Genomic DNA, 288,358 nt, shown 5'->3' with positions numbered 1-288,358 from the left:
CTTTAATGCTAGCTCTGTATACATCTCTTGCCTCTAGTGAATAGTTCTTCCTCCAGGCTCGTTCAAGTCTCTTACAGGCTGCCTTGGTTTCTCTAAGAGTTGTGCTGAACCAAGGTGCAGTTTTAGTTAGTCGCTCTGGGCCCTTATTGGCCCAAGGGGCAGTGATGTCCAGGGCCTTAGTGATGTGTCCGTCCAGGGCTATGCAAGCTCTGTCCACGTCCACTCCTAAGTCTGCTGGGGAACCGTTTAGTCGGAAGTGATGCTCGAAAGAGTCCATGGAAAACCGGGCCCATTTCCTTTGTAGTTTATTGGCGCAATGGTGAGTTTTTATGTGATGAGTCATGACTAGGAAGTGGAAAGGGACTAGGACCTTTCCTTTACCTTTCATCATGCAAATTTTCCATAGCAAGGTCACATGGGTCCCAACCTCCCTACTATACTTGTAAATCTAAAATGATCTTCTAGAAAGACGTTAGTATATTATAACAATTGTGGGCAAACATAATTAGTATTCACTCTTTCCTTTGTGTTCTATGTAGTGAATGTTGTGACGGTCTCCTGACAAAGGTATCTCAGCCGAAACGCATGTAGTGTGCCAGCATACCACCAGCCTTCTTGCTCATCTCAGCTATTCACACTCTGGACCCTTTCTCCAATTATGTTATGGTCTGATTGATGATTGTAATGTGTATTTAAATTCACAAGGAAAAATTAAAAGGAAAAGAATGTCAATAAGTGCATAATCTAATGTGCACAATTCTACATATATACAGCAATATAGGACATTGTATAACATTATATTGATTGTTTTTATGTTGCAAACTGTTTAGTATGGTCTGACTTGTGGTAATTTAAAATAAAAAATAAAAAAAATATTTATTGAAAAACAACAAAACAGTCATGTATGTTATCTTGATGCATTGCAACCAAAACTGCATGTTGTAATTCTGGTTTGCCTGCACATATGTAACTATTGTCACTTGCCTAGGTTCTTCTCATTTGTTACAATATGGTTGTTTTCATCATCTTTCTTCTGGAATCCTCCAAAAATGTCAGATCATCACGGTTTTTACTCTTTCTACTACTACTCTGTCTATCCTCTAGTTCCATGTCTGCTCCCTTTTTCACTTGTGCACGTTTGTGTAACTTGAATATTACAAACAAGAATAATCCACAAAGAGTTATTATCACTCAGGGTTTCAAAATGCTTTCAACAATTCTGTTATCTAGGTGTCCAAACAATCTGTCTATAGCTGAAAACTCATTCCCTATTGCTTTCCAAGCACCTGTTGCTGTTAACCCTTTCAAATCCTTCTGAAGGTCAGTAATGTTGCTATTGTATTTCTTCAGGTCTTTACTCTCATCTGGAATGTAAGTACAACAATGTTGAACTTTTAACATCCCATTATAAGCTCATGGGGTAACCCAAATGTCTAATGGACCTGGGTATAATCTGATACATAAAACAATTGGTCTTATTTGCTAGGATATAACATTACTGAATATTGTAATACCATCAAATATAATCCATATTTAAGAGAGAGAGAGAGAGAAAGAAAACACAATTGAACACTTGTTTATAAAACTCAATTCAATTCTTTATATTTATATATTCTACTGAACAGGTTCATTAGTATACAATCAATGTTAAAAGGTTGCTTTAATTGGTGCATAGAAGAGTACTCTTGAAAGTGCTCAAGTGATGTGACAGGGGTTGAAAGGATAAATGAAAAGATTATAGATAGAAAAAGATAACATTGTAACAGAACCGTTTTACTACAGAATTTTTTGGAATGCCTGTCCAGAGAAGAGTCTCACATGTTAGGCACAATATCCATATAGGAGAAAGAAGCCGATCTAATCAAGGCGCATCTGTCTTTAGGATGATGGAAAAAAATTGATGCAGGCTCCTATGATTATGTTGTCGGCGTTTTGACCCAAATATAAGGTGTGACAATTAAGAACCTAGCAAGCGGGTCTTCTTCAGGACATAAAATAAGCAACCTAAAAGTAAGGGGAGGTGTGTGTACAGTTATGGTTGATTTATTTGTGTAAGTCATTTTTGATTTTTTTGTTTGTTCTCCAATTGACAAATCAGATATGTCAGACAGGGAGACTTTATCGTACAGTGAAGATTACGTTAATAATACCATACAAGGACAGGCCCGCTCCAATTCTTTGGGCAGGTCAGCTTCTAATTTTGACCTTTTAAGGAAAAGAGTAACAGACTAGAAAGGCTAGAAAATAAACTGGTACGGACTAGGCTACATGAACATGTGCTCACTAAATACCTACCTTCTGAAATCAGTCCTGTAGGTCTCCAAGTAAGAAACGAACCAGCATTATTTGTAGATAACCCCAAATTCAAAGAAAATTGTATTTTTGTGGCAAACATTTGCTCCCGACACTGGATGGTGTTGTGTGTTGAGACAGCTCTGGAGGAAGTTGAGAAATTGCTGAAGGAAATTGCTGATTTAAAAAAAGAAATATTGGGTGACAAGGGTTTGGTTAATGCGAAGGAATCTTTGGAACATCTGGAAAAGATGATCTGTATTTTTGATACTACAACACAGACATGCAATCTAGGGGGATTGGCTAAGTATATCAGATCCTATGACAAGAAAGGGACCTATCCAAATATACAAGAGGAATATTACAAACAGGACACTCAGGCGATATACATCAGTAGAGGCCGAGGGGGATACAGGAGATACTTCACTTTTTCAGAATCTTTGGCAGCCAGTGGTACACACAGCGATTCCGACAGACTCCATACAAGTAGTGTTCCACGTGACCAATGGTATTGTTATCAAGATCAAACCCAGGGACCTTTAGTATGGGATGGCCAATGGCTCCCCACACTGAGGGAGGGGCCTATCCTGGAACCGGGGCAGGTGCAAAGACCCAGGAGGTGGTTGAGGCAGGAATAGGAGCAGCACGCTTCCCACAGGAAATGCACAGGGAAATACACACACAGCATTAGTATTACAGATGGTGAATCCACCTCCTATGACCTTGCACACTCCTACCCCATTGTTAATCTATCCAACCATACTCTGACATCTAATGAAGAAAAGATATTCTGTAAGGGCCTCTCACTTGTACCCACTACCTTACCCAATGCCTTTAATGTCAAAATGGATTTACATACATTTTTCCTCAAGTTACGTCTGTGACATTACTTTAGTAAAGTGCCATCCAGACGCATTTATTTGAATACAAGATCAAGTTCAAGAGATACTTTATTTCGGCCTGATAGGGCCATAAAAGCAAGGATAAACATATAAAAATACAGTGCAATCAATACCTCTTTCAGCATTAAAATTCAGCATACACATTAAAATACTTGATCGTTAAAAGATTGTGAGATGTAATAAATATCATTAAAAAATACAAGTATCTCAATCATTCAGTGCAGAATCATGTATAAAAAGGCGAAATCATGGGTCATAATGCGGAAGTAGGGAGAGTTGGTTGGGCTTTCTCTTTCTTTAAAACTGCTCGGTGTACACACCACATTGAAAACAGATAGCGGGACCCTGAATATGCAATAGGCATACTACTATCATATTTTAGGATCCTGAAAGCTTGTGAACAATGGGAAGTTCCTAGATTCCTACATGGCTGATGTAACCAACAAGCTCTTACTTCCTTATATGCTGGACAAAAAAACAGTACGTGCAGGTCAGTCTCCATACAGTTATTACAAGATGGGCAATCCTTTGTGAAGCTGGCCCCCAGCTGTAGGTAACGGCACGTAAGGGAAGTGCACCATACCTCAACTGCAAATATAGTTTTTTGGCTAAGGACGACTGTATATTGTCCATGATAGGTTCTGAACTGTATTGCAGTTTGACTTCTAGGAAAGATGTTGTAAGTGTGCCTGCCCCGGGACCCCTCAGTAATAGGTTAAGTTTATGGTCTTTGAAATTCTGGATCAAAACCTTCCTAGGTGTTGACGGACATCTAGCTTCAGCATTATCCCATAAGTCTCCCATTCCAATGGCTATCAGAGAATTCTTGATGTGAGTAAGCCAAGATATTTAGCTTGTTCCATTAAGGTTTGCCACTTCCCTCAGTTCCTCTCTGTGCATAGATAGTTCGGGGTGCTCCATAAACGGTGCCAGTATAGCAGGGGTCTAAGGGCAACCTCTAGTGCAACTGGGACATTACTTTAGTAAAGTGCCATCCAGACCCATTTATTTGAATACAGGCTTGAGACCACCTTCAAGTTTCACTCCACCAGCACACCTCATGTCTCACAAGGTATTGGCCTTTGAACTAGTGGTGTTGAGGGATGTGATGAATACTTTGTCTAAAAAGAAATATGTCAAATACAATATCACAAAGACTGAACGTGAAGCCCTGCAATCGTTGAAACTCAATAGGGGCAAAGTGATCTAACCGGCCGACAAAGATGGGGCGGTGGTGATCCAAAACACCCTAGATAAGGAGAATGAAATTCTTACACAGTTGAGAGATGAGACCAGCTACAAGATACTAAAGGGCGACCCGAACAAAAGAAATATCAGAATTGATAAAAAGAGTAACTGATGTGGGGTTGGATGAGGGCTTTATTAACAACATTGAACATGAGTTCTTGAAAAAGAAGCAACTATGCATGCCCACAATCTACACCCTACCCAAAATCCATAAGAGCATGGAGAGGCCACCTGGTAGACTGATAGTCTCAGGATGTGGTTCCATCCTGGAACCCTTTTGAGATTATATAGACTTATTCTTGAAACCCAACATTGAATCCACTACTGCATATTTGAAAGACACAATGGATACCATTAAATTGGTGGAAATGTGGCATTTGATTGTAGTAAACGGTTACTTGTCACCATGGATATTACCTATCTCTACCCTAATATCCCCCAGAGACTGGCTTTAGATGTGACAACAGAGGTACTTGAAAAAGACCCCAACCCACACAAGTTCCGACTGAGTTCATTTTGGATCTTTTAGAGATCGCCATAACAAAAAACATATTTTTCTTCCAACGAAACTATTATCTACAAACAAAGGGGGAGCTGGGTTTGCCCCAGACCTGGCCATCCTATACATGGACAAATATGAACAGCTCCATGTATTCAGTGAGAACAATGCATATGGTGAGAACATCTCTCTATGGAAACAATATATAGAAGATGTTCTCATGATTTAGATGGGTAATGAACAAGACTTACATCTTTTTCACAATTGGCTTAATGTAGAGATCTCAAGATATTAAGTTCGCTCTAGAACACAGTAACACGTCCATGAATTTCTTAGACATCAGTATAAAAGCCAAGTAGATTGTCTTTACACAACACTATACAGAAAGAGCAGTGAAAGGAACTCACTCCTACACTATTCCTGTCAGCATCTGCTCAATCTGAGGCACTGGTCATTGGTATCTGACTAGATGGATACTGCTGCTCCACCGATGCATGCCTTCAAGAAAGGTAAAATTGTGAGGGAGCTCTCAACCTGGGGTACAACATGATATTAATCTCCTGACATTGTAGGGATTGCCCCAGATTACAGGCCATTGTAGATGTGGCAGCTGCAAGGTGATAGAACTAAAACGTTTGAGTACAATAACCACACCTATACCCTGAAGGAAGACACCAATTGCAACAACATGAATATTATATGCCTAATAATTTGCCCAGTAACTTTATATATATAGGACAAACACACAAAAAGTGAAAACACATATTCTACAACATTGCAGCCGCGTTAGATGCAAAGTCCAGGGGCCAACTTGGTGGATCATTTGAATACTTTTGACCATGCTGCAGAGTGCCTCAAGTGGCTGGTGATTGAGAAAGTGACCCCCAACCCAGGGGGGGGGGGGCAATTATGCAACTACCTTGAATTTATGTGAATGTAAATGGATACACAATCTTGATACTTTTGTCCAGAAACTGAACGAGTATTAAGAAATATACAGGTATCTATCCTCAACAATGTTTGATTATGTTGTTTCACGTTGCCATGTCTAAATCTTGATACAATTCTTCAGGTGTATAACTCATTAATATGACTTGCAGTCACTCATGCTTTTTCGTATACATTTTACACATACTCCATACACTGCAGTGAGTCACTATTAATTAGTAATGCACCTTTAATATTTGTCCAATTAACATTTTGTAAAATCTGATGTACATAAATGTATGCATTTTCTCCAGCTCTCATACTGTGGTGAATCACTATTTACTCTTAACACATTCTAAATAGTTGTTAACACACCTTCAACATTTGTCAACTGAACACTATGTTACATCTGATGTACATAAACGCGTTTATCATGTTATGTATGCGCAGACTTTTTAATATTGCTGTCTCAACATCATGTAAAGCCAGTTGATTAGGTTATGCATGCCTTGGCCTTCTGTTCCAATTAATTTCTGTTTTTTCATTCAGGACATAAAAACCTTTTTTCTTGTTGTCCCCATCAGGCCTTCTTAGGTGTAATCTTTCTTTATGCTTAATCAGTTTTTTTCCCAGTCACGCTCGGGGTACGCATTCCTTAGTGTGCACGCCGATGCAACTCTATTTTGTTTTAGCAATCGTTCAGCACACTCGCTGCTGACTGCCATCGTGCTGCGGTGCCAGGAAATTAAGTTTAACCTTTCAGACGAGGTGAGCACACACTAATTTTTGGGCCCATATATCCTTTCCTATGTTTAATGATTCGAGCATTTCTATGAAAGGCCTTTTCTTCTGCTTTTTTTAGTGACCCCACATTTCAATTAAATTAGGGGCACATTCCACATGAGTAGATATCTCGAAGCCATTTTTGAATGATTCTCACCTGGGTTTTATCTGTTTTCACCAGTAGGAGGGTGAGTGGTGATTTAATTATTTTCCTAATTGGAACAATAGGCACATTTATTTATTTGTTTGATAGTGATTTCCGATTTTTCAATTCACAGCGGTCTCCTGCAACGGTACTCACAGCCCACACATGAGACTAGATAAGGAGCCCACCAGCACACCTATTTATTAAGAGTGTGTAATTTCCCCACACCACTGAAGACCAGTGGCTCATCTTGTTTTCTTAGAGAGTGAGAGAGAGACAGGTTTGATTTTGACTGATGATCTGTACATACACCTTCCCTTACTTCTAGGTTGGTTATTGTACGTCCTGGTGAAGACCCACTTGCTGAGGTCTTTAATTTTGCCACACCTTATTTTTGGATCGAAACGTCGATGACATAACCATAAGAGCCTGGATCCATTTTTTTGTGTCATACTAAAGACAGATGTGCCTTTATTAAAACGGTCTCTTTCTCTTATATGGATATTGTATGTAACATGTGAGACTCTTCTCTGGACAGGCATTTCAAAAGTTACTGCAGTAACACGGTTCTCTGACATTGTTATATTTTTTTGTCTATAGTCTTTTGATTTATCCTTTCTACCCCTTTCGCATCACTTGAGCACTTCTACAAGCACTCTTCTATGCGCCTATTAGAACAACCTTTTAGCATTGATTGTATTCTAATGAATCTTTTCAGTAGAATATATAAATAAAATAATTGAATTGATTTTCATCATGTTTAATTGTGTTTTCTTTCTCTCTCTCTTACATATGGATTATGTTTGATGCTATATGCAATATTGAGTATTGTTATATCCTAGTCAATAGGACTAATTGTTTTATGTATAAAACTTTCAACATCTGAAACACTCTGCCCTCCTTTCTGAGAAGGAAATCTAAAGCAAGTCTATTCTGCAAAACCATGGATCAGATTGCAACCATTTCTGTATCTATAACTAAAACTCATCCAGCTTTTCTAGCACATAGTTTATCAACTACAGTAGAGAGCTTTCTAACGTAACGTTGTGTGAGTTGAGTATTATTCCTACAGTTGGTATATGAGCACTAAAGATGTCTCCTACAATTTTATTAGCACAAGCACTATCACCACTTTATGTTCTCACATGTTGTTCCCTTGTCGAATCATAAATTTGGCCCACATGAAAATCTTTGGAAAATCTTTCCCCATGTAACATGTTCAATACCATCTCTTGGGTAGCCTATAAAATGCGTTCTTCCCAAAAATGTAATAGATTCTAGGAAAAACAGAATCTGCTCATCTAAATATAATCCCCAGTTTCCTCGAACTTCAAATGTATGATCACATTCACTATTCCCTATGAAACTTTTATCAGTTGAGGATTTCCTAATGAAAATGCATATTTTCCCTTTATGTTGCCAATCTAAAGCTAATGCTACCATGCTTACCATTAATCTGTTTACACTTTAGTCCATTTGTAGCACTTTTGAATGATTCATTGCTTTAGCTAAAAGGCCACTCCTTCTGTCTTGTACTGAATTTATAAATGTATTTTCTACCTTTGTTAAGACTCAAGTCAGATTATGTCTATGTGCATACGCAGTGTCCAGTGTCAAGGCAGGTCTAAAGAAATGTTGCTCTATTTCGGTGTTTTCGCATCAGGCTGTCTATTCAAGTGGTTCAGCACAGGAAATTCTAATCAGACCAATTCATGGTTTGAGTATTACTATTGGAAAATTCTCTTTCCATAAAATAAGCTCAGCAATAAGCTACAGGTAACTCAATAAGTCAAGGGGAGATGGTGGTACATTATCCCCTCAGCTACTGACACAGGCAATTCCATACACATGTAACAATCCCTAGCATCCATGGTGTCAACATATCCATAATGCAAAAACAATAATTGATGGAAAGAATGCAGAACAATGTCATACATTCACCCCAGTACAGAGATCCGGGCCTAAATCCATCGTTGTTTTGCTCCCCATGCCATTCCAGTTTGAACCAAGCCATGTGCAAATCAGTCTTGACCCTGCACCCAATGGGAACAGTCCAGCCTGAACTACCAAACCAGGTACTGTCTGGACTGGAAACAAGCATCCTAGGACCGGTTTCCGGGTTTCCCCCCGAATCAGCCAGGATAGCTTGACTCCAGTGGCATGGAGAGCACAGGACCCACGTCTGGTCATACCCGTCCCACTAGGGTTGACAAATGCAAAAACAACAATTGATGGACAGAATGCAGAATTCACCCTAGTACAGGGATCTGGGCCTAAAACCATTTTATTTGCTCACCATGTCATTCCAGTTTGAACCCAGCCATATGCAAATCAGTCTTGACCCTGCGCCCAATGGTAACAGTCCAGCCTGAACTGCCAGGCCAGGTTCTCCCTGGACTGGAAACAAGCATCCTAGGACAGCTTTCAGGGTTTCACCCCTCATCAGCCAGGATAGCTTGACTCCAGTGGCATGGAGAGTATGGGACCCACTTCTGGTCATACCCGTCTCACTCGGGGTGACAAATGCGAAAAGAACAATTGATGGACAGAATGCAGAACAATGTCATACATTCAACCCAGTACAGAGATCGGGCCTAAATCCATTGTTTTTTTGCTCCCATGCCATTCCATTTTGAACCCAGCCATATGCAAATCAGTCTTGACCCTGCACCCAATGGAAACAGTCCAGCCTGAACTGCCAGGCCAGGTTCTCCCTGGACTGGAGACAAGCATCCTAGGACCGGTTTTGGGGTTTCGCCCCTCATCAGCCAGGATAGCTCGACTCCAGTGGCATGGAGAGCACAGGACCCATGTCTGAACAAACCCGTTCCACTCGGGGTGACAAATGCAAAACAACAATTAATGGACAGAATGCAGAGCAATGTCATACATTCACCCCAATACAGAGATCTGGGCCTAAATCCATCGTTGTATGCTCCCCATGCTATTCCAGTTTGAACCCAGCAATATGCAAATCAGTCTTGATGATGCACCCAACTGGAACAGTCCAGCCTGAACTGCCAGGCCAGGTTCTCCCTGGACTGGAAACAAGCATATGAGGACCGGTTTTGGGGTTTCACCCCTCATCAGCCAGGATAGTTAGACTCCAGTGGCATGGAGAGCACTGGACCGATGTATGGGCATACCCGTCCCACTCGGGTGATAAATGCAAAAACAACAATTGATGGATAGAATGCAGAACAATATCAAACATTCACCCCAGTATAGAGATCTGGGCCTAAATCCATCATTTGTTTGCCCCCCATGCAATTTCAGCCAGCATAGCTTGGCTCCAGTGGCATGGAGAGCATGGGACCCATGCCTGGACATGCCATTAACATATTCATAAAGCAGCTTTGAATAAACATTCAATGAAATATCTTCTCTAGAAGCATCTGCATCTAGTTCTTTCTCATCAATTGCAGGTAAACTATTGTCAGCAGAAAGTAGTGTTTTAGGGATATGTGTAGAAATGAGTTTGTCTACCTGTAAATGATGACATAAATTCAGAATTATAAGTAAGGCAACTAACACAATTGTCACAACAACAAATATTCCTGCACATATGCGTTTGAATCTAATAGTGTTAACATTAGGCACCATGAGTTTTATGGTTACAGACCGTTTAACATGACCACAGTCCTTGCAGTTATTTAGTTATGTATCAAAAATGAAAAATGCTCTTTTCCAGTGATTGACAGCTAGGTAAGTCCATTCAGGTAAAGAGTACCTCTGACAGGGTACCCACGTTCTCTTTGATCTCTTTACTGTTAACCCTTCTTCATCACTGTCACTCAGGCCAAATCTTTCAGTATCTTCTGGGATAGTGTGGGGCACATGTACTTTAGACAGACACTGTCTCCCTCTCTCCTGTCTTCTTGGCCAGTGGTCCCCAGGTACAACTTGTGTTACTACTCCAGTAGGCACTTCACCAGGGTCTCAATCTGATGCAGTCAACACTACAGGGTGAGACCCTCCTGTACCAACTTCAACTGCTGGTTATCTCAGTCCCCCCTCAGGCCAAACAAGTGCTGTCCCAGCTGCTTGCTGATCCCCAACAGCTTGACTAACCTGCTCCCTCTGTCTCATAAACAGGTGCTGTGATATCATGATGGGGATACTGGACTCTGTGAGTATGGGTAGCATGTAACAGTTATGGAGACCTCCACACTTCACAGCTGTTGTGGTAACCAGAATCTCCTGGTAGGGGCCATGCCACCTAGGCTCCAAGCACGACTTGTGCACATGCTTCTTCACCATATGCCAGTTGCCAGGACTGAGGTGATGGCATTGCTCTTTTTGAGCTGGGGCTGTAGCCTCTCCATCCTAATGATACACAGAATGTGCCACATCCCTTTGCAGCAGTTGAAAATTATATAATCTGTAATGTTCACAAGCACAAGCACATTCACAGCTGGCAGTCTCATGGCCTTCCCCATGATGATTTCATGGGGGTGACAATCCTGTTCTCCAATATGGAGTATTTGGTAGGCTCATCAACACAAGAGGCAAAGCGTCAGCCTATTTCAGAGATGTCAAAGTACATACTTTAGCCAATTTGGATTTCAACATGCCATTGACTTACTCCACAATTCCAGAAGCTTCTGGTTGGTAACTGCTGTGAAGTCTCTGTTCAACTTGTAATGCTGCACTTAATATCTTCAGGACCTCATTGTTAAAATGAGTTCCTTGGTCTGACTCCAAAGTAGTCGGGATACTAAAACACGGTATTAACTCCCTCAACAACAATTTGGCCACTGTACTACTATCATTTCCCCAAGTTGGGTAAGCTTCAGACCAGGATGAAAAGGTGCACACAATCACTAGGACATATCTCAATCCATTGCAAATGGGCATCTCAATGAAGCCTAGTTGCATCCTGTTGATCCTGCTCTCCTTATGTGGCTTAGTCTAACTGCTGTTCTTCTGCCTAGGTTTTGCTGTTGGCACACGACACATCTGTGACACAAACTTTCAGCAATCGATCTGAATTGGGGGACCCATCATGTCTGCTTAAATAGGTGCACCATGGTGTCTCTCCCTACGTGTACAAGGCCATGATAATGTCTCGCCATTGGAGGTGACAAGCTATCTGGCGACACAGGTCTTCCACCTCCTGAAAACCAAATGTCATCCTCAGCTCATTTAACACAACCTACTCTGATCTAACCTTGCTCTGCTTTGGGCACTTCTTCTTTTAAACTCATAACTTCCTCCCAGGTATCAACTGCAGACAACACCAAATTGCAATTTGTGGCATCTGAAACTTCATTGACGTGCTCCCCATTAAGGGTGCATGAACTCAATACGCAGTACCTGACAGTTTCATTGGCATATTTGTTACCCACTGTCACATAATCAGTGCTTTGTCTATGAGAGGCACATTTTATCACATTTTATCACAGAAACTTAGGCAGGCAGTTGCAGAGACTGTAACAAATTTCTTACTTACACTTTCATGATTGTGGATAGACAACCCAGAAGAGGTCATGAATCCGCGTTGGGACCATAAATGCCCAAAGTCATAAACAACACCAAAGACGTACTGACTAATGGTAAAAATTGTCACCTTCAGCTGGTCTGAAATACAACATGCCCTAGTGAGAGCAATTATTTCCTGCACTAGTGCTGAACAAACTCCTTGAAGCCAGGAAGGTCTGACCACACCTGAGACAGTACAGACGGCGAAGGCAGCTCTCACATTTTTATCATGGTCTTGTACGCAAGAGCCATCAACAAACAGCACATAATCTGATTCGGGTAATGGCACATCTTGTATGTCAGGTCTCAGCTTGGTGCACAGCTCAGTAATATTAAGGCAGTCATGCTCCACTTAACCTTCAACAAATTTGCTCCCAAGAAGGTGTCATAGAGTGGCAAGATTTAGTGCAGTACATCATTTCAGGGACACATTTTCGGCACCAAGGATGACTTGTTCATACTTACTAAGCTGACTATTGCCAAGGCACTGCGTCGGAGTATGGGTTAGCATCACCTCAACTGAGTAGGGTACAAATACAGTCAAGGGTGACCCATAACAGTGCTCTCATATTGCTCGATGCCAACGCTAGTGGAGGCAACAGCTTTAAGACATCCAGGCAAAGCAGCAGCTATGGGGTCAATTGTGGCAGAAAAATAAGCCACAGGTCTGCAAGCATTGCCGTGTATCTGGGTTAGCACGGAAAGTGTGCAGCCCTCTCTCTCACTGCAAAACAAAGCAAAACATTTATTATAATCAGGCATTCTTAGTGCCGGGGCGCAGCAGAGACATTCCCTCAGCTCTGAGAAGGCACAGACGCAGCTGTCATCCCATGGAACCGGATCTGACATGTCTTTGTGTGTCAGTTTCTGTAAAGGTTGGGCTATCAGGGAAAAGTTGGGAATCCACTGGCGAAGGATGCCCACCATTTCCAAAAACATCCTAACTTCTTTCTGGGTGGTTGATGGACTCATTCACTGAATTGCCGAGATTCTCTCTTGTGACACCTTATTGTCTCCTTTCTCAAGGCAATGTTCTAGATACTGGACATCTTTCTTACAGACATGCAATTTGGTCAGAGTCACTTTATGTTCATTCTCAGCTAAGTGGTTCAGCAATGCATTTGTGTCACGTTTGCAAGCCTTCTTTGTATTTGACGCCACCAGCAGGTCGTCAATGTATTGGAATAGGACTGAGTGATAGGGCATTACTAACAGAGGCAATTAATTCCTTAATCAGTAATTTCATCCGGGGGAGCAAATATTTGTGAGATCTCTGACACTAAAACTTAACCTGTAACTTCTTTGTAGGGCTTTGTATTTCTGTATATCAATTCCATGTCTCTGTGCCAATTCAGACAACCTGTCATGAGCCTGTCCCGCATGGCTGGTAATATCTTTGCACAGGACAACAATTCAACGTCCTCGTCTGCAATCAATTGTGATAAATCAAGAGTACCAATTATCTTTTAATTCTACTTTTAATTTTGCCACTCGTTCCAGGATTTCCACTACTTGTTGGGTTGTCTCTATCTCTGAACCAGTCATCAAGTTCTCAGGCAGTAAGATCTGGTGGTTCTGTTGAGGTGTTAAGAATTGTCTTTCCACTATAGGTTCCAGTTACTCAAAACCAGGTGATGAATTCAGGAGAAAAGGTATGAAAATACTGAAGGGGTATCTGTTCCTATGGTAGTGCGTCTCAGGATGGATTTGTAGCAAAGGGAGGGGTGTCTTCCTTATTAGGAAGTGGTGCCCTCACACACCCGTGAGGGTGTCATGCTTCATCATCTGGCTTAGCTACTTGTAGGGTCGGCGCTGCAATACCCCATGGCCACTGCAAGAGGGTTTTTCCACAGAGATTGTTTAGTAAAAAGCTGTGATGATGAGTGTGTGTGTGTGGGAGATAGGTTAAGTGGTAAATTAAAACTACCTAAGGGGTACCAAAAAGATACTTTCAATCCAGGGTCCCCTTGGTAAGGATAAAGATATGTGTAGATCGTTTTTATTCTAGTTATCAAGAGAGTCAATCTATCAACGTGTATAGGTCGACATGTTTCACACCTCAGGGGTCCAGGAGGGATCCATGGCATTTCTTCAGGACCAGAAAGTGAGAATTAGTATCGCTACCCTTAGTCAGGGTTAGGTGGGTGGGTTATGTTATCAAATATTTACCGTAAAAAGTATGGGAGTAAGTCAAACAAATGAGGTCTCTAAATCCAACTGCAAAGAAAAATGTATGATCTTCTTATATTTTGATATTGTACAGTCCCTGGAGGGAACTACAGGGGGGACATGATAGCATTGATATATGATATATAAATCAAAGCATGCTAGGAGTGCAATACAAAGCTCATGTGGTGCAATGTGTCACACATCCCAAGTATTCCGGTGAGTGATTTTTTAAAAATGATAATAAAAACACAGCATTAGACAGACACACACACACACACAATAACATAAGGAGGTAAACCAAGATAAGGGTGGGGTAGGGGTATAGTCTTACCGTACAATCAGGAATTTTGTGCATCTTGGGTCATCCACAGAGGACCATGACAGTGCTGTGGGGAAAATTCTGAAGAGGTAAGTATGAGGATAAAATTAAAAGGTGAGGTGGTACTCACATGGATAGTAGCCGTGTGCAACGTGATGACCTACTCTGCCTTCTGCCTTCTGCTCGCCCGGAGGATATTGTGGTCCCCTGTTGGCATGAGAGGGAGTCTAAGGAGTCCTTAGTGATCTGTGTGAATGACCTCATGTGCCAGGATAATGTTCACCACATAATATGGATTATGTAGCCATGTGGGAAGGTATTCTAAATAAAATACGATATAAAAACATCATATTTAATTACCAGAAGAGTCCAAGTAAGTCATGAGGCACTAGGTATTGGGGTGCCATAAAAAACACAATCATCTCTAGGAGACATTCTCTAGTCTATGTAGGCCTTCATTGAGTGTGGAGACTACTTCAAGGATGTGTGAAGCTCAACTGATGGGTCTGTTCTGGTAATCTAGTTATGCTTTACTTGGAAGGGCTGGTTGTTATTCGGAGCATTCAGTCCAGGGCATATTGTCATTCAGACCATGGATGTGTGTTTTAAGACAAAAAAAACCAACGTTGTTCTCTGTTAAACAGTAATTCAGTGCTCCGTCTGTCATTGGCCTCAAGGATTGTCCACTTAATGGTTTCAGCTGTGTGATTCACTTCTAGAAAATAGGCCGACATTTTTGTGGTAATTTATTTTTAGAGCGGATGTTACTGCGATGTTCCGTGATCATGGTTTTTATCATCCTGGTCGTCATACCGACATAGAGTAGTTTGTAGGGGCAGGTAATAAGATAAATGCATGCTGTACAAGCCCAACATGGGTTGTGACCAGTGACTGGTGGAAGTCCCCACAATGTCTGCTGGGACTCCCTAGGAGGGGGTATAACGCATGTTTGAACTAGGAGATCTCTTAGATTACTTGTGAGTTTGTATGAAAGTAAGGGATCGCAATGTCTAAGGACCCCGTCTTGAGAATTGGGCAGTGTTTTTTAATAATTTTATGGACTAACTTGGAGGAAGGAGTGAAGGTTGTAATACAGGTGAGGGTTTTGATAGGTTCCTACACTTTTATCTCCAGCTTTCCTTATAGCAGAATTATCTCCCATTGAATAGGGATTCATATTTATTTGTACAGTAGGCACATCAAAGGTTTCAGTCATAGGTACAGTACTCCTCCAGTCTGGTAATCGTTGTATGGAGGTGGATGATTTAACATTTTTGATTGGGCTCGGGCAATTTCTAGACAGGACACCCTAACTCCCTCACATCAGTGGATAAACCATCTGACATGCTACCAGATTTGAAATACCATTTTCTGGGCTCACTTGCTTACCATTGGTCCTCTGATGGACCTTTTAGATCTGAGTGAGAGGTGATGGGAGTTAGCATCTACATTCAGCCAAATTTCACTTAACAGTGCAACCCATTTGGCTACACAATGTGGACCAGGATTCTGTAGCCATGGTCAAAAAGGTTTATTAAAAATTAATAAGCAAGTTCAAATATACTACTCTTAAAACCATTCTGTAAATGTACAGAATACCAAATGAAAGACCCAGCCATCTGAAGAAATTGAGCCAGACTTGTATTAAACAAACAAGCAGTTATATAATTGTTCTATGATTGTGATACAGGCTAGTAGTGTCAAAATCTTGTGCTCTGAAAATAATCTAAGACTCTTTCACCTATACATTAGTAATCTAGAATGTCAAAGTCCAGCAGATGGTTAAGAACCAAATGAACTCACAATAAGCGAACTTCCATGAAGGAACTCAGGACAGGACAAAAGGAAAGTTAGCCTAAGCCACACATACGCAAGAATCAAAGGCCCAGGTCTAAACCTTATTAAATCCATTCAGGTGGTGGGCAAACAAGGAATCAGGGAAGGTGTCTGCAAGGAATCCACATGGTAGATATGCATAGAGTCTGCAGAAGGTGGTACGCAAGGCTGTCTTGCAAAAGTCAGGAAGGAATCACAAAGGGGCTCAGGAAGGATCCACAAGCAAGAAGAGATCCAAAGTTAGTCAAGGGGGAACAGTATATTATAACGTACAAAGACAACAATGTAACACCCTCTTGATCCCACCAACAGGGGGTCCATTGTCTTCGTCAAGTTCCCAATTTGCAAACTGTTACCTAAATAGACTATCCCACACTAAACATGGGAACAACGTATCTTTCTCAGGCACACATAGGTTGAAACATTTGCTCGATGGGCTTTCCCGTTGACAATCTTTTTCTCCATGTACCTTCATCAAGGTCATCTTCTCAGGCTCCTTTCCCTATCTCTAGTACAGTAATGTATCAGTTCTAAACTAACAATGCATGTGAATACCTGCAAGAAAAACCACGTAAGCAGAAAATGAAAAACACTATTTTATGAAATACAGCACGGTGAAATAGGGGCCAAAACTATTATGGTAATTTAAACATAAAATCTGTGGTGCACATTTACTATGTGTGTGCACATTTAAACATAAATGAATGTAAGTTTCTACTTCATTGTAATGAATTACTACTATAGGTGACATACAGGAAATCCTAAAAATAAATCAAGTGTCAGTATGACTAAGAACAACATTTAAATGCATATACGTGTAACATTAAAGCACATTGTGCAATAACTTTGTTGTTTCAAATAATATCACATTTTACATCCATAATGCTGGTTTTAATCACAGTTTCAGCGTTAATCACATGTTATAGCACATGTTTATGAAAATGGGATTTCTTCTTCGGAGAAAGTACATTATTTATTAAACAAGGATGGTTTTGTATTCCTTAAAACCTAATTGAAACATCTTAATTAGAAGGGTTAAACACTCTTCTGAGTAGATTCTTTAATTGTACAATAAAGGCATTTTTAAATTGTAATTAATGAAGTATATAGAGTGGGCAACTTTGTGCTGCACTACCTCCATACATGTCAATGCTGAAAAACAACTAAACAGTACTCAGATCTTTAGTAAAATTTGAAGATACCTTTGCAAACGTGTTTGCTATTTTACTCCCACTCATCTTTGCTCAAAGATCAATTATACTATGTCCAAGATAAACTATATCAAACACCCAAAAGGTGATAGTAGAATGATTATAATAAGTCTAGCAAAAGGCAATTGCTCGGGGTAGCATTAAAAAACTCATCATCTTTTTGACCCACCTCAGATTAGACCCAGTCATACACAAATCAGTCTTGACCCTGCTCCAATAGGAACACTCCAGCCTGAACTAGGGGTTCCAAAATTATTTTCCCCATTAATTTTGCAGCGATACTGCAAAAAACTGCTGAACAGAATTATGCCAAATTTCACAAACAGCTAGATCTTGGCAGAAGCTAGATCTTGACCCTGAAAGCGTGCTTTTTGTGATTTGATGTATACCCGCTCAATAATTTTTGAGAAATTAAGGCTCTAAAACTTTGTATATATGTTGCTGTGGGAGATCTGCAGAGCTGATAGATCTTAAGATAAGAATGCAATGAAATGAATGCAAAACAAAATAAGTGACCTACGCCCCTATGCCTAGTTGGGGGTACTCCAACAGAGACATGATTGTGGGTGGCCCAGGTGGACACCCACCCCAAAAATTGATAAATGACCTGCTCCCATAAGGGGAGCTGGCAGGGGCCGTGGGGGCCATGGGCAACCTCCGTAGCTCACTTTGGTGCTGTATGCATGAGTGCCAAGCAGACGGTTTTGGCGCTGAAAAAGAGAAGATTTTTTTTTTCATTTGATGCAAAGTAAGTTGAAATTAAGTTTAAAATGAGTTTGGTATTTTCTTTTGAGTTTGGTATGTGGCACTGTTTTTGATGAGTTTACAGGGTAACAGCATGCACATTTTTGTGTACGTATATTTTGGGGTAGTTACATATATGATGCTGAGTTATAGTAGTAATTAATGGCTACGTTTGATCGTAATTCATGGCACATTTAGGTAAAGGGAGGTATGTTTTTGCACACTTAGGTAATGCATTGTTTAATGCAAAGCTTTATGTTGGATCTCGTCCCTTAAATGCTAATAGGCCTTTTTTAAATTTCAGTTACCCCTGAAGAAGGGCTTCCAGCCCGAAATGCATTGGCTCTATATTTGCACAAGTAACCAGGATGTATTGTTGATTCCATTATGCTGTATGATAAAGCCTGGATGGGCATGTATGCAGCATTTGACGCTTGGAATTAAGCTGTCTCAGTTTCAAATTGTAAAAGTTTGAAGAACATGGAATAAAAACGAATTACATAAAGAAAAAATAAACTACAGTGTTCATTAAAGGCATTCACGCTGTGCAGTTTGTGACTGGAGCAAAACACTGCCCCAGACTATTTTGCAACCCTTGTAGCTGCTATCATGAAGAATGCTGGGGGATGCCCCAGGTGATCACCAGGAAACCACTTAAAAAAACATGTTGCCAGCTCCAGTGTGATCCATGGAGCAGCTTGCAGGAAGCCGGAGGGGCTGTGGGGGCCCTGGGAATCCCCCCTTTGGCCCTAAACAAAAAGTATTGTCTGTGTGGGCACCAGGACACCCACACAAATCACAAAAAAACCAGTACAAAATGAATAATAAATGACCATCAAGAGTCTCCTATTTATTATTCACTGTTCCAGCATGGAGTGCCCCATAATGCCCTGCAAGGGCCATTTTGATTACAATTGTGTTAGCCAGGTGATGCCACTAGAAGGAGCAGGGGCACCCCAACACATTTTGCTTAATTGTGTAGGGGCTGCAGGAGTTGCAGTAACCCCCAGAACCATAAAAAAGTAAATCTTCTGAATCCATTACCCCAGAAAAGCTTACCATGTTTATTAAGCAATTCTAGCTGGGGCTCTGTTCTCTTCATCTGGAGTGCAAGGTCCTCTTGAGGTTGTTTTTATGACTGCATTTTGTGGACTGCAAAATCTTAAAAGAAAGACTCAAAGACATATTGGCGCCTGTGTCATGGCGGTACTTCTGTACTGCTGTTATCCATTGCAGGGACCCCCACCACGACTGCAGAGCCTCTGCCATGAGCGTGGAGGCCCTTTGTGAAACTGTGCAACTGATTTTTTTTTATTACAACGATTTTAAATATTGTTTAAGACAATCACTTTAATTATGTATTTTGTTGTATGAATTAATTAAATATACATTTGATTATAGTTAATAGTAATTCTCAGACAAAGATTATAGATCTGCTTGATATATGTTGATATGCTGACCCTTGATAAAGCTTATAGGCCCACCTTTTATATTTTGAAGTTATAACTCTTTCACCAAGTCAATAGGTCTGCCTTACATATAATACTACCCTCTATATTGTAACAAGACATAACCAGCCACACATTTAACTATAACCCATGCCCTCACTATGCACTGCTAATTGCCTCCAATATTCATCACACATTACAAGTTATATGACAACTAGGATAACATCATTACAACATCTGAATTGACAACACTGTGCATGGCGGGGGTGCGGGTTAAAATCACTTAAGGGCATGAGTTATGATAGATAAATAAATAAATCTTTATTCAGTAGAAGTCCCAACCAAAAAAGATAAAAGCATACTATAAAAAGAAAATCATTACAGTTATAATTCATTAAAAGCATTGTGCAAAGTTGCAAAGTCCAATTGGCAATCAGTCGAGTCTTGAGCTTCTTGATCTAAAAGCAGCCCTCAAGAAATTCATGGCTACAAAAAGAGTAAGGTCATTGGGCAAAAGCTGCAAATACATAAGTGCTACACTAACTTGTCTGAATTTCATAGCTTTTAAAAGGGGCCTGGGGAAAAGTCTCCTGGGGTAGCTAAAATATTTGGATAAGAGGACAAAGTGTAGGGTGTCCTGTGGAGACCCAGCGTCGCAGCCACATGGCCCTCTCACGTTTTCAGGGAAGAAACCAGATGGGGACGCCAGGAGATGGTGAAGCTTATTGAATCTAAAATTAGTTACTAAAAATCTATCAGAAGTGCTTGTGAGAGTAGAGAGGTATTTCTCCATACCCTACACTGATTTTAGCAAGACAAGCCCTCTCACAGCTGGTTTCATAAGCTCAATATTTTTGCGGTGAGCTGCAGCATGTTTAAAAAACAACTCTTTTACGATACTCAGGTCCTGAGGCCTCACTGTATCATGTTTAAGAAAATTATCTGCTCTGCCTAAAGCCATAAAGTACTCCTTTAGATACCGTAACCAGGGGATGTTAGGGCATGATCTAGTGACAAACAGTCTAAAATTATCTGATTTAACTTGGCATCCTCCCTAGACCATATCTTCACCCAACACAACAAGGGCTTCGATGCCACCAAATCTTCCAAGTTCTCCATGTAAGGTAAACAAGGGGGTGCCTTGTTGGATCTACCGAATTTGTCTCAGAAACTTGTTTTGAGTGAGCTGTACCTTATTAGCTGCTATATACCCCAAACTTCGCTACCATATAAGAACTTGGAGATACACTTAGACTTGTATAGCTTTAAAATCACACCTGGAGACCAAGATCCCAATTTGTGGGCATAGTTGGCACTAGCTCCCATAGATTTATTAATGTTGCACAACTTTCCCTTCATCAGTTGTTTCCAGTTAAGTTTTGCATCAAATATGATTCCCAGATAGGGGAAAGCCGGGACCTTCGCTATGGTGTGGGCTCCCGCCCTAAACGTTTTAAACCTAGTCACCCGAGGGCCAACTTCCAAAGTGTACGATTTTGTGAAGTTGACCATCAGGTCCAACCTGCCCATAAATTAACAAATTCCATCGATCAATATTTGGAGGCCCAAAGGTATACATGCCATCAGCACTGCATCGTCGGTGTATAATAAAACTTGCAATGATTTCCTGCCCAACGTGGGGGAAAGCGGACTGTAATGAGGACAGGGTGGCTTCTAAGCCATTAATATAGATGGTAAATAAAAAAGGGCTAGAATGCAATCTTGACGCACCCCCTAGTGCAGTAAAAATGATCTATAAGGCCTGCTCCCTGTGAGTAAATAACTGCTGCTGTGGGTATGAAGGTTCATTAGTAATGTTACAATAGCGGGCTCGACACCCAGGGAACTAAGTCGGTCCCACAGTGTCTTGCAGTTCACCAGGTCAAAGGTGGAAGTTTATGTTTATGTTTATGGATTTGTAAAGCACATGGCTTCCCATGGGCTTCCCAGCGCTCGGAGAAACATGACATTCAGAGAGCCAGTAAACTTCCGGGAGCGGGGGGGGGAGGGGTTAAGGAAAAAGCCATGTTTTAAGTTTTTTTCTGAATACCAGTTCGTTGGTTATCATGCGTACATCCCTGGGCAGGGAGTTCCATATTTTGGGGACCAGATGCGTAAAGGATCTACCTCCCCATCTGGCTTTTTTTATTCTGGTCTGTTGCATGAGTAAATCTGATGAGGATCTTAAGTTACTGATTGGGTTATAGTGAGAAACAAGCCTTTTGATTAAGGCAGGACCTTTATCATTCATGGCTCTGTGGGCAATACATAATGCCTTAAATTCGATCCTGGCCTGGACTGGGAGACAATACAACATCCTCGGGGCTGCACTGGCAGACTGTTCTCTAGGGATTTGGAGCAATATCCTTGCTGCGGCATTCCAAGCCACTTGCAGCCTGTTTATGACGTATTTGGGTGAACCAAGGTACAGAGAGTTGCCGTAGTCCAGCCGCGACATAACTAAAGCATGGACCACAGTTCTGCGGGAGTGTTCAGGTATGATAGGGAGGATTTTCCGGAGCATATGCAATGCTCCAAAGCATTTACCTGAGAGTCTCCGAGCTTGTGTTTCCATATTTAAGCTTTCGTCTTGCCAGATTCCCAAGTTTTTAATAGAGTTCTTAGGGGTTGGGGGTTCTCCTAGTTTGGTCGGCCAGCTAAATATATTTTTTGGGACTGCGTCATTTCCCAGGAACATAAGCTCCGTTTTATCCCCATTCAGTTTTAGGTAACCCTTACACATCCAATCTGCTACTTGTGTCATGCATGGTCCCAAGTTGTTGTGTATGGAATTTGGGCCTTCTGTCACTGATAGTACCAGCTGTGTGTCATCAGCATACAATACTATAGATAGTCAAAATTTTTGTACTATCTCTGCCAGTGGTTGCATGTACAGATTAAAAAGTGTCTGGCTTAGTGCAGATCCCTGTGGGACTCCGCACGCTATTTGGAGAGTGTCAGATAGATACTCCCCTTCAAGCAGCTGGAAAGACCTGTCTTCCAGAAATGAAGTCAGCCATTTTAGCGCAATGCCTGTGATACCTGCACCTTTTAGTCTACGGACATTGTGCAGTGATCCACCGTGTCAAATGCAGAACTGAGATCTAGGAGCAGGATAGCTGCTGTGTGTCCCTGGTCTAAAATTCCTTGAAACTTAAACTCAGATGTAAGGTCCATGAATCCTAAAAATAGGGCACACAGTTGAGCTACCGTGTATTTGGGCACTAAAAAGTAGAGGCTAATACATTGCTTGGCGGTTGGTTTTCCCAAACAGAAACCAAACTACACCTCAGAGATAATTCGATTAGTGTCAGCCCAGGCAGAGAGTCCATTCAATAAAACCATACCCAGAACCTTGACTGTGGAGTCTATAAGGGATATGGGGCAATACCAATAGGGTTGTCCTTATCCTCCTTCTTAAAAATTGTAATAAGGGTGGCAGTTGACTAAATAGGTGTCATCCCTTTCCTTGCTGCTGCATTTAACACCCTGAGCAAAACCTTGGCCCGCACGTCTTGTTGTCCTGGAAAAGATCCAGAGGGATCCCATCGGTTCCTGGTGCCTTATTCCAATGCATCAATGCCAAGGCGCACTTCCTCCAAGGAGAAAGTACCTGGTGTATCACCCGGGCAGGGTTCTATCTCATTGGGGGACCCATCTCTATGTCCAAAGTTGTACACTCCTTCAAAGTGGTCAACCCACTGTTCCTTGGTAATATGATGGCATAACACAGGCCTTGATGGCTCTACCAGAAAAGTATACTATCCTACTGCTCACATGCTTGGGCTAGCTTGTCCCATGCCTGTCTCTGTAGCAAATGCCTCAGTTCTTTCAGTGCACCCTTGTAATTGCTTCAGCAGTTTGCCACCCACACTTTATCTCAATGGGACTGCTTCAAAGCTTTCCTCAGAAGGCGAAGGGCCAGAGAGCACTCGGTGTCAAACCATTTAGGGTGTTCAGGGGCAGGGCCGGCTACGGCACCATTAACAAACCAGCAACCAACTGGGCGATGGAAATAAATGAACTTAGAATCTCTTCAACAGAGGCCAAGGGGTCGAAGCCGGTTAGTATCTCCTGCTGACGGGTTTTGAAAACAGTTCGATTAAAAACCTTGACTTCTATCTATGACCAGTGTAGTCGCTTCCCCTGGTTGGTTGAAGAAAATGCTCCCCGGGGTATGCGAGGATGCTCCAACTTGCACCCCCACACCTTTAAGCACAGCACCAGGGCCAAGAGGTTATGGTCATTGAATGGGCTGTGTAGAATATTAAAAGAAAATGAAGGCCATCCCAAAAAAGCCGAAACAAAGATAAAATAAATAATCATTGCACTTCCCCTTCCTTTATAGGGTAGTCATCTTATCTAGGGTGAATACATGATTGTGAGTGTGTTCAGTTCAGCACCTTCTGGGGAGTGCTCCATATGTCTGCCCTCGTTGATCATGCAGGTTTAATTGCTATTCAATGAATGTAATGAGTTTGGGCACAGGTGGCAATTGAAGTCCCCTGCCAAGATAAGATTCTCTTGGGTAAGGCCTTCCCCATTAATGAGTCTACAGGGCTACTTAAAACTGAAAGGTTGGAGGGCCCTCGCTTTTCCTTTTTTGCATTATAAAACCAATTAATATCAAGCAAAGAGATCTCCCAACTACCAATTTAAGGTGCTGGAACACTTTGGAGTCCCACTTCATTGTCTTCACGGATCCACAATGCTCGACGGCTACAAAAATTATTTTAAGCCCCCACTCGCTCTTCCCGCTCTAGAGCCCAAGGCCAGGCAGAAAAAGGTTTTAAACTCCTCGAGAAAGAAATTGTTCTTGACTTCCCAAGTCTCCTGTAGAGAAATGATATTGATGGATTCAATAAACAAAATTCACTGTGCATCTGAAAACTTTACGGAAAGTCCTGCCACCTTCCATGAAATGAGGCTTAAATCATTTCCAGTACCCTGGCTGTGGCCTAAGAGGGAGGCTATAGGGCCTACAGGAGGGTCTGTGGCCCCATGAGAAAGTGACCTGCTAAAATGGAGCTCTAAATTTAAAAGGAGTGAGTCACTGTGTCTGCCGCATCCCTTAGGGGCGGCCCTAGGAGGAGGCCCTGAGGTGTGCTTCTGTTGTCACTCTCTGGGAGTCAGTCCAGGTCATTAAGATCCACCGGAGGGGCATAATGATATGAAGGTGCCTGAAGCCCACCAAGGGCGCATTCTACCCCACCATGGGCTAAAGGCTGAGCCCTACTTAGAATGCTCTTAGGGGGTCTATAAAAGAACTCCAACAGTAGTAGATTGATACAAGTTTCAAGAAAATAAGCCTGGGAAAAGCACCTCAAGATGTTTCGCACCATTGCTGGGTATCTGATGGTAATGATCACGCAGTCTCACAGAAAATATTTCCAGACGGGCCCTATCCTTGAAACCCTCTGAGCCATCAAAATGTTCCTGTGGTCTGCATCATTATATCTAGTGTGTTTCCATAAGCAATGTAAGACCTTATTGCTCAATTGGCCCGTGGTTTCCTTGTTGGTAAAGGCAAACCCTGGAACCCCTGTCAAGACTATAGTGTAAGGGCAACCAGCTGGGAGGTAAGAGGGGACTATTAGTGGCAGGGCTTAGAATTTACGAAGCTACTGCAGGAGTGCATGCCAGGAGATGTTGACTAGCAAATGGGAAATCCTTACCACAAGAGTGAGGATCGAGAGGCCGAGTATGGGTATTCTGACTCATGGCTACCGGTAGCGTTGGATCACAAATGCGAGGCTGTCCAAAGCTTGGGTGATCAGTAGGAGGTGAGTCAATAATCGTGGTTTGAATCTGCTGGGGGTAGGGATGGGGAAACTTTATAGATGGAGTACAGATTTCTCTCAGATCTATCAAGCATTTCTTTTGAGTCAGCCACCAGTTTTGCAATTTTGCCCCAGAATGGAGCCATTAAACCAGTGAATATGTCTATGATTTCATGCATTAAGAGGGCCCAAAAGTCCTCCATATCCTCTAGAGTGTTTCTTGCATGTTCACTGTTATATCCCACTTAATTGTAAAAATACACTAGGCTGGCTGGAGGGCTGGCTGGAGTAGAGACAGATGTAACCTGAACTGGAAGATGAATAAAGAAGACTGATAATACATACTGGCTCCAGGTGTCTTTCTACAGAGATCACAACATTTATTTTGGCGACGAGCGGACTTGGACCCTAGAGACTCTTGGTACAGCACAGAAACAAAGGAACTACAAAGAAACATAAAGAGAGACCAAGAGATCTAACAAGCATCTACAGACACCAGGATTGGTGTCGGCACATCACGGCGCGATTGGATCTACCGGTTTCGACCTGTGGACATCGGAGACTCGTTGCTGGAGAAGGCGCTGTGTTAAGTATCAGTGAGGACACTGTGTGCACCTCGGCAAAGTTGGATATGCAGGTATTGTGCTCTAGTGCAATTTGGGTTATGCTGTGAGTTTTCCCATGGACTTGTTATCTGGAGGTGAGCCGTACGAAGATCAACAAAACTGTTGTCATTCTTACTGACTGGTTTTGCTTTTATTAACTTTATTGTTTATCTTGTTTTACGATGTATTACAAGTGAAATGGTTTCTACTTGTAACATATTTATATGTGGATTGCTGCTTACATTCTCGTTTGCTCTGTGTTTGTGTACTTGTCTGTGTGCCTAGTGTAATTCATCTCGGGTGAGAGATCGCTCACCGGTGTGGTCGCATGAATGCATCCTAGTTTTGTTTAAGGGGCATGGTTAGATGTTTTGCCTAGAGTGTGGTATACAAAACTAATCTTGTTCATAATTGGTAGTGTTTGAGTTTGTAAGTGTTTCCTCAGCTGCACATCTTCTGTCGTGATGCCACAGATTTTTTGTAAGTGTTTCCTCAGCTGCACATCTTCTGTCGTGATGCTACAGATTTTTGTTTTATGGGTGGGGCGTCCTTAAGTCCTGTGGGTGGTCATCACATTGTTTCCCTACACGAGGGTAGGTTGAGGGTATTATCCCTTTGTTCAGTTTTGTTTGGTTACTCCTACATGGGGGTATGTAACCTCTATAAGGGGTTTGGAGTACCTAGGTTAACCCTCACAGGGTAGGGTTATGGCTTAGTCCATAGATAGTTGCGCGCTGTACTATTGTACATCTTTTCATGGTTAACCCTCACACAGGGTTGGGTTATAGTTGCGCGCAGTACAAATGACATCCCTTCTTGGGAGTTGTTATGGGTGACGATCCATATACATTGGGGCATTGGTTGTGTGGGGTCTTTTACCCTTTGCGTTGTAGTGCATTACGTCACAGTGTTTAATGCAAAATGCTTCAAATGTATTTCTGGTAATGTTATTGTTGCTTCAAAATGTTTTTATTCTTTTAGGAAGGGATGGGAGATATTGCTGATCAAATGTATTTATCTTAGCTGTCCTTTCTTTATTTAATGGTTCATTCTCCTGCGTTGTTTAATTTATGTTTGCATCCGTGGGACTTGTACCATTATTCATTTTTCTTGTGGATAGTTCTTTCTTGATGTTTTATCACTTGCAAGTTTCGTTTTCGTTGAAGAAAAAGGGATAATGTTATATACCCCCTAGCCCCTTCCGTATGTCTTGTGGATCATCAAACCTTTTTGGCCTTACGCTTCAGTTTAGGGGCAGGAGGGTTCATCAAGTCTGAGCTAGAGGGTGAGGCTAAGGTGGCTGTGCTGTTAGTGAGGCCAGAAAGGGGAGCCTTGAGAATCGGTTTGGGGGTGAGGCCATTTGAGACTAACAATTATACCTCTGTCTCTGACTCCTGAACTTTTGAGACGGCTGAGTGAGGGGCCTTCAAGGGAAGTGACAGGGAAGAGCCTCCAGGGCCTACAGAGATCCTCATTTCTGCCTGGTTAATTTGTTTTGAAATGGCCCCCACTGCTTTTGCTATGAAGTATTCAATGGCTGAATGGTTTAGACCCATGGGTGTCGTTGCGGCATAGCTTTCCTTTTCCCCATAGTCACTATATCGCAGAAAACCACAGGGGGACAGAACCACAGGACCACAGTATGATGAGACAGCAACTTACTGCGGAATCTTCTAATGGTCCCTGCTGCCAAATATGCCGCTGTCGTTGTCACTACACCACGATATTTGGAAGGCGGGGGCTTGATTGAGGAGGCTGTAGAACCAAGAGAGTAGGCCCAGCCCAGCCTCCTCCAGCTGCAGACTGGCGCAGACGGGCCCGCTATTGGCCCAGTCTTCCTACGCGCGTCCCATGCAGCGGGGCTGCCTCCCGGGAATTTGAAGAGTGCCTCCAGGTGCAGGGAATGTGTGTCGGCAGCTTCCAGCCACAAGGAGTCCTGGGGCTTGTGGTCTGCACCCTTCGCAGTGCTTCTTACTGATGCTAAGAGTTATAGTTACTCGAGATAACTATAACTCGTGAATTTCAATAGTTTTGTTTATTTAAGAAAGTATGTTTTAACTCACATTTTCATCTAACTTTAATGTCTCTTTAAGCTTTTTTGTCAGTGAAAATGGTGTGGTTGCCAACTAAAACATTTGCTTTGACACCTCCTTCAAGTGCTCAGGACGTTGATAATAAAAAGTGTATTTCATGTGTATATTTGACAACATTTGTGTGTTTGACAACCTTTTCCCCACCCTCTTGAAGACAGTCACCAATCTCAGTGCCGCACCCCTGGGAGTCGATGGCCCCTCAAGGGTTCCCCGGATCATGCAAATTCTGTCTCCAGCCTCTCCACCACCAGACGTGAACCCTACATCTGTTCCAAAAGGCCCCCTGCTAGCTACCTCACTCTGATTAACAATTCCACTGCTAACGAGCTGCTACAGCACAACCTTTACGAGAGTCCACAAGCTAATTCCCCCTCACAGTGAAATGGTCCACCAGCCACGAACCCTATATCTGTTCCGAAGAGTCCCCCGCTAGCTACCTCCACTCAGATTATCAATTTCACTGCTATCGAGCTGCGACAGCACAGTCTTCATGAGAGTACACATGCTCCAATCCCCTCACGGTTAGATGGCTCTAAATATCCTAGCCACAATGTTCACAACGCTGCTAGGATTCTCCTATTGGTCCCCTCCCCCAGCCCAACCTGCTATCCAGTCATGGTCCGACAGGCTGACAAGGGTCCCCTGCTGTCCGTCCCCTCCTCCCCTATCCTTCACATTCCCCCAAGCACACAGTTCCATTTACATGAATCCCCTGCCCCGGGGCCCACTCAGTCTCCACCTGCCTCACTTTCCCCTTCCCTCACTAGCTATCCTCTGCCGCAGGGCTCCCAGGACCTAGCCTCATATCCCCACTCACACAGTTCATTGGAAGCCCGACTTAACAAGATTGCACTCTCCCTACTTCAAATTAAGGCAGATGTTCGTAGGCTATCACTCATCTCTGGGGATCTGTTAGTTAACTCCTGACTAAGTGGCTCCTTTTTGACAAAGCTCGTGCTCTGACTGTGGTTGCTCCTGGTGCCCTTCCCCCACTACCCTAGGTGAACTGCATCCCACTCCACTCACTTACCCACTAGCTGGCCCTCCCCTCCGCACCCTAATGACCACTCTCGACCCTCCAGGTGTAGAGCCTCCCTGTCTGCTAGCAATATTCATCCTCTACTACTTTCATACGAGCTGGCACTTCCCACCCCCCCTTCAAACATGCATGCAATTAAATCAATCCCTATGGATCCCTTCAGGATACCCAGGCCAAACTTAAGAACTTTAAATGAGAACAACCTCACGATAGCACCCCCACTCTACCGCCACCAAAGGACACCCCCGTCAATCTCAAATGCGCGCTTCTAAACTGCGGATCGGCTGTTAAACACGCTGCGGATATTGCCGATCTCATTCTGGTCCAGGATCTTGACCTTGTAATGCTGATGGAAACCTGGCTAAATGACTCAGCCCCTCCCACCCTTGACCTTCTAATGCCTCCCAACTTTGATATCATTAGGTTGGACAGAACCAGTGGTCACGGGGGTGGCATTACATGCGTACATCGTAGTAATCTACTAGTGAAAGTCACTCCTGCCCTCTTGTGAATATCTTTGTATTGAAGTGACTGGGGGCAACAATCACTCTTGCAAACTGCACGCATTCTACCACCCCCCTCGCGACAACCTTCCCTTCACAGAACAGATCATGGATATTATTTCGGCGAACGCAGATTTCCAGGGCACTCAGTTCTTCCTGGGTGATTTCAGCCTCCACTGGAATGATGTAAACGATGTGCTGGTCAATAGCCTCAAATCCTTTATACTTGACCGTAACTTTATCCAAATATGTGACAGCCCTACACATATCAAAGAAGCCACGTTAGATCTTGTCATTGGTAAACCCAAATCCTTCAGCTTGGAGGCGATCCTCCCTTGTGACTGGACTGACCACTATTGCATCACCTTCCCCATCCTTGAATCGGTAAGAGCAAAAAGATCCCAACCTAAAAACCCAAAACAGTTAAAAAGATGTTTGCGGAACATCAACTCGCAAGACCTGATGGAGATCTGTGATATCATCTTGCCCTCTCCTTTGAACATGTCTGATGTCCATGACCTGACGGCCCACTATAACCATGCAATGCTTAATGTACTTGACTCAGTGGCACCACTTCAGCTTAAAAGAGTGTCGGCTAAGCTCCCCAAACCATGGTTCAATGATAGTCTTAATGCAGAAAAAAGGAATTTAAGACTTGCAGAAAGGAAGTCCCTCCCTTGAACATCTTTGTCACGTGAGATCCTTGCGAAGCACATACGACAAACGCATCAGATTCTTGAAGGGTACCTTCTTCAGAACTCAACTAGACCAAGCAAAAAAAGTCAGAAAAAACTGTTCTAAATCATCAAGTCCCAATCTAATAATCATCCTCACCTATCGGCCCCGGGTTTAGGAACATTGCCGAACTGTGAAGAATTTGCTGTTTTCTTCACGGAGAAGACTATTAAGATCGAATCTGAACTATGTGCGGCCCATGATCTAATTTTGAGTGGGCCGCTGATCACCGTTTGCCCCTCAGAGTCGAATATCACTGAACTCTCACAGCCCTGCCGCCTCAAAAACAATGCATCCTGGAATCTGTTCCAAACCGTGGATGAATACACTAAACACAAAATGCTGGGGACCTTGAAACCCTCCAATCATTACAATGACCCCCTGCCATCGAATTGTTCCCGGAAGTGAGATCCGCCTTACTAACTCTTTGGATGACAATCGTCAATGCTTCTCTTATGTAAGGGGCTATTCCGGATTGCCTTAAAGCAGGTCAAGTTACCCCGATCCTAAAGAAACCAAATGCGGATCCCACGGACCTTCTTAACTTTCGCCCAATCAAAAACATCCCCATCTTGGCAAAACTCTTGGAGAAATGTGTGCTTGCTCAACTTTGCCATCACATTGACCATTTCCAACTACTGAATCAATGCCAATCTGGTTTCCGTCCAGGTCATAGTACAGAGTCGACATTAACGCATATCATGGATGATGCACTTAGAATGCTGGATCACAATGAATCGTGTTTACTGATCCTGCTGGACCTTTCGTCAGCATTTAATACTGTCAAACATGATCACCTAATTGATCTCCTAGAGCACAGGATGGGGCTGTCTGGGCCAGTTTTAAGCTGGTTCTCGTCCTTCCTTCATATGAGATCCCAAAGCTTCAAGGTGAACCAATCCTTGTCCTACCCTGCACCAGTCACCTTGGGGGTGCCTCAAGGGTCATCATTGTCCCCCACGCTCTTTAACCTGTTTATGGAGCCTCTGACCGAAATCTTAAAATCATCCAGCATTCGCTATCATATGTATGCGGATGATACCCAACTATACCTGAAGACTGCCTCCCCGAAGACATCCAGTCCCTCAATTCAGTTCTGCTGGAAACACAAAGATGGCTGACATGCAATCATTTGAAGCTAAATGCTCTTAAAACGGAATTCCTACTGATCTCACCCCACAACCAATCCCTCGTCATGGAGCAATGGTTGAATCAGCTAACGGCCACAGGTTTGGGAAGACTATTTTGAAAAGCTTTTCACTAGAGAGGCCCCCTCTGTGATAGAAGAAGAAACCTTGGTACCCTTAGGGCTAGTGACCCTGTCACCAATAAAGGGAACTGCTGAAGGGTTTTCCTTAAAAGAAATCATGGCAGCAATTAGCCTACCTCAGGCAGGAAAAGCTCCTGGCTTAGATAGACTTCCAGGAGATCTTTACAAAGCGGAGCCCTATATTTGGGGCCCTCTGTTCCAAAAGGTTTTTAACGCCATCCAGTGAGGGGGGGGGGGGCTATTCCCCTGACATGGAAAGGGGCAGAAATAATACAGATTTTTAAAAAAGGAGATAAAGGGGATCCCACAAATTATAGACCCATAAGTCTGATAGACATCTCCCAGAAACTCTTTTGTAAAGTTATTTTGCTTTGTATCCAAAATTGGATGGAAGAAAATTACATTATCTCCCACCTGCAGGCTGGCTTTAGGACATCTACAAGTACCCTAGATCAAGCATTTAGATTCTTGCTATTAATTTAGAAGGAAGTTGAGATCTTGAAGGGTCATTTATATGCTGCTTTTGTTCACCTTAAAACAGCCTTTGACTCCATCGATCGCAACAAACTGGGGGCTACATTGAGGGAACTAGAACCACCACATGATCTTCTACAGTTACTGGTTCGCCTGCATGATGATAACTACGCGGGAATTAGGTGGAAGTCAGATGTCAGCCTTTCAAATAGTATTGCAATCTCCAAAGGTGTACACCAGGGGTGTGTGCTTGCCCCAACCCTATTCACCCTGTACATTAATGGGTTGATCCAAGAGCTATATGACTGTGGAGGCGATCCCCCTAGATTAGCGGGTAGCTCTTTGCCATCATTGTTGTTTGCAGACGATAAACTCCTTATTTCTAAGACTTCGAAGGGTATTCAAAACACTTTAAATAAGTTTGCAGAACGTGCAAAGATCGGGGCCTTGAAATTAATTGCTCCAAAACCAAATATATGGTTTTCAACCCCTATAAACGCTCTAAGGGGAAGCTGACACTAGGCACCCAATAATTAGAACAGGTCAAGGCCTTTGACTAACTGGGAGTCAGAATTAGTGATATCCTAGCGTAGACTCCCCAAATCCAAAAGAGTGAGTCGTCACTACAACTAGTGGATTGCGCAATAGCAAGGAGGCTAAGATGTTCATTATATCACCCAATATCCCCTGTACTGGAGATACATTGGGCTAAAGGATTAGGTGCAGCTCTGTATGGCGCTGAATTGTGGGGCTTGGAGAACACCAAAAAGTTGGAGGTAGTGGAAAATAAATTCCTTAGGGAAATACTTAATGTCCCAATCAATACCCCAATTTTACCACTATGTCTTGATCTAGGAGTTAAATCTATTTCACACTTTTGCTGTTCTTAGGGCATTGATGTTCTGGGTCAAAATCTGGGTCAATAACAGGGAGATTCATGTAAAAGAGGCAGTGGTGGGTCTATTAACCCTACAAAAACAGAAAGGAGAATTGCACTGGTTCAAGAGGGTTAAAGAATGGTTGTATTGCCTGGGTCTTGATATGATGTGGGAGGCTCCTGGTTCCATTACAAAAGGAATGGCCCCCTTGCTAAAGAAGAGATACTGGGATTTTATCAATTCCTTTTGTACTGAGACCATAGCACGAGGCACTTTAACTATGCAATTTTTAAATGTTAAGACCTGTTTTTATTTTGACAAGTACATGGATGAAATTGAACCACCACAGGCACGAGCACTTTATATCCAGTTCAGGCTTGGGATCTTACCGTTAAACGCTTGGAAAAGTAAATGGGCCAATGTGACTACCACTCCTATGTGCCCAATATGTCTGTCTGTACAAGAGTCAATTGAGCACTTCTTTTTCTTGTGTACTGCGTGCAGTAACATAAAGAAATCATGGATTATCCCAGCCTGTCGATTGCTCTCTTTTTCGTGCCCGTCGGAAGCATTACTTATATTTCGTTCGGACACAACACAATGGCTCGTTCTTGCAATCACAAGATACCTGTTGTATTCCTGGTGGCAGAGATCAAAAGCCCCACTGTTTAATATTGCCTGGGATGAACTCATTTCAGCAAGTCCTTTTATGTCTGTATAATCATTTTAAGAATTGTAAATACATATTCTCTTTTTACTGAATTTTTCTCTTAGCCATGGATACAAATTAATGTTTGATGAAATGCTTTATTAATCTAAATGGGACGATGTATACTTGTATTATGTTTTATGCTGATTTTATGATCATGCTGTTGGTCGATTAATAAACTACTATATATATATATATATATATATATATATATATATATATATATATTACCTACTGGCGGTCGCCAGTAGGTAGTTATAGTTAGGACCCTGTTTCCATAGGAAAACCGCAACATTCTATTTGGAATAACTTTGGCGCCGGTTGACGAATCCTCGCGAAATTTTCAAAATAGGTGGGGCGCTCCGCTCCGCTCCTACCCTGAAAGTCTCGGGGGGATTCATCAAGCGGGGGCTGAGAAAAAAGGGGGGTCCCAAAACACGTTTTCCCATGCATTTTTCCATAGGACCTTTAGACACAGCTACAGCCCGAACGGCTTAACAGAGTTACTTGAAATTTGGCAGAGAGGTAGTCCTCAGGTCAAGGAAGTGCCTTTTGTAGGTCTGGTGTAAATCTGTTCAGTAGTTCCTGAGAAAATAGCATTTAAATCAATATATATATCTGTGGCAGCTTACGGTGCGCTTACGGTGCGCTTACGGTAAGCTTACCGTACGCGTACGGTGCCGTGCGCGAGCGCGAATCTGATTGGCTGTTAGATCTTAGTAAACATTCGAATCGGTCAAAACCAGGAAGCGGCGGCCGCCATTTTCTCTCTCGCACTCTGAGGGGGGGAGGAAAAACAAAGACAAAAAACATGTAAAGGGGCTGTTTAGACAGCTCCTAACCACCTAGCCTTGATGAAGGTGTCCCCAAAGAACCCCCAAGGCCAAAAAGTCAATTTTATTTTTTTTTGAAAAATCGCCGATTACGCTTACCGTACGCGTACGGTAAAAATTATTTTAAAAAAAATAATTATCCATACTCTCCCCACCCCGTGTGCAAATGGTGCCCGAAGTGCACCATTTGTTCATGGCATATTTAATTAATGAAAATGTAAAAAATTACCTTTCACAACGAAGCGCATAATATGTCCTCCATGTGCGCACGGTGCGCGAAGCGCATCGTGCGTACATGGCCCATCCAGCGTAACGTGGGCACGCGGTGCGCATAGCGCACCGCGTGCCCACCGTGCGTGCACGGCACTAACTGCGTAAAGTGGGCGCGCGGTGCGCGAAGCGCACCGCGTGCTCACTGTGCGCGCACGGTGCGCGCACGGAACGAACTGCGTTAAGTGGGCGCGCACGCCACGAATGGCGTAAAGTAACTTAGCATTTAAAAAACCGTACAAATTCACTGAAAAAACCATAGGTTTCACACATGTTATAGTTAGGAATTAGCATTTAAAAAACCTTGCAAATTCACTGTAAAAACCATAGGTTTCACACATGTTATAGTTAGCTGGACATTTTACTGATAAAAAACCAATGAAATTCCCCCGTTATAGTTAGTGCAGGCAACTATAACTCACGCGACCGCAATCCTCTGCTGATGACATATGTGTCTTTATGAAAAAAAAATATTTGTAATATATGTATAGCTAAAATTTAATGGAAGAAGACATGGGCAAATAAGTGTCTAAATACAGTATTAGCATCAGCAGAGGATTGCGGTCGCGTGAGTTATAGTTGCCTGCACTAACTATAACGGGGGAATTTCATTGGTTTTTTATCAGTAAAATGTCCAGCTAACTATAACATGTGTGAAACCTATGGTTTTTTCAGTGAATATATATATATATACACACACATACATACATATATTTATCTGTGTGTAGCTCTCTCTCTCTCCATATCTATATATCTATATCTATGTATATATCTATACATACATATATAGATATCTTTATATATATATATATATTCACTGAAAAAAACATAGGTTTCATGCATGTTATAGTTAGGAATTGGCATTTAAAAAACCTTGGAAATTCACTGAAAAAACCAAAGGTTTCAGGGGCGTTATAGTTAGGAATTGGCATTTAAAAAACCTTAGAAATTCACTGAAAAAACCATAGGTTTCAGGGGTTAGCTGGACATTTCCCTCGTACAAAACCCTAGAAATTCCCCTGTTATAGTTAGTTCAGCTAACGATAACTCGCGCCCCCGCAATGCACTGCTGATGACGTCACATATTACATCACTCATGACATGGTCAGTGACATCTCCGATGACATCACTGATGACATCTCAAATGACATCACTGATGACATCACTGATGACGTCATCCATTGAGTATGTGTTTCTGAACAGTTTTAATATGTTTAATATATATAGGGAAAGGCCTGTTGAAGAATAAGTGGGTGTACAAGTGTGTGAATGGGTGATTTTCTAGGTGCGTAACTGACTCTATAAGTGAGTCATTAAATGTATCTTACTGCAGACTAGTGACTAAACTGTGTGAATGTCTGTATCTGTCTATCTGTTGGTGTATAAACGGCTGAATGGTTTTGTGAATAGCAATATGAGTGTCTCTATGGGTTATTGATTGGTTGTCTGAGTATCTGTATGGGTGCCTGAGTGCATGTGTGGGTGGGGTGTGTGTGACTCTGTGCATAGATGTGTGAGTGGGTGATTCAATGGGTGCATGGTTTTAAGAGTGCAACTGTGATGGACTGTATGGTTGGGTGAGTGTATGTAAGGGTGTGTTAGTGATTGAATGTATATCTCAGTTGTACATGTGACAGTAACTACATATGTGAAACACAGTGTATATGTGTATAAGAGTAAATAACTATCTATATGTGAGAGTGTGTGATTGCGGGACTGGCTGTATGGATGAGTGTGTGCTTGTACTAGTAATTGAATAAGAGTGTCAACATTTTTTAGTATTTTTATGAGTAAGTGAACTTGAGTGTGTTTAACTGTATAGGTGAGTCAATTGGACTGTGTTTAATTATTTGCACAACTGACTAGGTGTGTCAGTACCTCAATGGATGATTGGCAGTGTGTGAGTGTCTATATCTCTGTATAAATGCATATGATAGTCTTGTACGGAGTGACTGTAAGTATGAGTGACTGTACAGGTGAGTGAGTGGAGGTGCATGTAGACCTTAGAGTCCATGAGTGGGTATGTAGTTATTGGTATTGGAGTATCTATGGTCTTCAAAATGGCCGTCTGAAATTTGGAGTTGGTGTATCAAAAGTTATATTAGGGTGTGAGAAGGTGTACTAATTTATCACATAGATGACGTCATCAGTGATGTCATTTGAGATGTCATCAGTGATGTCATCAGTGATGTCACTGACCATGTCATGAGTGATGTAATATGTGACATCATCAGCAGTGCATTGCGGGGGCACGAGTTATAGTTAGCTGAACTAATTATAACAGGGGAATTTCTAGGGTTTTGTACGAGGGAAATGTCCAGATAACTATAACGCCCCTGAAACCTATGGTTTTTTCAGTGAATATATATATATATATATATATATATATATATATATATATATATATATATATATATATATATATATAACCTAATGGTGGTGACCAGTAGGTAGTTATAATTAGGACTAGGCCTGGGCTAAAATTTTGTTCCGTTCGCGGAAATTGCGATAATTTGACATTTTCGCGTTCTGCGGAAAGCGCGAAAATGTCAAAATTTCCGCATTCCGCAGCTTGGCGATAATTTGTTTCTTGCTCGCGCTGTAAAATAATACATTCTCGCGTGTGCGCAATCGCCTTACCTGAATCCCTGCGTTCGCCGACAAGTTTTCTTGATCCGGTCGCGTTCTCCATGAGATTTTGTATTGTTTTTAGCCATTTGCGCTGTCTCGCGACAGTTCGCGCCCGCAGTGACGTCATGCGTCGCGCGATCACGTCTTTCTTCTCGCGATCATGCACCGCGAGACAACTGAAAACAAGATGGCCGCGCCCGCGAGCAACCACATGGGTAAGTTGGCGAGCCGCAACCATGCAGAAAATCTCGCGAACATGCGGGAAAAAAACTTCCGCATCTTCGCGATATTTCCGCGTGTTTGCGATAATTTTTAACATTTTCGCGATAATTTGCGAAAGTGGATTTCGCAAAATTCCGCACACCTCTAATTAGGACCTAGTCTCCATAGGAAAAACATTTGTTGTTTTGCCAATAACTTTGGCCCCACTAGACGAATCTCCACGAGATTTTCACAAAACTTCAACTTTTTGGTTCAGCTGCTGCGTTGAAAGTTTCAGGGTGATCCATCAAGCAGGGGCCAAGAAAAAAGGGGGTCCCAAAACACATTTTTCTTATTTAAAATCTATGGGGATTTTTCATTTTTTGAACATGTCTACAGCCTGAATTGCTGAACGGAATTACACCAAATGTGGCAGAAAGCTAGATTTTAGTCCAGAAAGCATGTGTTTTTTGATTTGGTGTGAATCCGTTCAGTAGTTTCAGAGAAATTGAAGTTTAAAAAATATAGATATCTGGGGATGTGAGTCCTTCCAGTGGACTCGCGGATCCTACTAAAATTTGATTGGCTGCAAACACTTCAACCAGGCAGTGTTGTCAGCCATTTTGGGACTAGGCTTGAAGCCGGGTCCCAGAAAAAAGTGAACAATAAACAAAGGGGGCCGGTTAGGAATATCCTGACTCCCAGATAAGTTGGTGGGGGGGTCCCAGAGGGACCCAGCAGCATTTTAAAAGCATTATAATCTTTACTACACCCACTCCAAATTTCAGACTACCATTCTCGAAACCACAGACACACCAATACCTGTACATACATACCCACTCACTGATTCATAGGTCTATACACACATCCACTCACTCACCCATACTGCCACTCATATACCCAGTCACTCACAAATACAGCCACTGATATATCCACTCACAAACCCATACAGACACTCACACACTGCCACTCACCCATAGAGTTACTCAGACACCTAGTCAGTCACCCTGCCATTTACTCACCTATATAGTTATATACACACCACCTCACTTATTCATACAGATGCTAACATATATTTACTCTCTTCTACAATCACTGACACAAGCACACACTCATCCATACAGCCACTCTCACAGTCACTCACTCTCACATACAGTCACTTATACACTCCAACACTCACATATACTGCCTTTCACATATATAATTACTCACCCATATATTTATTTATTTATTTTAGAGGTTTTATATAGCGCTGGCTGAACCCAAAGGTATCAGAGTGCTTTACATAGGAAGAAGGTGGTCACGATATAAAACAAAACAAAACAGAACAGTCGATAGCATATAGAACCAACATGTCAACAGATTAGTAACAGCTTGAGTTAACTAGAAATAAAATACACTGGTGAAGAGGACAGGTGCTATAAATATAAATAAAACAGGGAGGTGGGAGATCAGATTTCGTAGGGTGTTATGGAGAGGGGAAAGGGAAGAAGAGCAACAAGTTGTAGGCGGTTAGATTTGAGATAGGGAGGAAGCAAGCGGAAGGAAAGTAGGTAGGAGGGGTGAAGGTGGGTGAGGATGGGAGAAGTAGGAGCGGGGGAGGGGGGCTGAACCAGTAGAGTGTAATGGGAAGGGGAAAGGTTGGAAAGACAGGGAGACCGGAGAAGAATAAGGGGCGAGTTCAGGGCGCTGGTAGGGATCCCCAGTATTTATTAAGGAGGTGTATTTTGAGGTCTTTTTTTAAGCTGGAGTAGGAAGGGTTGCATTGCAGGTCTTTAGGGAGAACATTCCAGATGTTTGGGGCATTGCCAGAAAAGGAGCGGGCCTGAGTAGATTTCTTTTTTAGCATGGGCGGGACTAGAGCGTTCGGTGCTTCTTATCGGTCGTGTGCGGCCAGCTTTGCTGATTTTATTGGCCAGATATGGTGGAGTATTTTGATGGAGGACTTTGTGTGTAATGCAAGCAGTTTTGTAGGCAGATCTGCCTTCAATGGGGAGCAATTTAAGGGTTTTGGGGGCAGGGGAGATGTGGTCAAAACGCTTGCAGTCTGTGATGAGCCTAGCTGCAAGGTTGAGCAAAGATTTGAGCGGAGCAATGTGGACCTTGGGGATTCCGGTGAGGATGGCGTTTCCGTAATCAATACTTGACAAGACAAGGGATTGGACGACGAGTTTAAAGTCATCAGTGGGGATGGAGGGCTTAATTTTCTTAAGCTAACGGAGTGTGAGGAGGGCTCCTTTTGCCGAGTTTTTGATGTGAACATTGAGAGATAGGCTATTATCGATGGAGGTACCTAGAGATTTTACTGAGTTGGATAAGGAGAGGGAGCAGTTGAGGGCTTTGAGGTCGGAGATCCAGGTTTGGATGGGGAGATGGTTATTTTTAGGGTTGAAGAGAATGATTTCAGTTTTTTTCGGGTTAAGTTTGAGGTGATTTATTTGGAACCAGGATTGAATCTTAGTAAGAGGGTTGTTAAGGTGTAGGATGTCAGCATGGGTTTTGATCTTGTGGTAGAGTTGGGTATCATCGGCATAAAGGTGGTAGTTGATACCAGCTTGTTTTGGAATGAGAGAGAGAGTGAGAGGTTCCATGAAGAGATTGAAGAGAGAGGGAGAGAGAATAGAGTCTTGGGGGACTTCTAGGGAGACCGGAGTGGGGTTAGATAAGCAGTTGTGCATTTTGATTTGCTGAGATCGGTGTTGGAGGTATGAGACAAACCATTTATGTGTCGTGCCATTAAGGCCGAATCTTTCTCTGAGAAAATTAAGTAGGGCAGAGTGGTTGACTGTATTGAACGCAGCAGAGAGATCAAGAAGGATCAGTAGGCAGGTCTCACCATTTTCGAGGGAGTGGTGGATGTCATCGACAATGTTAAGCATGACCGTTTCAGTGCTGCAACCTTGCCTGAAACCTGATTGTAGAGGGTCTAGTAGGTTGTAACTTTCAATGTGATTATCTAGTTGGAGCAAGACACATTTTTCGAGGGCTTTGGAGAGAAGGGGGAGGTTAGAGATGGGGCGGAGATTGTTAAGGTTATTGGTGTCGGCCAAGGGGTTTTGGAGAATGGGAGTGATTTGTCCAAGTTGAAGGGAGGTAGGGACGCAACCCGTGCCAAGGGAGGTGTTGATGATAGAAGTCCAGGGTGGGGTGATGTTGTGTTTAAGGTCCTGGACAAGGTTAGAAGGGAGGGGGTCTTTCGTGTGGGAGGATGGTTTAAGTTTGGCAATGATGTTAAAGACTTCATGTTCCGTTACAGTGTGGAAGTTGTGCCAAGGGGCATTGTTTTTTAGTGGTGGGATAGGTAGATTGATTTTAGGAGGTGTGGTTATGTGTAAGTGGGGGGAGGGGTTATGGGGCGGTGATGTAGAGAGAGTGTGCGCAGAAAGGTGGAGGTAAGGGAGAGGAGAAATAGAATGTGGGTTTGAAGTGGGATCAGGGGGCGTGGGGGTTATGGAATGAGTTTTTGAGGAGTTGTCAGGAGAGATTTGGGGATGGTTAGGAGCGGAGTTGAAAGGAAGAATTGATCTATCTTCATGATTTTTTCAGAGAAGAAGCGGGTAATTTTTTCACATCTAGTTGTCGAGGCCATTGGGACTGGAGGTGCGGAGGAGGTTTGGTTATGAACAATGTTGAACAGTTCTCTTGGTCTGTTCTTGGCCCTTTCGAGTTGAGTTCAGAAAAAGGATGCCTTTTCGTTAAAAATGTGTTTTTTTGTAAGTCGATCTGGATAATCTGAGGAGTGTCAGATGTGAGGGAGAGGGATGTTGTCTCCAGGTTCTTTCAGTCAGTCTGAGTGTACGTCTTTCTTTGTTGAGCTCAGAGTTAAACCATGATTTGGAAGGGATATTTCTTAGATTGTTTAGTTTCAGCGGTGCCAATTGGTCTAATGTATGGTTGACTGCTTTGTTAAAGTGTTCAGTAAGCTCATTAGTGTCTTATGAGGGAGGGATGAGGCAATATTGAGCATGCAGTTTAGACTTGAGTACATCAGGGTGGATAAGATTAAGATTTCTGGTCCATTTCTTAGGTTTCATGATTTTAGTGTGCGGGGTGGTGTTGTGGGAGATATGGCGAATAGTATGAGGTGGTGGTCAGACCAGTCTATGGGGACGATATTGGATAGGAAGGCCAGGTCTTTATTTGTAATGATAGCATCCAGGGTGGCTCCTTTGGTGTGGGTAGGGGATTGACATAGTTGTTTGAGGTCATTCATCTCAAGATGATTGGAGAGGAGGGTGATTGAGGGTCATTAGTATCGTTCCAATGGAGTTTAAGGTCACCAAGGAAGAGATTTTTAGAGCTGGATAATGAGGCTTGATCCGGAAGGTTGGATAATTCATCCACGAAGGGGTGAGGATCTCCAGAAGGGTGATAGATATTATGTATGCAAAAGGGGGTTTGAACCTTGTAATTTAAGTTCTGCTTCAAGGTATTCAAAGGTGGAGTATTCGAATTTGTTAACGAGGGAGAGCTAAAATTCTTTTTTGAAGATGATGGCTAAACCTCCACCTATTCTGTCATTTCTATCTTTCCTAAGGATGGAATATCCTGGTGGGGAGAGTAGGTCAAGTATGCTAGTAGAATAGTCATTAAGCCAGGTTTCCGTGAGGAACGCGATGTCAATGGATTCAGTAAGGATAGTTTCGGAAATTTTAATGGCATGTCGGACCGCGGATCGACAATTCAAAAGCATGCATGCGAGTGGATTAGGGTTGTATTTGGGGACTGGGTAAGAGTGTATGGAGGTGAGTTGAGGAGGGGCTCTAGGTGAGACGGGAGAGAGGCGGGTTCTATTCGTCCTCAGTATAACCAGGATGTTCGAGTAGTGTGATGGAGGATTATTGATTGAAGATCTAGTAAGGTAGGAGCTGCATAGGTCAGTAAGGTCGGTCGGGGCGAGATGGCTGGAGGAGCGGAGGGGTCTCTGCATACAGCTATGGAGAGGAGTGGTTCTCCACGGTTTGTAGTTGGTGGCATTTTTTTTGCCTGGGTAAGGGGTGTTAGTTCTACAAAGGTTGGTTCTGGAGCTTTGGACATTAAAATCTATTCTGAGACGAGTGAGATCTCTCGTCAATGTAGAGAGGTCACGTTCTATGTTGCGTAGAGACTGGAGGAGGGACATGGTTGGAGGGGTGGGGGCGGATAAGGGGTGTTCAGTATTGGATGTAACAGGAGGTCTGCCGTTTTTAGGGACAGAGAGGTCAATGGGAGGGGTTGGGGGAGTGTAACAGTCATAGGGCGTAGGGGGATGTGTGAAGGGGGTAGGGGATTCAAGACCTCAAGGGAAGAGGTTTGAGGCGAAGGAATGGTGAGATGATTAGGGAGAGCATCAGGGTTAGGGGGTGATGAGAAGGTGGCTTCGGGGAGGGAGATGAAAGGGTAGGAGGTGGTATAATAGGGGATTCAGGGTGGATAGGGGTGGGTTCAGGTTGGGGGGAAGGTGGGAATGGAAGGGGATAGAAATAGAGGTATTAGGGGAAGGAGTGGACGGGACGGTGGAGTGTTTGTGGGGTTAGGAGAGGGAGTGTGTTGGGCAGATCAGGAGGAGGGAGGGACTTTGGGGGGAGCATATATAAGGAGGTCAGCTATTGAGGGGTGGCGTTAACTGTAGAGGTGACAGGGCAAGGAAGGAGAGAGGTTAAAGATTGGGGATAGTGTTGTCTGAAGGGAATGTCTGGGGACGGGGGTGGGATGTAATGGAGACATATACCACTGAGACATCCATTCACTCACCGACACAGCCATATGCACACTTGCAGATGCACTTATGAACCCATACACCCAGTGAATCGCCCACTCACATATCCATGCAGGCAGTCACACACCCCCACCCACCCACACAGATACTCAGGTACCCATGCAGGTACTCAGACAGCCAATCAATAAACCAAATAGACACTCATGTAGCTACTCATCAACCCATGCAGCCACTTAAACACTAACTGACAGACTGATATAGACATTCACACAGATTAGTCACTCACCCATCCATTTTCTGAGACACATATAATCACTCACTTATACAGTCCGTCACACGCCCACTGAATCATCCATACAGACACTCATACACCCATTCATTCTTCAATACACCATGGTGTATATATATAAAACATTCTTAAACTTTTTAGAAATATTCAAAGTCACTTGATGATGTCATCAGTGATGTCATCAGTGATGTCATTTGAGATGTCATCAGTGATGTCATCAGTGATGTCACTGACCATGTCGTGAGTGATGTAATATGTGACATCATCAGCAGTTCATTGCAGGGCAGCGAGTTATAGTTTGCTCAGCTAACTGTAATGGCTGAATTTCTCTGGTTTTGTACGAGTGAAGTGTCAGCCTAACTATAACGTCCTTGAAACTTGTGTTTTTTTCAGTGAATTTCTAAGGTTTTTAAAATGCTTATTCCTAACTTTAACTTCCCTGTAACCTTTCTTCTGTGAATTTCGTAGTTTTTTAAGTAGTTGTCGCATTTCTCCACCAGTCTGCAAACGCACCTCCTGGCATACTCTTGGTTGGGGGATGAAGTCCCCTTCACTGCTGGGGGTCCTTAGGAGGCAACTAGCCTACCTGTTAGCTCCAGTAAGCCCCACACAGTGGGATTGCTGAGAGGTGGTCACAGGACATGCCCCCTTTCTCCACCACTCTGCAAATGTGCCTCCTGGCACGCTCTTTGTTGGGGGATGAAGTCCCTTTGCCTCTTGAGGGTGCCTGGGGGCCAACCAGCCCTACTGTTACCTCTAGTAAGCCCCACACAGCTGGATTGCTGAGATGTGGTCAGAGGCCATGCCCCTTTCCCCACCACTCTGCAAACGCACCTCCTGATACATACAATAACATACACTGAGGTATACATTGACATACCCAGGTAGAGACATATGTATACACTGATTCATCCAGGCACACACTGTTCTATAAACTATCACACACAGGGACAGCTTTATGCAGACGCTGAGACACCCAGACTCACACTGATTCATACACTGACACATCTACTCACTCACCCATACAGCTACTTACACACCCATACCTATATAGGCTCTCACACAGTTTCCTCATCACCCATACAGTCACTGACATCCACTGATTGACTAATACAGCTAATCAAATACACATCCACTCACTCAGCCATATAGGTACTTGGGGGCAGATGTACGACCATGACAATTTGCGACTCACAAATTGCGCTCGATTGCTCGAGTCGCAAAATGCAATGTACAACAGTGTCTGAGACACTGTTTGCGATTCCCAATGGGGTCGCAAATTGCATGCCTCATGAATATTCATGAGGCACTCGCAATTTGTGGCCCCATTGGGAATGGCTGGCCCTCCCAGGGATGGTGGCCTGCTGGGCTCAGCAGACCTCCATGTCTGGGACTGCTTTTAAATAAAGCAGTTCTTTTTTTTTTTAAAAATGCAGCTCATTTCCCTTAAAGGAAAACTGGATGCATTTAAAAAAAGAAAATTAAAGTTTTTCATCACATTTTTTAAGGGCAGGTAGTGGTCCCTGGGACCACTGCATGCCCCTAAAAAATATTTTAGCCTGCATTTGCAAAGGGGAAGGGGTCCCCTGGGGACCTCTTCCCATTCTCTAGTGCATTACCACCCCTTGAAGAGGGCAGTAAATTGCAAGTGTTTTGCGACCGCAATTGCAGTTGCAAAACATTCATACATGGGGTAGAGAGTTGCTATTAGGAAGGGACGCCCTTGAAACGCCCCTTCCTAATAGCGAGTTGCAATTCCTATTTAGCGAGTTGCAAATAAATTGGGGCTTGCTAAATAGGAATTGTACATGGCCCTATTCGCTTTTGCATGCACAAATGGGTCATTAACCCATTTGTGTATGCAATTTAGGGTTGTACATCTGGCTTACACACTTATACACCAACTGAACTACTCATACAGTCATTCACACAGTCACTTGTTTGCCCATACAGTCACTCACACAGCCACTCACTTACTCATACAGTCACTCACACAGCACCTCAATCTCTTATACAACCACACTCGGTCTCTCAATCACCCATAGAGGTACCCATACCCAGTGTCACACTTATGCAGTCATTCAGTCACTCAGTTCTACAGCCACTCACACACCCAGTCAGACTCTCATGCAGTCATTCACACACCGTCACCCACAAAGACACACACATACCTAGTATCATACTTATACAGCTACTCACATCCCAGATACTAAACCATACACCCATGCACACAGTCAGTCACTCACTCATACAGCCACTGGCACAGCCACTCAATCACTGATACAGCCACTCACACAGCCACTCAATGATTGAAACAGCCACTCATAAAGTCACTTAGTCACCCAGTCACTCATTCAAACAGCCATTTGCACACCCAGTCAGTCACACATACAGCCACTCACACACCCAGTCACTCATTTACACAGACACTCACCCACCAAGTCACTCTGTCACACCCCCTAACATACCCACTCTGTCACCTATACAGCCACTCACATACCCAGTATCACACTCATATAGTAGCTCACAATCCCAGTCACTCACCCATGGAGTCACTCATGCAGCCAGTTACTCACTCATACAGCCACTCACACAGCCACTCAATAACTTGTACAACCATTCACACACCCAGTCACTCATACAGACGCTCGCCCACCCAGTCACTCACTCATACAGCCATTAACACACCCACGTAGTCACCTATAGAGACACTCACACACTTTTTCTTATACAAACACACACACAGTTTATCTTTTTTTAAACCATCAAAGGTTGTTCTAACGAGAAGCTTTTTTTGTTTTATAACATTTTGTATTTTTTTGTTTTTTCCAGAAAGAAAATGGCAACTGTGAAAAAAAATATTAGCTGAAGACACTCTAAAATAGGGTAACAAGTATCATGTTTGCAGTAATAAAAAAAACAAAAAAATAACAGGTGTGGTTCTTTGCTGCTTCCAGAACTGCAGCAACATATTGTTCCCCTACTGTGAGTACTTTTTTGCACTCCAAACAAAATGGTTCTATTTTTCTTAATTCTGGGGACTCCTCCGGCAGATGTTGTTCCACTTCGGTGGTAATTGGCTCTCGTAGCATTATTTGGGTTGCAGTAGAAGTAGATGGTACACCTGCACTGCTTTCCTGCTGCACTCTTACCAAGTAGTTCCTGTGGTATGTCTACAGATGGGTCAACATACTTGTGGTCCCACAAGAGTATTTCTTAGATGTTCCCCTGGAAAGAGTTTTTTCACACAACGAGTACTTCATGTGCTTAACCACTATTTTTTTCTCCACAGAGGGGATAATAAAGAAATCCCAGACGATGGAGTGCTGCTTTGCTGGGGGTTCCCCATCTGGCAAATATCCTCTTCAGGGTGTGGCTCTTGCAGATCACTTCCACAAGTTTCCATTTTAATTGTCAAATGAAAAAAAGGAAAACTCAAAATGCACTTCCAGTATTGGAAAATACAAAAGAGTTGCAAAGAAACTTCTAATCTCTCCACTGGAAGTGTGAAAAAGAAAAAAACTGGGTGGGGACTTCCTTTGTAGATTAATGAATGCCGACATCGTTGTGAATGCCATGTCAGACTCATGAATGATGTAACATGTGAGGTCATAAGCAGTGCATTGCGGAAGCATACATTATAATTAGGTCAATTAACTATAGTTACTGAATTTCTATGGTTTTGTATGAGAGAAATCTGAGTCTAACTATAATGTCCCTGTAACCTTTGTTTTTTCAGTGAAAATGTATACATATCGGTATCTGGTATTGTATTAAAAACAGAGAGCTGTTATATTCCATATAGGTACCATAATATAGGTCTCGGTAGTTTCGTTACCCTTCACCTATATTCTACTCTACATTACACTTGTCACGGTTTACAGGGACTGACCTTTTATCTAGATACGACACTGCATTCAGATTGCGGGATTTCCCTAGTTTGAAATATCATAGATTATGCATGAGGATTCTTGGAAGCACAGCAGGACTACCATCTCCTATATAAAACTATGTATAAAGTTCATACCAGACGTCATCCTTAGGCTGATACAGTAATACAGCAAGGTAGGACCCCTGGGGAGACCTATGGGTATATGTACAGCACAAAAAGAACAATTGATGGACAGAATGCAGAACAATGTCATACATTCAACCCAGTACAGAGATCTGGGCCTAAATCCATCGTTTTTTTGCTCACCATGCCATTCCAGTTTGGACCCAGCCATATGTAAATCAGTCTTGACCCTGCACCCAATGGGAACAGTCCAGCCCAAACTGCCAGGCCAAGTCCTCCCTGGACTGAAAACAAGCATCCTAGGACCAGTTTTGGGCTTTCAACCCTCATCTGCCAGGATAGCTTGACTCCAGTGGCATGGAGAGCACGGTACCCACGTCAGGGCATAATCGTCCCAATCAGGGTGAAGATGCAAAAAGAACAATTATGGACAGAATGCAGAACAATGTCATACATTCACCCCAGTACAGAGATCTGGGCTTAAATCCATTGTTTTTTTGCTCACCTTGTCATTCCAGTTTGGAGCCAGCCATATGCAAATCAGTCTTGACCCTGGACCCAATGGGAACAGTCCAGCCTGAACTGCCAGGCCAGATGCTCCCTGGACTGGAAACAAGCATCATAGGACTGGTTTCAGGCTTTTAGCCCTCATCAGCCAGGATAGCTTGACTCCAGGGGCATGGAGAGCACGGGACCCACGTCTGGGCATACCCATCCCACTTGGGGTGACAAATGCAAAAAGAACAATTGATGGACAGAATACAGAACAATGTCATACATTCACCCCAGTACAGAGATATGGGCCTTAATCAAAACTAGCCTGGCTGATGAGAGCTGTTAGCCCGAAACAAGTACCAGGATGCTTTTTTCCGGTCCAGGGCAGATATGGCTTGGCAGTTCGGACTGGACTGTTTCCATGAGGCACAGGGTGATGACTGATTTGCATATAGCTGTGTTTGAACTGGAGTGGCGAAGTGAGCTAAAGAACGATGATGGATTCATCCCAGATCTGTGACTGGGGCTCAGTGTCTGAAAAGCTTCAGCGCTCCGTCCATCATCTCCTTGTGTTTGCTTTATATATACATCACATCATGCTAAGATAGCTAGAGGAGACTGAGACTTCCCGGCCAACACACTGACCAGAGATACTGAGGTTCCTGCATGCAGACATTCCAGCTCGCAGTAGTCTAACATCCCTCTCGGGGTGCCCAGCTCGAGACCAGGATGGGGTCCCACAGTCTCTCACTTCAGGTAATGGGGTTGACTAAATCCTAGAGGGACTCTTGGCTTAACACGTATACACAGGTAGGTACATTTAGGTACATCTTGTTAGGAAGGCATCGTAGGAGTACGCATCTTTTTATCATGTGTTTCATATACTCGAAAGTATTCATGATTATAGTAAGATGGTAGAACTATACCATCCATTTACCTTTATAGTACTGTTAATCATTTATATCTTATACTGTCTAATTGTTGTCGCAGCTCATCTATTATACACTAGAGTAACAACTGTTTAATAAATACTGATTGATAACTCCCAGCCTGTTTATTCTGTGTAGCTCTCTGAGACAGACTAAGTGAGCACGGGTGACTGAGCGAAAGGTATTAAACTGTTTCCACGGTCCTGAGGAATCAGGGTTGTCATGTTCGATGGTTGCCAAGAACTATCCTCTCCTTGATAAATTGAGATTCTAGTGGCCCTGTGAGCTAGTTGGTATAAAAAGCAAACATACCCGGTGAGGGTGCCCGGAATCAGTCTGACACCAATCCTACAGTATATGTTGTCTAAATGAGCTGATCCTGTATACTTTTTGTAGGAGCTACATGACAGAGCTGTGAAGCATTTGAGAAGATGAGTAGGCTGAATAAACAAATGTGGAAAGTGGAAGCTGTACTTATTTAGACGGTTCTCTCTTTAACTATTGTAGCCCCTTTAAAAATACATTATTCCTCAAGTTGCTAAAAAGTCACATCCTACCTCACATTGTTACAATTCTATATACATACCTGTATTAACATCTCAATGCTCATTTTCGTCAGCGTACTCCTGAGGAAAGACTTTGTATTCAACTGTTCCAATTCCAACAAAATGGCATTCAAGAGGGCCTCCGTTTTTTTTTAATACAAAAGGTTAGTGATCTAGTTGTTCATTAGAACTATGTGATGACACAGCAGTTGTTACCAGTTAATTAAGTAGGTTTCCTTCTGCATGTCAGAATGTTTTACTGAAAAGGAGGAGGAAGATATTTGGGGAAACAACCTTTAAAACGCAGTCATTACAACGCACCACCTTTACAACACAGTCATTACATCACAACATCCTTTACATCGCATGCCAATACAACACAGCCATTACAACGCATGTCACTGCAACGCATGCAATTACAATGCATACCAATACAACGCATAGTTTTTAACCCTACACTATCCAACACTTCTCCTACTGTTGCACTCTTTGGAGTGGGAATAGTAATTTTTATCCCTACACTATCCAACACGTACCCTACTTTTGCACTCACTGGAGTGGGAATAGTAATTTTTATCCCTACACTATCCAACACGTACCCTACTGTTACCCCCCAATATTATGCGATGTAATGGAATGCGTTGTAATGGCATGCGTCATACATTCGATATTTGAGAAATGTAAGAAAACGCTCTCCTCATTTTAGCTTTTAGAGCCCCAAACATAATTTCAATGACAAAAAGAAACCCCTTGTTTTGGTCATTTATTGCAGTATTACTTGTTCCTTATTCTACTACTCAACATTGTAAGTGGCCTATTTTGCCATGTCAAAGGCCTGTTGTTCATTTTTTGTTGTCTGTTGCACTCACAACGCATGGATATGTGTAACCCACATTGTGTACTCATTTCAGACACTCACCATGTGATTCATTCTCGGACTTTCAAAGATTTCTGTTCAAGATTGCAGGCTTCCAATTCACCTGTCAAGGAAGATGAAGAAATTAAAGAGCAAATAAATGAGGATTTCATGCAAACTAGGGTGTTGGAGAATAAGGCCCTTAGTTGTGTTATGGTCTTTCCCAAAACCAGAATAATAATGCGATCGTTCATTAAAATGAAGTGTGGGAAATAAAATTACTTTGGATAAGTCTTACTCGTGTCAGCGCTAGGCATGAATAATTTCTCATTGTAAATTTAGGGGAGCAAGTTCTGTACGTTCACGCATACATTTCTGGTGCACCCATGATGCTGTATTAGCGTTCAATGCTTTCTCTCTATGTTAATTATAAAGGAACCCGCCAAGCAAGTCCATTAAAGCATTCAATTCCGAAATCTAAAAAGTATTGTAAACAGATAAAGCGTTGACACTGCAAAATGTAAATTCGGGTAATTCACAGACACACTTTCAAAAATATTTAACTAGCTTATAGAAAGGTGATCCTTATACTTCTATGAAAATTTACTGTAGCGATTAATAATACAGTTCTTTATAATTGAGAACTACACAGATATATATCTCTATAATTATATAAAGAGATGAGGAGTGGGGTGAATGTATGGCTGCATAGCAAGGCAAGAGCTTTTGGACTGTCGAACACATTTGTGTTAAAATGACTTATATGTGGAAGCAGGATGTTTTTCATTGACCTAAAAAACTCACCATATGATGGAAAGATGTCCTGCTTTTACAATGATTTTCAAAAGCCTGGAAAGTATCATTCCAAGGACACGTGTATCATTTCGATTTTTATAAGTAAACCAGCACAATAACTCACCTCTCAATCTTGCATAGGACACTCTGCAGCAGTCTTGTGAAAGGCAGATGCTTATACTAATAATTGCTGTGTAAATAGAACTACAAATTAAAAAAAAAACTGAAATGGGATTATAATAAATATAATGCTGTTATATTTTATATATTGTATATGTGTGGATATTATTTCTGCACTGCCTGAAGTTGCTCAGGCAGACAGAGTGCATTTTCAATTTCTTGTGTTCCCAACGTTCTGGTAGTTGGTTCAATTCATATGGCAATAATTATTTACTGCACCCTTGTCTATGCCATCACTCATTGACTGATTGAAACATCAAGGCTGGGCAAACAATCCTCTCTTTTATTGGACAGAATATAGCAAGCAGCGTTTTGTCTTTATTTGTTTCAAGTAAAATTACATCTTTACTGAAAATGTTAACATCTTCGCAACGGTAAATATGATGTTGGTGTTACAATACTGAATAACAACTTGTTATTTAATAGGATCTATAGTGATATGGAATGCTCAAAGTTAATATTATCTTGTCTGGCTGTGATAGCAACTGAATAGTTAATCACAATAAATGACTGGGACCACATGCCCCCGCTTTCTGACAACAATGCACCTATTTCTCTACCATAACTTCTAACATTCATCTCACAAATTGCTGTTGTGTTGTTGCACTTGCCTAATCCACTGTAGATCTACATGAGTCATTAAGGAGAGTACCTGAGAGCCTAATTTGAATCAATACAAGAAAGTATGAAGTTGCTAAGAGTGGAGGAGGACAACAGGACTCGGTGGTCTTTATTCCCAAGTGTTACAGAAGGGATGAGGAATTCCTCCTATTGTAATTAGGACCCTCACACACCCGTCAGGGTGGCATGCTTCATCATAGGGCATGCTTCTTGTCAGGTCGGCGCTGCACTACCTGATGGGCTGTGTGAGGGGCTCTTTGTCGGAGATCTTTTATTCCAAAGTTCCGTTGGGTGCCGTGGGGGTAAGGGGCCTAGGTGTGTAGATGGATGTGGTGCAGGTGAGTGCTCTGAGTAAGTATTAAAACAGGATATGGAAGTTCTCCAGAGAATTATTTTAATCAGCAAGACTTCCAGCCTGATTAAAAACAGTGTGGTGCATTACTGAAATAATGTTTCAGAGATGGCACACCATCAAGTGGTCAACATGTTTCTTGCCTGAATTGTCCTCAGATCTAGTGGCAATTCGTCAGACCAAAGTAAAATGCTATCTACACCGTGGTTTGTTGCCTAGTAATGGGACACTGATTAACCAAATCTAAAACCTACAGTGTGGTACCTGAAATTGGATGACGGACATATTAAAACTAACCCTGTGCGTAGTTCGCGAAGTAGCGCTACGCGTAGCTACGCAAAGTGCACTTCGCACTACGCGAGCTACGCGTAGCACTTCGCGAACTGCGTAGTACCCTGTTCGCACAGTGCAAGATGTCGTTTTCAATGATTGCACAGTGCGGACAAGCAACCGGCGCTGTGCAATCATTGAAAAAGGCATCTTGCACAGTGCGAGCTGTAGTTTTCTGCCGCTCAAGTAGATTTTTACTCGAGCGGCAGCTTTCTCAACGCGAACTGGTAGTTTCTCATCGCGAGCGGTCGCGAGCATACGCGACCACTCGCAATGAGAAACCTGACCTCCCCGCGTTGAGAATCTCGCCGGGAGGTTTATTTTCCACGCTCGCGATCACCAACTTGATGTTGCTGATCACGAACGAGGAAAAAGTCTTGCCGGGATGTCATTTTGCTTGCTCGCGGCCGCCAACTTGACGTTGAGGACCGCGAGCAAGCAAAAAATGACTGCTGCACTATGCAACACTACACTACGCGTGTTTGCACTGTGCTATGTGCAATTTGCGTAGTGCGAAGTAGCGCAAACTTCGCAAACTACGCGAGCGTAGCGTAGTGCTTTGCCCAGGCTTAATTAAAACAAAACATTATGCATTAGACATATAAGTCATTGATGTAGTCCAACACAAACCATGGACAACCTTGAGTGTTCCCTAGAACTATGGAATGCTATAAACCCATCATGATAAATCATTCAAAGCAAAGTGACAGCCACTTGAGTTAGAATGAGCTAATTGATAACTGGCTCGAAAAACATGTACGGTGGAACAACCTCCGTGGTAGCAGAAAATGAAACTCACCCCATTGGGGTTAGTAACAATCATCAACAATTCTCGGCAGTAAGGACACTTGGCATCACCTAGTGTCCTGAACGGAGTCGTGCAGGAAAAAAAACAACATAAAGTGAGCAAGTTGCAATGAGAGAACATGGGAAACGAGGAACAGGAATAAAGGAAAAACGGCAACTGCTGCGGAGGCTGAAAGTGTAGCAGGGGAATATGCGATGTTACATCACATGCGCTACAACTCATGCGATTACAACGTGGTTGTTACCACGACCATGTTGTTACAACGCAAACCATTACATCGCAAGTCATTTCTACGACTTGCTGTAGGGGGAGCGCTGGACTTAGGAATAGTATAATTTACTATTCCAACAATAGTGTGTGCAACAGTAGGGAAGGTGTTGGAATAGTAAAATATACTATTCCTTAGTTTAGCACGCCTCCCTACAGCAAGTTGTAGAAATGACTTGCAATGTAATCGCTTGTGTTGTAATGCCCGCGTTGTAATCACATGCGTTGTAGCGCATGCGACGTAAATGCCGCTTCCCATAGCAGGGATACTCACACTTGCTCAGTGGCAAGTACGCCGGCAGACCTACCCACTCACTGCCAGAATCGGGGTGGTAGAGAGAAAGCGTGCAGTTGCTCGTTTTCTACTCTGTAATCTGGCGGAAGTGGGCGGAGTCTACTCACAGTGAAAGCTGAAATGTGTGGATGGACACACCCGGCGGCGGAAACGGCCGCCATCTTGGAGTGTGTTCGAGATACTCGAATCACAGTGTAACCTGAATGTGTAGAAAGACACGCACCCGGTGGTGGGAATAACCGCCATCTTGGGGTGTCTTTGTGGAATATCGCTGTTATTCGATAATCAGAGTGATAGCAGGACACAATGTGGTGATGTTGCTGTACTGCAGAATGCACAATGTGGCATGGGGAAACACACCACCCATCCGACTATGGAGATTCGTGGTGGAAGTAGTATAGGGCACATGTCGATGGCTCTCCACTGAAAAGTGTAGAAAGGCACACCCAGGGGTGGAAATGGCCGCCATCTTGGGGTGTGTTGTGGAATATTGCTGTTAGTCAATAATCAGAGTGATAGCAGTACACAATGTGGTGATATTTCTGTACTGCTGAATGTGCAATGTATTGTGGGGAAACATACCACCTACCCGATTATGGAGATACATGGTGGAAGTAGTATAGGGCACATGTCAGTTATAACAAGTATTCCCATGCATACGACAAGAGTCACACAACGATGCCTAGAAAGGAGAAGTAGGGGGTGACAAATCAAGACTGTTTTTTCATAGTAGATGGACTAAGAGATATTGGTGTTGAATCTACAATGGTCTACCGGTATGAGGGATAGCATGGATCACTATTAGTATGTGTTACAAGTGTGAATCCCTAAGGTAAAACAGATCAAGGGCAAAGGAGGAGGCAGAGCTCATGATCCTAAGTGGTATTTAACAGGATATTATCTTATCTGTTGAGCTCACTCCAAGGGATTTCCTTCTTCAATCCCAGTTTATCTGTTGGGAGACGGTAAATCCACCTTTGTTCATTCTGGAAGAGTGCTCTTTTGCTCATTTTGGGGTGTGCCTCGAGTACTGCCCAACATTGAGTGTCTGGTATGTGTTTTTTCTGGTTGAAATGCGTGCTCATCCTGGTGTTCAATTTATGGCAACGAATGTTGCTACGATGTTCCATGATGCAGGTTTTAACCATCCTGGTGGTCATCCCTATGTAGCGTAAGTTACACGGGCATGTGATAATATAGATACAATTGCTGGTATTGCAATTTGTATGGGTCCTCAATTCCCATTTAAATGAGTTGGAGAATTCTATCTCTTTTGTAACCTCTGTCAGTGAGCAGACTGTGCATGACCCACAAGGATAGTGTCCTTTAATGGGGGGAGTCCCCATAATGGTCTTTGTGGGAGTTTGCCGAGGTCTGGTATGGACTAGTATGTCTTTGAGGTTCTTGGTTCGTTTGAATGCAAACCTTGGGGGTTGCAGATCCAATGTGCCTGTCTGTAGAATGCCCCATTGTTTTCCGATGAATTTCTGAATTCTGTTAATATCTGGGGTATAGGTCGTTACACAAGTAAGAGTGTCTGTTTTTTGTTTTGGTCGTATTTCTAATAGTGCCTCCTGACTGTTATTCCTAGCTCGCTTATTTGAGAGTGAAATACTCCGATTAGGGTATTCTCGACTGCCTAAGTTGTTTGAGAGCTGCTCTGCCTCAATTTTGTAGTCCTCTACAGAGCTGCAATTCCATCGTAATCTAAGGAATTGGCCAAATGGAAGATTGTCTTTCAGTGCTTTGTGATGATGACTACTGTAAAGGAGGAGGCTATTGCAGTCAGTTGTTTTTTTGTAGATGGTGGTACTGAGTTGTCCATCTGTGAGCCTGATCATGAGATCTAGAAATGCGATGTTCGTGTGAGAGATGTTGCTAGTGAAACGAAGATAAGGATTGAGGGTGTTAATTCATCTACAAAACTCTTCACAACTAGCTTTTTCCTCTTTCCAGAGGATCAGAATAACGTCTATATATCTCATCCAGAGTAGTAAGTTGGTTTTGGAGGGGTTTGAGATATCGAAGATCAGTCTTTTCTCAAATGCTGCCATATACATACATGCTACACTAGGAGCAAATATACTACACATGAAAGTGCCCTGGGTTTGGTGGTACAACTGATTTTTGAACTCAAAGAAATGCTCTGTCTGAACAAGGGTGACACATTTGAGAAGAAAAGAGATCGGGTGGGGGAGTCCCAAATGTTCTTATTGAGGGCATCCTCTATCACATGCAGAGTGGCTCTTTGAGGAATGTTCCTGTAGAGGGCCTCTACATCCAATGTAACCAATAAACGAATCTCATTAGTGTGTTGGACTACGTCAATCAGGCTTAAGACATCCAATGGGTCCTGTAAAAATGAGGGTGTCTTTTTTACCAAAGGTTGTAGAAAGTGGTCATAAAATTTGGATAAGGGTTTAAGGAGTGAGTCAATTCCTGAAACAATTGGTCTACCCAGTGGTGGGATGGTGCCCTTGTGAATTTTGGGTAGAATGTAAAAATAAGGCACTTTTGGATCTTTTTTGATGAGGAAATCTGCTTCTTTCTTGCTTATCCAACCCTGGGTCTCGGCTGCAAAGGCCATTGCTGTGATGGTCATGGTGAGCTGTGCTGTGGGATTTGAGGCAATGGGGGTGTAATATTGGCGGTTTTCCAACTGTCAGTTGCATTCCATGTCATAGTCCACAGTGGACATGATCACTGTGGCCCCTCCTTTGTCAGCTTGTTTTATGGAGATGATGGGATCATTCTCTAGAGAGTTTACAGCCGCGAGTTCCAGTGAGGACAGGTTGTGGAAATGGGTAGAGGTCATATGCCTCCTGAAACTTCTTTCAATATGGCTTGTTCAAATGTAAAGATCTCATTGGGTACCATACTGCTGTTAGGGGTAAAGGTTGAAGGATTATGAATGCCAGTGTCATTAGTTACAGGTGTTGGCTTGTCCTGAAAGAACGCTTTTATGTGTTGTTAGGTTTGAAATCCCCATTCCTGCAATGCACATGTTTCATGCAATATTAGGTTAGCAGTGCGTGGCTAAATAGACAACATTTGTGTGCACGTTATGCAACCCACTGAGTTATCCCCATAATGTGTATGCTTCAGTTATCAAGTGTGACTCCATTTTGTATTTCGTAACCCCATTAGGCTGCTTAGATGGTGCTCGAATTAGGCCTCACCGTTCATATTGCTTGCCTCGGCAGAACACTGTATTTCGTTATTATTTTCTCTCTTGTCCAAGGCTGCTTTTCTCGACTTGCTAATGAATAGGCCATTCTGTCCTTGCATGCCTATCTGAATGTGAAGTTTCTGCTCCCACGTTAGGAGATGCTGAGACCAAGTACCGTGGCCTTGAGGCCGTGATAACATGTACCCATCTGGCAGGTGTTAGCACATCCCACTGTGCCTCTTTGTTCATGTTTGCCTAGGCTGGTAGTTTTCCATTTTGGCGTGGTTGGAGGCTTCATGAGAGGAATGATTAACCACTGTAGGCTGTTGGGGGCCAGTCCCTCGGCAGACATCTTAGAGTGCAGGTCATGATGGACTCCTCTGCAGAGTAATGCTAATAAACTAACTGTTTGTATTCTCTATTGTCTGACCGACTCTTCATTCTTGGGAAGGCATAGCAGGTGGTTGTAAGTAACCCGTGTGACCCCTAAGGGCCACGTCCTTCAGTTGGCACCTGAACAGGGACCCCGCAATGTGATTTGCAGGGTCGGGGGTGAGTCTGGTCAGTCGGGCGAATCGGGGTTCCCCACAACGACCAAGCTTAGTTCTCGCAGCTGCCCCGCCCGTCTGATCGGGCGACTCCTCGTCTGGTGATCACCGGCCAGGTCCTGAGAAGGCGAAACCTTGGAGTTGACCGTTTGGTCCGAAGAGTCGGCAGTGGACAATAGTTTGACTCGTCCTGAGTGCACCAGGTGAATGATTTGATTTTTGGGCAAATGGCACCATTCTTGAACAGCACGAGCCTGCGGGCTGTGTCTTGATACAGTCTCTTGACTGTCTTGCTTGAACGGCACAAGCTGACGGGCTGTGTCTTGGTTTGTTGTGGTTTGAATTTGGTGGGTTTGAGGACCCTTTTCGAAAGACACAGAGTGTTTATGAACAGTCTGCCAGACCAAACTGGTAATTTGGTTTCTTTTTTCTTTGCAAAAGATCTGGGGCTAGAGCCTGTCTTCTTGAACTTGGTACAGTCTCCAGACTGCAGTGGGCGGTTTGCAGACCGTTTTGTTTTGGTTATTGGACAATTTATTTTTGTTTATTTTCTTTCTTTATTTTCGTTGATGTTATATTTGTCCGTTGGGGACAGCGTATGTGTCTTATATTAAGATGCCTTGTATGAGTAAGTTCGGATGTTTTGGATGTCGATGTTGTTCTACTGATGCTCGACTGGAAGAAAGTCAGCCTGCGCCTCCGGAGGGTTCTCCTAATTGTGACGTACACGTCAAACACGGTATTGGCCCTATTATGTTTATCAGGTTATAGTATAAATATAAGAGGGACAATGCAGAGTTACAGTGGCCGCTTACTGGCTCGTTTGAAAAACAAAAATTTAATTTCTTGCAGGATAAATTGTTCGCTAAAAAGAGCAGGCAGTCGGTGTTTGATTCTCTAAGAGTGTGGCAGAAAGAAGCAAAGCAGTGCCGTATGAGAGCAGACAAAGAGGCCCGAAGGAGACAGACGCAAACTGTAACGCAGGAAGCAGTTGCCTTGGAGAGGGAAATGGTAGAGAAAGGTATAGAATGTGCAAATAGAAAGTTCAGATTACAGACTGATAAATGTTATGTTACTAGAGAGGAAGGTGATGATTTTGTTGAAGAGCTATTGGATTCTCGTCCTCCTCCTCCTTATGCCCCTGAACGGATATACCCGACAGTCCCGATGTCCCAATCTTCGGCCCCTACTGCCGCTATCTCTAGTGTTTTCTTTTCTGGCACTACTGCTTCCACCCTGGCCCCACTTGCTTCCCCTCTGCCCACACCAGTCACTGGGACCGGAGCCGTGAGCTCCCCTTTCCTGTCTATTAGTCCCGCTTTGACTGCTACGCCCCCTTTCACTCCTCCAACCCTGTCTCCCTAAATGATGGTTCCTGCTCTGCCTCTGCTCTTTCCCCCTTGGATGTGACCCCCCAAATACTGTCAAATGCTGAGACACCTGTGCGTGGGATGCATGAAGCGGATTGGGCAGCAGTGCGAGATCGCATGGAGAAAGTGTTGATGCATTCTTCTGTGGGTGATGAAGAAAAGAGAATGGTGGCGAATCAAGCAGATCAGTGGGCTCGAAACCAGATATATAGTGTGGAAGATGTGTGGAGTGTGATGAAAGATTATGAGCCCTTTGTACAGCAACATTCTCTTAAACACATGTCGGCCACACTAATAGGACTGTGGGAACAGTGTTTTCAGGTTGTTGCACCGCAGATAATATATGACATATGGGACAGGGTATATGCTACAGGTATGTCTCCTAATGAGGTTTTTGCTAATGCATCAACACTGGTGGGTATCGTGGCAGACTGCTCCATAAGGTCTGACGATAGGGACGCAGCACCCTATGAGAGAGGTTCATTCCATTTACCATCCTGAAATTCCAGAACTGCGTGACTCCACGGACACGGTAATTACACCACGGGTTGATGTTCGGTTTCAAGAACAGTCGATCTATATTCCTTGGAAGACGAGTGAGGCCCTATCCCTGAAGAGTCAACTGCCAGACCCCTTGAAAAATCCCACTGCATATTATAAGGAACTGACGGAGGCGGCCTCCTCCACAGTAATGACGTTAGCTGATATTGAATTGTTCTTTGGTCTGCTGGTACCGGTGGCTATATGGAGGCAGGTACATATGCAGGATCATGCATTGGAGTTGGATGGCACATGAGATAAAATAAAGGCATGGGATAAGGAGCGTAAACCCGGCGATAAGCCGAAAGCAGAGCTCCTAGCTTTGCCGGGGTGTATTATCACTTATATGCACTGCTTCATCCTGCCAAAATGAGTGGATTGGGATAAGTTGACTGTGTGTTGCCAGAAGAAGGATGAAAGTGTGTCAGACTTCTTTACTAGTTTCAAAGGGGTGTTTCTAGATTTTAGTGGTCAGGACCTGTCACAGGAGGGTGGTGTTCGGTTGTTTGTTAACAGATTTGTCACTAACTTTCTTCCTGAGATTGCAACCAGGTTGCAGGCTTCGGAAAGTACTTGGACAACATCATCCCCGTCCGTGATTTTGAGTATGGCATAGTACTACGAGCATAGAGAGAATGAGGACAAAGAAAAGATGGAGAAAAAGTCAAAGGACTTGAAGACAAGGGTGGAGCAGGTTGTGAGGGGAAGAGGCAGGGGTTCGGGTTTGGCTCAGCGGTTACCCAGGTCCAATAGTGGTGGCGATTCAAGAGCGGCCCTTGTGCTTAACCAATGTGTGTATTGTAAGAAGGAGGGACATTGGAGGAATGAGTGCCTGGATTTATTGGAGAAAGGTGAGATCCAAGAGGTCGAGGGTTTAGAGGAGGAGGAGGCCGAGGGGGGACACAATCAGAGAATGCATCGTACAATAGGCAGAGCGGGAACTATTTTGATGACCCCCGAAGTCGACAGTACTACCAGGATGTCTATGACATGGATGAGGTGACTGGGTTGCCTCATAGCTAGGACAGCCAGGGACAGGGCGAGGGACCAGTTCCGGTGCCTATAGATCAGCTACCTATTTGCAGGGCACCACAGAAAAATTTCTAGTTGCCAAAATAATGTTCTGTAGGTTTTTCAGGTGTGCCGGTTGTTAGCCCCATTTCCAAACCTCTTGCCTTGACTATTGGTCCCTTCACGGTTGATTCACCATTTTTATTGACATCCAATTGTGGGGAAAATCTGTTGGAATTGGATTTGCTAAAAAGGTTTCATGCAACCATATTTTGTTCTCCTGATGGTGTATCCATGACTATTGGATACCAGCTGGCCCGGCCAAAACAATTCTTTGCAAAAGATGCTCCTCTCCCTACAGAGTTCAAAGACGTGCCAAGCACATTGTTGTCTACCGGGGACACGGATGTGGGGTTGCTTCAGATCCCACCAGCCTCCATTCAGATAAAGGACAATGCTAAATTGCAACGCATTCCCAGTATAAGATTTCACAGGCAGGAGAAAAGGCCCTATTACAAATAATTCAGGATTCGATTAAGTCTGGTGTGGTTGAAAAGACAGTGGCGAATGTGTGTAATAACCCCATTCTTCCTATTCTTTAAAGACACTCTTGGACTTTTCTGATGCCCACCCTGATGTTTACCATTTTGTGATAGACCTCAGAGAGGTAAAAAAAATAGTGATTCCCCAGTACCCTTTGGTCCCAGGCATTACCACGATCCTGACGATGATTCCCCCATCCGCCAAATTCTTTTCCGTGATTTACTTAAAGAATGCATTCTTCAGGAGACCGATACATACAGATAGCCGATATCTGTTCGGTTTTGCAATAGCCGGTCAGAGTTTTAGATTCTGCCGTGCTCCACAAGGCTATACAGAAAGCCCTAGTATTTATAGCCAAGCTTTGAAAGCTCAATTGGACTCCTTGGAGCTTCCTCATGGTAATGTGCTGTTGCAGTACGTTGACGACCTCCTTGTGGGTTCGGACACTGAGGACGGTTGCAGAGCAGCCACAGTTAAATAATTGTTACATTTGGCTCATCATGGACACAAAGTGTTGCTTTCGAAATTTCAATATTGTCGACAGGAGATCACCTACTTAGGTCACCTACTGTCGAAGGACGGTGGCAGACTAATGCCTAAACGCAAAGCTGCTTTTACTAATATGCCTGTTCCTAAGACACAACGCGAGGTATGCGTGTTCATTGGGATACCTTTGTATTGTCGGCATTGGATCCCTAACTACTCCCTACTAACAAAACCCCTTCTTTACCTGACCACCAAAGATGTGCATGAACCCCTGCCTTGGACACGTGCATGACAGCAAGCTTTTGAGCAATTAAAAGTTGCGCTTGACTCTGCTCCTGTGCTTAGTACTCCTGATTACCAGAAGCCTTTTGTTCTCTATGTGCATGAGGCAGATGGTTGCTCGCTTTCTCTCCTAACACAGGGTTTAGATGGTAAGCAGAGACCATGCACCTATTTCTTTGCCATGCTTGATAATGTTGCCAGAGCTCTCCTGAGCTGTCTAAGAGCTGCCACGGCAGTGGCAGTTTCTATCAGGCAATCGGCAGGGCTCGTCCTTGAAACTGATCTCACAGTAATGGTACCTCATGTTGTGGATATGCTTTTGAACAAGACAAAGACACAGCACCTTACCAGCGCACGTCTTACTGGATATGAGCTGACTTTGTTTGCTCCGCACATTACCATCAAACGATGTGCCACTCTGAACCGAGCCACGTTACTACCCCTCCCTTCAGAAGAAAAGAACAATGGTGTCCATGATTGTTTATTTTGGACTGAGGAAGAAACGAAAAGACGGGTAGACCTGACTGATGTTCCCTTATCTGATCCCCAAGGGAAACTGTATGTCGATGGCTCTTGTTTCAAGCTACCAGATGGCACGACCACTGCAGCCTATGCAATCACAACGTAACACATTTTGGTGAGGCATCTAGTATCCCATACCAATTGGCCCAAGCTGCAAAGTTGGTTGCTCTCCTCAGGGCTTGTGAGTTGAGTGAGGGACTGACTGTTAATATCTACCACGACAGCCACTACACCTTTGCGGTGGCCCATAATTTTGGGCGCCTCTGGGCAGAGAAAGGGCTCTTAACTTTGCATGGACTGCGAATACAGAACGGCCCATTGATACACAGATTGCAGTCCGCATCGACACTTCCTGATAAGTTAGCAATAGTAAAATGTTGTGCTCATAAAGCCATCACAGATGATGTTGGGAGAGGGAATGCATTTGCAGACAAGACAGCCAAGGAGACAGCTCGATCAAAGATGAAAAAGATGTTTGTGGCAGGTCCCACTAGGTGGGTCCCAGACAATGGAATTTTCAAGGACACATTGGAAAATGTAAGGGAAATTCAGGCTGAGGCAACTCTAGATGAATTGGCAATGTGGGAGGAGAGAACAGGTTGTTTGGACGAGGATGTGTGTTGGACTGACTTGTTAGGAAAACAGCGATGGTTACTGCCTAATTCCTTCATGCTTTTGTAGTTACTATGGCCCACGGCCCAGCGCATATTAGTGCCAAAGAAATATGCAAGCTACTAGACCCAGTATGGCAGTGGCGAGGTAGCCACTCACCTAGTGAAGCATTGTATTATTTGTTTGAAGCATAATCCTGGAAAAGGTACTCCTACACCCACTGGTAACTTTGCACCGCCTTTCTTCCCTTTCTAGGTTCTCCAAATGGATTCCATCAAAATGGAACGGGTGAATAACTTGAAGTATGTGCTGGTAGTGATTTGTGTATTCAGTATATGGATTGAGGCTTACCCCACTAAAGAGATTACAGCTATGGCGACAGCGAAGGCACTTTTAAAAGAGTTCTTCCCAGGCTATGGATTGCCATGCATGATTTGGAGTGACAACGGAAGTCACTTCAATTAAAAAGTCATTGAATTGGTGTGCAACAGCTTGCATATTAAGCAGAAGTTTCATGCAGCGAGCCACCCCAGTCAGCAGGCCTAGTTGAGAAGTACAATGGTACTCTCAAGCTGAAACTAGCAAAGATTCAAGAAAGCACAGGATTGTGATGGCCAGATGCATTACCCTTAGCCTTGTTATCCACCAGAGTACCAGCGCACTCTAGAACAGGGTTGTCCCCATACAAAGTGGTCTTCGGACGCCCTGCTAATGTCTGGGGCGTCCCAAGACTCAATCGCTTCTCCGAGATAGAGTACTCCCTGCTTATTGACTATTTATACGAGTTGTCTAAAGATCCCCGTTCTCTTCACCAACAGGTACATGCCGTGTTGCAGCCACTACCAGAGGGGCCCAGGTACTGCATACAGCCCAGAGATTATGTTCTAATTAAAAACTTTCAGAGAAAAAGCTGTTTGAAGCTGAGGTGGAAAGGACCTGTCATTGTTCTACTCGTCACTCGCAACGCAGTTAAGGTAGACGGCAGAAAACACTGGTTTCATGACTCTCACGTGAAGCGGGTGCTCCTCCCGCTCCTGTATGGCAGCTGGGTCAACGACGGTATCACTAATCAGGAGTGTAAGCGAGTGCCACACTTTTTTCCCTTCTGTGACGCCCGATTGAGGTGGGCGCAGACGGATGAAGACAGTGATGCAGCCCTGTTTGAGGCGATCCCCCCAGAGATAATGGCTGCCTTGGATCACTCTGCTTCCAATACACCCGACTCTGAGTCACGATGCCCACCTGATTCTGAGTTTCTGCCCCTTTTTGTTGATAAAACAGTGCCTGGAGTCATTAAATATAACTTGAGGCCCCGGAAGAGGACGGTGCACCAGCCAAGCAGTCTAGAAGTTAGGGAAGGACTTGAGCTTAGGGAGCAGGTGCTGTGCCTAAGGTGCCTGTATTAGACTAGGGTGAACAGCACTGGTGCACTGCCCTGGACACTGGACAGGATAGTGGAGGGTACTTGCCAAGGAGGGAGAGTGCCCTATCCTGAAAGAAGAGGATTGTTTTTTTTCAGCAAGGGCTGCGATCGCGCAGCTCCCCCGTGGGAGTGCTTCATAGCACCGTTGTTGATTAACAATAGTAGCCTGCCAGTGAGGCTCTAGAAGGACACTGGGAGACATTTGCCCCTCTGGTGCTGTTGTTACAATAGTGGCTCTAGCCTGTGAATATTTCTTTCCTCTTGTAACACATAAAAGTTGCCCTTGAAATTTTCTAAATTGTATCCCTTTGGTCTTCCTATCCCGGATGAGGAGCAGCCCTTTGCGGCTCCGCGTCCCACAGATGGGCCTGTTTGGTCCTCTTGGTCCACTAAGAGTAAGATAGTATTCGTTGCAATAATTTTGCTTTCCCTGATGGTTGTATTTTGGGTGCTGTTCTTCTTAGAAGAGAAATATCCTGTGCATACTTGGAAAAGCACTACCCAACACCTCCTGAACATATTTTTGGTACCTTGGCGCCTCATAAAGAGGAACACCAGAAGTCCTACAAAGATAATGTTTTTATTCAAACATTGCACCAAACGCATGCTGTTTATAATACAACGAAATGTTGGGTGTGTGGGTTGTTACTTTCTGTCACGCATCAAAGTGAGAACTTGCTGCCTATGTCCTTATCTTATGTTCATAGTTGTAACGTAAGGCTCACTTTACTTAGTTTGACACACCCCTTCTCGCAAGTTGCCTCCCTGGACAAAAGAAGTTCTGGTTCCTGTTTTTTGGCAATGAATGTGTACTCCCATCATAGGTCCCCACTTGGTGTTTTCCCTGGAGATTGACGGTTTGATCGAGTGTTCTTAAATTCTTGCCTCAGGGCCGCAGAATAAGGTAGAAAGGCAAAAGGAACAGAGATGGATAGAGATAGGTTTAGCAGTTCAATGTATCAACATATTACCAATTCTTCCAAGCCCACAATGTCACCGAAGATAGGCTCATACCTCTGGCAGTGGTAGATGAACCGGTTCCTTTTTGTGTTCAAGGGATGGGAGACATAGAGGTGGGTGACAGCAGATGCAACACGTCTTCAATATTGAGAATGCCCAAAAGTCTGCCCTTGATCCCACCACCTAATGTTTATTTTGTTTGTGGTGATTGTGGTTATGTGTGGCTCCCTGAAGGATGGTCTGGGAGGTGTTACCTTTCCTACCTCCTTCCCCCAGTCTATATAGCCCCTCCCAACTACCACAAGACTCACCGCCTACAGCGCAGGAGTGCCCTGGCTCCCTGAATTAAGAGTGTAGTCAATACAGACGATATTGATCAGACAGATACCTATTTTCAGCAATTCACTGATATAATAAAAGGGATTCTGCCATTCTGGGGTCTCATGTTCAATAGCCGTAATATGCGGCGCTTGGCCAGAGTAGTTGAGGGAGTCATTAATAATACTGCAGGTATACTGACCAATATTACAGTTGAGCTTCAGGCTATGAGGCTCATTGCTCTTTAAAATCGGATGGTTTTAGACGTCATTCTGGCTAATAGGGGTGGAGTCTGCCACGTCATCGGCAGTAGTTGTTGTATATACATCCCTGATAGCGCACTTACTGTATATTCTGCAATACAGAAATTACACAGACTTGCTTCAGAAATCCACCAGGATAATGGTTAATGGTCCCTCTCAGGGTGGCTCTGGGGTCTATTGACATCATGGGGTTGGAAGATACTAATGGTTCTAATAGCTATCGCAAGTGTCATCCTTACATGTTGCCTATGTATTAATTGCCTTCCAGCATGTTGCACTTATTGTGTGAGCAAGGTCACCCGCACTGCTCCTAGGCTCTCAGGACGTGATAATAAAGTCCCTACTATGATGATGCAGGGTATCCAGGACCTCATGCTCATAGATGAGGGAATATGTTAATATAAGTTGAAATTTTATATTACCTGTGTTGCTTTCTTTCCTATTGTTACATGATTGCTACATGGGTGCCTATGCATTTGCTTTCCCCTTAGAATTGTAAAGACCCTACCAGATAGACAAATAAAGCATTTAGCCACTTCTGCTAAAAGGAGGCTCTGTTAGGTTTGAAATACCCATTCCTGCAATGTACTTGTTTCGTGCAATATTAGGTTAGCAGTGCGTGGCTAAATAGATGACATTTATGTTCATGTTATGCAACCCACTGAGTTATCCCCATAATGTGTAGGCTTCAGTTAGCATTTCGAAACCCCATTAGGCTGCTTAGACTGTGCTCGAGTTAGGCCTCACCATTCATATTGCTTGCCTCAGCAGAACACTGTATTTCGTTATTATTGTTGGCGGTCTAGCTCTCAGGCACACGGGATTATTTAATGTGCTTCGATCGGACGCGCAGCGCTTGAAGGTCCGCCTTTGCTGTTTTAAAAACGCTGTTTGTCGTTTGCTACTTTGCACATTTCCTTGCTTTTAATTGAACTGGCCTCATACTTGCACTTTAAAATTGCTGATTACTTTGTTTTATCATATTTTATCTTGAAATATAATTGACTCTGCCTACTCACGAGGGGCTGCTCGGTGGGGACACACGCTACCACATTCCCTGCGCTTCCGTGTTGCCGTGAGAGCTGCCATTTTCCTGCTTGTTGGCGGTCTAGCTCTCAGGCACACGGGATTATTTAATGCGCGTCGATCGGACGCGCAGCGCTTGAAGGTCCACCTTTGCTGTTTGTCTTTTGCTACTTTGCACATTTCCTTGCTTTTAATTGAACTGGCCTCATACTTGCACTTTAAAATTGCTGATTACTTTGTTTTATCATATTTTATCTTGAAATATAACTGACTCTGCCTACTCACGAGGGGCTGCTCGGTGGGGACACACGCTACCACATTCCCTGCGCTTCTGTGTTGCTGTGAGAGCCGCCATTTTCCTGCTTGTTGGCGGTCTAGCTCTCAGGCACACAGGATTATTTAATGTGCGCCGATCGGAGGCAAGCCCGTCTGCGCCCGTCAGCGTCCCGAAAGCGCCAAGCACCAGGTATGCTGTCTGAAGTTCTGTGGCCTTGGTGGCCAACATTGGGTATACTCGGGGGGAACTGTTGTCATTAAGACCCGCTAGTTGTTCTGCACCTTCTAGCTGGGATGTCGGCTCTATTCGGCGCTCAGTTTGTCCAGAATGCCATTTTCATCTAGGCGCTGGTTTGAAGGGATCAGAGTTCGGGTCCACCCCTTTACAGGATTTTCAGGGCGCCCTCTTATCAGAGCTGGCCTGATCAATAGTAGGTCACTGGTGAGACACCATCAAGACATTTTTGATCTTGTATTGGACCATCAGCTGGATCTCCTCTTTATTACCGAGATCTGGCTGAATACCTCTTCTAATCCCACTGTTCAAATGGCTATTCCAGCAGGCTATCGAATCTCTCGGGCAGATCGCCCTAGTGGTAGGGGGGTGGCGTTGCCATAGTGTTTAGAGATGTGTGGGAGGTCTCCCAAGGCTCTAGTATTATATTGGGGCAGGGTGAATTTTTGGATTTTACTGTTGTTTTTTCGTCCCACTTTACGTTGGGCGGGACACTGGTGTACAGACCACCTGGCCCTGCGGGTCCTTTTCTTAATGGTCTGGAGGAGGTTATTATTCCTCGAGCCCTGCGATTTTCCCAATATCTTTTTTTGGGTGACCTTAACATTCATCTAGATCAGATGAATTCGGTACATACCCAGTCCTTTCTAGATTCTTTAGAATTGGCCCAGCTTTCTCAATGGGTTAAACACCCAACCCATAGCGGGGGCCATATTTTAGATCCGGTTTGTTCCAACTTCCCCATCCACATGGAGAATCCTCTTCCAGTTTCCTGGTCAGATCATTTTTTCTCTTGCTTCATGTGGCCTCGGGGAGCTGAGACTGTGGAGCGTCAGGCTTGTTTGCGGCCTGCCACTGCTAAAATTAATTCGGCTGCCTTCAAGAATCTTCTTGAGATTTCAAAAACCGCTCTCCCGGCAGATTTGCGCGAGGCTTTGGCCTGCTTTACAGTTTGGATTGAGCAGGCTGTGGGTACTCTTTATCCCCCCTCATGCCACCATCGCGCGAGGGATACCCCCTCTAAACCATGGTTCTCAGCCGATCTTAGACTGCTCAAACAACATTGCAAAAAGCTCAAGCGTGGTTGGCGTGTCGCTTTTTGTGCTTCGGCAAAAAAGGTTCTTAGAGAAGCTCAAAAGGTGTATTACCAGGCCATTAGAAAGGCTGAAAGTCTCTATTATGCTGACTGTATTGAGTCGGCCCATAATAATTCGAGTGAAATCTTTTCTATTGTTCAGAGATTTATGGCCCCTAAGGCTATGATGTCTAAATTCCCGGCTTCTTACGCCTGGTGTGAACAGCTTTCAATTTATTTTACTGATAAAATACGGGCCATTCAGGGGACATTTGTTAGCCAGAACCTGTTTTTGGGTGCGGCCCCTATAGTTGCCCCTACGCTTTCTGCCTTCGCCTAAGTCAACCCGTCGGAGACCCTGAGAATTTTGAAATCTATGAAAACAGGGTCTCCGGCGGATCCGTGTTCAGCTAGATTACTGGCCTCTATTGCCGATGTTGTGAATGATGAGGTTAATTTACTTATTAACCTCTCCCTTAAGGAGGCTGTTGTTCCTTCGGAGTGGAAACAAGCTAAAATTTTTCCACTGTTAAAAAAGGCCTCACTGGATCCGGGAGTTCCAGGGAGCTATTGTCCCATATCTCTGCTTCCTTGCCTTGCAAAAATTTGTGAAAAAGCTGTTAATAAACAGCTTACTTACTTTGTAGAGGGCTCTAGTCTTTTGCATCCAGCCCAGTCGGGCTTTAGAGCCTCTTACAGTACCGAATCTGCTTTGCTAGAGGTTTCGGAAGCTATTCGCGAGTGTTTAGACTCAGGAGGTAGCGCAGCCCTCATAATGTTAGATCTGCCGGCTGCGTTCGATACTGTCCCTCATGTTCTGCTCTTGTCTCGACTAACAGACCATGGTGTCACCGGACGAGCCTTGAAGTGGCTGGAGTCTTTCTTGGAGGGACTGTCGCAACAGGGCTGGTTGCCGCCGTTTTCATCTCTTCCGCAGCTGGTTACCACGGGTGTTCCACAGGGGTCCTCTTTGAGCCCCCTGTTATTTAATATATATGTCACCCCTCTGGTCCCCTTGGCAGAGGCATGTTGCGCTAAGATTGTGGCATATGCCGACGACACCCAGCTTTTGTTTACCTGGGGTAAATCGGATTTTTCCACCGTAAAGGTGCAGGAGTGCCTGACAGCCGTTTTTCAATGGCTCTCGGCGGCTCAACTAAAATGTAATGAAGAGAAGACTGAAATCCTTCTCTATGGTAATTTTCCTCCTCGCTTTAGGGAATCACTTTGGCCTTCTGACTGTCCCCTACCCCTGTGCTTAGGTCTTCCAGCAAAAAATCTAGGGGTTTGGTTCGATGAGCAGCTGTCCTACTCAACCTAGATTAAAAGATTGACGGGGAGCTGCTTTGGGATACTTAAGTCTCTTAAGAAGTTCCTTCCACTGCTCCCAAGACCAGCGAAGGAAACAGTGGTCCGGGCTTTGATCCTCTCCCGGGTTGACTATGCCAATGGGCTGTATCTGGGCCTTCCTGATTACATCTTTAAAAAATTGCAGGTGGTCCAGAATGCGGCAGCCCGGCTGGTTTTGAATATTCCGGCGAGGTCGAGTATGGCCCATCACCTGCGCGCGCTTCACTGGCTTCCGATCAGGAAGCGGGTGGAGTTTAAGGCTTTGGTGATAGCTCATCGTGCCTTATATGCTGGTGGTCCGCCATATCTCAGGAAACGTTTTGCCTTTTATGTGCCTACTAGGCATCTGAGATCGTCTTCTCAGCTGCTTGCTAAAATTCCTCGGGTTCGCCTCCAGAGAATGGGGGGCAGATCCTTTGCTTTTAGGGCGGCTACGGCCTGGCACTTACTTCCTGTCTCTTTACGCGCCATCAAAGAGATTAATCAGTTTAAAAAGCAGCTTAAAACTTTCTTGTTTTAACTCTCCCCTTCTGGATCCTCACAGGCTCACGCCGGGACACTCCTAGGAGTAGCTGTGCGCGCTATAAAAATTCAATAACATAACATAACATTTTCTCTCTTGTCCAAGGCTGGTTTTCTCGACTTGCTAATGAATAGGCCATTCTGCCCTTGCATGCCTATCTGAATGTGTAGTTTCTACTCCCATGTTGGGAGATGTTGAGACCCAGTACCGTGACCTTGAGGCTGTGATAATGTGTACCCATCTGGCAGGTTTTAGCTCATCCCACTGTGCCTCTTTGTTCATGTTCGGCCTAGGCTGGTAGTTTTCCATGGTGGGCATGGATGGAGGCTTCAGAAGAGGAATGATCATCTACTGTAAGCTGTTGGGGGGCCAGTCCCTCAGCAGACATCTTAGGGTGCAGGTTATGATGGACTCCTCTGCAGAGTAATCCTAATAAACTAACTGTTTCTATTTTCCACAGTCTGACCGACTCTTCATTCTTGGGAAGGCATAGCAGGTGGTTGTAAGTAACCCGCGTGGCCCCTAAGGCCCACGTCCTTCAGTGTACTTTTCGAAAAAAGTTCTGAAGTTCACAATTATTATAGAACTTGTCAATTTTTGATGTAGGCACATATCCAAGGCCCTTCTATAGGACCTCAGTGAGTACTCTAGGGGAAAGGTTGTCAATCAATTTCTCTTCTTGGACTGGCTCCAAGTCCCCACTGAGTATTGTGGAAGTTCTTGCCCTTGTACTCTTTTGTGATTCCCTCTTCTTCGACCTCTTCCCCTGCCCCAGCCTCTGTCTAAAAAAGGTGGATTGTTGCCTGGTGGAAATAATTGAGGTGGACCTTGTGGAAACATGGGATACTGCCAAAAGGCAGGTCCCTGGAAAGGAGGTATTTGGAATCCAGAACGAGGGCCTCATCTGGAACCATTGCTCCCCCAGCTCTCTGTGCTGTAATCACTGTTTGAGGACGAACCTCTCCAAGTTGTGTTGTTGCCTTCATCTGATGAATTATTCATTCCAGTGGGAATTAAATCATTCTTAAGATACGGGTAAACCTTTTCTGCGTTGAATTTGTGCATGTCCTTTTGAAATGTTGTTATTTTTTGCTGCATTAGGTAGTCCTTGTTCTCCGCAATCTCATTGTTGATCTCTGCTAGTTTAGTTTTAAAGACAGTGATCTGAATGGTTGTTTTGAGTGCAACTTCTGCTATCTGAATTCTCACTAGCAGGGCATCTGCGATTCTTGTGGCTGTACTATTTATCAGAATCAGCCAGTCCCTAGTGCACTTCCATGCTACTCGGGACCGCTCTTTTTTTAATGTAGCGTCTTCAAGGAACAGATTCAGGAAGTTACTTACTAACAAGCCATTAGGAGCTATGTTGGCTTGTAAGTATTCCATCATGATCGTTCCATGTAATGTGATCTTAATCCATTCGCGTTTCATTGATGTCAGAGATTGCCAGTCTGCTGACTAGTTGCCAGAAGCTGTGCTGTTGTCAGCCCCTAGCAATGAAGGGGTTTTGAGAATTTCTGCCACCAACTCATCCCTGAAACTGAGTCTCTGATTTTCCTCCATGATTCTGGTTTGGAATTACTTCGCCGGAAGGAGAGAGAATCAAAAGGTACTGCGAGAGAGAACAACCCGGAGAAGTTCCCGGGGTGTGAAGGAAGCTTGGGACAAGCGATTTGCCTTCCCAGCTCACAAGAAAAATTACTGTTGTGCTGTTGCACTTGCTTAATCCACTGTAGACCTACATGAGTCATTAAGGACAGTAACTGAGGGCCTAATTTGAATGGCAGTAAAAATAATGCCATTAAACAAACATTATCGTACATAGCGCTACCCACAAACCTCAACGATTTCCAAACAAAATCAAGCAAGGACGAGCAAATTGCCCACCACTTAATTTTCTTGTTCTTAAAAGAGACATCCTCTCGAACGTCACTGTGCCATAGGACTCACGCTACCCCCTACCGACAATACCCAAATCATTTGAAACCAATGTTTGGTTGCTTGTATTCCGGTTTTGAAAGTACCTGGCTTGCAATTCAGGCAGGACTGTCCCTACTGTAACAGAACCAATGCTGATTTGCATATAGTCTAATCTGGCACAGTGTGGTTGGCAAAATAAGTTGGACTAGCATTTAGCCCCTAGTATATATGATTGGCTGAGATTACTTCATGCCGTCCATCCATCATTTTTTATATTCTTTATTATGCCTAATAAGATTGGTCTGCTGCTGCTGTCATCCTCTGCGCTGGTGCTCTAAAAGGCTGCAGTGCCTAACTCAGCCTCGTAGAGGTCAGTGTGCACTGTTTACTATGAGATTTGTACTGAAAGCATAAACTCCCAAAACAACTTACCATGTCTAGACAAATATAGTATGATCCAATGCACTGAACAGCGTGCTGTGCACTTCAGCACCCATGATTTGCATGTGTTTTTTGAGAAATGAAAACATTTTCCCTTGTTAGCTGCTATGCTTCTAGGAGGTATTAGTTTTTGGTGCAAAGCCGGGTATGGCTATCTTAGTAGATGGGACTCAAATCAAAAGCAATGGGTTTGTGCATTTACCCTCATCCTTGCAAAAAAAAAAATGACACAAAGCAGTGCACATGGGATTTGCGCTCAGACCAATTAAATACGTGCATAAGAAATATGATCACTTCACCCCCATCCAAAATTAACTTGATTGACTTCCATTGCTGACTTGCACCATTTTCACAACCAGATGACTTTTTTACACACTCATTTGCAACCTTGCAGAAAAGCTCACCAATTCTGGTCGTTGTCTGCACACACACAGCCAGAACATCATCAGACTGGAAGACTACGAAGTGTAAAAAAGGGAAAAACTAGGCAGCAGGCATTTTCCATCAATGTACTCAAAATCTGGTCAACATCCCTGTATCCATCAGGACTGTTGCACACTTCTGAAGACTCATCTCATCAAAGAACACTACATCACAGTGCATTAACAGTCCATAACCCAGCATTATAACCTTTTACTAGTTGACTTTATGCTTGTCTTGGAAGATACACAGTGCTCCCATTGGCTTTTCGCTACGTTTGCACTATAGAAATCCCACATACATACATGCCTAGAGCAAGATGCACCTTTCAAGCACAGACCACCCTTTACGCTGGATAGTAAATTCCCATGCTAGACTTTATGTTGCTTTCTGTAAATGTGTGCCACTTTGCGCTAGTAGAAAACTTTAGTAAATCTGGGTGCAAGTCTTCTTTTTCTGATTACTTCGTCCCTCACCACTCTAAACGACATACAGCTTTAGCTGGTCTCCTACAACGACACAGTCAGATTTACCAAATGCTCTCACACTGCTCAGGCCCCAACATATAAAGGGAGGGGCCTTTAATGATTAATCCATGAACTGTGATCCATGCAAAGATTTATTATTATTATTATTATTATTATTATTATTATTATTATTATTATTATTATTATTATTATTACCATATAATACCTTTATCACCAGTTCTTGCCCCATGTTGTTCAAGAACAAAAAGAACCACATTTGATATCTAGAAAAATATTGGATTAAGTAAATTCCCTGATATGCTACACCTCAAATAGGTTTTGTAGTCCTACGCTGGTCCAACTTGTTACCTAATCTTATAGAGTATCACAATATCCATCCTTTTTTTCATATCTTATGTAGGTTCTGTTTAGTTGGCTTCATAGATGTTTGCCAAACAGCAGCATAATACTTGACGTTCTGGTAAGGGGCTAGAGCTGGAGAAGACCTAAGTTTCAGATTCTATTACTTTTAAACAATGTGGTATAGTGAAGGATGTTGTGTGACATGCTGGGCTCAAAATCAAGAACCTACTTGTCGTATTATCGTGATTGTGGTAGATATGGGCAGCAGAGGCTAAGTTGTTGTGCCCCAAAGTTTGTTTGAAACGTGCAAAGTACTGACAACATTCTACAGGTCATTCAACACAGTGGCAACCATTAAAATAAAAACACTGCAGGGTTTATCTCTCAGAAACCCAACATTACTCTAGGTTTGTTGAAATTATTTGCCCCAAATGTGGAATAGCAGTAGAACAAAATCCTCATAACAAGGATAAGGAGTTAAAAGGAAACCATGAAACTCCAAATGTTGTCCTTTAAAGCAATAGGGGATATGGAACTCTATTCTCTCCTCTCCAGGGGCAACACTTAATTAGTAAAGTTCAACAGTCGCAATTTAAGTTGAATACCATAGAATCAATGCAAGGTGGGATGTTTCATGAATGGAGTAGTGTTTTTAATGAATTCAATGTCCCACAGAACCACAGCATAACTACCTCTACATTGCTTTTCTCTCAGCAGTATTTTATTAACCTACAGGCACCATCAAGCACATTTGCTATTGTTTTTTGTTTTGCTGGTCTTCTATCAGGCCTACAGTTAGACATAACTTGTTTTTAGAATTGTCAGCCTTAAAGTGGTCTTCCCACAAGCTTATTGCTTTCCTCCTGTTGTGCTGAATTAATTTGTTTTACACTGTGCAGTTTACAACTGCTAACCAGTGCTAAAGTGCTTGTGCTCTCTCCTTCAAACATGTAGAAACTGTCTTTCACCCAATCAGCACATTTAATTTACTTGAAAGTCTATAGTAAATTGGTACTACATGTACCTAGGGCCTGAAAAATTAAACACTGCTAGTGCGCCTGCAACACTCATTGTGCCACCCAATTAAATAGCCTTTTATACCTGTCTCAGACCTGCCTTTGCAGTCTGTGTGTGTAGTTTTAAACTGCCATTTTGACCTAGCAAATTAATCATTTTGCCAGGCATAAGTCTCCCTTTTTAACACATATAAGTTACCCCTAGGGTTGGCTCTAAACAGCACATAGGGTAGGGTGCAGTGTATTTAAAAGGTTAGACATGAACTTCTAACTTTTACATGACCTGATAATGAAAACCCCTTAAATTGCCTCTCCAATAGAATAACATTGGGTTATCTTATTACATCTAATAAGTGATAACTTTCAATTGGAAACATGTAGGAACGAGGAGTTTGGTCTCTAAAGAATTGGATGTAAAACCCACTTTAATAATAAAGTTGGATTTTTAGTCACAATTCTGAAAATGACACTTTTAGGAAGTTGGCATTTTCTTTTCCTAAACATTTGGTGCCTACAGTCTGTATCCTGGGTCGCATTACTAACTGTAGCTGGCAGCTGGTCTTTGTGTAGTACTCCCAGACAGTAAGACAAGGGGGAACAGATTTTGGCAGGATGGACCATCTCTGTCAGGATGAGTGGGAGGAGCTGCCACCTACTATATTTTCACATCGCAAAGGCTATGCTGCAGTATACTCACAAAGAGTGTCAACTAGTCTTTTGTGCCCTCAAACAAGCTGGGGCCAGAGTAGGGAGGCAGAACATTCCAGACACCTCTGTAAGGGTAGGACTTTAGAGGCTTCTCCCACTTCAAAGAGGGCAGCATGTATAAATAGTGAACCCTCAGACCCTACTCTTCGGTACACTTCTGCCCTGTGGAAACTCTGAAGAACGACTGCTGTGCAATGGAACATTGTACTTGAAAAATGTTACAAATAAAGTTCGATGTTACTCTATAAGACAGATAGCCTTTAAATAGTGAAAAATGAAATGCACAGTATTTCACTATCAGGACATGCCACACACATCAGTACATGTCCTACCTTTCACATACATTACACCCTGCCCGTGGGGGTGCCTTGGGCCTACGGAGGGGTGTTTTACATGTAAGAAAAGGGAAGGTTAGGGCCTGGCAAGTGGGGGCACTTGCCAGGTAGACGTGGCAGTTAAAAACTGTGCACAGACACGACAGTGGCAGGCCTGAGACACATTTAAAAGGCCGCTTGTGTGGGTGTCACAATCAGTGCTACAGGTGCACTAGCAGCACCTACTTTACAATTATATAAACAGGATACCTCTGAAACCATAAATTAAACTCTTATTTTTGCCTCATTAGTCCTTTTTATTAACAATGGGCTTTGAGCAATTTCTCATATCTTTTCTTTGTATATATTTTTCAGTTCCATAAACCAATATGTTTTAAAACATACCCTTTGAATAACATTACAGTTATTATTAGACAATTACATTACTCACATATATACAATATAAACAGTGCAGACAACAACAAACACATTTTTGACATAAAACCTTAATAAGCAAATGGACTTTTCTAAACAATGTTTGTCCTACTCATTGTTGATTGTTATTGGAACCTTAATTATTAGGTCTTCAAAATAAAGCTTGACTCAAGGTCCTCTGGCGGTCGGGTACGCTTTTGTGTTTAATTTTATGGACTCAGAGAATAGATATATACATTCACTATCCCAAAATGTTCGCTATTGAATAGATTAAATATGTCCATATTAACCCAAAACCTCTAGAAAATAGAATGCCAACACGTTTCAACCTTCGTTGAGAAGGACCATAACAGAGTATTTATAAGAAGGTCTTCACCAGGGCAATGTAGTTTTCAAGTAGGACATTATGCCTGTGTGAAAAAATAATAAAAAAATATATATTTACAAAAATCAAAACTCTAAATCAATCGATATCTTTTATGTTGCATTCTGCAACTTACGTACCAGAATATTTGTTCTCTCATGTCTTGGAACTGTATGGTGGCAATATTTCACAGCCTGTATTAATAGACAATATAGTTTGAGGTCACTAACTTAATCGAGTATCTTGTCATTTTAAACTTTAATGAGGCCAAATATATTTAACGTACCGTTTCTGATTTTGATGAGGCGGGTATCAGTCTCTATACCGCTTGTCAGTCATGAATCCATTCTTTTTTAATTTGTAAAGAAGGATCCGTCCGATTTATTTTGAATATTACTTTACAGGGACTCTGCACACATAGTTCACTTTACTAGGGACTTACTAGTAAATCAGATAAGCCAATCATGGAAACACCAATCCATAAACACAATTTACATAGTGAGTACTTGAACTTTGGCATTGATCAGCAGTGGCAAAGTGCTCAATGCATCTTAACAGCAAAAACAAAATTCAGCACACAGAAAAAATACAGCAGGCAGAGGCAAAAAGACAGGGGAAACCATGCCAAGAATGCCAGGTCTAACGATGCCATTAAATGGCATTAAATAATTACTAAATAACCACATCAGAACTACTGATTTACTCTGTCAAAAGCCTTTGTAGCTTCATACATAAGCACTGTGAGTGGGACACTGTAAGTTGTGGCCAAATCAATAGAGCCAAAAAGATTGAAAGTTAATTCATGCAGGAATCTTCCTCTCATGAACCCCTTCTGATCACAATGTAATAACCCCTCTACTACTCCACACAGCCTTTCTGTCAACACTTTCCCAGATATTTTATAATTTCAATTCAGAAGCGTAATTTAGTCTTGGGGTATTGGTTGCTTCATTCCAGGATTTCAGATGCACATCGTCATCCTCCATAAACTCCCCAAACAAAGCCGTCATAACAGCTAGAATGGAATCCCCCAGTACCTTATACAGCTCCTTTAGTATACCATCCAGACCTGCCGCTTTCCCTCCTTTGATTGATCATATTGCTGCCCTTACCTCTCCCTGAGTAATCTGTTGATTCAGGTTTGCCTGTTCATTGGGCGCAAGACTAGGCAAATCATTCACCCCCAGCCAATTTTTCACTTTCCCCTCAGTTACTGCCTCCTCTTCAGAGTACAGCCCTACAAAGAACCACTGAAACATAGTATCTATGTCTGAGCTACTTGTCCACTTCTCCCCGGTCTACCCACGGTCAATCTCCTTTATAACATTCCTAACTTGATCCTCCTTGCTCTTCCAAGCTAACAGCTTCCTTGCACACTCTCCATACTCGAAATGAGCAAGCTTGCTGATTCCCATTTCTGCTTGATCCTAGCCTGCAATAGTCCATCTAACTGGTTCTTCAACTCTCTTAAACTTTTTTCTAGTGGGCGTCGTCTTTATTCAGTACCTAAACTCACCACCATCTGTTTCTCTAGCTTAGCCATCTGTATCTCTAAGAGGCTCACTTCATTCTTATACTTCTTATTTCTAAATGTATGAGCATCTTGGCCTTTCCACCGGAGCCACTATCTCAACCACTCAGCATCTATGACAATGCCCCATCCATTATGAGCTCTGCCCAGATCTCGTGTGATCTCTGCACAGCCGGTGGCCATGTTGCGCATGGGCTTGATTTCCCTATTTAAACTGCACCCCTCTTCTGGAATCTGCCTTGCCTCATGACTGCACTGAGGCATCCGTCCACCATAAAAAAATAATAAATTCCTAGGCAATGATTATATATAGAACATTTCTTAGTTTTATGTGTCAAGTTAAGGTAACTGAATGTAACAACAAAGTAATTAAGAAATACAAAAATTTATTCTTTACATCTCAAATTTCACAAAGTGTAAAAACCATATTGTTCGGTACAAACATACAGTAATTTTGATATTACAAAAATCTAATTAAAAAACACTTTAAAAAAGGAAAGAATCCTGTGGCAAAATACTTAATCTTCGACGCGCGTTTTGGCGTAAAGTACGCCTTTGTCCGGAAAAGCCACAAATCTTTGTATCTTTTGGCCAGGAATGCAGAATGCCAGGAAATTGTAATTTTAAGATATTCCGATGTGGCTGAGAACCTTTTGTCTTATTAGAAGGTCCAACTAGGATGCGGTAGCACTGATCACGTCTGGAGATCAAATGGGGTTTCTTAGATATAGAGGGTAACGCTCTGTGTCCTAATATGGATCTGGTTTATGATATATAAATTTCACAGGTATAGACCCAAAGTGACATGCCGCATGGATGGCGGATGTATGCAAAAACGGTTATTTTCCCTTAATTGCATTGTTCCATGGATCGACTGCCTCGATCGGATGAGCAACCAGCGAGGAGGGTGGATATCACCTCCCACAGACCAGTTTTTGCTCCAGCTCCTTGAGTGGATGCTCCTGTAAAGTCCTGGACCATGCCGGCAATGACAAACCACCTGCCACTCGACCACTTGCAAGCAAACAAAGGAAACTGTGAGTAAAGCCGATCCAACAAGGATCACAAGGTCAAAACATACAGCGGCAGCTCTTTATAGTACCCAATGCAAGAAAGTGCTATTATGACAGCTCAATGATAGCAGCAGTGACTTTGTTGAACTAATTACCCCAGCGCAACCCACTCTTGGTGTCCCCTGAATAAAGTACTGGGACTCTTTGGCACTAACTTGTGACACTAACATTTGGCACTAACTTTGGCACTACCTGTTGGCACTAACTATTGACACTACCTTCAGGCACTACCTGGTGCAACTTGGCGATTAATAGGGCTGAGTACCTCTGGTGAGACTCAGGGTACTAGCGTTTCATTCTATAATTTCCTGTGTTCCCTACAAAGGTCATAGGCTACTCCAACCTATGAGATCTACGTTCATCACCTACCAGTAAATTCTGAGAGCATGTGTGGTTGGTGGCAGGCGGGCATAGTTTATGTTCTAAGTGGTTGACATGATATATGCTTGTTCTTCGTAGATTCTTGGTAAAGCCAATGTTATTCCCTTTGAAATCCATATTCTGGGGAGGCCAAGTCATACATGCGAGCACCAAACCTAAGACACCGGATACCACTTCTGCACCATTGCAGAAATGTGGTGTTGTCATTCTCTTTAAGAAATATCTACCCTACAAAATATTGCAAACATGGCAGGATGTTGAGGGACAATATGTTTGTGTGGAACTTCACATCAGAAACACTTTTATAATAGTGGGATTGGTGTATTCCCCTACAGACTCTAAACTCACTTTCATATCCTATCTTAGTAAATTATTAACAGTATTTGGATCCACACATCTGTCAATTGGGGGGACTGGAATATTACTTATGAGCCATCCATTTCTTGATCTGGCAAACGTGACATCATATTAAAGATAGACATAACGTTAAAAATCTTATTAATGATTTTTCATTGCAGGAACCCTGGAGATTGTTAAACCCAAATGTGAGAGATTACACTTTTGCTCCTTGTCCCCATTATATATGTACTAAAATTGACAATTTCCTGGTCTCCTCTTCCATTTTAGAGATTGTGAACCATGCAAATATAATTCCTTGCAGAGTATTGGATCATGATCTTATCAATATTTGCCTAGACTTGGGGCTCTTATATAATTTCAAAACCTCCCTGGAGGCTCAATCTCTCTTCATATAAATACGACCAAGACAAATAACTATTATGTTCATATGTGGGTCTATTTTTAAACGAGAATGAACAATTGGTCTCTACCGCGCATATACTTTGCGGTGCTGGGAACACCGTTTTGAGGGGCTGATAATGAAAGATACTGCTGTTTTTAAAATAGCATGAATACCGCTCTAATCAATCTCGAAAAATAAACGTCAACTCTCACAACCACCTATTCTCAATCACAATCCCCAGTAAGACGAAAGAAATTGCTATCCACAAAATGTACTCTCAAGAATCTTTATACTTTCGTATTCGCCAGCATCATTATGAACGTGGTGAAAAATCTGGGAGACTGTTAGCTTATCAAGTGCATCAACAAAAATCTTCTAAAGTGATTCCTGCTATTAGAAATCTTACAGGTGTCCTACTTACATTCCCTTCAGAGATTCTGTCCCAATTTCAGAAGTTTCTATGAAATGCTCTATACATCTATACATAGTTTAGATCCTTCAGCCAGAGGTATATTTTTCTTTAAAATGTATCTCCCAAACTGACACTGGAACAGAGAGATGAACTAATGGGGGAAATCACAAGTGATGAGATATTGAAGCCAATTGACTCTCTAGCATCGGTTAAAGCACTGGGGGGAGACGGGTTCCCTATTGAATTCTACAAAATAACCAAAATTCACACTGTACCAATACTGGTTTCTGTCATTGAAGTTGGGTTTGTCCCAGACCGTTCCTCTGCTCATCATCTTTGCACTATCCCACACTTATTCTGGCAATTATGAAATGACAAAGAAGTGAGAATTCTTCTCTCTCTAGATGTGGAAAAAGCCTTCAATAGAGTAGAATTGAGTTACTAATTTCATACTATGGAGAGGATGGGTTTTGGCAAAGATTTCCTTACTTTAACCAGTGGAATGAGTCATTTACAAGCTGTGGCTGTTACATGCAGCAGGTTTACGTTCCCTTATTTTAATATCTACTGTGGTACTAGCCAAGGCTGTCCTGTTTACCCCCTTATTGTTTCTCTTGGCTTTGGAGCCCTTAGCTATAGCTATATGGGCTAATAATAATATGAAGGGAATTGATACTTCAGCTGGGGAAATAAAAAGACTTTTAATATGCAGATGACATCCTTTTGACCTTTCACATCCACCCTCTTCAGCAAACTCCTTAATGTCTCAATTAAACACTTTTTCAAGTTTCACTGGCTATAACATTATTAGCTGAGTGTGAAGCTCTACCAGTGACTCCTGTTACTACTGCCACTGCTATAAATTATCTCCCACTTATCTGGTTACACTAGAAATTAAAATAACTAGAGATTTTCCTTTAAGGAGGTCAGAAGGATATGATTGCAAATAATCTCAATCCCATTTTTTAGCAGAATAAAAGAGATTTTCAACATTAGACACTTTTAAATTTATCACTGTGGGGTAGGGTACAGGTTATTTAAATGAGAACGATTACTAAATTCAACTATATCTTTGGAATTATTCCACTCTCCATTCCAAGATCTTTTCTTAAAACACTGACATCTACTATTTCTTGGTTCATATGGGGTGGTGACCGACCTTGTTTGAGTGTCTCGAAGTTACATTACTCATTAGCAAAAGAAGGCCTATGTCTTCCTCACTTAGAGCATTGTTGGCTTGCACAACAATTGGCCCATTCTATTAGCATGCTACCCACTCATAAGAATACCCCACTCTAGGTTCAACTTGAAAGATCACTATTTCAATTAGACACATATTTGGTCATTTATTACACTAAGGGCCATATGTAGATAGCCAAATACCGGTCGGTAACGGCCGAAATTCGGTAAAAAACCCGTTACCGACCGGTATTTAGATAGTTGAGATGTAGGAGGCCAAAAACACATATTCGGTAAATATGAATCGGTAAATACCGATTCAAATTTACCGACTTCAAAAATACCGCTTCAAATTTACCGAATACATATTTTCCGAATCGGTAAATATGAAGTGGTAAATATGAAGTGGTAATACGGAAAAATGATATGTATGTAAATTCGGTAATTAAGAAATCCTTCAAAATCGGTAAATAAGAGTCGGTAATTAACACTGATAGAAAGCAGGTGGTAATTTTCAACAGTGCATTTAAGCAATCCCAAAATGCAACAGCATGGACAACATGGCCGCTCTGTATGTCATTGCAAGGCGGCTACGTCTACAGGCTGCAGGACTGAGGATATGGAGACGGGAGGAACGCATCTACAGACAGCGCATCACACTCTTCCAACTGACTGACGCAGAGATACATGAAAGGTACAGGCTACACCCCCAAACCATCTTGGACCTGATAAGGGACCTGCACCCACTCCTGGACCAGCCAACAAGAAGGGCCCATGCCATACCACCACATGTGCAGGTGCTCTGCAGCCTACACCTACTTGCATCTGGCAGTTACCAGGGGGTGATAGCTGCGGTGGGCGGTGTATCCCAGAGTTGCCTGTCCCGTTTCTTCAGGAAGTTCCTGGATGCCATGATGCAGAGAATGCACCACTACATCAGCTTTCCAAACACACAGGCTGAACTGCAGAAAACTAAAACTGACTTTTATCACATGGCACAGTTCCCCCATGTCATTGGCTGTATAGATGGCACACACATCCCAATCTGCCCACCAGCTGCCACTGAGCACATCTACAGGAACAGAAAGTCCACCCACTCCATCAATGTGCAAGGAATCTGCGATGCAGGGAACATCATCACTGATATCGTTGCCAAATTCCCTGGGAGCACCCATGACTCCTACATCTTCCAGAACAGTGGGATCTACACACGACTGCTTGCGGGAGAATTTGGAGAAGGATACCTGCTAGGTAAGTAACAGTGACGCTACATAGTACTCAGTGCACATCATAGTGTATTGAGGCATGTGACTGATGTCTCCCTTTTACTCACCTAGGGGACAGTGCATATGCCGTGCGGTCATTCATCCTCACTCCCTACCTACACCCATCAACCCAGAGTGAGAGACGATATAATGTGGCACACAAATCTACTCGCAATGTGGTGGAGCGCACGTTTGGACTACTGAAGAGCAGGTTTCGCTGCCTCCATAAGAGTGGAGGTGCACGCCAGTACACACCCATCCTCAGCTGCAAGATTATTGCCACTTGTGCAATGCTGCACAACCTTGCCACAAAGAGAGGCACAGAGGTCGAAATGACATATATTGAGGACAATGATGATGACACTGCACATGCAGAGGCCAACGCAGCAGGAGTACAAACAGCAACAGATGGAAGAGTGAGACGGGCAGAGATCACATCCAACTATTTCTGAATGAGTAAGGAGACACAGCCTGTAGTTGGATGCCATGACGTAGTTTAATCAGGCAGCACTACGCCACAACACAAAGGAAATGGTATTGCAACAACAATGAAAATTAAAATTTTGTGAGTTAAGGGTTACTTCACGCAAATGTGTCATTGTTTCGCATGGGGCATTAATGTTTGCGCCCACGCGCAGCAGTGCGGGATGGAATTGAGGGGGCGTCCTCACTGGCTGGGGTACCAGTGGCACCACATTGACGCCTGTTGCTCCGACGAGTGTCTGGGACAGGGGGGGTTATGCTGCTCCTGCTGGTCGTGTCTTCTGTGTCGCCAGCATCCAAAGCGCCAGCTGCTGCAGACTGGCTGGTGAGCAGCACTTCTAGTGCACCTGTGACCCTAACCATCCCCCTGGACACATCTGTGCTGCACTGTGCAAGGCCCTCCTGCATCGCCACAGAGCGCCTGCAGATCAGCGATGTGGCAGTCGCCAGCCGGTTCACTGCCCTCGAGGTCTGATCCTTCCTCTGATGTCCCCTGCGCCGTGTGGCCCTGTCCTCATCGAACTTTGAGCACAGCTGATGGATTGGGACATGTCCCGCATGCCCGCTGCCATATCAGCAATGCCCCCTGCCATGGTGGTGATGCCCTTTTCAATGTTTCCAAAAGTGTTGTTTAGGCCACGCATCTGTCGCTGTACCGACACCATTGCCCTTGCCTGGACGCGTTGTATTTTCACCATGGTGCCCTCAAGACCTGAGAACAATCCATGGCCCTGCCCAAGGGGAGGTGGACTCTGCGGCCGAGCCCTGCGGCGCCGTCTCCCAACTAAGTTTTCTCCCTCAGACTCGGAAGGCACACTGTGGACGTTTCCGGGCCCCTCGACTCCTCGGATGATGAGTCGGTCACATCCAACCTAGCTGCAGGACGCCTCCTCAACCTGTGCTGTGCAGGAGGTGAAGATGGTGGTGAAACCTGCAGGACTGGGGATGCTGGCAGGAGCGGCGATGCTGGCTGGGGTGGTGTAAGTGCCTGTGGTGCCGTTCCCTGGCCGGAACTGGTGGTGGCCTTCTCTGTGCTGGGTGTGTGGTGTGCCCTCTCTCCCTTCTCATGGCCAGTTCTGTGCGCAGTAGTACCTGTGGACAGAAAAGCAACAGCAGCTAAGTGTACCTGAAGCTTTGTCTTGATGACATGACAATACAATTTCTAGACAGAATCTCAATGTCCTCGTATCATGTTTGGCCTTTCAGGGACTACATCTCCCATGATGCATTGCAGGCATGCACTAATACCTGTACTGGAGTGGGATTCTCATGGCACATTTTGGGAGTTGGGATAGGGGTAGGGGGGGGCACATTGCTGTGCAAGCGTCTTACCTTGTTTGGAGGTGCCTCTGGCGGAGCTGTCAGCGTCCCCAATCCCCACGATGCTTTCTGGCTCAATCGTTGTCTCCACTAGCTCCTCCAGTTCTGTCAGGGCTGGTGCTCTGTTGCGTCCACCTCCTGTCTGGCTGGCCTCTTTTTTTAAATCTGCCACCTTCCTCTTTGTGATGATGCGGATGTCATACCACCGCTTCTTCAGGACATCGATGTCCCGGGGGGTCACTCCTATGGCATTCACCTGTGCCTGGATTCCAAGCCAGATCTTTCTTTTTTCTGACTCAGGCACTTGCTGTGACAGTTTCCCAAATAGTTTCTGGTGCTGCTTCACGACCTCCTCCACCAGAACTTGCAGCTCCTTTGGGCTGAATTTGAGCTTTCGCTTCCTCTCCCCTCCTTCCCTCTCTGTGTCCTGGCTGGCCATTCTTGCAGTCTCCAGGTCTGAATCTGGCAGTTGCTCTCTTCCTCTCCTCAGCACTCCCAGCCTCTCCAGAGTCTGCTAATTGTGTGCACCTGCCTGGGTGTGGCCACTCCCTGGTTGGGTGGGGTTGAGGTTGCACAGGATTGGCTGCTTGAAGTCATGTGTTTTTGATCTGCTGATTCAGTATTTACCGAATCGGTATTTACCGAATCGGAATATACCACGTCGGTATTTACCGATTCGGAAAATACCGCTTCGGTATTTACCGATTCGGTAAATTCCGATTCATGTTTACCGAATTTTACCGAATCGGTAATGTTTACCGATTGTTGACCTACATATAACTTACCGATTCTTAAATACCGATTCGGTAAAATTCGGTATTTAAGAATCGGTAAAAATAATTTACCTACATATGGCCCTAAATGCCTAATATTTATAAGTTCTACTAATCCTATCATTCATTCCTCACAATTGCAATAGCAGAAAGCACGCAAGTTGACAAATACTCATACTTGTCTTCACTCTCAAGCCCCTCTATAGAATAATGCATATATGACATACAATGGGCCTGAACTCAACTGGTCTATTTGGGCCAAGCATAAAATACACCGTAACGCTGATGTGTTCACACATCATCAATCTATGAAATCTTTCTCAAGCTTACAAGAATGTAATCTTCCTTCATCACATGTTACTAAATACACTCAACTTTCATCTACCCTTGCTATAAGTGTGACAAAAACCCATGATATAATGTCTCATTCCCTAGTTGCACAATGTCTCTACACTTGGAAACATTGTAAGGGTACTGTTTTCGGTCTATATGCTCTTCTAATTGACTCCTCATTTTCTATAGAAACAATTTAAAATTATGGTGGTCCACATATTTGAATAAGGAATATGCCGACGAAGTATGGGTCACTATCTTGAGAAACTATAATAAAGGACTTAGAGACTCTCGTCTTAAATGTAATTACTTCAAAATCTTGCATCATTGGCACTGGTCCCCAGCTAAATTACTCTCCAGTAAACTTAGTCCTGATTCTCTTTGTTGGCAATGTAGAACACCGGAATGTGACATTGCTCATATTTTGTGGGATTGTTCCACTATTCATACATCATTTTGCCTGCCCATTATGGATCCACAACCCATTTCCCTTCAGAATATCACAAGCACCCATGCAGCCATACAAACTAACAATGTCGCCTTGCAGCAAGACGTGAAAGTCCTACAAGACAAGGTGTATGCCTCCAAAGATCCCTGTACAAGACACAAAGCCTGTGTTGCAAGCTCTTAGTTTCCAGATGCCACTGAGGGTATCCAAAACCTCGGCAAACAGTATGCATTCCACACAGATACACATTATTACACAGATGCCCATCCCGCTAGCACCCTCCAATTGCTATTATGCAGACATTAATACATTTGGCATCTTTCTCAACCAATGCCACCTTCACTTCATGGCTCTTCTGGGAGCTTTTCCTGATGATGCTATTAAGGTAGCTTTTATTCTCTCTTACTTAGGAAAAGATGCAGATCTGTGGTCAATCCCCATAGTGGAATGTGACAATCTCCTTCTATCCAATTTTAGGCAGTTAAAAGACACCATGAAAAGATTATTTGAGAAACATGCTTTTGTTCAAGCGCAAGACAACAAGCTATTGAATTTTAGAAAGAGCTCTTCAGACTTACTCCAAGACTTCTTGTCTCAGATCTTGGAACCTCCAGATAATTGTGCTGTATTCATAGAGTTAGTTATCAATGTAAATCATCATCTCTCCGAATGAAAAGGGGAGAAGGAAAAAGGAAGAACCAGAGATCATAGAATCATGGTAGTCTGGAACAATGGGAACAGGAATGATCCTTCCAGTAAGACTGACCTTGTCTTTCCATTCTGCTTTCTGCACAAAAACATGCTTTCCCAAACCCACTACACAACAAACATTCCAGTGGCATGATTTTCTTGGACACATCCCAAGCGTTCTTGAGGGCAACGCGCGTCGGCACTGTGCTTGACAGGAACCACATAGTGGTATATGTAGACAAAACTACAAGTGAATAAAGGGTTCTGATGTAAAATCTATGCTTCTAAAGCAACCATCAACTGTTTATGGTGTTTCTTGAGTAATAGTATTATTTGTTATTCTAATTACCCTACGGATCTTCATCACCTTATTTGGCGAGCCCTTCTAGAATTTGCCATTAACAACAGTACAAGATACCACACTGTTTTCTATTCAAGGTTTCCTGTCTCCATATTTATGCAATTCTTTTATTGTGTGAATGTGTTAGTAAGCAGCGTGAATGTGATTTTGGTATGCTTGATTGTTTAGTTTGTGTGAAGATACCACTAGTATGAGGATGTTTTAATTGATTTGCTGTAATTTATCTTGTTGGGGGAGTTATTTATTTGTCCATTTGTTCTTGTCAGGTCTCTATGAGACAGAACATACCTATGTCATTAAGTTGATTGTGTTGTTTTGATTTTTACGTATATAAAAAAGAGTTAAAAATGCATCATATGCTTTGAAAATTGTTATATTTTGAATAAATTATAAAATACTTTTGTATCATCTTTGTTTAAGCACATCTTTGAATGCCTGGTGTATCTCCTACCTTGCTCCCTAAATCTGACTGACCTATAGTTATTGAGAGACACATTGTGCTTGGGTTTATTCATAGGCAGGTGACCATTTTCCCCTTCTGGCAGAGGGTTTCTCTTTCAGCATACCCAAAGAGTACTCTTTTGTGAGGTGTTTGACCGGCAAAAGGCCAACACCTTACCTCCACACATGGATTACGTTTGCAGGATAGACTTTATAACTGGAGCTGAGCTCCCCTGCAGTCGTATCTACTCACCATTGTAATCCTAGCCATTGTGGATTATCTGTTCAGAATGGCCCATTTTGTGCTGTTAAAAAGACTAACCACAGTGCCTGACCTAGATTCCATTGCTTACTAAATATTATAGTTCGTCTACATGGCATACCATCAACCTTCATTTCTAATCATGGACCCTAATTCATTTCTCACTTCTGGCGAGCATTATGTAAGACCTTGAACATGGAACTCTGCATGTCATCCAGTTACCATCCCAAAACAGATGGTTTGACTGAAAGGACTAATCAACTCTAGAACCATATCTATGCTACCTGTTGTAGGAGTATGATGAAGATCGGTCCACCATCCGGTAGGCCATAGATTTTACATATAATAACATAGAGCCCTCTTCCTTAGTAATGTCCCCGTTTTATTGCACACAAGGCTACCACCCCAAAGATGTTACATGGGATCAGCCCATTACTACACAGGTACCTACTGTAGAGGACTTCCATGCACACCTACAAACCATTGTCCAAAATGCCTGTTTCAATTGACCAATGCCAAGGAATGCCAAAAACAGTTTGCCGACCACCAACACATAAAAGAACCACAGTATAAGGTAGGCGATCAGGTTTGGCGTTCAACAAAAATATTGCCTTGAAAGGAAAGGAGAAGGGAACGCCCCAGTTTTCTGTTGTCATGAAATTGACAATTCCTAACGCGCACAAGATTCCTCCAGTATTTCATGTTTTCCTAGTCAAGCCAGATTACCCTGGGACTAGACAGAGAGATCCACCTCCACCCCTTGACACTGAAGGAGAGCAGGCATACGAAGTCCACACAATCTTAAATTCCAAAAGGATCCATGGCAGACTTCATTACCTGGTGGATTGAAAGGGGTAGGACCTGGAAGAGTGATTCTGGCAACCTTAGCCCACCTACAAAATACCCCATGCTTACTACATTCCTTTCACGCATGATATCCGGACAAACCACAACCCACTCCCACAGTGTTGGGGGGTCTTACCGGGGGAGTACTGTCACAATCTATAGGGTCTCCAACACTCATAGACCCTCCAAAAGTCCCAAAGGTGTTAGGTGCTAAAAAACCCACCCACTGACCCGTTCAACCACCACCATTGTGTGGGATGTGTGTACATGATGCTCTGCGTAAGCATATGTGTCAGCACCACTATGTATGATGTGTTTCATATGATGTTCTGAATAGCGTTCACGCTGTTGTGACAAATGATCCTTACATGGCACTTAACGTTCTGTAGGTATCATCGCTGTTTTCTTAGTATTCTGTTATATATGGGCATCATTGTTTTCTTGGCATTTCCAACTGAGCCCACTGACTCAACCAACCGGCATCTATGACAATACCCTATCCATTATGAAATCTGCCAAGATCTCACATGATCCTGGCACAGCCCAGTGGCCTCGTTGGGCGTGTCTTCCCAATTTAAAGCGCGACCATCGTCTGAAAGCCGCTTTGCCTCAAGACTGCAACAAGGCATCAGCACTTTATCCCACAACCTCCCACAGCCCCGTCTTTACTCCAGCTCCTTGAGTGGGCTCTCCTGCTAAGTCCTGGACCAACTACAGGATTTGATGTAATGAAAGTAGAATAGCATTACGCATTAACTTTTTATTTCCCACTTCTGAGCAGCACCGTTAAAAGTTCATGGAATCTTACACCATCACAATCAACAAAGAATCCTCAAGTCCATTAATAGCATACGTCCACCATCTTCTTCCTCTTTAGTTTGCTGCTTCTGAGCAGTTAAGTATTGGTCTATTTTATTATTATTATGAGTGATTGTGGTTTGATTGGCTGTATTGGAAGTTGAAACGTGTGATAACCAATTTATGGGTGATTAAAAGAGTATTGTTTATTTGGGTTAAGAGTGTATTAGAATTTAGTTTTAAAAATTTGTGGACATTGTTATTTAATGGATTTAGGGATGGTAGGAGAAGCATTAGGTGGTTAAAATAGTTTATTAGAGCTTCGCAGTGCGTCTTAGGTTACAAATGGGTTAAAATTGAACATTTAAATGTTTATTGTTATCATCATGAGAGCGAGATTCCATGCTAGGCAAAGGTAATTATGTTTAAATTGAGGAACGTGCTTGTCGTGTCCTTGCGGGCAGCCAAGCATATGTGGAAAGAGAGATAGCGAGCTATGTGACGTGCGCGCGTTGAACAGGCTCTCTGATTTGCTAACGCTGGGCTTATTTTTTGGTGGAATTTGAGCTTGTTTTGAAACAAGCGAGTTGTTTTCCAAAGGGATTAGCTCTGCGAAGCCGTTACCTTGACAATGAGGCATTGTTTATGCTTCGTGTCAGATGGACGGCAGTTGGGATTTAGAGCAGAGCATTTTGAGTGAAATTGAAGGATTTAAGTAGACAGGATTCTCCACTCGGTCACCTGTCGCTCTACCACCGGAAAACAAACAAAGGAAACTGTAAGTAAGGCCAATCCACCAGAGGATCACAGGATCAAAACATGCAGTAAAGCTCTTTATGGTACCCAATGCAAGAAAGTGCTATCATGAAAGTTCAATTATAGCAGCTCTGATTAGTATAACTAATTAGTCAAGCACCACTTGCACTTGGTGTCCCCTGCCGAAAGGACTGGTTGCTTTGCAACCCATGTTTGCCACTAATTTGTGGCAATAATGTTTTGCGCTAACTTTGGGCATTGCCTTTGGGCACTACCTGTTGGCATTAACTAGTGACACTACCTTCAGGTACTAACTGGTGCAACTTGGGGTTAATACGGCTGAGTACCTGTGCTGATACAAAAAAAGGTACCAGCATTTCATGCTACAATTTCCTGTGGTCCCAACAAAGGTCATAGTCTACTCTGACTTATGAAATCTACACTTACCAGTATGTTGTGGGAGCATGTGTGGGTGGTGGAAGGCGGGTATAGTTTATGTTCTAAGTGGTTAACATGATATATGCTTGTTGTGATTCTCAAATCCATGGTAAAGCTGTGTTATTCCCTTTGAAATCCACGCTCAGAGCAGATTCTGAACATATGGACATTAGACTCATGACGAGTATTCCTGACATGACCAGTGCATCAGGATTTCAGTAATTGCCTCGCAGATAAGAGGGGTTGGGGGAATACCACACTCAAGATGATACCCAGCAGAGATAGGGACAGAGTGTCGAGACATAGGTCGCTCATACCCCTTCTCCTTTTCTTGTCTTAAAGATTGACAATTACACGGACTACACGGACAAAACAAGTTTCAGGAGGCATTTTTCTGAAGTTTCCACCTGATCAGTTGCAAAAAGACATGGACTGAATCCTGTTGGTGCCCTCTGCTAGACTGAGCCTTGACCTCAAATTCTGTCCCTGAGGTTCTTTGACCTTTGACTGCACCCAACTAGACTTCTCCTAACATCTCTGAAAAGTTTTGGAGTTCCAGACCTCTGAGGACTAGGGTCAACAACCAATGCCAATCCGCCCAAGGCATGACTTTACTAGATGAAGAACCAGGTTTCTCCCACTTGGAGATTCCCACAAGAGCTAACCTATTTCAGCTGGCCCTTGGTGAGAAGATATCCAGCCTCAAGGAACTTCCAATGCATTCAGCCTGCAACCTTGTCCTCCTGGAGGACTCTCAGCTCTGACAAAGAGACCAAGGCCCAGAATTACAGAAAGCATGCGATGCAGCTCTGCAAGTAAATTCCCAGGCTGTTATATTACTTCAGGACGCTGCCAGTCTGGGTCCCGGCGTCAACGTTTAAACGACTCCAGCAGATGATTACGGGGTTCTTATGGAACTCTGGCCGGCGTCGGGTAGCTTTGCACAAGCTGATGAGGCCGCGGGGTGAGGGCGGTCTGGCGGTACCATATCTAGAGACTTATTACTTGGCTGCTCAATTGCAGTGGTTGACCCAGGCGGTGGCTCGAGAGTTCAGGGGAATCGGCGAGGGTGCGGGAGGGCGGATTCCGGCCCCTATCCTGGCAAAGATAATCCTGCAGCAGCCGCCCCGCGTGGGGGATTTGCCTGCTGAGGTACAGACCTTCCGGCAGTGTTGGACTAGGAGTCAGCAGAGAGCGCGGATCGCCCGTCCTTATGCGCCCGAGATACCTCTATTGATGTGCCAGCAGCATCCGCATGGGAGCAACTGGTCGGCGTTATCGGGATGGAGCGATGCGGGTTTGACGACGGTAGGGGATCTGTATGAGGATAGCGTGCTCCTGCCTTATGACTCTGTTCGTGAGCGTTATGGGCTGCCATGCGGGGACTACCTGCTTCTCTCGGCCCTGGTGTCGGCTATTCAGCGTCGGTGGCGGAGTGGATTGTCGGAGCCGCAAACCTCCATATCTTGCCAGTATGTGGTATTAGCGGCGGGCCCGATCAAAGCGGTCACATGTTTATATCGGCGGATGACGACTGAAAGGCTGACCCCTCTTGACAGGTTAAAGCAGCGCTGAGAGGAAGATATTGAAAGGGTTATACCTGACAGAGTGTGGGCTGAATTGCTTGAGCGCCCTTGGAAATGTTCTAGGAATGCTCGTTTTCAGCAGATTCAATTCTTTATTTTACACCGGGCTTATCTTACCCCAGCCAAGATTCAGAGTTATTTCCATACTCTCACGGCACCCTGCCCTCGCTGTCGGGCAGAGGGAGCTGACCTCTGCCACATGTTATGGGGTTGCCCTCAGGTTAGGGACTACTGGTGGGGGATGTGGAGGTTGCTATGCACTCTCACGGACAGGGAGGTTGAATTCGGTATCAGTCCGAGCTTATTACACTGGTTCCCCCACACCTCCAAGAATAAAATAACCAGCAAATTTATAGACCTAGAGTTGGTATTAGCCAAGCGGGAAATCACTGCTAACTGGAAGTTGCAACGAGGGCCACGATTGCAGAAGTGGAGGGCAGAATTTACTCAGTGGGCAGAATGCGAGGCGGTCCTTCGCACGCAGTTGGCTACCCGGCATCATAGTGATAGGGCGTTGGAGTCGGCCCGAGCTTGGGGTGTATTGGCGGAACTCTTAAAAGTTGCTGACATTGATGGGGACGGGGCCTCTGATGCAGAGGTGGGGCAGGTCCCGCCCTCCCCTGCATCTGATTAGAGAAGAGCTCAGGGATTAGGCAATAGCACACTTGGGTGGTCGGTGGTCCTGTGTTGGGAAGGTCGGAGGTGTAGAGTTAAAGACTTGAGTGTCTTGCCATGTATCCTGTCAAGCAGTCATGCCGGAGGGGGGGGTGGGGGTAGAGGGTGGTGGTTGGGGGGAGGGTCGTAACATGGGGTAGTTGTTTGACTTTTGTTTGGTTGCTCCAATTGCACGGCGGAACCTCCTGAGTGGAGACTCCGCGCTCTACGAGTATATGGTATGCCTACATGCGGACGCTGGGTGGTGGACTTCTAAGGGATACCCTGCAAGGTTGCTGGGGTGGCACCGAATTACCCCATATACTGTGGACTCCTAATTGGGAAGTTAATGCGATGGGAGTTGTATATTGGCATGCCCCGGCAAGCGTTGGATGTTGATTGTACTGCTTTTCGAGTGATTTCAATGCAAATAAAAAAAGATACAGACTATTGCAGTAGTCTAATCTGGATGTTACAAGGGCCACCACCACTGTTTTTCGACATTCGTGAGGGAGCAGGAACAAAATCTTTTTCAGCGTTTTTAAAATATAGCATGTTTTGGAGGCTACCGCCTTAACCTGTAATGCCATGGAAAGTTTGTCGTCTACCACCATCCCAAGATTTTTTACCTTGTTGACCGGAGTGGGAAGGGCTCCCAGTTCCTGCGGCCACCATAATGGGGTCCAGAAGCTAGGGTTATTCCCAAACAGCATAACCTCGGTCTTATTTGAGTTTAGCCTAAGGCAGTTGCTAGCCATCCAGTGGGCCACTTCCGACATGCAGGATTGAAAATTATGGTCCAACCCCATTTCACGCCCAGGAAGTAGAGACACCACGATTTGCGTGTCATCCGCATACGAAGTGACACTGAAACCGTGACCTCTGATGATGGGAGCAAGGGAGGACACATAAATATTGAACAGGGTGGGACTCAATGAAGACCCTTGCGGAACCCCGCAAGGTAGAGAGAAAGGTTGGGAAGAAAAATTACCTAAGGAAACTGTTTGGCTCCGATCCGAAAGAAAGGAGTTTAACAATTCCCACGCTTTTTGCTGAATTCCACCTTTCCTTAACCGATCCATCAACAAGCCGTGATGGACCGTATCGAATGCGGCCGATAGATCCAAAAGGATCAAGGCCGCTCTGCCTCCCTGATCCACTGCTAACCTGATCTGTTCTGTGGCCGTGATCAAAGCGGATTCGGTGCTGTGCCCCTCCCGAAATCCATGTTGGGAGGCATCCAGCAATAGAGTGTTCCTCATAAAGGCAGTAAGTTGTTGGTTCATAGCCTTTTCCACTAGTTTAGCTGGAAGAGGGAGACGGGAGATAGGCCGGAAATTGTTTGGATCTGAATGAAGGATCCATGCTAGGTGTTTTTAAAAGAGGGAGAAGGGAGGCCTCCTTCCAAATTTTTGGAAATATCCGTCCTTCAAACATGCCATTAAAAATAGGAGTCAGGTAGGTGGCTACAGACACGGGGGCCAATTTGATGATTTTCAATGGGCAAGTGTCCAATGGGGACCCGGAATTAGCTTTGGCAAGTAAGTCCAAAGTGTCCTGCAAAGTTAGTGGCCTAAACACCTCCAGGATAGCCGACGGCAAGGCCAAATCTTTGGCATCCAGTTCGGACTCCCGGTCAATCCTAATAGAGTCACTGAGACTGGTAAAGATGTTGTTAACTTTGGATTGAAAAAATGAGGCAATGTTTTCACAGAGCTCTGTGCTAGATGGAACGGAGGCAGGTTTGACTAAGGATAAATTAGTAATGGCGAGAAAAAGCTCTTTCGTTGAGTTTTTGGCCGCTGAGCGGCGTAAAACTTCTGTTTAGCAACACGTATCGTGTGATTATATGTGGCCATGCTTGCCAGATATATCAATTTTTCCTTATCCGTGTAGTCCTTCCTCCAGTTTCGTTCCAATCTCTTGTATATTCATTTTTGCAGTTTTAATTCCCTCGAATACCAGGGGGCTGAGGGCACCATTCTTTTAAATACGGATTGTTTGGGTGGTGCAAGGTCTAAACAGGCCTGTATAAGCCATTTTGTGTAGGACGAGGCAGCCTCCTCCGTATTACTGGAAATAGGTGTGAAAGAAGTAGTAAGTGCCCTAGATAGGGTCTCATCTTCCACCCTGTTCCAAGCTCTGACTTCTTTCCACTCTGTTTGATACCGCCCATTAGCCATGTGGGGTGTAGGGGTAAGATTAAACCGAACTCCCGCATGGTCTGACCAAGCAAGAGGTAACAGAGCTCAAAAAGATAGTTCCGGAATGTTGGAAAAAACCCCATCGAGGGTGTGTCCAGCCAGATTGCAGGGACCCGTTACGTGTTGTAAAAGTTCTGCTGTTTCCATAAGATTTAGGAGGCGTGCCGTGTCCGGGTCGTCTGCCTGCTCAAGATAAAAATGAAAATCCCCTAGAATAGTGTGTGAATTCCCCAGCAGGGCATCCTCTAAAAGGATTCCTACCGTGGGAAAAAAAAGAGGATTTAGCGCCAGGCGGTCTATAAATGAGGATGCCTTTAAAAGAAAAATGGCTTGTTAGCCTCAAGTTAAACGCGAGTGCCTCGCAAGCAGGTAAGGTAAGCGCTTTAAAAGTTCCCTGAATCGAGCTATGATAGAGGATGGCCAGGCCAGGCCGTGCAACATGTAGAGCCAGCAGCGTCTGGTTCCAAGTCCCACGCAGTGTCACAGCCCCTGTACTTATACTACAAAAGTATTTGTTCTAGGGCACTTGAAAACACTTCAGAAGTGCACAACACCCCTATTCAATCCCTAACCCTGTATCCAGACACACTATAGGGAGGGGGGGGGGCGGAGGCAGCAATGTGAAAAGTAGGCCCAGTCCTATTCAGTTGCAGGTGACAACTATTCCCACCACTCTAAATGCAGACCAGGCCTATTCAGCCCAACTATGAGTCACCCAGGAAAGGCAGGACACACCTCAACCTTCCTTGTGACTGTCTACAGTGAATGCACATCACCAGCTACTGTCAGTCTAAACCAGACGTTGAATACACATCCAGGCAGGACACAAAGAGTCATAAGAACACAGAAAATGCCCACTTACTAAAGTGGCATTTCTAAAATAGTAACAACAAAACCACTTTCACCAATAAGCAGGATTTAACACCACTACTCCAAACATATCAAACATTGCCACGCTCCCCTTTCTTATCAGAAATTACCACTGACACACATATTAGGGAATTCCCAATGCAAACCTATGACAGTGCAGCCTCACAGCAATGAGAAACCAAATAGGCTGTTTGTCACTACCAGGACATGTCACAAAACAATTCACATGTCCTACCTTTTAAGTACACAGTACCATGCCCATAGGGCTACCTAGGGCCTACCTTAGGGGTGACCCATTGCCTGTAGTGAGGGGGGGGGGCTCCCAAGGGGCGGGGGGTAAAGGGGGGAGGGGGGAGGGTGGGGGGGGGGAGACATACATGCTGGTTTTGGGCACACTTTTGGTGTAGAAGAAAGAGGTAAAAAAGACTTAAAAAAAGATGCAGGGATCATGGTACACAAACAAACTAAAGGAGGGGAGAAATTGTTCTGGAAAGCTCAAAGTATAAAGATAATTACTAAATCTTGCTGGTTAAATCGGGAAAGCGGAACAGGGAAGGCTATGAAATTTAAATGTCGTGTAGAATAGTATCAATAAACATTTGTGGACTCAATGAGATCAATAAGAGGTTAAAAGCCGCGTCACTGCTAAAATCTTTTAAACCGGACTTAGTGTGCCTTCAGGAAACACACATCGAGGGCACTAAGGTCTACTTACTTGATCAATTAGGTTTTAATGTACTTGCAAAAACTAAGCAGAACACCAAGACAAGAGGGGTGGCGATATTGGGCAGGAAACAGGATACAATAGTTAAGAGAAAGCTGGAGGATAAATGGGGAAGATGGGTTATAGTAGAATTATTGTTTAGGGGGGAAACCTTTACGCTTGTTTCAGTCTACGGCTCTACTGGAGATGACCCAGACGTTCCTCAATTCCTAGATGCAGAACTTGCTCAGTGGCCTGAGCCTGTTATATTATGCGGCGACCTGAATATTCATGATTCAGATAGTAGTTTTTTGGACCCTAACAGGAAGTATGCGGGGAGGAAAAAAAGAACATATAGGGCTCTAGCAGATTTAGCAAAGAATAACTCTCTAGAGGATCCTTGGGTACATTGCCATCCGAATCTCGACGGGAGTACTTTCTTTTCAGCGCCCCATCAGATCTTAGTCAGGCTGGATTATTTTTTAATTACAAGAGGGCTGATAGATGGTGCAAGGATAGTAAGAGAACCAAGGATCATATCAGATCATAGCCCGTTAGTGTTAGACGTAAACATTGGGCAAAGGAGAAATAAGGAGCCGACGCAATGGACATTTGACAGAGCACTCCTTCAGGATCATGAATATAGGGAAAGAATGGCTGAATGGATTAAGGAGTTTTGGGTAATTAATAGAGGTACTGCGTCACCAGGGAGTGTGTGGGACGCTTTTAAAGCTGGAATACGAGGAGAGACCCTTAGCTATGTTATTAGAACGCAAAGAAGAGAAAGGGAGGAACTAGAAAGAAACAATGAATTAATTAGAGAGGCAGAGGAGGAGCTCATGATGGCTATACATGCGCATACACCAGCTGAGCAGACATTGTTAAAATTAGTCGCTCTCAAAGCAGTGGTCATGGAAGAGATGGCAAAAAAGACGGTGGAGAAATATTTAGCCAACAAAGAAAAGGCGTATGAACTTAGCGAAAGAGTGGGTCATATATTAGCGGTGCGAGCTAGACAAAGAGATGGTATGGCTAATATTAAGGAGATCAAAAATGATCAAGGAATTAAAGTTAAGGGTGCAGAACAGATTAGAGAGGTTTTTAGGCAGTTTTATATGGAATTGTATCGGGCAGATGGGCATGGAAGAGAGGAGGACATGAGGGCTTATCTGAGGGATATTGAGCCATCAAATTTGGAGGAGTCAGACAAAATAGAGCTGGAAGAGAAACTCAAGGTGGATGAACTTGTTGAAGCGCTGAGGGAACTCCCATCGGGGAAGGCTGCTGGCCCGGACCAGATTCCAGTTGAATTTTATAAGGTCTTCCAGACCTCTTTGCTAGCAGACATGTTTAATATAATGGTGTCAGCGCAACTGGGTGAAACTGTTCCATGTTCCTGGGGTGGCGCAGACATCATTGTTATCCCAAAAAAAGGTAAACCGCCAGATGTCCCAGGCTCCTATCGACCCATCACCTTAATGAACGCCGATGTCAAGGTGTTTTCAAAAATATTGGCAAAAAGATTATCCAAGATAATTGAATCTTTAGTTACACCCTCTCAGCATGGATTTATTCCAGGGAAAGGAACAACCCACCACACCAGGCAGGTAATCACGGCACTTGATGTAGCAGACATCCTGGAGGATCCAATGGCAGCGGTGTTTCTTGACGCTGAAAAGGCTTTTGATAGGGTCTCATGGGGTTATCTATGGGATGCTCTAAGGTGGCACGGTATAGGACCAGGGTTTATAAAGGCTCTGCAGACGCTATACATAGCGCCGACGGCCAAGATAAGAGTCAATAGAGGTTACTCAGCTGCAGTTAACATCCAGAGAGGAACAAGGCAGGGGTGTCCCTCTTCTCCCCTACTGTTTGCTCTGTATCTTGATCCCTATATTCGTTAATTGGAAACGAATCAACAAATACTTCCATTAGTACTAAACGGTTGTAGACTTAAATCACTAGCCTATGCGGACGATGTTGCCATCCTGACTCCAGACCCTGTAGCCGCCATCAGGGCAATTGAATCAGAAGCTGAGAGGTTTGGTCAGTTCTCTGGATACAGTTTGAACACAACTAAAACACAGATAGTCAAAAATCAGTGGGTAACGTGTAATGATGTAAGAGTGACAAATACGGCAACCTATCTAGGGGTGCAAATGACGGCAGAAGTAAGTAAAATTGTGGAAAAAAATATGGATCCCTTGATAACTCAAATGAAAAAAGACTTAGAAAGAATGAACAATTTACATCTGTCGCTAGTTGGTTGCACAAATACTATCAAAATGATGATTTTACCCAAATTTTTGTATGTATTCAGGGCTGTACCATTGTTGATTGAAGCCAGCTGGTTTAACTGCATAGAGGCTATATGTAATAGGTTTATATGGGCCCAAGGTAAAACCCGGAGAGCTTATAGGTACATGACACTCCCTAGAGAAAAAGGGGGATGGGGGGCACCAGATTTTCGCTTATATTATATGGCCTCTGTGCTGCAATACATTCAAGGTCTTATCGGTGGAAGCCCGGATGATGTTAGAATTCAGAAAATGTCTACAGATGTGTATGCTGTCGCCTTAGGGGTAAATGCTGAGAACTGCTTTCTGAAGTGCATTGATTATAGCTATTTCAAGAGGACTAAGTTTAAAACTGTTAAAGCGGCAGTTACGACGTGGAATGCATTTTTGAAGAGGGTAAAACTTGGGAGGTATAACAGATATGTCTCATTAAGTAACAACAGGTCACTCCCTAAGGAAATTTTTGGAGATCATACTATGGCAGAGTGGGCACTAAAGGGGGTTATGCAAATTGGAGATTTATATACACAAGATGGCTTTATGCAATTTTCAGAGTTGAGAGTAAAATATGGCTTAGATAATAGGGGATTTTTCAAATACCTACAGGTTAGAAGTTTCCTTGATAATAAAGTTGGGGGCCCGGCAGGTTTTAATAAAATGGAAATAATGGAGAAAATAAAACTGTTGGGGGATTGTACCATCAAGTCTTTTTATGCAGCATTGGTGAAAGACAAGCAGGATGATTTAGTTAAATTTAGTAAAAAATGGGAAGATAAACTGGGTATTGATACTAGGCTTTTTTATGATTCATTGAATTTTGGATCTACGATATTATGTGCTGCCCCGCTGCAGTCGCAACATTATAAAACATTGTACTCTTTGTACTTTACTCCTGCAAAGATTGCAAAATGGGGAGGGAATCAAGGAATCAATTGTCCCAGATGTAATGAGCTGGAAGCAGATAGCGTACACATCTTTGCTACATGTCCACAACTAAGAACTCTGATTAGGGAAATTGAGGGGTTTTTGGCGAACTCACTGGATATTGAGATATCTCTTACACCAGTTTGGATTATGCTAGGGGTGAGCGACGACGAGCAGACTCAATATGCTGAATTCCTTTTTGTAGTAATGGCTGTTTATAGACTAACAATAGCTAGGGCATGGCTAGATAAAAGCCCTCCGAAAATGCAATGTTGGCTGGCAAATACCCTATATGCATATAATATAGAGGAAAAAATTTTTGCACGAAAGGGGAGGAGTGGAAGACGTTTGGGGAAAAGAATTTGGGAGCCATTATGTAAATGGAAAGAGAGACAAAGAAGGAATAGCTAGGGGGAGGGGTAGGTTGTTGCCTGTACTTTGATGTCGAGTTTCTTAATTATAGCTGATTTCTATAAAGGTGTACACTGTGATCGGTCAGATTTATTGTATAATTTAGTATTTAAGGCTTGTGATATGGGTAATGCTCATAATTCATTGTTGTAATGAAGAAAAATAAAAAATCCCACAAATAAAAAAAAAAAAAAAAAAGAGAAACCAAATAGGCTGTTTGTCACTACCAGGACATGTCACAAAACAATTCACATGTCCTACCTTTTAAGTACACAGTACCATGCCCATAGGGCTACCTAGGGCCTACCTTAGGGGTGACCCATATGTAGTAAAGGGGGAGTTTCAGACTCGGCAAAAACTTTAAGTGCCACGACACTGTGGCAGTAAACCGTGCCTGCATGCCTTGCAGCAGCAGATGTCTGAGACAGGTTTGAAAGGCTACTTTTGTGGGAGGTGCAGGCAATGCTGTAGCCCCACTAGTAGGTCCTGGGTATTTGGGACACCGCTGTAAAAGGGACCTACTAGTAAATTAAATATGCCAACCAAGTTTACAAAAGAGAGCACATGCACTTTAGCATTGATCAGCAATGGTAAAGTGCCCAGAGTCATAGAACCAACAAAACAGGTGAATGAATGAATGAATGAAGGAAGATTTATATAGCGCAACTAAGCCCAAAGGCATCAAGGTGCCTAACAAACGGATCAAACAGACCAGAACTACTCCTACGGGTAGGCCTTGGCACAGAGCCACGTCTTTAATGCCTTTCGAAACATAGGGAGATTATGCTGAGATTTGATTTCAATAGGGCAAGAATTCCACAATTTTGGGGCTAGTGATGAGAAGGCTCTCCCTCCCCATTTAACTCTTTGAAAACAGGGAACTGAGAGCAGATGCCTTCCCCGGGAACGCAGATTTCTGCTCGGGAGATAGGCAGCCAGCAAGTCCTTCACTCCTTCTGCCCCACTGCCAGCCAGGGCCCCAAAGGTCATACAAAGGATCTTAAAAACAATCCTATCTTGGATAGGTAACCAATACAGACTCTTTCTAGCAGCGGTGGCTGACGAAATCCTAGGAGCATCAAGCACAAATTTGGCTGCCGCATTTTGGGCTATTTGTAGAAGCTGCACAAGGCCCTTATTAATGCCAGCATAAAGAGCATTGCAGTAGTCAAGCCGTGAGGCGACCAATGCAACCACAATCTGCTTGCGGGCATGCGGAGCCAAATAGTGTCTGATCTTCCTAAGAGTCCTGATAATACCTCGGCCTGGGCTAAAATTTTGTTCCGTTCGTGGAAATTGCGATAATTTGACATTTTCGCGTTCCGCGGAGAGCGCGAAAATGTCAAAATTTCCGCTTTCCGCAGCTTGGCGATAATTAGTTTCTTGCTCGCGCTGTACAATAATACATTCTCGCGCGCGCGCGATCGCCTTACCTGAATCCCTGCGTTCGCTGACAAGTTTTCTTGATCCGGTCGCGTTCTCCATGAGATGTTGTATTGTTTTTAGCCATTTGCGCTGTCTCGCGACAGTTCGCGCCCGCAGTGACGTCATGCGTCGCGCGATCACGTCTTTCTTCTAGCGATCATGCACCGCGAGACAACTCAAAACAAGATGGCCGCGCCCGCGAGCAACCAGATGGGTAAGTTGGCGACCCGCAACCATGCAGAAAATCTCGCGAACATGCGGGAAAAAAACTTCCGCATCTTCGCGATATTTCCGCTTGTTTGCGATAATTTTAAACATTTTCGCGATAATTTGCGAAAGTGGATTTAGCAAATTCCGCCCACACCTAATAATACCCCAGCAGGTGGAAACAGTCCTGTTAACCTGCTGAGACATAGAGAGAGCAGGATCAATCATCACACCTAGGTTACGGGCCAGGACCGTAGGTATAGGACAAACTCCCAAAGGGGGAGGCCACCACTCCGAAGACCAGATGTCCCTTTTTCCGCCAAAGATAAGAACCTCGGTTTTTTCCCCGTTCAGTTTTAGTGAATTGTAAATCATCCACTGAGAAACTGCCTCCATGCAGTTCCTAAACCTAAGAGCGGGGGAACTAACCGAGTGGGAAAGGGACACCATGATCTGGGTGTCATCTGCATATGACACCACTTCCATCCCATATGATCTTATTAACCTGGCAAGAGGGGTCACATAGATATTGAAAAGGGTAGGACTTAAGGCCGACCCCTGAGGGACCCCATATTGCACAGGTAGGGGTGTGGATAGAAATTCACCCAGTTTGACCCTCTGTTCCCTCTGATTTAAGAAGGAAGCCAGGAGGTTCAGAGCCAAACCTTACACCCCTATCTCCCTGAGACGAGATATCAAAACCGAGGGAGATAGGGTATCGAAGGCGGCTGTCAAATCCAACAGGACCAGAAGGGTGGTGTGGCCTGAATCAACCTCCGTGCGGATGTTATTGAGCACTACCGTAAGGGCTGATTCCGTGCTATGGTGTCTCCTGAAGCCATGTTGGGACTGATCAAGACAGCCCGAACTGTCTAAAAAAGCCGTGAGATGTTCATTGAGATGCGTTTCCAGCATCTTCGCCGGAGCGGGAAGAAAGGAAATAGGGCGAAAATTTTTAAGAATTTCCGGATCTAGGGTTGGCTTTTTAAGAAGGGGCTTCACAACAGCACTTTTCCACAAAGCAGGAAAAATACCCTCCTGTATTTCCTGGTTCATAATGGTCAAAAACGGGGGCAGAGGAGTTTGCCGACATTCCTTAAGGATTTTAAGGGGGCAGGGATCCAGAGGGGACCCTGACCTAGTCTTACTCAAAAGCACATCAAGCTGTTGTAGAGAGAGCAAAGGGAAATGGGACAAGTTCGCAGACAAAGCCCCGCAGGAATAGCCGACGGGGGAGGACTCAATGCTGCTCTCTGCAAGGCAAGGGCCGAGTAAATATCGGCTATTTTGGAGTGGAAAAATTGTGCTATCTTATCGCTGAGAGCCTGGGAGCTAGAAATGGGATCAGGCATTTGCAAGGTGCACAGAGAATCTGCAATTTTAAAAAGATCTCTGGGGGAGGTGAGAGCAGAAGTCAGCTTGGAAAAATACTCCTGTTTTTCTTTGATCACCTCAACCTTGTATCCCTTGAGAAGGAGTTTGTGTTTTGCCCTCTCTTGATAGCCTCCGCTTGCCCTCCACAATCTTTCCTGCCTCCTACAACCCTGCCTTAGCACTCTCAAGGACTCTGAAAACCACGGGGGCGGAGGGTGTCTTTCTAGCAGAGTAGCGGAGAGAAACAGGAGCCAGCAGATCCACCGCCAGGGCAATAGAGTCAGTAAGCTCATGCGCCGCCAAACTGACATCCTTTACTGTGGCAGCGAGTACATTAGGAATTAAAGGAGAAAGCGTATCATTCGAGATATTCCCATAGTTACGCTTTGGTTCCCTCCTACTAGGACCACTCAGTTTAGTGTATGCGGGAGAGGTCTGAAGCTTCAGGGGGACCGCTAAATGATCAGACCAGACCAATGGTATCGGAACCTCTGTCTTCAGCCTCATGTCGTTGGAAAACACCCCATCCAGAATATGACCTGCCTGGTGGGTAGGGTTGGTAACCAATTGCTGAAGACCAAATGCGGACAAAGATTCCAAAAGGGAGGAAGTCTCCCTGGAATCTACATTATCGAGATGGAAATTTATGTCTCCCAGAACCGTAAACTGGGCACAGCCAAAATAGGGTTCTAGGAGATTAAGCAGAATGTTCCCAAAATCCGCTCTCGAACCTGGCGGTCTGTAAATCAGTATACCAGCAAAAGGAGCAACGGAGGGAGAGGTTATCACGAAGTGTAAAGCCTGAAAGGGATCTGCGGGGGCGGATAGAGTAGAGATACGACAGGTGTGGGAACTCTTGTATAGAATCCCCAGCCCTCCACCCCTACGACCCACCCGGTCCAACCTGACTAGCGCACAGCCCTCAGGGATAGCATCCACCAGGTCGGGCCCAGAGGAGTCAGTAGCCCAGGTTTCAGTGATGAAAACCCACGACGGCTTTCTCACAGCCACAAATTCACTAAAGGCTATATTATTCTTTACCAGTGATCTGGCATTAATAAGAAAGCCAGTCTCACTCGGAGATATGGGAGAGGGGACCAAATCTTTGGGAGGGCTGATATTAACAACAGACTCTGTCGTCGGGAATGAATACTTGGGCGAACAGCAGCAGGCAGGGGTGTCACGAAGGGCCTCCGGAGGGCACGTGAAATGACATGGTACCCAAGGCGGTCTGTAAGCCATCAGCTCACGATATGAATACATAAACCTACCCTTTCTGCCGCCACCCTCTCCTAAGGGGTTCATGTCTCGCCCGATCCCTAGCCCGTCCTTAGCGCGGACGGGCGCAGACGGGCTGGACTCTGGCGTGACTCCGGCGCGATTACGGCGCATCCGCTGCGCGTAAACGCTGCACGTAAACGCTGCGCGTGTGCATGGTGAGGTAAAGTAGAGCGCTAGTGCGTCAGCCGGACGACTAGAGCGCTAAACAAAATGGCGCCCGCAAAGCGTCCCTTCAAGCCCCGGAATATCACTGGATCGCCGGTACACCGCCCTAAGGGGAGACCGCTGAAGCCGCGGTGCGTGAAATAACGTTTTAAGTGCAGGTATGTGGTAGTGAGCTAAAACAGGGAAGAAGCTAACACAAAATAAAACACAATTTTGAAATAACAGGTGATTTTAAAATGCTCAGGAGGTACAAATGAGGCACGATTGATTATGCAAAGATTAAAGCGCACAATGCCAAGCGCTAAGCATAGTAAAAGTAGCCTTGTCTAGAATAAAATACAGGAGGAAGGCATGATTTTGGGGATAACCCTGCAAAAAGGGCAAGTTCCAACATGATCCTTCCCAGGTCTTGTGCAGTGTAAAAAGTAGTTAGAACATGCAGATTCTGTCCACACTCGGCAGCGGCCAGGAACATGTCTATTCACTAGCAAATGGTGTTATTAAGTTAGGAAACCTTTGATTTTCCTCCTGGTAAGCAGAGTAATAAACGTGACCCAGAAGGGTGATAAAAGCCCAAATCTAATTAGGAGCTGAGTCAGTTAAATGTGATAACTCTTCAAGTTCCACGAGGAGTGCAGATGTGACAAAATTAACATTAAATCTGCACTTTAAATCTTGTGTTTCTTAAGATTGGTGTGTCACCTTAGCCTCTAGGCCTAATTATGGGGAAACTGTACTTTGGTGAATACTTTGCCCCAAATGTACAATACATAGAAGCATGAATACTCTTCAGTGAAGCACGACAGACTTGAGTTATGAATGTTCACTCACATAAGCCCTGCATGTATCAGCACAAATCCATGAAGAGTCTCTTCTGTAACAGGTTACCTATGCACAGATATAAGGCTGAGCAGGACAGTAATTCCAATCGATCAGATCATACACGTGTGCACACATATGTCAGCCAGTGTTCATGTGCAGCTAACCCAGAGCCTCATACCCAGGCTGCTCTGCAGCTGACCTTGTTTTAAAAGGCGGGTACATCCATAAATGCAAGAAATGAAAATCTTGATTATGTGATTTTTAGCAATTTGTACCCAGGGGAGACTGGATTGTCCAGAAAATGTCTTCTAGAAACACGTTTACCTGTACCAGTCTTCATGCGATATCTCACATTACTTAGTAGTCAAAGTACGTCTTCCCCTAAAAAAGTAATTTGAGATGCCGGTGAATCATATTTCTTCCTCAAAGTTCAGTATCAAATAATGTTTCTGGAATTTTGCGAGACAATTCTGCAATTTTGACTCGCAGTATTATGCATCAAAGCTAGGAAGCGATTGATTCAGCATACGATTCTACCTAGAACATATACAGTGCATCTCTTGAGAAGTCACCTCACTGATCTCTTGAAATCGCCTAACTGCCCTCAGGTGGTCACTCACGATTATTTTCGTTCTCCCTGCACATGATACGTGACCACCTGAACGTTCTGACATCCTGACCTAAAGTTTTCAAAACGTTATCAGCCTTTTTCACCAAATACTATAATATCAGTATCGTTAGCTTTTTTTCTGTAAAAAAACAGCTTAAGTGTTAGATAGGTATGGCAATGCCTGCTTGTTTCCATGCAAGATTGTGTGTTATTGTTGCTACAGCCACAGATCACACCGCTTCATTAATGATTGCCTGATCTCATATGAAATAGGTTTCATTCTCCTCAGAAGGAAGAGAGAATCAATATATGGAATGACTTTTTGGAATTCATTGGTCCATAGAAGATTTCAGCGTCTAAACAGTTACTTGACTACCCCTGATGTTCTGTCCACTCATCTACCAGAAACAAGTGTACTCTATTATTGTACTGTATTGTAATAGCTTTTATATATTATGCATTGCAGTTGTGGGGAAATTATCAGACCAATATTGTCTTTATTATTTTATCGCCCTTTCTCACTTGATAGGCTACAAAGTATTTATGTATGATGAACATATTTGTCAGTGTAAACAATAGATTTATGCGCGCTGGATGTTTTCAAAAATCTAATAAAAACAACTTTAAAATAGCCTTTCCTCAGCAGGGCAAGGGAAATAAATAAATGAGAAAAAAGCAAGCTGGGAGAATCCTGTGGTATGATGTGGTGTGCAAACTGTGAGACTGCATTGGCAGGCCGCATTCTCATCATGGATATTTCTTCTGTAGAATAGTCATGCAATGCGGGGCATCTTTGACGGACAGCTACAGGGCGCAACTAAAGGCTCAAACATTTTGGAAAATGGCACTGTATATGCTTTTGTCAAACCACCGAGCGACACTACCTGTTAAATAATTATAATTTTAGTTTGTCCTGATGTTTTGCTGTCTATAAATGACATGGACAATTTCAGTTTATAACAAAATGTATAGTGTGAATGATGTGCTCCAGGGCCCAAAAAACCTAAAAAAGTACACACATGTTTGTTATCTTTTGCCAAATGATTGCTGCATCATGCAACATTATTCCATGTCCCAAGGCCTATATTGCATAGGGATTTCCAAAATAGCATTTGTTGTTAAAATTATCTGGTGTTGATTTGGTTTCTGTTTCAGACTTCCGGGTGAGGAGCACGCAGCAGTGCTGAGTTAGTTTATGTTGCCTCGAGTGTTTTATTGAAAAACAATTCTGTATACCAAAGACCTGAAGTCATCTCCAAAACACATGGTCCTTGGGCAAACACCTACTCTGCCTGGCACCTTAATCACCAACTCTCCTAGACAGTAGCTTCTTTTGGAATTACTTAAACTGAGAGTGTTCCTCCTGAATGAATTGATGCAGCCCATTCCACACAGGAGTGTGGTGGAATTCCAAAGTCTGAGCTCATTGCACTAAAATCTTGGAATCATTTAGATATTATACCTCAGCCTAATTGCCTCTTTAGTGGATGTGAGAAAGTGGTTTATTAGTTGCGATGGATTGGATCCACCACAAGTAAAGTCTTGTTAGGTCCAGTTAAAGGTTTCAGTAATTGAAACCTGAGGCTACCCCCTAGTAGCTATAGCACAGAGTAGATAAGATTAACTTAAAGAAAGTGCATAAAGCCTTTAGAAATACCAAAACAGTTAAAACATCAACAAGGCAGAACAATAAAACCCTCACTCCAATGTATAAAATGCAGAGTGTAATTTAATAAACAAAATGTCTTAAATTGAATAATGAGAACCAGAGCTATGAATTTTAGAATATTTATTTGAAACTAGCACTAAAAAGCGCAAAGCACCAATGATATCCTTTGATATTAGTAGACTGGGACCTAAGCATGATTTCAGACAAACCGCGATGAATACACCAACCAGATTCAACTGAGTAGGAGGCTTTGCCTTGGGAATTAGTCTCTGACGTGTAAGTCAAAATTCATCAGCAGGGCAAGGCTTCAGACAGTATCCAAAGAAATGTTCACAAAGTCTTCACAAGTCAGCTGAGGTTCCACTGAAGATATTGGATTTGGTTGGAAAACCTCTTATTTGTAAAATACTAATTTCATGCCCTGGAAAGTCCTCTGACCAGCCAGTTACTATTGGCGCTTCCGCCCAGTCAAAATTGTTACCTTCAAACATAGTCTTTTGTTTCTGGAGCTCAGAATTCCCCAGCAGGGCAAGGTAGCAGCTGTTTCCAACAAAAGTTTCCACAAGGCTGGTTACCTTCTCACGGAGTTTAGACTGAACTGGACTTTCTATTGCGGAAAAGCAAGAGGGTTGGAATTACATCTGGTCCCTCTTTCAATAATAGGGTAACTATTCCTAGGAGTAACTCTACCCACATTTGCAGCAGTTGCTGTTTGCCCCACTGCAAACAATCCAGAGGTGCACCTCACTCTTAAAATCCAGTATGGAAAAACCGTTCTCCCATTGTGCTGGAGCCAGAGTGCTGATACAGAGATTAGGCCAGGGTAATGAACAGTCCCCTCCTCCTTGGTCACTCCAAGCCAATTGTGGTGTCAGTTTTCCTCTCACTGCCTGTCTGACTAGGACCCTAAAACTGGGTTCTTTCCATGTCTCACCTATAATTTGCTTGTGACAGGGCAGGAACCCTTGAAGTAAATTAAATTCCTGGGCCACCCCTTCCTTCCTGCCAGAGGAACAAAATATCCCTCCACATACCCAAGCCTTTGTCTCTTCTTTTCGAGCAGTTTTGACACCTCATCAGTGGCTATTCAAAGGCTTGAGGTTTCCAGGCTCTTCAGGCGGGGAAAAGGTAACATTCTAAAACATACTTTTCCTTAATATTAATTAAAATTCATACCTCATGACTGAGTTGGGTTATTAATAAATTTAAAAAATACTTGTTTGAGCATTTTTCTGGATGGTCACTTACTGGAAAAATCAGAATTTATATTTAATATCTCTTTCCAAAATTTCCCTATGAGCCAGCCAACCTTGCTACAGTGAAAATAATTTTTGGTGCTAGACACTGTAAGTACATGTAAAATGTAAATTTCTGCACATCCTACTTTTACAGACCATGCTTCCTGCCTCGTGTGCTACATGGCCTACATATATGTGAAAATTCAATATTTAAATCGAAGGTTTTCTCCTATGAAAAAGGGTTATTTTGAAAGATTAGGCTGCAGGTTTTAAACTGCAACAGCCAGTGGTAGGCCTGGAAACATGTTTACCTGGTCACATTAGTGGATGGTGCAGTAATACTGTATTCTATAGGTGACATTTACCTTTCTATGCCATGAGTGTATTTTGACCACCATATACTATGGCTCACTTTAAGTGTGCCAATTCGGAATTAGCCACATATCAAGATGTTTTAGGGGTCAGAGTGTTAGAGCCTGGTTACCAGTGTCCCAGTGCAAGGAGTAAAAAACAGCAGTGTCCGTCCACATAAACTGGGGGTAACCACACAAAAAGAGGCACTTTTTCACAGTGGATATCTACCAAAAATAATTTTTCAGGGACTATAGACCTTTGTCTCACACTTACCTATGAGCATGACAGAGAATTGTTAACTTCACATTCTGCTTTCCCTGAAGCCATTAAAGGTGTTTACGAGCTGGAGTAACAAGGGCATTTTCTCTTAGCTTGTAATTGGCCTGCACCAAATTATTGTGTATCCTTTTTAGTCTCTAGAGCTGTGCAGCACAAAAACAACATTTGTTGAAAGACTGAATGATGGTTCAAATTAGTTTAGTCCTGCTGGGGATATCTAGAATGAGGATTTCATTTCTATCCAATTCATAGTGAAATTGCAGCTTTTCAGCACAGCTGTTAAGTAAGGTATGATTGACAAAAGCTGATGAAAATGTATAGCCAAGTTCTTTACTTTTGGTCTAGTTATGGATGGAATGCTGAGCACTTCCACCTCCAATAAAGTCATTCCGTTTTCTATTCATTGAGTGCTATTTTGACCTCTCTCAATACATCTGCAACAGACATGCTTGCATTCAGTCTACTGTGGCTGCATTTGACAATTAGCCATCTAGGTCACTTGTGTAATAGTGGTCATTTAAATAAAATGCCTTAACTAGTGCATACCAATATGTATACATCAAAGAGTCGCTGAATGTCGAAGTCTGGGCACCTAACAACTCAATTACACAACCTGGGATTGAAAACCACTCATTCTAAATGGCTGAGCAAAGGCTTCCAAAAACAGATGGCAACAAGGTCTTCACAGAGCCACTCATATCCAGACAAGGGTCCAGACTTTCTAGAAAGAGATACTTTACTGAATGCAGCCAATATGCCCAACAAATATTAGGAAGATAGGGACAGGTGCCTTGCCCACAGCACAGTCTCTTGTACGTTGACCAAAATGTATTCACTGAAGTTTTCTGTCTCAAAGCCCAATTCAAAAGTGTAATTAAGGGGAGGCCTCACTTGAAACTTTTCAATTGCTCTTGGACCATTCCCACCCAAAATTTTGAAATAGCCATAGACAGAATTAACTTGAAATTAGCAGGATCATTTACGAAGAAGCCCTTTTTTATAAATTGCGGTCTGATTATCACATTATTTAAGTGCTGTAGCACCACACCTTCTGATAAGAGCTGCTTAGCTGTCTTCTCAATCAGGGGATTTTTTCTATGGTTATCTCTTTCCAATCTGCGGCCAAACATGAAAGCAGGGGAAAGCCATTAACTCCAGATTCTGTGGGCCAGAGCGTATGAACACATTTTCACATAGACACAGAAAGGGTAAAACTGTTTGATATATCTGGCCCTGTAAATCTTTCAAATTGTGTCACTGTTACTTGGACAAGGACTTGTGTACTCAGGTACTTGATGCCACATGTCCAAAAGGTTTATAAGTCATTCATTTGTTTACATTTTCTCCACCCTGGAGCCAGCGTAGGGGATTTAGTACACTTGTTATCCATTCTCAATTTTCAGATATGATATACACTTAAGGAAAGAGCAATAATGCTTATTTTCATATCAATCCCAGATTTCTGCCTTTTGCAACTAAGGGCAAAATGTAATTTTGACCTACACGGGTCACCTGTCAAAAACCATTTGGCACACAACCTGCCAAATTTTGTTTCCCGTGATCTCCTTAAAACTCAGAAGGCACCATGCTTCCTATGGAGTAGCCTCTGCTAGCCCAGGAATATCGAAAGACTCCCTATGTTGCACTCAGATAAAGCATGAAAGCACATAACTCAAAATGAATTTCTAATGCTGTGAATACAATTTAAAACAACAATCTACTTTTTTAACAAAATTATATCATTTTGTTTCATTCATATTGATAAGAATCTAAAACATTAACATCATCAAAAATCATCCCTACGCACATAAGGTCGCAAATTGCCCAATCACAGGATCGGGCAATTTGCGACCAGAAAAAAAGGCTTTCCCAATGTACCAAACCATATTTTGTGATTCGGTAAACTATTACCGAATCGCAAATAATGTTCGCGATTCGCTATTACGAAGGGGTGTGTTTAGGGTATTCCTTCCTAATACCGAATCGTATTAGTATGCAGGAATGTTTGGTGACCGAAATGTGGTCGCAAAACATTCACATTTTACCACCCTCTTCAAGTAGGTGGTAACCCATTTGCAAATGGGAAGAGGTCCTCAAGGGGCTCTTTCCTCTCTGTGAATTTATGCAAAAACGTTTTTTAAGAACAGGCAGTGGTCCCACGGACCACTGACTACTCTTATATTAAAAGAAAGCTTTTCATTTTTTTTTCTAAACGCAGCCCGTTTACCTTTAAGGAAAACGGGTTGCATTTTTTAAAAAATATTGCTTTATTTAAAAGCAAACACGCACATGTTTGTCTTCTGACCACAGCACGCCACCATCTCCGTGATTTTAGCGATTTCTTAGGGGTAGCAAATTGCGACCTACCTTTTTAATAATAATGAGGTAGGTCGATTTGCGACTCCCTATGAATCGCTATATGAAACTCTTGGAGTTTCATACATTTATAATAGAGATTACCTAATAGTGATTCGCAGAAAATCACAATTAGGTAATCGCTATTACAAATGTTGATACATGTGGTCCTAATCTTTTTTTCAATCTACAGAGAACTGCAATATTATTTATGACCATTTCTAACTCATGCAACTGTAATATTTTTCCACAATTGTGGATTGATGGTTGTTGTCCAGCTTGTATAATATGAAGGTGGTTATGGTTTCTTATCAATTGTTGACGTGTTTTAGTGGTTTAAACAGCTAGAACCACCTACTTCAGCGCACAGTGCATATAATCAAAATCTATAAGGCAAATGTCTTTCTGTTGCCACATATGGAAGTGCTATATGGGGCAATTGCAATTCTGACAGTATACAGATTACTGAAAATAAATTTTTGAGATCGATACTCTCTGTACCGCAGTCTTTTCCAACATATATTGTCCATACAGAACTGGGAATGGGTTACATTTCAGACCTGATTAGAGTAGCTCCGGTCGTGGCCTGGTTAAAAATATGGTTGAATCAAGAAATTCCCCTCAATCACATCATTTTAAAAGACTGTTTGCAGTTGGATAGAGCCACAAAAATACCGTGGCTAGTTTATATTAAAAATTGTTTTGTTAAATTGGGGAGAGTGGAACTTTTTTCAGCCCCGGAAATGATCACTGCGAAAGATATTGGTCTTATTAAGAGGATGATGGGCGAGTTATTAAGCTCAGAAAGAGAAAGAGTTGAACTGGAGAAACCTTTGGTTCGGGGTAGCATCATTTTGAGTACCCACATAGGTACCGAACCTTATTTAACTATAGTAAATCTTCCTTTTCACCGGTTCCTTTTAACTCGTTTCAGGTTTAACATGATTCACCTAATACTTGGACACTTCCCATCCTGGTGTATCCCAGAAAACGCCAGTCCGTGTAAATGTGATAATTTTTCGATTCAGGATACCACACATTTCTTGATGTTCTGTGACTATTACACTGCCCCAAGAAAGAAATACTTGCTTCCTATTTTAAGGGAGGCTGGGTTTATTCAAGTCAAGCCTGCTATCCTTTTTTTACAGCTTTTACAAACCCCCAGGATTATGTATCATGTAGCTAGTTTCCTGGTGGGGGCTATTAGGATTAAGAAAAGCAAGTCACCCAATAATTAGATAAATATCAACCTATAATGGTTTTATTAACACTGTCAGCTGGATCTTGTTTCTTGGGGGATTCATGCATGTAAATGTAATTTTTAGATGGATGTAAATAGATGGTTTTATCTGACTGACCTCTTTTTTAATATTTTAAATGATTGAGTTGTTTAATGAAATAATGTCTTTTTATGAATTTGCATTGTATTGTTCCTATGTCTTTTTATGATATTTATTTATCGAAATAAAAGTACTTTGACTGACTGACTGACATATGACTTATATAGCTATGCAACTTTTTAATCATGCTGTCTGCACCATAACATACAAACCATATCTCATGTGGATTCAATCACCAAAAAACATGCATTTCAGGTGCTATCATTGTAAGCAGAGAGACAGCATAAAATTATTACTCCTATAGGTCCAGCTTCAATTCCTCATAATACCAGTAATCCAGTCAGGACTCCTCAGTCGTGGTCTTCTGTATGTTTTGGACTGGTTTACTCAAATTTGGATTGAGCCTGAAATGTAAGGACTAGTCTGTTCTCTATAGCCAGGTTTCGGCCTTCAATCTTCAATAAATGGTCACTCATAAGCAAAACTCCTTCTGTAACAATGATCCAAACAGGCACTATTTGGATTACGGAGTCATTTGGTAAAACAACAGGAGGGACAGAAAAGTGGATACAGCAGTGTACCGCCCATCCGCCACTGGGCCATCGGTCACTCTATGTCAAAAAGTCCACTCTATTGAGGATGGTTGTTTCAACATACATGTTCCCTGTTCAGGACCGCCAGAGAAAGACTGGTGGTCCCTTGTAGGAAACTAAATAAATAATCACCCACATGCCAGGAGAGAACTCCCAGTGTGTCAGCGACATTTCTTTTTTGTTTTCAAATAATGTTCCTTTGAAAAATAAAAAATCTTCCTTAGAAAGTGTAGTAAACATTGGACCTGCTCAGCAAAGCTTGAATATCTTTATTAGTTCTCTGCCATGTTCTTGTGGACTAATATCTTTTTGTTAAATCTGAAGGCAAAAAGTGCCCACAACACAATAGACAACCCGGAGCATGAAATGATTAAATTTCTACAGCTACACTAGCTAGAATGAACATATTTTGGACTTCCATTCTCTGTGCCATTCCCTTCTATTTGTAAAAAATTCTCATTTTATTCATATGTTACTTCAATCAATCAATCAATACAGGCTTTATTCGATTTAAAATTAAAAATCATAAAAGCAAACATATTAAGAAGAACAACGAAAGTTCCAGCATAAATAACAAATATACTACATCAATAATATAAATAAATAAATTTAAAAAAAGAAAAAAAAAAAATGAAAAATGTGTTTTTGAAGGACAAAAGACGAATCATGACATACATATCAACCATCTAGGATGTCTTGGACAGGCCATAATACTAAAATTGATTTCAACCATTTACTCATTTTGTGAATTAAGTGGTTAGACATTTCCTAACCCGCAGCACACTCTTTAAAAAGCCTGCCACTGAACCGATGCAGTAACAATTTTCCAACATCTGGAGGTATACCAGGGCAGGACGGCATTGCCTCCATCTTCCTTCTTTTAAAACAGGAATTAGCCATCTGCGCCTTTCATTATTGTAAAACTTACAAAATAGAATTGCATGTATTGTGGTTTGTGATGAAATGTTATCACACGGACAGCAGCAAAGTTCCCTTGACCAGTCATTGATGTAAGGGTGAGTAATAAGGCGATGAAAAGTCCCAAATCTGAATCTTGTAAGCAGGTATCTATCGAAACCCCCTGCGACACATAATAGGTATGGTTGAATTTTGCTGGTAACGGTGATTATTTGGTGGTTGACCACCATAGTTTTGTTCAATTCAAGGCCTAGTCTGATCTCTTCTAGATGTGTCATACAGATCTTTTTAAGATCCTTACGATTGATGGAAGTCATATTTTCCGGTAGGGTAAAAAAACTTCGGGCGTCCAATATCATGTAAGAAATTTTTTACATATCTGAGCCAAGATATTTTGCTCACATTATCCAACCTCATGGCATCCATTATTATTTCTCTATTGAGGCCAGTGCTGTCCGAAGTCCAAATTCTATGCCACAGCAAAATTGGTTGAGTCTTTATTAGATCAGAAATATAGGCTACGCCTAGCTCGCTGTGGCAATTAAAAACTGGGGCACTTGCTGGGACGCCCAGGATAAACCTTAAAAAGCCATTTTCAGTACTTTGAATGGATGTACACTCATGAAAACCCCAGATGGCAGCCCCGTAAGTAGCTATACTTACACATTTTGCATGGTAGATTTTTAATACCATTTCGGGCGGCCTTTTCCCCAGTTTTTTTGAAAAGTTTATGAGGGCCGCAATGGACTTCATAAAAAGTAAATTCCTAGCCTTAACTGCTGCAGTCCATGAACCAGTTCTATTAAAAAGAACACCCAGATAGCTAAACAGATTGGTAGTTTCCACCCGCCTACCACCCGCCTGGTAGCTTCTGGGGTTATTTATCTTCCCACCGCAAACCATAACAAAGCTTTTTTTTGCGTTCAATTTTAGCCCAAGCCTGTCCATAAAACAAGTATAAAAAGAAAGCGCCCTTTGTAGGCCAACCTGTGTACGGGCCATGAGCACTGCATCATCAGCATAGAGGAGAGAGGCAATCGGGCACGTGTTAACTGTCGGGGGGTCCCCAGTATGTGACACCAACTCCTGTTCCAAAGCGTTGGTATATAGTGAGAACAGGAGTGGTGCCAAGACACAGCCTTGCCTTACGCCCCTCTCAACCCTAAATGATGCAGTGCACTCGCCATTAATTCCATAATGAACTTTAGCTCTGGCACCAAAATACAGCTGCCTTAAAAACAATATTAAAACGGGGTCAACTTTGAATTCATCTAAAACTTCCCACAGCTTATCGTGTATTACACAATCAAAAGCCGCTGTGAGATCTACAAAGGCCAGGTAAAATTTCCCTGGCTTAGCCTGTGTATATTTACTGATTAAAATACTGAGGTTCAAGATCTGTTCATTTGTCCCTAAGCCAGCTCTAAAACCATATTGGACGTCGCTTAAAATGCCCTTTTCTTCCGTCCATGCTTGTAACTGGTTTAAAACGACCCTGCCGGCAATCTTCATTAGGGAATCCAACAAGGATATTGGGCGATAACAAGCGGGATTCTCCCGTTCTCCCTTCTTGAAGATGGGGACTATGATTGACTCATACCAAGTATCTATAAAACCATTTGCACAGCTCGCTTGCAACACCCTAGTTAAAATTGGGCCCCAAACCTCCAATTTTGACTTATAGAGGTCTATTGGTATCCCGTCTGGGCCCGCGGCCTTACCACCCTTGCTAGCCTTAACTGCTGCATTAACATCTTTAAGAGCGATATCTAGAGGGATAGGCATAAATTTCTGTTTTGCGCTTTCTATGGGTTGGTCCTGTACTATTAGCTCCGTGTCTCCCTGGTTTGAATAGACTTTTTTTTAAAAATCTATTTTATTTCGTGTTCCATTTCCCTCTCCGACAACATCTGGCAAAATGTCTTCTTTTCCCACAGTTGCTGCATATGTTTGGACTGTACAACAATCACTACTTGAACTCAACGTCCCATCACTCCAGATCTAAAAAATGGTCCTTTTACCTTGAACATGTTTTGCTCCTTGGCATGGAAGTCGCAGTCTTCTTACTGTTAAGTGGTATATTACTACTTCACTGTACATTCTTTTTTATCACTTCCATGCATGTCATTGGTAGGTTCTACCTTTTTGGTCAAAAGAAGAGAGACATGATCTTTCAATCACAGTAAGTATTTAACACTTCCATCACAACCGTTTGATGTGTACATGTGTCTTATTCTATCCTCAGTCTGTTCACCAATCATACCAGTTCAGTAATGCAAACTTCAACATATTCATCTATACATTGAGAGGGATATGTACAATGAAGTGGCGGAGCGTGCCGTTAGCTTCCTGGGCTTAACGACATGCTCCGCCACTTCGGAAACGCAAGGCTGCACCATATTTACAAGAATGTGGTGCAGCCTTGCGTTTCCCCCTGCTATGGCGCTATGGTTAACAACTTAGCACCAGCACAGGCACCCTTGCACCAGAGTGCACGGGTGTCTGTGTGTAGGGCAGGATTGGCTATGTGTAGGAAGGTGTCGCTTCCTGCACATAAACAATTCTAAAATGCCATTTTGTAACTTTCACAGGCACAAGACAGCACACATGGAAAAACCAAAAACAAGGAGAAATAATGCATTTCTCCTCGTTTCGCCAACTTAAGACCAGGATTTTCCTGGTCTTCATTTTGGCGCTGATCCTATGTACGCCAAACTTGTACATAGGGGGCAGCGTCAAATACAATGGGTGTTGCGGTGGAACGCCCACCACAACACCCACTGCACGCCCCTTTCACGCTGAACATAGCGTGAAAGGGTGCCTTATGTACAAGGCAGCGTTAAGCCACGTTAAGTAATTTGCCGCAATCACAGGATGTTGAGCTTACCCAAGACTGGAACCTGGTTCCCCAGCTCTGAATGTTTGCAGTTCTGGTCATAACGCCACATCCTTTCCCCACTTTCATGGTTAGCAGTTGGTTCTGTTTTAGGGAGTGCTAACAGGAGAAATGGGTGCTGCAAGCTGCCTCCTGATAAAAGACTTATGTGTTTTACAAATTAACCACTTTCTACTGGTCTGTATCAAGCAATAACTGCCGATAAGGCTACATGGAATTTATATGGATTTCTGAGACAGTGTTCAATTTCAAAGACGAACATCTTTTAGATTCTATGTGTACACCATATTGGTTGATTTCACTTTTGGTCAATGGGAAGTTCTTGTGTACACTGAAAACAAATAAAATGCTCCAAAGCACACATTCCCCATCTAAAGTTTACTATGAAATATACATTAAAGAAATACAATAGTGAACTAATTACATTCTAAATGAGCATTAGTGAAGCCTATAGGTTTGTGTTGGCTGCCAGCCTTTTGACTTTGCCCATGCTTGTTTTGTCTTGGAATGGTCTGTGTAAATCTGTAGAGTTGTTGAAGCTGCCAGGACCTTGCCAATAAAAAAAAAAAACAATGGCTACAAGCGTAAATATAATTTGGTCTAAAAAATGCACATTGTCAGCGCATTTCGTTGCACTAAAGGGACTTACTTTGCATGTGAAAGTGCTCCTCGTGAAAGGGAAAAATCCATTCACTCACAGTGAAGTTAGCCAATGTCTGAAGTGGGCCTGTGATGAATGCTGTTGTGGGTGGGAGAAAAATATGAATTACATAACAACAGGCCAATTAATTATATCACACATAATTTTAGCAAATCAAAAGATCTTGGCTAACTCCAGACCTAAAATATCGTGTTTAATGGCAAACACCTGTATATTATTTCTCAAAGGCTCTGGCAATGATAGAGGTACAGGCCAATATTTTTTTACATCCTACATCCATAATCTTCAACCTCTCCCACTCATCTTCATCCGCCCAAAATGTCCAGACAGTCATGACGTTCATTCAGGATTGGATGAACTGCAACCACCTCAAACTCAACCCGGACAAGACCGAGTTGGTCTTGACCGGAGGTGGTTGCAGTCCGTGGTCCCCCTCCTTCTGGCCCCCGTCACTTGGTGTCCCTCCACTCCCCGTACCCAAAGTTAAAACTCTTGGGATCTTTCTGAACTCACAACTCTCTGTTCATTCTCAGGTTGGTTCAGTGGTCTCTTCCTGTTTTTTTTCCCTCAGAATAATTAGGAAAGTCTCCCGCTTCTTTTCTCCCTCTGCTTTAAAAATTATCGTGCTGGCCATGGTATTATCGCGCATCGATTATGGCAACATAATCTATAATGGGGCTCCTGCCTATGCGATCCACCGCCTGCAGTTGGTACAGAACCAGGCTGCCCGCCAGATTCATGGCCTACCTAAATACCATCGGGCCACTCAACTGCTCAAAGCACTACATTGGCTTCCGGTGAGAGAGCGCGCATTTTCAGACTTGGCTGCCTCACTTTCCAGGCTAGGTCGGGTACTGCCCCTGAGTTCATATGCTCAGCTATTAAGCCCTACCTTCCGGGCAGAGAACTTCGCTCCACTCATATGGCTCTTTTAGCTATCCCCCGTTTTAAAAAACAGAAGTCTGGTGGAGCGAAGTTCGCTGTTCTTGCTCCAGTCTTCTGGAATTCCCTTCCTGCTGCCCTCCGCACATCGCCTTCTTATCTACAGTTCCGGAAGGATCCCAAAACCTTCCTATTTGTGCGAGATTACACTGCCTAGCCCTTCCAGCTGCTGCCATCCACTGCATCACACATAGCGCCATGAAACCGCCTGGTAAAAGAGCGCTGAATAAAAGTTTTTAAATTCAAATTCAAATTGTGGTGCGGCGCAAAATAACTAATTATTGTATGGCAACAAGCAATGCCCTGGTTTGTAAATGGGACAAGGCATTCTAACCTCTGGTTTAGATATGCTATTTATAGAAGTTGTTTAAAAGGTGTTCCTTTGCCGCTTTCCTCTCAAAGATGCCTACGTACATCATTCACTTCTGGCACCGAACCCAGATTCCAGTCCCCATTGGACACGAATAGGAAACCATATGTGAAAGCATCTGTGACAACCTTCCTTTTATTTATGACAACATTAAAGAGCGTCTTCGCTTTTAGTTACTTAACAATAATAGACATTCCTGCGTACCTTTGAGCTCGGCTACTTGGGCACATCCCTCCGCGGTATCTTATACCTACTGCTGTTTGCTTCATTATATACAGATGCACAGCCGTGGAGACAGTAATAGTCTTTCTTAATTAAATAGAGCTGAATGTTAATTAGTCAGAAGAAATGATAGATTTCAGGCACGTGCTGGCGAACATTCTTGCGCAAGAACAGGTCGCATCCTCATTTCAAACTTTACATTTTTTTCCCCCGGTCTCCGTTTGGAGTCTTGCGGTGGCGTCTAATCGTCACCGAGACATTATAGCTCTACAGATGTTTTCAAGATGTTGCTCTGTCAGTGCAAGATTATCCCCTGTAGCAAAACCTCATTAAAGTGCAATTTACAGAGCTCGGCTGATGTTGCCATCAAGCAAAATTAAAAGCATTAATTTTTCAAAGTTCACAGAAGTCTTTGCATAAATGATGTAGCTGTTTGCGAGAACAATTTGCAAAAGTGCTGTTTGCAGAATTAACCTACATTACTAGAACAAATGCCGTCAGGGTACGTGAAAGGGGCCGGCTAGCGCGAGCGCAGCTGTCTGTGGCTTTCCGTCAGGCGCGAGGCTGGACGAAGTGTTGAAACGTGGCCGCGGACGCACGCTGGGCGAAAAGTTGTGAAGGAAATCAGGAATTTGAGCCACTACTGTAAAAAGTTAAGCTTATAATAGAGCGATCGCCAGTGGGGGGCGCCCCTCGAGTCTTTCAATACTGCCTCAAAACAGCTGCAGACAATATTTTTTTCCAAATATTCTCATTTAGCAAATGTGTTTATGCAGCTCACGTTGCGCGGACCCACCCCTTCAATAAACTGCCAAATGTGTATCCAGGTATTTATTGGCTTAAGAGTTATGCGCCTCGCCAGGTCCCTGTAAGTTCGATAGAAACGCGTCAGAGTGTTTCAAACATCAGAAGGCGCACACGGCACACCTAAAAGATGCTTTCACACATGGAGAGCATGCCGTTTCACGCGGCCTCTCCATACGTGCCATCCCTCCTCTCTATGACTCTTTTGTGACTAGGACCCTGCAAATAGCTGCGTTGTTTGCGGTCGCGCATCTCCAACGCTCTGAGACCCCGCTTGCTATAAGCAGGATTTGCCCCATTGGTGGCCAGATGGTTTATTTTGCGGTGGTAGGTAATGGCGTAGCAAATGCCTTCTCTAGCCACAGCCAGGCATCGCAATAGGGCCTCCATAGCCACAGTTTACTTGCACAATATAGCCATATTCGAGGCGAGACCCACAGGGTCCTCTCACACTTCTGGACACTTGTGCCGCTGCACCTCCTGTGCTATTGATAGCAACCCCCCTCCCCCTCCCAGACTTTACCTAAGCCCTGTAATTTCACTGGTTTTGTTTCATTACTTTTCAAAAAGTGTATGGCACATTCAATGAAGATCGAGGTAAAGATCATATAACCAGCCACCTCTTCAAGACTATACTAACAGCATTACAGCACTGATCGAATCTCACTTAACATAACTAGCACTGGCAAAGCCGATAGATCTAACTTTGATGTTCAAACACATGCATGAAAAAAGGCAGACACACATACTTTTTAAATATATTGTATCCGCAATTGTTTTTTTTAGAATTAAAATCTGCCTGTGAGAAATTGGGTTGTTGGATAAGTGGGGTGTTAACTCTGATGAGTCGAAAACAAAAGTGGACTGGGCCCTGTTAGAAATGTGGGTCTCTAATTGGCAGGTTTGTACCCTATCCAAGTAGGGCCCTTCTTCCTAGTCAGGATAAGGGAGTTACGCTTCTAAAATAACCCCTGCTTACCCCCTGGGTAGCTCGGCACAAGCAGCCAGGCTTATCTCAGAGGCAATGTGTAAAGCGTTTGCACATAACACACAGTAATACAGTGAAAATACTACAAAAAGACACCACACAAGTTTTAGAAAAATAGCCAATATTTATCTGTGTAAAACAAGACCAAAATGATAAAAATCCAACATACAGTACTCAAGATATGAATTTTGCAAGAATCAACTTCAAAAACTGTTCCTTGGAGGTGATAGCTTTGCCAGGGGCTATCACATCCTCGTGAACAAACAAATCCAACGGGTTGGGTGGCTGGCAAGCTATGGTGTCCGGAAGACTCAAAAACAGTATCTTGGAAATGTAGGGCATTGGGGATCTTGCAATGAGCTCCGAAGAGGCGACGTTGTCGGATTCAGCAGCGGTCAGTTCTGGCGGTCCATGGAGGAGTCATCAGGCATTGCAGATCCAACTCCCTGAGGTTTAAGTAAGGAGCGCTGGTGTAGATGGCGTCAGGGCTGCAATGCAAAGTGGGACGATGCGACATGCGGTGCCCACAGGTCAAGGTCCAGGCAGCAGCCCGGTGATGGCATCTGGCGTCATCGGTGAGAAAAGTGCTGCGGCGTGAAACGAGGCGATGCGACATGTGGTGTCCACAGGTCATGGTTCAGGCAGCAGCATTGTCGTTCCTTATGCGTAGTCGTTGGGCCGATGCTTCATGCAGTGCCCACAGATTGCAGTACAAACTGCAGCATTGGTTGACGAGGCTGAAGTCGATGGTACTAACAATGGACAAGAGATGCAGTGTGAGACGGGATGATGCTTTGTGCAGCTCACAAGCAGTATTTTCAGGCCACTGTACAGTCAGTGGCATTGATGTCGGCATGGAGCGTTGTCGTCGGTGAGGCCAGGTGGCAATGCAAAGTGAGGCAATGCGATGTACGGTGCCCACAGGTCATGGTGCAAGCAGCAGCTCAATGACGGCATCGGCTGGCAGCGGTGCTGAGACCAGGGTTGCATTGTGAACTGGGCAATGCTCCAGGCAGTACATTCAGGTCATGAAGCCGGCGTTGTTTTTCTTCTGTTGCAGCAGAAACACACAGTTCCCAGTGATGTTGGCAGATGAACCTGAAGTCTTTGATGTTAGTGAGACTTCTAACAGGAGACAGACTCTACTTCAAGCCTTTGAAGAAACTCAGGAAGTCAGTTACAGAAAGTTCAGTCCAGCCATTTCACTGCCCAAGATAGAAGCAGCAAGCAGCAGGCCAACACAGCAAAGCATACAGCAAAGTGAAACTCCCTCCTGACAGCTTCTTCAGCTCTTCTTCTTGGCAGGTACCTTAGTCCAAAAGAGTTCTAAAGTCCTGGGGTCATGGCCCAATACTTATACCAGTTTTGGCCTTTGAAGTTGGCAAACCTCAAAGAAAAGTCTTCCTTGCTCACAAGATCCAGTTCTTTCCTGCTCTGTCCCAGACACTCTATGGGAGGTGGAGACTTATTTTTGCAGGACAAGCCCAGCCCTATTTAGGTGCCAGTGATAATTTTGAGATATGTTGGTGTGCAAAATAAGGCTGCAGTTACAAATGGTTGGTGCACAATTTGCTACCACTTTTTGCAAATGAATTCTTTGTACATCAGGCCCTGCTTTCACTAAGGCAAGAATGTGGGAGATAAGGAACTGAATGTGACAAACAGCAAGATGATTGAAATTTTCAGATGTAAAATATCCCCTGGTCCTTTCCAATGAAAGCATTTCCTGGAACGATGAGCGATACACCAAACAGCCAATAGCATGTTCTGAGCGATCAATACTTCTCTAGGTGAAGCCAAAGTCCCTAAATGTATATTGTAAATAACTGGGAGGGTGGGCCCTCTTACCTCAGCCTTCCTAGAGTTCAAAGATGTCTACTCTCTTGAAGAATATATGGAAGTCATTGAGCCCTCGCTCGGAAAAACCCTGTATATCAAATATTGTATTGGGATCTTCTCGCTTAGCTCTGTCACTGCCAAATAGCAGCGTCCCTCCACCAACCCCGACATGACTTGCCCATTCTTCCTGAGGTAAAAGAATGCATTGACCATGTTGTATTTTTCTGCCCACATTACCATGCCCACAGGAGGAAATGGATATCACTGCTGTGCCTCAAAATGGGGATCAGAGACTTTAGGACAGCTGCCAGGATTCTTAGATCCAACACAGCACCTCCAATTGTATTTTCTGTTTCCCGTTCCCTATCATGTATGTGGAGATGTAGGTAGAAAAGCATAGTATCCTGAACATTGTGTTGGCATTGTGCAGATGTGCAATGGCCAATACAGTCGACTGCCATTCGGCCAGGTCTGTTGGACTACAATGCAGCTAATGTTTTTACTCATGTAATCCAGCTGATATATAATGAATGTCTTGTTTATTTCTCAATTTAGACCTGCACTTTTTGCAGAGTCTGTGTATTTTGTGTGTTTCAAGAAACTATTTTAATCATGGTCAATGTTTACATGTTACCAGTTATGCTGCTACTTATGGAACACGTTTTTTAAATTATAGTTTCTTGATGATTTTAATGCCTTACTGTATTGACATTTTCATTCATATGGCATAATTAATTGCAAAATAATGATAAAGATAATAATAATAGAACTGGTATCAATACATTTTGGAAGACAGCTCAGCCTTCTGGCCGGACCTAAAATCGCCCCTTGCTTGCGTAAACAAAATGAGACATAAAGGTTTTTACAAATAACATTGGTATACTTGAAGTACGGTGACTGCAACTAGTAAATGTATTGCTCAGCAATAAAATATACCCTTTTTCCACCCAAATTGGATTGAGGCTATTTAGTATGATGCTGTCCTGTGAAGTATGCACCTGGCTACTTTTTAATGGACACAGTTCTACCTAATGTTTCCTAAATTCTTAGCTTGTTATAAGGATATCTACTTGAAGAAAATGCAGTGTGTTTCTCATAACCTGGGTGTAAAATGGAACCTGACTGTGCGTATAATGAACATCTCCATTGGGGAGACTCACAAGGCGTGACTTTGCTTGATTATGAGCTTAGGAACACAACAGGGACTTGTAATCAAATGTGGGGAGGGTTTCACGAAATGGAGGCGGCAAGTCAGACATGAATAGGGATCAGAACTGTTTAATACCAAGGCAATAGATAGAATGCTGCTTCATTCAGGAATGAGTGGATGAGCACAACCTTATTTTGGATGACACCTCTAGTAAGGACAATGAAGATGTGGGTATGCAGAAAAAAATAGGTCCAGTGCATGCTTTACTTGATTGAGATTTGAACGATGCAGCTGTGATTGGCTCACAAGAATAGTAAGCATTAGCAAAGTTAACAGATAAGCCTGGGATTTTTTAATGTATTTGATATTTTTTTACAAGACACTAAGGGGCACATGCATCAACATAAGGAATTGCGATTCCTTAATAGCCATTATTAAGGAATCGCTATTAAGGACACGTAATTCTTTATGCATGTAGGAATCACAAAATAAATTGTGACTCCTACACCTTCCCTAATAGCGAATCACAAATTGCAATTCGCTATTTGGGAATGCCTTCCCATTCATTCCTATGGGCCTAGAGGCCCATAGGAATGAATGGGACAGCATTTGCAAATTGTTCTTACCATTTAGGTAATCGCAAATTGCGAATGCAATTTCAAGGGTGCTAGGGGCCAAAAGGCCACCCTGATGCACCCCCAAAATTGGCATGTGTGCACATGTGGCGCATAGACATGCCACAAGGGCATGTGTGTGCACCACATGGCACTTAGAAAAATGCAAATTTGTGCATTTTTCTGAGGAATTGCAAATTAGCATCAACTTGAAGTTGATGCTAATTTGCAATTCCTTAATGCAAAGTCACGTTTTGAGAATGCTTCTTTCATTGCAGGAATCGCAAATTGCTATTCCCTAACTGCATTCGCAAAAAATATTTTGTGAATGGCTTTGGAGTTGATGCATCCCAAAAGGCTATTTACTGGTCGCGAAGGGGCCGATTCTGCGATTTGATCCACTTGCGACTGGTAAATAGATTGATGCATGTGCCCCAAAGGGGCTTATTTACAAGCCCCTTGCACCTCTGGTGCGTCACTTTTTCCCATATTAAAAGTGATGCACCAGCAGGGCAAGGGGCTTGTAAATCAGTCCTCAAAATTTTAAAAGCAATACAAAATAAACATTTTACTATTTAATGATAGTGTGCATATGTTTACTAAAAAATATAAAAAAAATCTTCAGTCCAAAAAAAGTTGAAATGAAAGCAGAAATGAAAGTTATGAATGACCCACCAGTTTTAGCACTGAAGTTGACCATCATTCACAGGGAATGAACCAATTGCTGAATAGGGGTGACCTTTATCCTAGTCTGTATGGTGTGGGAGGTGGAAGCAAAATAAGAACAGCACTTGAACTGACCGCTGAAAGAAGAGAGAAGAATATATGTCCCTGCATGTATGCATGTATTCACTGAAAAAACACAGTTAAATGTTAGTTATGGTTTAGCAAACGAAAAACCAAAAAAGCCCTGAAATTCACCATTTATGGCGGAAACACACATTGAACGCAATATCTCCTACCTCTTTCCATGTTTTCCTTTTTGTGGTCCACCTTTTTAATCATATGTCATCAGCAAAGTTGTGTACTGAGCATGGCAAGGGGCATCAGAAATGATGCGCGCGGCACATTGCATAACGGAAATGGCAAATTTAATAGATTTTTCAGTTTTGTGTTAGCTGAACCAGAACTACCCATTAGCTGGATGTTTTCACTGATATTAAGGGGTTTTAAAGTAGGCTACATTCACTTGCCTTGTACCATTCCATGGAAGGCTTTCAGCTGTGTGTAGCTGCAGTTACAGGGCTTGGCATTTTGCCAGGCTGTACACCCATGCTCCACAGAAGGACTAGGCGGACAACCTCTGCTATGCACGTAGTTAGACTGTGCTCAGTGGGTATTGCTGCAAGGGCTGGCTGGCAGCCTGGCCATATGCCCAGGCCCTGCTTTCAGAGAAACCCTGCTATGCAAGGCCTTCGGCCATGTTAAGCCGTGGTTAGCCACAGGCCCTGCTAGTGCAAAGGAGGGCCCACAAAAAAACAATTTGAGGAGAGGCAAGCCAAGGGAAACAAACTATAAAAGAAACAGAATGTGCCTGCTCCACTAGTTTCATGCATTATACCTCCTAAATTTAAAATTGGCCACACCAAGTTCAACTCATACAAAAAACTGTGTATCAACATCACATATGAATTCAATCATACATTATTCAATCAAACACTCAAAAACAACAGATCATTAAAAACAATGCAGTTTGTCAGCCATAATCATGCACTTAATAATAGTTTGAGTCGTGGCCTACTTAATTGATTACAATATAGTTATTTTATATGTCCCAATATAATGTTCTCATTTAGTTATGTGTCACTACAGACTAAAGGAAAAGCAAAATGAAGTTTGAATATAAATTATTACATCATAACCATAGTTTCCTATATGCTTTATAGTCTTCTTTCTTGGTCCAAAATTCGTTAACCGCAGTGCCGACGTGTGTTTCGGTGAAACATCAGGATAGAGACCACCTTCTTTAGGGCGCAAAAGGAGAAAACCAAAATAGAAAAACTGGGTAGTAACTTGGAAGGGAGAAATGGGTGGGAAATCCTCAGAAGACAAAAATTCTATAAAAACAGAACATCTCAAATTAAAAAAACAAAAACAAATCATATAAATGAAGGATATGTATGTACCAGTGCCACATACCTACCTCCAAATCCCAAGAGAGAGATGGCAGGAAAACCCAGTGTACGTGACAGGTGCCATGTCAAACAGAGCACATATAAGCAAATTTATTTTTACTTAAAGTGAATCATGCAACAGATCGTAAAAAGGCTACTGCCCCAGAGCATATCAATCATTAAAAAAAAATATTTCAGTTGTCCATCACCATAAAAAGTTTATAAACACAACCTCAGAGTCATAGAAGAATAAATAGAGGCACACAAAAGTGGCTCAGGTGTGGCAATGCTTTCTGATGAGAGAGAGAGCAAAAAGAATACATGAATAAACTGAATCACAAGGGGGAGTAGCCCATTAACAATATTAGGTTCAGTGACAATCCAAGTCACTTACCCGAGAGCCCCCAAATGAATAAAACTGATAGCCTGGATTCTGAATGGGAGAAAATCATCCAGCATGCGCTGGAGAAAGTGAATCCAGTACTAACTTAAAAAGTTGTTTAATCCAGGGGACGCAGTCCTCTAAGTAATGATGAGAGCTATAGAGAAAGAAACCACAGAAGGCTAATATACTTGGGTACTCCTTAAAGGCGAACACTATTCTAAAACGCTAAAAACACTTATGAGGGAACGTGCATTCACATAAAACAAGGACGGTAATAAACATACTAGCCCACACGGTGATAAAAGCTAAGAGAGAATGTGCATAAATACACAAAATAAGGAGGGTAATAAACCTACTGGCCCAACCAGCGATATTGCCTCTCCAGACCAGGAAGTCAAGTGGTGTTGAATACATGTGTATAGGGCCAAACAGGCAGAATACAAACTAGGGAAAATAAGTTCTCTGGCTAGAAGGCTCAACCGCAGTAGGGACACAGAAGAGTCCCATATACTTCCATATAGATCCCAAAGGTACTTACATGTGTCCAAAAGACAGTTACACCCAGAAAGGTCATTTTCAGATGATGTGTCAGCACCCACTGCAGATCAAAAGAAAGGGGCTATCTGAAATGTGTTGTAAAGAAGGACAAGGATGGCTGTGTGCAGGTAATTAATCTCCTTTATTTCAGATGGAGACACTAACATAAACGGACACTCCTAGCTGGTCAGATACCAAACTGACCTCCCAGGGAATGGCCACTTTGAACACAAACAAAGAACCTTCAACTCATTTAGTTCCATCTAACTGGAACGCAACTAGCTCATACAAGAATACAACACAATGCCCATTAAATAGGAAATTCACATGGGAGGGTCGCTGGGAGGGGTTGTGGCCAGCACAAAAGAGAAAAGGAAGGAATACACCAGTGCCATGTTGAGAGTAGGAAAAAGAAAAAATGGGACCACTTACGATGTTCCTGAGAAAGTGAGAAAGAAGATGTCAATAGAAAAAAATTACTGCACTAACAATTTTTTTTAACAAACTCTGATATTTGAGGGAATAAGATAATCAGAAATTATCCAAAAAGGGTAAAAAAAAAAGCCCAAAGTGTTTAAAACTTACTACGTATGTCTAAGTCAAATTTAAGGTGTAATCCTTCCAAATAGACCCACAGGGAAGACAAGTGTCATGAGGCACATGGAATATAGGAGAAAACTGAAAATAAATTCTGAGAATAATGAACATAATAGTGCAAACTTTGACAACCTACTGCTTGTTTTTAGTGGTCTGTTGTTTGTGTGTGTTTGATTGAATGGGGTATGATTGAATTCATATGTGGTGTTGAAACACAATTTTTAGTATGAGCAGAACTTGGGGTGGCCAATTTTCTGTCCATGTTATGTGATGTACCTTATGTTTTCGATTAATATGAACAGTTTATGTTGAAGTATATAAAGATACATGAGTTACATGATACAAGGAAAAAAATTGATCTATGTACATCAAAAAGATATGTTTGTAATAAATAGTTTATATGAATGTTTTCGGCTCGAGAATATTTAATTGTGTTAAATTAGGAGGTATGAAACAAGTGGAGTTGGCAAATTCTGTTTCTTTTATAATATGGCCAAATAACCAGGCCTCTTTCCCACCCTTTACCTTTGCTCCCTGTCTGAACTGCATGAATCCTCACATTCCTTCAAAGGGTTAAGTTAGTTAACTGTGCTCCAAATTCCATGCAGACTCACCAAACAGTACTGATGGCATTAGTGAATTAAACTTTTATTGCACCCACATTCATCTTTGCTCCTCATGATAGATCTGCTCAGAATATGAGATACCAACAACAAACTAAATATGTTAAATGTCTGCCAAATTTCGTGCATATTCTTCAAATGGTGCTACATTTATTAGCAAATGAACATACTTTCGCCAACCCTTTAAATGTGTCCGATCTTGATAGATCTTTATGACACACCTCAGAGGAAGCTAAACATATTCTACAAATTTCTTGCAAATACATCAAACATTATCAAAGTTATTAGCAAATCAAACATATTTTGAGCCCCATATTTAACTATCTAGGATCTGCACGAAACCTGAAATAACTACAGTGGGAGTAACTTGCTAACTGCCTGCCCCATTTCAGTCGGATTCATCAAACAGTACCACAGCTGTTATCAAATTAATTTAGCGTTGCCTCCTTTTAACTTTTCACCACATTTAGGAATTGAAATAGAACATGACATACCAATGCAAAACCATTGATATAACATTCTGTCACTTGCCAACCATGCTTATCTTTCTCTCACAGAGTTTTAATCAAAGTATTAGCACTGTGCCATACATGCTGGTCTCTCTCACTTTTTTGCACAATTTATGCAGCACACCAAGCCTGAAAGGGGATTGTTTTGACTCATACTGGTTGCTCCATTGAGTCTGGACAAATTTATATGTCTCTGATGAGCTCTAGTAAGAGTGAAACTTATGTATCAAGGGTTCCCTGTGTTCATTTCAGATATGTTCATTTCATTCCAAATACATGGACAGGTGTTCTGTGACCACACACTAATGCATTCCGGTCAATTATACGAAAAAATTGGCACCTTATACAGAATTCTGACCTTGGGATTGATGTCCCTCTCTTCGCTATGAAGAAGAATATGAGCATTGAACAAAGAATTGTATGAGCAGACTTATCCCATTCCAGCAGAAAAAAGACCTCAGAACAATGTTCAATATGAAGCCGTTGACTGGCCACTATAAATTTTGTACCTGTACAAATTGTAGTAATACGATAGTGGGTACTGACTTTATACACAACAGCATTAAGTGGACTAGGAAACAATTCTCCAACTGCAAGACAAAAAAACGTCATTTATGCAATTGTTTGTCCTTGCCCAAGAATTTACATTGGCAAAACTACGCAAGAGATTCGTCAACGCGTAGCGCAGCACCGATCAAGGATACAAAATAAAGCTATACCAGCACCTATGGTGAACCACTTCATTGACTCCAATCACCACAAACTTGAGTTTAAATGGCCTGTCCTATCAGTCATCAAACCATCACCAAGAGGGCATGACATTGAGGCTTCACTGTTAAGAAAAGAAGCCTGTATGATAGCTAGTTTCAATAGCATCACCAAAGGAATGAATGAAATGTCAGAAATAGGTAGATGTTAGAAGAGCTCCAGTCCAGATTTTGCATTTCCAGTTTGAAACATGATTCAAATAATCTTTGGAAACATGCATATATATTTTAATACCAATGTACACACAAAGCTTGATAAAGATATATGTTCTATCTTTTCCTTAGATATGATTTACTTGTAGCACAGTTTACCTTCAATAAACTCACTCAACCATAATGCAATGGGACCAGGTCACTCTTGAAACTTCCTGTGACCTGTAAGCGTTCTCGAGTGGGAAACTGAGAACGAGAAACCATTAGATGACTTTCACAGCCGATTACAAGTGAGATTATGCAACCTTTCACTAAAAAGGTGCGTTAAATTCTTTTTGATAAAATAAGACAGACGCTGACATGTCCTTTACTGTTTACACAGAGAGACGCGATGCAGTCCATTTCTGTGCGAACTTTAAAGGAAGCAACCTTCTTTACCGCTTTGTGAAATATGCAGCAGTGCAGCCCCGTTCAAGTTACATGTTCACCTATTGGCAGTTACTAAACCGACTGAGAACTGAAAGGAAGCATCAAAGAAAACATCACTGGAATGGCGAAAGTAAGTGTTGCCTCTTGCCCACAAAGCTACAATGTATCTAATTAGATACACTATTGATGTAGCACTCATTTCTATTTATAGATCGCCCTTCAAAAGTACAACATGGCTTCTATTTAACTGGCAGCAAGCATTCCTATACCTTTTTGGAAAAGCACTGCCCTTCTGGCGCAAGCAAGTGCCTTTTCTTTTTTCCCTCAGTTACAAAATATTAACATTTACCAAACTATGTACATGACTGATGGTGGATCCGTTTTCATTTTAGATCGTGCCATCTACATTTTAACTTGCCTCCCATCGCCTGCAACGTGCAAATTTATTTCTCCATTCAATCATGTACTTTTGAGAAGTCATCCCATAACTTGAATAATTGGGAAGTTTAAAGTCCCTCCTCATGTATAATTCATTCCCCCCCTTTTGTTTCTTAGATAAACCAGTCCACGCCCTTAAGAGAATCCCGCAAACCACCTGGGAATCGAAACGCGGAGGCGTTACACAACGCAGGGACTTTTGCATTTAATTATGTTTCCCCCGGTAGAAATGTGATTTGAATTGTCTCACTACGGGGGCTAATGTCTATTTTTCCCGTGGGTAGCAGCTTCTTAAATTTGTTACACAATGTGGATGCTAAAGGATGTCCTAGTAGCTGCTCCTTTTCTGAACTAAGACTGGTGATATAAAGTTTAGATAATTGTTGTTTTGTATCATGCTTCATGTATTGTTACATCACATTACTTCATCCCAAAGCCTGTATGTTTTTGTTTTATTTGTTGTTTAAAATGTATAATCTTATCTGACCCATGATTAAATGTGGAGCAAAATGTACAGAATGAAGTAGCAAATAAATGCTTCAAATTCATATCAATTGAATTGTTGGCCGTTAGACTGTTAAATTGGTTTAGCAGCATGTGAATGTGATGGCTAGGACCCCTCTTTTTCTTAGTTATGTATAGCTGGTCAATTGTATTGCATTCATATTTTTAAACAGTAGTGCTTTTCCAGTGCATTCCTAAAGATCATTTATCATAAGTTAAAATTGTAATACTTTGCACGTGTATCAGTTCACTTTAACTTTTTTTGTCAGTCATACATACTTTTTAATAATACATGAGGATGCATGACAATAAATGATGGATACAGCAGAAGGGAGTCCATTTTGAGCCCTTATACTGGTGGGAATGGGCACAGGCTGGGGCGGTAATGAGTAGCAGCAGAAAATATCCTCCGGTTTGGTAGAAAAGTTGAGAGGTTATTAGATTTGTACATAACCTGTAGGGATGAATTATATTAGAGTCCTGAAGTTCATCAGCTGTGCATATAAGATGTGTTCGTTTAAGGATTCCTGCCCATCTGGTATTGAGTGCTTTGATTCCGAGGATTTATACTGCACTCCGTTGGTGAAACCAGCATGTCTCATAAAGTGATATTTGTTTAGAATAGATACAACCAAATCATGTTGAGGTGGATGGCAGGTAGAGAATTGGATGGGATTGCTGCAACCAGACTATTCAGGGGGCTAATATTTGCTATGCAACCTGGGGCATTTCATTCCTCCAAGGGATACTTTAAGTTTATGTAAACAGATTAATCCTGGGAGCATATTTAGCACTGTGGTTCTGGTGGTGATAGCTGTATCAGTTTTCTTAGTGTTTGGCAGTTAAACTCTTTGGGATTTATATTATTAAGCTTCCCAAGAAGTCCTGATAGTGTGCTAGCTTTCATTGTCCCCATCAAAACAATTTGGTTGTCATCTCAGGATCAGCCACTGTTTTCCTTCCTGAATGTAAGGTGTTCCCACATATTCTGTATTCTGCCTGGCAACATGTTCCATAGCTGCTTGGACTGTGAAGGAAGATCCTGTAATGGATATCATTTTGCAAGTTTGTGTGACAGTCTTTGGAGATAGTCTTGTGCACTGTGTTTTGTTTTGGATGTAGCACCTTAACCTTAGTTGCAGGTACTGTGGGCTTTTTCCTTGGCTTGCTTTGTGAATAATGCAGAGTGCCTTGAACATCAGTTGTTTAGCTTTGGGTAGCTAGTGGAAAGCTAGCAAGGCTGGTTTTGTGTGCTTCTTTGGATGTTGGTAAACTGGTCGTCATGCAAAAGTGTTCTGAATGCATTGTATACTTCTTAAGAGCATGCAGGGGCGCCAAGGTGTAGACTGTGTAAAAACAGAGCACTCCTGACAGCGGCTGACCCCAGGTTCAGCACATTAATCCCTATACACAAGCATTAAGAGTCCCATGTATCCACTTTCGGAACCTGCCGCAATTGAGCTCCACTGGAATCCAGATAAAGCAAACTGTTTGAAGATGGAAGGTGCACCAGGAAATGGAGTCAAAATCGCATGTATAAGTCCATCAGTTTTCTTTATTAGTAATGGGAGTAAAAATGGCCATCAGCCAACGTGTTTTGTTCCTTTGACCAAAGGAATTTCATTAGGGCTTAAACAATCACACAAGACATAACATAAGTTATAATACACAACACCTATACAACATAACATAAATACATGTAGAAATATATATACCACTCCAATCAGACACCTAAAAAAATGAATACAAACGTAAAGAGTGACGCACATTCACAATTATAATAACACAAATAACATCGCAATATGGCCCACACATATAAAAAAATGTTTTACAATTATTATACATATATAACTTTCTAGTAGAAAACCATAGGTATATAAAACTAGTATATAAATATTAATTTTGAAATTTGTAAATGTGGTGTGTTACTCGCACAGCATGCCTAAAACATTTTGGTGCCAATTACGATCCGGTAAAAAAAATTCCCGTACGACTCGTATCCGGTCTTTTTACCGTACGAATCGTACAAGTGCCGTACGAACTGGCAATCACGATTCGCATGGTAAAAAGTCCATACGAACCGCCTTGGGAATTATTCCCCACACGTCCTCGGGTCGGAAAATGTGTCCGACACGTCCTCGGACGATTTACCGTACAAATGTGAAAACTCAAGTCCGACCGAGGAATCACGATCCATCCCGGGCGTCCGAATGTGCAACCGCATGGTTAAAAGACCGTCCGCACCGAACTCCTATAGCAAACAATGGAGACGTCCAAACAGGTGCCCTGTACGCGCCGTACCGCCCCCCAGCCCCCTCATGTACGCGCCGTACCCCCCCAGCCCCCGCATGTACGCGCCGTACCCCCCCAGCCCCCGCATGTATGTGCCGTACTCCCCCAGCCCCCGCATGTATGTGCCGTACCCCCCCCAGCCCCCGCATGTATGCGCCGTACCCCCCCCCAGCCCCCGCATGTACGCGCCGTACCCCCCGTGTATGTACACCCGAGTACGTGTCGAACCCCCCCGTGTATGTACACCCGAGTACGTGTCGAACCCCCCCGTGTATGTACACCTGAGTACGTGTCGAACCTCCCGTGTATGTACACCTGTGTACGTTCGAGTCGTACCCCCACCTGTGTATGTACGGTGCGTATCCCCAGCGCGTGATAAACATGAGACAACAACGCACCTGTGATGGATGTAATACGCTGACCGACACCACCCCCTTTGGCCATTGATGATTGGTCACGGCATAACAGAGATGCCACACTAAGCAATGCTCCAGTCAAGTGCAGCTATATCTGAATGTATTAAAAATTATACGGGTGAAGTCAATAGCAAGAAATACTCATTTGAGGGCGATGCGCCAGCCGGCCCCTCCTCAAAATGTCCATAATACTGTAGATGACGATATAGCCACACCCAATCTAGATTGCCAGATTTTTTGAGAGCTTGTTCAGACAACGAATATATGTAGGTAAAGACAAAGAGATATACACAGGTTTCCCATCAGAAATAGTAAACACTGCAGTTCATAAACAAAGGGTATTGTATGGAAAATCAACAAACTGTCATACCTGCACCTTGGCAGTGAAGTGCTATTCATAGAATAGACACTGATACGACCCATGATGATATCAGTAACATCCAAGGCAAATATGAAAGGATCACAGCTAGGGGTAGAAAGATTTGTGGTATTATAATTGGGTAATGTGCGTCAATCTTTATGTTTGTATTATGTTTTTTAAAGTGTCTGATTGGAGTGGTATATATATTTCTACATGTATTTATGATATGTTGTTCAGGTGTTGTGTGTTATGACTTATGTTATGCCTTGCGAGATTGTTTCAGCCCTGATGGACTTATACATGAGATCTTGAATCCATTTCCTAGTACACCTTTCATCTTCAAACAAGGTGTAGACTATGTGCCTGATTCACAGAGAAAAACTTACAGTTTTGTGTAAATTTACAATTTTTTGCTTTTCACAAACTCCGAGTTAATCGTAACTTTATGTGGAGGAGATATTGGAAGTATATCACCCCCACTTTGAATAAAGCTCATTTTAAAATATTGACCAATCATATGCAACAAAAAATATTAGAGGCTTTTAAAGATATTACGGCCAGTAACAAACTGGGTCGAGGTGGACTCAGGAGCAAATTTTATGAATGTTTTAAGACAGAGTTGGTCCCACAGCTAATAAGATTGTATATTACAATGCTGAATGAAGATGCCTGTCATGTCAGTTCAGTTTTAATCAGGGAAATCTTTGTAATTTTTAACCACTGCTGACCCCCGTAGTCCCATAATCATATGCTGCTAAGCACTTGCACTTTTTCTTTTTTTTTTTTTTAATGTCGCTATCCTACAGAGGGTTGGATCTTTCCTATAAGGTTTCTGGAGGCAAAAGGGGAAGACCCCGGCACTCAACTAATTTGTACACAATACACATTCGTTAGAAATTAATCATACATACTACAAGTACCAAATCATAGAGAGAAGAACCAATTCACATAGGGAATATCAGAAAACCAACAAGTATATGCTGTGAGTTTGGTTTAATGGTTTTTAAGCACAGAGCATTTCATCTTAGCATATTGCATCAAAACTTAAGCAGAACATCAGACAGAGAAGAATATATCCCTTGTTAACATGTATGTCCCAAATCTTGTAGTTCTTATGATTGCTAAGTTTTGACACGTAGAGTGTTCTCTCTGAAACAGCCAACGCGCGTTTCGTCACCACCGTGACTTCCTCAAGGCCTCAGATATGATGTTCGCATAAATGTTGGCAATGGCTATGTTAGGCCCGGTCCCCTATATATCTCCGAGGTCCCCAGGGAGTGATTCGATGAGTCCAAAAATCACTGAATCCTGAGATTGCAAGAATCGTCGCTTTATTTATCTTCAAGTCTGTGGTGAAACATATTATGCTGTGATGGGGCCGTTTACAACCTCCAAAATTCTGTTGAGTATACAGATCCCATGAACCAGACGTGGTATTGTACAGTTTGGCAAAGAATGCACCTAAGATTTTTAGAAACACCGGTTCTTAGATCCAGAAGTAATGAATGTCTCTTGTCATTCGAGCCAAGTAAAGATACGTACAGTCACCAGCAAGCTAAGTCTGCTCTGCTGTTCTTCAAATATCCCGTGGATACTGCTTAAGGAGCCATGATAAGGTCCTTCAGTTATTACGAAGTTGGCCTCCTTGGAAACCTCACGTCCTGCTTTTCACAAGCTCCGAGTTAATCGTAACTTTATGTGGAGGAGATATTGGAAGTATATCACCCCCACTTTGAATAAAGCTCATTTTAAAATATTGACCAATCATATGCAACAAAAAATATTAGAGGCTTTTAAAGATATTACGGCCAGTAACAAACTGGGTCGAGGTGGACTCAGGAGCAAATTTTATGAATGTTTTAAGACAGAGTTGGTCCCACAGCTATTAAGATTGTATATTACAATGCTGAATGAAGATGCCTGTCATGTCAGTTCAGTTTTAATCAGGGAAATCTTTGTAATTTTTAAACACTGCTGACCCCCGTAGTCCCATAATCATATGCTGCTAAGCACTTGCACTTTTTCTTTTCTTTTTTTTTAATGTCGCTATCCTACGGAGGGTTGGATCTTTCCTATAAGGTTTCTGGAGGGGTTGTATCCCGATACCCGATTCCACCTAGATGAATTATCAAGTTGCTTTCCCTTCCTATTTTTATGTACCTTTTCTATGTTTTTATCGATATGACATGTACAAACTTTTAAAATGTGGAACCAGGTAATTGCAGTTTTTATTGAGGGTGCAGCAGAGTACCAAGAAGGACTACATATTACATCACTTCTTAGCGCATTCCCGTATGATGATAGGTTGACTCGGTCTCTGTCTTTATAAAATGTCTTTTATTGCTTTTATGACACTGGATGTTGAAATAAAACTTACATCAGTCAATCAATTAGTGGGAAAGAGGGCTTATCAACCTACTGAATGTGAAAAAAGAGTGTGACCTTTTAACTAGGATTTTCTCTAGACAGCCATCAATTAGCCTGATATCCCAAATAATCCCACAATGTTGATAGTTAACATATATTATGATGTTTGTACTAGTTAATTGGTCAGTTGAAGTCTGGGGAATTAGATCTATTTTACATGAGACATGCTTTGTGGATGCTAAGTTTCCTCTTCTTTTGCTCACTTTATACAGTTACTTGCAATAAAACTAAGGAAAGTTGATCCAATTGCCCCAATTACAATGGCTGGGTAGATAAAACTTGATCAAATGGGCACTAGAAATGTGGTATTTCTTAGGATCTGCCACCCTATTGTTTGACCTTTAGTTCCTTCCCCTGATTAAACTTGTTCTGTTGTTTTCCATTCAACCATAAAAGTTTGCTGAATACACAGAGAATTATTTTTAAAACTACCTGCTTCATCACATGAATTAAGGAACAAATTTGTAACTCACTATTTCCAATAATATAGCTAATGGGTTTAAATAAAGTTAGTGGGTTCAAAATTCGGAAAATGATGGAAGGAGCAGACTATCCGATCAACTGTTCCAAGTTGGTTGCACTGGGAAGTAACTCAGCAGTTTGCAATATCCTCAAGTTCAACCATACCACTTAAAAGACTCCTTCAATTCAAACTCCAGCATAGGATATTTCTGCTTTTATCATTTTCACTGAAGCTGCATTGTACCGTGCTCACTATCACATCATGTCGGGAATACACAAATATCTTCTAAGTTAGACTCCCAATTTAAATGGTGCCTTCGGAGTAGCACAGTTAAAGGAGTGCTCCCTAGATATTGTTGGTTTAAGGTTATATCAACCAATTTCTATTGTGCTCCTGTAAATTAATTAGCTCCCAATTTGTCATTTGCTGTGCTTTACGTCTGTATACATTGTTCATAGAGTTATCAATGAAGCAGACCCTCAGTTTCTCAGTGTTGTAGCACAATAATGAAGTAAAAATTTCAACTTGGAGGAACATTGTGACAATAATATCATACTGCAGAGCGTTGTCATTAAACAGTTTGTAATCATACATCCATACTACCTTGACAACATTTGGTAGCTGATATTGTGATCACAATATATCTGCAGGTTGATATTTCAACTGCAATACGTTTACACAACCCATTCTGCCATGAAATATCAGACCTTTCATTAGTAATTAAAATACTTCTGATGTGGTGGCAAATTCTACATTTGGTGGTCTGGTTGCATCCGATTGTAACAGAGGGTAATTTGTATGTTAGTTGAAGTGTCAAACTCTAGATGGCACACTTTAATGTGTACTTAGGTCCAAAGATTCCACTTGTGAGGAATTATGAGCAATCCAGATTTATATATCATAACATGCTGTAACGTAACTTAACATAAGCTATTCCAACATGGAATGACATGACTCACTTGACCGGGACAAAATGTGATGTAAGAGAAGAGAAGAAAAGAGAAGATGCCTTAGTGAAAGCTGAAGTACCTTTGTAAATGATGGATGCAAGAGTGAATGATAAAATAAAATAGCATGCCTCACAGAAAGCTAAACTAGCTTTGCAAATGATGGGGGCAAGAGTGAATCTGTGACACGTCCACTGTTTTTCATCAGTCTGGGCCCCGATAATCGTGGTACCTTGCTGGTTTCCATGTTTCCCAGGACTCAGAAGACACCATAAAAAAACCTGCAGCTTCTGGCTTAAGGACTCTTCGTTCTGGGCCAGTTTCCTCTTGTACTCCTGGCTGCCGCTCCTTCTCTCTCCAACTCCAAAATGGCAATCACCTACCTTACGCTTTGTTTTTGCCTTTTCAGGTGACTCTGCAGCTAGTCCACTTAAGGTTTTTGTTCTCTTTTCTTTTCCCTTTCCATCATGGCTGTTCCTTCCTTGGTTTCTTCCTGACTTTCGTAATCCATTCTGCATCCTGTCATATGGTGTTTGATGTCATTTCTTTTTCTTATTATTTTACTATTTAAAGGTCTCAATGTGATTGGAGGGTGCATTGCAACAAAGCTGTGCTGCTTTGCTTGTTACCTCACGCCCTCCACTTGCTGATTCTGACATTTTACTCTTTGGACTTCGTCATCTGGATTCCTAGCTCCTCATTTACTCCAACCCCATGAAGACTTTGTCAGCAAGAAGGTATTTTATGCTTTTTGCTTTTTCCTCCTGAGAAGATGGCAGCTTCTTGAGGGCCATTTCCTACCACATATTCTAGTGTGGGGTGACATGGCTGTTTCCAGAAACAATTGCACGTACGTCAGAATACCCGGATGTGGAATACAGGTACAAATCCAGCCTTGAACAATGTGCTCCCATGGACCAGATCTAAGATAATTATCTGATTGGTGAATTATTATCATATTTTTGTCGAGCTTTGTGAGATATTTATTATAAGATATATTATGCCCTAGATATGCTATGATTTCCTTGACATAAAAAAGTGACACTGAGATGTAAGGACTTGTTTAGACAACAGGGATGGTGTTGAAAGGGCATCTGATTTGTGGCAGCCCGTCTATAACATCATTCTCACTGGTATCCATTCTGTCCAGGGCAATCATGCCAACAATGATCATTGCAGAGAGAAAAAAGCAAGAAATCCCTCTCACAGACCAGGAGAAACCTAATTGCATATAGGGGTAATTAATGATATTATTTCCAAAGAAGCACCTACACATTATTTGTCTGTCTGCAGAAATATTGTCAATCACAGCAAGTCTGGCATGCCAACATATTATGGTGGAACCTTCTGTTAAGTTTTTTTTTTACAAAAGTGGCATCACCTCCAAGGATGTGGGATTCATGTAGAGGGCAAAAATTCCCTCTGATATAGCAAAGACTATAAAATTAGACAGTCTGACCATGGATATGGTGAAGGATGCAGAAACTTTGCTGTACTGATTAAATGAAAATTAAGTCTATTTCTAACTACATCACTCAAAACCGGAAGCAAAAACGTAATTGTCAGAAGATATTAAAGGTGCCATATTATACAATGGTCTGGCAGATGCAGCAACATATGATATCTAGTTGATAAACCCTCTATCAACGATCTGATCCTTATTCCTCTACTCATTACAAATTTAACAAAAGCAAGGAAGGAGAAAGGGGAAAGCATTACACATACACATTAGACAAGACCTGGAACACCCTCCCCATCCCCCTTCGGCAGACCCAAGACCTGCTGACCTTCAGATGACTCCTCAAGACCTGGCTTTTCGAGCAGTAGCAGCATCCCCCCCCCCCCCCCCCACAGCGCTTTGGGACTCTCATGGGTAAGTAGCGCACTTTACAAATGTTCTGATTGATTGATTGATTGATATTGACTAAAAAGATGTTCACTGATTCCAGGGGTAACTAACTCAAATTGGAGGAAGATATTAAGCCTTGCAATAGGAGGTTCAAATTAAATTTTAACCCTACAGAGGGGAAAGATGTAAAAAGAATAATACACATTATCAATGTGGTTTACGAAGGTATTCAGTTAGGAAATTTCCTTATAAAATAGAGGGCTAAGGGTGGAAATTCAGGAAGTTCATCATTAAGAGGAATTCTGACCGCCAGAACATTATATCAGGAATGCTCCTTATTGGTTGTAGGGTGTTTTTCCCCACACCATCCCTGAGATACATATGGATATGGTTTTTTCATCATCAAACAACTTTATTTTGGTTCAAAGAACCATAAAAGCACACAAATGTGAACAAATACAAAACTTTCATACAACACAATAAATACAAAACTCAGTTTGCTGCAATGCAATTGATCAAACTGATATAAATTCATATTGCGACCTTTAGCACAAATAGTTTGATAGATCTAACGGAGTTTCCTCAATAAAATAACTACATACTAAAACAAGCTGCCAGAAAAGCAAAAACCTCAAGAAACAGCCCTATAATGGCTCCTGATGGGTCTGTTATGCCATCCAATATACCAAAACAGTACCCGTAGGAGGAGACTCAAATCCACTGGCCATCACTGAAGAATAAAGTGAATAGTACAATACATTCATCTCTCAGATAAAAAAATAAGATTTAAATTCATAAAAGATTTTATGATAAAAGTGTTTGAAACAACTTAAAACATAGAAAAAGTACATACAATTGATAATAAACAATACATGATGGATTTGGTTGCAAAGATACAATTCTGTTGTTTAGGACATTCCTTCAAAAGGAGCATTTAGAATTGTTAAATGAATTTCACACACCTACCCCTATAATTAATCCGCTCGGCTATGACATGGTTGTCCTTGCACAATTGAAGAACTCCTGTGGAGTTCTAGCTTCGTTTGCACAGATGCACTTTGACCTCCATATCCAAAGTGCTGAAATGGTAGACCCATTCCTGAGGTTGTGCAATATATCCCACAGACCTCAGACCAGCGTTGGCTCACAAAGCCAATTTGGCCCAAATTCTGACATTATCCTTGATTGACAGAGTAAAGGACAGCTCATCCCAGAGAGAGTATTCCTAGTTCCTATTGGCCCTTTCCACTTATTTCTTATAACTTGCCCTACAAGCCACAAGCTCTGACCTATCCTTAGTCTTAATCACTTGCAATATTTGAATTTTGGCTGCCCTACATGCCTTAGTATACCAGGGCTGTTCTTTCTGTCTCATGTGTTAGCGTTTTATGTCTTGGGCGAACAGTTCTCCTATGTTATTAAAGAAAGACTCATGGGCTTTTGTCAAAAACAGCCCTCTCTCCTCTGGGGCAAGATTGTTAAGGAGCTCTGCATGCTTTATGGCCATAGATTTTATTGTCTCCACAAGGTCAGGTTGCCTCTCAACCCATCCCCATTTGATGGCCTTGCTGTTATTGGAAAGTTCAACATTTCCTGTTTGGGGATGACCCTGGGCTATTTAGCAAGGGTGCCCAGCCGAGTCAAGCAGATGTCATTGTGGTCACTGGCCACCCTTTTAAGAACTGCCATGTCCTGAAAATACAACCAACTCTTCAGGCTAATTAAAAAATAATTGATGCAGCTGGTATAACCAGGCCTGTTGAAGGGAAGCTTACCTTCGGTGTTGGATACAGTCCACAGATTTGTGGCTCCTAAATCAAATGTTAAGGTGATGGAAAATATCTGTGCTGCCCTCAGAGACCACTTAACAGGAGGGAGATCAATGGGAGGAATTCTCCATTCTTTATCTTGGTCTGTCAATCAATCCAGGTCTAATAAATTGAGTGGTTCAAAGGTAGCATTCAGACTACCCACCGTAATATGCTTCCCACCACCCCTATGCTCAGTCAGGAAATCTTCCAGAATATTCAACACTTGAACTCCTTCCTTCCGCCCTACAACTCGATTGTAGACATTGATTATCAGCGTGGAATTATGACTTTTGTAATCCACTCTTACAGCCAACACATCTGGGGACCACCAGGTAGTTTCCTAGCAGAACATTGTTGATCTGTGTGAATGCATGTTGCCAAGTGCCCTGAGTGCCTGCCTCTAGAAGATTGAACTGCCTTGGTGTAAAATGAAGTATACCCATTGTTGGTGACAGGAACTATGCTCCATGTCTCCTGAAAGAGGCAGATGTCATAGTTTCCTATGAACTTTCCTTCCCCCAGCCAGCGTTCCACAGCTTGGTGCCTATCCCAGCAACGTTCTGGGACAGGATTTTTATTTCCTTGACCTGCTCTGTTGACTAGTTTTTCATAATGGACCACCCTCTCCCCTCCACAGAATCTCTTCTGCCTGACAAAAAACACTGCAAGTCCAGCTCCCCCCTGATAGTCCCACCAGTGGATGCTACTGGGCTCATAGGGTTGTGTCCCGCTCACTCTATCCTTGAGATATGCATAGAGATTTTTTTTCACATGCCTTCATATTTTTATTGATGGGAGCCATGCACATATTATATGTCTACTTTCTACTAACACAAATGCTAGACCAAGGGAAAAATTAAAAGAGAGAGATAATAAAATATTGCATCTATCTTCAAAGGCCAATATAAAATTATTGCTTTTGAACCCTAGATTTATTAGTCCATAATGCTGTTTAGAAATGCTCAAGGTGACCCGCAGCACCCAACTGAAAGGTTGGCAAATGATAAGCTTGAACTTCCATGTAACATTTTGACATGGGGTACTGTTATCCAAACAATTATGAAGAAAACAAAATACTTGTTATTGTTGCTTACTGTCTTCTAGATCCAAAGTATGTAGCAGGAACCTTGAAAGCAAACGTCCACAAATATCAAGAGTACATCAGTGCTTGTGATGTCAGAGAGCAGGAGACTCCTGCATTATATTAAATGTATAGTAGATGATAAGTAGCTTTTTAAATCGCCATGCAGAACTGAATCTACAATTTATGGAAGAAATGATGGATTGTATAATGATTAAGAGGGTTTTAGCAAAAGTCCTTCTGGCAGTGGATTCCCTTTTTATATTCTGGGGTGATGTTGCCTTTTGATTCCGTTCTACATACCTTGCATCGTTGTCTTCGACTTGTGAACCTAGCCTTTTGAACTGATGCTACCAAAGTGGCTGCTGCGGCTGTAGAAGTGAATATAGAATAAACAAATTAAGAATTTTTATTTAAAGACAATGGGTTACACATAATGCAATTGAGCTGTATTTAGCAATACTTTAAAATTTGCAGATCTAGTCATATCTCAGATCCACTGTATTGTTTGTACATTTTTAAAACATAGTTTCTCATTTTTCCTGTCTGTGCAACTGGAGTTAAATGTGTCCTTCAGCATTTTGTAATGTATTAGTTTTCCTGTTCCTAATGTTCCTGGATGAAGGAGTAGAGCTGGACTGTATCTTTACAAGGCCACTTCCTGTGGCTAATGCAGGTTGTGTATATATTTTCAAATGTGTTTTTGTTTCCATCTATAAGACTATTCACTTTGAACCTGATTTACAAAGGTAAACATACACTTTTGTGTAAGTTTACAATTGTTTCTATTCACAAAGTAATTTACTAGTAGTATCTTTTTGACTGTGAAGTATCTGCAAATAGAAAGACAGGCCAGTCCTATCTTTTATGTGCTGAGACTCTGAAGTCATGAAGATACTACTATTAAATGCCTTTGTCAATGGCAAATAATCATAAACGTACACAAAAGTGCAAGTTTACCTTTGTGAACCAGGCCCAACATTTTAGGATAAATGTCACTGTTCATTATTATGGCAGGACGGTGTTCTAATTTTCCATGTGATTTGTTTTCAATTTTGCTATTGGGTGTTTTGATGTATCATTTGTTTCACATTATTCTCACTTTGTAATTTATCTGTTTGAAAACCTATATAACATGCAAGTACTGGGATGTTTGTCAGATTTTTCTAAGACTAGTATTGAGCACATCCCTATGATAGTTTGCTCTTTGACTCTAGACATAGCATTGTTTTGAATTATTTTCCCTTGTGCTTGAAACTATCTGGTTCTGGATGTTAACTAGACTAGGGCTCAGGCTCTAATAACCTTATGCTAAGTCCCATTTATTTGCATTTTGTGAATATGATGAAATTTTGATTGAATGGACTAACAGATAATTTTTGCCTTCTATGAGGATTCTTGAATTTAAAAAAAACCTTCATGTTTTTGACTTTGAGCCTTGTCAAGTTGAAGTTGGTTTATATCTATTGTGGGGTCATCATCCTCTGGGACCTGCACAAGGCCCCCAGTCCTGTAAATAAGTGTCTAAGAAATAATAATTTAGTGGTAATGGAGTTTCGGACAACAAACTAGCACCAACACTATTTTGTTTTATGCAAAAGCACTTTACACCTTACGTGTTTGGCTTGTGACCGCTAAGCGGTGCCAGTGTGCATTTTTGAACTATCAGTACGTTGCTTAGAAAAGCAAAGGCCATTCCTTGCAGGAGTGTCATCTTTTGTTCTCCCTGAACCTTCCTTTGAGATGTCTTCAGGCTGTACATAGTGCCAGTAAACATTAGTGTTCTAAGTAAGCAAAGGTTTCTTGTTTTTGGACTGGAAGGGCGGAAGGCAAGGTACATGAAACGCTTCTGCACATTGGCCAGTTGGACTGTAAGTGGCCGCATAATGAATTACTTTCTCAACAAGAGATGCCTCATATAGTCCAGCCCTACTAATTAGCTTAGTTAGCAACTGCATGAAATGTTACCCATTCTCAAATGAGTCTTATATGGAAAATACACATAAATTGGAAAGCACACTGTTAATGGCTGTTTGTTAATTATCACCTTGTTAGCGCCCCCACATTAAAATAAAAGAAGATAAATGTATTTTATAATAAGTAACAAATTGGTAAGATTTTTTCAGGAAATATTTTATACATGTACAGGATCCTAAATAGGCCACAGGCCTATCTACCACTGAGGGATTGTTGGCCCATGAACAAGGTAGAGGTGGTGGAGGTGAATCCATCAATGGATGCAATATACAAATAGCATCAGTAATATCACCGAGATAGCCAACATTGCCTACTGGTGACATCATGATGACATATTTTGCAAGAAGCATAATGAGAAAAGAAGTGCTGTACTATAATTGATACAGATAATGAAAGACAACTAATGTAAGTGATTTGGGTAATCTGAATTTATGGACATGCACACAAATTCTGTCACCTACTATAAATAGGAATGACTAAACGAGTGAACTAGGAAAGGGGACTGAGGGCTGAACCCTGGTGCCAACCATTTCTACTGCAAAACATCATCACAATGAAATTGGCAAGAAGTTGGTGGAGGAGGCTGGGTACTAGGGCTGAAGAACATGGCAGCCGTCTGAGAGTGCCCTTTGATAGCTCCCAACTCTCTGGATAGTATTTCTAAATTGACGTGTGTGCCATGATACAGCTGTGATCCCCTTTTGAAAAGTAAACTTACTGATGAGGTTTGCTCTTTTTTGACAGGCATTTTTATGGTGGAGCTAGTGGAGGCAAGGGCCTGTGGTCAGCGTCGAAGGGAGACAATCAGCGGCTGGTGCAGTGCGCCTGGTGCAGGATTGAGGGCAGAGACAGCATCCAGGCTCCACTGGGATCAGTGAGCCTCGGGTCATGTTTGCTTCCAGGGTGTTCCAAGAAGCATTAAGGCCATTAGCCTACCTCCACCCAGGCTGCTAGTGCCAACAGGGTTGGAGGCTGCTCGTTGCAGGAAGGAATGAACCTGCGGGCCTCATATGACTTCGCCAAGTGAAAGGAAAATTCCAAGGGAGCCATCAATTTTCCTGACAGCCAGAAGGAAAGGAGAAGGTAAACAACAAATTTCCTTGGGTGTGGGGGAGGGGGGGTCAGGAGCCAGACTCCTGTGATCATCAGGGAATTAGTTACTGTCTAATAAATAAGAAAGTTGTGACAGGAAACTCTTTACTTGCCGCCACATGACAGAAACCATTTCCAGTGGTTGTTCCCCATAAGCAGAGTGAGAGTCAGGGGGAACACAAACAGCAGGAGAACATGCTACCACCAGTACACACCTTAAAGCTCCTTTCAAATGGCTCCATAGTTGATCTGGGGGATTAACTAGTTTTAAAGAATGCGGTGAGAAAAGCTTAACAATTACCCCTTGCATGAGCTCTTTTTTCAAAGTACAAAACAAAGAAGAGGATCCCTCCTCCTAACCCCTTAAACCTTTGCAGTTAAGCAGGTCAGGTCTAGTCATGCAGAGCAATAGTATAGCCAATGTGGGGGATCCACTAAAAGTTAGTAATAAGTATGAAGCATTAGCACAAGAAGAAACAAATGATCAAACACACCTGCAGGGTCCTTACTTAAAGGCCTCAAGACAACAATATCAGGGGCATGTAGATCCGCCAGGCATTGAAACATTGCTGGAAACCCAAATAGAAGAAATCAAGACAAAATCTGCAATATCAGAACAAAATCAGGAGAAAATTCAAGGAACTTGTGAAGCATTTATAGTAAAAATGAATACCCTGATGGAAAGAGTATCAGTAGTAGAAGCGTCTTTGGATGAGCTTAACAGGGAGGTGGAGGCAAACCATGAAGACATAAAAGATAAAAAAAATGGATAAGAAGAAACTGTGGGATAAAATCAAAGTACTGGAAAACAATGCGAGGTGGAAAAATCTCAGAAGTTTGAATGTCCCAGAGGACCTAGAGAGAGAAAATATTTAAACCTTTGTGATTAGTTTAATAAAGGAATTTATCCCCTGGGTTGAGTCCACAGTTTTGGGGGAGGATATACAAAGAGTACATCACAAGTCATTTAAAAAGGAAGCAGTTAGGAAAAACCCAAGAAGAAACCTGATCAACTTTAAGACGTATGTGTTAAAAGAAAAAAATCTTGAATGAGGCCCTAAAAGCAGACAGTATCTCCAAAGGGGAATGGTCCTTCCACATTAAGTCTGACATTTCCAGAGCCACACAGGACAGAAAATGGGGAACCAGGGAAGTACATTCAGGAACTCAGATCATTGGAGGCAACAGTTCATATGCATTTCCTTGCCACATTGAAGATTGTTAGAACCGGCGGTCTCTAGTTGGCAGAGGTATACACTTCTGACAAATAGGGACCCACCTCCTCTAGTCAGGGCAAGGGGATTACACACTCAGATAACCCCTGCTCACCCCCTTGGTAGTTTGGCAGAGCAGACAGGCTTATCTCAGAGGCAGTGTGTTAAGCATTTATGACTAGATACAGTAATAAAGTGAATACACTACAAACGGACACAACACAGGAGTTATTATAAAAAATAAGTATTTTTATGTAGGGCTTAGCACAAGACCAAGTAGCGATAAAAATATACCACAATCTAAATAAATACTCTTTGGAAGGAAAAATAATAGTTCAGGTGAAGTTTCTCTTTAGGAAATAGTTCTTTAGAAACAGAAGTAAGTATTCTTCCTAAAGCACAGTTCTTGGCAACAATGTGACCCCCCAGGAGTCCCACGAAATCGAGTTTACGATATTCCCAAGGTTCGGCGTCGACCGCGAGGAGCGCTACGTCGAGCCTGGAGTTGCAACAGACCCCACAACACAGTACCTTGAGAATGAAGAAACACGATGTTCCACGGCGTCGAGAGGTCGGCGTCGATCGAGCCTCGGAGTCGGGGCGATCTGCAGCGGCATCGAGAAGTGTCGGGCCGGAGCAGCGCTCACGGCGTTGAGAAAGGCGCAGCATCGATGCGATCAGCAGCGGCGTCAAGACGGGGTCACCGGGAGCTGGAGCCGAACTCACTACTCTCTGGCATCGCTACTGGCGTCGATCGGGCCCGGCAGCCGGCGTCGAAGGCTCGGAACACTGGAGCCGTACTCACGATGTCGAGCTGGATTCGTCGGCGTCCGTCGACGTCGGGTTTGCAGATTCCTCCTGTGCACAAGCAATTCAGCAGAGGGTGAAGTCCTTTAGCCCTGTGACTTCAACAGGAGGCTGGCACTCTTCCAGCCCTTGGAGATTTTCTTGCAAGCTTGAGAGTACACACTAAGTTCCTCTCTCCTGGTCCCTTGGCAAAAATAAAGAAGCAGCTTCAGGTTCCCCAGTAAACAGCACACTGGCAGAAGGGGGAGGCAAGTCCTTGGATCAGCAGGCTTCTTGTCCTTGGTAGAGGTTTCCTTGACAGAAGTGATCTAAGTTCTTTGGTTCAGGGGTCCTTCTTTTATACCCCTTTTCTGCTTTGTTCCCTTTGTCCAAGCAGGGAAATTCCCCCCATCCCAGGTTTGTTGTGGTTGTTGCCAGGCCGAGGCACCTGGCCTATTCACTGAGCAGGGCAGGGTCATCAGCCGCCCAGCAGGAGGCGGAGCCAGTATTGTCACTGGCAGGGGCAGGGCCATCAGTCGCCCGGCAGGAGGTGGAGCCAGCATTGTGTCAGGCAAGGCAGGCTACCAGGGACTACTCTTCCCCCACTCTAAAGGTAAATGCCTCATTCACCCCACACTGACTCATTCGGACCTCTGGAGCCACCCAGCCCCTGACACACACACCAAACCAGCAGAGACAGGTGGATAGTCGGACAAGAAAATAGCCACTTTCTAAAAGGGCTATTTTCAAACCCAGAATTTAAAAACCATCCATCCTAAAGGATGTGTTATTAAATTCTGAGTTCAGGGATACTAAACTCAAACCGCTACCAAGCTCCCTGAGTCAGATAAGATTATAATGGAGTTAATAATCAGTCTGCCCATTCTGGCCTATGGAAGGCAGGTAGCCCTTCAATAGTGAAAAACGAAAATGGCTGTAATTCACTATTAGGTCATGCCACACACATCAGGGCAACAATGCACCCAGCCCTAGGGCCCACCATAGAGGTGTCTGAAATGTGGCAAAGTGAAGGTTTTAGAGACTGGCAAGTAGGTTTCCTTGCCAAGTCGACATGGCAGTCAGGGACTGCACACAGGCTCTGCGATGGCAGGCCTGGGACACATTTTACAAGCTGCTTCTGTGGGTGGCACAACCGGCGCTGCAAGCCCACCAGCAGCAGTTAACTTACATGCCCTTGGCACACGCAGTGCACGAGACTAGGGTCTGAACAGTAAGTCTACCAAGCCAATCATGGTAACACCAATCAATGTATCAATTTAACATAGGGAGCACTTGCACTGTGGCACTGATCAGCAGCGGCACAGTGCCCAAAGCAATATTCCAGCAAAACATCGTAAACAGAGGAGGCCAACAGAAAAAAATGGAGGAGAGACTCATGCCAATGATGCCAGGTCTAACAAAGATCATTTGGAACAACAAAATGCACAATATAAAAGACCCAAAGGAAGTGGGAGCTTTCATGGAACAGATTAAGGCACAACAGAAATAAAACTCAAAAGATGCCTAGACAGAAGAGATCTTGAATGGGTTCTTATCCATCTACATTTTCTCCCAATTAAGATATTGAGGGTTATCCAGGGGAGGGTGGGAGAGTTATGGGAACAACCAAGTTTGTGCACCATATACAGGCACTGGGTGGGGGAGCATGTAAGAGAAAAAACAAAAAAATTATTTGCCTCATTTTTAAAAGCCCGAAGTGAAGGAGGGTTATGGAGCATAAATCGAAGTTTATCAGGTACCTACTGTTACTCTGACAGGTCAAAGTCGACAAGATTGATGTCTTTTAAAGTATTGATGTGGAATGTAAATGGCCTCAGAGTTATAAGTAAAAGGGGTCGAATACTTGAATATCTGAGTTGCAGACTGTGAGGTTATATTTCTTCTGGAGACCCACTTATTAAGAGGAAAATAGGACGAGAACATGAAAAAACTAAAATGGGTATGTCAATATGTTTGCACTAACCAGTCGTGTTGTATTAAGGGGGTAGGAATTCTATTAAAAAAATCTATTAAGGCTTTGGTGGAGGATGTGATTACAGACACAAAGGCGAGGTAGGTGATATTAAAGGTTAAAATCCAAAAATTGGTGGTATGCTATTGTGGGTTACTAGGGGTCAAATATTGATGACCCAGCCACCTTCAAGCCCTGTATAATTAGTGCTTGAGGATTAAACTTCCCATAATACTAGGAGGTGATATTAATGTATTAATAGATCCTATTGTAGAAAAATCCACCACAAGAAAGATGATTAACTCACCTAAAATGAGAACCTGTGTCAAAAATATGATGGAAGATTTAGGTCTTGATGATATTTGGACGTTGAAAGGAGGTAAAGGACAAAGGTTCACTTTTAATAAGAAAAAATATGGGCATTCTTATAAAATAGATTTCCTTTTAGTAGACACTGGAATAGGTAGACATATTAAAAAAAGTGAAGCATATATCGGAACACCTATCGGATCATTCAGCAGTCTTTCTAGAGTTAAGGATAGATAAATCACCCACCTCACCGACATGGACGTTAAATCAAACTTTACTCCCTGATCTGCAGATTATAGACCACTGAAACAGGAGAGAAGATAATGTTTCCAACTAAACAGCAGCTCAGGCCCCCTGCAGATTGTTTGGGATAATTATAAGATGGTCATAGGGAGGGGATTAACTAACCAAGAAGCTTTTCAGAGTAAGGAAACTAAGACCAAGGTAAGAAATATGAAATGTGTAAATCAAAATTTAGTTGGGAAGCATAATACAATAGTGACTCTCAAGAACTGGAGGCTATTGAAAAAAGGATAAAGAGTGTTACAGCCTATCTGGTCAATGTCTTAGATGCTATAATTTGGAAAAGGTGGGAAGCAAGTAATCTCTGCCACTATGAAAATGGAGAAGGGTGCAGCAAATTATTGGCTTGGAAAACAGAGATAGAACAAACTAGAAACACGATCCAAGCCATTCAAATGGAAGTTACTGCCAAAATATCCACAGAAGATCAGGAGATAAAAAATGCCTTTACTCATTTTTTCAAAAGCTATTCACAGAAGATCTAGACGTGCTTGAAGAGCAAATTAAGAGCTATATCAGTAGGATAGATGCTCCAACCCTACAAATAGATCAGAAAGAAGATCTAAACTGAGAGAGAAGTACTGAAGAAGTGACTAACGTAATTAGAAAACTTAAAAGAGGGAAAGCAGCTGGCCCTGAAAATCTTCAGAATGAGTTTTATATTGCTCTAAAAGATGAGGTTTCCCCTTTCTTAACAGATTTAATGTATGCAGAATTTTTAAAGGGTCAAGAGCTGCAAAGCTGTGGGATGAAGCTGTTATCGCTATTTTTCTTAAAACAGATAAGGACTCTAAATTATGTGAGCCTTACAGGCCAATCTTGCTATTGATTAGCGATTATATGATATACACTAAGATTCTGGCTAGGAGATTGGAAAAGGTGATTAGTCTATTACTCCATGAAGATCAAAAAGCTTTTATTAAGGGGAGGCAACTCCATGAACTAACACATTATTTTGATTGGAGCAATAGATTTCGCCAGCCAAGATAAGATTCCTCTGAGGGTACCTACTTTTGACCCTGCCAAAGCCTTTGATAGGGTAAGCTGGGCCTTCCTGCAATGTGTAATCAAACAACATGACTTTGGTGAGGCTTTCTCAAGGCCGATAGGGTCTTTATATAAAATTTCAACTGCAAAGATATTGGTAAATAGCAACCTCACGAAGAAGATAAACGGTAAAAGAAGAGCTCACCAGGTTGTCTGTTTTCACCACTGCTCTTTATTTTATACATTGAACCCTTGGATAATTCAATTAGGGCGAGACAAAATATTATCCCTTTTGAGTGTGATGGATGGGAGAAAGAAGGGACCCTATATGCCGATAATCTAATGGTATACTCCAGAAACTTGGTAAGTTCACTTCCCATAATTGTGATTAAGTTGGACCAGTTTGGGAAAGTCTCTGGTTATTTAGTTAACCAACAAAAAACTGAAATATTGAAGTGGAACACATGCTGCAATAATCCACTAGTAAAGAAGAAAATACGATTTTGTGGGTGCCGTAAGATCGTGTTGCAATGACTCAATTAAATATTAACAAAATAGCAACCAAAATCAAGAAGTTAGTAAAAGCGTGGAAAGGTCTTGCACTGTGTATATATCGCCGTAATGTATGTTTATCTTCAGTGCTATGCCCCTAGAATTTAAGTCGGAGTGGTTTAAGAAACTGCAGGGGAGGCTGAGTAGTTTTATTTGGGCCTCGAAATGGGTGAAAATAGCTTGGAAGAAATTACATTGAAAAAGATAACAGGGTGGTATTGCAAGCTCAGATATCTATCAGTATTGCCAAGCATTTCAATTTAAGAATATAAGATCTCTACACCTAGCTAATGCTACTTTTCCCCCACATTTTCAAGCCATGTACAAAAGCTTACCCGAGGAGGGTGACTGTTTTCTCTCTAAATTTTGGCATAAAAAGTACTTTTAAGAAGTCAGGCTGAAGATATTATAAGCCACATGTAAATTATGGCATCAATTCAGACAAACATTAGGGATACCCTATCATAGCACCTTTGCCCCAATATGGAACTCTCCAGGCATGTCTGAAAGACAAGTTGTCAACTACTCTGAGAGAAGGGGGAATAAAGAAGTGGGACCCGTTGGTGGAGGATAACGTACTAATTTCCTGAGAATCCCTGTTGGTTATTTCAAAGGGCAACTTGTCCAAATTTAAATTTTACCAACTCGCAAGTTGGCCACAGGGTCTTGGAAAAGATGGGAAAGGGAATAGTGCCTGGGAGGAGAGGTTGCAACGAAGTTTGCCCCAAGGAAAATAAGTATCAAAGTGGAATTGGATGCCAGTACTCGCTGGAGAAGAACAGTTTGCATTGCCAACATATCTCTAGTGGAAGTATCAATGTCTACTCTTTGGTCACCAATTACATCTGCACCTCTCAGGAAAAACCATCTGCTTACAATGTACAAGGTGCACTTGATGCTGAAAAAATTGTCAAAGCTGAGTACTCAAGCGGTGAAGAAATGCCTTCGGTGTGGCGAAAAAAAGCGAATGATACCTATATGTTTTTTGACAGTGCCCCCGAAACCGGAGCTACTGGCAAGAAGTGGGTAAGGTGTTTGCAGAGGTTATGGGTCAAGAAGTTGAGGTAAGCTTAGCATTAGTGATTTTTGGGGTCACAAGTGGTGGAGGGTTATTGACTAAACTGAATGAAAAACATAAATACTTATTTTTTGTACTGATACTGCTGGCATGATGAGAGATATGTTTGAAGTGGGTACTTCGATGCCCCGTGGTATGGGAATGGTTAGCATCAGTTCAAAGGATTAATAGATTGGATTGTAGTAGTCTCAAGACCAAAAGGAAAAGAATCCAGGATAAATGGGAACTATGGTATGAATCGCAACAGAATTGGATTCAAGCAATACACCTTGAATAGGAGTTCTTTGACTGAACCCTGCTGGAATCTCCCTTTGATGACAAAGGTTGCTTATGAGGCGCATTGGCTCTTCCATGCGAGTGATCTTTCTTCTCCTTTTCTGATTGGAGGTGGGAGACCATGACTTGCGTTCTCTGAAAGTGAGGTCCAATGGCCTTTTATTGCACAATTGAGAACAAAATGTAAAAAACAATTTTAAAAAATCCTCAGAATGAAAGACTGAATGATCTGAAAAAAACTGAAACCTGAAAATGATGGGACTAAACTAGTTTTCCAAAAGGCTCAAGATGATTATCATCAGGCCGGGTGACTACAAATTTTTTATCATTTAAAATACCAGCAACCAATATCTCAGATGTTAATAGTGGTACGTGGGACTAGATTTGTAGACATTGTTATTTTGGTTACAAAAACTCAAACGCTTGGCTAACAGCTAGTAAGATACGTTAGAAGTCATAAGTCATCCAGGTCTTTAAGGACAACTATCCATGTGCCCTCAATGTTAAGGAAAGTCTTATGTAGTGTTATTAATGCACAGAATGAGGCATTTTGTTTAAGAGGCAGAGTATCCAATGTGGTTATAACCTGGGCACATCATTGGTTAGCTGTGTTTTGGAAATAAAGTGATGGAGGGCAGTCCAAAACAAGTAAGTATTAAAATGCTTGCCCATAACAAGTTCTAAGCTTTCTTTACATGCACATCTTAGTCCCCAATTCCTGTTTTTATTTTGTTTCTTTACTTATCTTTATGAATACCTTGTCTGCATATATAAATGAGAAGCTGTTACAGTCTATCAATATAATAAATTTAACTATGTGAAAAGTACAAGGGGAGAGGACTATATAGATCAAGTAAATGTGGTATGTATAGACATGTAGCATTTAAAGTAATGTTCATTAATTAAATCTAATTTTTTTTTGTTGTTTTTGAAAATTGTTATGTTTAGTGTTTTCATAAAATATGACATCTCTCTGTTTTATGAGAATGGCCCGATGCGCATTACATCCTATTTATGCAAGATGGAAGTTGCTGGAGAACTTCCGAACCAATATCTATAAAAAATAACATGCATTGTGCAGCTCCCAACTCTAAAACACCACAGAGAGTCTAGTGGGTGTGGTATAGCAATATCAAGGTTTTCATTACGGCCTGAAACAATATTGACTTCACAATAAAGACTACCATTATTTTGCGAAAGTGTATATAAGGAAGTATAGATTTACTATTCTTTCCTTGACGATATAGTATTAATCGGTATTGTGAACTTGATATTGTTACACATCAATATTTTTCACCTTGATATTCTGATGTACAACAGTTTGGTAGAATTTGGATGGGCTGGAACCAATCAAATGTATTTTGTTGCCATATTTTTATAAGGAATATAATGGCTCATTACGATGGCAGGCGGACATCAGTCCGCCCACCATCGTTGCGGTGCTGGGACCGCCCGCCAGACATGCGGCGGTCCTACCACACATATTAGGATGTGCTGCTGGCTGCAGCACTGTACACAATGTTAAAAGTGCATGCACTGCATTTCCCTGTACTACGTGGCAGGCACCACACAGTGCCTGCCACTTGGTGCATGGAAATGCAGGGGGGTACCATGGGTTCACCCCCAGTGCACTCCCCACACAGAGGGGGCCCGTAACGGACCCCCGGAATCCGCTTGTCTTTTTGCGGCGGGATGACCGCCGCAAAAAGACAGGCGGAAAGGGATTTCGTAATCCCTACGGCAGTGCCTGCAATGCTGCCCTGTGTCCTGGTTCCGCAAGGCGGGCGGAAAAGGACCATCTTGCTGAACCGTGGCGGATGGACTTTCTGTCCGCCACGAACACATTGGGATTCCCACCGCCATCCTTTTTTGGTGGTGGGAATTTCATGTGTGATGGTGAAAGGACCGCCACCGCCGGCCCGGCGCTGGCGGTCCTTCTGCCATCATAATGAGCCCCATAAAGTCTTAATTTCATTGAGCAGGGGATGCATAAGCATTGGTTGTGGTGATTGTCAGAGATGCATGACTCGGTAAAGAGAAGTGTTCTTTTTCTCTACCCCAGGGTCGGACAGGCCTTCATTCCACTCCACATGTCTCCCTCGGAGACCGGGTTTGAAATCCCAGGGCCGCTCATAATGCCTGGTCAGTTTCCTCAACTCACTAAGGTTAACTGCAGCAGGTGCAGTGAGGATTTAAGAAAGGGAGGGTGTGGAAGTTAGAGAGAAATTGATCAGAGATGGAGAAGTGAGAGAGGTTAAGTGTGGAGAGAGAATGTCTGAAAGGAAAGAGAGATAGCTTGAGGAGACCAAGGGAGCAGGTTTGGTTTGAACATTATTCCCAGGGCTGCTTTTAATTCTACAAGTCCAACCATGGTTTCCCCCTTTAAAGAGATTACGTCTTTGACAGTTGAACATTTTCTAATGTAACCTTGTTTTGGAAATTTCTAATTTACCACGGTTTACTGCTTCTTACTCAATCTGAAAACTTTTCGCGTGGGAAATGATAATTAAATAAAAAGCGGTATGCGCAGTTTTGATATGGTCGAAAAACCTCTGCAAAGTATGCGCACCACTATGGGGCATATTATCAAGACAGGCGATAAAATTATCGCTGCTTTACCGGCAGAAAACTGCCCTAAAACGGCGATAATGGGCTTGATAATATGCTCTATGGAATTCCAATTGAAGCTCAGGTTAGATGTCCTTCACATCTAACATGGGCTTCAATTGGAATTCCATAGAGCATATTATCAAGCCCATTATCGCTGTTTTAGCTGCAGTTTCTGCCGCTAAAGCGGCGATGATTTTATCGCCTGTCTTTATAAAATGCCCCTATATCATTAAACGCAGCTCGATGCACAACGGTAATTTGAAGATATTGCTGCCATATGGTTGTGCCGAAGAAGGGGTGGGATCTGTTTTAATGCGCCTTAAGGCCTTTCTATCTGCACGCGCCTCTACCAGAACGTCTTCCTTAAATCTGTGAGCTGCATTGTAACAGTGAGGTACTTCGACTGCCTTAATTTCAACAACAGTTCTCTCTAGGTAGACGCGACAGCATTCATTGTAAAAATGAACTCAGAGGTAAAGTTATAAATCTGCTTGTTTGCAACGGGGTTAATTGATTGACAAATACATGCAATGAAAATAGCTGATTCGAAGGCTGCTCAGAGAGGGTGTAAGCAGCCTTTCCACTAGCAGCATCTACACGAGCGCTCTCAGCAGACAGTGCTCCAGACATCGCCCTCTGAAACTAATCAAGGATCGCGAAATGGAAAATGTTAACATTAGCAATATTTAGGAGTTTTCGCGGGTGCAGGTTGTACAGTGTTAGTGTAAAAATTAATTAACACGTCTAGGTGTTTTTAACAGCTTCGAGGCAGGTTAACAAATGTAGTGGAAAAATGATTTGAGGAATAACACGAGTTTAGGAAATAGGAACATAATATATCTTAACAGTATTGCACAATGTTCGATTCTGTGTCACACCTCGCTACTGCAATGCAAGCAGGAAAGTATTATTTACTAGAAGGTGCGTGGAATCTGAAATGGGTTAAGAAAGAGAGTTTGGAAAAAAGCCACAGTAATAAATGGTGCTGTTTATTATTGCTCTAATTCAGATGTCGTAAGGGGTGATTTAGGGGGCCTATTAACAAAGGTAAATGTATAGGTGTAGGTTTACTAGTCATAAATTTACTAGTCGTAAATTTACTCTTACACTTTAGAGGTACTGCTTTGGCTTTTCACAAAATTTGAGTGTAAAGTTACTCAAACGTGTAGACTTACATGCCCCCACCCCTAAAACAGGGAATGAAGTCAGTAAAAATTTCATATATGGCGTTAAATTTACTACTAGTAGTGAATTATTGACCACATATAAAGTTCCACTCATTGCAGGACCTCTGCAATCGGGCAGAGATCTCCCTATCAAAAAGTGTAGGAAAATGTTTGAAAATTGATTAAAGTTAATAAAAATATGTTCAATATATTAATGTTTAGTGCATTTATTTATTTAATTAAAATGTAGAACAAATTAAAAGGGCTACTGCACTTGAAGGAATAATTAATTATTAAAATATTTTAATATATTACATTAAAAAATATGTATTTGTATGTTTGAATCAGGTGCTGTCGGTTCAGGTAAGAGAGGTGGGGTGGTGGGATGGAGTGATGGCAGGGCGGGGTGGGGCAGGGGGACAAAGTTGACAGATAAGGGATTAGGATAGATAAAAATAAATAAACCACTTACCTTGCGCGCCGACGGTGAGCGCATGGTAAGTGATTTCATTTATGTATTTTGTAAAATTTTCCTACTCCATCATCTATCACCTTCCCCCCACCGCACCCCACCGCCTACCGCTTTTACCTGAACTGGCCGTGCCTGGTTTGAATAAATACAAAATGTCCCATCTAAAGCATACATTTTCATAGACATTTATTATGTACGAAGAATACTAATAGCCATGTTTAGAACTATTTTAAAATAAATTAAATATTTTTATTGAATATTTAAAGTTAGGATTAGTTTTAAATTAAATAGAAGTAAAAAGAAATACGTGTAAATATATCACTGATTACTATCTAATTCAATATATTTATTTGAACATTAAATTTAAGTTTAATATATATCTGAAAAAAATACTTTTAACATGTAGCAGCAGATTTCCACTAATGAGGCGTAGAACTCTCAGTGAGTAAGTATAGGGAAAAGTTTACAATCTTTTTTAAAGAAATGGTTTTATCTTAAATATTAATGAAAATTAATTTGATATATTTATTTTAAATGTTCAAAATTTAAAATTAGGTACAGCACAGTAAACTTTATTTCGAATAAAAAAATTAATTTAACCAATTATATTAAATTAGAAAACGTTATTTTTTCAAAGATTTATTGCAAATAAAAATGTCCATCCATGTGTAAAGTAAATTTTTTAATGTATTACAAATTATTAGAAGTGAAATATATAGAAAGGATTTAAAATATTTTTTGTAAATTAATTTTAAAGTTTAGATTTAATCATTTTAATTTTACAATAACTAGACAATTATGTAAATAGATAACATATTTGGAATTAGCTATAATTTCTAACCTATAACTTAAAATTATTTACATTTTTAAAAAGCTAAAATATATAAATTTATTTCAACATTATTTCCCTTTGGGAGTCTATTTGAAGTAGCTACCTTCATTACATCATTTTGTGGGAGTGTGTTGCAGAACCTGTAAGTGGCCATTTGTGCTGCGAATCCAGCTCTGAGCCACAGTACATTTGCTACTGTTTTGGGTCCCTTTTAACAGTAGTTACTGTAGAAGTGCAGTTTGTGAATAGAATGGGGCTTACTCTTTTGTGGATGGATGCATGTCCCTCTCTATACCATTCTATAGCCCTCCCTTAACCACTTTGTGCTCCACCCTAACCCCACCATTTACTACTGAGTATTTTCCATTTTCCAGCCTCTCTCCTCTGTCCCTCTCACATTTACTCTAGGGGTGGGCGGCAAACTCTGCTCCACGGCAGAGTTTGCGGAGTTTGTCACTCCGCGCTCCACTGGGAGCATGGAAATTGGCACAAAAAAAATCCACCAACCAACCTCTATCTTTAATACCATCTTCTGTCCTATAAAATATACTCAAGTCAAATATCAACCAATCATATATTTTCTATATTGGAAATAGAGTTCAGTCATTCGCTTCTCATCACTCTCCTAGAAGAGTATTATCAGCAGTTTCCACATTGGTTCACTGCATATCAAAACCTTACTCACTGGTTCCTTCATTCCACCAATAAGATGTGACATTTACATTGTTGGCCAATACGTTTACCATTGTCATCCCGCTGCGCTCTCAACCATCTCCCATAATAATATACACTGATATCAGTCTGCATCTGTTAACAAATTGGTCTGCCGCCATCTACTCAATCCAATACACAACCTTTTCGCATTCACTGTGCCCCTCACAAGACTGATACAACATGTTCTACAAACAAGTTGAGTAGAGATTTAGTAAAAGACAATGAAGTGCGCGGCAGGAGGATTAGGTGCTGATCGGAATGGAAAAGAGAGGGAGGTGTGGAAAGGACTGATGAAAGTCAGTAGGATAAAGAAAGGATGTGTGGGGAAGGAAAAGAAAGATTGAGGAAGGAATGATGGCCGAAGGAAAAGAAGGGCAGAGAGAAAGGCACAGGAGGAAAGAAAGAGAGAGGAAACACTACAATGACCATCAATTCACCTTGTGTGCTGCCCCAGAGATGACCTGGTCTTTCTCCATTTGATGTTATTACCATGGAATGCCAACCACTTTCAGTCCAATTAATTTCTTACTTTTCTGTGCTCTATGCTCTTGAGTGCAAGCGCTCATTAAATATGCAGTACCAGAGCTGCTGATAGCTCCTACAAAAAGACTCTTTTGAGGTCAACCCTTATGGACAGTATCAGTGGCATGCACTGATGAGAGCTCCTCACCGGCAAGGCACACTTCGAAGGCTTACACAGAAGGCATCTGCTGCGCCCTTTGCCGGGACAAAAACAATAGGGGTGGCCGAGCAAAATAATATTCAATCTGCTGGAGGAACTCCACAGAATGTTTTTGATAACTCAGTGGAATTTCCTCCGCGAGCTTCGCCTAGGCCTAATTTACGACTGAAATGTGTTCCTACATGTCCGGAGACTCTGCTGTTGGGTGGCAAATCTGTGCTCAGAAAAACATTGGACAAGCAGAGGTGCAGGTCTCCGCAGGTAGTTTGTAAATAGTATTTTGCAGTATGTTTATATTACCATTGTAGTACTACAAAATATACTACAAAAGTGCAGTTTGGGAATCATCCCTATAGTGTGTTGCGGACAGGTCACTCTGTTGCAAACTTGGTGGAGAACCCTGTCCACTAAACTGACAGTCTACATACTACGTTTAGGGTTGCAAAAGCCCTCATGTTTCCCCCGGTGGGAACATTAGACTGACACCCTGAATATCTGGCCATTGGTCTAAGTACTTCAGATCACCCACCCTACTTATGAAAGTCATTCTGACATCCTTTTCTTTCAGTCAGGTCCTCCGGGAAAAACCTGGTGATGTCCCCCTTCAGCCAGGAAGGAAGCTCCAAGGGTGTTAGTCATAGCTATTTGTTTTCAAAAGATAAACTCTTGCTTTGAGAGTTTACTTTGGAAGAACCAACGAGTTTGCTGAGAGGCCACATGAAACATGGTGGCCTCTCTAAAAACTTACAGTGCCTTTGTAGCCATAGCGGTGGAAGCTTTGTTCAAGGCAGAGAGGTCTGTAACAGGCAGGCAGAGATCTCTAAATAAGGTGAGTGTGCACCCTTCAGGGTGGCAGAGGCTATAACCTCCATTGCCACCCTGGCAGGACGGTGAGCAAACTGGCAACTATAAATGACACTGTGGTCCTGTTTAGATGGGTAAGCAGTACTGTAAGAATATTAAGGTGGCACTATTTTGAAAAAAAATATTGAAATAATTGTGCCAGTAGGGAAATACTCTCATTGTTTTCTTAATTTCTGGGCTAATGCAACAGCTATGCAACTTCAATTTCAAACAATTCTATGGCCATCTCTATATTTATTAATCCTAGTGAAACCAATTGTCCTAAAACATTTGCCACTTGACTATATGGGTGATTTCAGGTTCAATGGATCCACAAACATGAAAGTGTTCCTTCTAGGATCAGAAAGATTGTGTTGTTGTGTGGAAGAGTGAGTTGCTGATTGTGAGAATAAGTGAATGTCATAAGGTAAAGCTGGACATGTGAGTGCATAATTGGATTTATTTATTTACTTGAATTTTATATAGCGCTGGCTAGATCCGAAGGCATCAGAGCCCTTTACATGAGAAGAGTTATATAGCTTTCAAATTATACATTGTTACATAAGGTACAACAGTTACAAGTTGCATTTTTAGGTTAATGGCATGTAGAGGGGTAAGGGGGTAGAGTAGAAGGGTGAGGGGAGGGAGAAATTAGTGGAGCATGGGTAAAAGGATAGACAAAGCAAGCAGGTGGAGAGGAATTCAGGGGAGAGAGGAAGGGAAAGGGGAGGTAGCCAAAGAATGAAGGAGGAAAGCAGAGGTGGAGGGGGTAGGGGAGACATCATAGAGATGGGTAAAGTGACTGTGTCTGACGTCCGGTTGGGTGGGACAGGGATCATTCTCAGTCCTCAGTTATATGTGATTCCCAAATTCACGGTGGACTCTCTCAGCGGGGTCACCGAGACTCCAGGGCATAAGATGCAGGATCCCTCCCCAACAAGGGGAGAGGAGTGCTTTGGTCACGGGCACACTGAGGAATGAAGGAGGGAAGAGGTGTTGGAGGGGTAGGATACCCGGCAGGAACACAGATGAATGATTGACGGATGAATGATTAAGTGCATAGTTCAATGAATGAGTGAGTGTATTGATTGATGAGTGAATTAGGGCATGGTTTGATGGATGAGCACTCATGTTGATGAGTGTGTGCATTGACGAGTGAATGAATGGACTTGTTAGAAATGTGGATGCAGTCTGGGCATGTGGCTTGTCTAAAGAGTACAATGCAAGCAGCTTATATTCCCCAACCCATCAAATATTGTTTCAAACTGCCCTCCACAACTTTATTTGCATGTTACTGGCAATGTTCATTGTCAGCAATATCCTACAAATTTGCACCAAGACACCCCCTTTATCTCAAGGCTAGAATTATTATTATAAATATTATTATTATTAATATTATTAAAATAATGTTGGCACCATCAAGCTTCTAATGCTAACATTATGGCAAGAATTCGGACCATTATAACAGATGTCATCATCATTATACAATAGATGGGCCTGTTCATGTCAGAGATCAAACCAGTACTTAGGAAGAGGAATCATCAGGTGCCTTAGGTGGCCTGAAATATGTTGTTGTTGTTAGAAGCTTGTAAAGCGCCTGGTTACTCCAATTCAGAGTGTCCTTGCACTAGGTTTTGTCCTAATAGCAATCAGTGAGCCAGTCAATGCAATTAGATTACCATTAATTGCCTGAAGAACCAGGTATGTAACTTTCTATGAAACAGAAATAGGAATCATATTGATTGTTTATACTTCCAGCCTCAAACTGCATCACCACCTCTTGCTGTCACTTCTAATATTGTCTCTTGATATCTGTTGTTACAATGGGTTGGTAACCTAAGAGCTTTATTGACAATGATGGAGGTGTCAGAAAGGGGTGATGACATGAATGCAGAGTCTCAAAGTGCAGCATAGAAAGTTCAAGTTATTCTGACCCAGAGACCAGTCAGACTAAAGCCAACATAGGGACATGGCAACGAACCAGTGCCATATACGAGATACAGAGAATGGATCTTTGAGCTGCGTTAGACCACTGTGAGGGACACAAAGACTTTCACTGATTGAAGGTGGATCCTCTGCTAGAGACAATTTATTGTCAGAGGTTTCTGCACTCTCCAAGGTGCTCAAGACAATAAACAACTGGCAAGCATTTCCCTCCCATTCCCAAAATACGGCGCATTCCTTCATACCTAACAACCAGTTGACCACAAAACCCCCCAGGGAATCCAATGGTAAGACTATTTTCCCCAGTCAATCCAAGCTTGCCATATTATCCTACCAGAATATGTTTTCTCCCAATGAGATTGCTGGTGCGCTCCAAATTGGGGGGCAGAACATTAGGCAACTCTTGCTGGTTCAACAATGGAGAGCAAATGTTGTCTCGAATAAATGATTCTCCAGGCACATTCTAGTATATGGACAGCCTAACCACATAATACAATGGAGAACCTAGAACACCTCTTGTCATGCAACACAGTTATTGGCAGTATGCATTTAATAAATGATGATTACAAAACAAGAATGGTTCTGTAGTGAGGATATGGACACGCCTGCGGACATTGCTAAGTTAGCATAAGTTAGTATAGGCTGGGCCGTCATTTTGGCGCTTTTGCTCTTGTTACTACGTGCCACATTTCTCGTAAACACTTTGCTTGCTCGCTTTCACATGAGAACTGTCTGCATTTCACATATTTAGTTGAACACTCTGCTCCTCGTCTGTACAGTGTGTTCAAGGTCGAAAAACAATGAGCTCTGCTGATTTGCTTTGGTCAGGCTCACATCCCTAGCCATAACATAGAACACAGCTGCAAACCTGGAAATCTGGTGCTTTTAAATATTGCATTGCATGCATGTTAAGACACTTGGAGAAACGCTTTCCAGGATAGAAGAGCTGTGGTCGTCCAGTGATGTAAATTTCTGCATCTGAACTCGGAGGTATAGGGTCCCCCTGACAAATCCTGGAGGTCTTCTATAAATATAAAAACTAGCTTCTAGCATGGGGAGAGTGGCAAGGCACTATAGTCCTGTTTCCACCATCATTATAATATGACTTCCCCTTTTGTTCTATATGGAATTGTAACAATGCTAATTTGTTTGATCTTATGCATATTACTGCTAGTATTGGCTAGTGTTATTATAGAGTACGTTAATTAAAATAAACTATTCCTTGACTCTATTTACTCATGTTGTGGACAAGCACGAGAGTTTGAACAAAAGAGTGTTCTTGTTCCCACGTATCCTGAGAGGGACGGAGTAGCCTGTTCTAGGATGCCTAATCATTGGTAGCTTCGCTGTAGCACGGAGAACAAATGAGACACTATAGCTAGTCGGATTGGGGTTCTGGGTACTGAGGTGGGTATTTTGGTACACCACTACACACTGAGGTCCTGGTTTCCTGCACATAGTTCTGTATATGTGCAGAATCCCTGCAATATGGTGCACCTAATGTTTGGTCTGGTTCTTATTTACAAGGCACTTTAGTAGTTCTTGTGCTTGTCCATGATACCCTTGCTTCTGTTTTCCGGTAAACAGCTGTGATGGCATAACCTACCTATATTGATGTTTTTATAGGTTTTTGTTCAAGCTTGAAAAATTAAATGGTTTTATAGTTCTTTTGGATTACTACCCTATTGCGCTGCCACGCATTAAGTTGTTTTTCTTTTCTACTTGATATGGCTGAGGGAGATATTGCGGCACATAGCCGCGGGGCGCTCCGTCATCATTTGACTACTTTTGGAGTGCCCGACGCGGGTATCTCACTCATTTTTGTGGTAGGGGTTAATGCTGCTTGCCCCTATGAGGTGTTTTATTCTTGGGTAACCTTTCCGGCAGTGAATGGAGATGATCATTTGTTCCATACATACACTCTTACTGCAATACCTGTAGCGTATCGGCCATATACGACTCTAGAAGTTCCGATTTCAGGATGGCAACACCGTATTTGGTTTAATGGCACCCTACCCCAAACCATGAACCCGGTCCGGTTAGGCCCTTTATCGATTCCAGGGGCCACTTGGCCAGTTTTGGCCGGGTACTCACCACATCCACATTATCTAGTAGTCACTGTAGACGAGTTGCGTGTCTTACACACCTCTTTGATCAAGGTGCACAGGGCTCTAGTACAATACGTCTCACGCAATCTACAGGTGGGAGCACCTGGGGTTGCTGTGCAACCAGCTGGACCTGTGGGACTAACTATTAGTCCGGTTATGGTTAATTCGGTTATGTGCAAGCATCCCCAGAATAAGGAAGATTTACCTTACTGGCTTGCAGTGAAATTTGACCAGCTGGAAGCAGTATTTCGGAATACAACTACTGTGGAGAAACACAGGATTGTTACAATTAGTTGGCAGAAATACTTAATACCCGAAGTAACTAATTGAGAGAATTGGGGTAAAGTGTTCGCGGCGGTGTATGCAAAATGTTTCGGCACACCATCTATGACTGTGCTGCCCTCCGTGATTAAGCGTGTGCAGGATGAACACGGACCGGAGGCGGCTGTAGAGTTGGGGATAAGGTTGGTTGGAGTATATGACATAGTTGCTGATCTGATCCTTGCTAACTTCAAGGGAGATGCGGTTAACTTTCAAGTGTCTAATGCTTTGCGCCTTGTCCGGGATGAAGAGAAACCCCACGAATTACCAAAAATGATTGCAGAAGCTTATAGGACAATTGGGCGCAATAGTTTGGGGTTAAGCCTTTCGCTAGAATTCCAGCACAACAGCAAACACAGACGGCACAGTCTGCTATAGACGACCGTCCGAACTTTCCTAAAAAGAATTGGAAAAATGAGAAACAGGGGAAGCAACAACAAACACAAGGGTCGCGTGCAGCGTCACCAGTTCCCGCACCTTCTGAGCGCACTTATGATTTGCGCGACCGCGCGAGAATTAGGTCTCCTGACAGGTTTCAGGTTCCTGATCAGCGTTCTCCTTGTTCTTCACAGGCAACATCAGGCTCACAAGCCAGTGGAGGGGAATGCCAGGATCACGGCAGAGGTTGAGGTACCCCGCAAGGTCATGAGCAGCCTCGTCAGACTGAAAGCAAAGGGAAACTAGACGATTTTCCTCATCCGTGACCGCCTTTTCAGAAAAAGGAAGTTTCTGCTTTAACAGCGAGATATGCCACAGAGAGAACCCGGCTCCGGAACCTAACATGGGCAGTAACGCTGCTAGATAGCGCAGCAGAGTTTACAATAGTGAGGCAAGTACTGCGTCCATTTCTGGAGGCAACAGCAACTGAAACATTCATCATAGTTGAAACGGCTGACACCCGAGTGGCTCCCTCTGAAAGACTATATGATATAATTCTTCTAATTGAAGGTGACATGCAATGTGTAATAAAATGAATTTTAAGGGAAAATCTGACTTCTTTGTATGACATACTTTTGGCTGAGAAAGTTTGGCCACCGCCGTTTGTTCTAGCCGCTCCCTGGGGTGAGGAGGTTATACTCCCCAATTTTTCATATAATGTCTCGAAGGAGCAAGCAAAGGCTTTTTCAGTAGAGTGGGCTTTGGTGCTTGCACCTGCTCTGTGCCACACTCTGGTGGGCTGAGATAATGAATCCCCCCGCACAAGATACCATTACGGTTTATGCCACAGCCACAACCCCAATATCCCCTCCAGCGGGAGGCAAAAGCACCTGTTGTGAATATTCTGGATCAACTAGAGTATCAAGGAGTAATTGAGTCATGTGTGTCGCCGTTGCATAATCCTCTAATTACAGTAGCAAAACCCGATGGGTCGTCCCGCTTAGTTTTAGATTACCGACATCTGAACTCACATTGTCAGACTTGTGCAGTGCAGAATACCCATAGTTCTGCTTTAGACGACAGTCTTGTTCATAATAAATATAAAACTACACTAGACATTTCCAACTGCTTTTTCACACACAATCTATCACCTGAAAGCAGTCAATGGACTGCCTTCACAGCGGGCGGAAAACCAAAAAAAATTACGCGTTTCTCAATGAGCTACAAAAATAGCCCTGGTGTTTTTGCCGCCCGTATTGTCTCTTTGTTAGACAGCATAGACGAAGATACATACTCCTACGTTGATGATATCTATCTTACAGACGACGAGTTATGGCCGCATCTTTGTCGCGTGGATCGCATCATAGTTTTGTTTGCGGACCACGGTTACAACTTTGCAAAATCACACATTGCAGAATGCAAAGTGTTGTTTTTGGGCTACAAGCTCAACAATAAAGGAAGAGGCTTGGCACCTCGCTTCTTGGAAAAATGCACACGTTTGCGTCCTTCGACTACACTAAAAAAATTACAGACTTTGCTGTTTTTCTTTATTTCAGTCGAACTTACATTCCCGATTATGCCCAGCGTATCAAGCCTTTGTATGCTTTGATACAACCTACTTATTTTAAAGCCTTCTGGCTTCCGGAACATTCTACTATACTGCAATCTTTGCAGTCTGATCTTATTGAATCAAAATTCTTGTTGACTCGTGATAACCATACTAACCTGGTGATAGGAATCGACCCAGGCCATGTGGGTTTCACTTACTTGATGTTTAATGAAGGTGACACAGTACCTATTGCTTACAAATCACATTTGTTAACTTCAGCAGAATTGCAGTTTTCCTCTATTGAAAAAGTTTTGACAGCTGTCCAGATGGCGATCCTAAAGGAACGTGCACTGGCACAAGGGAAACAGATTTTGGTTGTAACACCATGTCCCGCTCTTGAAATGGCAACAAAGGCCAGTGCACCAAATCTAAGGCTTTGCACCCATGTTGGATACAATGGGCCACATCGTTGACCTCTCCGGATGTCATGTTTATTTTTGACTCTTCATTGCGTACACAGGAGTTCTTGCAGTATGAATTTGTTCATCCTTCTCATCTCATCGCAAATTCAGCTGGTATTCTCCAACTAGAAACCTTTGTTCTGCTTTTGCATTTCTGATGAATGTAGTCAGGTTCAGGCGGTCCAGAACAGGTGGCAGATCCTTCTCTGCCGTTGCTTCTCGGCTATGGAACAGTCTCCCTTTGGATCTACGTTCGGTCCAAAGTCTTATGGATTTCAGGAAAAAGTTGACAACGTTTTTATTCCCTAGGCTGGAGTCATTTTTCCTTCTGATATTATCTCTCTTTTCCTCCCTTCCTGTGTCACACCTCGGCTGCCCCTATTAACTTCTGGTGGGAACTCTCCTTTTACGCTCGAGGATACCCTTCGGGTGATAGAGCGCTATATAAGCACCTCATTACATTACATTACATCTGTCAATGCGCCCCCTTGAGCAGTACCCCTGTATCAATTACACTGACGGTTCAGCGCAGCCGGCAACCGGGTCGAAGCATTCTTACTCGGCGGCCTGTGCTGTAGTGACAGGTACCATAGTGAACGGGGAGTTCAAGTCCAATGTTGTCCATACACAGACACTCGGATTCTGTATAGCCCAATTAGAGGAGCTGCGCTCTTTGGTACTAGCTCTGGAGTTTTCAGATTCAAATGTGACTACTTTAATTGTAAGCAATTCATATTACTGTGTTCAGTCTTTCAATAACAACTTATTCTTTTGGCCTCAAAATGACTATCGTGATTCTAAAGGCAGCGCAATTAAACATAAAATGCTTTGGATTCGAGTCGCAGGTCTTAAAGACCATCTGCCTCTCACACAGGTAATTCATACTCTTGGTCATCAGCGCGTAGGAGTTCACGCAGTTGACAACAGTTTAGCATGTGAAGCTGCCAAATCAGCAGTAGCCATGTATTCAGTAGCAGCAGTTACAAGATCCATGAATAAGATTGATAATTAAATTTTGGCAGCAATAGCTGCTACAGAGAGGGGTGATAATTATCCGCAGGGTTACCCTTCCAAATACACTTATCATTTAAGTCCTAATAATGTTCCATACGTGAGAATTAACGACGTTGGTGACAGGTTGATTCCCAACGCAGACGTTCACTGATAACAGCCGCACACGAAGGCATGGCTTCGGCGCATGCTGAGGTGTCTGCAACTGTTTCTATCATGCAGCAGCGTTACTGGTGGCGTGACTTATATAAACAAACCCGTAATTATGTACTTTCATGTGACATTTGTTAGCAGATTAAGCCGTCTACGGCAACGCGCCCACCACAAAAACAGCTATGGATTTCTAATAAACCTTTCGGTTGTGTTTATTTAGATCACTGCAGTCCTTTTTCTTCAGATACTGCCTATAAGTTTATCTTAGTTGCAGTTGATTCGTGCACTCGCTTTCTATGAGTTTGGCCACAACGCAGTGCTGACACCTGAACTGTCCTTAGGGATTTGCGTGTCTTTGTGGGAATTTTTGCTTGTGGCACCTTCCATTCGGACCAGGGTTTAGCATTCGCCTCTAAGGCGTACAAGGATAGCATGAGGTCTTTGGGGGTGCAGGTCAAATTTTCGTCTCCATATGTGCCTGAGGGCAATTTGGTTGTGGAGCGAATGAACCGTGACTTAAAACAATCCTTGACAGCTAAGGCCATAGAGACTGGCAGGAACTGGTTGGCCCATTTGCATAGCGTACAGCGTGCACTAAATAATCCTTCTAGGAGATCTCTTGGTGGGCGGACCCCATACGAAATGCTCTTCGGCATGAAAATGTTTGTGCCAGACCTTGATGGTCTAGACATGGCAGCATCAGCCGCATCTTTTGACGTAGATAATCCTTCTGCTGTATTACAGAAACTACAAGAGACCCGTGACAGTCTTGCAAAGGAACATTTACCCTCAACCTCTGATGCTGCGCTGCAGATTCCGGTAGTCTGCTGGCTGCCCAAAATTGAAGACCTGGTCGGAGAGAAGGTGGAGAACAAGAAAGATTTTGGCCCCTCTTATCATGCACCTGTTCCAGTGCTTGAAATGAAGGGTACTCGTACAGTCATTTTACCACCGCTTCCTGGTCGCAAAGACAACAGATACATCTCAGTGGGCAATGTCAAGCTACAACATCTGGCCGATCCTAAATAGCATCATGCCAGCAGTCTCTACAAAAACTGTATCGAGAGTTCCAGGCTTACCCGCTACTAATCACACGCAGGACGACACCACCATTGAGCTTGATTCTGTTAACAATCCTTTGCTACTCCCGCCTGCTTCCACTCATAATGAAGAAACTGAATATGCTTATCCCACTACCATGTCATTACCTGGTTTGTGACCTGAGGCCATTAATAAATCACGTTCTTCCTTTGACTCACATTCCATATCATCAATGGCCCCTTCAAAATTTTCTATTTTTTTGCCTGGTTTAAACAAACTTATTTGGTTCTGCCTTGGACATTTATCTGGTTGGTGCTCTTTGCAATTTTTTTGTTCATGTCCATTGGCTTTGTGACATTTTTTTTCCTTCTAATCAATGGTCACTACCTTCCTGAACGCTTTGCTGTTAAACTGGTAGATGGAACTTTGGCTCCGCACTCTTCTTCTCACATAATGAAACGAGACCAGATTTTTGTCAACATCATTGCCTGGCCAGTTATAGACAGCATAGTTTGGAATGTTGTAGATTTTCAAATACATGGCCCTACAGAGATAATTAATGTGCCAAATGTACTTCATGTTTCAATTGGTGATGTAGTGAAACATAACATACGGCCTGATGATTGGGTCGTACAAGCCGTACAATCCTTGTTTTCAGATTTGAAATACTATGCTGCATTTGATGCTGAAGATTTGTATTTGAATACTGCAAATTATGCGGATTTATTTTGCTATCAGCACTATGGTCATCATTATCTACATAAAGCTAGCATGTTTAGAAATGTTTTAAATTATACACAATGGGAAAATTGCCCGGCTCCTTTGGAAGGCAGCTCTAAATCATTTTTGATAAAATTCACATATTTTACCGACTTTAATAAATCAAACCCCGGGTCATTCTATTTTAAATTAAATGCTTCTTCCAATTCTAAAATAATGCTCACCCACACTGAATTCTTATATTCTAAATCCTTTATTGATAAATTTTCAGTGGGTGGCTATGAACTGTGGAAGTCCACAATTGATCTTAAATAGATTTGGGGTTCTAAATCCTGGCAAGTGCAAGGCACAGAAGCATTACATCGCGTGTGCCTCATCCCATCACAGATTCTATTTTAAATGAATCGATTTACCAAAGTACCTGTTTTGGATTGGCAACTTCTAAACAATTGAATGCCCCTGCTATCCCTGCACTAGCTGCATATCAGACCTGGAGCAATTGTACTAATTATTCCATGGCTGAATTTCAATTACTTTTTAACAATGACACCTTTAATTTCGCTAGTTTGAACTCCCTAGGTTGGTTAGTTTGGCAAACCAGTTCGGATGCTTGCCAACTTCGTTTCCATGACAAGGCTCCTAGTTACACACAGGATAGGCCTGATCCTCGTTTTGCTAACTCCCATTCAGTTACTACATATTCTGTTGGAAAGTTATGTCAAAATTGGTTGCAACACTCAACTCTAGCTTCAGTGAAACAACATTTGTCGTTATTATCAGATGACATTGATTTGACAGATTTTATAAAGGACCTGCTAGTCCAAGATCGAAAAGATTTATTTATGCAACTTACAAGGAAGCTATCTCAAATTGAAGCAGCATCATGTTTAAGGGCAATTGATCAGGCTAATCTTGAAAAAGTGCTTGCTGTTGTTGATAATAGTATTAACACACTTTCTTCCCACATTTACACATTGGACAATATTGTTTCATCTGTTGTTGACATTGTGCAAGAGGGTGTTTCTGTTTTGTATCATGGTCAAAATCAATTGCGTTCAGTTATGCAATTTGCATGGACTCTACAGACTCTTAATATGGGGTAAGTTCCATGGGATTACTTGAACGCCTCATCGTTATTTTTTCCCTTTAACTTGACAACAAAACAGCAGTTTGTGTCCATTAAAGATGCTATGTATTCTCTTTTGCATATTGAAAAGTTAGATCTATTACCATTCTCTGTGGCAGAAACAGACTCAGCTGTCTGGCTCATCAATGGGGTGATACCTCTCCCGTTTTCCTTGTTTAAATTTACCTCATGCATGAAACACTATCCACTAGGCCGCTTCGAACCCTTAGGCAGTGCTTTTCTACACAAAGTTTGGTCATTACCATTCACATACAGATGTGTACGGGATGAAAAAGAAGTATACCTAACTGGGGAATCATGTGATACCTCGATAGGTAAGAACATCCAGTTGCATGGCGCCTGTAACCTTACGGCCCCAAATCTTGCATGTGTTTTAAAAGTTATACCAGTGCCAGCTATTACACCCACTTTCACTCTGCTTGCAAACGGTAGTTATTTGCTTTTAATTAATGAAGAATGCTTTGGCATGCTGGCCGGCATCCCTTACATTGTAACAGTTTCTCAGCGTGTGGTTTACTGTAAAAATGTGCTTTTCCCACCCCCACACAGGAGGCTCGATAACTCGATTTGGCCTTCCATTCCGACCTTGAAGGCGGACTTCAAGAAGTTGAGCAGAATAAGAGCATTGTTAACCCAAAAAAAAGTTTCACTCACATCTGCCCGTGAGACATTCGTCCTTCACGTGGCTAACACCCGTACAGAGGTACAAGCGCTTCTTAATGCTGACCTCCCACTACATTTCGGTGCGTTGATTCACACTATCTTCAATGTCTCTAACACTACAGGCATTGCCCATTTTTCTTAAAGCTGTGGGCTCCGGCCTTGTGACCTCTTTCCAAACTATATTTGGTGTAATACCAGCATTTATCCATTCTATTTTTTCCAGCGTCTTTGGTGGCTTGCCGCTATTACTTGCCTTAGCCTCTGGGATTTTGCTGTTACTTTGCCTACTACGAAATGGATGCACTTCCTGTGGTCCTGCATGGCCAAGACCGACTGCAGATGCTCTGTAGCCGTATGCTTGAATGCTACGGTACTCTGCCCCTGGCCACACTGAGCATGGCTTATGGATTATCTTTTCGCTTTGCCTATTACACTTGCGTGCAACCTGTCTTCAACTGCTTGGATTGCTCCTTTCAATGGGCATTGGATCTTTGCCTCTCCAATACGGCATTTCCTCCACCTAATTTTGAACTGCTAATGAGTCCCTTAGTGGCCCATGAGCAAGAATGTTCCGGTGTTGGAATTATGGCCTGCGCAGCAAAGCTGGGAGTTCAGGCTGAATGGGATATCTGTGCTGCGGCACAGGATTTCCTACAACGGAGTTATATCGAGTATCACGCAAGTTGTCCTTTGATGGTGCTGGAAGTGCCCATTGTTGAGGAACATATATGTTTGTTCACTCTGCTTGATTGGGTGGCATAACTTTTTTCTGATGAAAACAATGACTTCCTCTTGGAGGCCATTGCAACATACTGTTCGCACACCTTACTGGATTGACTCAGCCACATTATCTTTGCTGGAATGATTTTTTTTTTTGTTTACCCCTTTTTGCGCCAAACTATTTTTTTATTATTCTTTCCCCGCAAATCTGATGTATCTTTCATACATATGCTCTTAATTCTTGCTCATACTTTGTTTGAAGGCTGTGTTCTCTTTAAGACCATTGTCCAATGGACTGACCAAGGGGAGGGTGTAATGAGAATATGGACACAACTGTGGACATTGCTAAGTTACCATAAGTTAGTATGGGCTTGGCTGCCATTTTGCCGCTTTTACTCGCTTTACTACATGCCACATTTCTCGTAAACACTTTGCTTGCTCACTTTCACATGAGAACTGTCTGCATTTCACATATTTAGTTGAACACTCTGTTGATCTGCTTTGGTCAGTCTCACATCCCTAGCCATAACATAGAACACAGCTGCAAACCTGGAAATCTGGTGCTTTTAAATATTGCATTGCATGCATGTTAAGACACTTGGAGAAACGCTTTCCAGGATAGAAGAGCTGTGCTCTTACGGTGATGTAAATTCCTGCATCTCAACTCGGAGGTATGGGGTCCCCCTGACAAAGACTGGAGGTCTTCTATAATTATAATAAACTAGCTTCTAGCATGGGGAGGGTGGCAAGGCGCTATAGTCTTGTTTTCACCATCATTATAATATGATTTCCTCTTTTGTTCTATATGGAATTGCGAGAGTTGCACTGTCCCTACTAGGGTGGTGTCCCTCTATGCGCACAGCATTGTGGGGTAACGAAGTTACCAAAATTCGTTTTAGTTAAACCAAAGTTCATTTGTTTATGGTTGAAAAGTTGAAATGCATTATTCCATATGACAAATTATGGCATGTTGAGTCAACAAAGGTACTGATGGATATCCTCTATGCATTTCGGGTAAAAACCCTTCGTCAGGAGGAATCCTGTAAACAGAAACAGGAGAAAAAGTTGCATATCCCCTCATCGGGTTTGTATTCCATTGAAATTATAATGTTAAAAATGCAGAGAATGAGAAAAATATGTTTCCCAGATATCAAGCTCCGAAAAAGTGCACAACGAAACAGTGTTAGAAAGAACTACGCAAACCGTATTGGAAATTACACCCGAGTGACCCGGTGTTTTTTTGAAAATTTACCGCGTGTGACTCAAGAAGCAAAACAAATACAATGATAACAGCGTATTAGTTGACTACGTTAAAAGTTGTGAAAGACGTGTACTAAAGTCAGGTGAAATCGTCAAACCGGTGTGTGCGAATAAGAGCGTGTCAAAGAATAGAACCTCATACCAAGAATCGGTACAGGGCATGAAAGTTACCTCAGTTCACCCGTTCATGTGAGCATATCCAAAGTGCTCTGGTCCAAAGAACCATTGTTGAGCATGTGGCCGGGTTAAGAGTGTGTTTGGTAAACAGAGAAAGGAGACTCTGATGTTGGCGGCCATCTTAGAATGGTCAAAAAGCACTTGAATAATGATTCGAAAAAAATGACTCGGGACGAGTCAAGTTGGTGGAAAGTAACCAAGGTAAAATGAGAATAAAGAACAGTGTGTGGAAGGGTGAAGATAATAAAGTTTTTTTTAAAAACGTAAAAAACGTAGAGAAAATATGGGTGAAAGATAGGTGTAAGAAACAATTTAAATGTAAAAACGTGGAAAACGATAAACAATTTAGAAATAATAATACAGATAAATGTAAACTTTAGGGCATTCTGACAGACATCAATACAAAGTTAAATAAAGCAACCCAGTTCGAGACGATCATTCAGTCCAAGGGGTACCATGGAGTTCATTTTATAAATCCAAAAAGTCTCTCTTTGGATCAGAAATTTTCTGTTGTCACATCCTTCTCTTAGCGGGACTGTTTCACACACTAAGAAACGTAATTGACTGACGTTGTGTTTATGTTCGTTGAAATGTACAGCTACTGTCGAGTTCAGGTTGTTGTTACGGATATTACTTTTGTGTTCGTTTAATCGAGTTTTCATTTTCCTTTCAGTTTTGCCAATGTAAGGCAGGCCGCATGGGCACTTCAGCATGTAAACAACGTTTTTGGAATCACAGGTTGCAGATACGAAAAGTTTTATATTGTATCCTTTGGTTGGATGTTGTATGTTCGTGCCTGTGATGATGTTGTTGCAATTCCCACAATTATAACAAGGTCTGGTACCCTTGTATTCAGAAAAAGGCTGTGAGGAGCTAGTTGATTTCAATACCTCCATGAAGTTTTTACTCCTTTCATAGGCGAACAGAGGTTGCTGCGAAAAGATGTGATTGAAGTCAGATTCCATTTGTAGTAGGGGCCAATGTTTGAGAATGGATTTCCTGATGTTATAACTTTCTGTTGAGAATTTTGTAACCATAACCATTCTCGTGGCTGTATCTGAGGCTGTAGGTTGTTTATCCAACAACGTTCCCCTTTCTTTGTGAGATGATTTGACGATGGCTGTTGACAGTATTTGTGATGGATAACCTCGTTTAGCAAAGCGTTGTTCCATTTCCAAAGTTTGTTGAGTTAGTTGTTGTGGTTCAGAAATGATTCTCTTTATCCTGAGAAATTGGGAAAAAGGTAAGTGTCGTTTCAGAGAAGGTTGATGAAAACTCGAATAGTGAAGTAAATTGTTTCTGTCAGTGTCTTTCCTGAAGAGTGTGGTTTGAATGTGATGATCCACAATGTAGATGTGAACATCTAAAAAATTAATGTCCGTTTGACTGATGGTGGAAGTGAACTTGAGTCGGTCATTGATGGTGTTGAGATTCGTGATCGCTTCAGACAATGTGGTTTTTGAACCTCTCCAAATTAAAAAAATATCATCGATGTAACGGACAAACAATAACAAATGATTCTCCCATGGTGTGGTATGCAAGATATGATCCAACATTGCTGATTTGTTTGATCTTATGCATATTGCTGCTAGTATTGGCTAGTTTACTGCATTATACGTTAGTTAAAATATACATTTTAAACTATTCCTTGACTGTATTTACTCATGTTGTGGACAAGTACGAGAGTTTGAACGAAAGAGTGTTCTTGTTCCCACGTATCCTGAGAGGGACGGTGTAGCCTGTTCTAGGATGTCTAATCATTGGTAGCTTCGCTGTAGCACGGAGAACGAATGAGACACTATAGCTAGTCGGATTGGGGTTCTGGGTACCGAGGTGGGTATTTTGGTACACCACTACACACTGAGGTCCTGGTTTCCTGCGCATAGTTCTGTATATTTGCAGAATCCCTGCAACAGTTCTAGGTGACAGCAGATCAATATGTGAATGAGACATATATTACGCGGCTGAGGGGTGCTGGGCTTTTGCTCCCCTTGCTCTGTATGGCTTATAAAAGTTATGCAGGACAGGTAAAGCAGTCTTTTCTAGACGTAATAAGTAATTCAAGAAAATTTGCATGATTTGATTTTCCAAAGTGGGAGTCGCTGCTGCGCACATTTAGAAAGCAGGTTGTCATGAATTACCACCGAGCCCAAAGGACATTAGGCCTGTTTTTAAAAATATAGAATTGAATTATAGATGGGTAAAAGTGAATTATGGGAATGTTTTTCACCAAGCGGTTTTGCGTGACATCAAATAGACAACAAGAGTGAAGCTCGAGTTGTCTATGATGTCACTCGGAGGCCCTAGGTGAAAAACATTCCATTAATTCACTTTTTAACTATCTATAATTCTATGTTATGTTTGGCCTCCTAAAATCATATGCCCCTGCCTTCAACTACTATACAAGAGCAGATGATAATGGGGTAGCTAAACATAACATGCCCTCTCCTTCGTGATGCAAATATGAAAAATACATATTTTACATGCTATCCCTAACCAAAAGCCACTACCTTTTCGGCCTTCCTTCCCCCTCTTGAAGCTGTGCTTTCGGCTTTCATTCAAAGCAGACAAGCAGATATGCACTGACAGTCTCTCAGAGAGCCCCCGTCAGCCTGGCCTGGAAGGCCTTTATGACATCATATCAGTTGATAACCAGTTTTGTTATCAATTGTGTTGATGTTATAGCAAGGAGTTATGACTTTCTGAAACTGAAATAAACGATCGAGGATATTTATGAGAGCATACATAACAAACAGATAAATCACATGGCACACTCAAATTTACGATTGGCTAGCTAAGTCTTAAACAAATGAGGAAAAGGCAAAGGTCTTGATTTAGATCTTGATGGGACCCCCGTCATCCCTCCATGGTGGAGTTTACAAGTAGTCTGTGAAGCTGACGGATTCACGCCTGCCCTAGTAAGATGTGAGCTGGCTGATCCTCCATCTGAGGGTATAGAGTGTTTTCTGTCACTTAAGTGGCTCACCTCTGTTGATGCGTCAGACTTCTCTATAGCATTTCTCTACCACCATCAGGGTGGCGGGATTGCCCCAAGCCTTTTTAGATTTCTCAGTTGCACTGCCATTGTACTAGTGGCAAATTCCTGACGGAGGGATTCCATCGTGGGACTCGTTCAACATTATAGTATTCATATGGCTTTTGGATGGATGCTAGCATCACACACCTGATGTGGTTTGGCTAATTATTTTCACCTGCATACCACACTATAAAACACACTTCATTTCAGATCATGATCCTCTGCCATTCCACATCAGCATAACATTGTTCATTAGCACTTTTTCAGTAAAGTCAGAGTTTTTTTGCTTTCTCTGTTTATTGTTCATTTATTCTTTTCTTCAGTTTTTTAGTGTGGTTTTTTAAATTTCTTCATGTTTATTATTTGATAATGGCAGGGAGGAGAAATCCCTGTTTTACTGAGGAAGAATTGTCAGTCATGGTGGATTAAGTCATTATAGTAGAGCCACAATTGTTTGAAGCCCAAGTACAAAATACAAGTATAGCTCAGAAAAGCAAATGCGGGCCAAAATAGTTGACAAGTGAATGCTGTAGCAAGGAACCTGGGCACATAAGAGAAAATTAGGAAGATGTGGCATGACCTGTGGAGGGAGGTGAATTCCCTGGCATACAAGCATCACCTGCAGGCCCAGAGGACTAGAGGTGTTTAACCCAGCCCCCCTTACAACTATATCCCTGGGAGGAAAAGGTCTTGTAGATCGTATATCCTGAGGCTGGACAGGAATCCCTGGTGGGGTGGAGACTGGTAATTTAGTTGTTGCTAATGTGTTTTGCACCTATTTTAAACATATAAATCAATACATATATATATATTTTGGTTTTATTCGTAGCAGTATTGTTGTTGTTTCTCTTGTTCTACTAATTGTTAATATGTTTTGTCAATGTTTGTTTTTCCCTCATGTTTTCTTTTTCTTTTTATCTTGTTAATTGTTTGAATGTATTTTTTTATATTTAAGATTACAGGTTTCAATCTCCATTAAATTTCATATAATGTTATGTTGCTTGTAAGTTTTTTTTCACCTTATAACATACTTAAAATATGTGTTTTATATTGTAAATATCTGTTTATTTTTACCGCATATTTTTACTAGGTGTCTTTAACTTTAAATTTTGCAGATACTGTCAATGTTTAATTGAAAGACTACAAATACAATGATACCTGATACCTTTTTTTGTTTAATTATGCAATATTATTTTGGTCATTCTCTCTTTCATATTTTCACATATTTTTAAGCGTTAATGTATTTATCAATCTCTATTTCGTGCTATGTTTTGAAATGTTTTTTGTTTAATTTTGTATGTTGTCATTTTCTTGTTATGTTATTGAATTGTTATTTGTTTCACAAATCAAAGTTTGTTGTATAAAATGTTTTAATGTATGTTATTTTGTATGTTGAATATAAGTTTTTGTAAATAAGTGCTCTTTGCAATGTATATATGATGACTAATGCTATTTATCCTTTTAAGTTGTTTGATTTTCAAAACTATACCCTGATAGGCCTTGGAATGGTTTATTTAATAGTTCTCCTCTCTACTCTGTTGAGTTGAATGTTTGGTATATTTTATGTATATTTTCAAATTCTTTTTTTTCTATTTCAAAACATCATTTTACATGCTTTTTGGAAGTAGTTTTGTGTGTAATTTAAACAGTTTTTTTCTAATTTATTCTAATACTACTGAAAGGTATAATAATTATATTACTTTTCTTGTTCCTTTTAGGTTGCTTCACTTTTTTTTGCTTCAAACTCATTTATTGTATAATCCAGACTTGAAAAAAAGAAACTTTTTGCCGTTTATTATAGGTCCCACACCCAGAGTAGGTGGACAACCATCTGCCACTTATTCTGATGATACCTCCACTCCAGACCAGAAACAAGCCTTCAATTAGGAATCCACTCATGTAAGTCCGGATGAACAGGAGCAGGTTTGTCCATCTTGTCTGCCTGGGCAGACAACTCCAATGAGTCTCACTCAGCCCACACCTTCACCTCCCACCCCAGTTGTTACCATATCTCATCCTCTAGGTAACTCCACTTCTTGTGCCAAAAGAACATCACACCAATGTTGTGCCCCTAGTCCTGGCTATCTGTTTATCCAACACCACCTCCTCCAGCAAGAGACGCAAGCGACGCAGAACCTAATTTCCTTCAGTGACTAGCATTCACTCTGTGGAGTGACGTAGAAGCTTAGGTCCCTGACTCTAAACTGGATGAACTGACAGAGCGGACTAGGCTTAAAAAAAAATCTGAGAATGTAAGCCATACCCTTCAGGACAATTCATAACAGATAGAGTTCTTGAAACTCATGAATAACAGTTAATGGAGGATATAGAGAGGATTGAGATATATTAAAAGACTTCGAGATGGATATAAAGAGAGTTCACAGAGATCCTTATAGGCATAGTGACAAATGTACAATTCCACAAAACATTTTGACTAATTTTCTTACCTATTCCACAAAGGAGTTAGTTTTCTGAAGGCCCTGAAAGATGCCCCATTAAAGAACGACAACTTCATGTGTCAGGTCTGCTTGGATATTGGCAGGATTACAGCATGCTGACAGTGGGATCTGGGACATAAAATGGGTGTGTTGAACAAACTAGAGGCAAAAGAACAGTTGAAATGTCCGGCCCCCTGAAAAGGTCTGTGGATGAATGAAACGCATAACATAAAGGAAATGTGTGAGCAGGATGAACTGATTAAGAAAATAAAGCTAAGCCGTAAGTATTTGATAGTCAGCAAGTGTAGTGATGTTTTATGTATGTTTCTTTAAACTTTTTGAAGAAGCTGAAATTATTTGTTGTTAAGTTCTAGTTCTTGATTCATAGCAATATAAGGCACTGGAAAACTGTGCTATGTGTAAATGGCATTTCCTCCTCTGGGTATCTCAACAGACAAGAAGATGATGCCTTTCGAGGTAGGGAGGTTTCTTTAGGGAGGGCACAAGTAGGAGGGAGTATAGGGGTATAAAGAAAAAAAATTACACATTGGCACATGACATCCCTAAAGGGAAATTTGGATTAGTAATATATTTCACCCAGATGCAGGGTACCATTGACTGCTTTTTGTGGAATAAGGTTAAGGGGGGCAGATCTTTAGGCAGTATAGGTATATGGCTTGAGGTAATCACTTGAAGTCAGGAAAAGGCAGACTTTATCAGGTTCATTTTTATAGCAGTTTAACGCACAGGTAATTATTCTTCAGGAAACACATATAGATCGGGCTGAATGTAGGGCCAATTTAAAAAATGCCAGTGGATACAAGACATTGTCAGCTCAGATCAGATTGGAGGCACAAAAGGGTTAGCTATCATTGCTAAGCTGAATTCTGATACTAAGCTCATAGTGTATAGAACAGATAGTTTAGGCACATGGATCATGGCCATTTTCGAGACGGGCAGTGGAAAAGGATATGTGCTGGACACTACAGCCTAAACTGTGAAGATCCTTTATATTTAACTACACTGAAAGGAAATCTGCTAGAATTCTCTGATTTAATTCTTATAGAAGGAGATGTTAATATTTATTTAGATAAGGATTTAGATACAACTTAAAAGAGTAGTAATGCATCTATCCAGGATCTGGATTGCTGGGTATCTAGCACATGAGGTTGGCCCCCAACAGGGTTTTACCTTCTATAGCAAAACATATGAGCACCTTTCCCATATCGACTATTTTTCGGTGGATAATCACATGATCTGTATGATTATGGCTGTAGAACTCAAACCAGCGACATTATCGCATAATTCAGTAAGTGCAATAACTTTAGAATTTCCTGGTTCATGGAGGGAGGCTAGGTGGGCGTTAGATAAAACTCTATTAAATAAGGAGAATTACACTAGCCATTTTATAAAAGAAGAAAAAAGTATTTTTGTATATAAAGGTTGGTTCGGCCAGCAGTTATATATAGCCTGCGAATTATATTAAGATTAGAGCGGCTATTATTAAGATCTTGTATGAGTAAAACAGTATATTATGTGCAGAATAAGATAAACTGCAGACTAAAATAGTTAGGAAAGGAAAGGAACTTCGGTAATCATCAATAGTTCCCCCCACAGTACCCCCCTCCCCAACAGAGATATGACTTGGGAAAAGCCCAATTTAGACTAGGATATAAATGCAGATTCAGGAGAAATGTAAAACTAGCACACTGCAGCACTATGAATATGGGGAGAAAAGTGGGGCAATACTGGCCTGGAAAACTAAATCTGAACAAACTAGGAATTTTATCAGCCAGGTGATTGAGCCACAGATGGGAGAGATGGTCCAATTGCAGCTGGGGATAGAGGAAGGGATGCTAAACCATTTGAGTTGAATTTATACAAAGGATTTACAACCAGAATTATTGGAGATCAGTTGGTGGTTAGCAGGAAAGAACCTACTGATGTTTGATAAACATGATGCCCTAGTGTTGGAAAGTGAAATCACAGAATTTGAGATATTAGAACAGGTGGAAAGGTTAACAATGGAAATGCAGCAGGACTTGTTGGTATTCCTGTAGAGTTTTATAAGAAAACATCAACATCCTTAGTCCTGGTACGGAAAGATCTTTTTAATTATCTATATTTACAGGGAGGTGAAATTCCTTCATCTTGGTCTCAAGCAACAATGGTTATGATCTTGAAGCGCAGGAAAGATCCTAGAAACTCAAATTCTTACAGACCCATCTCTCTCTGGGATTGTGATTATAAGGTTTTTGTTGACACTCTAGCAAGCAGGCTTGCAAAGGTGATGGGGACTGTGAATTATCCAGACAAGAAATGGTCTATTCCAGGGAGGCAACTGATCAAATTAACCCATCTTTTGATTGAGGCTACTGAATAGGGGTAAACCCATGAAAACCTGTCGACAATTGTAACTGTTGATGCTGCTAAGGCATTCGATTGAGTAAACTGGATATATCTATGGGAAACTTTAAGATCTTTTGGGCTTAGCAAAAAGATGATAAATACCATTCAATCTTTTTATAGGGCACCTATGGCTAGGGCATTAAGAAACGAACAACTGACTAGACCCTTCCCTATAGCCAGCGATACTAGACAGGGTTGTCCTTTGTCCCCTCTTCTGTTTGATTTTTACATCGAGCCTTTTGCTCATTCTGTTCGGCAAGATGCTAGGATTCTGACATTTGATGTACTGTGCTTAACAATTAAGATATCACTCTGCACAGATGATGTCATCCTGTGCACAGCTAATCCTGAATATTTGATTGCTAAGCTTGAGGTACACACAGAGCAGTTTGGGAGCTACTTCAATAAGGACAAAACAGAGGTTATGTCATGGATAGTTGGGGGAGAAGCTCAGGATATTTAAGGGTTAAAAAGGTACTTAGGAATTCTAGACCCACTAAATATTGACCAACTTCCAAATATTACTCTGAATAAGGTCAGTGGGGAAATTGAAGTCCTTTTAAGAAGATGGGAAAACCTTCCATTAAGCATCTATGGCAGAAAAAAATCTGATCAAGATGAGGATCTTTCCAAAGATGAAGTTTCTGTTTAATACAATCCCTTTAACATCCTCAGTGCTCAAATTAAGAGTAAGTAGTTTTATGGGTGTCCAAAGGTATTCAGCTGTCTTGAAAGAAAATCAAGAGGAAGCAGAGGAAGGAGGTCTCGCCCTTCCCGACCTTTAAGTGTATTATCAATCCTTTCAATTTAAAAACAGCAGGATGCTGGCTGTGATGTCAGACTGATCATACATTGGGTGAGTATATGCATCTATGTTGGAAAGCCATGGAAAGACAAATTTCTATTTAAGTTTGGGGACACAAAGGTTTTAAAAAAAAGTGAGGCTTAAGGTCCTAGTAGTGGCATCAACATTAAGGTATCATTTGCAGAAAGTTTTTGATATGCATTAGTGTGCAGCACTAGCCCCAACATGGGATTCCCCTGGAACACCCACATGTCTGATGGACAAGCTCAGTAATACTCTCAGACAAGCAGGCTATAGCACCTGGGGAGACTATAGAAATAAAAAGGAATTGGCTGACTGGAAAGATATAGATGTAGCAACATCAGGAAAAAATTCAAGTTTCATAGACTTTCAACTTAGCTCATGGTGGACGGTGCAAAAATGGACAGACAAGCATGGCTGGGAGCAGGATGACATTTTAATGAATACGTTTCAACTGCAGAAGGAGGTTACGTTTGGGTACTGAGAAATCATCAAAGCTGGGTAAAACACATCTGACTGAACTATTCCGAGTGTGGAGTCCAGCTCTATCAGAGCTCGCAATGGAAGAGCTTTGGCAAGTATCCCTAAGTCGGCTTTATTCCACTGTAAAGTTTGCTCCCCTAAAGCACATTTTTTTAACTCTCCATAGGGAATACTGGATGCCCTGGAGACTAGCAAGTTCACAAAGGCAGAACCAAGCTGTAATTACCCTGATGCTGACGATATGCAATTGTTTGTTGTGTGTCCGGGGTTGTAAGCATACTGGCGAGCCGAAAGTAATACTCTTAGTGAAATAATGAATCAAACGATCAAGGTAAACCTCACTTTCATCTTAATGGGGATTGATCCACTTATTATTAAGTGGCTGAGGAAGCCTCAGCAAAGACTAGTGTTTTATCTAATAGTGCCATCAAAGAGAGAAACCTGTAGGAAATGGGTCTCTATTGATTCCACCGCTGTCCACAGATTAGACTAAATCAGCGAATTATGTGAGCAAAATGGATCTTGCATGAGGCCCGAAGAGTCTAGATTTGGTATGGAACGATTTCTGGTTATGGCAATCTGACCGAAGATTATACCTAAAGGTTGTGGTGTGTAAGGTCACTCCTCAACTGACCGTATCTATGTAGTCAGGTGACTGTTTAAAATGTAACTAGGTGACATGACGTCCATACAAAGTGAGAGAAAGTTGCAGATGTTCCACATATTTTGACATAATTTCAAGCACATTGAAATTGGCTGGTAACCATGCTGATAGCAAAGAAACTTCAATATTTACCTGGCCCCTGACTAAATAAGAAACATTTGGTACTATCTGGATAAATTCCATGTAAATAGCAAATACATTTTACTATTTTCCTGGATACTGGCGAACCAACATCCTGCCTGTTTCTCCAGTGTCTACCCACTTTATGCCCTGTATGCTTGTTCTGTTTACCCTCAAACTACTTGCTTACCTCCTACATGCCTTTTTGCCCACAAGTATGTTGGTTTTCTTTCCAGTCTTCCCATTCCTGCCCTGAGTTTATCACTTTGCCATCCGCCTGCCTGCTTCCTTGAGTCTGCACCAACTCCCCCAAGTCTGCCCAATTTGCCTTCAGCCTGCCTGCTTTATCACTTCTGTACTTGCTTCCTCCTATTTTACTTATTGTCCTGTCAACTCTGCCCACTTTTCTTCAAGCTTATAGCTTTCCTCAAGGCTACATGATCTTCCCCTAAGTTGACCCACTTTCACCCGAGTCTACTTGTTCTCCACCTGAATTTACCTGGTTTTCCCACAGCCAATCTGATTTTCCTGTTTGTCTCTGCTTATCTCAAATCTGGTAATTTTCACCCTGTCTACCCTTCCGATCAGTCTGCCCGCTTCCTTCTAAGCATGTCTGCAAGCGTTCCCCCAGTTTTACCAGATTTATCCCCCAAGTAGTCCCAAGTTGCCATCAGTCTGCTTACTTTTTCATTCCTAGTCTACATACTTACCATAGAGAATGTCTGTTCTTACCAGTCTTCTCTTTGTCCCTCAGCCTGTCCTCGTTGTCTTCTATTGTACCTATTCAAGCCCTGAATCTGGTCGCTTCCCCATCAGCCTGTCCAAGGGTCTCCCCATTCTGCTGTTCTCCTTCTGAATATGCCAGTTTTCCGCAGTCCCATCCCTGTCATGTTTCCTTCCCCTGAAACTGCTGTTTTCCTCCAGACTGTCAGTTTTCCCATTGAGCCTGCTCACTTTTTTCTCAGACTGGCTGCTGTCCCCATTTGTTACAGTTTACCTCTCAAGTCTGTCAGTTTTTACAATTAACCCCCTTCTGTCCTCTTTCTCTTAAGCCTACCTGCTCTCTTTTGTCTGCTCTTACTGATTTGATTTGATTTAAACATTTATATAGCACGCAACTGCCCGAAGGTGTCTAGGCGCTCACACCTGGTAGAGAGTAAAACATTCCCATGCAAACTAGGGGATGAAGATTAATTTATGAAAAGCCAAGTTTTTAAGGCTTTTCTAAAGGCCAGAATTGTTGGAGTGTTCTTTATATCCCCGAGAAGCATGTTCCAAGTTTTAACAGTCCCTAACATGAAACTTCTTCCGCCCCAGCAAGCTCTCTTCCCTGTGGGAGTTTGTAGAAGATTGCAATGAGCAGACCTCAGATTTCTCGTTGGTATGTACCATTTCAGTTGCTTTTTCAGATGGTCAGAGCCCAAACCATGGAGTGCCTTAAAAGCTAGACATTGGGCTTTGAATATAATTCTCTTGTCCACAGGGAGCCAATGCAGGGTCCTCAATTTATGCGAGATGGGCTGGAATTTCGGGATATCCAGCAGCAGTCTGGCAGCTGCATTTTGAAGCCGTTGCAACTTTTGAAGGTGGTGCTTTTGGATCCCTACATACAACACATTTCCGTAGTCCAATTGGAACAATGCCAGTGCTGTCACCAAGGTTTTCACTAACTCCGAAAGAATGAAAGGGCAGATTTTTCTAATCATCTTTAGGTTGAAAAAAATTGAGGAAGTCAGGGAACTGATCTGATTTTTAAAGGTCATTTTATCATCAAAGAAAACACCTACATTTTTAGCCTTATTCACCGGGGTTGGGGTATCTCCCAGGCTGGTCGGCCACCATCTGGGTGTCCAGAAAGAAGTATCTGACCCAAATAGGAGGACCTCAGTCCTTCCACCATTCAGTTTCGGACAATTCAGACTCATCCACTGATATACCAGAGTCATACCAAGATTAAAACGATCTGCTGTCTCTTCAATGTTGCTGGATAATGACACCACAAGTTGGGTGTCATCAGCATAGGAGACCACTGAGAAACCACATTGCCTGATGATTTTGGCCAAAGGGGAGACATATAGGTTAAACAGCCTAGGGCTGAGGGCCGAGCCCTGTGGCACCCCACAAGGGAGCGAGAACTGTTCTGAGGCAAAGGCCCCTGTTTCAACTGATTAGACTCTATCAGAAAGGAAGGAGGTCAACAGTTTAAGAGCCAATCCTCTGATTCCTACTTCTGAGATTCTGAGAGTCTATTGATTAAAATGGTGTGGTTCACCATATCGAAGGCCACCAACAGATCTAATAATATCAGTGCAGCTCTCCGCCCAACATCCAAAATAGATCTCAGTTCTTCAGTGGATATAATATAATCAAGGCTGTTTCTGTACTATGCCCCTCCTGGAAACCATATTGCGATGGATCCAAAAGGTCCGCGGATGAAATAAAGTTTGAGAGTTTAATATTTAGTATTTTCTCCAATACATTTACCGGGGAGGGTAGCCTTGAGATGGGTCTATAGCTGCTAGGCTCAGCCGGGTCAAGATCAGGTTTCTTCAGGAGCGGCAAGATTGATGCTGTTTTCCACGCAGCAGGGAAAGTGGCTGAACCAATGATCTCGTTAAACATGACCCATAGTTGCTCACTGACAACTTCAGGGGGATCACTGACGAAATATCGAGAAGAAGAATATCAAATTGCCAAAATAGCGAAGGAAAAATATAGAATGCCAAAATATCGAAGCCCTATCTCCAAACAGGTAAGTACAAAAATATAGAATCCAAAATATCGTTGTAAAAAATATAGTTAGTCACAATATCGAATTATTTTAAATGTCTTAAAATTAATGTAAAATTAATGAAATAAAACATATATTTAACTGAAACATACTTAAAAATACTTAAATTACTTTAAAATTAATAAATAATTAATTTAAGTAAAACAATAAATAATAATACATATATATTAACGTAATATTAATTACAAAAATGCAATATTTTTTGCGTGGGATAGCGGGCGGGTAAAATTTATTATTACCACTCCAGTAAGTGCAATAGTAGGGAAAAATTGGATAGCGGAAGGGTAAAAATTACTATTCCCACTCCAGAGAGTGCAACAGTAGGGAAAGCGTTGGATATTGGGAGGGTAAAAATTTGTATTCCCACTCCAGACAGTGCAATAATAGGGAATGCATTGGATAGCGTAGGGGTAAAAAATAATATTCACACTCCAGAGAGTGCAACAGTAGGGAAAGCGTTGGATAGCGGGAGGGTAAAATTTACTATTCCCACTCCAGTGAGTTAAACAGTAGGGAAAGCTTTGGATAGCGTAGGGGTAAAAATTACTATTCCCACTTCAGAGAGTGCAACAGTAGGGAAAGCTTTGGATAGCGTGAGGGAAAAATTTACTATCCCCACTCCAGTGAGTGCAACAGTAGGGAAAACGTCAGATGGCGTAGGGGTAAAAATTACTATTCCCACTCCAAAGAGTGCAACAGTAGGGAAAGCGTTGGATAGCGTAGGGGTAAAAATTACTATTCCCACTCCAAAGAGTGCAACAGTAGGGAAAGCGTTGGATAGCGTATGGGTAAAAATTACTATTCCCACTCCAGTGAGTGCAACTGTAGGGTAAGCGTTGGATAGCGTAGGGGTAAAAATTACTATTCCCACTCCAAAGAGTGCAACAGTAGGGACAGCGTTGGATAGCGGGAGGGTAAAAATTACTATTCCCACTCCAAAGAGTGCAACAGTAGGGAAAGAGTTGGATAGCGTAGGGGTAAAAATTACTATTCCCACTCCAAAGAGTGCAACAGTAGGGAAAGCGTTGGATAGCGTAGGGGTAAAAATTACTATTCCCACTCCAGAGAGTGCAACAGTAGGGAAAGCGTTGGATAGCGGGAGGGTAAAATTTACTATTCCCACTCCAGTGAGTGCAACTCTAGGGTAAGCGTTGGATACCGTAGGTGTAAAAATTATTATTCCCACTCCAGTGAGTGCAATAGTAGGGAAAGCGTTGGATAGCGTAGGGGTAAAAATTACTATTCCCACTCCAGTGAGTGCAAAAGTAGGGAAAATAATCATTTAATATTTTACTAAAAATAAATAAATTATTAATACCAAATAAAAATATTAAAATTATTTACCAAGCACACAATATTTAATAATTAATGTATTATAAATACCAATGTTTTTTATTATTATTAATAACCTATTAATAATTAATTAACAACCAATTAATTTTCAATACCAAACATTAATAATTACAATTAATAATTAATTAAGAATAAATTAATTAGCAATATACAAACATTATTTCAATAATTAATTATTTACAATTAAATTAATTCCCACCATATTCTCCTATAAACCCACAACCCGCTACAAATAATAAATTAATACAATTAACATAATTATCAATTAAACAATTAATACTAATTAATTACCAATTAATACAAATTATTTACCAATTAATAATGAATCAACAACCAATTAATTTTCAATACCAATTAATAATTACCTAATAACAATTAAATTACTTCCCACCCTATTCCCCTATAAACCCACAACCCGCTACAGAAGTAAAACGCAAAATTAAATAAAAAATAATTAATAATTCCTAAAAATTATTATTTAATGTACTATAATTAAATTACTTCCCACCCTAATCCCCTATAAACCCACAACCCGCTACGGAATTAAATTACACAAAAATTAAATAACATAAAATTCATTACTTTAAAAATATTCAAACATACATTCGAAAATTTGTACATACTTTTAACACATATACTAACACTTAAAACCCTATAAAAAAATTTATATTTTTAACAACTATATTATGACTGTCGATATTACTTACTTCTATATTATTTAAATCGATATTTTATTTCTTACCTGATTTTCGATATTCTTCACCACTATATTTTGGCAATTCGATATTCTGTCCATTCTATATTGAAAACTCTATATTCTGTCCTGTCGATATTTTGAATTCGATATTATGTCTGTTTACCCTTCAGGGACCAGGTGCAATATTTTTGGTGGACAGGGATCTAGCGGGCCCCAGATTTAGAGGTCTTGACCACCTGGACGATCTCTATGGAAGGTATGGAAAAACAAGTCAGCCGGAGAGATGGGGAGGGTAACATGCCCACTGAGGGCTTCCCAATCAAGGTATTACCATATCTACTCAGATCTTTATACAATGCCTCCACTTTGCCCCTAACAAATTGGGCCAATAGATTGCAGAACTCGGCGCTGCTCTCCATCCTCAGAGGCTCTGGGAGTTTAGCTAAGCTTCTCACTGTTGAAAACAGTTCCTTCGAGGAGTTCTTTGCCTGTTGTATTTTTGATGTAAAATATTCCTTACTCCTAGTCTATCCATGTCCCTCCCTATCCAATCACTTTCCCACTAGTCCCTCCACTGTTCCCACAGACTGTCTGTTCTTTCCAAGTCTCTTCACTCTCCAAGACAGTCTCTCTTCCCTTTGCAGCAGTTTCTGTACTCTCTCCCAAACTGTCTACTCATCCTCTTAGTCTCTCCACTGTCCCGAGGATCTATGTCTAGTCTTTTTGCTCCCCCCAATGTACTCACACTTTCTTAGGCTGTCTAACATCCATCCTAATCTCTTCCCACCCTCCTCCAAACTGTCCACTGTCCATGTTCCCAACATCTTTTTAATCCCAGCTTGGCTGCTCTCCCTCTAAGTATCTCTACTCTCATACCACTCTGCTCTTCCTACCAGCATCCTCTGTCCACTGTACCTCCTAGTCTGTTCACTCTCTACATAATCCTCTCCACACCTCTCAAGTCTATTTGCTATCCAAGCCAATTTGTATGCTCTCCTTCTAATATCTCTGCTCTGCCGCAGCCTCTCTGCTTTGCTTCTCAGTCTCACCACTCTCCCAAAGTTACTCTGCTCTTCTTCCTAGTCCCTCTAGTTCTTGCAATGTGCCTCACTGCCCCTATATTGTCCGTAGGCGTGCCACATTTCTCAGGGAAAAATGCTGGTCATCTGTTCACATTTTAAGATCGTGTAAAGGCCCAGACATGATTCTGAAGTAGAATTTTACATTAAAGGATCTGTATTCATTTTTCAGATGGCCTTTTGCTCACTATTTAATTTAATTATTTGTCAGTGGTCATTAATGAAGCCCTAGAACACATATTAAAGAGTTTTTCTCTTATATTTGCTATTTAAATTACCTACTGAGTGGAAACAATACCCTGAATGTGAGATTTTTCTAATTGTTGTCCTGGCGCGGACAATAAAACACCCTTATGCCTGTGTAAAACTGGCAATGTGGCAATCCTAATTGTCTGTCCTTCCTCCCAATCTCTTCCCATTTATCTTCATTCTCCTCTAGCCACACTCCCTCCATGTCTCCCCTCTCGCTCCATCTTCCTACTCACTCTTGTAGTCTGTACTAATGAAGCCGTAGAACTCATATTAAAGAGTGTTTGTCTTATATTTGCTATTTAAATTATGTACTGAGTGGAAACAATACCCTGAATGTGAGATTTTCCTAATTGTTGTCCTGGCGCGGACAATAAAACACCCTTATGCCTGTGTAAAACTGGCAATGTGGCAATCCTAATTGTCTGTCCTTTCTCCCAATCTCTTCCCATTTATCTTCATTCTCCTCTAGCCACACTCCCTCCATTTCTCTCCTCTCGCTCCATCTTCCTACTCACTCTTGTAGTCTGTACGTTCTTCCTTCAGTTTCTCTACACTCCATATGTCTTCACTCTCCCTCCTTCTCAGTTCGCTCATTCTACCAGTTTCTATTCTTTACTTCAGTCTCTGTGCAAGTCTGTCTGCTCTCCTCATTAGTTTATGCACTCTGTCCAGTCTCTCGGCATGCAACATAGACTATCAGACCTCCCTTCCAGTCTCTCTGCTACCCCCATTTATTTACTGTACACACCATTCTTCCTGCTCTCCACAGTCTATTCCCTTTCCCCAGTCTACCCTTTCTCTCTCCCAATCTCTCCTCTCTCCTTTCATCTCTCTGTTCTCCCAGACTATCAGTCCCCACTCCCTATCTTGCCACTCTCTTGTCCCTCTTCTCCCCCTCTGAGTATGTCCATTCTCCCCACCAGACTGCTCCTACCCAGTCTGCATATGATCCCTGGAAATCTCTGTATTCTCCATGCCAGCCTCTTTCTGCCCCTCAGTGTTTTCACTCTCTCCCAGATTGTCTGTTCTCTTTTGGATTCTTACCATTCTCTGACTTTCTGATCTCTCTCTGGTGTATCTTCTTTCATCACCAGTATGTCTGCCCTGTCCCCAAACCTGCCCATCCCACCTCTTATTGGCTCCTCTTCTACTAGTCTCTCCACTATCTCCTTCAATGTGATCACTCTCCCCAGTCTCCTTCCTCTTACTGCCAAACTGTCCACCATCCCTCAGCCTGTCGATGCTTTCCAACTGTCTCTCCTCACTCCCAATCTCTCTGCTCTCCATCCAATACTTCTCACTCTCTGTTCCAGCCTGTTTATTGTCCCAGTCAATTTTCTCGCTTTTCCGGTCTGTCCATTCTCCCTGTCTGTCTGTCTGCTCATCCTCCTAATATATTTATTCACCACATATCTCTGCAGTTCTTCCCAGGTTGCCCTCTTCCCCTTATAGTCTGCCAATCTGCTTCCCAGTTTATTTGCGCTTCCCATTTGTCCCCCCAACTATCTGCTCCATCTCCCAGTCTTTCCACGCTCTCCGTTCTGCCTCCCAGTTTATCTAATCTCAGTCCCAGTTTCTCTGCTCTCCCCAACTCTTCACTCTTCCTACCTGCGTGATTTCACCTACTGTAAGTCTGCCCTCTCTTGCTCTGCTTGCCCACTTTCTCCATAGTCTCTGAATCCTCTCCTCTAGTTTCATTACTTTCCCTCAGTTTCTCTGCTCTCCTCAGAATGTCCCTCTCTCCCAGTCTCTCTGCTATCCCTATTTCTCTACTTTCCCTTCCATTCTGTTCTTTCTCCCCCCAATCTGTCTTTCTTTCCTCACAGTGTGTCTGCTCACCATCATCTCTTCCTTTACTTCCTTACTCTACTTCTCATTCTGACTGCTTTTACCCTTGTTGTGTCTGCTTTCTCCAGCCTGCCCTTTTGGCTTGTCCATAAATATCTGTCCACTCTCCTTATCAATCTAATGTCCCTACCAGTCTCCCCACTTTCCTGCTTTGCACCAAGATTCCCCACTATCCTTATCACACTTCTGCCCCCCTAAACTAAGTGCTATCACTCTCAATCCCTTCACTCTCTGCAGTCTGTTCTTCCTTCCCAGTCTGCCCACGGTGTCCTCAAGCCGGCACTCTTCCACTTCAGCTTGCCAACTCTCCCGCAGGTCTCACTGCTTTCTCCGCCAGTCTATCTGCTTTCTGTTAGTCTGTCCACATTCCCCAGTTTTCTTTGCTGCTGTCGCTGGACTCTCCACTGTCCTGTTCTCTCCTATCCCCTGCCTCGCTGATATCCCATCTATTCTTTTGCCAATTACTGGTGGGGTATTTGTGCAACACTCAGACCAGTTAAACAGTGAAAACACCACACAAGTAGAACCTCACACCAGGTTAGAACTATAGAGCAATGTGTTAATGAATAAACAAAACCAAAATGACAAACATCCAATGAGTAAAACTGGAGATATTGAATTTTAAAGTTTTAAGTCAAAATAGTGGCAAAAAGCACAAAGTGCCAACAAGGGATATCTGGTTATGCCAGACAGCTACAAAGTCACAAATTCGGCTGACTCAATGGTGCGTGTTAAGTATACAGGGACCCAGTTAGGACAGCTGAAAAAAGTACCTTAAATCCTGGTTGTGTAGCATTGCGTGGATCTGAGGCGAAGAAGCATCCTGCAGCTGAGGCGATGCATCAGTTATGAGATGCGTCATGGCTGTGGTGTGAGGTCCTGTTGCAACAACGTCAAGCATCCTGTCAACAGGGCATGCAATGCGAAGTCCGGGTGTCAAGGATGTGGCTAGCACCTGGTAATGGATCGATTCTGAAGAGCTGAGAGGCTGTAATGTGGAGTCCAGCGTCGTAGTTGACCTGCCGTCGGCGAGAGTTGGAAGGACCTGGGTAGGATATGCACTGCACTGTTGGCGTTGCATTGGTACCGAAGACTGCTTGGGTGATGCTGGCCTTCTGCACTGGAGCCAATCCATGCAGCAGCTGCAATGCGTTGGTTCTGCCCGAGGATTCACTGCTCAGCTGTGGAAATGCGTTGCTTCAGCTAGAGGATGCACTGCTCAGCAGAGGGGATGGGTCAGTAAGCACCTTGGGCCCACTTCCAAGGGCCCAGTACTGGACAGGCGCAACCCCCTACCCATAATTTTAGAATATGGCCCTCTCTCCTATAATTAGACTTTGGCACCGGGGATGGGGTCCCTGAGTTCCCAGGGTGGCAACACACATTTCCCCTAAGAAAATTGTTTTTCGCCCTGGGGACTGTCAGGTACCCCACAAGGCTTACCTGTTGCTTGCGGAGTATTCTCACAGAGACGACATGAGCTATCGCTCCCGTACCTACCTTACCCCCCTGTTGCGGAGTGTACACCAACTGGGATGGAGATGGGACCGGGGAAGGAAGCCAAAGACGACGGGGATGGTGTTCAGAAGACCAGAAGAGAACCACCCTTGGATAGGGGAAGAACCGTCGAACTGTAAGGAAAATGGAGATACCCTGTTATATCTGGCACAGGTAACACCCTCTCTAGGTTTGCCTCCTATGCACATGCGGCTCCGCTCTTACATTGTAGAGAGTAGTACCTTGCGTGAAGGTATCATCAAGAGTATCAAAATGGAAAAGGCAGTGCTCCTGCGCAAAGTTCGGGGAAAACATAAACAGCTCCACATGATTGGGAACCCTAGCTCAGTAACAATCCTGGGAATGCAGGCCCAGTGAAAGGCAGTGCACCAGCGCATGGATAGGATTCACTAGCAAGCGCTAAGGTGCAGTCAGGGAAGCGTAGTCAAGTAACATAGGAAGCAAGAAAAACAGTATGCGCACCTGCGCAAGAAGAACCAACAAAACAAGCGCTCCTGCGCGGTACAAATAAATCAAGACACCTTAAGGGTGATGTCTTTAGGTAACAAACAAGCGCTCCAGCGCAGTGAGGGGGAGAAACAAAACAAGCGCTCCAGCGCGTTGTTTATGCAATGTCAAACAAGCGCTCCAGCGTGGTGAATGAGGATTACAAACAAGCGCTCCAGCGCGGCGTTTATGCAATGTTAAACAAGCTCTCCAGCGCGGTGTAATTAAAAATGAAATTGATTATTGTGTATATGCTTGTAAGGACAAAATTGAATTTTGGTTTTTTCATATATGTATATATATATTTCCTTTTTCCCTTGTTTAGTTAACCACAGTGATGGAATCCTGATGAAGGCATTGCCGAAATGCGTTGGTTTTTCATTATGGGTTTTCTCATCATGCATCATCAAATTCCTTCTAATGTGCATCAGTAATTTAGACTGTTCCAGTCAATCAGTGTAATATTGGCAATATATTTATTATGTATACTGACATACTACATTTTGCCAATCTGTCATCAACTGTTTGATACCGTTGCTTGGTTTAGATTTAATCCATATGTGGTTTGATCATCATCTTTGGGAACATGTATTTATCCATCTAATTTTTGTAAATTTGTATACATGAATGTTTTTCTATCTTTTGATATGACAAATAATTTTTTTATATATTTAACTAATAAAAAATAAATACAAATATAAACATGCTATGATTTAAATTCTCTTTTTTTGCAAGTACGGACCAATAGGCTTTGACTATTTGCATCCTTGCATAAAACTTGTCCTTTCATTCATACACACTATTATAATTGTTGGCCTTTTTTCAAACACCAGTAAGGTAGCAGGCAAGGTCCAGCAAAGGTTTGGGCGTCAATCTGAAGCGCTGGCCCGGTGGAAACCGCTGTGGTTTATGTGGTTTCCCCCAGAAGCCCTGAGGACGCGTTTGCGGTTTCCGGTCACTGAAGCTAGACCGTAACCCGCCTGTCAGAACGGAAGAGGAGTAATCCTGAACCCGCATGCGCGCAAGAGGTAAACACGCTGCGGACTGCTGGATGCCAGAACCCCGGGAACCATGACAGTACCCCCACCCAAGACAGAACCCCTAACCAACACAAGTCAGACAGGGGTGGCAGGGCGAGGGCTCAGCGGGTGACCAAAGTGAAAGGCACGAACCAGCTGGGGAGCGTGACACACGTGGGACAGGGGTTCCAAGGACCACTCCTCCAGACCGTACCTCTTCCAGTCAACCAAGTAGTATAGCTGCCCCCGGGTCCGACGAGAACCCAATATAGCCCTGACCTCGTATTCAACGTGATCATCTCTGAGTACTGGGGGAGGAGGAGAAGAGACAGTGCACTCAGGGTGGACGGTACATAGCAGGGAGACATGGAAGACAGGGTGTACTTTCATTTGGGGCGGTAATGCGAGTTTCATGGCAACAGGGTTGACCACCCTCTCAATAACGTAGGGTCCCACAAAACGAGGGAGTAGCTTCTTAGGACCGTGCACGTTGAGGTTACGGATGGAGAGCCACACCCTGTCCCCTTTCTTGTATTCCGGTTCCTTCTTCCGGTGGATGTCGGCGAAGTGCTTGTAGGTTTCTTTGGCTTTGGCCAATTCGAACCGGGCTTGTTGCCAGAGATCGCACAGCTTGGCATGATAAGCCCGTACTGTGGGCAGGGGGCTGTGCTGAGGTTCATCCCATGCTGTAGTACGAGGATGTCTTCCCTGGAGGCAATAGAAGGGAGACATGCCAATGGCGGAATGCCTGTTGTTGTATGCGTTTTCCACCATCTAAAGCACCTCGGCCCATTCTTTGTCCACCACTAGTAGCAAGCAGCGGAGATACTGTTCCATGATATGGTTCGTTCTCTCCGCTTGGCAGTCGGTCTGGGGGTGGTATGCGGACGATAAGCGTACGTCCATGTCCATGATCTTGCACACTTCACTCCAGAAATGAGACACGAACTGTAAACCCCGGTCCGTTATCACCACAGACGGAATGCCGTGTAGCCGGATTACGTTTTGTAGGAACACTATAGCCAGTTCAGCTGCCGAAGGCAGTTTTTTCAGAGGTACAAAATGGGCCATCTTGGAGAGGTGGTCAACGATGGTCAGAACAGTGGTATAACCAGATACCGTGGCTGGTAACTCCACCACAAAATCCATGGAGATGGTGTGCCATGGATAAGGAGGAACAGGGATGGGACGTAACCGCCCCGTCGAGGGCACCGACGAGTTCTTTCCTTGGGCACATACCGCACAACGAGTCACATAGGCCCTGGTGTCTGCTTCCAATGTTGGCCACCAGAAGTGCCTTTGTAACAGTTCTGTGGTCTTGCGGCATCCCGGATGATTGGACAGGATGTGGTCATGACACATGTACATAGTTTGTTGTTGGTGAGTCAGCAACGGCAGGTAGTACTTGTCGTCCTTGTACAGGAACCCGTTTAGTGCGGTAAGTTCCTTTTGTATGTCCACTACGGCAGCCGGATCGGTCTGGTCTATGTCCTTCTGTAGCTGGGTAAGGAACTCAGAAGATAGAACCAACCCCTGGAAATGGTGTTTAGGAATAATGGGCACCGGGTCTGGGGTGGACCTGTTATCGTTGGTTTCCTCCTGTCTGGATAGCGCGTCAGCCTTAGCATTCTCCTTCCCAGGTCGATAGGTAATGCTAAAGTCATATTCGCTGAAGAATAGAGTCCAGCGCAGCTGCCTGGATGTAAGAGCACAGGCTGAGCGAAGGAATTGTAGATTCCTGTGATCCGTGTAGATGAGCACAGGATTTTTGGCGTGCTTCAGGTAATGACGCCATTCCTAGAACGCGTTTTAGATGGCCAGGAGCTCTCGGTCAGATACCTTTCAGTTGCGTTCGGCGGCTTTTAGTTTCCTTGAATAGAATGCCACGGGATGAAGAAGACCCGTTCCGGCGTTTCTTTGTGACAACACCCCCCCAGGGCGTCTTGCGAGGCATCGGCTTCCACAATGAATGGGAGTTCTGGGTCGGGGTGTCTGAGGATGGGAGCTGAGGTGAACCTTCTTTTCAGTTCCTGAAAGGCATGTTCGGCTTCCGTGTCCCACCGATAGAGGACACCCTTGCGCAGCAACCGAGTGATAGGGGTAATGATCCTGGAAAAGCCTGTGATGAAGCGGCGGTAGTAGTTGGAAATCCCCAAGAACCTCTGGACTCCTTTCACGGTGGTTGGAGATGGCCACTGTAGTATGGCTTCCACTTTCTTGTTGTCCATCTGGATCCCGGCAGGAGTGATGATATGTCCCAGGAAGTCGACTGCAGTGGTGTGGAATACGCTTTTCTCCAGTTTGACGTATAAGCGATGGCGTTCCAGCTGCTGGATGATGGTACATACGTGCTGGACGTGTTCCGTGATAGTGCGCGAATATATCAGTATATCGTCGATATACACTATACAGAAGACATCAAAATAGTCCCTGAGTACCTCATCGATTAAATATTGGAACGCTGCGGGGCATTACAGAGTCCGAAGGGCATGATCTGATACTCAAAAAGGCCGAATCTGGTCCGGAAGGCGGTCTTCCATCCGTCACCCCTTCAGACTCGAACAAGATAATAAGCCCCCCGCAGATCCAACTTCATGTATATGGAGGCGTTTTGCACCTGGTCCAATAGATTGGCAATCAGCGGCAGGGGATACCTGTTTTTCACGGTGATGGCGTTCATTGCCCTGAAGTCAATGCAGGTCCTCAGATCCCCCTCCTTCTTCACCACAAAAAAAGAGGAGAGGATACCGGAGACCTGGAATGGCGTATGAATCCGTTACGTAGGTATTCATCCAGGTAGGAGCGTATGTGTTCGAACTCTTCTTCTGTGAGGGAATATATCCGGCTGCAAGGAAGCGTGGAACCAGGAATGAGGTCTATCCTGCAGTCAAACGAGCGGTGAGGGGGCAGGGTATTGGCCCTCTTCTTGTCGAACACAGACACCAAGTCAAGGTACGCTTCTGGGATGTTGTCCTGGGTCACCGCACCCATCCCTACCAAGGGCAGAGAGTGGGCCTGTATGGTTCCGTTCCCAAAGAACCGAGCGTAACAGGAAGTGTGGCAATGCTCTGAATCCAGATCAATGGTCTTGGATGTCCAATCGATCCGCGGGTTGTGCTTCACTAGCCAGGGAAGGCCCAATATAACTCTAAACTGGGGTGCATCGATGACGTCAAAGCCAATGGTTTCCGTGTGGGTGTTTCTGAAAGTCATCGCCATGTCCTCTGTCTGATGCCGGATTGGACCGGAGGTAAGATCCGTGCCATCTACTGCTTTGACTGTTTCAGGTTTTTCCTTGGGTATGACCAAGGTATGGTCATACCCAAGTCTCTGGAATACTGGGTGTCGATAAAATTACCGGTGGCTCCGGAGTCGAGAAGAGCCGTCACCTGCCACACCTGGCCTGATCGGGCTTGCAGCACTATGTCAACACCCAAATGACGGTTGCCGCCTTAGAAGGCAGGGGTCACTGTCTTACAGGATGACAAACCCAGTAGCCGGACCCCACTGTCTACTGCGTTTCTGCGATTCCCGGCTTCTTTCCTTTAGACACAGGCAACGCGAAGGGTCTCCTTCCCCTTGCTCGTATGGGTTTTACCAGGCATTCCCTGATGAAGTGACCATTCTTGCCACAGTATAAACACAGGTTCTGTTTCCTTCGCTTCTCTCGTTCCTCGCTGGTGAGTGGTCCCCGTATGCCACCTTTTTGCATAGGTTCGGGTACATCACTGTCCGGAACTGGTTCGTCCTTTGCTCTAGCCTTGTAGGACAAGAACTGGGTATCACCTCCTTTGGTCTTTTCTGTCTTCCGCTCTTGTACCCTGAAGTGCAATTTAACCACCAGATTGATGAACGGCCCTATTTCCTCTGGGGGGTCAGGAATCTGCGAGATTAGATCCTTTAATTTGTCCCGTAAACCCCTATAAAACACAGATACTTTCTTGGAGTCAGGCCAACGGACCTCAATGACGAGTCTACTGAACGTCGTGATGTAGTGGAGTAGGTCGGCGTTACCTTGTTTTAAACTGAGCAGTTAGTTATCTGCGCCTTGTACGAAGGTATGGTGGGTGAACATCCGTCGCATTGTCTCTTTGAACACAGTCAGGTTATACAACATGGGGTCGTCGTTTTCCACCAAGGATATGGAGCACTGCGTGGCATCGCCACCCATGTAGGAAAGAATGAATGCGATCTTGGATGCGTCGTCGGGAAAGGTGGTTGCTCTGGCCATGAAGTGTAGTTGGCACTGGTGAAGGAAGATGCTATACTTGGTACTGTTGCCATAAAAGCATTCAGGAGGTGCGAGTTGCACTGGGGGGGTGCTATCACCTGTATGGCATGGTCCTGGTTGGAAGGGGAGGAAGACCAACCAAAGGTAAACACGGGAGGCCGTAGTATCCCTTCCTGTCTCACCCTGGAAGAAGGAGTAGGACCCCAGGGACCTGGTGCCCCAGCCGCCACCTGACCTTGTAAGGCCATGATGTCATGGCGCAGGCTGAGGTTTTCTGCCTGCATACTAGTAAGCATGCCGCTATGTCCTGCAAGGAGATCTCAGGATCGCTCATGTCGCCCGGGCGAGATGAAACACTTGGGCTTCAGATTCTGTCATGTACCCCACAAGGCTTACCTGTTGCTTGCGGAGTATTCTCACAGAGACGACATGAGCTATCGCCCCCGTACCCACCTTACCCCCCTGTTGCAGAGTGTACACCAACCGGGATGGAGATGGGACCGGGGAAGGAAGACAAAGATGACAGGGATGGTGTTCAGAAGACCAGAAGAGAACCACCCTTGGATAGGGGAAGAACCGTCAACTCCGGCTGTAAGGAAAATGGAGATACCCTGTTATATCTGGCACAGGTAACACCCTCTCTAGGTTTTCCTCCTACGCACATGCGGCTCCGCTCTAACCTTGTGGAGAGTAGTACCTTGCGTGAAGGTATCATCAAGAGTAACAGAAAGGAAAAGGCAGCGCTCCTGCGCAAAGTTTGGGGAAAACACAAACAGCTCCACAAGGTTGGGAACCCTAGCTCAGTAACACTCCTGGGAATGCAGGCCCAGTAAAAGGCAGTGCACCAGCGTGTGGATAGGATTCACTGGCAAGCGCTAAGGTGCAGTCAGGGAAGCGTAGTCAAGTAATATAGGAAGCAAGAAAAACAGTATGCTCTCCTGCGCAGGAAGAACCAACAAAACAAGCGCTCCTGCGTGGTACAAATAAATCAAGACACCTTAAGGGTGATGTCTTTAGGTAACAAACAAGCGCTCCAGCGCGGTGAGGGGGAGAAACAAAACAAGCGCTCCAGCGCGGTGTTTATGCAATGTCAAACAAGCTCTCCAGCGCGGTGAATGAGGATTACAAACAAGCGCTTCAGCTCGGCGTTTATGCAATGTTAAACAAGCGCTCCTGCGCGGTGTACAGGAAAATACAAACAAGCGCTCCCGCGCGACCTCGGGAATTACCTGTAGTGAGGTTGGTGGTTTCCGGTCGCTGAAGCTAGACCGTAACCCGCCTGTCAGAACGGAAGAGGAGTTATCCTGAACCCGCATGCGCGCAAGAGGTAAACACACTGCGGACTGCTGGATGCCAGAACCCCGGGAACCATGACAGGGACCTCTTAAGGAACAGGGAGGTGGGCAATGTGCCCCCTCCACTATAATTTCTGTATGGTCATGAAAGATGAGGTCCCAGGGGCCCATTTGTGATCTGGAATGAAGGCCACATGCCCCCTCCCCTAATCTAAATATGCTTCTTAAGGCCCTGGGAAGCGGGCTACTCATCCACTAACGTATAATTGCTATATGGCCCAGGAGGATGGGATCCCTTGGCCCATTTGGATTCGGGGTGGTGATAATGTGCCTCCCTCCCCTAATATGAATGTTTCTGTCCCTGGGGCATTGGGTCCCTGGGGCCAACAGTGGCTTGGGAAGGGGGACGCAGAGCCCCCTGCCTCGGCAGGCAGCTGGCTGCATGGTGGGATCGATACAGGGCCTGCCCATTTATCAATCCCATGCCACATGGCCAGAGGCCATGCATGGCTAGGGTTGGCTACCCATAGGGGTAATTTGTTTGCCTGTGATGGGTTGGTCACAGTGTCTGTCCACAGGCCAGCCCATGTGGCCAACCCCCTGCCATGCACAACCAAAGAACGTGCATGGAGGGGGTTGGTTTACATATGGTAATTTAATATTACTTTACTTTTAAAAAAACTACAAATTCACTGAAAAAAACAAAGGTTAAAATTACATTATAGGCAGAAATTGTAATTATATTTTACTTTGCTTTAAAAAACATTAAAATTCACTGAAAAAAACAAACTTTCAAGTTATGTTATAGTTAAGTGAAAATGTCAGTACCAACATAAAGTTTTGAACTAAAAAAACACAGAAATTCACCAGTCATGGTTATCACAGCTGCAAACTATAACTTGAGCCCCAGCATGCAGTGCTTCTGACCTCACATATTACATCACTCATGACATGTTCTATGACATAATTTATGACATCACTAATGATATCTCAAATTACATAATTTAATTCATTTATTGCTATTTTAGATATATCATATACACATTCACATGAAAGTATTGAATAGCGCACATCTCGTTGCCGGTATGTATCTAGCAACTTAAATAACAAAGAAACAGATTGGGAGTAAATCTGTATCATCCTGTCCAGATAGAGTCTGCAGATCATTCATCTTCAATATGTTGTTGTTGTACAGGCTCTAGGAACAGACTATGATACCACAGTATATGCGACGACTGCAGCAAGTCTATGACATTTACCCAACATTTCTAAAGTATTAGCTGTGCCCCTGAATGAGTGCAATTTCACGGGGTCCAATTGATGCTCTGATATGTGTTCTGCCGATGTAGTGGAGCTACGGTTATCTGAGTGGTGCAACTGGAGCTATGTCAGAAAAGGATGCCATATGTCTCATGGTCTGAAGGCCGCTGGCATTAATTCCCTAGAAGGTAGATAGGTGTTCCTGACAGAAGGTGACATCTAGTATCCAGGTTTTGACTGATGGGGCTTTCGTCTTTCCCCAGTGCATGGTCACCCTACATTTCGCCAATAGCAGAAGTATATCAAGAAGCCGACAGGCCTCGACTGGGGCATCTTTAACGTATCCCAACAACCCTAGTAAGGGTGTGGGTTCCACTTGAATCGCTAATATTTCACGTATTTTACAAAAGATGTCCTCCCAGTATTACGCAATATTGGGGAAACTCCAGGTTAAGTGCAAAAAGGATGTTTGTTCTGAGTGACATCTCAAGCAATTGGCATCGGGATGAATACCCATGCGGTGGAGTTGTGTAGACGTCCTATGATAGCGGTGGATAAACTTATAATGAATTAATCTGAGTTTGTGGATTGCACCTCTAGTTGTCCACAGCAAAAGTGCCATTGTTCGTCAGTGATGAGTGTATGCAGCTTGGCATTCCACCCGCCAAGGGTCCAGATCGTGTGATTGGGGATGTACGCTGCATAGTGTTATATAGTCGTCTAATGAGTCTGCATGGAGGCAGTTCCATTAGCATGTTTTATAGGACGAGCAGAGTAGGTGGGGGCTTTGGGAAAGTGTTGTGTAATTGGCGACATGTCGCCCTGATGCAGTGTCATAGGAGTAGGTCTAATAGACCCGGTGAGGACTCACCAATCTTTGTTGCGGGGGCCGCAAAGGAGTCGTCAGGGTATAGGTTAGCGAATGTGCTGATGCAAAGTTGTCCCGCTCTCATCACACTACTCTTGTCTCTAAACACAGGTATTTTGAGGTTGTACGCCAAGGGGGTGGAGGGGGCATTTTGCACCTCAATCCCTGTTCTGTTTTGTAGCCCATCCCATGCCCAGCGCAGTGTCTCATTTGTATCGATTTCCTTTCTAGGTCATCAGAATGTTTGGTATAGGGTTACATTGAGAGGGGTGGGGGCTGCTTTGTCCATTTCTATCGATACGTGGGGCTAAAACAGGGTCAGGTGAAGCCAGTAATGGAGACATTGGTGTTGTGCCCAATCATTATATAGGGAAATGTCCGGTGCTCCCAGCCCCCCCTGGTTGCGAGGGAGTGTGAGTAGTTCACATGAGATTTGCGCTTGTTTAGCTACCCAGACCAGTGAAATTATCATGGAGAGTAGTGATTTGAAAAATGTTTGAGTGAGTGGGAGAGGAAGGTTGACAAACAGATATAGTAGCTTGGGTAGAACAACCATTTTGGTGATCACTATTCTGCCAGCCAGTGATAGCGGCAATTTGGACCGGGTGTTTATCTTCCCCTCTAGCCAGTTGACTGTGCTTCCATAATTCATACCCCTGAGTTCCTGCATGTCTCAGTGCAACCAGATTCCTAGGTATTTAACCGGCCCGTCTGTCCACTTGAGAGGGCAGTCAAGCTCAAGTGGTTTTGTGCAGTCAGTTAGGGGAAGAAGTATTGATTTAGACCAATTGATTTGTATGCCTGACAATTCTCCAAATTTCGTGATTTCACATAGAATCTGGAGTATGTTGTCTTCCAGGTTGTTTTTATACAATGCAAAGTCGTCTGCATATAACGAGGCAATCAATCCCCTGGATGTAAATCCTAGCCCTCTGGCTGCTTGATGTTGTCTAAGACGTGCCGCCAGTGGCTCCATTGCTATTGCAAATAGGAGCAGGGAGAGGAGGCATTCCTGTCTTGTGCCTCAGGTGATGGAGAAGTTGTTAGAGAGCAGGCCATTTACTCGCAGTTGGGCTGTGTGTACAGAATACAACAGTTTAATCTGCCATATGAATGATGAACTGACTCCCGGTCAAACCAGAATATTGAAAAAGTATGGCCACTCCAGGGAGTCAAAGGCTTTGGTAGTGTCCAGTAATGCTGCAAGTGCAGGCATTTGGGGGGCCAAGTAATGTAGCACCTCAAAAAAAGTGTGGAGGTTATGTGCAGTTGACCTGCCCGGTATGAAGCCGGACTGGTCAGGCCTGGCAATGAGAGGGAGGATGGGCTGAAGCCTTTGTGCAAGCAGTTTGGACTATATTTTTTTGTCAATATTTATGAGTGACAGCGGGCGATGTGAATCCCGATTTTTCGGGGATTTCCCGGGTTTCACTAGTGCTAATATGACCGCCTCTTGCATATTAACACGCACCGTGAACTGTTTCTATGCTGAAAACTAGACAATAGGATGGGTTCCTCAATGTATATAATTTGTTTTGAATTATAGAATTCCCCCCTGACGAAGGGACGAGTGCCTGAAATGCCTTGAAGCAAGAGGAGGATAACTATGCTATATAACAGTTGGCTTGGACTGATTGCCATCAATGCAATATAAAGATTATATAATTTTGGATAAACTCTTGAAGCATTCAACCATAAACTCTGGATTATTCTTCATTTTTGAACTAAGAAAATGTAAAATGTACCTAGGGGGACGAACCCAATATCAGGGTGCGCTACTTCTTGATGTGTCCTTTTTCTCTAGTGGAATTTAGTCGTGTACCAATCTCGATAGTTGAGTAATCACGCCAGAATTGGTCTAGGCGTGGCCCCCACAGGTGGCATAGGGCCAAGGGACCGGTGGGCTCACTCCACAATAAACATCTCCGATAAGTCTGACCCGAACAGCTCTTGCAGCAACTCTTCCATGAAAGTTTCCATCTTAACCATCGCTGTGGTTTCCGGTATCCCCGTTATTCGAATGTTGTTTCTGTAGGATTGGACTTCGAGGTCTTCGTTTTTTACTTTGATAACATTTAGACCCGTCTCCATGCTCAGCAAGTGTTCTTTGGATTCCGTTTGGAATTCGTGGGCATCAGAGGAGTGGTTTTCCAATTTCTCTAGACGCAGTTTGTGAGTGTTGACTTGTAGTTTGACATGGTCCAGTCTTTACATGAGCATGTCAAGGTTATTGTCAATTGTCTTGAGGTTTCCCTTAACTTTGAGTAGTAGAGTATGGAGGTCTTCGCTATGACCGTCCAAATCTTCCCTATGTTCAGTTTCAGTATCTGGTTCAGTGTCCATTTGGCGTGTGAGTCTTTTATTTTCAAAAAATGGCTTAGTTTGTTTAGTGTCATGTTTCCCCATGTCTCCTATCCAAAGAGCAATCTGTGCAGACAGAATAGTTAGGGCACAACCTCACTTCTTCCCCGCAAAGCACTATCCTGCCTCAATCTTGATCTATGTGTGCATGTGATCACAGGTCCAGAGCGCTGCAGTGGCCACAAGCATACATAGGCCTCAAATTAGGTCTGTTTTAGCCTCACTTTGCTCAGTAGTGCCCCCGAAAATCAATTGAGGTCCAGGCTAGAGGGCGCATGCAAAACTAGTCTTGGCATAGTAGGCCTCACCTCAGTAAGCGGCCCTTCAGCTCATGCCAGCTTCCATCTTGTTTGCTATCCCCGCTCTTGGTTCAGGTCAGCTTTTGGGTGAGCGCGTTCCTGCTTACTCCGGGGACATGCGCTGGGCCTTCTGTGCTCTGGTCCCAGGCCCAGCTGCAGTACTTTTGCCTTCAGCTCCAGCAGGGGCCGGCTTCCCTGCAGCGACCACCCCTCAACAGGAGCAGCATAGGCCACTGACTCAGCCGACTTCGCGGCCAGCAGCACGCTACACGTAGGGATGGGATATAGCAGGGGGTGCTGTCTTCAGAGGTTTCCCACCATTTTGTCCACTCCACTCTCTTCCTCCGCAGAGCTGGGAGTGCCAGTCGTTTGCTGCGGATTCAGCTCATTCTCTGCACGAGGCCTGCAGTCGGGCCCATCTCATTCAGTCTCCAGTATACAATGTTCTGAGTCTCCGGAGCCCGGTAGTCAGCTCGCCTGATTCATAATCCGTTAGGCAACTTTCCGGTCTATATTATAGACGCCTCTGGCTTCTTTGCAGAAAGGATTTATGACGGATAATAACTTGGCCGGCAGAGCCCTCTTAGCGATCCACAATCTTGCGGCTCAGGGGGGCCACGACCTGATCCCAAATGACATGATTGATAACATCACTGATGACATCATAGATAACATCATCCAATGACTTTGTTAGTTTGTTTGATACTTTACATAGTGGTAGGTAATTATCACCCTACTGATCTACCTAATTTTATACAGCATCTATCCTGCTAATGTGTGTGTTTACAAAATGCCTGCGCTCCTAATGTGGCAAAGATGTGTAGAGGTGTTGAGCCCCTTGTGAATGTTTGTGTACTGGATTAACACTGTACAAAAACAACACCAAATGCACCACTTAAACAATGTAATTCAAATAAAGTCCAAATTCTTAAGGTATTTTTCGTTTTTCAAAAAAAGGCTCTTCTTTATTATGCAGTGAATATTGCAATTAAAAACAATTTTCCAACACAGCCAAAGCAGCCGACGCGTTTCGTCCACCTCTGGACTTCTTCAGGGCAAGGAAACTTGAGAGGGATTAATGATGTCTTCGGATTCTAGGTTTCTTGTTTCAGTTCCCTCATAGTATTAGATATCAAAGTTGTAGGAATTAGAAGTCACTGTTTTAAATGTCATGTAGACAGCTAAAAATCGGAGTAGCGAAGTATTAAGTTGCTTGGCCCAAATGAGGCTTGACAGAATTAGTGGCGGTCAGTATCAAGAAATTCATTCAAGATGTAGGGCAGCTATAACATGGTCAGAGATACCCGAGTCCGTATCTCAGAGAAGAGGTCGAAATACACCTGTCCTGTCTAGCGGCAAGGACAGGTGTATTTCGACCTCTTCTCTGACTTCTCTGGAAAATTGTTTTTAATTGCAATATTCACTGCATAATAAAGAAGAGCCTTTTTTTGAAAAACGAAAAATACCTTAAGAATTTGGACTTTATTTGAATTACATTGTTTAAGTGGTGCATTTGGTGTTGTTTTTGTACATGTATTTTTCAGTTACTGGAACGGCATTGTGCTGGCGGGTGTCAACCAAAATTGCACACTTAAGGTGAATGAACTGTTTCACCAACAATTACATTGAGTTATCTTAAATCTGGTGCTACTCCAGAGGGCTACCGCTAGCATTGTGGTTTGTTTGTTCAAGGATTAACACTGTGTCCAGTATTGTAAGCAGCCTTAAGTATTTATTGGGAACTGTCTCAGAATAACAGTTTTGACATAGGACAGACAACTGTGTACACCAGGTACCTAACCGTGTAAATGTGCTTGATTAGCCACTGAATGTGATCTAGTCTATAAAGTTCCCATCTGGGTATGAAGGCTGTGGGTTGTAAGAGCTTTAGGAGCTTAAGTCCATGGGGGTTTACAGTGAGTAGACTCTATTTGGATGGTTTTGCATAGAGTGAATAATGTTCTCAGTAGATACTTTCTAATAATCTGTGGTGTAGTCCCAATGAGAGTTTGGTTGTCTTCAAAAAGTGTGGTACAGGGTAAAGTCTCTACATACGGTAAACACTGACTACAGTACCCACTTTTCTACTCATGTACGCTTCATATCTCACAAGAGGTTCGCTAACTGTGAAGGATTTGATACAGGTTAAAGGTTGTCTGTAGTAGGGCATTAGAAATGTAAAGGGCTTGAGTGTCTGAAGGAATTTGGTTTACTCTGAACAGTTGAGTACAGGTTCAACACCATTTGCAGTAGGGGTTACCCATCTATGTGTGGTTGATTGGCAACATGAGCTCAGCTACCCATGAAGTGTACAGTATAGGGTCAATATTGTACATAACAGAAGCTTGCTTCACCTACAGAGGTGGTATGTGTGGTGGCATTAATGATGCTTTATATTATTATTGTGTATAGAACGTGGTGGTCCCAGTACTATTACATCAAAACAGTGTAAATAGAAACAATACAGATTATAACAAAAATAGGGAATCAAAAAGAGAGTTAAATAGTGCACAAGATTTATTTAATCACACTGAACACAAGATGCAGATTTATCAAAGAGACATTTTACAGATAACATTAAAAACCATCATTGGTGTGCCCGACCGAGTGGAAGGGGAGGGAGGATAGTGACTTAAGTTAGGTAGTGAGGCAAGTGAAAAACAATACTGGTGGGTATCACAATCAAATTGTTGGGCATGCTATTCAACGCCACACATTCCTAACATAGTCCATATCAGATAGATTACAATCAATTACACAGCTATGTAAAGCAGAAAGTCACAGTGCGACATGTGCTGTTGGCGGTACTGGCATCAGTAATGTGTCGACGTTTCTACCCCTGAAACTATGTAGGTTTCTTCGAATCCTTACTGGCGGGGTCTTCCTCAGGACAGATGTGAAAGTGAGAGGGGAGGGGCACCTAAGGGTACAATGGAAGGACGAATTGTCAAGTCCAAAATGAATTAAGACGAGGACATAAGCAGGTATGAGTCACTATATTTACCGTATCTGATTAAGGGAAAGCCTCGTAGGTGTAAAGTTTCGTCGAGGATGATGGGGCTCAAAAGCTCTAAAAAATGAAGGATGGCGGAGAGAGTGATGAGCACCTGTAGAAATAAGGTGTCTGTCAGTAGGTCTTAAATGAATCATGGGTCATTAGAATGGGGGCCCATAATTGTTAGAAAAGGAGATGAACTCCATGCTACTCTTCCATAGCAGTGTGAATACAGCTAGGAAAACCGTGGCCAACACACCATCGATCAAGAAGAGACGGATTACTTCAACTGAATAAATCAATTATTCAAAAAAGGAAGCGGGGGAGGGAAAACAGAATTAATGCTAGGAACCGGGTTGAGTGTGCATCTAAAGTCAATAATATGAAATTTAAAAAAAAAACAGCGCATGGCGAGACTATCAAAGTGCATGGTTAAGAATGCCTAGTTTTCTCTGACAGTTTGAGTATAAACATCAGGAGATGTATACCCAGGAGAGGTGTGGTCCTCTCGTGAGGTGACACTTTAGACACTGGGAAAACACAGCGTGCAGTGTTACTCATCAAGGAACCCAGTTAAAGGCAAAATACTCGTGCCTTTAGGGTCAAAGTAAACGAGGTATAGACATTGTGGTAAGATGTATACCTGGGAAGCCTACTTGATCGTGAAATGTCATGTTGAAGATAGTGCGGTACCCCAGAGTGATAGTTCGTGCCTACAAAAGAGTTCTGGGGGTGGGTCTGGTGATTATTTAAGAACAAACCCTGGGAATGGAAGCGCGGTGCTGCAATGCATTAAAAAAGGTCCGTGCCTTTAGAAAGGGAGTATCAGGATGGAATAGACAGCACTCACCCTTGTTAATCAACCGCGATCCAAGTAATGGAGAGAACGCTCCACCTGTGTGTGTGCCATTTAAAGCGCAGCCAGAAATGCCGGGAGCCGCGTGACGCCCAGCGTGGTGCAGCCGCTGGATGCCGGTATGCACGCGAGTCTAAACTCGCAGGAAGCGAAGACAGACTTGAAATCTCTAGTCTAGGGATTTGGTGCATCAAAATCATCGTATAGGAAAAACAGCATTAAAGGCATACAATAGATCAATTGGACATGCCTCCTTAAGAAAACAAACAATTAATATCAAAACATGGTAAATGCGATGACATTGTTGGCATTAAGCATGTGAGACTGATACGGTCAATTTTGCACATATGTAACCCAATATATCAATTCTTACAAAGAGACTGGTCAGTTTTGTAGAATTATTTGTCCATGAAACAATGTCCTTTTAGACACTCCTACAAAGTCATATTTCACAATCATAATAGAAGGAAGGCCCATTCTCTGAAATGAAAGTGAACACAAAGCCATATTCTAACCTTTTGGGTGAAATGCGAGGCCAAAGCCCGAAGAGAACATTATTTGCAGTAAATAGGGTTAGGCCCTCATGGTTCTTAATGGCATTATTAAGTATTGAGGCATGCCAGTTGAGTATTGCTAGGATCCAGTTCGTTCAGCCCCTTAGCAATGGTGTCCAGACGTACCATCCATTTTGATTCTCGGATATTTAGGATCGAGGCAATGTTGCCCCCTCTTGGTCCCAGTTCAGCTTTCTCTATCACCACCCACTGCAATTGGTCAGGATTGTGTCCCATCGTCGCAAAGTGTTAGACTAGTGGTGCCCGTACGACGGAGCACCGGATCCTGCTCTGATGTTGCAATATTCTGGCCTTGATCTTCTGTTGTGTCTGACCCACATAGAGTGACCCACATGGGCAAATTATACCATAGATCACATTCATGAAGTTACAATTGGTAAATGAATGAAGAGTGATCATGTGTTGTTTGTAGATAAAGTTCTTAGTTGAAAATGTGGTAAGGCACGCTTTGCAGCGTCCACATTTGTAATGACCTTTTACCGGTGGTAGGTTCCAAAGTGATTGGATTGTTGGTTCTGTCGCGCTTTCCATATATATTATTCTGAGCTTTTGGTACTTACTTTACACCTCTACTGTCATACTCCTTCATAAAGTAATGAGTACGAAAGTTACTTGGATGATGTGATCAAGATGTCATCTGTGATGTCATTAATTATGTCATTTCAGAAATCATCAGTGATGTCATCAAAATAGCCATTCGAAGGTGTTGCAGAAATTGGACCTATTCTATATTAATCAGGCAGTTTTACCTTTCTAATTCCTTGGGAATGACTGCAAAATATAGGGATGGGGGCCCTCAAGGTCCAGTAGACCTCCATCACTGCGTTTGGATTTTCTGTGAGTGTGACTGCAGGCCCCTGTCATTTCAAGTGTCAAGAGTGACAACTTTAAAAATGTGTTGGGATACGAAAGGACATTGGAAAGTCAAGGACTGGTTCCATGGGCTGCTTCATGCTGGGAGAGGCAGGCACCAGTTCCCTGGGCTGCTACATGCCTCCCACACCACCACAGCTGACATACACGAAGTGGAAGTTGTCTCTCATGGACAGCTTTCAGTTTAAGTAATTCCATGTCAATAATTTGTAAACAATTCTTTTTGTGGAGGGAATTTAGATATTTTTTTCAACATATTTAGTTTATTTTTTTCTATAATATTTCTTGCAACCTATGGGTAATTTCAAATTACACAATATTCATATATGAAATAATAATTTCACATATCAGTCATCAACACCAGTTCTTTATCCAGAATCATATATTCATTGTGCCAGTATAGAAGGCCTAAGTGGTCCAAGGATCAGGGCCAGGTTTCTCCTCTTTTACACACTCGTCTATGCCCTTGATAAATGGTTCCGTGTTAGGAGAATTGCCCTTGATGTTAATTACAAATTACTCCTTGTGGCAATTAATGCCACTGGATGACCGATGTGCTGCAGAGCTAATGCTGTATGATAAATGCTGACTTCAGTTATCCTCTTGAGTTTGGCAAAAGGTTGCACACACATTCTTCATAATCCATCATTGCAGTTTGCCTATTTATTTGCATTTCTAAATTAATTTCGGGGCAGTGCATTGGTTGGATAATCCTGCACCTGCTCAGCGCGGTTTGTATTTACAGTGCAGATTTATCTAACAAAAAATAGGGGAAGACACAGTCCCATTATCTGCTCGTTGTCTTGAAAACAGTAACAAAGAATGCACTGATAAAATGACTTTCACTTAGGCAATGCAAATTTCGCTTCTTGAAATTTGTTAGGTTAAAAATGAAATACTTTTCTTATGAAAAAAAGGACTGTAAGGTGTTTTGGTATTATCAACTAGATTCACGGGACCCTCACTATAGTAAACCAATGTAATGCAATCGACATTGGATGAAAAAGGAAATCCTATCCTAAGCCTGGGCGAATTTTCATTTACGCCGGCGTAATTACGTGTAATTTCGTGGCATGATTATCATGCTAGCAGAATGCTTCAGAGTACGCCATTATGACATACGTATTTGAGATTTCGTTTGATTGCAAATCCGATAACAGGAGTTTGGAAATTGACTGTCCACCAGTGACACTTGTTCGCATCACACACGATGTGCACTATTTTCTTTGCATGACTTGCATCCTTCCGTCCAAAGAGTACATGAGGATTCACTTTGGACTAAAAACATCGCAAACTACGATGCACAATTAATCCTTATTTTGCGTAATGTTTGATCATGGTTTCTGCAAAGCAGATTGCTCAGGTTTTACCCAGGCTTGTTGAAATGGGCGATGTAACATTTCTCCTTCATTGTATTGTATTGTAATTGCATTTGTATAGCGCTTACTACCCATGACGAGGCGTCAAAGTACTTTTTCGGCGAGTAGCGAGTACCCATAGAGGATTAGTGAATTAGTATAGTGAAACATGCAAGTACATTTTAAGTGGTGGATAGGTTAGTCAGTTATTTGGATTCGGAAGGATAGCAGAAGGATAGAAGAGGAAAAAATTTATATAGCGCTTGTTATCACTGATGGGGTGTTGAAACACCCTACTCTGGAAACCCATAAAGGATTAGTGGTGAATTAGTATGGTGAAATATGAAAGTAATTTGAGTGGTGGATATTAGTCAGTTATTTGGAGTGAGAAGGCTAGCGGAGGGATAGAAGGGGAAGTAAGGTTTGCATTCATATAGCACCAGTTACCCCTGATTGGTGTTGAAGAACTTTTCTGGCAAGTAGCACGCGACTCCGGAACCCATAAAGGATTAGTGTTGAAAATTAGTATAGTGAAATATGAAGTAATTTGAAGGGTGGATATGTTATTCAGTTATTTGGATAGAGAAGGGTAGGTGGTGGGATAGAAGAGGGAAAGAGGTTTGTATTTATTTAGCGCTTGCTACCCCTGATAGGGTTTGAAGCGCTTTTTTGGCGAGTAGCACGCTACTCTGGAACCCATAAAGGATTAGTGGTGAATGTGAATTAGTATAGTGGAATATGGAATTTGAGAAGTCAACATGTTAGTCTGTTATTTTGAAAAGGAGAGTAGAGGGATAGAAGATTGAAGGATTAAAAAAAAAGAATTATATCATAGCATAAGGAGGAGGCTTTTGGATGAGTAAAAAGGGTTTTTGGAGTGTAAGAGTTAGAGGGAAGAGTTTAGAAACGTTTGTTTTGGGGGATCGGTATAGTAAAAGAGGTGCCAGGTGATGCAAGGAGGGGTAGAGTAGGAGGGAGTCTAGAAATGGTTATTTTGGGGATCATAGTAGTGGTATGAGGTTTGGGATAAATGAGAGAGTGGATTTAGAGGATATATTGATATATTGATAGGGTGAGAGATAGGGTAGTGCATTGGAAAGAGTAGTACATATATTGAGAGAAGTATAGGCTGAGAAATAGGGTAGTGCATTGGAAATGCTAAATTAGAAGAAATGTATAAATATATAGATCCTTAAGTAAATTGAAAGTACATAGATGCATAAAGGAGGTAAGTATATGTACATTAAATATATTGATAGAGGTACAGAATGGGAAATAGGGTGGTGCATTGGATATGCTTTTTCAGGAGAAAAGTAACAGACACACAGATCCAAGTACATGGAAGGTACGTAGATGCACAATGGAAGCAAGTGCATGTAGACCAAAGAGGATTTTTATTTATTTATTGAAAAAAAATTGTTTTTATAACAAAATGATTTTACATGTATATACAAAACAATACAGAAAGATAGGTACATATCTATAGTGAAAATGAATGCTTATATACAGAGGAATATGCTGTAAATTTCTGTTTGCGTATGGTGCTTATGTGGGGAAGAGCCAATTCTTGAGTTGTTTTCCGAAGATAAAGTGGTTGTCGGTGGATCTTATGTTGGGGGTGGTAAAGAGTTCCATAGTTTGGCTGCTTGAACAGAGGTTTTTTGAAGGATGTGCTTCCCATGTTTTTTTTCTTGTATCTTTGGATTTTGAGGCAAGATGCCCCTTTAGAGTGGAGGTTCCTTTGTTGAATGTGTTTGGTGATTTTATTCCTGATGAAGAGCGGTCCCATTCCATGTATTGCTTTGTGGGTGATACAAAGTAGCTTGAACGTGGATCTTCTGGCAACTGGTAACCAATGCAGGGCTTTCAAGGCAGTTGAGATGAGGTCTTGCCGTTTGATATGCAGGAGTAGTCATGTGAATCTGATTTTGCTGCAGGCTCTACATGCCCTGAATTGTTTGAGTTTGGAGATGAGCTCCCCAACCAGTGAGCGAAGCATCTTCTGTTAGCACTGACTGTGGAACCGGGTCGATGAAGGGTCGCCCTATGGAAAGGTTTTGAAGATTCCATCACTGCAGAGAGCAATAAGTGCTGCTGTCCACCAACACTAGATCATATAACTGAACCTGAGACTGATTCCACTGACCTCCAAACATTCCTGAAGGGGACGCATTTGAAGTCTTGCATAGGGGACTATTAGGATGCAAGGCACCATCATTCCTTGTAACTGCATGAGCACCTGAGCTGGCAATGAGTGTTGAGGCTGGAACTGGGAAACTAAAGTTCGAATGTTGCGGATTCTGTCCGGATTGGGACAGGCCAGAACCTTTTGTGTATTGAGAGTGGCTCCCAAGTACGTTTGCGTGTTTGTCTGGAAATAGTGACAGCAGAGCTGAAGCGACAATGTGTTAGAAAGATATGCCATTTTGAATCTTTCCTATCATATGCTCAGGGACGAGTTAGCCATTAGCCATACCACTTTTAGCATCAATGAGAGGTAGAGAGATGATGTGGCAACACTAGATAAGGTGGGGTACTACTAACAAAACAACAATCCAAGAATACTCTAACCCAGCCTCTCCGTTCCTTCCAACACATCTCACATGATGAATTTATGGACCTGGTCAAAGCAAGCAGGCCTGCCAGCAGCCCTTCTGACCCATGTCCACCACAAGACAGTTCTTTTAACAACCTGTGCTGCCACTCCAGTGCCTCTATCAATATCTTTAATCTACATATACTTACCTCCTTTATGCATCTATATACTTTCAATGTACTTATGGACCTATATATTTATCACTTTCATCTAATTCAGCATTTCCAATGCACTACCCTATTTCTCACCCTATACTTCTCTCAATATATATTCTAACCCAACTTTCTGAATCATCTCAAACGTCTTTCTACTACGCTTTCCAATGCACTACCCTATTTCTCACCCTATACATCTATCAATATATCCTCTACACCCACTCTCTCATTTATCCAGACTCCACACCACTACTATGACCCCCAAAATAACCATTTCTAGACTGTCCCTTACTCTACCCCCTTGCATCATCTGACACCTCTTTTACTATACCAATCCCCAAAACAAACCTTTCTAAACTCTTCCCTCTGACTCTTTCCCTCCACATCCCCTTTTCTCTTACTGCTATGACCTACAAAACAAATACAATCTAAATCCTTCGCTCTCCTATCCCTCCACTATCCTTTTCAATCAAAATAACAGACTAACATGCTCACTTCTCAATTTTCATATTCCACTATACTAATTCACCACTAATCCTTTATGGGTTCCAGAGTAGCGTGCTACTCGCCAAAACAGTGCTTCAACACCTCATCAGAGGTAAGCAAGCATTATATAAATGCTAACTTTTTTCTCTCTTCTATCCCTCCGCTAGCTTTCTCTATCCAACTGAATAACACATCCACCACTCAAACTACTTTCGTATTTCACTATACTAATTTTCAACACTAATCCTTTATGGGTTCCGGAGTAGTGTGCTACTCGCCAATAAAGTCCTTCAACACCCCATCAGAGTTACAAGCGCTATATAAATGCAAACCTTTTCCCTTTTCTACCCCTCCCCAACCCTTCTCAATCCAAATCACTGACTAACATATCCACCACTTAAATTACTTCTCATATTTCGCTATACTAATTCAATACTTATCCTTATGGGTTCCAGAGTAGCGTGCTACTCACCAAAAAAAAAGCGCTTCAAACCCCATAATGGGTAGCAAGCGCTATAGAAATACAAACCTCTTTCCCTCTTCTATCCTGCCGCTTTCCATCTCTAGCCAAATACCTGAATAACATATCCACCACTCAAGTTACTTCATATTCCACTATACTAATTTTCAACACTAATCTTTTTTTGGTTTCCGGAGTAGCGTGCTACTCACCAGATAAGCACTTGAAACCCCTTCAGGGGTAACAAGCGCTATATGACTGCAAACCTTTCTCCCCCTTCTATCCCTCCACTATCCTCTCACTCCAAATAACTGAATAATATCCACCACTCAAATTACTTTCATATTTCACCATACTAATTCACCAGTAATCCTCTATGGGTTTCTGGAGTAGCGTGCTACTGCCCCAAAAAAAAAAAAGGCGCTTCAACACCCCATCAGGAGTAACCAGTGCTATATAAATACAAACCTTTTTTCCTCTTCTATCCTTCCGCTATCCTTCCGAATCCAAATGACTGACCAACCTATCCACCACTTTAATTACTTTCATATTTCACTATACTAATTCAACACTAATCCTTTATGGGTCCCGGAGTAGCGTGCTATTCTCCGAAAAAGCACTTTGACGCCTCGGCAGGGGTAGTAAGAAGTATATAAATACAATTATAATACAATACAATACTAATGAAAGATTTCTCCACCTACCTTTTTTAAGCTTCTGCACAGACAGGTTGAGCTGAGAAGACAGAAACTGCTGCTGAATAGTTGGAGGTTAAACACAGCACAGCGGGAACATCAAATCTTGGTGCCATATCAATGACCATCACTTGAAACAAAGCAACCCCTTGCAATTTAACTTCACTATTTTTTAAAGTGAAAAAGAGTTCAAAGTGTTTTTGAACTTATCAGGATTCCTGCCACAGCTCACCTCTCGACTATCACAATATACCGGCATGACTCATATCACTCCTACCAACACTTATGAATGAACAAACGTCTTGTACCCTGACTTTTGACTATGTTAAATGCTGATGGTAACAGCTAGCTGCAGCTGGTGTTTGCCAGTTAGTTTGAAAATGCTTAATAGCTTTTACAAAAGTTTTACCATGTATATGCAAGTTCAGGTTTCAGGCCCCATGGAAACATCCAGAAATTCCACGAGAATAAGCAACATGCAACCAGCATAGATGACCGCTATAAGAACCTTCAGGAAGGCAGCCCTCAACAAATTAATCCTCTGCACCTGTTCCTTGTTATAAGCAATTAGAACGCTACCTTTGCGAACATTCTAAAATACCTTCTAGAAGGCAGCCTCATCAAGTTAATTATCTGCACCTGTTCCTTGTTACAAACAATTAGAATGTGACCTTTATAAACGTTCTAAAGCAGTCTTATCTAAAAACCGTCCATACTCCTCTCTTTAGCTTAGCCTCTTTGCCTGCCACTTACCTGTTTTCAGGCTTACAGGACTCTGTATTGCCAGCTCCCTTGATCCTCCCCCTTTGACCTCACTGCAAAGAACGTCCCGCATTACTCTCACACCTGAATGGAAAAAAGAACAAGAAAAATTGGAGAGACGCATTACCAGACTTGATCTTACTATGCGCTGAGCTCAGTCACAACATTGTGCTGCAAACAAAGTTAACCAGTGTTTTGTTCAACTTGTACATACTGTTGGCAGGGCTCTGCCAGAGAGGACTTGAGTGAAGCTAAGCCCGTCCAAATTTGCTTGTGGGTATGATGCTGAAATCATACTCACTACAGTTTCAAACATCTTGATAAAGGAGCGTCCACGGACAATCTAAATGAAAATAAAACAACAACAAAACTAAAGGTTGGTTGAGATTTGAAAAACTTTTGTGAGTGATACCTTAAGAGATAGAGTTAATGCTATACTAAAGCCTTATTATTTGTTTTAAAATACCATATCTGCAGGTATTAATAATCAGACTGGTGTGAATGACTGCTGCAGTATTGCTGTTTAGTAGATGAGCTACATCATCCTGACTCTACAAACTCTCTCTATCCCAACCCCCTTCCCCCCTAGGATTTGCCACCGGAGCAGTGTCTCCTCCTGTAACCGAGGGCAAGTCTCAGGAGGATTCGGGAACTAGCATCGCTATCCAATTGGAATCATCTGGCAACCAGGTAGATGGCTTATGACAGAAGACTAAGCTACACACTTAATATTCCTTTCAGGTGGCACCATGACCAATGAAGACCAAATATTCACGGACGATCTAGCACATGCCTTCTCAGGGGAATCTGTCTGAGTTAATTCGGCAGTTGCAACTAGATCTGAATAGGTTAAAAGCAGAAAATGCAATACTTAAGGAAGAGTTGCAATGAGAGAGGACACATTTTACAGAATGGAAGGATACTAAACTCAAGGATAGTCATACAGTTTTGGCCCAGCTTGTATTTGAAGAACCATTCCGGAGAGAATGGCTACTGAACCAGAATCTGCATGTATCTGTCTCTGCACCTAGTTCTGTGCCCTTAGGAGCTCCAGAATACTTTCATGGCAACAGTAATACATTTGCAGCCTTTATGAGTCAATGCCAATTACATTTCCTATGAAGACCTCAGGCGTTCCTTAATGATGCTGCTAAAGTAGTGTTTGTAATCTCTTATTTGGGAGTTGTATCCGCAAACTTGGCAATTCCTTTAATAGAAACAACTTTTCTGCTTTTAAGGCTGCTATGATCAAGTTATTTGCCAAACATGTTTTTATCCAAGCAAGTAACAATGAGTTATTAAACCTACTACAAGGTTCCAAGGACCTGCTAACTTATATCACTACTTTCAATCGACTGGTGGTGGAAACGCACTGGTCAGAAGAAAAAAGAACATCCTTATTCTACCGGGGATTAGGAGATGACCTTAAAGATGCCCTCTCGCACATCGTCGATCTGCCCGATGACTGTGCAGAATTTATTGATCTTGTGCTTAAACTGAATTACCGATTGGGCAAGCAAAAGGGTTACTGATCTCACCGTGGCACCAGAGTAATTGTTCTCAAAACCAAGAAGAAGAAGTCAGACAGCAAGACTATTGATACTGAACCTATGCTGATAGGTGGTATAAGGGGTCCACTATCTGATGAGGAAAAGAAATGTCAACGCAAATTAAACATATGGCTTTTTTGTCGCAAAACTGGCCATTTTGCTAGGGTATATTCTGCAAAACCAAAAAAGAATAAGGCTATGGCTCGTGTAGAGGTCGATCAAGTACAGGAAAAATTAAGGCTCTCGACCAAAAGCAAGATTGTCTTGTCGAGAGAAGCCGTACAGATCTCACAATATCTGACCAATGTAGGAATTTGAATTCCATTGCATCTGACTATCCGAGTCACAGTATTCCTATCCCTACAGTGGAGACACATACTATCCATGCTTATTGACTCAGGGACCACAGCCAATTTCTATGATCTGACCCTAGCTGCCAAGCCTAGGCTTACAAAAGTTCTCAAAGAAAATCCTGAGCCATTGCGAGCAGTAGATGGTTCAGAGTTGTCTTCTGGACTAATTTGTTTTCAGACAGAGGCTCTAAATTAGTGTGTGTTAATGGCCATACTGAACGACTTGTCTTTGATCTAATAGACACTCCCACCTTTGGAGTAATTTTGAGAGTATCTTGGTTATAACACCATAATCCAAACATCGATTGAGTACACCGAACCGTAATCTTGGGATAACCATTTTGCATAACTACCTGCAACCAAGAGGCTCCAGAGGTTGGAATACATCTGCATTGAGTCTAGGTCAAAGGAACAGAAAACCATAAACTACCCAAAGAATACCAGGACCTTCAAGATGGTTTTGACCCCATTAAATCCACTCAACTGCCCCAACACAGAGCCTTTGATTGCCGCATAGATCTCCTTCCTTGAGCAACGCTGCCCTGCAGTAGAGTTTAAGCATTGACAGAACCTAAAAAAAAAATATTTACACAAATATCTAAATGAAGTACTAGAAATTAGTTTTATACACCAGTCCACATCGCCTGTGTCTTCCTCATTCTTCTTTGTACCCAAGAAGAATGAGGAGTTGAGGGATTGTGTGGATTATAGGGCGGTCATTAAGGTGACTATTAAGAACTGCTATCCTCTACCATTAATTCCAGTACTACTTGATCAGGTCAAAAATTCCACAATTTACACTAAACTGGATTTACGGGGAGCTTACCACTTAATCCGTGTATGAGAAGGCGATGAATGGAAAACCACCTTTAGGACTAAATTCGGGCTGTTTGACTATACCGTTATGCCCTTCGGACTATGTAATTTTGTGGCAGCATTTCAATATTTCATTAATGAGGTCTTGAGGGTGTTTTTGGATGTTTGTGCAATCGTTTACATAGACAACATTATGATTTACTCCATCTCAGAACAAGATCACGCACAGCATGTATGCGCCATCTAGGAGCGCCTTAGGGAAAATGCTCTCTTTGCTAAATTAGACAAATGTTCCTTACATGTCCAGTCAATAGAGTTTCTAGGGTATCACTTATCTCTGACAGGCATCACTATGGATCCTAAAAAGTAAGAAGCCGTTACCAATTGGCCACGCCAGCAAATGTCAAAAAAATTCAACAGAGACTTAGCTTCGCCAATTTTTATCGTAGTTTCATCTCTCACTTTTCAGAGATAGTGATGCTCATAGCACAGCTGCTAAAAAAGGGGAAATCAAATCATTTGCGTGGTCTCCAAAAGCCACTCAGGTATTTCAACTGTTAAAAACCAAATTCACCACTGCACCCATTCTTTAGCATCCCAATCCAGACTAGATCTACTACGTCGAAGTCGATGCTTCGCAGGTAGCCGTCTAGGAATTTTATCTCATAAGAACCCAAGAACTGGCCACATGCATCCCATTGCCTTTTATTCCAAAAAACTTCTACCACTGGTGCATAATTATACGGTGTCTGAAAGAAAACTTCTGGCCATCAAACTGGCATTCACTGAAAGGAGTCAGTACCAACAGGGTACTAAACATACAGACACAATATTCTCAGATCATGAAAATGTACAATTCTTTAGCTCTGTTAGGGATCTCATTCCCGTCAAATGTGATGGATGCATTCCTTTAGTTTTTTCGATTTCATTATCACCTATCACCCAGGGACCCAGCAGTTATGGTCCAATGTTCTTCCTCGACTGGAGTATGCTCACTCTTCCCATTTCACATTAGACTCCCCTACTTTCATTCCACCAGAAAAGGTAGTCACAGTCAGCGAGGGTGAAACATTTATGGTGGCCTTACATAAAGAATATAAAAAGCTAAAGTCCGAAGAATATATCAAAACACCGAACCATACTATCACAGACAAGCTGTTCCTTCTCATTCTAAAACTGTACATCCCTACTATAGAATTAAGATTTCAGGTAATTCAATGGAATCATGGCACAGCATTAGTAGGGCACCCAGGTATAATGAAAACCCTAAGGAATTGTCAAAAAAACTTCTGGTGGAACAACATGTGAAAGGATATACAAGAATACGTATCTGGTTGCCCAAATTGTGCATGAAACAAGAACACTCACATTGCACCTGCAGGCTTATTACAGCTTCTGCCTATACCCCCAGTTCCTTGGCACACCATTAGTGTGGATTTTATTACTAACCTTCCAGCAAGCAAGACCTTCACTACCATTTTAGTAGTTGTTGACATATTATCAAAAATGGCAAATTCCATCCCCCTTAAAAAGATGCCCCAGAATGTAGTCAAATATTCATTGATCATATTGTAAGACTGCATGTGAGTTCAGTTAACATCTAAATTTTAGAGAACACTCTGTCTTCCACCCGCACACTGACATGCAAACTGAACGGGAGAACCAATCCCTAAAAACTACATTAAGATGTTTACTATCCATGTACACAGGACAATGGGATCAGGTTTCACTCCTAGCTGAATTCACTTATAATAAGAGCACTCACTCAGCCACAAATGACAAACCCTTCTTCTTCATGTCAGGACAACATCCTCGGACCCTTTCCATTGACATATCAGGAGTATCTACTATGCTACCGTCAGTTACAGAAAGATTAGAACAACTGATTGAGATTCAAAAACACGGTAGGACAAGTTTAGCAAAAGCCAAATTGTTCATGAAGGCACAAGCTGATAAGCATAGAACCGCAGCATCTATATAAAAGGAAGGAAGCTAGGTATGGTTATCAACATGACACCTACAACTAGAAGGCCCAAGGACTACAAACACAGTGTTTAGGTCCTTACGACATTAACAAGATAATTAAACCAGTCACCATCAAGCTACAGCTTCCCCCTGAAAACACTATCCACCCAGTGTTTCACATTTCACTTATCAAGTCATACCACCCCACAACACGAAAAGATACCTCACCCCCACCCGTTCTGATTAATGGCCAACAAAAGTATGAAGTTCACCACATCCTGGACTCTAAACGATCTCAGGCGAAACTATATTACCTTATAGATTGGGAGGATTATGACCCTTCAGAGCATTCCTAGGAACCGGTCTCCTCTGTTCATGCCCCCATCTGGAGAGATAATTTCATGCCTCCACCCCACCAAACCATGACCTGTAAGATCGCCTTTGGGAGGTGCGACTGTCAGGATTCCTGCCACAGCTCACCTCTCTTGACTATCACAATATGCTGGCATGGTTCATATCATTCTTTCCAATACTTATGAATGAACAAACATCTTCTACCCTGACTCTTGACCATACTACACTGTTGTGTCTTACCAGACGTAGCCAAGTTGTATTTCAAGTAATCCTTTAATAACTTCTTGTTGCAGAGAAGTAATTATGTACAAAGGTCCATTTGCCTGGTTTACATTATTCTCCAGCCCCACCAGGAGCAGCCTGCCTGCTGCTCAGCCCATCTTCCAACTCTCACCACTCATCCACACAGGCATCCAAGCATTCCAAGCATCACAGACACCAACATTCCACTGCCAACACTCATACTGGCTGAGCTGCAGGGAGATAGGTAACCAGGGATACATATGATAACATAAGCAGGATAAAACATATCCCCCTCCTTTTAAATGAAAAATGAAATGAACAATAGAACATGGGAGGAACTATACACCATCATATACAAAAGCAGAGAAGAAGTCCAAGACTCAGGGAAGCAAGCTAAAATACAACTTCGCTAGAGTCTGAACACTATGTAACCAGAAAAGAAGGATAAACATATTGACAGGCAACAATAAATACATTGACAAGCAATATAAAACCCATCCTCCCCAATTAAACAATTTTTGGAAAATATAAAATTTGTAGCAAAGGGTGGGCCACACCCGAGACAACGAGCTCCAAAGAAAGGAAAGGAACAGTGTAAACAAGATTCCTAAAAACAAGGAACAAGAAATACACACTGAGAATGTGACTAAGATACCCATAAGAACATACCATGTGTGGGGATTAAATGTAAAAAGTGTAAATGGGGCTAACACCCATAAACACACACCCTATGTAGGGATGCACTGTAAAACATGTAAATGGGGCTAAGACCCATAACCCAACCCTGTTGAAAGGGTATAAACATTATAAATAGGACACGACCCATGAGACCTACCCTGTGTGAGGGTGTAAAACCAAAGTACACATGTAGCACAAGGTGACTTACACACAATGTGTATGGAACGTGAAGCGCGAGGCGACTTACACACCAACAACAGCACGTGAGGCGCAAGGCGGCTTACACACTAAACAAACAAGAAATGTAGTGCATGACGACTTCCAAACCAACAAGACGCGTAGCGCATGGCTACTTACACACAGTAAACTCCACACAATATGTAAGTAGTGTAACTACAACACATAAAGGCAATATGAAACCAGAACCACCCTCATGCAAGGGAGTGTAGTGTGACTACCACCCACTCAAATACAATAACCTCCGTTGTGTAAGGAAGGCTAAACTGTGGCATCTCAAAACAATATAAAATAGATGAACACCTCTCCAACATAAACTCTAAAGAATGGAAGCTCTTCTTTTGCACTTGTATTTTTTTTTTTAAACCTATAACACCCACCGGTAAGCGACCTCTCACCCGAGTACTGGTACTCTGGCCAACATCTTGTCATGAGTACCCCAGATTCAGAATTACTCTCTCACATTAGAAAGACTGTACCAGCTATACATCAAGGCATGACCACAAAACTAGAGTGTTGAAGACTAGACTACTAAGAAAGTGTCCGTTTAAAGAGTCTCACTGGTTTTGCTGAAAAAAGTCATTGCCAAAATGAAAAAAACACTAAAGAACAAGCCACCAGCTTGCGTCTGTTAATACAACTACAACTGCATGTAAAACAGCAGTGCATAAAACAGAAAGCAAAACTATTGTCAAGATTTGTAAAAACGGGTGACTCCCAGACACAGGTGCTTTAACAAGCCATTCCAGTTATCGAGCGGAGCATCTGTCCAAAAGAATCCGATGACGTGGTGGGGCTTCCCCATGTTCCCCTTGCTCCCAAAGCACGCAGCTGGCAGCCCATACTCACGGCGTTAGTTGTATATGTAAAGACACTCTGTCCGCAGAGCTGGTACCAGGATGCACGAGTACATAAACAGCCAGTGAAAAACATGAAACTTGATAAACCCGGTGTTTGATTGCAACCACAGATTCCAAGAAGACGGCACACATGCTGCAATGTGTCGGATGGCACCGAGTACAGCCAAACAAGTTGAGTGCTGCCGCCAAACCCAAGATGGAGACACACACTGTTGACGCTTGCTGCAATGCGTCGTATGGCACCAGGTACAGCCAAAAAAGTTGAGTGCTGCCACCAAACCCAAGATGGCGACACGCACTGCTGACGCTCGCAGGGAGGATCAAGGTTCATTGCTGCCAGCAGCTTTCCACAGCAGCCGGCAGCTGTGAAGAACCCAGAACATCACAAAAGATTCCTCAGCTGCTCTGTGTGACACCCTCAGCACGGTATGGTGCGCATGCTCTTTTTGAAATTCCAAACGCAGCATAACAGTCCCCCAGCCTCTGTGTAGGCAAGTCATATTATTTGAGGAAATAAACTATGACAGCATTAGTCTCACCTTGATGGTCCCCTGTTGCCGCAAACAGCAAAACCAAGCCACATAAAGTATAATTCCATTGCCAGATTTTCAAAACACGTAGAAGCTTGCCAGTGCAGGTATTTCACAGTATAAGTACACGATGTAAATGTTAATTGGCCAAAAGATGAGCATAGCCATTCATGAGCTCACTGCAAATATCTGTGAAACATGGAAAATCCCTGAATTAAATTCCACTCATTCCAGCAGACTGCATTCATCCAGATGCAGAAAGTACCCAAATTGAGATGTGGCAGTGGTGAGGATCACACCACTTATGCCCTCGTATTAAAGTCATTTTTAGCTGAACAAGGGGAGAACAAGGGGATATGGTGTAGCCTTATGGCTAGATCGGTTGACCTCGAAGCTTGGGGAACCGGGTTTGAGTCTCGGCAACGACCTTCAACATCCTGTGATTCTCGGCAAATCACTTAATCTCCCAGTGCCTGACAAAATTGAATGTCTCCTTCTATAACCAAACTGGTGCTATGTGAAGCACTCTGATACCCGATGTCTCGGGTCTAGTTCGCGCTATATAAAACTCTAAAAAAAAACCCAATGAAGCATGTTCAGGCTGGGGCTGTCCACTGACAAGGACACTGGTGGGGCTGGCACGCTTGGAGCTTCATTGTAGATGCTTTAATCTTTGTTTCTGTAGGTTTCATTAGTTTCTCCTTGTCCGTACCATAGACAGTTCCTTTGAATCCAGAAGTACGCTTGAGTCCAGGTTCAAATATGTTGTATCTTACCACACATAACCGAGTTGTCTTTTAAGTAATCCTTTATTAACTTCTTGTTGCAGAGAAGTAATTATGTACAAAGGTCCATTTGCCTGGTGTACCTTATTCTCCAGCCCCACAGGAGTAGCCTGCCTGCTGCTCAGCCTATCTTGCAACTGTCCCCACTCATCCACACAGGCACCTAAGCATTCCAAGTATCACAGTCACACCAACATTCCACTGCCAATACTCATACTGGCTGAGCAGCAGGGAGATAGGTAACCAGGGATAGATATGATAACATAAGCAGGATTTAACATACATGATGTTGGTAATAGCTAGCTACAGCTGGTCTTCCCTGGTTTGTTTGAAAAATTTTAATAGCATTTATAAATGTTTACCATGTATATACACAGTTAGGTTTCAGGCGCCATGGTAACATCCAGAAAATCCACCAGAATAAGCATCAAGCACCGGAATAGATGACCTCAACGTGAACCTTCCAGAGGACAGCCCTCATCAAATTATTCCCCTGCACATGTTCCTCACTATAAGCAATTAGAATGTGACATTTGTGAACATTCTAAAGCACCTTCTAGAAGGCAGCCTCATCAAGTTAATTATCTGCACCTGTTCCTTGTTACAAACAATTAGAATGTGACCTTTATGAACGTTCTAAAGCAGTCTTATTTAAAGACTGTCCACATTACTCCCCTGCGCTTAGCCTCTTTGCCTGCCACTACCTGTTTCCCAGCTTCCAGGACTCTGTCTTGCCAGCTCCCCCTTCAACCTCATCACAAAAAATGCCTCGCATTAGTCTTGCACCTGAATGGGAAAAAGAACAATAAAGAATGGAGACACACATTAACAGACTTGATTTTACTATGCGCTTAGCTCAGTCACAGCATTGTGCTGCAAACAAATGTAACCAGTGTTTTTGTTCAACTTGTACATAATGTTGGCAGGGCTGTTCCAGAGAGGTTTTGGGTGTAGCTAACCCCGTCCAAATTTGCTTCTGGGTTTGATGCTGAAATCATACTCAATACAGTTTCAAACATTTGATAAAGGAGCGTCTATGGACAATCTAAATGAAAACAAAACAACCACAAAACTAAAGGTTGGTTGGGATTTGAAAAGCTTTCGTGAGGGTATACCTTAAGAGATAGAGTTAATACTGAACTAAAGCCTTATTATTTGCTTGTTTATCAGTACCATAAGTACCAGTACCATTCATCAGACTGGTGTGAATGTCTTCTGCAGTGTTGCTGCTGAGTAGACGAGCCACAGCATCTTTGACTCTAAATGCTTTCTCTATCTCAACCCCCTTGCCCCTGGGATTTGCCACCGGCGCAGTGTCTCCTCCTGTAAACCGAGGGCACGTTTAGGGAGTGTTTGGGAACTAGCGCCGCCGACCCATTGGTATCATCTAGGATCCAGGTAGTTGGCCTAGGACACAGGCTCTCTGCTAAGTAAGGTTGGTAGATCATAATATGAAATACCTCTAAAAATATGAGTTATGTCTTTCTAAGTGTATAAGTGCATTAATATAGCCTTATAGCCCGCCGTAGCGGGCTATACTGGCTGTTAAAGGCCCGATGCAGCGTTAAAGGCCCGAGCCGAAGGCGAGGGACTTTAACAAAGCAGAGGGACTTTAAAAGCCGGTATAGCCCTGCTACGAAGGGCTATAAGGCTATTAGAACATTCTGCCACTAGAGGGCAGAATGTTCTAACAAAACAAAGCCTTCAGGGAGCGCGAGGGGATTAAAATCCCCTCAGGCTCCCTGAAGCCTTTGTTCACAGCCAGAGCTGTGAACAAAGACACATTGGAATGTTGGTGCTCCGGGCTTATACCAGCCATTATAAGCCCGGAGCGCTCCATTGTTTTCAATGGAGCTCCCAACATTCCAATGTTCTAATAATCATTAATAGAGCTGAAGCTCAAAACGGATTTTTAGCTAGCAATTGGAATACATACTCGAAATTTTAGTAGGTGAAAGTTTGAGTTAAAATCTCTAAAGTTTCAGTCAAATGCCTTGCAGGATGCATACATCTGACTGAAGAGGATACATAGCCAACTGGGCTACTATACAAAAGCATTAACCCTATGAGCATTCATACATAAAAGACACATTTGTTGACTGTACTTCTAAACTATGTCCTGCAGAAGGCACATAACAAATGAGCTGTTTCATAAGGTTTCAAACATGAAACTAGGGGGTGCACGCAGACCTTTACAGAAAATGTATTACTCACCAGAGATATCTTCCTATAATTATACTTGGAAACGTGTTGCTACCAGGTGGATACAGTCGCAGCCGGCATGAATCATGGGTGGGGGTCACGCAGGGAGGGAGTCGCACAGGGGGTTAATATTAAATAAATTAAAAATATATATAACTTACCTTTGTTGCCCACTCTGGTCTGGTCCCGCATCGTCCTGCATCCTCTCCACACAGTAAGCAGCCAAGCAGGCAGCCTCCCTCCCCTCCCCTCCCCTCCCCTAAGCCAATCACAATGCTGCAATGGCAGTGTTGTGATTGGCTGGGACACCAACCGCACAGACGTCTATGGGGAGGCCGTTTTCACCATGCAGGCTGCATGCAGCCTATATGGAGAAAACGGAGAGTGTCCATGACTAGTTTGGTCGGCCCTGAGGCCAACCAAACAGTCAGTGTCCACAACAGTGGGCAAGCCACTCCTCCCCTGCCTGGAGCAGGCCCGACCACCCACCCGCCCCCAACCAAACCCTTTTGCTTTCTCGAAGTGCGAGAAGCAGACACATAAAATGGTCCTCATAATCCCATTTTATGTTTCTGCTTCTCGCACTGCGAGAAAGCAGTGGGGCGATGCTCCTCCGCCCACATGGAGGAGCCACCCCTAGGTGGATATCCATAGGAGGTCCTTTAACCCCTTAGGCTAGCTTAAAATGAAGTGTTATAGTGATCAATTGAGTAAGCCAGGATATTTTTGTTATCACATTTGTCCTTATTGCCAATCTCTTTGGAATCATAGTTAGTAAATTATTGCACAGACTGACTGTAATTTTCTGTACTCCTCAATGTGTTGCTCCTCATGCCTTCCCTCCTTCTCTTGCCTCCCCAATTTAAGTGTTTACAGATAATGTTTTCCATTTCTGGCATTGTGCCTGACTTTGTTTTCCTGGTACACTGTTTCTTCTTTTTTTCATCCCCTGTTGGGATGCTGGCTTTAAGAATGGAATGGACAAAAGGTCAGCCAGATTGAATAGGAAGGGTAAACAATGGAAATTCACCCTGGTATATCCAGTGTTTGCTTCCACCCATGAAGATGTACCTACATGCTCTAATTACCTAAAGGTATGTAATCACATTTGCATAGATAGAGAAGGCTAAAAAATCAAGCACACAGAAATCACCTAAACCCAAAAATCTATCTACACAAGTTTATGAGTCCAGACACTGCCTTCCCCAAGTCGCAATGTCCTACTTAGAGGTCTATGCACAATGGCTATAAACAATAACATAATGGTTATAGACAAAGTTCAAAAGACACCAAATACATGAATACGCATACTGTCTCATACCCAAGGGTAGACACAAAAAAGTTCTTACATACACAATGAGCACATATGTAGTTATAGTGAATCAAACCTAAAACACATTTTGCTAGGTATGCTTTCAGCTGCGTCATCTTTTTATGAATGTAATGCACACAAAATTGTTAAATGTTATCCATCAGTCTGCTGGTCACTGCTCCATGCCATATTATTGGAGCAAAGAATTTAATTCACCACAGTTTGCATTTTTTTCAGTTTCAAAACAGGCGATCTACCTTTAAATGATAAAGTGAAACCGAAATCTGTATTTGCTGTTTCCAATATTTGCAGAAAGGAATGTAAATACATTAAACTAATCCATTCTAATATTATACTAGTCTGCCTCAATTAAATATGGTATACATTTTCTACGTGTTCAAGCATCTATTGTTTAAATAGCATATTTATTGTTTAGTGTTTGTGGTTTTGCAAAGTTCTTTTGAACTCTGCATGGCATTTTATAATAAATAAAAATACACATGCAGACATACATATATAAATACATAATGTGCAAACAAAATCCTGGACAATAACTCATAAGTTTTACCTGTGTAAAATTGGAAAACTTATGGGTTTCTTTTTCCTAAACTAGCATGAATCGTAACTTGTTACTCTGCAATAACTTAGTGATGTGTGAAATATTACATTCATATGTATGCGTAGGCAAGCAGGTATGTGCTGGGTCGTGCAATGTGAACTCCTTTTGCCCACATACATACCAGCAGCACTATAGGAAGACACTTGGCGTCCCTGATCAGTTTTGCTATTTGTTTGTGCAATCAGTATTTATTTCTTTATTCTCCAGTTTGACACCATAGCTCCTAGACAACTTTGGGTCGCAGAAGCACTTTAAACATGGATTCATAAATGGATTAGTGAATGAACAGAACTGAATAGAACATCAGGGCTGGTTCCTCCGCTAGGGTAGAGGAGCGTCGCCCCACTGCTACTCGCAGTGCGAGAAGCAGAAATATAAAATGGTAATGACTTTCGGTTATTACCATTTTATGTTTGGCTGCAGGCGGGCAGGTGGGCAGGGCTGCTCTGAGAGCAGGGCAGGGGCGGAGTGGTGTGCCTTCCCACTCCCGAGTGCGCAAAGACTGTTTGGTTGGCCCCCTGGGGCAACCCAAACCAGTCATGCGTGTTGTGGGGCCACCTGCGCTTATGGAAGCCCTCGCTGCATGCCCCGGCGCCGCAGTAAGACACCACACTCCGTTTACCGGTCTCGGCGCGTAACTGCCTTCGCAGGCCGCGCCCCTTTATTTATATAGGCAGGCGTACGCCACGCTCGTGGCGTACGTATTGCGTATTAACATTATGCGCTCTAGCGTCTAACGCTAGAGCGCTAACTGTAACATCCCTCTCCAACTTGGACAAAAAAATAAACCAAAGTCCATAACAGTCACTCACTTGCATGGCAGGCAAAGTCTTTAAGGCGGCTGCTGGGCGTGGGGTTCGCTCTCAGACCATACCTGGCTGTGGCACGAGTGCCGGAGCTGGGTGGGAGGTTATTCGGGGCTTCACCTTCCGGGGGGGCGTGATGGCTCTGCTCTGGAGCGCCGCAGGCTCCACTGGATGTTAGTTCTGGTCCCACCTCTGGGGTGGAGATCTCTTCCGCCACTCCGCCCAGTCCCCGTTGGTTGCAGTCGGTGACCTCCGGAATGCGTTTGAACCACGAGATGTTCCTGGTGGCCGACTCCCCTCCTCTTTCTGCTGTGACCATTGTCCCCCGCCTTTGTGCCACGGTCCAGCTGCCTTGTTCATACCGGGGTCTGAACTTTCCTCCTGGTCTTCTGTCTTTCACGAGGACACTGTCCCCTGGTCTGATGTCGCGGTCTCGACTGCCCCTGGCCCGGCTGACTTGTCGGTTGCGGTGCGCTCGCCTTTGGAAGGCCTCCTCCGCCTCGAACGGTGGGGGCGCCCACCCAGGGACTGCGGGTAGCCCATCGCGGCGAGGCCTGTTGAGCATGAGGGACCACGGGGCTTGTTTTGTGGAGCAGTGGGGCGTGCTCCGATACTCTCCCAGGAATCGCTGGATTTCCCTCTCGGGGTCTAGTTGCTCCACTCCGGCTATTTGAATTACTTTATTCAGGGTCCTCATGAATCGCTCTACTTCTCCGTTGGCTTGCGGCCACTGAGGAGTGATTCGCCGATGTTGTATTCCCTGATGCTGAAGGAACTCCCGGAATTCATGACCGTGGAAGGGTGGCCCGTTGTCACTCTTCACCTCTGAGGGGCGCCCAAACATGGCAAACATTTTCTCCAGCGCTGGTCCCACGAACGTGAAGGCTGTAGATGGTAAGACTTCCACAATGGGATACTTCGAGAAATTGTCCATGACTACCAGCGACACTTTTCCGTTTGGGATACTCCCAAAGTCTATACTAATCTTGTCCCACGGGTACCTTCCTGGTTCTTCGGTTACGATGGGGGCCGGAGGCTCCGGGCCGCTCGTCACCTGGCACGCGGCGCAGCCTCTTACCACCTCATCCACCATGCCGTCTAGGCCGGGGAACCATATCTTCGCCCTCATCCTGGTCTTCATCTTCTCCGTCCCTTGATGGCCTTCGTGGGCGATGGCTGTGGCTTGACGGCGTAGTGCGGCGGGCATGACGATTCTACACCCTCGCAGGATGACACCATCGCGGGTCATACTTAGTTCATTCCGCACTCGCCACATCTGCTGCAAGTCCTTCTTGTCCTCGTCTGCCCACGAGTTGGCGGTGTGCAGGAAATCAGCCCAGGACCCCTTCTGAAGAGCCCCCCGTGTCCTTGCCAGCACGGCGTCGTGCTCCCCGGCACGTATGATCTCTTGGATTGTTAAGATCCGAGGGCAAGTTAGAGCAGCTAAGAGGTCGATGTGCGCTTCAGTTTCCTCTTCCTCTTCTTTCCCGACCGGGGACGTCACCCCGTTTTCCGGGTGCCGTGACAGAAAGTCTGCCGGGTTCTTCGCACCTGGCCGGTATGTCACCTCCATCTGATATTGCTGTAGACCGATTGCCCACCTCTCGATCCTCGGGGGGGGGTGGGGCGCTGTCCCCTTGAACAGGGGCACCAACGGTTGGTGGTCTGTCACCACAGTGAACGGATGCCCGCAGACATATAGGTGGAAATGCCGGCAACCCCAGCGGATGGCGAGCGCTTCTCGTTCAATCTGAGAATACCTCTGTTCAGTTGGGGTGAGCGCCTTGCTTGCGTACGCCAGGGTGGCCCATGTGCCTGGTTCTTGCTCTTGCGTGAGGACTGCGCCCAGTCCTACCGGGCTGGCGTCGACAAGCAGCTCTGTCTTCCTGGTCGGATCAAAGTAGACTAGAGTGGCCTGGTCCAGCAGCGTGGTTTTGATCGCACGGAATGCATCTTCTTCCTCTTGCCCCCAGCGCCACAGGGTGTCTGTCTTCGTGAGGCGTCGGAGGGGTTCCGCTGTGGTGGCTAGGTTGGGGATGAACCGCCCACAGTACGTGGCCATCCCAAGAAAACTGCGGACCTCTGACGCCGATGTCGGTGCAGGGGCGTTCTTGATGGCCTGGGATTTTCTTGGATCCACTTGAATGCCCTGGTTGGTGAACGTGTACCCGAAGAATTCGATGCTTTGTTGAAAGAACTGGCACTTCTCCTTGTGCAATGTGACCCCAAACTCTCTCAGCCTCATCAGAGTGGATCGGACTCGCCGGTAGTGTTCATCCACTGTTGTGGCGTGTATCAATATGTCATCACTGACATTCAGTACTCCTGGTAGCCCTTGCAAGATGTCTCTGATAGTGTTCTGAAATATTTCTGCTGCCGAGGAGATGCCAAAGTTAAGGCGTCGGTACCTGCGTAGCCCCATGTGCGTGCTGAAAGTAGTGATGTACCTGCTCTCTTCGGCTAGCGTTAGCTGGTGGTACCCCGCGTTGAGGTCCAGTTTGGAGAACCACCGGGCTCCGTTAAGGTCTGCGATTATATCATCCATCGTGGGCGTGATGTGCCTCTCCCTTTTGATGGCCTTGTTGGGCAGCCTCATGTCGATGCATACTCGAATCTTGCCAGGTTGCCGGGGTTTTTCCGCTATCACCATGGGTGACACCCAGGGGGTGGGTCCAGTTACTGTCTCTATGACACCTTGCTCTTCCAACCTCCTCAACTCCTCTTCTACCAGCGGGCGTAGGTGGAAAGGAATCCTCCTGTGCTTTAGCGCCGTGGGCGTGACTGAGCGGTCAATATGGAGCTTGACTGGTGGTCGTTGGATGTTCCCCAGACCGGTGAACAGCTCCGGAAACTGGTCCAGCAGAGTAGTCGTTTGGGAGTCTTGCACCTTCCGGAGGAACGCGATCAACCCGAGGTCTTCAGCCGCGTGCCCGCTGAGGAGGGTGTCTGCCTCTTGATTGATCACATGTATGTCAATGGTGATCTCTGCATCATCTGACTTCACTGGTACCGTCATCTTTCCTGCCAACGGTAGTGGCGTGTCACTTCCATAGGCATAGATCTGTGCTTTAGACCGTCGGAGTTCAGGCCTGGGTCGGAGGCGGTTGTATTGTTGCACTCCCATCACTGTGACTGACGCCCCTGTGTCGATCACTGCGTTGATCCTGGACCCAGCGACTAAGATGTCGCACCTCGGTTGCGGCCTTCTCGAGCTCTTGAGGGCTCTGGTGAATGAGATCAGGTACGTCTCCCCTTCGTCATCATCGGACTCCATCGCATCTTCCTGCAGGGCTTGAGCCTGCTTTCGCCCTGTGGACAGCGACAACTGGGATAGTTGTCTCACCATGGCTTTCTCCGGCCTCTTTCCTCTCCGATTCCGTTGTGAGGCCCGTTTGCGACAAACAGACGCAAAGTGGTTCATTACGCCGCAGTTGTCACACGCCTTTCCTTTCGCGGGGCATGTTCTGCCTTCGTGTTCATCATACCCGCAGTACCCACACGGGGCTGCAGGCTTCTTTGCCGCCGGCCGGCGGGAGGCTTCGCGCGTCTGGAGTGCGTCGGCCCGCTCTGTTTTGACCGTTACTCCTGATCCGGCGCCTCGCGTCAGCGCCACCTCCATCTCCTCCGCGCGGGCATCGGATAGATCATGGGACCGTGCCAGCACTAAAATGTCCGCCATCGGGATGTTCGGTTGGCGGAGGATGAGTGTCCGCAGCTTCTTGCTGCGTATGCCGCATATTATCTGGGCTCTGATCTCTTCTTTGGCTCTGTCCCCCACGAGGTGCGTGTCAGCCAGCACCCTCAGTCGAGCGTGGAATGCATCCACCGATTCCCCTTCTTTTTGCCTCGCTTGGCGCAGTTTGAAATGTTCAAAGTCCGGGTTCAGTTGGGGGTCGAAGTGTGCATTGAGGGCTCTCACGGCCGCGTCGTAGTCATCCGCGTTCCCTGTGTTGGGGAGGTGCTTAAATAAGAGATAGACCTCTTCTCCTGCATAGTGGAGTAGTAGGGACCTTTTCACGGTGCCATCCGTCTCCCTGGTGCCCGCAAAATAGTTGTCCAGTCGGCCAATCCATGTCTGCCAGCGTGGGGCGGCAGTGGCGGGGTCAGCCGCTTCACTGAACGGCGGCAGGACGCCGGAAGCGGGGTGCAGAGGCATTGCCTGGGCGGGGCGCTCATCATCCCCCATGGCTCCCTGGGGCACAGCACAGCAGGATGGAGGGCAGCGGGCGGAAGAGGCCGCAGAGATAGGAAATGTTCACACTAGGTGCCGCAGGTGGACGTCAGGGCGCAGCTGGGGTACAGCAGGCAGACTGGGGCCGAGGGCTTCAGCACCCAGCCAGAGCACAGCAGGGGCACAGAACTTGACAGTCCAGAGGCAGATTCGACAGTGCAGAGGCAGGGATGTTCATCTGCCAAGACAGGCTGTGTTTGGTGCACACGTGCACTCACCGTAGGGCAGAGGGGCCTTGTTGCACTGTTCGCGTGAGGCTGAGCACATTCCAGCCGGCTCGACAGGAACACGTGCGCGCGCGCGGGACTGCCGCGGAGCGCGTCTTTCAGCTGGGGCACACGTGGTAGTTCGTCGCTCTCGTCGCCAGTGTTGTGGGGCCACCTGCGCTTATGGAAGCCCTCGCTGCATGCCCCGGCGCCGCAGTAAGACACCACACTCCGTTTACCGGTCTCGGCGCGTAACTGCCTTCGCAGGCCGCGCCCCTTTATTTATATAGGCAGGCGTACGCCACGCTCGTGGCGTACGTATTGCGTATTAACATTATGCGCTCTAGCGTCTAACGCTAGAGCGCTAACTGTAACATCGCGCACTCTGCCTTTTCTCCATGTAGGCTGCAATGCAGCCTGCATGGAGAAAATGGCCTCCCCATAAGCCGCTGGCTGGGCGGAATACTGACCAATCACAACGCTGCTTGCTGTTCCAGGAGAGCAGAGAAAACGCAGGACCCGGCCGGCGGACAGGTAAGTTTAATTATATATATATTTTTAATTAAATTAAACACCCCCTCCCCGTGCGATCCCCCACCCCCCGCGATTTTACCCCCTAGCCGCGAGTCATGCCAGCCGCTACTGTAGAACATAATAGAATACATTCTGAAAATCAGCATTTCCTGACGCAAGCGAGTCTCTTTAAGACCAGCCTCACATCACTATCTAGGGTGCTTTTCCTTATTTAACCCCAAAACTCAGATCTTATGGGTCCACATTATTGTGTCAATGCAACTACAATTGAGTTTGCAGGTTTATTGAAGTAAGCCATTGGTTGTCTCTGGCAAATACTACTACAGCCGCATTTTTGCAAATGACTACGGTAACACTTCACTGATACCATCAGAATACTCTCGAACAATTAATCAATGTATGCAGCAACTGCAAGAAAACAGCGGAATTCATTAGTATGGCGTGTAATCATTACTAAGAAAGAACCCTAACGTATTTAAATCACTTCACGGTAGACGGGCTACAAAGCTTTCTTCAAAAGGTTATGTCAGTATATGTCAAGAGACCAGTAGTTGTGGCACATGACACTGTCCATGCCCTTAAAGATCGCCGAATCAATCAATGCATTGTCCTCACTAGGAGAATACATGGATGCTAGATTCCTAAAAGGCCCTAGCAAAAGGTGTGGCTTCAAGTGCATTACAAGTGTGCGTGTGTGTGTATGTGTGTGCAACACTTACATATTCAGCCTTTTTCTATTTTTGTTATCAGATTAAAGTCATGGGGCCATTTACCTAGAAATAAGATATTTTAATTATTCATTTAAATATTATGACACATGCTGTAAATGCATAGCTATAGGTCAAGGAGGATACACTCACCCCTACATTCACTTGTGAGTTCAATACTCTCTTTATTTTACACTATGAAAGGCAATTTACAGCTATGCATAATCAACTGGGACGCTAATGCTCTCTCATTTATTTTCAGTGAAGCTCCCACTTCTGAAAGACTTGAAAATTTATATTAGGAGAAATTTAACATCAGACTTTTAGTTTTGTCAATTATGTTAAAACAGAATTCATGATTAATTTTGACTGTGGGAAATTTCATTAAGTCATAATTTCAACTTTATCTCTTCGAGCTGCATGTTGCTCCTATTGCTTTAAAGCTAATTTAAGCCGCATTATATACAAAATTAAATCTTACTTTTATAGCTAGCCCCTTGGGGTTCAATGAAAAAAGGCTTTATGAGCTAGAAATTAAAAGTACTGGTTGCAAATACTATTACATTACACAAGCTATTATTAAGGCCATTTACAAAGTTGGCATTAAAACTATGCACATTTTTCATTGTTAGCACCCATGTATTCAAGAAACCCATGGGACAATTTGGTATATAATTTGGAGAATAAAATCCATTGAAAGGTAAATAGTGCATGGCATTTATCAGGGGAAGAAAGTAGGCTGTAATACCAGCAACACTAGTTTAACCCCTCACTGTTACATATTAACCTAGAAAAAATATATTGAATTTTAATGCTAGTCTAGCAAGTACAAATTAATTTCAAACCTGCAGCTTCAACACATAAAAAAATAACATTATGCTGCAGTAACTTGCTCCTACTGGGTACCACCACCTGTCCAAATATCACAATATAATTGTGCCAGGATTGTGCAGCTAGATGCAAGGATAGTTTCTCATTGAATTAAAAATATTCAACATTAACAACGAGTTTTACAAACCAATTAAAACATTATCTCCAACCACATACTTTTATTAAAACAACACAACAAATCATGACTACCACACATACTTTTATTAAAACAACACAATAAATCATGACTACTACAGACACTATTATCGCACAAGTCATAATGTCAACTTTTTAAGAAAGAAGTATTTAGTGATATAATTATGCACGGTATCTGCCCTTCCCATGTGCAGTCTTACACCAGACAGCTTCAGCTTAAGCTGTCTGTCCAGAGAACATGGTATACAATACTTCATAGACTGATTGGATGGCTTTCTTCTCCATCGTAGTTCCTAGCACTTTATTGCATGACTTTCCTTACTATTCTTCTGTTTGTCCTGATCGTGGACCAATTCATCTTCATCCTTGCTTTGGATTGGATAAGGTGCAGCCTCCAACTACTGACATTGTGTAACTAAATTTCTTTTCTTTTTTTACTTTTCATTTCTTGTTTAGCGCTTCATAGGAATGGGGGGGATATTTTCAAGAACGTTCGATAATCATCGCCAAAATCGGTTAACGCAATCTTTCATATCGCCGTCTATCGTGGGAAAAAAACTCAGTGTCAACGTTGTATTCTCAACACGGTGGTAACATGCTATAGTTTCCAGACAACGTGTCAAATGTCCGCAATAAAAGTCCCTGGACAGCGATAAAAATCTAAACCCCAAAATGAAAAAACTTGCGATGGGCACAACTGCAGCGCCAGCCTGCAAGTCACACAAGTCAGGCAGCCAAAATCACTATAAAAGCACCAACCAAAAACACAAACAAGACCCAAACAGCTGAGAAGCACCACGGAGGTAGACGGAGCAAGTACAGAGGACAACCAGAACCCCACAAGCCCCACGGAGGACCAGCCTGGGACCATTATTGGGGAGATGGTGGCAGGAGTTGGGGGACCGGACACTGCACAGCATGACCTGCCCCAACAGCAACAGGGTGAGTAACAACCAGGGACTGGGGGGACGGGGGGAGATGGACACAATGGCACACATGCACAAGTAAGTATAGCACATCTGCAGACAAACCATGCCCAAGAGTCACAACTCTGACCAAGAGCCCAATTTATGCAAGTCTGCAACATCTCAGCACTGTATAAGCACAGAAGTGAAAGGAACACCGCCTGAAAGGGATAAGGGCCAGCCAAATCAGAGCTGAAGGGGCAACTCACCCACAATGCAGCACACACATATAAGATGCAGAGCACCCCAACATTGACAACAATGTGGTACAAACTGCAACTCTTTCACAACAGAACAGAGGAAACAACTGCTGCTGCTTGTGTGTAGAAAATGGCCATTCGCATTTGGCATAGCAGGAAACTGTGAAATGACAATGTACAAGTACAACCTCACATCCCTGATGAAATGCCAAGTGTCCCACTTCAAATAGGTGTCTCCTCATAAACAGTCACAATGTACATTGCCATGCAGTCTGACAGTAAACTTGTACAATGCCGAACACACATGTGAACACAATGTCAATATGCATTTCCCCTTCACATTGCAGAGGGAGAATCAACATCTCCTGCAGAGCAGACCCAACAACTCAGCACTGATGATGAAGAGGACCTCCTCAACATCTACACCAATGCACTCCAACACCTCAGGGACAGCTCTGGCACCCCACCTCCAGGAGCAGGGCAGCCCAGCTGCATCCATGAGACCCCACCCGCTGCACAGACCACACAGCAGGAAGTACCCACAACCACGTCTGTCTCCCAAAACCTCCACGACCAACACATGGCCTTCCAATGCCATGTGTTAGGGTTCCAGGAGGAGATGTCTGACTAGTTGCAGGTGGGGTTTGACCTCATGGCAGCCAAACTAGATGCCATGCGTGGGTGTCTAAGTCCCATCAGGGACCACTCACAGTCCCTAACGGACACCCACTGTCCACTCCTTCCTCTACAACAAGCCATGGCTGACATCGCTGGAGTCCTTACTCCGAGCCAAGAACAACTGTCTAGTCAGAGTGGCCCCAGCGATGTCATCCGTGAGTTGGGACACATAAGGAGAATGAGAGAGAACTTGAAGCGGATGAAGGTGGAAAGAATGTTTGCCACAGCTGCACACCAGCGCGAGATGTAGCTGTGATCTTCCATGCCCTGCAGATCCTCGTCATGGCATTGCCAACACATGGCCTGGCGTGGATGGATGCTGGTGCTACTACTACATCCACATCTCCTCCCCCTTAAGTGTCAGTGCCACACAGTGTGGCAGATTTTCCACCTCTATCCCCTGATGCGTCACTGCCACACAGTGATGCAGACAAAACACCACCACCCACATGTGAGTCACCTGACACATCAGAGGACGAAGATGATGATGAATCTAGCTTTGTGGCTAGAATGAAGTGATAGCATTCATCTCTGCCATATGGCCGGATTCAGCTTGGCTCTGCCCTCTGCATCATGCGCTGCACCTCCCACTGTTCCCCTATACACTGAGCGACACTCACCTTGGACCTCGACATGGACTGCCATATTTGGTTTGGTTACCAATGACACAGCAATCAGCCACTCGTATCCAAAAACTTTATTCGACAATTAAGTCATAAAAGTAATATATAAAAATCATTTACAAAAATGCAAAATAAAATACAAAAAATCATTGCAGATTTCTATAAATACCTAAAACATGATTAAGCTCTATACATGTTAAATGAGCCAATATCTTTAAAATCAAGTATAAAACAAACAATTTTCAGATTTGTACAGCAATATGCCACCATCCCTTAGTTTAAGTAACAACGCAGCAATGCAACCTAAAATGAAATTTTTTTGTTTGATCAGGGGCTATGCATATTCAGTGGGCACTTTTGGGGCTTATCAGTTTTGTCCGGATTACCCAAGCCCACTTTATAAATTTTGCCATGGCTATTGCAATTGCCGGGCTTGGATCAGAACACAAAATTCGCATAGCCTCTTCATGCCTTCGAGTTCCAATCAGGCGACAAATAGGTATTACCCATTTCTTCCGTAAAGGGGGCAAAAAAACATAAAATGGCTCAAAGATTCACTCTTGTCCCTGCACTTTGGGCATTTATCGTGAGAAGCTCCAGCCCATTTAATTGTAAATGATCGGATCGGAAGCATACGTGCCCTAAATTGGAAATAGAGCTTACGATCATATGGTTTCTCAATCAGGCCCCAATACAATTCCAATTTTGGTTAAACCTTGAATTCCAAAAATCTGCCTGTAAGGTGGGACGAACACCCTTTAAAAGTTAAGTCAGAACAGATCAGTTCCCAATATTTGGTCTTCATGTTTTTTTTTTAAGGGAAAACCGCATTTTGAGGATCTTCCCATAAGTCCCCCATTCCCAATCTATCTAAGAGCGATCTTATTGACCTCAACCAATATATCTTATGAGAGGTATCCTTTTCCATGATTTCCTTCAAACCCAAGGTATAATGCTTGAGCTCCTCGGTAGTCCATACCCTGCGCCAATACAGCAGTGGACGTAAATAAGCTGTATCTTGGAGCATTTTCAAACCAAAATCCCAGAATAGTGGTATCAGGGGGGTACTTTGCGGGACACCAGTGGCTTTCCGAATAAACTCATTTTCCACTACTGTCAGGCGTTTTAAATTTTCAAACCCCCATAGCTCAGACCCATAAAGGGCCGAGCTAAGAATGATCATCCTATAGATCTCGAGGAATGGTCTGATTGGTTGAGTCTGTGAAGTTTTGAATCTTTTTAAAAGGAAATCTGCCTGTTGCTGGTACTTCAATATAGCCAAATCTATTTGGCTTTTCCAGCACATATCCTTCTGCAGCGTGACCCCCAGATAGGTAAATGTGTCGACCTGCTCTAATGGGGAGCCATTCATAAGGATGGTTACTCTGAAAGATTTATAAGACTTACAAGGTTTAGGTCCATTAAGGACCATAAACTTTGTCTTGGCAACATTTATTTCTAGGCAACGCAGCAAGCAGAATTCTTCAGAGCGCCGGAGGGTCAGCCGGAGACCACTAGGTGTTTTTGAGATTAACAGAGTATCGTCCGCGAACATGAGGACCGGGACACGATTACCAGCCATGGCCGGGGCATCCGTGGGGACCCAGGAGAGGAAATCAGCCACCCCGTTCACGAAGAGCGAGAACAGGGTCGGTGCCAAAACACAGCCCTGCCGCACTCCCCGCTCAACGGGGAAGGCATCCGTAACCTCCCCCTGTCGTCCCCACCGCACCCGGGCAAAATTGTCCTCATGTAAGCGGACGACCAATGTCAACAACTCAGGGGCTATCCCCAGCCCCTCCAGTACCCGCCATCGCTTGCCGCGCAGGACCAAGTCAAAAGCCGCCCGCAGGTCGACGAATACTGCATACAAAACCCCTTTTTCCAGAATCACTGTCCTCCAATATAACCTGAAAACCTGGTCTACGGTGCTAGTCTTGGGACGAAAACCGGCCTGGAGAGGACTCAATATATTACTATCCTCCATCCAGGTCTGGATTTTTCCCAAGACCAGACGGCCCATAATTTTTTGAATAGAATCAATCAAACTAATGGGCCTATAATTACATGCTAATGTTTTGTCCCCTTTTTTGTATACGGGCACAATTTCAGCACCTTTCCAGGACTGAGGGACAGCCATCCCTTGGGCTATAGCATTAGCTAAATAGACAATGTATACCCGCCATCTTTGCCTATCATTAGTCAATAAGTCAGCTGGGATGCAGTCCATGCCTGGGGCGCGTCCCTGTGTTACTAGATCAAGCGCCCTATCGACCTCCTCAACACTAAAAACGGATTTGTTATAAAACATCGTGTCCTGATGGAGCTCACTATCGTCCTCGGCTCCTTTTGCATATTGTGGCTTGAAGTAATCAACCCAAGAAATCTGGGCGACGTAGATATGCAGGCTGTCAGTGATCTCACCCCTTTTCCATTTAAAAATGTCCCAAATTTTTTTCTGATCTTTTGTTGCACATGCTACCTTAAGATCTTGCCACTCGCACTCTTCCCATACCTTTTTAGCATTACATTGTGCCATCCTATAATTACTACGGGCTTTCTTAATCTTGCTCTGATCTTTTAGTTTTAGTGCAAGTCCCAGCTCTTCCCGGGCTTGCTTACAGGAGGCATTAAACCAACTCTCCTGTTTTCTTCTAGGATCTCTTTTTGCTAAAAAAGGCCTGCAAAAATAAGCTTTAAGTTTAGTAAAGAGATTATCATGTACTATCTTAAATGGAGCGTAAGTCCGACTTTTGTTGCCTCCTATCACCATTGATGCTAATGCCTCTTCTACATTAGAATTAATACTGTTTATGATGTCAGGATGCTCTACTACTTTACACCACTTGAGGCGGCATTCATCATTTGATATAATAATATCTGGGCCTATAGCGCCGATTGCTAAATCCACTCTTTCTTCTATGTCCAATTTAAAAAGTGCAACCAGTGGGTTGTGGTCACTCTCTATTCGGGGTTTTACCACCATATCAACAAGAGTGTGCCACATCCTTAAATGGACTAGAAGATAATCTATATTGCTTGCCCTGATGCCATTGTCATATGTTTTACTTCCCATCCTGTCTGACAAAAATCTACCATTTGCAGCCCTCAGTTGGTTTACCAAACAGAGCCCCTTCAAATGCAGGGCCGCCTCCGTCCATTTGCTGATGGGCTTTGTCTCAAGCTGCGGAACTCCCCATCTAAGGTCCTCCTCCTCCATTAGATTTGAATCATAAAGTCCTAATGGCTCACAGGTCGTGTTGAAGTCTCCCGCTATCAATGGGAGCACATCAGTTGGTTTGGATTCAACAAGGGTATCTAATACTGTTATAAACTCTGATTTTTTCCCACCTGGTAAGCCCCTTGCATAAATATTGAAAATATCAATCTTTGTGTTTGACGGGAAAATCAACCTAACTCCCAGGATGTCACAATTTAAGATTGGGAGAAGTTGGACATTACATTTTAAGTTTCGTCTGACCCAAATGACCAGGCCTCCTATTTGCCGACCCTTTGGCCTTTTCTCTGCTGGGACAAAGAAGTTCAAATACCCCAATCTGTACACAGGCTCTGTTGACCATGTCTCTTGGAAAAGACAGATATCGTGTTCGCCAATAAAGTCCGTCCAGTAAGGCGAAGTTAATTTGGGTCCCACACCCGCCACATTCCAGGATAATATCGTTGTATAGCCTACAACCTTTACAGGCCTACCAGCGCTCCCTGTGCCTAATGTTAGAGGGATTTGCCAAGGAGATATGTCCGAACCATAAGAGGGAGCTGGATTTCCCTCGTTATTAAATGATTCCAACTGTAACACCCCTCTAGGTTCCTGTACAACAACTCTGTTAACATTTGTTAAGCCAGCGATCACAACTCCATCCATGGCACTTTCCATTCCAGACAACCCTCCTTGTTTTTTATCATCCTCTATATCAGTGGCTACATATACCTTTCCAGGCCTAGGATGACCATTTTTATCTTTCTGTCAATCACAGTCCGCTAGTCCGGACAACACATCAGATCGGTTAAAAGGCCTTATATCCCCGAAAGGACAACCGTTTGTCGTAATTCCCCTAAATTTTGCCCATCCCTGGAACGATAACTCGGGAGCATAAAAGTAGGACAAAGGCATAGTGCAAATTAAAGATGATGAATCGTCTTGGGGCCAGTTACAAATATGTTCCACACAACGCCTGTCCCTGAAATTAATACTAATACAATCCCCCTTTGTCGACTTGTGCATCCTGCCCACCCAATTTACTCTCCTAACAAACAGAATTTCGGCACGTATATGGGCCGGCAATGGGCGCTTTACATTAAGCCAAAAAGTACACTTATTCTTAAGTTCCCTGTACGATTCCCTTGTCCCCATCGCCAAGGGTGGGACCCCAGTTAAAACCACCACATAGGGGGCTGCCTCTGGGGGAAGAAGAAATATCCATTAGTCCAGATGCAGCATGCACTGGAGGCTGTATGGGCATAGGTTGTTTATCCATTCTATGTTTGTTAACAACTGTTTGATGGGATCCGTCCCTTTGTGGGGATTGTACAACTCTTAACTGATTAACAGGAGAGGGTATGGCGCATGGCTCTAGGGAGTCAGTTTGTTTAGAACTCTCTATACCAGTTGCTGGACCAGTAAGAACAGCTTCAATGTCAATACTTTGCCCTACCACATTAGGTCGTTCACTGGATAAACCATTTCCCCGACTTCCCCCCCGTGACTGGGCCAAAGCAAGTGAAAGTTCCAAACACACAAGTCTGCTTTCTATAGAGCCCAGTCTTTCATAAATAGGGTCACACAGTTTCTTTAAAGTATACTCCAATTTTTTCCAAAACGTCGGGCCCATATCTGCCATGGCTCCACTCCCCGAGAATGATGGTGAGTTTGCCCTATCCTCGATTACTATCGGTTGGGTAAGACTAAGAGCTGGATCCTCATTTAGAGCAAGTACAGGCCCAGCCATCGCTTTTTTCCCTGCAGCGTGCGATTGGGTCCCCTGGCGCTTTCTTTTCGATGTTAAGCCATGATGTTGTTTTACGGGGCCCGCTTTAATTTTACTAGCAGATCGGGTCTTAATTATTGATAAGGGCATACTCTTCGGGAACGGGTTACAGGGGATTGAGGATTCTAGAGTTTCGCCCAAAGTTACAGCCAGTGGTGATATCAATGTTGTTTGGACTCTCCCAACCTCCACCAAAAGAGATGATGAGTCCAGAAGATCCTGCTTAACAGACTGCTGACACGGTGGTGACCTAGCCTTGGCCATACTTCCCAGGGACAATCTCTTATCACAGAGTACATCTAGTGATAGTCTTTTTTCCGTTAATTCGATATCTTTAGCTAATGCTGTTTGTACTCGCACAAGAAAATGGTCTAGAGTCCCCATTAGGGCACCTCCTGTAGATTGCCTGCCGCTCCCATCCCTGCTTGTGAGCTTATCCATTCTCCAACTTGTACTTGTAGCCCCAGACTCAAGCAGCCTTCTTATTTTTTCAAATGAGGAGTACTCAATGATAGCACTTTAGCCCAGCAAATGTAATTTAATCTTCCAGTAACTGACCTTTTATACCAGATGTTAAAGGGGGTTCCCGTTCCGTTCTCAACCGTACTCGGACGGGCTCAGACGGGCCCGCCCTTGGCCCGGGCTTTGCCCGGCGCGCGCCCGCGCGCGTCCCGCGTAGCGGGGTGGGAGATGAAATAAATACCCGTATACAATGAGTGGGAACCCAGGGAAGAGGACACAGCTATGATAGAAACCGGGCTGCTGGTCCTCGCAGTCCCGTGTTAACAATCCTTAGACACCAAGCGAATCCGACTGCTACGAGCAGCAATCACACTACGGACTCTTGTCTTCCACTCCCTATGAACCTGTCAATCCCAAAAGCACTCTGGATGGCCCTCCACGGGCCAACAATGTAAAGTGGGGTTTGCATGGCCCTGTACTGGTCCAGCTTCAACACTTCACTGAATGTGAATAAAACATTCCAATCCACACAGATGTGTCATGGCCATGATCAATCAAGAATGAAAGTATGGATGAATGTAGGGACAGTGATTCCAAAAAAAGATACTCCCTGGCTAATGGCTAATGCTATCAATGCGCATGTATGGCCGTGACCCGCATAGGCATTGAGACACACATTGTCATTCAAATCAACACTCATCACAGTTGAATACAAGTGAAGGTGCGTAGACTTTATTAGCATATGCCTGTCAGTACAGGCAAAATAAGTGCCACAACATGCAGACCAATGCAGCAGTATGTCAGAATGAGGAACGTTGCCAAGCGCAGCTGTCCACTCCGGGGGAGTGCCTCACCTTTCACAGGTGTGTGTTAAGCCGGGTTGTTGTCCACTCATGTTTTCGGAGTCCAGGCAAATGCAGCCATGTCCACTGTTGTCATGGGATATGTGGCCAGATCTCCAAGATGCAACAAGGTGTCAGGACATGTGCAATGTGTTCCAATCTGTTGTGGCTGCAGGTACGTTGTTACTCGTCCATGAAAGCAATTGCAGTTTCGTAGGCTAACATTTCCAACATGAGGTCGTTGTTGACTTCATCAAACAGGACGACGAGGCTATCCATTAGCAGGTCTGGACAAATGTGCTGCATCCACTCCTTACACTAACTGGCACTACGGCCCAATAGGGGAGCAGTTCAATGTGGTCCCTGCACACTAGGATTTGTGCAATCTCCCAGGTCTAGCTGCCAGCATGTTTGCAAATATCAAGGCATCCCATAAACGGGTATCACGGTGACAGTCCTGGTCGTGGGCCAACAGGGGGTGCACACACATGTCAAAATCTAGTACAGCTACCGTCCTGTTGCATAGGCAGACATTCGAATATGCACGATCAACAATGCAACACAGGCTGAACTCAGTTGACGTTGGCAAGGCGGAAGCTTAGCCGGTAAATGATCCGTAGCACTGCCAATGGCAGTGCCCCCAGTAAATGCAGCATTCATGCACGGTACTGTTCCACATGACAGGTGTTGTGCATGTGTCTGGGTCGTTCGGCCATTGCGTTAGTGGCTCTTTTTGAAGCGGCACTATTCTGACCTACACCAGTCCTTAGATAAAATGCGACATCTCGGATCAATGATTTGTTTTAGTGTGCACCGGTTGTACGACTGGGATGCTGTGGGAGTAAGTGTGAAGGCCATTCCATGCAAGATAACTTCTAGCCAGGACTCCTGTGTGTGGGGTGTGTACACGTTGGTCTTTCGTCGGGCTGTGCGTGGTGTGGGAGTCAGCATCAGCTGCTATAGTATCTGTCACGGGATGCAGGGCACATGCAATTCCGAGCTCAGAGGTGCAAATGTGCTTCCGCCTAATATTTCAGAAAAAGGAGCTTTCATCCCTAGTGTAAGTTTGTAATCGGCTTGCATTCATGAAATGTGAAGTGGCTTGTTGGGGTGGAGTGGAATGAGTGCGACTTTGGGATTCATTTTTTACATGTCTTGTATGTGGTATATGAGAGGCATCACTGTGTGTTACGTTGCCTCACAGCTGCTCCTCCCTCCCCGAACCCATTTACTTATGTGCCCTGCACGATTCCATCACTTGCACTCCTACGGCACAGTATTGTCATGCCTGTCTGTGCATGTCCACAAGCCTGACAATGACACTTTGATGCTGGCCGTTTAAGGTGGTGAGCCACGAGAGTGTAAGCCTATGGAAAGGTTAGGGTGGACACAGATGTGGAGTACATGCCTGGCTGAACTGGCACTGCTCATGTAGCTAGGCATTTGGCTCTTGCTGCCGGCAATACAGATACACAGAACACTTGGCACCTATCATCCTGGACCCCAAGCGGTCTTGCGCTCCTTCAATACTCCGTTCATGCGAGCCCGGCCTCCGGGTGCATGCTACATTGCATCATTGTCGCTTACAGGGGGGGACAACTTAGCTACATGTCTAAGTTCTTACCCACTGCCTGAGGTGAGATGGTTGCGTCCTCCGTCCACAGCAAAATGTAATGTTTTAGGGCCCGGGGCCATCATTCATACATAATGACCCCACGGACACACTTACATAGATAGCGGAACTGGCTATGGGCAGGTGCTCCCGGCCCCTTTTTATTACCAGGATCACATATCCGGTGATGCCAGTGCTGGATGGGTGTGGGGTGAGTGTGAGCCAGCCCTCAGGGAGTGGTTGGTGCTGGCAACAACTTGAACAGTGATCACTAATAAAGCGGAAACAGAAAACACCAACATAACACAAACAACTGTGAAGCATCATGGAGGTAACCGGAGCAAGTACAGAGGTCACCCAATATTCAATCAGAAGGGGCCATGACTTGTGGTGCACTGAGGTAGGGCCAGCAGAACTGAGAGTGCTCATGTGAAGAAATTGTCAATGATTGTGTCCCTTCAGGATATTCCTGCTGCAGCTGCAGTGGGGTGTGTTACACCTGCCTCATCTTCATCATCCTCGTACCAGGTCTTCCACACTGCCTGATGTGACATTGTTGCGTCTGCAGTCCACAGCACGTAACTCAATCATAAAGGGTTCATGAGTTGTGGTGCACAGAGTTAGTGGCACCTGTGGTGCTCAGTGGGTGTGCAGCCTGCGATGATGCGTGGTCCAGGTGGGCCGCACTGGTAGCAACGTCTTTTGCCTACTGAATTCTACCTCAATAAGGCCACGTGGCATTGACTTGTGGTGCACAGAGTTAGTGGCACCTGTGGTGCTCAGCGAGTGCGCAGCATGTGATGATGATTGGTCTGGGCGGGCCACACTTGTAGCAATGTCTGCTGCCTACTAAATTCTGCCTAAATAAGGCCACGTGGTGTTGACTTGTGGTACACAAAGTTAGTTGCACCTGTGGCGCTCAGCGTGTGCGCAGCCTGCGATGATGCGTGGTCCGGGTGGGCCGCACTGGTAGCAATGTCTGTTGCCTACTGGACTGCATCATCTACAATCGCGACTCAATCTGAATTGTGAGCCCTGCTGACCGCAGTGTAGGTCAGAGGCAGTAGTTAGCACAGACATAACTCTGTGGTGCTGTACTGCTGGGTTCGCTGGGGGCCTGTGTCGCGGATGCCAGTGATCGGCTGTGGAGGCCAGGGGTCACGGCTATGGCCTCGTTGCAGGATGAGTGGCGCTGCTCTGGCACACGTGTTGGCCATCCCGGATGTATACCATGCCTAGAACCCCAGCCTATTTATTCACACTACTACGCTGGACTGGCGTACGCCGGACAAGCCCACTCCGCTTACACTTACAGGGGGGACGACACAGCTACATGACCGAGGTCTTCCCCACTGCCTGAGGTAACATGGTTGCATCCACTTTCCACAACACCACAAACACCAGCAGTACATGTCCACATGGACAGGTCTGTGCTCTGCTTACTGAGGTCTGTCCTTCACATCACCACCACACTTGGCATTGTGTGCATTCTTATTCAAGGGTGACTTGCCTCCTTCACACATACTTGGTTCCCACCTCTCCCCACATTCTGCTATTGTGGGGCCATGCCATTTTCAGAACGTCCACTGTCCTGTTCTGCGCTGCCTCTGTGGTAGTTGGCGGGGAGTGGTTCTGGGGGGTCATGGGGGTGGTGGTGGTGGGTGTGGTGGACCTCTTGGGTCTCCAAGCCGCATGATCAGTAGCTCCATGACATGTGTTGGTCTTCAGATGTGGCTATGGGCTGAGCTCCCTTTCATACTGCAGGTAGTCATCCTGCTTTACACCAGTAAAAAGGCAGGTGTTGAATCCCTGCTGCTACCCAGCCTTATCGCCTGTTTTTGGATTGCATCGCAGGTCTGGCTGGTCGAGGAGAATATCGTGAAGTGGTGTTTTTGTGTGTTTTTGCATGGGAATGCCTACTCTGCATATCATTAGCGTTCGTTGTCACTCTCATGCGTGGCAATGTTTTTTGCGGAAGCCATCACTGGAAAACCGCCGATATTGGACCAGCTTGAGAATGGGACAATAATTCTTTTGCCACTTTTGCTGCGCTAAAGTGCCAATAACTCGGCGATAAGTCCTTGAGAATATGCCCCTGGGAGTGCATGTTTCGCACCTCCCTTTGCTTCAAAGTGCTCTTGCGCCTTTTCCTTGCTTTCCATACCTACCTATCCCATTTCTCCCTCACCACCATCTCTTCTACTATCCGTCTAAAGCACCTCAGGCAAAAGATGGCGAGTTTGGTCATGCTATGGATGTCGACAAGCAGCCTCGGACCTTCCCCACCCTGACTCTTCCCTTTCACCCTCCCAACTATTATTTTCTCTTGTGCACCAGGTATTGGAGGTTGGACTTTGTGAAGCCCCAGATTTTCTTCTACAGTACTTTCCGATGGCTTGTAGTGTTTCCTTTCCCTCATCTTCTCTAAAAACCTCCCACCTGGCTCCAGCTCCACAATGTCATTTCTACTGGCTTTGCCAATGCCAGATAGTTTTGAAATGGGTCGGCATAGGCAAAGCTAATATTGGAATCTGGCCAACTTCAATAAAAAACATTGTTTTCCAATCTTTATACTTTAGGAAACATTGTTTTCTATACTTTCAAAATAGTTGCCACTTTACGTAAAGCAATATAGTGACATTGAAAACAATGTTTTTATACTTTCAAAGTGACTACCATGTTGTGTGGCCACACTGCATGATAGAATGTCGTGACCGTCATGCAAGTTAAAAAAAAATATTGGTTTCAATAATTTCAAGATGGCATTGTGTTGCATCCTCACCTTGCTTGAGGTCATGAAGAGGCAATTTTGAAAATATTATAACAATGTATTACTTACTTAAATGTAGCTAGTTGCTACTATTGGCTTTTGCAATGCCTGCATATTTTAAATGCTTTTTCCTATTGGTGCTGCCTCTAAAGAAGATGGCCAATAGATTTTCAAATCATCACTTTTTTAAGTAAGGAAGAGGTAGAAGATGCACAGCCTTTAAACTAATTGTCATGTGACATTTGCCTAGTGCCACAGCTGCCACTGGTTTGGTTGTGTAGTGTTGTTGCTTTGTCCGATGGATAAAAAGCCATGCGATATTTGAACTAAATATCGGAAACACAAATATGGACAGAATATTTTGTCAAAAATATCGAGGACAAGAATATCGTGGAGGTCATTTTCTATGGGTACGTAAAGTTTTACTATATGTAATTCCACATAAATGTACCTAGATGATATATACGTACAGTTGCACCAGCCCTGGAACTATACAAAAGCAGGGCTGTCAGCAGTGCCCTTTTACGGGGCAGAGCTCTGGGGCTACTTAACAGCGTCTGAGAACAAGCTTCTCAGGAATTTAGTGTCCCTCCCACTGCGTACACCAGTTTGCCCCCTAAAGCAGTACATGTGCATAAAATCAATCAAGGATCTAGCGAAGCTCCGCCTACTTCTATTTTGGCAGAGGCTTGTATCCACCCCAGAATTGTCCCCGTACATATTTACTTTAGATGAGATTTGCTTATTAGATACATCGAGCAAAATAGGATGGATAAAAAACATTAGAAACCTCATCACTATTATTGGTTTAAGGGGGCATAACATTACCTGCCCAGCACCATGCACTAAAAAACAATTTAAAGTATTGTATTGGGACTGGGTAGTGCAGTTGGAATCAATGGCTAGCAACCGGGCAGACTAACTGGGGAATTCATAGATTTCAAACCAAGCTGTTCACTGGAAGGCTATCTTGACCGTATCAAGTTACCGGCCAATAGAAAACTATATATGCAATTTGGGCGCGGTTCCTTGCCGGTAAACTTACTTACAAATTCTCGGTCGTGCAAAGCTGCCCAGATTAAAGGCTGCACCTGCTGCCTTGCCCCAATCGAATCAATCAGCCACGTTTTCTTAGTTTGCCCTGCATACTCTAGACCCAGGGCAAAATTGTTAACCCCCATTTGTAAGCAGCTTGGAACCCGTGACTCTGGAGCAGCTCTGAGCACACTAAAATCAGATACTAGAAAGTCATTGGTGTGCACAACTGCGAAGTTCCTGGGCCATATGTGGGGCTTAAGGAAGGAAGGCCAAGAGCTCAATTTTGATTTTACCTATAATGCCCTGACTTTGATGGTGGAGTTACTGAGTTTAAATATGAGGGCATATTATTATCGAGTGAACCATTGACCATTGATTTTATGCCACTTTATGTCTTCCTATGTGGTAGAAGCACAACTACAGCAGACTACTTACACTACCATTTAGCAACCTAGTTTTAATCAGCCTGTTTTATTTTATTAGGCATCTTGAATCGATGTGCTGGTGTTTGCACAGCAATTATTGCACTGATTTCTAAGCTGATGCAAAAATGATGAATTACTGTGTCTTTTTTAGGCTCACAACGGGTTTTATTAATTTAATTTTTTATTCGGTCGCATGTATGTACTTTGAACTTTTATGGTCAGACGACTGAATAAAGTTTATTGATGATGATGATGATACATATTTTCAAGGTATGTAGATTTGGAGTTAAGAATAGTAAACTTATAATTACCTATTTGAACTAACCTTCTCTATTTCTTGTCCTCTATATTTTTGACATGATATTCTGGCCACACGATATTTGTGTTTTCAATATTCTGTCACTGATCCAAGCCGTACCTTGCCTGTATAGCTAAAAGGTGGAGGGATAGATGGTAGCTAACCCCCTCCTATGTGTCCTACTCCCTTATTATGTACAACTCAAGTATTATATTCCAATATCTAGGTCAAGGTTCCATTCAGATTGAGCAACATATTTTCCTATACAATTAAACCAGAACGGGGCTTAAACAGGGATGGTATTAACACCATTATTGTTTAACCTAATAAATTTCAAATCTTAATAACAGTATCAACTATGTGTCCTCTCATTCACCAAATAAATAGAAGCCAACTAATTACCTCTCTTCCATATGCTGATGACACTTTTTCATTAAATAACCTGGCAGTATGTCTGAAGAGGTTTATTAATGCACTTGCCATATTTTGCTCAAAACATTATATGGAAATAAAGCTTGATAAAAACAAAGTAGTAGTTATTAGGTTAAAAATAAAGAAAGGTAGGACATGGGATATTATTACAATAAAATTGTTTGACTTTCCATCTATAAGGATCTAAACACATTATTTGATGAGCAAACAAGCTTTGAGTGACCTATACCAGCTTTAAAGCTTAAGTCAAATTCTGCAGGGTTTGTGTTAAAAACTCTGGTGAAAAATTGTGACGGTCATCATTAGTTCCATTGCAGCAAGTTGTCAAAGCTAAATTTATGCCAACCATAACTTATGGTGCCGAAATGACCCTTGGAAATTTAGCAAATTTGTTTGGTCTGTCACAATGGAGTTAATATAGGATGATATATGCCTTAACATTGCCTCATTAAAATCCCAGATCCATTTAGGGTTTAACCTTTCTAAACAAGCTATGTTACAACTAGCTTCATTCCTAAAAATGCGCTATGCCTTCCAAAATGCTCTTTGGGTTTCATAAAAATCTCTCATTTTTTAAGTAAGTAATATTAAAAAGAAAGAGTCTTACCAATCCATGGAAAACATTTTTACAGACAGTGACTACACATATTAACGTTATGGAACAATGGGATTCTAATATGGTAAATGATTTATATAGAAAAGAGTGAGCACATCTCTTAAATATTTATCCTAGGTGGAAGATAAATTATCCATGAGTAAACGCTTGCATGCTGGAATCACAGTTTGGTTGATAGAGTATACAAGTTATGGTGTCTTTCATTGGTAGAGGAAATCCCAAGGAAGGAAGGTTACGCTACAGGTGGTTGAATTGTGGTAAATATTTCGTTACCGGTACTATTTTTTATGCGGTAAAGTCTATTAAGAATAACTCAGTAAATATAAGAGGCAGAATCCGTGGTATTAGAGGTTTTAAAAGGCTTTATTCCTATACAAAGGAATACAATTCGAATTGTAGGCATTCTATTCCATCACCACGAAAGTTCAGGAAGGAAGGGCATACATTATTGACAGATAGGCAGTTTTATAGAAAATACATTACAGTGAAACAGATGCAAGAGGCGTAACAGCTGATAGTATAGATGGATCACTGACATAATATCGACTACAAAAATATAGACTTACAAAAATATCGATGCCAAAATATAGAATACCAAAATATCGACTCCCTATCTCCAAACAGGAAAATACAAAAATATAGAATCCAAAATATCGTTGTAAATAATATAGTTAGTCAAAATATCGAATTTTTTAAATGTTTTAAAAGTAATGTAAAATTAATGAAATAATACATATAATTAACTGACACATACTTAAAAATACTTAAACAACATTAAAATTAATAAATAATTAATGTAAGTAAAAAAAAAATTAATACATATATATTAACGTAATATTTATTAAAAATATTCAATATTTTCTGCGTAGGATAGCGGGCGGGTAAAATTTACTATTACCACTCCAGTAAGTGCAATAGTAGGGAAAGCGTTGGATAGCGGGAGGGTAAAAAATACTATTCCCACTCCAGAGAATGCAACAGTAGAGAAAGCGTTGGATAGCGGGAGAGTAAAAATTACTATTCCCACTCCAAAGAATGCAACAGTAGGGAAAGCGTTGGATAGCGTAGGGGTAAAAATTACTATTCCCACTCCAGAGAGTGCAAACGTAGGGAAAGCATTGGATAGCGGGAGGATAAAATTTACTATTCCCACTCCAGTGAGTGCAACAGTAGGGAAAGCGTTGGATAGCGTAGGGGTAAAAATTACTATTCCCACTCCAGAGAGTGCAACAGTAGGGAAAGCATTGGATAGCGTAGGGATAAAAATTACTATTCCCACTCCAGAGAGTGCAACAGAAGGGAAAGTGTTGGATAGCGGGAGGGTAAAATTTACTATTCCCACTCCAGTGAGTGCAACAGTAGGGAAAGCGTTGGATAGCGTAGGGGTAAAAATTACTATTCCCACTCCAGTGAGTGCAACAGTAGGGAAAGCATTGGATAGCGTAGGGGTAAAAATTACTATTCCCACTCCAGAGAGTGCAACAGTAGAGAAAGCGTTGGATAGCGTAGGGATAAAAATTACTATTCCCACTCCAGAGAGTGCAACAGTAGGGAAAGCGTTGGATAGCGGGAGGGTAAAAATTACTATTCCCACTCCAGAGAGTGCAACAGTAGGGAAAGCATTGGATAGCGTAGGGATAAAAATTACTATTCCCACTCCAGAGAGTGCAGCAGTAGAGAAAGCGTTGGATAGCGGGAGGGTAAAATTTACTATTCCCACTCCAGTGAGTGCAACAGTAGGGAAAGCGTTGGATAGCGTAGGGGTAAAAATTACTATTCCCACTCCAGTGAGTGCAACAGTAGGGAAAGCATTGGATAGCGTAGGGGTAAAAATTACTATTCCCACTCCAGAGAGTGCAACAGTAGGGAAAGCGTTGGATAGCGTAGGGATAAAAATTACTATTCCCACTCCAGAGAGTGCAACAGTAGGGAAAGCGTTGGATAGCGGGAGGGTAAAATTTACTATTCCCACTCCAGCGAGTGCAACAGTAGGGAAAGCGTTGGATAGCGTAGGGGTAAAAATTACTATCCCCACTCCAGAGAGTGCAACAGTAGGGAAAGCATTGGATAACGTAGGGATACAAATTACTATTCCCACTCCAGAGAGTGCAACAGTAGGGAAAGCGTTGCAAAGCAGTAGGGTAAAAATTACTATTCCCACTCAAGTAAGTGCAAAAGTAGGGAAAATAATAAATTCATATTTTGTTAACAATTAATTAATTATTAATACCAAAACAAGTATTACAATTAATTACCAATCACACAAGATTTAATAATTGATTATTTAGAAATACCAAGATATTTTTGTTTAATTAATTACCTATTAATAATTAATTAACAACCAATTGTTTTTCAATAACAAACATTAATAAATGCTAATAATACCAATTAATCATTAATTAATAATATATTGATTAACGATATACACAAATTATTTAAATAATTAATTTTTTACAATTATATTACTTCCCACCATATTCCCCTATGAACACACTACCCACTACAAATATTAAATAAATACAATTAATATAATTATCAATTAAACAATTAATACAAATTAATTACCAATTAATACAAATTATTTACCAATTAATAATTAATCAACCACCAATTAATTTTCAATATCAATTAATAATTAACTAATAACAATTAAATTACTTCCCACCCTATTCCCCTATAAACCCACAACCCGCTACAGAAGTAAAACGCTAAATTAAATTAAAGATATATTAATTAACAATATACACACATCAATTAAATAATTAATTATTTACAATTATATTACTTCCCACCATATTCCCCTATAAACACACTACCCACTACAATTATTAAATAAATACAATTAACATAATTATCAATTAAACAATTAATACAAATTAATTACCAATTAATACTAATTATTTACCAATTAATAATTAATCAACAACCAATTAATTTTCAATACCAATTAATAATTAACTAATAACAATTAAATTACTTCCCACCCTATTCCCCTATAAACCCACAACCCGCTATAGAAGTAAAACGCAAAATTAAATTAAAAATTATTAATAATTCCAATAAATTATTATTTAATGTATTATAATTAAATTACTTCCCACCCTACTCCCCTATAAACCCACAACCCGCTACGGAATTAAATTACACAAAAATAAAATAACATAAAATTCATTACTTTAAAAATATTCTAACATACATTACAATATTAATACATACTTTTAACACATATACTAACACTTAAAACACTATAAAAAATTCGATATTTTTAACAACTATATTATGACTGTCGATATTATTTATTTCTATATTATTGCAATCGATATTTCTTACCTGTTTTTCGATATTCTTCACCACTATATTTTGGTAATTCGATATTCTGTCCATTCTATATTTAAAACTCGATATTCTGTCCACTCGATATTTTTTTTTCGATATTATGTCTATTTACCAGTATAGATAAACTGTGCATACGTAACTAATAGAGGCGTAAACATGGGTGTAACTAAAATACGTCATTAAACATGATGTCACAAATGGGTGGATCCATAAAAGAATCCTGCAATGTCAGCAGAAATATTTGGCAGAGATGCGCGCGCAGCCGCATGACGTGTGATTGACGTGCAACTAGAGGGTGAAGGGGACTTGACATTTAGCTCTACATGTGGAGACAGAAGTCTGGGGGTTACGTCAACCTAATCCCAAATCATATCTAATATCCTATGTTTAAAGAACTGTGTTATCCAAAAGGAAAGGTCTCTAGGATAGAATCTATTCTATACTGACTGTTAGTGCGTGTACAAGCGTCTAAGTGTCTACACTAGATGCGAGGGGGTAGGAATATTCCATGGTAACGGGGCTATGAATTACTTGCATGAGGACAGCGAGGCCTGGCCCCTTTGCACGGTAGCTGGAGGAATGTTTACCTAAACTGCTAGACAGGAATGCATCGGATGTGGAGCGGAGGAGATAATCTCGAAGGTGAAATACAGTTTTTGGCAGGCGACAGGCTGGATCAGGCACCGTTAGCCGCGCAGGGAGTAGGACAAAGTTCATGGTCACAGATGCAGGCTCAGACTGGAGCTTTCAGAAGCAGAAGGCAGGAAAAGGCTTGATGACAGAATTCGGGCCTACTCGCCTGAATCTGTAAAATGTGGAAAGTGAACCATATAAAGTCGGTGGCCTTTCATACTTAGGAATGGAATATCTGACCCATTCATGGCGGATCTGAAAGAGGACATGTTGACGGTGGACGCACATATATTTGCGTCTTCAAAACTGGAACAGGAGGGAACATACATGTACTTATAGCATGCACATGGAGCCGTTGGGGTCTACGATAGGGGACATAACTGATCACAAAATTCACATTTCCTCATTCCCTCCTTGTCCCCTACGGACCCTCAGGAGATATCGATCTTCATCAATCCATCGATCTGTTCATATAGCATCATTTGTTCTTCTTTCTTCTTCCGGGATCTTGAACGAAAACTTGGATGTGGGATACACGAGGTGGCACACAGACCACAAATCGCTGGCCCACATTGTAGACATAAGCAGCAACTGAATAGTATGAGAAAGCCAATACCAAGGAAGGATAGGATTCTCCATCCCCAGGCTGACAACACGCCCCAGAACCAACCGGACCAAGTCCAGGTGCCTGGACTCTGGTGTATCTGGCTTACAATCTTATGAAGGCGAGTTATGGCTTTATATACTGACGGCGAATTTTCTGGTATGAAAATGCAGCAACTTGATCCGATGACCCTACAAGCTCCGCCCCTATCGGCCAGGATGACGTCAAGGACAAGACGATTTTGAAGCACAACAATCCGCATAGCAGACTGCTCTTCTGTTAAATTGCCTAAGGCGGAAATAGTTTCGTTCACTACTGCTTCAAGGGTTCTGGTTAATCTACGTATCAGCTTACTATTAGTGACTGTACCTATATAGGGAAAGAAACCTTTATTGAAATCTGTGTATTTTTCCCATGCTGTTTCAGTGTAATCGACAATTGGGAGATCTCTCTGCTGTCTATTGTGTACTAAATGGGTATTTCTATGATAATCAGGAGGAGCTAGGAAAACAGGTGGCAGAAGGAATGCTATATAACAGGTACCATCCCAATCTAAAGGTAGACATATATATGCGGTCTCGCCACATATGAAGTAGGAATGATGGGAAGCTCTAAATGTAGACTTGCCTTGATCACTGAATTTTATTACAGTGGTGCATTTACTATGGCCCATGTGTATGGAACCATTCTTTCTTATACATAATTCCCCTTTTACTGGGAATACTGACATGGCGGGCAAGATTGGTGTAGCTTCAGATTCAACGTTCAGGATCATGAGGTTAAGTGTAAAATTACCTAATCCATATACTTCATTTTCTAGATCAGTTCCTGTTCTTTTGGGAAGTCCCTCCTTGTTAGGGTAGCAGACTTTAAGCAAAACTAGGTTCAGGTTTCCCCATACCCAGTTGTCTTGATAAACTGCGGAATTTGAATCTAGGGAATTAATCAAACTAAACCATGCTCCACAGGAGCCATTGTGTGTAAACGGATAGGGAAAGAGGGGCAAAACTCCCTTATAGTTCTGATAGGGAGGGAGTCGGCCACATATCCAACAATTCGTGGCATTGCTGGTTTGATGGGAATGATGTAACATACTAATGAATGTGTTGTTGCGCAGCGCAAATCTATAGGACAACTCATGCGGAGGAAATTCGCTAAAAGAATGTTCTGCAGTTATATTGTAAGCACGTTTAAGAATAGGGTAATACATGTGCAGTAGTATGCTGGAAAAAACAATCAGAAGACTTAGAAAAAACAAAATTAATAATGTTACTGTGCAGTGACTACGAAGTGATTTACAATACGCATGTTTTTTCAGCTGCATCTGTTGATTTCTTTCTCTATTCCGGTCTAGAGGATACATGTCAGAGACAAATTCAACCGATTCACCTTGGAGAGGACTTAAACAATCAAATTGTCTGACTTACTAGACCTCAATTTCAGTTTGTAAAGTTCTGGTTTTGTTAATTCAACCAAGGGGAGCTTTGAGTCTGTCTGTGGGGGAATACAGTGTTGAGTATTCACGCTGGATGGTAGTCCATAAAATTTCTTGATATGACTCGAGTGCAACCACCCTTTCCGTCCTTCGATCTTCACGGCTGTCCTTGTAGTCAGTAGAACTAACTTAGGCGACTTCCACCTAGGATCCAGTTGGGTCTTCCGGTCAAAATTCCTGACCAGAACCAGGTCCCCAGGAACCACGTCATGGGGCTTCACCTCAGTATTATCGGGAAAAGCTGCGGTTACCTGTGAACGACAAGATTGTAGTGCAGACATCAAGGAAGCCAGATAATCTGTCAGCATATTACAGTCAACATCAGTGATTTTGCGCGGTATAGGCGTCCCCCACATATTTGGTGGTCTACCGAAGATCACCTCGTACGGGGATAGCCCTGTTCGAGAATGTGCTACCATTCTCATGTAAAAGAGCGCAACTGGTAAGGCTACTATCCAATCAACTCCTTTTTCTCTACATATTTTGGACAATCTAATTTTCAGAGTTTGATTATGACGTTCCACGAGACCTGCCGCCTCGGGATGTCGGACACAGTGGAATTTCCATTGGTAGCCTAATAAAAGGGAAACGTGTTTCATTAATTCGGATGAGAACGGCTGGCCGTTATCTGAGTAGACAACACGTGGTAAACCGTACCGTGGGAAGAATTCTCGAACTAACTGTTTGGCAGTAGTCGGGGCAGTGTAATCTGAAACCGGGTATGCTTCTGTCCAACGGGAAAGAGCACAGACAACTACGAGAACATATTTGAATCCTCGACATCGTTCCATCTGGATATAATCCATCTGGAGGACTTCAAAAGCATGATCGGGAGTTTGAAATCCACCCTGCTCTACGGGGATGCTTTTACCTGGATTAAACTGACAACATGTCATACAGGTACGAACTTTTTGTTTAGCTGCTGCTCGCAAGTGTTTGTTGAACCAAATGTGTTGAATGCTGTCTAGCATAGCTTTTTCTCCTAGGTGCGCTGGACTATGTATTGTGTTAATGATGACTTGAACCATTGAGTCGGGAAGAAACCATATAGATTTTTCCTTCGTCATCCATCCTTGGTCCGTTTGGATCCCTCCTAATTCAGTCCATTTCTTTATTTCTTCTGGTGTAGCATGTGTCTGTATGTCAATTACATCAAGGGCGGGATCCTTAACTGTCATGCAATGTGTTGGCGTCGGAACTATTGTCTTTGTCATGTCAGTTGTGTGAGTCTGATTCTGAGCAGTCTGTTTAGCTGTTCTGTCAGCTAGGTCATTACCCTGAGAAATGATATCGGTAACCTTTGTATGGGCTTTGCATTTCATAATCGATATTGCAGTGGGTAGATGAATCGCGTCTAATAGGGCTTGAATGAGGGGTCCGTGTTGGATGTGGGCACCGTGAGAAGTTAAATAACCTCTCTCTCGCCACAGCATGCCGAAGTCATGGACGACTCCGAATGCATAACGTGAATCCGTGTATATGTTGACTTTCTTATTTTTGGCTTGAATACAGGCTTGTGTCAGAGCGATGAGCTCTGCTGCTTGAGCTGACAAAGTGTTAATGCAATTTGTTTCAATGACTTCAGTGTCTGTTGTGACTGCGTAAGCGGCCACTAACTCTCCTGTACTTGTTCTCATACATGACCCATCTACATATAATGTCAAGTCTGGATCTGACAAAGGGATATCTGTCAAGTCTTGTCTGGGTTTCGTCGTGATAGTAATGACTTCGACACAATCATGTGCCAATGGATCTGTTCCGCCCACTGGTAACAGTGTGGCAGGATTTAACGTATTACAACGTCTGATTTCTATATGTGGCTGAAACAATGTCAGTTCGTAACCGGTGAGTCTCGCTATAGTCAAGTGTTGTGTTCGTGTGCGGTTCAAGAGAACCTCTACTGCGTGTGGTACTTGTACTGTCAATTGGTGTCCTAACACTATGGCATCGCTTTGTCTGATTGCTAAGGCTGTTGCTGCCACCGATTTCAGGCACGCAGGAAGAGCCTGGGCTACTGGATCTAATGTACTAGAGAAATAAGCACATGGTTTGTGTGATCCTGCTTGTTCCTGAGTGAGTACTGACAAGGCAGTACCTTCGCGTTCTGTAACAAAGAGTGTAAACTGTTTATTGTAACATGGTGTTGCTAAGACAGGTGCTTGGCATAAAGCTTTCTTTAAGCTTTCAAAGGCGTGTGTATGTTCTTGAGTCCAAGGGAGGACAGTCGATGTGGCTGCCTCCTGTGTTGTCAACTGGATGAGTGGTTTTGCTAGAAATGCATATTGAGGGATCCACTGCCTACAGTATGAAGTGAGGCCTATAAAAGCCCGCACCTCCTTTTGTGTCTTGGGTGGTGGCATGTTAGCAATTAACTGGATGCGGTCGGGTGTAAGCTGCCTTCCCTCCTTGGACAGCGAGTGCCCAAGGTAAACAACTCGCTGGACACAGAATTGCAGCTTAGAAGGGGACACCTTGTGCCCCTTGTCGGCCAGAAATTTCAAAACCGTCAGTGACGCTTTTTCACATTCATGTTCGCTTCGAGCGGTGATCAGCAGATCATCGACATATTGAAGCAAGGCAGTGTTAACTGGCATGTGGATACTGTCAAGTTCTCGTTTCAGTGCTTGGCTATAGATGCTGGGGCTTTCTGTAAATCCTTGAGGTGCGCGTGTGAATTTAAAACTTCGTCCATTTAAACTGAATCCGAACAAATATTGACTTTCCGGATCGATTGGGACACTAAAGAAAGCATTCTTGAGATCAATTACAGTGAAGAACGTTGCTTCTGAGTCAATAGCTGTAAGTAATGAAGAGATATCTGGGACCACAGGGTATTGTGGTACAATACATTTATTTAATTCGCGCAGATCAATAACTAATCGATATACTGGTGGTGCTTTTGGATCCGTTCTTTTAAGAATCGGAATTATAGGGGAATTGCATACATTGGAGTCGGTTTCGACAACCACTCCTTGTGCAATGAGCTCGTCAATGATTTGCAGTAAAGCCACAACAGCATCTGGTGGTAACTTGTATTGTCGCATTCGTGGTAGTACTATTCCTGTTTTCAGTGTAACTCGATATGGTGTAATGTTCATACAACCAACATCAGTGGGGCCTTGTGCCCATAAATGTGTAGGTAAATTCTGCAGTCGGTGATCCATGTCTCTGGATACATAGTGACCTTTAAAGTCACGTAAAAATAGTCGTACTCCTTCCGGAGAACAACATATTATGGCTCCTAGAGCTTTCAATGTTTTTATGCCTAACAAGTTTTCTGGACATGATTTAGTAAGCAACAAATCTGTAGTACGTGTCACGGGACCGACTGTAAGTGGAAGAGGTTGTGTTACGTCATTAATTATAGGTTTTCCTGAGAATCCAAGGGAAATATTCTGTGAGCCTGAGAGGGGTGCCCCTGGAACTTCACTGCGTCTTATAGTTGTTCTGCTTGCCCCTGTATCAAGTAAAAACTTTCTGTCTTCCCCTAATAGTTCACTATGTACATAAGGTCCCTCTTGGTCTACAGGAACCTCAATAAGGGGTAAGCCAACTTCCCTCTCTAGGCTATCTCATGAGTATCGCTGATAATCGGGATAATCTGCTTGTGCATACTGATACATCTGTTGTGTTGTCGCTTGTGTTGCAGCAATAGGCTGCGCTTGTGGTGATGCTACGATCTGTTGTGGAGCTGCCTGTTGTGGAGCTAGTTGTTGCGGAGCTAACCTAGGTTGTGCATGCTGAGGGATTTGTTGTTGATTCTGATCCTGTCTAGGTGGACGCGGTCTCTCCTGGGTTCTACCTGTAGCAATATTATGTTTAAGGACTGGACAATCATGTATATAATGACCTTGTTGTTTACAATAGTTGCATGTCCCTTTCGTAGGACCTGCGGAATCACCCTTTTGATGACCCTCGGCTGGAACTGACTGTGCAACAAGCATTTTCATTTTTGTATCTTTCATACGTCTTTGTTCGTGTTCTTGTTCTTCTCTAATTCTATTGTGGTGATATTGTAACATCTGTAACATCTGTGATGGGGTATTACCTTGCCAGGTACTTTCGAATTTCAATACTCTATTCTTGACTTGTAGCAGAGAATTTTCAACTAATTTTGTCACAAACAGATGTGGATATGACTCACTACTGGCTTTTATACCACTATTTATACCAAAACATTTTTCAAATCGGGAATAGAAATCACTAGTGTCTTCGTCTGGCTTTTGTTTACAGGCTGAGATTGCACCCCAGTCTTCCTTTTTCGTAGTTAATAAACGTGGCAGTACCTGTATTAGTAATCCTGCTAGTGCTGTAGTCTTTTCCCCAAGCCCTGCTCCTGCAGCTCGGGCCTTTTCTTCGTTTTCCAACGCTGTCCAATCTATCTTTTGGTCTCCCACCTCCCATTCTTTTTCTTTGAGTTTCTCATAAACACCTGCGGGTAATAGGACTTTTAATATTTTCATAATGTCGGGGTAGGCATACTCTCCCATGAGTAACATGTCCTTTATCTCACGGTGGAAACCTGCTGGGTCCTTGTCATGGCTGGGTACTACTTTCTTCATTTCTAATAATTCTAATTTAGTTATAGGCGTGTACACAAACACGCGTGTAAAATTATCACCGGCACCTCTGATTGGGTGCACTTCGCGTAACGGGTTCTGTCTATCTATGTGATACATTTTTCTTCCCATAAGGGGAACTGGAACGTGTTCTGGGCATACGAAATTTAAATATTGGTTTCGGGATTCTAGAATTTCTTTAATCAAATCAGTACCTGACCCTCTCCATGTATTCGTGAGTAGTTCTGTCAATATGTCAGGTAAGGGTCCTGGATCGGAGTGTTGGCTTTTATATAATATAAGGAGGTGTTGAATCATGTATATACTAGCTAAACGCTGTTCATATGGGTCTAGATTCAGAAACGTGTGTGCAAGTACATCATCATTGTATTCGCCGGGACCGTCAGCCCATTGTACTGCTGACCTGGCTAATTCTTGTTCGTCCATGGAATCGAGCATATGGTACCCCCTTCGATCTCGGAGTAATTTATCAGCGGCTTGGAATAGGTGTTCAGGGGATTTTGTATTTAACATAGGGTTTGGAAAATGTCTATTATATTCTGGACGTATTGGACGTATCGGATCGTTAAAACCTCTGGTATTATTATGGGGTCTTCCTCTACCTACATAAGCTATCGTTTCTACTTGCTCTGACTCTTGCTCCTCCTCTTCTTCTGATTCTACTCTGTCGGTTTCTCGTCTTTCTTTATATATTCTTTCTACTTCCTTGCGGATCTTTCGACACATGGCGATTATACACGCCTGTCTATCATGTTTCTCTTCTGATATGTTCTGACCCCATTTGGCAAGTCTTTGCATGGTATCGTGATCTGCCCCTGGCCTGTCTTGATTCCTAATTACACAATTTATAAAAAAACATAGTAGTTGTCTTTGGACATCCACTTTCTGGTATTCCATAGCTTCGTTAATACTTTCTGGACCTTGCCCTGTTTGGACAAAGCGATATATTTCGTCTAGGTGTTCACCCATTCCTGGTATTGTCATTAAATATAATGTAGCTCGTCTTATACGTAGTGATGATATGAGCAATTTATCCTGTCTACCTGGTACTGGGTCGTATCTACAATCCATAAGCTGTTCTTTAAACATGTCGGATGTCGCTAGTTGGGGTGTACGTTGGAGTGCTAAATCTCTAAGGGTCTGTTTATTTCGCGGCGGTGTGGCAAACATGTCTGTCGTACCTCCTGTAGCACCGTCTGAGGTGCTAGGCACGAAAGGATTCGTTGGGCGTAGGATAGAAATCGTAGATGCGGGAAAAACTGTAGAAACGGACGGACCTGTTTGAACTTGTGTAGGAGTTTGTAGTTGCGGGATATAGACGAATGCTCTTGGTGTAGAACACCATCGGCAAGCGATGTGGGTGGTATGGCATTAGCATACTCGGGAGCTGCGTCATCTAAATAGGAGGAAAGGAAAACGTCCTTTGCTGTTTTGGGATGTGATTTGGGATGTGCTTTTATCGGGAGCAATGGAGGAGTTAAGTCTTTTGGTATTTCCGGAGTGGCCTTAGGTAACCCTTCGGCCAGGAGAGGATACATACCATTCATAAGAGCGTTTCTTTGTCTATCTACTTGTTCTGATTTTACTCGGGTACCTTCCTCAAGTAATAGATTTTCTCGGGTTTTATTTGAATTCTCTCTACCTTTCTCTTCCTGTCTGAGTGCTTTTTCTGTACGTCTATATGATTCTTTACGCCATAATTCAATGGCATCTTTCTGTGACTGTCTGGCTTTCTTTTTCCATAATTCTTCTTCTACTCTCATGATGCAATCTGCATCCCAGGTCCCCGCTGCGGGCCATCTCTGACTCTCTGGTAATTCTTTGGTGTAGTCCACCCATAAATCAAGAAATAATACGGCGTCTAGGCCATGCTTATGATACATAAAGTATCCTGGAGTGTCCCTAGGTGGGATGGGAACGGCTTCTTCGAGTACACCTTTTCTAGTTTTGATCTGTCTTAGTTTCGAAAAGAGCGGCATTTTTAGACCTTATTACTAGAACACACTTTATACAAGAAAACACAATAATGAACAGTCTTTCACACCACAATATATAGAACGTATTTAAAACATTTAACGCTTAACAGTTTCACGAACAATGATAACTAATAGAAAACTGGTTACTGACATAATACTGACGCTAGATAATACTTATTTATATGCAAGACATACTATATATACTGCTAAACAGTACAGATACACTGCTAAAACAGTGCAGACCGGATTTGTGTACCCAAACCCGTCTTGACCGGCACAGACTATGTGCACGTTAAATGCCTCCCCGGTAATGGTACTCACCGGGTAGCTCGGAACGGAAGGCCTCGGAACGGAACTGAAACTGGACCGGACTGGACTCGACTCGACTGGACTCGGAACTTCGGAACTTGGTGGGACTCTGTATACCTCGGATCTTGCTCTCTCAGCTAGGCTCTGGTCGGGATACTTCGCACGTCTCACCGCCTCGTCTGGGTGTTGATCGCAGCCTCAGTCGTCCCCGCTTGGCCGGAGGGAGATACAGGAAATCCTGCAGGTACGCGTTTTTGTCCGTTCAGCTGTGGCAGGAGACCGGGCCTGCAACGCACCGCCGGCGCGTGAGATGAGAAAGTGTCCCTGTTCGGGCGCCAATTTATGTGGTAAATATTTCGTTACCGGTACTATTTTTTATGCGGTAAAGTCTATTAAGAATAACTCAGTAAATATAAGAGGCAGAATCTGTGGTATTAGAGGTTTTAAAAGGCTTTATTCCTATACAAAGGAATACAATTCGAATTGTAGGCATTCTATTCCATCACCACGAAAGTTCAGGAAGGAAGGGCATACATTATTGACAGATAGGCAGTTTTATAGAAAATACATTACAGTGAAACAGATGCAAGAGGCGTAACAGCTGATAGTATAGATAAACTGTGCATACGTAACTAATAGAGGCGTAAACATGGGTGTAACTAAAATACGTCATTAAACATGATGTCACAAATGGGTGGATCCATAAAAGAATCCTGCAATGTCAGCAGAAATATTTGGCAGAGATGCGCGCGCAGCCGCATGACGTGTGATTGACGTGCAACTAGAGGGTGAAGGGGACTTGACATTTAGCTCTACATGTGGAGACAGAAGTCTGGGGGTTACGTCAACCTAATCCCAAATCATATCTAATATCCTATGTTTAAAGAACTGTGTTATCCAAAAGGAAAGGTCTCTAGGATAGAATCTATTCTATACTGACTGTTAGTGCGTGTACAAGCGTCTAAGTGTCTACACTAGATGCGAGGGGGTAGGAATATTCCATGGTAACGGGGCTATGAATTACTTGCATGAGGACAGCGAGGCCTGGCCCCTTTGCACGGTAGCTGGAGGAATGTTTACCTAAACTGCTAGACAGGAATGCATCGGATGAGGAGCGGAGGAGATAATCTCGAAGGTGAAATACAGTTTTTGGCAGGCGACAGGCTGGATCAGGCACCGTTAGCCGCGCAGGGAGTAGGACAAAGTTCATGGTCACAGATGCAGGCTCAGACTGGAGCTTTCAGAAGCAGAAGGCAGGAAAAGGCTTGATGACAGAATTCGGGCCTACTCGCCTGAATCTGTAAAATGTGGAAAGTGAACCATATAAAGTCGGTGGCCTTTCATACTTAGGAATGGAATATCTGACCCATTCATGGCGGGTCTGAAAGAGGACATGTTGACGGTGGACGCACATATATTTGCGTCTTCAAAACTGGAACAGGAGGGAACATACATGTACTTATAGCATGCACATGGAGCCGTTGGGGTCTACGATAGGGGACATAACTGATCACAAAATTCACATTTCCTCAGAATGATAATTGTACTGAGTTGACCATACTCCTGAGTTGACTAGTGGTTCCAAACATAGGTCAGAAGGAGATTCAATGGTTTCACATAGATTTGGGAAAAGTAGGAAGAAGCCTTAGAACTGTTGGCAATGGGGAGGCCTAGATAAAAAATAAACATAAAGTTCTACACTTCAGGACTACAGTCTTACTGTCCTTTCATTGTAGACAATGCTTCACCTTCCAACTATGACACAATAAGGTAAGTTCCTAGCTTGAAAATGTTCCAAATCAGAAGAGTTTTCCAGTTGTATAATTTATCTGGAAGTTGTCTCTGCAGTGTTAAAAGACAAAAGCAAAGGGACGTGTTCAATATTGGACAATTGATAAAGTTATGTTAGGAAGTGTGAATAACCTTCACAAAGTGATCTCACAGTACTTAAAAAAGATTGTGTCCCCCATGACCAATAGCTGTAAAGGAAAATGGTCTCTGTGGGAAAGAAGGATGTTTTAGAAATATAATGTGAAGTACAATATGTTTTTAGTGATTTGATGTGTAAAAAGAAGGGAATCCACAAATAGGGCTTCCGCTCTGCCGCCCAAACAGAACTAATTCAGTTTATGAAGATGTAGAAAATACAATGACAGAGTGTAAATACTTGGATGGTCTATAGTAACGGCTTTGTTAGTTTAAAAACAGGGCACATAAGGTATTTAGTGCTTGTAAAGAATGATGCACTTTTTGCCATGATCCCCCATTTTTTCCCATTGATTTTGTTTTAGAACTCTGTGCGCTTTACCTCTGTTGCACAGTAGTAGAGCACCTAGGTTTCACCCTAAACATGTGCTATATATTGGAACTCATTGTTTGGCCTATTTAACTTTCCTATATGTCCATTTAAATGGTGCCTAAAATGTAGCTATGGCATGAAAGATTAACTCCCATGTGTGGGCTGCAGTGTGTATTTACACTGCTCGCATATATTGCAAAAGTATTTGTCTACCAGGATCACAACTGTGTTTTGACTGGCTGTAGTTTAATAGCCCTGCAGTAACACACGGACAATGAAAAATGCCTTTCTAGTGTATCAAAAGATGATTTACAAAACTTCCCCACGCCAATAAAGTGTTATTTGTAAGCCCACAAGGAGGCCTGCTAATGTGTAAAAATAGAGTATGCTACATATCTGGGTAAGTATGCTTCAAAGAGAAATTACCTCAAAAGCTCTTTCATTATTTGGGATTTGCTAGGTTTTCCCTGAACAGGCCTTTAGTGGAATTAAATATTTATTTCCTAACTCTGCCTGGAAAAATGTTAGAAAATCCTTCAAAGTTATATCCTACTTGAATTTCAGAATCTTTTTTAATGAAGAAGTCAGATTTGCAATAACTTAAGTGGAAAAGTCTGAGCCTGAACTCAAACTGGGCTAACACCAGTTTTGCCATTAAGCCTTCCATAGGTGGAATATACATTCTTGGCTGGGAGGGTTAAAACGTCTCTCTCAGGGGACAATATGATGCCTCAAACCCAGAAAGAGCAGTCAAATGTGAACTTCTGACCACTTAGCAGGGAATAGCCCTCAGGTGTGGACAGGAACAGTTGGCAGAAAAAGGGTAGATTTAGCACTATCTCTTTTGACTTGAACGTGCCACCGGAACCTTATTCATTTTCAGAACCATTCTAGACAGCAAGGTAACAGTCACAGTAGTGAGAGAGCTAGTTTTGACCAAGTGGTGGGAGGGCTCATCTAAATTGGGGTGTGGAAAAAGAGCTTATGACAGGCCTACCTGCTGCCACAAGGGTTATGCCAAATTGAAACAGGTGTTCCTTGTTAATTTTATAGTAAGGCAAAGAGGAAGCACTGCAAAATGATGTGGGGATATTTTGATGTGGAATTTGGTCAAATTAGTCAATTATACACTACTGGAAAGAACTTGAATGTTGAATGCCGTCCATGGCAAAGGCACTCAGGAATACTGACCACTCCTCCTGGAATCTGAATAACTTATAGAATACTAGCAATGGTAGCATTGCTGAATACTCTATTCTCCATAAATATAACCCTAGTTTGAAATGTAACTATAATAGCACCACCATTTGCTAAGACCCTACATATTAAATTCAGTTCTGGCTTTTACCATTCAAAAGTTTTAAACTAAACTGGTCTAATTTACAGTTATGGCTGGAATTAAAACAGAAAAACCACTGAACATCACTCGCACAATACCCATGCAAACCATAACTCAATCACAAATGAAATGCTGTTGACCTTCCCCTTACTCGTGGAGTGTTGTGGTACAGGCACTGTGGCCAACCCTTGGCTGTGTACAGAGAGTTGAGAGCAATACCTGGCCAGATCTTATCCATAAAAAAAGGTCATCTCAAAGGAAAACAATTATTTAGACTATAATAAAGCACAGACATTCACTAAAAGAACCAAAGGTTAAAGTGAATTTAAAGCTAGGTTTGGTAATAAGATCTTAACATGCATGAAAAAACACTAAACCAATGTTATAGTTAGTTGAAATTCATGAAATAAAACAGCTACTTCTTTGTACATAGGAACAAACTCTGAAATCATCATTGATGTGATCAATGATATAATGTGAGATGTCATCAATGAGGTCTCCTATAATGTCATTTACTGTGTCATAAATGATGTAATCATTGGGATTATAAGCGGTGCTTGGCTGGGGCCAAGTCATAGTTAGCTCATTAAACTATAACTGGTGAATGTCAGTGGTTGTTTTTAGTTAACATGATATTTTTAACTAACATTTTCACCTCACTTTAAACTTTGTTAATTTCAGTGAATTTCTGAGTTTTTTGTTAACGTGGTTAGATACTCTTACTTAACTTAACTATAATGTCACTTTACCCCTTGCCGTTTTCAGAAATGTTCTGAAGCGTTTTAATGTAAAGTAAGATCTTATTATCCTACATAAGAATAATGTCACTTTAACCCTTGTTTTTTTCAATTAATATATAGGGTTTTTAATGCAAAGTATGATCTTACTACCATACCTGACTATAATGTCACAGGCTTGTGATGGACAGCAAGCCTAGCACTCAACCCTGCATGGGGGCAGCCCACCCCACTCCACTTGTGTATGGCCAAGCTATGAGAGCACTCACCACAATATAAAGGTGAGACATTTTAAATAATGAAGATCTGCTAGCTCTGTCAAGGGGTGAACACAACATTATTTAAAAGGCAGGCCTTTTGGTTTTGTCAAGAAGCAACCCCATAAATAAACAAGGCAAGCTACAGGCAATGCCAAGAAATTATCACATCATTATATGAAGGCAACTTGTTAGACCAGTCAACCTTAGGACGTCTTCCACTAAACCTTTTGCCTTTACCCTCCACTTTTTGCTGGAATTCGTTTTTGTTGGCTCTAGATCTCTGTGCACTTTACCACTGCTAACCAGTGCTAAAGTGGTTCTGCTCTTTCATATACACATAGCCACATTGGCTTACACCCGATTGGCATATTCCATTTACTTATATGCCCCTTATAGAGTAGTATACCATATGCTCGGGGCTTGTCAATTAAATGCTATTAGTGGACCTGCAGTACTCACTATGCCACCCACTTAAGTAACCCCTTAACAATTGTCCCAGGTCTACCATTGCAACCTGAATATAGTTTTAATCTGTCAGTATGACTTGGCAATATAACCCCCCTACCAAGCCTCAAGCTCCCCTTTTAATGCATATAAGCCACCCCCTAAAGTAGACTGCAGCTAGCCCATAGGGCAGGGTGCATTGTAACTAAAAGGTAGGGAATGTACTTTTAAGCTTTACATGTCCTGGTAGTGCCAAACTCCTAAATTTGTTTTTCACTAATGTGAGGCCTATCAGTCCCTTAGGATAACATTGGGTTGCCTTATTGATTTTAATAGGTGTTAACTTTTTATTGAGAAGAGGCAAACATTTCTTGTTTGGTATCTGAGAAACTGTGATTAAACAAGTTGCCATTTCCTTCCTTATTTGCTGCCTGCATCATGTTAGTGTGTCACATTTCTGGGTGTAGTTGATAGTTGGACTTTGTTATTTCCTCCCAGACAGCCACACAATAGAAGGATTAGGTGTGCCTGGATGGGCCATCAACTGGGAGGATGGGGGGAGGTGCTGGGCACATCCCCACTTGCAACCAAATAGGCTGTGCTCTGCCTTCACCCAAAGAACGTATCACCCCTGCATTGCTCATGCAGCCAAATTGGAGTCAGGGCAGAGGAAGTAGCAAACATCAAGCACCTCAAACAGAATTCTTTAGAAACTTCTACTATTTCAAAGGAGGCACCACATATAAAAATATATCACCCTGACCTATTCTTCACTATACCTCTGAACCTGTGGATACTACAGAAGGACTGCTGTGTACTCTGCTGCCATAAGGACTGCTACCTTGCTGCCCTACTACTCTGCTGACATGCTGCCTACTCCCTACTTGCTGAGACGGAAGACTGGGCCTGCACCCTTCATCCCAGGCTGAAGTGATTTCAAGGGACAGCTGACTGACATACTCTTCTGATCTATCGGGACATAACTAGCTCCAGAGGCCACCCTGCATCTGCCCAGCTGACCTGCTGCTTGGATCTGCAACTAGACCTGTAACTGGACCTGCCTGATCCCTGCTGGCCTCTGCTGGAGTGAGTTCCTGATTGCCAAGACATGTCCCTCATGCCCTGAATACTTGGTGTGGCATCAATGGAACTGTCTCCCCAAGCAAAGGAGAAATCCTGAAGTTTTGGGCTCTATGCACCGCAAACAGGATTGTTCACCCCAAGATCTTGCCACTGCACTGCTTACCAATGTGAAGCCCTTGTGAACCTGACTCGTCATGCTACAGATACCGCTAGTGATGACTGGCAAAGCGAGATTTGCACTTTGTGCTAAAGCATTGTCAGTCTGCAGTGACTGCAAACGTGAATCTCCAGCAACAATCGTCAGTGACGCTCCACAGGTTCTTTGAGCAACAGCAACTACCATTCACAACACCCAGCCTGCTCTTCGCACTTCAGCGACAACCATCCGTGACACACTCATTGCTCCTCACAGCATCCTCCACCACAAACTGAACCCTTAACAATAGACTTTAAAGATAACACATTTAGCAGGGTTAACCTGGTCCATCTATCCGGCCCGCTCTCAATCGCGTTGGTCTGAACTTTCATTTGGTCTTGCATGACCAGATATCTGCAAGTGGCACTTTGTCCTTTCAGGTGCTATACATATCTTAAATCTTTAAAATTGCATATCCCCTGTTTCACTGATTGGAGTTTTGTGGTTTTGGTGTCAAATAATTTATAAAAATGTACTCTATTTTACTAAATTGGTGTGGGATTTTTCTTGTGTTGTGTTTTTTATTATTGTGTGAGTTGTATAATATTTTAAAGATTGCTTCTAAGTTAAGCCTGACTGCTTTTGTGCCAAGTTTTTCACAGGTACATTTTAGTGTCTTTTGTGGATCACCCAACAAATCAATTTCTCACACAAACCTATTAGCTTTGTTAAGAAGTGATCACATCAATATACAAGGCAAGCCTACTGGCTCTGTTAAGGGGTTACCACATCATTATATGAAGAAAACCTATTGACTTTGTCAAGGAGTGAGAACATTAATATATAAGTTAAGCCTATTGGCTGTGTCAAGGGGTTACAAAATGTTTGCATGAATGCAAACCTGTTAGCTTTGTGAGTGAGTTTCCATGCTGATGGAGAAAACTCTAAGCCTGGGCGGAATTCGCATTGCAGCGCTACACAGGACTCGGTGAAGCTGCAAAAAAACTCAGTGAGACTACACGGAGCTCCGCGAACATGCAGAGTTCTTTGTTCCGCAGGTTCGTGAGACATTTCTGACGTTCACCAATGCGGATTGTGTGTTTGGGGAGAAATATCGTGCGAACTTCACCACGCGGTCACACATGGGCACCACCATCTTGTTTTTCTTGTCTGCTTATGGTTCTGGGTTTATTTTTTTCAATAAATAAAGTTCATTCAGTCACACCTCAATATAAATCACACAGCCCGGGGGAAGAGGGTTAGGGCTTGATGAATGGTTGGGAAGTGGTACTTGAGGGAAAGGTTTGACAAAGACAAACACTCCACATGGACACCACACATTCATCTTGGCAGCCGACCATCATAAATCTGTTAAGGGAGAAAAAGGAAATGCATGCATGATGATGACTTGATGAGTAATACTAGACTAGTACAGGGCAGTATATTATTAATTATGCATTTGCCTTGCTTGTCTGCCCCCAGAGAGACCGTAGTTCCATACATTTTATGTTCTGTTGTACTGGACTTCCTTTGAAAGATAGCAAATACAATAAAAAAATATCTGTAGGAGTCAAATATAAGCAAACATAAACAGCACACATAGTCGTAACGATTGAAGAGTAAAAATGAATAAAATGAAATGTTACTATATTATTGCCAAATTGGGAGTTGCATCTCGGCATTCCTCTTGGTCCTTCCTTGGACTGTCCATCCGTCAATCTTGGGTACCTGGCAGATGCGGTTTGGTAAGGTAAGTGTGAGTTGTTCTTCCCAGTATAGTGCAGGGTAATGGCTGCTCTGTAGATGGAAAAATAAAAAGGATATTGAAAAATCAAGGAGAAAAGTTATACTACATAATTATGGAGGAGTGCAACAAGAAGGCTTGCAGGGGCAGCATGGCTAAATCATGTCTGTTTCTAGCAGTTACCTCCAACAACAGGAGCAGGCCCCCCCAACCTCCACTTAACTTCAAATTTGAGCATGACAGCACTGAGCACACATACACACACAGCAACATAGCATTTTCGAAATTAAGTAACAAAATGAATGCACCGTTGTCAGTCACACCACACTCGCCTCCACCACTACACAGACATGTAGGTCTGGTGTTGCTGTTTAACTTTTAGGCCACTTCACGTTCCGACTTATTCCATCAATCATCTCCGATCCTCCTGACTTTGACTGTGAGTATGGTATGGTCATAGGGTCCAACTCTGTACCAAAAGTGTCCTAAGTAAGTCCAGACTCGTCCCGATCCAAAATGCAATGGATCGGCATGCAGTAGTACAATTTTGTTATTGAACAACAAGAAGGGAAATACTGACTTGAGTCAATTTGTTTGTGTGTAGAATACTAGTAGACATGATGCACAACAAACAACAATCACTCAGTGTACAGAGCATGCCTTCATTTATCTGTTCTTCTGGAGCAGTCCCTCTAGGAACAGAAGGGATAGATATATAGTCAGGGTCCAGGTTGGGAGGAAGGCACACATTTCACATTTGTTTTATGTATTCTCCATCCGATGTCTGGCTTGAGGGAAATGGATTTCAGGAGGAGTGGACCTACTTCTTCACTAACTGCACACAGTTGCAACTCCAATCCGGCAATAAAAGAGTAAGACGGTGGGGATGGAATTGTTGTGATCCGAATCAGAAAGATAGTGACACAGACAAATAATCAAGTAAATAATGTTCCTTAGCTATATCTTTTTGGGGGGCTTTTTTTGGGAAGTAGAGCTCGTCCTCATACTCTGGTAGTTCACCCAGAAGTAGGTTACCTAAGACACTACTTCCATGACCTGAGTCGCCGTCATCATCTTCCTGCTGTGGTACTTCAGGTATGGTGTATTCTGGTGGTATAAATTCTGATTAATTTTGATCATGGTTAACCTCTCCACGTTTTGGGGCAAGAGACTGGTCCTTCTACCTGTCAGAATGGCATTCAGCAGAGACACTTGGTATGGGGCAAGCCAGATAGTTTGTCGCCAACCTGCTGAACACTGGCCATTGGTGCCTTTTCCCATACCAATACAGCAATGGGTTTTGATCAAAGTAGACCTCTGTTGGGTAATCCAGATAGGCCTGGACCACCTGCTCAATAGTCATGGGTGCTCCGCTTTGCTCAGCCCCTTTTGCCTTTGCCTCAGCACTGGACTTAAGCCCTGCATATAGAAACCATTCCTGTGCTAATTTTGAAGCTGATGCTCCTGTTCTTGTTGTAGTTGATGTTGTTCTTGGTGTTGTTGGTGGTTTTGGCTGCTGTGAGCCAACCGCACTGCCCTCAGGCTCTGAAGTTGAACTTGAAGGCTGCCCTGCAGTACTTGTGCCTTGGAGGAACAGGCCTCTAATTTCCGGCCGTTCTTTTTCTAGCTGATTGGCTTGCACATCTCTCCAAGTTATGTAGCTGGTAACATCCCCGTTGGAAAAAGGAATGAAAGGGTGCAGTATTTTTTTGTACCCTGGATCAAGAATTGTGGCACAAATGTAATGGTTGGATGACACAATGCCTCTTTGCACCCTTGTATTTTCAGCTAAGCAAAGGGTTAAGCTCTCCACCAACTTATACACTTCTTTTTACCCCATACCTGCGTACATCGCAGACACCTCCTTCAGCTGTTCCTGTAGCATGTGCAACAATGGGATAGATTGGCTTCCAGTTCAGTCCTCCTTGCTGACTAGATGTGTGAAGACCTAGAAAGGAAGCACCATCTCTGTCAGGCATTTAACTATGCCCCATTGGTCCATCTCAATGATAATGCCTTTCACAGGAACATCCCCTCTTTGCATGATGTGACAATCTGGCATGGTATATGATGCCCACTAATGTAAGTGGGCACATAGCACCAGTCCAGACACCTCATATGGTGATTTAGGAGATCTCAGACAACCTTAGAAAGCTATCAAAGTGGTAGCTGTGGAGAGCAGCCTTCAGGCTTAGTCTTGAAGGAGTGTAAAGTAGCTTGCAGACCAGAACTCAATCTTATAGTATAGATTAAATGAATAAGAACCACACAAAGGGCCTCATGTAGGTAAATAAAATTTACCGATTCTTAAATACCGAACCGTACCGAATTGGTATTTAAGAATCGGTAAGTTATATGTAGGTAACAATTCGGTAATATTTACCGAATCGGTAACATTCGGTATTCAAGAATCGGAATTTACCGAATCGGTAAATACCGAGGTGGTATTTACCGATTCGGTAAATACCGATTCGGAAAATACCGAATCGGAAAAACGAAATCACATGACTGTTTGTAACAGCCAATCCTGTGCAACCAAACCCCACCCAAGTAGGAAGTGGCCACACCCAGGCAGGTGCACTCAATCAACAGACTCAGGAGAGGCTGGGAGTGCAGAGGAGAGGCAGGGAGCCAGTGCCTGATTGTTGAGATCAAACTTCACTATGTCCAGCCAGAGGACAGGAGGGGAAAGGAGGCGCAAGGTGAAATTCAGCCCCAAGGAACTCCAGGTGCTAGTGGAGGAGGTGGTGAAGCAGCACCAGAAGCTTTTTGGGAGGCAATCCCTGCAAGTGGCAGAGTGTGAGAAGCGCACTATTTGGCTGGCAATCCAGGCGCAGGTAAATGCAGTGGGAGTGACCCACAGGGACATTGACGTACTAAAAAAACGCTGGTACGACCTGCGCATCGTGACTAAGAGGAAGATGGGGGACATCCAGAAGGAGGCCAGCCGGACAGGAGGTGGAAGTAACAGGGCACCTGCCCTCACCGAACTGGAGGAGCTGGTGCAGTCGACAATCGAGCACGAGAGTGTCGTGGGCCTTGGGGATGCCAACAGCTCTGCCAGAGCCGCCACCCAACAAGGTAAGAGGAATGCACAGCAATGTAGCCCCCCCTACCCCTATCCCACATCCCCCATTGCGAAATGAGTATCCCACTCCAGTCCATGTGTTACTGCAGACAGGCAATGCATTATGGGAGATGTAGTCAGGGATCCCCCACCATGAACAGAATAGCACAGAACAATGATGCATGGTACACACATTAGCCTAAAGCAGACAGAGGACTATGTGAGAGTGTTACATCAATTTATTGTCAAGCTTGCAATGCATGCCTTCAGGTACACTGAGCTGATGTTGCCTTTCTGTCCACAGACGTAACATCGCGCAGGACTGCACATGGCACAGGAGAGGGGGCACACCGTCAAGCCAGTTCAGCTACGGGCAGCACAAGTTCTGGCCAGAGAACGTTGCCACAGCCACCATCCCCAGTACCTGAGCCAGCACCCCCAGTACCTGAGCCAGCATCACCAGTACCTGAGCCAGCATCCCCAGTACCTGAGCCAGCATCACCACTCATGCTGGAGTTTGCGTGAGCAAAGTCCACCACCAATCGATCACAGCCATGGGGTCTTTGGGGGCCTTGAGGCCAACATGTTAAAACAACAGCGTCTGCAAACAAAGGCAGTCATTTCAGTACAGCGGCATGTGCGGGGACTGAGAACCACATTCAAACACATGGACAGGAACATCTGCGCAATGGCGGCGGGGATAACTGACATGGCAGCGGGCCTGTGGGACGTGTCACAGTCCATGCAGCTGGTGTGCAGCAAGTTGGACGCAGATAGAGCTGCAAGGTGCCGGGAACGGCAGAGGGGAGACAGGCACACCAGGGCACTCAACCGCCTGGCAACTGCAACATCACTACTCTGCCGGCGCTCAGTGAACATGCAGGAGGGCCTGACACACTGCAGCAGCGACGTCACTAGGGGGATGGTGCAGGTCACCAGTGCCCTGGAGGTCCTATTGACCAGTCAGGCGGCCACAAGTGGTGCAGGGGATACTGCTGAAAGCATGGACACCAGCAGCAGGAGCAGCATCACATCCCCCGTCCCAGAAACACGCAGGAGCAGCAGGCGGCATGGGGCTGGCACCAGTGAGGAGGCTGAATCCGTGCCATCCCACAATGTAGCTCGTGGCCGCAAACTTTGATGCTGCACCGCGTAGCAATAGACTATTGGGTGACGTAACCCTGGACTTCACACTTGTGAATGAGCAATGTTGCCAGAATGGCATTATCCTTGTTTAGTGGCGTAGTGGCGCATTATTAAACCAAATCTTTACAGACAACAACTGACTGTGTCCCCTTACTTACTCAGAAATAGTTGCATGTGATCTCTGCCCGTCTCGCTCTCCCATCTGTTGCTGTTGGCACTCCAGCAGCGTTGTCCTCTGGCTGACCTGATTCATCATCATTGTCCTCAAAATCTATTAGTTCCACCTCTGTACCTCTCTTTGTGGCAAGGTTGTGCAGCATTGCACAAGTGGCAATGATCTTGCAACAGATGATGGGTGTGTACTGGCGTGCACCTCCGCTTTTATGGAGGCAGCGGAACCTGCTCTTCAATAGTCCAAACGTGCGCTCCACCACATTTCGTGTAGATTTGTGTGCCACATTATATCGTCTCTCACTCTGGGTTGATGGGTGTAGGTAGGGAGTCAGGATGAATGACCGCACGGCATATGCACTGTCGCCTAGGTGAGTAAAAGGGAACCATCAGTCACATGCCTTAATACACTATGATTTGCAGGTTTCATGGGGCGTCACTGTTACTTACCTAGCAGGTATCCCTCTCCAAATTCTCCGGCAAGCAGTCGTGTGTAGATCCCACTGTTCTGGAATATGTAGGAGTCGTGGGTGCTCCCAGGAAACTTCGCAACAATATCAGTGATGATGTTCCCTGCATCACAGATTACCTGCACATTGATGGAGTGGGTGGACTTTCTGTTCCTGTAGATGTGCTCAGTGGCAGCTGGTGGGCAGATTGGGATGTGTGTGCTATCAATACAGCCAATGACATGAGGGAACTGGGCCATGTGATAAAAGTCAGTTTTAGTTTTCTTCAGTTCAGCCTGTGTGTTTGGGAAGCTGATGTAGTGGTGCATTCTCTGCATCATGGCATCCAGGAACTTCCTGAAGAAACGGGACAGGCAACTCTGGGATACACCACCCACCGCAGCTATCACCACCTGGTAACTTCCAGAAGCAAGTAGATGTAGGCTGCAGAGAACCTGCACATGTGGTGGTATGGCATGCGCCCTTCTTGTTGGCTGGTCCAGGAGTGGGTGCAGGTCCCTTATCAGGTCCATGATGGTTTGTGGGTGTAGCCTGTACCTTTCATGTATCTCAGCCTCAGTCAGTTGGAAGAGTGTGATGCGCTGTCTGTATATGCGTCCCTCCCGTCTCCATATCCTCAGACCTGCTGCCTGTAGACATAGGCGCCTTGCAATGACATACAGAGCGGCCATGTTGTCCATGCTGATGCATTTTGGGATTTATTTTATGCACTGTTGATGATTACCACCTGCTTTCAATCTGTGTTAATTACCGACTCTTAATTACCGAATTTCATGGATTTCTAAATTACCGAATTTACATACATGTCTTTTTCCGTTTTACCACTTCATATTTACCACTTCATATTTACCGAATCGGAAAATATGTATTCGGTAAATATGAATCGGTATTTTAGAAATCGGTAAATATGAATCGGTATTTACCGCTTCCTATTTACCGATTTTTGGTTTTTGGCCTCCTACATCTCACTTGACTAAATACCGGTCGGTAACGGGAAATTTACCGAATTTCGGCCGTTACCGACCGGTATTTGGCTACCTACATGAGGCCCAAAGTATTTATGAAAATATGTATATATTATATAACACTATCTAGTACGTTACCGTATCGCCCACACAGAGATCGACACAAAGCACACAATACCTTAGCAAAGAACTCACAGTAAAAAGCACTAATACACAGTGGGCCCTGGGGGGAACCAAAGCATATACTAAGAAAGTGGTATAAGAACCAGGACTCAAGTCTGGATGATGTCCAGAGGATGCAGAATTGCTGGGGACCCACAGAACTACCCAAGTTAAGTAGATAGGAACCACACGAAGAACGTGTGCAGTGTGTGAACACGACCGCGTGCTCCGTACAAGTCTATGTGCAAGTCACGTTTGAATTTTTTTAAATTAGGGACCCTTCCCAGTGGACCCTGAAGAAACCCTGTGGAAGACAGAAGGTTGGAGAGCCACCCATGGATACTGTGTTACCCAAGTTACCTATCTCAGGGAAGCCTGGTGCATAGGTGTGAATTGGCATCAGAAACCACTGTCGAACCCAATGGAGGACTTCAGGAAAGTGTCGCTGCTGGAAGAGGAGAAAGTGTCCGGAAGAATGCAAACGTGGATTCTTGGAGAGGAGTACCGGAAAGCAGAGGAAACAGAGTCTATGTCACTCAGGGGTGACCAGGAGACTTGGAAGACGAATGCCCTCTGACATCGGGTGCTTCAGGGAAGATGTCAATGAACTTGACTCTGCAGCTGTGAGGACCAGGTAACACTGAGGAAGACCAGGACCCAGATAGGAGCTGTCCCATGAAGGATGTCAAGCGCTGAGGTGTCCGGCAGGAGCACCAACCAAGTCTTGGCAAATGCAACCCACGCAGGAAGTTGAGAAGGTGCAACGTTGGGACAGGGGACTCACCACAAGCAGGGGAGTCAGGGCAGGTGCCGAGCAATCAGCGGAGCCCAAGAAAAACAAAGGTGACCCTCAAATCAACCCACAGGCCAGAGGCACAGGAGTTGCGAGAGGCCCTCTTGCATCTCACCAAAAGGAGCAGGCCATGGTGCCCCTGAGGGGGTGTGGCTGAAGATCTTGGTAGCAGAAGTTGCCGGAGGTTGGGGGTACTTGGAGCCCAATGCATTTTTTGCAAAGTTGCTAACAAGCATTTGCACTTGCATAAGTATGTGGTGCACAGATGTTCAGTTAATGCAGCCCCCACGAGGAATTCTGTCCTCAAACTTGGTGAGAGGGCAGCTCAGGCCTCGAGGGACATAGAAAACCACCACCTGTGTTGTTGAACCCTTTGGAGGCTGCAGGAGCTTGGGATCAGCAGACCGGTCAGCAGTATTGAGGTGCCTGCGAATGCAGGGAAGTGATTCCTTCCCTTCAAGGGAGATTTCTTCAGGTGTCTTGGATGCTCCACAGGTTCTACATGGATCCTGTATGGTGCATAGACACAGACGATGCAGCAGACTGGAAGGGAGATGAAGTCAGGACCAAACAAAGTCCAGCGAAGTACAGAGTGCGTAGCCGGTAGAAGTGCAGTGGTTTCAGTTCTGAATCTTATCCCATGATGACTCTCAAGAGCTACACCCAGGTAAGCCGTTAAGTACCCTAGGGAAAGGGTTGGGAAGATACAGGGGAACCTCCCAGGGGAGGGTCTGGACAGGGGGAGGTTACTTCCATGCCCTTTGTCCAGTTTCACGCCAAAGCAGGAGCCAACGGCTCCCAGGACTGGTTTGAACTGGACTATGCAGAGGGACAACACCAAATGTGCCCCTCATGCAGACTTTCTGGCACTGACAAGCACATCCACCCAGCCCTAATACACTAAATCCTTTCTCAGAAACGATCACACCTCCCTGTGACAGAATGCCTATTGTTCCACCTTCCTCTGCTCGAGCTTGGCTCAGCAGCAGGAGGGCAGAAATGTGTCTCTGGTCGGCAGCAACCATTTTGTGCTCTCTGGGTCAAGAAGGCTGGTACTGGGAATACTGAGAGCCTAATGGAGGACTTTTCCAGTGTTTGGAATCATATCTTTCACACCGTTTACGGTGTGGGGGGTATGATTCCAACGTGTTTGATACCAAACATGATAGGATTTGTTGCAGCCGTTTTTGAGATGGTCATCACGCAATTATGCGTTGCCCCTCTATATAGTATATGGCTGCTTCACCGACAACCCGGGTGAATGGACTCCGTTGGCTGCACGGGTGTCCTGCTCATGCAGGGGCACCTTCTCACTTAGAACCAAGCACCCTGCCTACAGGATTGTAAAGACCTGCTAAAGGGGTGACTTATAGGTTTTAAGTGCAGTGACCCTTAGATATAGTAAACCTATATCTTTAGTAAGTGGTGAATGCACCAACTTACACAGGCTGCAACGGCAGGCCTGTAGTTCCATTTTGAATGGTCTCTCATGGGTGGCATAATACATGCTGCAGCTCATGTGAGACCTCTGGGGTACCCATGCCCTGGGTACATGGGTATCATATGCTAGGGACTGACAAGGGTACCCCAGTATCAAATCAGGGATGTACCTTAGTACTGAACACAACAATTAAGGGAGAAAGCAGATAGACTGGGGCCCTGATTAGCAGGATTCCAGTCAGACTAGTCAAAAACAACATCACATCAAGCAAAAAGTGGGGGTAACCATAAGAAGCAGATCCTACTTTCCTACACATTACATATTAATTGATTGGTCTGTACTGCTCAAACAGACGTTCAAGCATGTAATAAGTTGAGTTCCAGCGTGTTGGCACCTCCTGGATGAGTGCTTTAATTGTATTATCATGTTGAATGATCCTCAGTTGCTTCCGGGTTTTAAAAGAATGGCTGTAATGTGTGCAGATTTTTCTGCAGGTGGTCAGTAAGTTGCTGACTTGGTCTTCTTTTTTCAGAATGTCTTGAACAATGATGTTAATGCTGCGCACCAAACACAGGACCCTGAAATAGCCACCATTGGCCATGGCCTAACTATATTACTGTCTTATAATATCTCGAAAAAGAGTGGGGGTCAAAGGGAAAAAGTTTAAAGACTCTAATAGTTGTGACATCCCCTAATCAACAATATAACATACTAGAACAACTATGAGTCTCATACAATTGAAGACCTAGACATAAGTTATAAAGGTGATGCTAGAAATTTGTGAAGCTGTGGATTCGAGTATGCATATGTGTATGTATGCATATGAGTAAAAATTCCCATCATCAACCTCAAGAGGTTAGTTTCATCATCTGGGAATGGAGGACTTGAAAGAGTACCATCTTCTACTTGGCAATTTGTAGATCTTGGTCTCTTATATGTCCCAACCAGTGGCTGGTGTATTGGTTGTTGTTGGATGATGGGAAAGTATGATGGTTGCAGTGCTCGTGAAATGTGATAGTGGGAGGGTGCTCGATAAAAAATTGTCTAACAAGGCACTAAACGCATTTTATTAGATCGCTACCTTGTTGGCAATGTATAAAAACAGTGCTATAACAGTTTTAATAATATAATAACTGTGATGGAAAAAAGGGGTCTACATGTTTCTGCTAACGGGTGGAATTCACCCAAGCATTCGTCAGGACCAATTTAGCTACTGCAAAGGTGAAACAGTGCTCGAGTGAGCAGTAAAGTGAATAATACAACCTGGACCCAATCGAAGGGCCTTTGAGACTCTGTAGGAAGTAATTTTACTCCGTTAACCTACAGAGATGAAAACACAAAAAAGAGAGAGAGAAACCACAGCATGGCAAAAAACCTTTTAAAAAGTGATATTGTCAAGGTCAACGTTACAGCATTCAGTACATTTATCTGGTATGCAAATACTCTTAAATGTATTAAGACTGTGATAAGTCTGTGACAAGGTAAAAGGGTAGAGTTTATGGCACTTACCCAATAAGTTGTGGGTGTGCACCTCACCTCACCTGGCTACTGCTCAGGTTACGGGAGGCCCCGCTCTGTAGAAAAATCAGAGGGTTCACAAGTGTTATTGCTCAGAATTTGGGCATGTTTAAACCGCTGGCGCTCGCTCCGCGAAATGCCAAAAAACGTCTAAACTCACATGATGTCATTCGTATGCTACATAATGATAAAAAATCCCTACGGACTAGCCTAAGTGGTCGCTATGGTAACAATTAAAGCGAGAAACTCCGTCTGTAGCGATATAGTAAAGCAAAGCTTAGCATCTACCACTATATTACTGCCATTGTCTGTGGCAATAAAACCAATGTTAAGCCCTCTTAGTCGCAGCCATTCAAAGACCTTGTTGTCAAAGTCTTCCAAAATGTTTGGAGCAGTGTGAGATTTCTCCATGGCGAAAATGGCTACAGTTGCATGTTTCCAAGCGGTATTAAACATCTCAGCAGTGTCAACACCTGCAGATATCTTTTCTCTGACCCCCACAAAAGAGATCCAGTGTGCAGTGATGCACATGTAATCAGTGGCTTGGCAACTGGCCCACGTGTCTGTTGTCAGGTGGATAGTGTGAACAGCACTCTGCTACAAAGCTTGGCCAAGCAATTCCATCATGTTGTGATGTAATGCTGGAACAGCAAATCTGGCGAAATGGGACCGGCTGGGAACTTTCCATTTTGGACAGATGGCTGCCACAAATTCAAGAACACCCACCCCTTCCACAAAAGAAAAAGGGAGGAGGTCCAGCGCTAACATTTTAGCCAGCTTCACGTTGTACAAACGTGCCGTTGGGTGGTTGCATTCGTACTGCCCCTCCGACCTAAACATGCTGAGAATGGTAGCCTGGATTTTTTTCTTTTCTGGTGCCACTGATGAAGGTGACTTCTTGACACCATATGGTAGGCTCAATGCACATTTTTTTGTTGCAGTACTCTCTTGCCTTGGACCTCTTGGTGTCTCAGCCTGACTCTTGTGCCATTGCGATGTTGCTGATGATGATGTGGGCAGTACCACTGAGCTGCTGGGGACAGGGCTGCTTTGTGTACCAGAGAAAATGTCTCCCTCTTGTTCAGCTTCCACCATGAACGGATCTTCTTCATACCCTCCACCAACAACACTTGCAGTTTTTTGGCCGCTAAGGTGTGCCTCCCACTGGATCAAGTGGTGTTTTCTCAGATGTGTTGTTTGGCCTATGGTACCATAGTTTGTACCAAGCTTACCCCGATGAACACCTACTCCACAAATGGAGCATATAGCAATGTTCACCTCCTTCCTGCTAACCAAAAAGAAGTCCAAAGCTGAGGTGGTCAATTTTCTGAGGCTGCTGCCGCCACTTACAATGTCAGATGAACTGGTAGGTGGGCATGACATTTGACTCTCTGCAGTGCCTACTTCTATTGAGGTGGTTGTGGTGGATGTAGGTCACTGCTGGGACTGGATATGGCAGCTGGAGATGGTGTTGGTGGTATCTGTGTTGGTGGTATCCGTGCCATATCCCTCATACCAATTTGGGA

Source organism: Triturus cristatus, chromosome 11 (genome assembly GCF_964204655.1).
Source record: "Triturus cristatus chromosome 11, aTriCri1.1, whole genome shotgun sequence".
NCBI classification, from domain to species: Eukaryota; Metazoa; Chordata; class Amphibia; order Caudata; family Salamandridae; genus Triturus; species Triturus cristatus.
This window is presented reverse-complemented; position numbering follows the sequence as displayed.